The 288,358-nt window shown below is 37.1% G+C and overlaps 1 protein-coding gene across 2 annotated transcripts; it reads left to right on the top strand.

The window, feature by feature from the left end:
- Positions 1 to 25,733: 25,733 nt before the first annotated feature.
- Positions 25,734 to 224,683, top strand: SYT14 (synaptotagmin 14). Of its 2 annotated transcripts, XM_036756108.1 has the most exons (7): positions 25,734 to 25,898; positions 31,125 to 31,340; positions 137,566 to 137,837; positions 144,535 to 144,984; positions 219,682 to 219,871; positions 222,163 to 222,219; positions 223,532 to 224,683. In XM_036756108.1, the coding sequence occupies exons 1-7, from the start codon at positions 25,787 to 25,789 to the stop codon at positions 223,843 to 223,845; spliced, it is 1,611 nt and encodes a 536-aa protein (XP_036612003.1). In that variant the 5' UTR covers positions 25,734 to 25,786; the 3' UTR covers positions 223,846 to 224,683. The 2 variants fall into 2 exon arrangements, with proteins under 2 accessions (XP_036612003.1, XP_036612004.1); XM_036756109.1 differs by lacking the exon at positions 222,163 to 222,219 and having other exon boundaries at positions 25,742 to 25,898.
- Positions 224,684 to 288,358: the final 63,675 nt, after the last annotated feature.

Genomic DNA, 288,358 nt, shown 5'->3' on the forward strand with positions numbered 1-288,358 from the left:
TTTACATAAAAATTTGCATATTCATTTTCATTCACAAATACTGAATTCCTTTGTAAATGCTTTTTCCTTTTTGGCCACTTTTTCTTTTACAGTTACAATTTAATTTGTGAAAAAAATCATTTTCCTCATTTTTGATCTTTTATTCTTTGCTTTTTGTTCCTAATTCACTATTTAATGTCTTTGTAATTTTCTGTGTTCCTACAGTGTTTTCATATTTATATTTATGCCATTTAACTTTTTTCCTCTTTGGAAATGTTCATATATATTTTAAAATATGTAATTAAATACCTTCATCAACCTGGATATAGCTATTTGTGTCCTCATTTTTAAAAATGTTTGCTCAGTTTTGGTCCAGATATTTCTGACTCCCTTGTTCTATACCTTTTACTTAGTCAAACTTTTCTCAGTCCTTAAATCTCCTATTTCTAAGGCCTTTCTAGAAAACCTGTTTTGGTCTTTAATTACTCAGGCAATTTATTTTTTCATAAATCTAGACAAATTACTATTTAATTTAAGGCTATTTATTTTTCATTTTTCCATGGTGATATAATTTTCAAAATAACATTTTATGTGCTGAAAGTCATTATTGAAGCATTTCTTTTCCATTTCTTCTAAAAAAAACCACCCACACTTCTACTGATGCTTTTTATACTTATTTCAACCCTCCACTCTGCCCCTTTCATGCTGAATTCTTCCCTGTAACAAACAAAACAATTAAGCAATACATATGATATAGTGACTGAATCTGACAACATATACAATACTCTGCTCTTGTAGTTCTCTGCCTCTCAGCTGTGAGAAGGAGGGTATGTGTCATTATCTGTTCTTTCAGATAAATATTGTCTTGGTCTTTCAATAAATTCATAGTTTGACATCCTTTCAGTAATTTTCTTTTATGTTGTTGTCATGAATTTTTTTTTTTGCTTCTTATAGTCGTCATTTCTTACTAAACTGTACCTTATTATGTCATACTCATATGCTATATTTTTTCATTCATTTGCCACTCATTAGTCACTTTTGTCCAGTTCTTTGCTACCATAAAAAGTGCTGTTATAAATGTTTTGGTATATTGGAAATTTATTTTTGTCTTTGAATTCCTGAGGTATCTGAACAGTAGTAGAATAGATAATTTAGTCACTTTTCTTGTGTAACACCAAAGCTATCCAGAACAGCTGGACTATTTCACAGCCCCAGAGACAGTGCGTCTGTAAGCCTGTCTTTCTATAACCATTCCTGCATTGACTCATAGTGTCTTTGATATCTTTGCCAGTTTGCGTGGTGTGAGGTGAAAGCTTAAAGCTATTTTCATTTGCATTTCTCTTATTATTACAGATTTTAAGTAATTTTGTTTGGTCATTTATAGTTTGCAATTCTTTTTTAAATTTAATTTATTTAATATATTTAGTTTTCAGCATTGATTTTCACAAGAATTTGAATTACGAATTTTCTCCCCATTTCTACCCTCCCCCCCATTCCAAGATGGCGTATTATAGTTCGCAGTTCTTTTGATAACTATTCATATCCTTTGGCCATTTATCTATTGGGAGAATGACTTCACTGTGTCAATTCCCTACATACTTCGGATGTGAATTAATGAAAAGACATTAAATGCTTATTACATGCAAAGCACTGATATACAAATAGGAAAATAAGAGTTTCTGCTCTTGGAGAGCTCACATCCTGTTATCAAGAGATGATAGAATGATAGAATCAGAATTTGAGAGTTGGGAGGGACCTCAACAGACACAAGTAGGAGGTTTCAGTTGCATGTCAGATGGACAGGCCTGGTGGTTTTTAGTGGTAAAGCAGATAGTAATGCATTTTTCCACTGTAATTATTATAATAATTAACACTACATCCACTGAATCATTTGAGGGCTGGAGCATGTGTAGAAGCTGTGGCCAAGTTAGATTTCTGTAAGGACTGTCCCCTTGGAAAATGATTGCAGGGGCAGTCTGGATATAGGGAATTTGGGGGACAGTACTGCTATTCCTAGGCTTCTTTGGCTTACCATAGATGCAGTTGGTCAGCAGTTGGTATTGATGGGGGACATCAAGCCCTTTCTCTTCCAGGACCACTTCCCTGGATGATTAGACTTTTACTTGTGATATTTGATACAAAGATTTTTTAGGAGGCAGCAAAGTGGGTCAGTGGATAGAACAGTGGGTCTGTAGTCAGGAAGACTTGAGTTCATATCAGGCCTCAGACACTTACTGGATGTGTGACTCTGGGCAAGTCTATTTTGTCTTAATCCATTAGCAGGCAAACCATTCCAGTATCTTTGCCAAGAAAACCCCATGGGTCAAGAATATCAAGGGAATTAATGAAAAGATGCAAGGGAAGGTGGCCTAACCATACCTAGACCTAAAATTGTGTTATGTACTGTTTGATAAGCCCAAAGACTCCAGCTTCTGGGATAAGAACTCAATATTTGACAAAAACTGCTGGGAAAACTGGAAAATAGTATGGCAGAAACTAGGCATAGATCAACATCTCACACCATATACCAGGATAAGGTCATAATGGGTACATGATTTAAACATAAAGGGTGATACCTTAAGCAAATTAGGAGAGCAGGGAATAGCTTACTGTCAGATCTATGGAGAAGGGAAGAATTTATGAACAAACAAGAGATAGAGAACATTATAAAATGCAAAATGGATAATTTTGATTACATTTTAATGTAAGTTTTTTGCAAAAGGTTTTGCACAAACAAAGCCAGTGTAACCAAGATTAGAAGGAAAACAGAAAGCTGGGAAACAATTTGTACAGCCAGTGTCTTAGACAAAGACCTCATTTCTAAAATATATAGAGAATTGAGTCAAATTTATAAGAATAAAAGTCATTCCTCAATTGATAAATGGTCAAAGGATATGAATAGGCAGTTTTCAGAGGGAGAAATTAAAGCTGTCTCTTATCATATGAAAAAATGCTCTTAATCACTATTGATTAGAGAAATGTAAATTAAAACAACTCTGAGGTACGACCTCACACCTATCAGATTGGCTAATATGACAAAAAAGGAAGATGATAAATGTTAGAGAAGATGTGGGAAAATTGGAACACTAATGCATTGTTGGTGGAGTTGTGAACTGATCCAACTATTCTGAAGGGTGATTTGGAACTATGCCCAAAGGGCTATAAGACCCTTTGATCCAAAAATAGTACTAGGTCTGTATCCCAGAAAGATCATAGAAAAGGAAAAGGACCCACATGTACAAAAATATTTATTAGCAACTCTTTTTGTAGTGGCAAAGAATTGGAAATTGAGGGGGTGCCCATCATTTGGGGAATGGCTGAACAAGTTGTGGCATATGAACATAATGGAATACTATTGTGCTATAAGAAATGATGAGCAGGCAGATTTCAGAAAAACCTGAAAAGATTTGTATGAACTAATGCTGAATGAAGTGAGCTGAACCAGGAGAACATTGTACACAGTAACAGCAACACTGTGTGATGACCAACTTTGATAGACTTAGGTCTTCTCAGCAATACAATAATCTAAGGCAGTTCTAAAAGACTCATGATGAAAAAATGCTATCTACATCCAGAGAAAGAACTATGGAGTCTGAATGCAGATTGAAGCAGACTATTTCTCTTTTTTTTTCTTTCTTGTGCTTTTCCCCTTTTGTTCTGATTCTTCTTTCACAACATGCCTAATATGGAAATATGTTTAATATGATTGTACATATATAGCCTTTATCGGATTGTTTGCTGTCTTGGGGAGGATGGGAGGGAGAGAAGAGAAAATTTGGAACTCAAAATCTTATAAAAATGAATATTGAAAACTGTCTTTACATGTAATTGGAAAAAATAAAATACTATTAAGTGGGAAAAATATTGTACTAGTCTGTATTGAGGGTCCAGATAGAGGTTATAATTATTTTGGAAAACATACATTTTGGAGATGGCCAGAGAGCAGTAATTTGTTTTGTTTGGCTATATGTATATGTATATATGTATATGTATATGTATATATGTATACATGTAGTTGTTGGGTTTTTAAAATCGATTTTATTTTTAATTTATGGAATAAGACAAGTATTTCCATAAGATACTATAATAAAAAAAGATTGCACATGAAGCTGCAAATCTATCAGGTACAACTTGTTATTCCTTTTAAATATCTAATAAAGTTATCGTAATAAAAAAGAAAACCCATGGACAGTATGGTACGTGGGGTCATGAAGTGTCAGACACAACTGAGTCAACTGAACAACAACAGCACCGTTTCTCTTCTAATTCTGTTTTTGTTGATTTTATTAGTTCAAAAGCTTTAAAATTTTCTGTCATCAAAATTTTGTCTTATGGTCTCTTCTCTGTCTCTTTTTTAAACTATAGTTATGATTTCATTCTCTTTTGATTTTTATGATCTGACCTTTTGTATTTGGGCCATGTATATATTTTCAACTTATTGTCTAAAACAGTTATCTAAACCTAATTTTTGCCAAACTTTTTCCATCTTTTTTTCAAGTAAACATCAACTCGTTTTTTTTATATCCCTTTAGTTACTGGTGACCCTTATTTGAATCTTTATGATTTTTACCATGTCCTTTTCTTCTTCAATTTCCCCATATCCTTTTATAATTTAGAAATCAAAATCCTAATAAGGGTCTAATTGATGAGTATAGTAGTAGTAAAATTATACCCTTATCTCATTCTATCTTGAAATTACAATATGTATACATGCTTCATTTTCCTTGCTAGATTATAGGCTTCTTAAGAGTAAGGACTTGAACATATATATCTTACCCCACAGGAAAGAAGAGGGAGGAAGATAAAAAAAAAATAATAAAAGGTGGGGGGATGATGGAGTGGAGGACAGATGGGGGTGGAGGTAATCAAAACAAACACTTTGGAAAGGGGACAGGGTCAAGGGAGAAAATTCAATAAAGCGGGATGGGTTGGGAAGGAGCAAAATGTAGTTAGCCTTTCACAACATGAGTATTGTGGAAGGGTTATACATAATAATACATGTGTGGCCTAGGTTGAATTGCTCAACTTCTTAGGGAGGGTGAGTGGGAAGGGAAGAGGGAAGGGAATTTGGAACTCAAAGTTTTAAAATCAGATGTTCAAAAACAAAAAAACTTTTTGTATGCAACTAAAAAATAAGATACACAGGCAATGGGGCGTAGAAATTTATCTTGCCCTACAAGAAAGGAAGGGAAAAGGGGATGAGAGGGGAGGGGGGTGATAGAGGGGAGGGCTGACTGGGGAACAGGGCAACCAGAATATACGCCATCTTGGAGTGGGGGGGGAGGGCAGAAATGGGGAGAAAATTTGTAATTCAAACTGTTGTGAAAATCAATGCTGAAAACCAAATATGTTAAAGAAATAAATTGCATTTAAGAGTAAGGACTGTGCTTCTTAAATCTCAAGATCCCTACTACTAACACTGTGAAAAAGGAGAAATACGCTGTACTTGTGCTGAATAAGTATTAGTTGAAGTGAATTCTTGTTAAGGTCTTATTGCACCAGTGTTGCTTTGTGACCATTCTTGGCCTCATTTGTGCCTAGCTAATCTTTCCTGCATTATGATGTTTCATTTTGTGCTCCTATGGTATTGGCTTGCAATGATCCCAGTTAAACTTCCTGTTTTGATATACTGTTTCTCTAATTTATCGAGGTCACTTCAAAGTCTATTCCTGTGTTCCCACATATTAACAACCCTGACTAATTAAGTGATCATCTGCAAAATTAATGAGTATGTGCACAGTTCTTTCATTTAGGTCATTGGTAAAGGTATTAAATAATACTGATCCCTCTGCTCAGGAAGTCTCTTTAGCTTGATTCTGAAAGGTTGATAAGTCACTTCTTGAGTATGTGAGCCAGCTGGGCTTGCAAATGGACACATGATCCCATTAGTTCTTTAGCAGTGTACTTAGTTTGCCTTGCAAAAATAGGTAGATTTGTGGGGCCAGGCATGTTCCAGGTCTGTGGCTATTCTGCCTCTTTTGCACTTAATGCCCTATGCACTATGTTAGTTGGGGGCCAGGGGCAGGTGATATATGGAAAATCAAGGAGTGTGATATGAAGGGAAAAAATTCCAGTCTAGTCTGCCGATAATAAGCAAGCAGGAGGATGACAGTTGTCACCCCTCAGAGAGATGATAGGGATTATGGTGTATAGCACAATAAACTTGTTTTCAAATCATTATAGTTTGGCATTCTACATACTGGGAAGTATTTTTGGTGTGGGGTTTGACTACCGGTCCCATATCCTATCTTCCAGATTTGTGGATGGATATATACTTTCATATTAAATCTTAAGATTTAAACACAAAAAATAGACCATACCTACTTCTTTTTCCTTTATTCTTTCTCTTTGTGGTTAGTCATTGAATCACAAAGAGAAATTGTTAGATTGGGATTCAAAGCAATAAAGACATTCCACATTATATAAATGGTCAAGGTATTATTCATCCTTTTTTTCAGGCCATTGAAGTTTGTATTTTGATAATTTGCTCAATATTCTTCCTAGGAATCTCTTATTGTTCTAACCATCCATTCTCTACTGTCTTCTCCCCTCCCATCTTTCAAAATAGTGCCATCCTAATTTGTCATATACATACATATGTAATGTTGCTTCTGTCTTCAATAACCTCCATTAGGTTTTCTTGCCTATTGAGTAAAATTCAGATGTCTTTGACTGGCATTCAAAGCCCTGAATAATCTGCTGCTGCTCTGCTTTTCCAGCTTTGTTTTATATTATTGGTCCACATGCTAAAAGTCTTGCTAAGCTGGACTATTCTCTGTCTCCCGTACAAGCTCTCTGTTTTCTTGCTTCTTTTCCTTTGCTTATAATATACAATATGCCTAGAATATCTTCTCTCCCCTTGTCTATCAGGTGAATCCTTTTTAATTTAAAAGCCAGTGGCTTCATGAAGCCTTCCCTAACCTCCTCCTGTCTAGAACAGTCTTTCCCCCATGATTCCTTATACAACTTTATTTTGTATGCCACTGATGCTCTTGTAATATGTATTAGTTTCTGTTGTACAAGTTTTATTGCCCTGGCCTACTATATTGTATGCTCCAGGGACTTTATTTTATCCAAGCTGCATCTTTTCTAGCACTTAGCACAATTTTTTTGTACATAGTCATCACTTAAATCGTTGAATTGAATATTGTTGACTTGGGTGAAAGCATGGAAGTCATGCAAGATGCTGAATCAGAAGACTTGGTTCAGGTTGTGATCTTGCCAGTTAGTACCAGTGTGACCTTAGGCCAGTTTATTTAACTTCTCTGAGTTAACTTCTTCCTCCTTGTAAAATTGGGATATTGTATTATATGACCTCTATGGTTCTTTCTGGCTCTAAATCTATTTACCTGTGATCTTTTTAAGTAAGTTTCTATTAATGTCTTCTGTTTTTTACATCATCATAGTTTTCCCTGATATCCCTTTGCCTTCCCCTTGTAGAGACCTGTCCCATGTAACAAACTGTATTTTTTAAAACCAAAAAAGAGAAAAATCAGCACACCTGACTAGTATATTGAAAAAGTTTGAAAAGATGCATGGACTTGCCACCTCCATGAAGATCAGTGGGGTGTCTTCTCAGAACTCTTCATCTGAGTCACGCTTGATCTTTATAAGTTTGTTCCATTCATTTTTGGTTTTTTTGTATATGAGGTTATTCTGTTTAAATTGTTGCAGTTATTGTGCATATTGTTTTCTTGCTCTGCTTACTTCATCCTGTATTATCAGTTCATATAGGTCTCTCCATGCTTTTTCGTATTTATCATCTACATTATTTCTTACTGCACAGTAATATTCCATTACGTTCATGTACTACAATTTGTTTAGTCGTTTCCCAGTCAACGGGCATCTACTTTGTTATCAATCTTTTGCTATCACAAAAGTGCTGTTATAAGTATTTTGGTGTATATGGAAACTTTCTACTTATCAATGACTTCCTTGGGATATAAGCACAGGAATAGTTTCTGGTTCAAAGGATATATGTATTTTAGTCACTTTATTTACATAATTTCAAATTGCTTTCCAAAATGGCTGTACTATTTCACAGTTCCATCAACAGTGTATGGGTGTGTCTATCTTTGCATAACCCTTCCAACATTGACCATTGCCATTTTTTCATCTTTGCCAGCTTTCAGGATATTAGGTGAAATCTCAGGGTTGCTTTGATGTGTATTTCTCCTGTTATTAGGGATTTAAAGCATTCTTTGAAATGGTTGTGAGTCCTTTGGGAAATGTTTGTTCATATCCTTTGACCACTTGCCTATTAGAGAATGGCTATTAGTTTTTTATATATACACATGTGTGTATATATATATATGTATATTCATAAATTATGAGGGAAAGACACCTCCTTATTTCTGATTTTCCTAGCACTTTTTTTAATCATCATATCAAAAAACCAATTTTCCCCCATGTAGTGTATATTTATCACTTTGTCAAATATGGGGTTGAGTTTTATGGTTTCTGATTTTCCCTTGTCTAGTGTGTTCAATTGACTTAGCTCTCTAATTTTTACTCACTACCAAAGGTTTTGATGACTGCTGCTTTGTAATATAGTTTGTGCTCTGGAAGTAGTCCCTGTTTCTTTTCATTATTTTCCTTGATAGTGTAGATAGTCATTATTGTAATCAAGTTCTATAAAATGTCCCTTCATAATTTGATTGGTATAGCATTAAAAGGGTAAATTAACTTTGGTAGTATTGTCATTTTTATTATATTGGCATAGCCTAGTAGTGAGCACTGAATGTTCTTCTAGCTATTTAAGTTGGTTTTTTTTCTTTGGAAGTACTTTGTAATTGCATCTGTTGTGTGCTTTGTGTCTTTTGTGTGCTTTGATAGGTTTATCCCCAGGTATTTTACGTATTTTGTAGTTATTTGGAATGAGATTTCCTTTCCATTATTTTTTCTTGAATTCTATTATTATATAGAAATGCTATTGTTTTTGAGGGTTTATTTTGTAGCCTGAAATTTTGCTGAAGATGTTGTTTCAATTAGTATCTTTTCTTATTCCTAAGGTTTCTTAGGGTATAGAATGTGGTGGGAGTGGGGATGAGGTTGAGCTCTATATCAAGCCCAGATATGTGTACTGCCCCATTTCCCTCTGTTCTTCTGTTCCCCTGCAGAGATCTTTTGCAGTACAGAGATCCTTGAGGAGGTCGGCCATTGAGGAGTCCAGATTTTTATGGCACTGAAAAGAAGGGTGGGGGGAGAGACTGGGGTGTGGGGTTGAGTTTTGTTGCAAGTTCATGGGTTGCATCCTTGGGTTGGCTAGTGCAGCCTTGCTGCCTGTAGCATGGTGAACAGTGGGATGGGATTGTGGATGCTATGTGAGCTCAGGGTAGACTGCAGTTCATGGTTTTTTTTAACCTTCTTTTAGGTTCGGGGTGTCATAGACCATGGAGACAGTTGAAGTTGCTTAATCTTTGGCATGTTATTTCTGTTTTGGAGAGGTTTGAGAGGTCTTGAGGATCAAAGAAAATGTCTAGTCCTCCATCTTGTTGGAGTGACCCAGAAGTCCCCGCCCTGTGATTCTCTGACAGGTTAGAATAATGAGCTGAACCTAATATGATTAAGTTTAATAGAGAGTAATGCAGTCTTATGTTTTAACTGAAAAGTAAATTTCACAAATAGACGATGGGAGAAAAATGGCTAGGCCATTGTTTTGTGAAAAAGATATGGGGTTTTAGTGGACTGCTTGCTTAATATGAGTCACCTGTTATGGCATCCAAGAAAGATACAGTGGAATTGCATCCTGCTTAGCCTTAGGTTCCAAAGAGTGTGGAAGAGAAAAATCATATATAGTCAGGATAATCCTTTCTTGAATTCTTCAAATCATCCATAAAGCATAATGTGCATGTTTGTTTCTTAAGGCAAAGTAAGTTAGCAAGCCAGATCTGTAACTTGGGGATAAGGATTGGTTCTAAGAGCTGTGTCAGTCAGGGCAGTGTTGGCACAAGTGTAAATGCAGTAGGCTTGCCAGATTTATGCTTGAGGTCTGTCTCTTGATTTAAAATACTCTTACCCTTTCCTTCACTCCCACCCCCAGCCCATTGAGAGCACAGTATCTAAAATGTGGTTGTTGATTGCCCCACTGTCCTACTCTCTGGTCAAACAACATCTAGACTAAAGTTTTCAGACTTGCAGCACCAAAATCCTCCAGTGCAGCCAGAACCAGATTAAAATATAATTGGGAAATGTTTAACAAAATAATTAAAAATACAGTGTAATATACAAAGTATTCATTTGTGATTTTCTGAGTCAATGTGCTTTCTACTGATCCAGAAGAAAGGATTGGTTTCTATTTGACACCACTGATATAGAGTATTATAATATTTTGTTACCATACTGTTAAGAAGGACCTTAACAGTCTAGAGAAAAATCTAGCGGAAATGATCAGGAGAGTAATGGTGCTTACCATATGATTGCTTGAAGGAACTGAGGGTATTTAGCCGGGCAGGACATGGTAGTTGTCTTCAAGTATTTGAAGATCTACCACGTGGAATAAGATTTAGATTTCTTCTGCTTGGCTCTAGAAGAAAGTCCTAGAAGTAATGAAAGTTGCAGAGAGGCAAGTTGAGCTTTGATGCAAGAAAAAGCTTCCTATCAATTGAATGATCAAAAAAGGTAATACTGAATTGGGAGGTAATGGGTCTTAGAAGTTTGATGGCTAGATGAATATTTGTTGGGAAGATTGTAGAAGGGATTCTTGTACAGTTACAGGTTAAACTAGATGACTTTCTAACTCCAAGTTTATAAACATGGAAATTAACTTGTTGAAAAGCTTCTGTTAATCCATTTCAGTTGATTCATGTCAATAAAGTAAAACTTTTAAAGATAAATTATTTCTTTGTCGGTCATTATAGTTACTCAAGAATTATATTATTCACTAATAAATGTGAATATTTTCATTGTATCTTTATAGACTTTAAAGAATTTTATAATTATATAGTTATTAGTCAATATGAGGTTCTAGCTTTTTATTAGTTGCAATGCTCTACAAATATTTTTGGAAAATAATTATTTTATAGAGTTAAAGTTATTAATAACAACAAAAGGAAATAAGTAGCCACATTTAATTTTCTGTAGGACTGATTATCTTTAAGATTATTTTATCATTATAGCACAGTTCCTGGCACATAATAGGCACTTAGTAAATGCTTATTAATTGATTATCAACTTAAAGTTGAAGTCAGAATGAAACAAATTCTAAAAATTTTCAGATTAATTTCAAGGCCAGACATATAATGCAGTTAATAAAAAAATATACTTATTTTAAAGGCTCAAATAGCTTCTCACACAATCTCCTAATTTGTGCAAGAGATAGAATTGCATCTATGGCTTGAATAATTAAAAGTATCCATGTCATGTGGTTAGATAACCCAAGAGTTTCATGTTTGACTGGGCAAGTGAACAGAACAATAACTATATGGCATGATAAGAATTACAGCGGTAAATTTGCAAATAGTAAGTTATTGTATTTTAAAATTTTCTTTGAATTCACAGAAAGAGTAGGTTTTAAGTTGCTTTTTTTAAGTGTTGATTTAATTTTATGAATAGGTTAGTTCCATGGAATATAGTTCAGTGTTTGTAATCAGTCTAAAGGTGTTTTAATACAAAGTAATTATGTATAAGAAAACTAACAATCATTTCCAAAGGAAAATAAGTGTTATTGTGGCTTAATATTATAATTTGTACATTTAGATAAGAATGCAAAATTGTATTTGGAAAACATGTCCCCTGATGATGCAGTGACAAAATATAAGAAAGATATGTAATTTCGGTTACCTTTGTTTTGGCAGCCATTGTATATTTATTATTATTTTCACATTTGAAATATTTGTGATACTATAATCAGTTAATGAAATAAGAATTTAAGCAAATACAGCAATTAAGAAAAATTATATTCACTCTTGATTTGACTTTCAATTTCATAATTTTATTTTGAATTTTATTAATATTCTGTTAACTTTTCTTCTATACCAGCACAACATACATATAGAAAATAAAATTCATTATCTAAATACTAATACCATTTAAGTTATAATATGAATTAGGATTCTTTTTTTGAATATGTTGTTTATATTTATAGAAATAAGTGATACCTTTTGCTTGTTTGCTAATTGATACAAGAGAGAATTCCCAGTCAGGTAGGTATAAGTAATTAATCAAGCAATTAGAATAAGGTAGAATTTCAGTCTTTTTGGTAGAGCTTTACTTATTATTTTCTTTTTACTCGAGGATGTAATTTAGATACAGTCTTCAGATAATCATGTATGTCACCCAGAGAATAATTGTTTTTAGTTGAATGCTGCTTTATTAACATTATTATATTATAGAACTTGTAGAACTCATTTTGATAATAGAGTAACCTTTTTCTGATATTATTCACTTTTCAAACTAGGCATATACTGTAAGTTAGAAATTTATTTTAGAATATTTTTAAGTAATATTGAATAGAGATAATAACATTTGTGATTTTTTCCATTTCTGTGTTGATACTTAGGTAGTTTTGTAATTTCATTGGTTTATGGGTATTCCATCCAGTGATACAAATTGTAGCACATCCAAGCTTTCTCATGTTATGTAACTCTTGTCAGTGCCTTCAAAGTGGATTTATCCATTGTGCTGGAGTATTTCCTCCAACTCCTAGATCTGCTGATGTTGAATAGATCCCAGTAGAAAATGCAAACCTCCCGCTAGTTAATCTCTTTTTACGTGACTGGCCAGTCTTTTTGTTTGTTTATTTGTTCGTACATTTCTGTGGTGACATCCTTTTCGCTGCACTGTCTATGTGATTCTTCATTAGTAATATGTTATAACCTGCCTGTGCCAACCATAACCCTCAACTTCAATTCCTCAGTGACTGTTATATTTCAGGACTTGCAGCCATTTAGTGTCACAGAAGGATATTGGTATTGAAAAGATAGGTCTGTTTCAGAGAGAAGCTTAAGGTCATTGAAAGCATTTCAGTTAAACTGAATAAGCATTCTGGTAGATGCTAGGTATGGAAGGACAAAAATTGGAATTCTCTTTGTCCTTGAGGAACTCTGGAGAACTCTTTTTGATTTCCCAAAGTCAATCCAGCTTACTTTCCTTTTCCTCCTCTTCAATTCTGGCTCAAGCTCATTGTCTGACAGTATAATTCCCTGATAATTTAGGTTTCACATCAGAACAAAATGCAACACTTAATAGATCTTTCAAAAGTTAAGAAAATATAGGATACAGCACTTGGCTTATATAGATTCCTGCCCTGCCTTTACCCCTTTCCTTCCTCCAGATATATATTTGTTCGTAAGGGCAAGATGTAGTGACTCATACATATGTGGGACATATACCAAGTCTGAAGGGTTCTACTATAGTTGGGTGGACTTTTTGCATTTTTAGGTGACCAGGGAGCCACTTCAGTGGCCTAAGCCTTAATCTTGTAAGCCAGTCACATCTTGCAGGCAAGTAGCTTTTAAGGAAAAACTGGCCTAACCTGCATGAGGCTGGATCTTAGTAAAAGCTAGCCCAGTCCCCATGGCATTTGGACTTTGGTAGATGATATTGCTTCTGCCACGGAGAGGGTATGGATATGCCCCTTGGCACCTCTTAGAACATGGATATTTGTTAATGGGGATGCATGGGTTCACTTAGACTATTGAAGAGTAGAGTTTAGTCTTTGTATTTGGTCTTAGAGAAAGGGATGAATCATAAACTTGACTTTCTTGCTATTTTTAACTCCTTTTCTAAGTAAAGGTAAGAGACCTCAGAGTGGAATTTGGTCCCTCAGGGGTACCTTTACATTAACATAAGCTCCAGGGACTGATTGACCATCCACTCTTCCATTCAGCTTCTTAGATGACAGTCTTTCAGCCCAAGAACCAATAGCAGTCAAAGTTGTGATAGAGTATTGAGTTCCTAGACCCCAAGTGGATGGACCCAGTGCTAGAGGAGAGCAAGCTTATGGATGCTTTCATCTGTGTGGCTCCTAGGAGAGTGAAACTATGTGGCATTTATTCAATCCCTGACTTTGAAAGAAAGGAGTTATTGTGCTTCACTAGCCACCCTAAATATGAGAGATTTTCAGCTTAGAGGGTAGTACCAGAAGCAGCAGCATTGGAATTTCTTCACTAGCAACTTCAAGGTTGAGAGTTTTTTAGAGAGAGGAGTAATTCCTGAGCAGTGTCAACTTCTTGGAAAAAGAAGGGCAATCCAGAATGGAGCCTTCTGTAGAGAGGGAAAGGGAGTTTCTGGGGTGTGCTACCTTCAATCAGTTACTCAATAAGAATTTTTTAAGCACCTACTATTTTCCAAGCACTATGCTAGGCACTGGAGATACAGGTCCAAAGAATGAAACAATTCCTATTCATAAGGAATCTACATACTAATGAGGGAGATAACAAATATGCATGTTATATATGGTGTGTGTGTGTGTGTGTGTGTGTGTGTGTGTGTGTATACATATGACTTAAATTTAAAATGAGTAAATACAAATATTTAAACATTTGTTAAATACAAAGTAGTTTGGGAAGGAAAACCCTAGCAATTAGAGAAATTGGGAAGTTTCATGAAGGTAGAGTCTTAAGTTTTTCATAAAAGGAAAGAGGGACTCAGAGGTAGAAGTAAGAAAGAAGTACATTCCAGGCATATGGCAGAGTTAGTGCAAAAGCATAGAGATGGGAGGTGAAATATCTTGACATCATAGGTATCACTGAGAATTGGAGAAATGAAATTCATTACTGGAGTATAGTTTGGGATCAGTATACCTTATTCAAAAGAAATGAGATGGGTTAAAAGGAGGTGGGGTGGTGGTGAGGTGGGTGGTATTGAAAATTAAGAAAGTATAAAGTATTCCAGGAACCAGAGAAGGGGAAGCATGAGAATATTTGGGTGAAGGTTAAAGGAGGGAGAAATATTTTATAGTCTATATCATAGACTGGGGTAGCTAGGTGGTTCAGTGGATAGAATGCTGGGTCTGGAGTCAGGAATTCAGATCTGGTCTCCAAAAATTACAAAGCCTGGGTGTAACTGGGAACATGGTGGTGTCTTCTACAGTAGCCAGGAAATCATTTGCAAACCTGGCATGGAGGAGTCATAATAGGGATGGAGGAATTTGAATTATCACACATGTTCATACTCTCTTGTAGCATACTCTCTGTGCCTGAAACAGACCGACTAATAACTTCCTTTGTTATAATTTCCTTTTTCTTTTTCTCCTTTTTTTATTCTTTGAATTCCATGCTTTATTATTTAATATTTTTAGTTTTCAGTATTGATTTCCACAAGATTTTGACTTACAAATTTTCTCCCCATTTCTACCCTCCCCCACTCTAAGATGGCATATATTCTGATTGCCCCATTCCCCAGTCAGCCCTCCCTTCTGTCACCCCACTCCCCCTCCACTCCATCCCTTTTCCCCTTAATTTTTGTAGGGCAGGATAGAGTTCTATGCCCCATTGCCTGTATATCTTATTTCCCAGTTGCATGTGAAAACAACTTTTTTTTGAGCATCTGCTTTTAAAACTTTGAGTTCCAAATTCTCTCCCCTCTTCCCTCCCCACTCACTCTCCCTAAGAAGGCAGCAATTCAACATAGGCCACACATGTATCATTATGCAAAACCCTCCCATAAATAGTCATGTTGTGAAAGATTAACTATATTTCCCTCCATCCTATCATGTCCCCCTTTGTTCAGTTTTCTCCCTTGACCCTGTCCCTTTCCAAAAGTGTTTGCTTTTGATTACTTCCTCCCTCTATCTGTCCTCCCTTCTATCGTCCCCCTTTTCTTATCCCTTTCCCCCTACTTTCATGTGGGGTAAGATACCCGTTTGAGCGTGTATGTTGTTCCCTCCTCAAGTCAAATCCTATGAGAGCAAGATTCACTCATTCCCCCTCACCTGCCCCCTCTTCCCTTCCAATTAACTGCTTTTTCTTGCCACTTTTATGTGAGATAATTTACCCCATTCTATCTTTCCCTTTCTCCCTCTCTCAATATAATCCTCTCTCATCCCTTAATTTTATTTTATTTTTTTAGATATCATCCCTTCATATTGAATTAATCCTGAGCCCTCTGTCTATATGTATGTATATTCTCTTCAACTACCCTAGTACTGAGAAAGGTCTCATGTACTATACACATCATCTTTCCATGTAGGAATGTAAGCAAAACAGTTCAAGTTTAGTAAGTCCCTTATGATTTCTCTTTCTTGTTTACCTTTTCATGCTTCTCTTGATTCTTGTGTTTGAAAGTCATATTTTCAATTCAGCTTTGGTCTTTTCACTGAGAAAGCTTGAAAGTCCTCTATTTTGTTGAAAAGCCATATTTTGTCTTGGAGCATTATTCTCAGTTTTGCTGGGTAGTTGATTCTTGGTTTTAATCCCAACTCCTTTGACCTCTAGAATATCATATTCCAAGCCCTTCAATCCTTTAATGTGGAAGTTGCTAGATCTTGTGTTATCCTGATTGTGTTTCCATAATACTCAAATTGTTTCTTTCTGGCTGCTTGCAGTATTTTCTCCTTGACCTGGGAATTCTGGAATTTGGCAACAATATTTCTAGGAGTTTTCTTTTTGGGATCTTTTTCAGGAGGCGATCGGTGGATTCTTTCAATTTCTATTTTACCCCCTGTCTCTAGAATATCAGGGTGGTTTTCCTTGATAATTTCTTGAAAGATGATATCTAGGTTCTTTTTTTGATTGTGGCTTTTAGGTAGTCCAATAATTTTTAAATTATCTCTCTTGGATCTATTTTCCAGGTCAGTGGTTTTTCCAGTGAGAAACTTCACATTGTCTTCCATTTTTTCATTCCTTTGGTTCTGTTTTATAATATCTTGATTTCTCATTAAGTCACTAGCTTCCACTTGCACCAGTCTAATTTTTAAGGTAGTATTTTCTTCAGTGGTCTTTTGGACCTCCTTTTCCATTTGGCTAATTCTGCCTTTCAAGGCATTCTTCTCCTCATTGGATTTTTGGAGCTCTTTTGCCATTTGAATTAGTCTATTTTTTAAGGTGTTATTTTCTTCAGTATTTTTTTGGGTCTCCTTTAGCAAGTCATTGACTTGTTTTTCGTGATTTTCTGGCATCACTTCATTTCTCTTCCCAGTTTTTCCTCTATTTCTCTTACTTGCTTTTCCAAATCCTATTTGAGCTCTTCCATGGCCTGAGACCAATTCATATTTTTCTTGGAGGCTTTTGATGTAGGCTTTTTGACTTTGTTGACTTCTTCTGGCTATATGTTTTGATCTTCTTTGTCACCAAAAAAAGATTCCAATGTCTGAGTCTGAATCTGAGTCCGTTTTCACTGTCTGTTCATGTTCCCAGCCAACTACTTGACCTTTGAGCTTTTTGTCAGGGTATGACTGCTTGTAGAAAGTACTTTGTCCCAAGCTTTAGGGGTTGTACTGCTGTTTTTGGAGCTACTTCTACACAACAAACTCTGCCACACTAGCGCTCCTTCTCCCCCAAGAACCTCCAACCAGAATTGCAACCCAGATCCAAGCAGGCTGTGCACTCCCGCTGTGATCCGCCGGTTAATTCCTCCCAGAGGGTGGGCCTGGGGCCAGAAGCAACCACAGATGGAGCTCTGGAAGCATCCCCAGAGCTGTACCATTTCCGCACCCCTGGGGCTAGGGCCCACCGTGCACTCCTTTCACTCCGATTTAGCAGTTTTTCCACCAACCTTCTCTGTTGTCTTTGGCATTTGTTATAATTTCCTTTTTCAAAAGATGGAGGAACCAATAAGGGGAAATTCCTCAAACCTCCCATGTCTCCCCCTTCCTCTACCCTCTCCTCTGGGAGCCTTGCCTTGTATTTTAATGAAAAAATTAAGACCATTCTGCATGAGCTCCCTCGTGCCCTCTTCCTCATCTCCTATCATTTAGATGCTTTCTGCCACTATCTCCTCCTTCCTTCCTATCTCACATGATGGAGTAGCCTTATTCCTTCCCACAGCTAACCCCTCTACTTGTTCAAGTCATCCCATCCCATCTGGTCTCCTCTAACAGATTTCTTGTCTGCCCTATCCTAAAGAAAACCTCACTTGGTCCATTTCTGTCCTTTGTAGGTAAACTCTTCAAAAACACTGTCTACAACAAATGCCTTCACTTTCCTCTCATTCTTTTCTTAACCTTTTACAATCTATCATTCTGCTGAAACTTCTCTTTCCAAGTTACTAATGATCTCTAAATTACAAAATCCAGTGACATTTTCTCAGTCTTTATTGTCCTTGACCTCTCTGCAGCCTTTGACATTATTAATCACTGTCTCCTCCTTGATACTCTCTCTCTCTCAAGGTTTTTGGTTCTCCTCCTCCCTTTTTTGGTCACTGCTTCTCTGTCTGCTTTGCTGGATCCTCTGCCAGACCGTACCTTCTAAATGTAGGTGCACCTCAAGGTTCTTTCCTGGGCAGTCTTCTCTTCTCACTTTATTTACTACCTCACTTGGTAATCTCATCAGCTCCCATGAATTTAATTACTGTCTGTGCAGATGATTCTCATCTACTTACCTTGCTCCAATCCATGCTTTCTGTTGACCTCCAATCTCACACCTCCAACTACCTTTCAGACATCTCAAACTGAATGTCTAGTATATATTTTAAACATATCAAAAACAGAACTCATTATCTTTTTCCCTAAACCCTGTCCCCACTTTCTCTATTACTGCATAAAGAAACACTTCCTAGTCTCCCAGGCTTACAACCTAGGTATCATCCTCAACTCCTCCTTGTATCCATGCTGATGCCAAGACCTGTCAGTTTCACTTTTGCAACAGCTCTTGGACGTGTCCTCTTCTCACCTCTGACATTGCCACACCTCTAGTGCAGGCCCTCATCACCCTGATTATTGTGGTAGTCTGCTGGTGGGCCTGCCTGCTTTGAGTCTCTCCACTCTCCACTCCAATCCATCCTCCATTCAGTAACTGAGGTGATTTTCCTAAATTAGAGGTCTGATCTTATCTTCCCTGTTCAGCAAACTCCAGTGGCTTCCTCTTGCCTCTAGGATCAAATATAAAGCCCTTATGACCAATTTCTCTCCTACTTTTCTAGTCTTCTTACACCTTACTCCCTGCCATGTACTCTTCTATCCACTAACACTGGCTTCCTGTCTGTATCACAAACAAGACACTTTATCTTTCAACTCTGGACATTTTCTCTTATTTTCCATCAAGCCTTAAATAATCTCCATTCTCATCTCCCCCTCTTGGTTTCCCTGACTTCCTTTAAGCCCCAACTAAAATCCTACCTTCTACAGGAAGCTTTCCACAACCCTTCTTTATTCCCTTGCCTTCCCTCTAATTTTATTTATCTTGCATACAGCTGGATTTGTATATATTTGTTTGCATGTTGTTTCCCCCATTAGATTCTTGAGAGCAGGAGCTATCTTTTGCTTCTTTCTGTGTCACTAGCATTTAGCACAGTGCTTGGCACATAGTAGGTGCTTAATAAATATCTATTGATTGACATTCTGGACCTGAATTTTACTAACAAGGAAGAAAAGGTTACTTGAGTAGAAATGATCAGTATCTTAGGGGGAAGTGACTACTCTGAGGGAAATTATTATTTACTATTACATTAATAACCAATTATTAAATCGAGATCCAGGCTTTTCTCCTCAATTTCCTCATTAAAGCCCAGCTCTAGTAAAAAGTCAGTATCTGAAGGATATGACTGATTGAGATTACTCCTAGCCCTCAAGGAACAGGCTCTTCAATCTTAAGAAAGCAAATTTCAAAAGAGTTTAGAAGAAAGCTGAGTAGGAACCCATGGAGTAAAAAACTTAAAAAGAAATGAGCCCAAGAAGCATAGGACATTCTCAAGAATAGAATGCTGAAGACATAAAGGGAAACCATTCCCATTAGGGGGAAGTGGGATTTGCCTGAAGAGACCAATGTGGATGCATTAGAAATTTATCAACCAACTTAGACTTTAAAAATGAAATGTACTGAAGATGGAAACAAAGCCAAGTAACAGAAGATGACTATGAGAATGTGACATGGTTCTATAAAATAGTATAAGAAATACTAATGCTCAGGATGAGCTGAAGCTGGTGAAGGAAGCTAAAGAAAACAACATGGACTTTGTTGATGGCAGCTTTTTTTTGGTTCCTTTTTCAAGAGGATCAAAAAAGAGATACAACCTTTACTTGGCATAGGTAGGTTAATAATAAGTGAACAAAGAGAAGAGAGCTATTCATTTCCTATTATTCCAATTTCAAGATTGTTTCTGGTTTTTTTTTTTCCTGCAAAGGAGAATGACCTTTTCAATGGAAATGATTACAAAATGATTAGCAAGGGGTTCATAACTCCAGATAAATAAGGAGATGGTAAGAGATGCAACTAGGTGGTCTAGTTGATAGAAAACTAGGCCTGGAGTTCAAATCCTATCTCAGAAGCTTACTAACTGTATGACCTTACATCAACATGTTTATACGTGAGTGGGGAAAAAGGGGATATATTTGAGAAATGTTGCAAAAATAGAAATGACCTCTGTTTACTTGTTTCTTCAGTTGTAAAATAGGGGTGATAATCTAAAGATTGTTATGAGGAAGGAATGAGCTAATATTTTGTGAAGTGGTTAGCACAGTGTGTGGCACATGATAGACACTTAATAAATCCTTCCAGAACAGTCAGTTAATTAGCATTTATTAAGCATCCTCTATATGCCAGGCACTGTATTAAGTGCTGGGGATACAAAGAAAGGCTAAAGATAGACCTTGCTCTCATGGAGCAAACAAATATGTATGAAAAAGTAATATCCAGGATAATAGGAAGTAATTAACATAGATAAGGCAGTGGAGTGAAGAGAAATTGGGAAGGGCTTCCTGTAGAAGTTGGGATTTTAGTTGGGATTTGAAGGAAGCCAGGAAGCTGAGTTAATGAGGGAGAACATTTCATGGGGGATGGCAAGAAAACCTGCCTTGAGCCAAGTAATGGAATGTCTTACTCGTAGAACAGCAAGCGGGCTAGTGTCATTGGATCAAAGGGAGAAAGTAAGGTGTACAAAGACTGAAAGATAGGAGGGGCCTAGGTTATAAAGGACTTTAACCCCAAACAAGATTTTGTATTTGATTCTAGAGATGATAGGAAACCACCAGTTTATTGAGTAAGAGGGTGATGTGGTTGGACCAGCATTTTAGGAAAATTATTTTGGTAACTGAATGGAAGATGGACTAGAGTAGAGAGAGACTTGAAGCAGGCAGACCAGTCACAATTTATAGCAGTAGTCTGGGTGTGAGATGATAATGGACTGTACCAGCATGGTGGCGTATCAGAGGAGAGAAGGGGACATATTTGAGAAATGTTGCAGAAGTGAAATCAGTAGACCTTGGCAAAAGACTGGGTACAGAGAGTGAGAGATAGTGAAGAGTTGAGGATGACACCTAGGTTGTGAGCCTAGAGGACTAGAAGGATAATGTTGCCCTCTATAGTACTGGGGAAGGTATGAAGAAGGGGAAGGTTTAGGGGAAAAGATGCAAAGTCCATTTTGGACATGTTGAATTTAAGATGTCTACTGGATATCCAGTTCAATATATTTGGTATGGGAAGGCAGTGGGAGAGGTAGAAGTCCAAACCAGAATCTGAATCTTGGTGGAGACAGGTTTGTAGGTTCTGTGGCAAAGATGAAAAACATCAGAAGGGAAGGGAATGCTTGTTTGTTGGATAAAGTAAGATTCTTGGGCCAGAGCTATATCTGATACTGATTTTATTAACTTTATTCAACTGAAAGAGGGAGATGAAAGAGAGGGAAGAGTTAGCATTAACTCCACAAATTTGAATATGGGTAAATAGGTGATAGCCAATGCCATTGACTTGTAAGTCAGAAGTAAAAGTACATTTTGCACAAGGATAATATATTCAGATTTGGACATGTATGGCAGATATAAGATTCTGAACTTAATCTCACAACCTATATTTGGGTTGATATGTCAGGTACCCAGAGAAAGACTATTGCTTCCTCTACCTCAGGACTCTTGGGGTAGCCCTGAGTGATTGTGGGGTGTTTGTTGAATACTCTGTAGCTCTCAAGTTCCCACTAGTGTATTTTTCCTGATGATTCTCATTTGATATCCATTGGTCACCTAGACAATTACCTTTTAGTTAGGAGTATTTACTAAGGTGTGTAAGAACAGTTTATACAAAATGTCTTTCCAAAAGTCTGTGACACACTTCCTACCAGTATATACACAGTCCAGGAGAAAGTAGGCTAAAGCTTAGAGAGCATATATGGCAAAGGGGTAACTTGGAAATTCTTAAAGTCCTTTTGCTAGAGCCCTCAAGGTGCAACTTTTCTGCTAATACTCCCTGTCAAGATTTCAGTCTGCCTTTCTTCAGTATGTTCATGTTTCAACAATCCAGCTAGTAGCTGTTGTGGAGGTGAAAGACCAACATAAGCCCAACACCAAGAACGCTATCAGCACACTGCAAAAGCACAGTTTCTTTTGATCTGCTTAACTAAGGAAAGCACGGTTAAGGGGTTGACAAGCTTACTTTGATTCAGCATACAAATATCATTCACTTAGTTCGGGGGAAAAGGCAGCACCCTGAACTTCAGAACAAAATACAAACAAATTACAAACATCAACAGACAGACCTTGTCTGATTCAAATCCCAATACATAGTTACCAGAGTTTAACAAAGTCTCAGCATCTGGGTTACAAGCTGTAGGGCTCCTAGCTACAGCTGCCCGGAGTCTCCAACTCAGCACCAGTGAGAGCCCTGCGCAAATGGCTCTGTTCTTCTCTTCTTATAGGATTTCAGACGTCATCAAATGTCATCTGAATGACCAGAACTTAGGCTCCTGTGATTGGCTCTTGAGTTAGCCTCTCCCCTTAGGACCCTGGGAGGTTCACATCCACATAGGTTACCTTAACACCTGATTGGGGTTAGAGCCTGGGGCTTAGCACTTAGTAAGACTCAGTGAAATACACTGTATTACTCAAAGGAAACAAAAGCCAAACTCTTCAAGGGCACTTGTTGAACTAAGTGCTAAGAGCCCATTTTGCTTACCAATGCAGTCCAGTCTGTTCTTAGTTCCTGTTGCAGATAAAGCAATTATCTGTTGATGTTCTGGAGGTATTACTGTAGCACCAGTGGAAAAAGATCAAAGCCTCTAGTACTTCCAAGTTCATGCAGCAACTTTGGCCAAGGGGATGGGGGAGACTGGGGCTGAACAAGGATCTATTTCCTCCCAAGCAGTTCCTTTTCAGGGACTTGGTTGGAGGCTTCCACCATAAGCCAGCAGGTGCTTGAATCTTTGATTCCAAACTGGTTTCCCGGCTTTAAACTACCCTCACAGGGTGTGTCTAAGTCCCTCAACCAATCTTCTTTTGCACCTACTTGAAGTACCTTTTATTGAAGATGATGTCCAGGCCTTGTTCACACCAAGTTCGCTCTTTACACTGACTGATTCAATATAGATGGGTTTTTACATGATGAAGGTATTAGGTCATGGTCATCGTCCTCTTTGAGAGTGAAGGACAGACAATAATAACAACAACAATCAGGCCATAGTATATTGTCACCTTAAGTGGGGTGGGAGCAATAGGATCGACTCAGTCAGGCCCCAGCTTTGCATGTATTCAGTTTGTGGTCCTGGTTTAAGGTACTGATGGAAAATCTAATTAGAGATGTTTAGCAAGCATTTGGAAATTCATCCTGGGCTCAAGAAAGAGGTTGGGCTGGGGTAATTATTATACTCAGGAAGGAGAGGCATTTAAGGCATGGGAGCAAGAAGTTATCAAAATATCCCAAATTGAGGACATTAGCTTCCCTTCTACTCTAAGAGTGCCTGCAGGTATCAGGTAGGGAGTGCTCAGGCCTCTCCATTGGTTATTTCTACACTGGCTGTTACACTGTTGATAAGAAGGGAAGAGTAAGAAAGCCAGATGAGACCTCTTTTATATCAAGAGCCAAGAGGTCTGGCATTCCTGAATAACTTTCCATATATGTCTGTAATGTTTTGTGTTATTTGTGTCCTTCCGAAATGTATGTGTGTGTGTGTGAGTGTGTATTTGTGTGTTAGGCTGTGCTATATCCTCTGACTGGGGGAAAGGGCAGAATAGGGCTTGGACAGAGAACACTAAAGGGTTAGGCAATGTTGAGTCTCTGTTGCAAAGTCATTGATAGCTGCCACCTTGACAGTACCTCCTGAGCTCTCCTCTATTCTCTTGGGTCTTCATCTTCCTGTGTAAAGTGCTTTGTTAGTCCTAAAGCACTACATAAATGTGAATTGTTCTTATCATGAATAGTAGACACTAAACATCAGTTGTATGGTATAGGCAACAAGTGTTGAAAGGAAATTATCAGATTTTGGGAAAAAGTTCGTGGAGGAAGTGAGATTTCAATTTTCTCTTGAAAGATAGGCACACAAAGAGAAAGAATCATGGCTTGGGATGTTAAAAATACATGCCTGGAAGTGGCCTGCTGAAGATGCAATGAGACCTGTGTGGTTAGAATGGAGGTTTGTACCGAGTGACAGGTGAGATCTACTCTGACCCACTCTAGAGGGCTAAATATTTCAGACTTTATTCGATAGGGAGAAAAGAGGCCTGTATGATTTTTGAGATTTGAGAGGGAATGATTGCATTTTCCCCATTAACTCGATTAAATTTATGCCACTAAATGGAATCATCCTTTACATTTCCCAGTCTTTATCCTCACCATCTAAACGTTTGCCAAGTATTGTTGACTCTGCCTCCGTAACATCCGTTTGTCCTGTTTTCTCCATATGATCACAGCCTTATTCAGGCCCTTATCACCTTTTGCCTGGATTATTGCAGTAACCTCCCATCGGGTCTCTTTGCTTCAAGTTGCTCTGCACTCTAATTCATCCTCCACTCAGTTGACAAAGTAATCTTTCTAAAGCACAGTCTGACCATTGTCAAAAATCTTCAGTGACTCTCTTATACCTCCAAGATAAAATACAAATTCCACGCCCTACTGTTTAAAGTGTTTTATAATCTGCCTAGAGTTTACATTTCCAGACTTGTTTAATAGTGTCTCTCACTTTGCATTATAACCAAATTGGCCTTCTTGTGGATCCTTACTGAAAAAGTCCATTTCTTCTTTTCAGGCCTTTACACAGACTATGCCTGCCGTATGTTCGAAATACACCTAATTTTTGCCTCTTTAGAATCTTTAACTTCTTTTTAAGGTCAGCTCCAGTGCCACTTCTTCTACCTGTCTTAATACTGAAGGCTAATCTAGCCTTCCTCCACAATTGTATTTACTGATTTGTGTTTATGTTATATTTCCCAGTAGAATGTAAGCTCCTTGAGTATAGTGATTGTTTTTCTTTTTCTTTTTGGGGGGTATTTCCAGCACCTAGAACATTTACATGGAGTTCAGAGTAAAGGTCAAAGTCTCATCCTTAAAGAATGTGCTTAATAAATGCTTGCACATGGTAGATACTTAATAAATGTTTAATGAACTAGAAAATAATAAAAATGTTTACCATGTTAACTAGGTGAATATATGATGATACTGTTCAGTGTTGTTCTACAGTCTTTCATATTTTTGTGTTGAATGCTTCACCTATCCGTATAATTTATAGGAAGTGTCTCTGATAAGTGCATTGCATATCCAGCATCAAATCATGTGATGAAAAATGCAGAATCAGTCAAAACCTTTAAGTTATGAACTAGTATTGGGGGATTTTGAAAACTGTAAAGGTTTACTGCAAATAAAACAATAGCCTAAATAGGTATATGGGGATTTCTTTTTATTTGTAATCTTTTTAAGAGATGCATAAATGTTTATAGCTATGACTTTTTTTCTCTCTAGTATCTCCAGAGGCAGTTGGAGTCCTGTCAGCTATTGGGGTGTTTATAATCTTGATGCTGCTCCTTTTTCTCTATATTAATAAGAAGTTGTGTTTTGAAAATGTTGGTGGCTTTCCAGATCTTGGTTCAGGATACAGTACAAGGGAGAATTCACAAGATAAAATTTGTAAGTATCTATATTCTGACAATTAAAAAACAAACCATGATCTGTTTGTTACCATGTTGTATTACCAAGATAGAGATAAGATCTATTTTATTTTAAAAAGACCAAAATGAGATGGTAGATCCAATCCTACGGTGAACCAAGATTAAAACACTAACTTGATTATTTAGTAAGTTACTGTTTCATTCAATAGTATCTTGATGCTTAGGAAATAGTAATGTAAACCACAAATATGAATAAAAATATACTTTTATGAAAGGGTGTTTATTCCATGTTTATTGTTAGATGTGTATTTTTAAAACTCCAGTTGGGAGAAAGGGAATTTTTTTCAAAGATACGTATTAAGCCAGAAGTATGATACTTTATAGAGCATGAGACTTTGGACCAAATAGTCCTCTAGAACTTTTTGCTTTTGGCCTTAAAAGAAATCCATTCAATCATAGTCTAACCTGCCCTTTTTTTTTCTGCAACTAGAGGAAAAGAAATTATCTTGGGGCCTCCTTACAAGAAGATAATCAAACTTGATTTCTACTCAGGTGAACTGGTTGATTTGCCTCATTATGAATATTTAGTGTGGCTCCTGATTTTTGAGAGCAGTGTTCTTCCCTTAGTAACATAGGCAAATATAATTTTACCATTATTTGAAATTTATTAAGTATCAGTTTGCCAGAATATTGACAAAACATACAAAGGACATTGTTCTTAATTTAGAACATTTATTCTAGGAATTACTGATACAGTGATGGAATTTCTTTATTCACTCTGTTTATAGTCTATCTCAAGGGTGGGGAACCTGTGGCCTTGAGGTCCCATGTGACCCTCCCTTTAGGTCTTCAAGTTAGGCCCTTTGTCTGAATCCAAACTTCACAGAACAAATTCCCTTGATAAAAGGATTTGTTCTGTAAAACTCAAAAGATCACACCTAAGGATGTAGAAGGCCACATGTGGCTTGGAGGCTGAAAGTTCCTCACCCCTGGTCTATCATGTGAGTATCAGAAACCCACTAATCACTTCTGAGCATCCTAAGTCCAAGGCTGAGTCATTCTTATATGTTAATCCGTTGAGAATGATTTTGAAGGGCCATAGCTGGGGGGAAAATGCTCAGTGGAAAAGAGGTTGATTTTCTTACTTTTGAAAACTATAGAAGTTGATAGTCCCATCTTATTCCTTTGATTTAAAAGAAATCTATTACTTGCCAAATTCCATGCTCTGACATTAAAATCAGGAAGATTTTATGACCTGATTAGAATCAATCTGACTTATACCTAAAACCAGCCCTATGTCTGACCATCACCAACAGTTTACCTAGGAGAAATTGAGATCTAGGATATAACATAATCTCATTTTAGCAGCCATTTAGTGACCCTTTTTAATGAAAGAATTATTTTCTTATAAGTGAAAAGTTAACTAGATTTCCTTGTTAATTTCTTCTCTCCTTTGAAAAGATAGAGAAGTTTTTTTTAGTAACATGTGATCATCAGAGTACAGAATAAACAAAATTGAAAATATGTAATAAAAGTATTTTTTATAATTCTTTGCTGATATATAATAAAATATAGTAAGTAGTATATTTAAGGGAAATTATTGTATTACTGTTCTTGTAATAGATGTGGAATGAGGAAAATTGTATTTAATGCAATTGATTCAATTTTTAGGGACCATTCCAACTTCATCATGTTGTCTCATGATTCAAAAGGAATTTCCTAGAAGATTAAAACTAAAATACGATGCCATAAGTACCTGCCAAACTGATGAAAATTAACAGTTAAGCAAATGTAAAATTTTTAATTGCACAAAGGTAGCAACTATTTTCATTGAGCAAGACAAATAACTTTATTGAATCTTTTAAGAGAGAGCTAGAAAATGGCGTTTTTCAAAAATTTTCAGCAAAATCTACCTTCAGTGTCCTCTCTGGTTGACACAATTAGTAGTGCAGTAGAAGATCTGAGTTGTGCTGTAGGAGATCTCACCAGTGCTGTTGGAGAGGTCAGCTGTAGCTTAACTGATTCAGTAGCTGAACAGGTAACAAATATGATAAATGGCTTTCGCACAGAAGATGAAGCTTTTCAAACAGATGATACAGTTATCCTTACTAAGGAAGAAAATGCCACAATACCACAGAGCTCAGTAGATAACAATTTCCAGAAAACAACACCTCAGTTACAACATAAAACAAAACAAACACATTTTTATAGTTCTTCAGTTTCTCCCAAGAAAGATCAAAATCTGCATCAGGAAAGACTATTAGGACATGTTAAGGATAAACAGCAAAACCAACCAAAATATAAAGAAACTAATAATGCTGACGATTCTCTTTTGAAAGCAGACTTCATTGAAAGTGAGATGTCAGAGCTTAATCAGGACATATGTCAAGAACCATTGGGTGAGAACAGAAATACAAAAGTTGGGCTTAAAAATTCAACGGATGGTAAGAAACATTTGAAGGAGGCAAAATTGATAGAAATGAATGTAAATCAGAAGAATACTTTTGGAAATAAATTCACACAGGAGCAAAAAAATACTACAGATAATGACAAAAGAGAAGAATGTACTAAATCTAAACATATATCTTTGGGAAATAGCAAAAATAATAAAGATGTTTCTTTTTCTCAAGAGAATAAAAACAGACATAATGATTTAGAGGTACCTGCTGATTTGAAGAAAGCAGGAAAGGTTGTTAAAAGAACAAAAGGAAGTCAGAATTCAAGAAATGAAAAGCCTTCAAAAGATATGTTGAACACTGATAGACATACAGCACAGAAATGCATTATTAAAAAAGATATAGCATCATCAAATAAGTCAAAGAATCAATTCCAGGAAAAAATTAAACACAAGGCATCAGTAATTGGTTTGGGCGATTCCAAAGAACTTCCTCCGACAAATACATTGCAGTGTTCCAAGGTGAAAGTAGAAGTAAAAACAAAGAAAAATGAAGCCACTTTTGTTAATAAAGAACAACCAAAAAATAAAGTTGAAAAATATACTGAGAAAGTACCAGAAAAAGGTGAGGTACTTGGACATTGATTTGGGTGATCAAATTTCCTTCTGACTTTTCCAAATTTCTCCAAATTTCTTATCTTGCCTATACGTGTTTTTACCTATTTTAAGACTGGTCTGAATCTTCCTATTGAGTGGCATTTTTTTTCATCCTTGATAGTTATCATATTTCTAACACTCATTTAAAAAATTTTTTGAGTTGCAAAATCTCTCCCTCACACTCTTTCGCCCTCTTTGAGAAAGCAAACAGTTTGATATCCATTATACGTATGAAGTCATGTAAAACCCATTTCCATATTATCCATGTTACGGAATAAAACACAAAATAAAACAAAAATAAAGTTTAAAAAGTATGCTTCATTGAGTAGCATTTTTAATAAGCATTAACTTTTCTCTCAAATCTATTACAAATATATTAATGTTATTTTGAGCATTGTTTAAAAAAAAGGACCTAGGCCTGTTGCTCAGCTTTTTAATAGGTATAACTTTTCAAAATTTTACTTTATTCTTTAACTTACAACTTTTTTCTTTTGTGAATTTAATTTTTTTCTTTATCTTTATAAATATATCAAGTCATTTTTATACTTGATTATTCAATAAACATTTAGTGATTGCCTACTCTGTGCAAGGTTTTGTACTAGGTACTGAGTGGAATACAAAGCAGAATAGACACAACTCCTGTCCTTAAGAACCTTACAATTTAGTGTTAATCTTGGTCTGAATTATTAAGAAACTATATTCAGTATAAAAATTTCTTTAATCTAATTAAAAACATGTGTATTTGCCAATTAATACATTTAAAACCATGTGGTTCACTCATTTAGTCATATGTTGAGGATTTTTTATGGCTCATGTTTGGTAGAAATAGATGAAGCTTTCCCTTATCCTCCAAGTTGAAAGTAATTTCTTTCTCATTTGACTTTATAGAACTTTCAACTGTTATGCATTTATTTTATTCTAATTTTATTATATTTCTCTACTTATTATTTTTCCCCACTAGAATATAATTTCCTGAAACAATTTATAGCACTTGCCTAAATCTAACTTTTACATTTCTCTCACTTTCCTTTGCATTATTGTTGTTTGTATATGTGTAACAAAAGATTCTAAGTTTGTTGGGAGCAGAGTTTGTATCATATCTATCTTTGTACTTTGGCTTCAGAACTCACCTCATTTTCTAGCTTTAGGATCCTGTGATGCCAACTCTCTCAGCTTTAGTTTTCTTCTCTGTTCCTGGGGATAATAATACTTTGCAACTCTCAGGAAGGTTGTGACAATTAAATGAGACACTGTGAGTAAAGAGCTTTGTAATCTTAAAATTATTATCATTTAGTTATTTTTAAAAATATTAATGTCCATAGCACAGAGTAGGTGCTTAATCAATTGCCTTGCATATAGTAGTTTCTTGATAAATGTTTATTGAACTTTTAAAATATGATTCTAAAATGAAACACTGGTTGCTAAAATAGCACAGACTGATTAAACTAAGAAGGATTACTAGATCTAAAGGAGTAGATTACTTTTGGAGAATGTTCTTCCAGTAGTTTCCTGAATTTAAAATTTTGTATGGTTTAGTTTGAAGTACTTGGCTAATTTCAGCAACCTTATGTTTGTTGCTTAAAGTGGAAGAAAAAAGAAACTGGAATGTCTGGGTATCATTTCACTTTTAGAATTAAGGAAACGGGATGTTTTATCCCATAAGCATTAGTAACATACAGAGTAACAAAAAGCACAATTTTTGGTTAATTGTACTGGAAGGAAATGCACCAGAAAATGAAGGCTATAGTGTACCTTGCATATGCTGAATAACTTTTTTAACCTGTTATTTGCTACCTGACAGCTATTTTACTTGTATTGTCTTGATATTAAGGGACCAGTATGGAGTTTTTAAGAGATCATGTTGCTTTTGTGAAAATTATAAAAGATGGTAGCCCTAGATAATTAAACCAACTAGGGTGATTTCAAGTCCATGAAATGGGAATAAGATGATATTCCATCCTACTCTAAGCATTGTAATTTCCTGAAAAATTCTATAATCAAAAATTTTAGTATAATAGGCACTAAAGCAATCTATTTTTAGAATGAGTTTTCTTTAATGTGAAATCTACGATCATAATAAAAAATTTTATGTTTCTAAAAACTTAAATTCAGGATAACTCAAAGTACTTTTATTAATTTGTGACCTTTTTTACATGGAAGTTATAATTTTCTACCACCATTTGTTCGAAATAGATAATTCATACATGGATAAAGATCAGCATGGTTCATCCTCTGAAAGTGAAGATGAAGCACTGGGTAAATACCATGAAGCATTGTCCAGGACACACAATTCCAGGCTATCAGTGGCAGGTGGAAGACAAAAGAATTACGTTTGGGAGACCAGACAAAAATACAGTCCTCTGTCTGCAGAGTATGATGGATATAGTAGTGAAGCATCAATAGATGAAGGTAAGATGGAAATTTTTTTCAATGAATTGAACACAGTTTTATAATTTACAACATATATATTACAGGAACATGTAAGTTTTGCCTCAACTCTTAGGCAGTTCTGTGTGGACCATAAAAGAAAATGACAAATAATTTGACATTTTTTTGTCTATTTTTATTTTTTCATTAATAAATATTTATTTTCTCTCACTCTTAACCTTGGTAACACATGCATGTTAAAATTCCATATTGACCATGTGCAAAAATTTATGTTGTCATTTTTGTCCCTGTGTTCACACCTGGCTCAGTAACTGGAATATAATTGGTGCTTAATAAATGCTTTTTAAATCAATAAGTAAGTATCAGATTAGTACAGCATCGTCGTAAGTCTCTTGTTCATAGCTATAATTATCAGCTAGTCACTTATGTATTGTATGCCTTCTGTGTGTCAGGCACTATAAAAATACCTTCCTGTTTTTGCCATCAAAGTGCTTACAAAATAATCATGGAGGTAAAATATTTATACGCGAAAATATAACAAATAACAGAAGAAAGTATTTGATAAATTCCAAATGAGTAGTATAGACAGAATTTCTGTAGGTGTTTAGAGGAGGAGTAATTCCCTGTGGGACTTGAGTTGGACTTTGAAAGCTAGGAAGGCTTTGAAAATGAAGGTGGAATTTTAGGCAAGGGGAGTGGTATTATAAGTGAAAACAGAGAATGTTTGAAAAATGGAGAGTGAGTTCATCAGCCTGGCTGAAGTATAAATTGGCATAATGCAATAGTGGAAAAACAAGGCAGGAAAGATAAATTTGGGTTAGATTGAAAAAAGTGTTGAATCTGAAGCAAAGTTGTTGAAACTTTAACCTGACAAGTAATGTAATGGGAGCATTGTCTAGGAAGATTAATCCAATGGTAGTGTGTAGGATGGATTGGAGACAGGGAAACCAGTTATGAAACTCTTGGACAAATATGACTTCTTCTACATGGTTTCCTAGATCACTTCTTCTTTTGAAATTCTGTGAAGGATGAATCAAGCAAGTTGGAAATGGAGGGATGATTGTGAACAATGTCATATTAGAGGAAAAATCAAAAGGACTTAGTAGATGATTGGATGTAAAGAACTGTGTGGAAGTCATAGGTGATTACTAGATTAAAGCCTGAGGATGTATGTTTCTTAAAGGCAGAAAATAGAGTATGTTTTTGATTTGTGTATTTTCACTATCTACCACACTTCACATATAAGTGCTTAGTAAATTAGTAAATTTTTTTATAAATACATGAATAAATACATAAATATTATTGAATTAGAAGAATAGTAACATCATTAATAAAGTAGGATTGTAGAACTAGTAGGAACTTTAGAAAACAACTAATTAAAACTACATCAGTTGTCAGAGGAAAAAAATTAGATAAATCAGGATGTGCAGCTGACTTGGAGGAAATGATGAATTGTTTTAGATGTGTAGAAAGAGCATAGTATTTGGAATGAGGGAGTTGATAGTTCTAATATACACTATCCTGATCAGATCACATCTCGAATATTCTGTTCATTTTTGGGGATGATATTCTCAGGAAGACATTTACTAACTGGAGCTCACCTGGAGGAGAGTCGCCAATATGATAAAGGGACTGCAGATCATAACATGTGAAGATCCTTTGAGGCTTGTGTTTAACCTGGAAAAGAGAAGACTTGAAGTCATCTCAGCTGTCTTCAAGCATTTGTAAGACTATTATGTGGAAGAGATACTAGATTTAATTTATTTGGTACCCCAGAGAGTAGAACTAGTAGAAATAGGTAGAAGTTACTGAGAGTTGCATTCTGCCAAATGTCAGGAAGTAATTCTTAACAATAGGTGATGACTATAAATGGTTTCACTTCCAAAATTTTGGAGGTAGTGAGTTCCTCATCACTGCAAATGATTAAGTGGAGGCAGGATTAGCATTTGTCATTATATGTTAGATTATATGACCTCAACTGCCCTTCCCAGCTTGAGATTCTTGGACTCTATGACTTCATGAGTTTGAGGTACTCAGAGGCTATTGAAGTGTAGAAATGTATATTGTGAGAGTGGAACTTGAAAAGTCAGTGTTTTAATGATGGAACAATTGACAAAGGCATTGAAAGAGGAAGGCTTAACAGCTCATGTGGAATGCTTGCTAGTGCCAACCAATGTATGTAACATGTTAATATGATATCAAATTCCGTACTACATAGTGATTTATAGTTAGTTTTTGGTATGTTTGTGAGCCATTTATGAACCATTTATGGATGTCAAATATAAGTAGATGCTTTTTAAGAAGTTGTTTTAATAATAATACAGTGCCCTAGTATCTAAGTCTTGACATATCTAGCTGGTTAATATTTAAGTAATGCTTATTGTGACACAACTTGATTGGGTGATCAAGTAGCTATTATATGGTGAGCTAATATGGGAAAATTACACATAGTGAATAATTTAAGGGCTTTTTCCTCCAGGGTCTTCTCAGAGAGTCCTGCATCAGCACTAGATCTAGGGTACTTGTCTCTAGCCTCTTTGTCCAGGACCTTCCCAGCCCTGTGAGGACTGGATTAGCTCTGGTCTAGACCACTTACCTCCCAGTTATTCCTGGACCAGAATCACCTCAGATTGCCAGTTTCTGCCTCCTGTATGGACTTTCCCCAGTCATATCTTTGCCTGTCCTTTTCTGCTCTGAGGTGGGCTTCCTGGACCTCACAGGATACACTACTACCTGCTATGAGTCTGAATTTAACAGAAAGGCCTTGAACACTCTAATTACCTCCCTCCTTCAAGTTACCTCTCTACAGCTAGTGGTAATCTGCCTGAATTTATATCTAGTGGTTAGCATACTCCTGCCTTCATATTCTCCCACTTCCCGTGATTCGGAACCCCTTGCTGTCCTTGTACAAAAGCTATACCCCACGGCCCATTCCCTTAATCCCCACTCCACCCCCACAATGTCCCATTCTATATTTATCTGTCCATCCCATTGGGCTCTCTTTAATGCTTGTTCTATAATTAATAAACTTGATCTCATGTTAAGCCTTTTGTTTTTTTCACTTGCTCCATCTTCTGACTCTCACTAAGATCTAGCTCTCTCCCATTGACATTTTGTCCCTGACCCTTTCTAGTGTTGTTTGCACTTACGCTCACTGGATGTGGTGGGGAAGTCAGACTACTTCTTGCTCCCCACTGCCACCTCTAGACTTTCTACCACCACCACTCAATAGCCTTTCCTCTTTGGACGATCATTCAGTCCAAATTTATTGCCTCATCAATATTCTGGTTGCATTTATCTACCGACCTCCCAGAACATTCTCCTTCATTTATCAATACATCTTAACTCCTGCCCTTATACTAGGGAACTTCAACATGCATATTGGTGCTCCCTCAAATCCCCTAACGTCTCAGTTCTTAGTCTACTTAGTTCCCATAAACTATGCCTCCACTCTGTGGCCAGCCACACACAGAGATGGTCATTCTCCTGATCTTGCCATCATGCACATGTTTCATTTCCATGGTCATGAATTCTGAAATTCCTTGATCTGATCATGGTCTTTTATCATTCCATCTTTCCCTCTGCCTTACTGTACTCTTAACCCTTTTCTACAAACTCATGACAATTTCCAATCCCACTACTCATTAGTTCTTTTCATAGGCCATCACTCCTTCACTGTCTACATTTTCCTCCCTTCACTTTCTTAATCCCTTGATGAATCAGTTCAACCATTTATTATCCTTTATGCTTGAATCTCTTGACCACTTGCGAAAACCCAGCCTTGGATTATTTCTGTTATCTGCCACCTTTGCTTCTATACACAGACAGAGATGGAGGAAATCACAAAAGTGTGCTGATTGGAAGTCCATTATAAATTTATGAATCTCAACTGAGCCCTCCTGCAGAAAGGCAAATTTTTTTAGCCTCTCTAACTGATTTGCTATCCTTCTCACCGCAGAGGCTATTCTAAAGCATTTCATCACTGTTCAAGTCTCTCATGGCCCTTCCTTCCTGGTTCTTCCAGCTGTGGACCTTGTCTAATGCTTCACTGAAAAATTTGAGGCTATTTGCCCAGAACTCCTTGTTTTCTCGTCTTGCATCTGGCAGTATAATATTTGAATGTGAAGAACAAAGGTGCAATATTTAGATGATTTCTTAGAGGTTTTATAGATGGCTATGATCTTATTAATGAGAGTATCCACACCAGTGGTTCAAATCACAACTGATCTTCCTGTGTTCATCCTCTATGGCTCTTGACCATTTCTTCCTGTATGTAATTCCTCCACAGAAGTTCTATCTGGAAATTACAGTTTGGTACAGTTTGAAGGGAAGAGTCTTTTTGTCATCTCTCATTTTGTTATATGACTGGTCCACCTCCTTTTGTAGTTATACATCTCTTTTTTGATGTCTTTTAAATAATTTCTTGTGCACAATTCTTTGAAGGTAATAAGCTTATGCCTACCATGTATATCTCCATTGACTTTAGTGTGACCTGTAGTTTTTATTCTTTAGAAATTGGGTATTCCATGATTCACAGCCATATGGTATTACCAGAAGAATTTTGTTATTAAAAAGTTTTTGTTTGTATTTATGTGTATATATGTATCTGTGCATAGATACATATATAATGATGATAACTATTATTTCTGATTATATAGCTTGAAATTACAGGAAATGTTTTGCTCTCATTATAAGATGGAAATCCAAATCTATGTTAGGTAGTCTGAAAAAATAAGAAAACATTTTAGTGTGTTTGATTATTATGTTTTCCTCCTCTAGGTGGCCATATTAATCTTTCAGTTAGAATAAGCTATAGAAGCAGAATAGCATCTAAATACTTTTCTTAATCTAGGAAAAATTAATGAACATTTAACATGATTTGTGAAATTGCTTTTGTTCCACATTTTCATCTTTTTCCTTCTGGCCTTTTCTTTAAAACTTAGTCTTCTTTTCTTTTTGTTATTTCTTAAAGATTTTCACAAAGTAGGATTTAGCTCTCTCATTTAAGAAGTTAAATAAGTTGTACTTTGAAATAAAGCTCACATTGATACTACACATTTTTATATTAAATAGGATGGATCAATATATTGTTATGCAAAGAATAAATTTAGCATGCTGTCTTAATTTGGCTACTGTATTGCTATAGCTTCAAGCCTTTGCCAGTTCTAGTTGAAATGCTGGTGCAAGAGGAAGAAAAAAACTGCCATTATCATCATCATTGCTGCTGCCATCTCTACCATCTTTGGGTTAGGCCCTGACAGAGTTCCCCTATTTCACAAAATACTCAATATTTATGAGGTGATTGCTGGAGAGACTATCTCTATAGGTGTGCTATTATTGGTTTATTATGGATAGTATGTAACTTTATATGCTGTGGCATAGCTTTAGATTGCTGAAGTTATATGATATGCTTTTGAGGGACTTAATTCAATGTTCCATTATCAAAGATAATTTCTTTCATCACTTATGTCTCAGGGTATAGCACATATATATTCACACCTGTTAGTTCCTTTATTTGTGATTATATTAATAGACCTGTACTGGCTAACTTTTATACTTTTAAAAAATCAAGCCATTTAAAGTTACTTTTTAACTTAAAAGATATAAATGTTGATTTTAAATATTTTTCATAAAAATAACACATTTTGTATTTTATATGATAACTCTGAAATTTAAGGACCTTATAAATATACTTACCTCACTAATTCAAATATCTGGATCAGTATTATATCCACTGATTTAGATTGCATTCCTTTCTTGGTACTTTAGTTTCTATGGTCAAGAAAACATTAACTAGTATCAAAACTTCAGTTCAGGATTCTTCTTTATATCAGCTACTCCTCAGATAAGACACAGAAACTGCCACTATTGAAGAGTTTTAGCTTGGTAAGAATCTTCTAGAATGTGAGCTCTACTGGCAATAGCCTTCAAAAACATAGGATCCTCTCCATATCAAAATGAAACCTTGAAGTAGTACTTGACTTGTACTTTATGAATATAGTCCTATTACATCTTGTAATTTATCATGAGTTAAGTAGATACACATAATTTTGTTCCTTTTTTAGGATGGAAAGTTAGAACATACTAAAATCATATTAAAAGATTGAAATCATATTAGCTATATAGAATTTGATTAAATTTTGCTTTGATTTTATCTTTTATTTATCAACTTTTTTCTGTGAAAAATCCCTAGAATGTTATTTTTTAGTAATAAACATATAGGAAAATTGACCATTTTTGTAGGTTGGATGAAATTTCTTCCTCAGGGGGTTATCTAATGAGCTCACCTTTCCAACCTAGGGAAGCCTTTAGTAAAAGGATGGACAACCCTGAAACAAATGGTACATTCCAGTGAAGCCAACAATGTAGACTTTTTTCCAAGGATATTTATCAGTGTGTTAGACCATTTTCAGGAATAGGAGTGGCTATGGTAGCCTCTAAATGCTTCTGCTCAGTTAATGCTAGATTGTGTTGTTTGTTAGTTATTAGGCCACCTGTTAGAAAGTGATTCAGGGAAAGTAACTCATTCATACCTTAAAGGGTACAATACAGTATCCTTTATCACTCATTTGAGCTAGCATGTAGTCATTTGGGTAGGATTAATATATGATTGCAAATTTTACCATATAATTCATTTAGTTTCAACAAATAGAAAAAGGTCATGGTGGCTACTTGTCTAAAGGATGTGGTCTCCTAGAGCAGGGCTTCTTAAACTTTTTCTACTTGTGACCCTTCAGTACTTCTTAAACTGTGAGTCGTGACTCTAAGAAGTACTGCCCTAAAGGATGTAATACTACAACAGGTGGCGGAGCTGGTGGCCTCACTCACATTCAGCTCTTTAGTCACTCATGGGCATATGGGTGAATTTGATAGTGCACATGAAAACAACATCAGAATCTCATGAGGCCATAGGCATCCTCTGAGCATTGTCTTGGACCATGGCTTGTCCTCTTGTCACTGCATAAATGCTGAGTTTTCTGCCATATAGTTGAGGTGGTCCATCAGGCTCCAATCTGGTGGTTCTTGGTGCTTTTTTTTTCCCTTCGGCAGCAACATCTTAAGTAATACTTGAGGCAAGACTTTTAGCTGCCAATACACTTGAATATTCTTATTTGAAAGAAAAATAATACAATGTTAAGGATAATTTCCATATAGTGTCACACCCAGAGTTCCAATAGGTTAGATTATACCATGGGATGAAGACCATAAAGGGAAGAATGGAGAGACTTAGAGTACCTCAAATCTAATTTCATTGTCCTTTATAATACTTATTTACCACAGACATGATTTAACTTGATGAGACTGTCTCTTATGCTCAGTATTCTGTCATTTGTTGATAAGATGGGACTTGAAGTCAGAGGCATATAGCAAATTCTCAGCTTCTAACTTGAGGGCTTTGAGGGGAATGACCTTCCAGCCAATGGAATTTGTTGCATTTAGGTCAGTAAGTACCTACTATGCTGTGCTAAGCCCTGGGGATAAAAAGAAAACCCAAAATCCCTATTCTCGAGGAGCTCACAGTGTATTTGGGGAGACAATGTGTAAATGACTAAGTATAAGCAAAATATGAATGGGATAAGTTGGGGATAATTAAAGCAAAGGCTCTAGTATTAAATGGGATTGGGAAAAGCTTCTTGTAGGAGGTGGGATTTTAGCTGGATTTGAAGAAGTCTGGAGGTAGTGATGAGGAGAGTGAACATTCCAAAAATGGGAGACAATTGTTGAAAATGCCCGGGATCAGGAGATGTAGTACGTTTGAGTGACGAACAGCAAGGAGACCAATGTCGTTGAATCACAGAGTACATGGAGGGAGGAGTAAGATGTAAGAGTACTAGAAAGGTAGTAGGGAGCTAGGGTATGAAAGGTTTTAAAAGCTAAGCAGAAGATTTTATATTTGATCCTGGAAACGATAATGAGCTACTAGAGTTTATTGAATCAGGGGACGGGTGACATGGTCAGACTTGAACTTTAGGAAGATCATTTCGACATCCAAGTGGAGGATACACTAGAGTAAGGAGAAACTTGTGGCAGGGAAAACAATAAGCAGGCTGTTCCAATAATTCATGTATGAGATGATGAGGGGCTGCACTAGGGTGGTGATAGTGTCTCAGGAAAGGGTGCATATACAAGAGATGTTTTTAAGGTAGAGTGACAGAACTTGATAACAGATTGGATATGAGAGTGAGAAATTGAGGTTTATATGTGACCTGAAGGGACATGATGTGTTATGGAAGTAATAATTCTTGCCTACTTCTTCAGGGAGACTGTGTAAATAGAGGTCGTCCAAAGACTATTCCAGGTGGAGGCCAGTTAACTAAAAATCTTATCTTCTAGTGGGTTGTCATGGAGGGGAATTAAGGGTAGTATCAGTGGAGAACCAGCCAATAGCAACCATTTTAGTGGGGAGCCAAAAATCACTAGGACCACACTTATTGAATACCTAGAATGTCAATAAGTTTTGAAAGTAGGTTTGGATATTATCATAAATGGAACAGTTTCCCACAATCCCTTAAATGTAACATTGATCCAAAAAAACTTAGGAAGAATGTTTTTAACCTGGAAAGACTTACATGAATTAATGCTGAGTGAACTGACCAGAACCAGGAGAACATTGTACACAGTAATAGCGACATTGTGTGATGACTAACTTTGATATACAATCTCTTCTTAGCTTGCAAGGACCTAAGACAACTCCAAAAGATTCATTATAGAAAATGCTGTCCACATCCAGAAAATAAACTATGGAGTCTGAATGCAGATCAAAACATATTATTTGCTTTCTCTCTCTGTTCTTTTTTGTGGTTTCTCCCATTGGATCTAATTTGTCTTTATATATTACATGCTGTTTTGGGGATGGGGGAGGGGAGAGATGAAGAGAAAATTTGGAACTCATAATCTTAGGGAAGTGAATGTTGCAAACTAAAAATAAACCTAAAAATAAATAAATAAATCATATCTTGTAAAAAAAAAGGAATATTTTTAATAGCTCTCATCGTACCAAATACTCTTAATTTCTCAATTGCATGGAGAGAAAAATTCTCAAAATATAGAAACCTAACAGAACCAAATGTGCATTCTTATACATGGCCAATATCTTGATTTGTTTGCCTGGGAAAATATGTATGTATATATACACATACGTATATACATATGTTCGATTTAAGAATTTTTTTTACTTGGGTGGAGGGAGAAGGTATTTGGTGGGCAGTGATAGATATATAAATAAGATTATCAACAAAGCATTTAAAAAGCTGTAGAAAAGGAAAGGGATAGGAAAGGCTAAGAGGTTAGAGATAGGCCAAATGTTTTGCTACCTAGATAAATCTATATACATGTGTATGTATATAGGGGTATATATGTGGGTGCTAGTATTCTGGGAAGCAATCTCTGTGGAGATACAGCCTATAAATGGTTCCTGCAGGTGCTAGTGCTACTGAAGACTCAGAAAGTTCTTTCCAACAAAGTCCTTGGAATTGTCAAATGATTCAACATCAGAAAGTAAAATGCTTTTTAAAAAACATTGTTTTAGTTTTCAGTGTTCACTTTTATAACATTTTGAGTAAAATGCTTTTATCGGTGAAAAGCACGTAAAAGAAGAGGCATTAACACCTGCTTTGTTGCTGCGTCCCAAGGACCATGGAATCTTTCCTTCTGACTTGCAACTGAAACCTTATATATGTGGTTTTTTTCTTTATTAGAATATGGGATCTTTAAGAGGGGTGACTGGCTTTTCTGTTTGTATCCTTAGAGTTTAGCACAATACTTTGTACATAGTAAAAAAGTCACTATATACTTCATTCATTCATATGACTTCCAAGTTAAAGAGGAAATCAAATCATAACATCTTATTGATCACTTAACATACATGGATGACATTAAAATATATGACTGTGGGGCGGAGCCAAGATGGCGGCTGGTAAGCAGGGACTAGAGTGAGCTCAGTACCCGAGTCCCTCCAAAAACCTATAAAAAATGGCTCTGAACCAATCCTAGAACGGCAGAACCCACAGAACAGCAGAGGGAAGCAGGGCTCCAGCCCAGGACAGCCTGGATGGTCTCTGGGTGAGGTCTATTCCACACGGAGCTGGGAGCTGGGAACGGAGTGGAGCAGAGCCCAGCCTGAGCGGCATGGACGATCCAGACCAGAAGCCGGGCGGAGGGGGCCCTAGCGCCCTGAATATGTGAGCTGCGGCAGTTACCAGACCCCTCGACCCACAAACACCAAAGACTGCGGAAAAGGTTAGTGGGAAAAGCTGCGGGAGTGGAAGGAGTTCAGGGTTTGGCTTCCAGCCCCGGGGGCAGCGGAGGTGGGGCAGCTACAGCTGTTGTTACTTCCGGCTCCAGGCCCACCTGGTGGGAGGAGTTAAGTGGAGGATCAGAGCAGGAGTGCAACAGCCTGCTGAAGATCTAAGCCCAGTCTGGACTGGGGGTTCTTGGGGAAGGAGTAGTGCGGGAATGACAGAGCTGGCACCTCCCCCCCAAACGTGGAACATAGAACTCGTTAGTCTACAAGCAGTCATACCCCACTGAAAAACTCAAGGGTCAAGTTAGTGGGTTGGGAATATGTCCAGGCAGTGAAAACGCGCCCAGATTCAGTTTCAGACTTTGGATTCTTTCTTTGGTGACAAAGAAGACCAAAACATACAGCCTAAAGAAGACAACAAAGTCATAGAGCCTACAACAAAAGCCTCCAAGAAAAACATGAACTGGCCCTAGGCCATAGAAGAACTCAAAAAGGATTTGGAAAAGCAAGTTAGAGAAGTAGAGGAAAAATTGGGAAGAGAAATGAGAAGGATGCGAGAAAACCATGAAAAACAAGTCAATGACTTGCTAAAGGAGACCCAAAAAAATACTGAAAAATACACTGAAGAAAACAACACCTTAAAAAACAGACTAACTCAAATGGCAAAAGAGCTTCAAAAAGCCAATGAGGAGAAGAATGCCTTGAAAGGCAGAATTAGCCAAATGGAAAAGGAGGTCCAAAAGACCACTGAAGAAAATACTACTTTAAAAATTAGGTTGGAGCAAGTGGAAGCTAGTGACTTTATGAGAAATCAGGATATTATAAAACAGAACCAAAGGAATAAAAAAATGGAAGACAATGTGAAATATCTCCTTGGAAAAACCACTGACCTGGGAAATAGATCCAGGAGAGATAATTTAAAAATTATTGGACTACCTGAAAGCCATGATCAAAAAAAGAGCCTAGATACCATATTTCAAGAAATTATCAAGGAGAACTGCCCTGATATTCTAGAGCCACAGGGCAAAATAGAAATTGAAAGAATCCATCGATCGCCTCCTCAAATAGATCCTAAAAAGAAATCTCCTAGGAATATTGTCGCCAAATTCCAGAGCTCCCAGATCAAGGAGAAAATACTGCAAGCATCCAGAAAGAAACAATTTGAGTATTGTGGAAACCCAATCAGAATAAGCCAAGATCTGGCAGCTTCTACATTAAGAGATCGAAGGGCTTGGAATGCGATATTCCGGAGGTCAATGGAGCTAGGATTAAAACCTAGAATCACCTACCCAGCAAAACTGAGTATCATGCTCCAAGGCAAAATATGGATTTTCAATAAAATAGAGGACTTTCAAGCTTTCTCAGTGAAAAGACCAGAACTGAATAGAAAATTTGACATTCAAACACAAGAATGAAGAGAAGCATGAAAAGGTAATCAAGAAACGAAAATTGCAAGGGACTTACTAAAGTTGAACTGTTTTGTTTACATTCCTACATGGAAAGATGACATGTATGATTCATGAGACCTCAGTATTAGGGTAGCTGAAGGGAATATGCATATATATATATGTTTATGTATATATATATAGGTGAATGTATATGTATGTATATATCTATGTGTATATGTATGTATGTGTATATATATATGTGTGTGTTTTTATATATGTATATATGTGTATATATATATGTAAAAGAGAGAGAGCAAACACAGGGTGAGTTGAAGATGAAGGGAAGATAGCTAAAAGAAATAAAATGAAATTAAGGGATGAGAGAGCAACATACTGAGAGAGGGAGATAGGGAGAGATAGAATGGGGTGGATTATCTCGCATAAAGGTGGCAAGAGGAAGCAGTTCTGTGGGAGGAGGGGAGAGGGCAGGTGAGGGGGGAATGAGTGAACCTTGCTCTCATCACATTTGGCCTGAGGGGGAATACCATACATACTCAGTTGGGTATCTTACCCCACAGGAAAGAAGAAGGAGGAAGATAAAAAAAAATAAAAGGGGGGGATGATGGAGGGGAGGGCAGATGGGGGTGGAGGTAATCAAAACAAACACTTTGGAAAGGGGACAGGGTCAAGGGAGAAAATTCAATAAAGCGGGATGGGTTGGGAAGGAGCAAAATGTAGTTAGCCTTTCACAACATGAGTATTGTGGGTTATACATAATGATACATGCGTGGCCTAGGTTGAATTGCTCGACTTCTTAGGGAGGGTGGGTGGGAAGGGAAGAGGGGAGAGAATTTGGAACTCAAAGTTTTAAAATCAGATGTTCAAAAACAAAAAAAGTTTTTGCATGCAACTAAAAAATAAGATACACAGGCAATGGGGCGTAGAAATTTATCTTGCCCTACAAGAAAGGAAGGGAAAAGGGGATGAGAGGGGAGGGGGGTGATAGAGGGGAGGGCTGACTGGGGAACAGGGCAACCAGAGTATAAGCCATCTTGGAGTGGGGGGGAGGGTAGAAATGGGGAGAAAATTTGTAGTTCAAACTGTTGTGAAAATCAATGCTGAAAACCAAATATGTTAAATAAATAAATTTAAATTAAAAAAAATATATGACTGTACATATACACACATACACAAAGTTCCATTTTTCTTTCTTTAGCTCATGAAATCTTTCTCCAGTGATATCAAAATGCCATTTATACTCAATAAGTTCAAAATTATTAACATATGCCATGGAAAGGTAGATACTAAAGACTTAGAGATTGTATCTAATGGTTAAATTGAGCCAGTGGATGTAGGCAATTCACACCTGTCAGTTATCTCCAGGCAAAGCATGCTGAGGAGAATGCTATGGCTGAATACATTGAGACTTAATGACATCCTGATATTAGAGTTCAATGGAAAGAACACATTTAAAACAACCCCTGCATAATACCAATCTTTATGTCTCTAAAATTATAAAATGGACCATAACAAATTTAGAAAGCATCATAACAAAAACTAATAAAATGGTAATGAAACACAGGGTCTGTTACCCTATGATAGGTATAGAATCAATAATATTTCCTTGCCAAAGGAGGAAGATTGACAGATATTCTCAGAGCACATGATAAAGAGGTAAAAAGCCTAGAGAAATGCCTTCAGATCAAGCAAACATCACTTCACTAAGCAATAGTAAAGGTTGACAACAAGTGCACAATATGTATTTGTGGAATGTAACCCAAAGTGATTTACCACCAGATGGATTCTATGAAATAGCTAAGATTCAAAAGTGGAATCAAAGGGCCTTCTATAGGTAACCTCCACTTGAACTTTGCCAATAATATGTCAATAAAGACACTGCAGAAGGTAAAGTGGCAAATAACAAATTATAAGTTCTGAATTCAAAATATTCTAAGAATTCAACTAATAAATTGTACTTAAGTTGGAGCATTATTAAAGACTCAGCTGTTGTTCATAATCTCCCCCAATGTAACACTCCATAAAAATTTAAGAAGTGTTTTTTTATAATTATTGCAATCCCAAATACTCATAATCTCCAAGCTATATAGACTAAAAAGTCTTCAATATATAGAGATTTAGTGAAGGAAATAAAAATAAATCAACAAGCATTTATTAGTACCAATTATGTGCCAGCTACTGTGCTAGGTACTGTATTTTATTCAAATACAAAGAATAAAACAATTCCTATTCTCTGTCTCAGGAGGCAATATGTACATATATGTGTATATATAGAATAAATACAAAATACATCCAAGATTGCTTGGGAGGAGGGGTTTCTAGCAGTTGGAGAGATTAAGAAAGGCTTAGAAGGTGGTGCTTGAATGTTTGTTGAAGAATGATTCTTTGAGGTGGAGGCAAGGAGGGAATTCCAGACGTGGGGGACCGCTGACACAAAAGCATGGAGATGATTGTTGTGCCTTTATAGAGTTGGAACAAGAAAGCTGCTTTGGCTGGTCTATAGAGTACAAGAAGGGAAGTAATATTTAGCAAGGCTGGAAGAAAAGATGAGAGCTAGATTGAGGACTTTGAAAGCCAAACAAGAGAGCTTATATTTGATCCTAGAGGCAGGACAAGGCTAGTGGGATTTATCAAGTAGGGAAGTGACATAGATTGGCAATTAGGGAAAATAATTTTGTCAGCTGCATAGAGGCAATGGATCAGAGTGGGGTGATATTTGAGGCAGGGAGACCAGTTAGAAACCACTGCAGTAATCTAGGCAAGAGGTGATGAGGTCTTGAACTCACAATAAACCAGTGAGGTAGGTACTTCAGAAGTTATCTCTTTTTTAAAGATGAGGAAACTGAAGCTTAGAAAGATTAAGTAACTGATCTATGGTCAGTCAACAAACATTAAGTATTTTTTTGTGCCAGGCACTATTCTAATCACTGAGTATACAAAGAAAGGCAAAAATCAGTCCCTGATTTCAAGGAGTGTATATCCTAATGGAAGAGACAACATGTAAATAGCTATACATACAAGCGATATACAGAGTAGATGAAGGTATGTCTGACCATGCATACATAACCAATAAGTGTCAGAGATGAGATTTAGACCAGTGTTTTCCTGATGTCAAGTCTAATATTTTATTGTGACACACTGCAACCACAGAAACCTAAGACATCGTCATGGAACGCAGAGATTACATTCCCTTCTGGTTTCCTTTCTGGAGAGGAGGAGTCAGGAAACTATTCCTTGGAGAATGCATAGCTATATTGTTCCTTGCCTCTCTGCTGTCTTTCTGGGTCTGCATTTTTAGTCTCATAAGAAACTGGTCTAAAGATTAATACCAATAGTAGTTATCCAGACTTTTCTGTTTATGTATACTGGCTGAACACAGCCCAAATGTGATTAGAAATGCCATAGGTATTCTATTAGTGGAAATGGCTGTACCTATTCCTTTTCTACCTTTATGGTTCTATACTATTATATTATCTTACTTACACTTGTGGTTCTATACTATTATACTTGCTATACTTATCTTCCTTCCTTCCTTCCTACCTTCCTTCCTTCTTTCACCTGGCATAACTTTCTAACTACCCTACTCTCAATTGAAGTCCCTCTTATAATAAATAAGTATAATCAAATAAGCACACCATTCTTCTTGTCCCAAGTTCCTAACCTTAGCATTATCCTCTATTCTTCACTCCCCCTCACTCCACATACCTATTCAAATGCCAAATCTTGTCATTTCTACCTCTACAGCATCTTTTACATCCAAGCTCTCCTCTTCACTTACATAGCTGCCACACTTACCACCCAACCATCCGTCTCCTCTTGCTTGAACTGTTGTAGCTGTCTTTTAATTGCTCTTCCTGCCTCAGATTTCTTCCCCTCTCCAAACTATCCCACAGCTTCCAAACCAGTTCATGCCAAACTGCAGATCTGACCATGTCAGCCCACTACTCAGTAAGCTCCAGTGGTTCCCTATTACCTCTAGAATAAAATGTAAACTGCCCACAGCCTTAGCTAACTGTTCTACAGTGATCTACCAGACAGACTCTCATCTTAACTCAGTTCACTTCTAGCTCTAAATATGTATTCCTGTGATAATGTGGTTTCCTGAGGCTCTCAGATTAAACTCTTTGTCTAGGCACTGCCTTTGAACCATCAATCAATCAGTCAATCAATCAATAAATCAGAATTGACAGAAGTCTGTATCTCATCACTTTTTAAACTTTGATTTATGTAGACAAATGAATAAAAACTCGTAGTTAGTGGGGGTTTTTTAATGAAGTAGGTTCCTTACATCAATTCTGGAAAATGGTTAGTACAAATATTGTTATCCCTATTTTTCAAATAAGGAAACTGAGTAGAGGAGCTAAATGCCTTTCTCATAGTCCCACAACTATTAATTAAGTGTCAGAGCCAGAAGTCCAGGCCAGGTCTTCTGACTCTATATGTAGTACCTCACCTAGGAATGAATGAGCTAATGAATGAATGCATGAATACTAAAGCATTTATCGAAAGTACTTTGTACCCAGCACGTAGCTAAGTACTGAGGATACAGATAAAAAAGAGAGAGTCCCTTACATCTTGGAATTTTCATTCTAGTACAGGGGGACAGAACATATAGAGGAGTGGTGGTTAGAGATGGGAGAAGTTGCAGGGATGCAATTGAATGATGTCATCCCAAAGGCAATGGTCATTTTTATTGTCATGATTACTGTTCCTATAGCAAGAAGTAGAAAACGGGCATGAAAGGATGAGCAGGAAGGTGGCATGGCCAATTGTCTGGGATGAACTAGACACAATAAGCTTTCATTGGGGTCCTAAGGCAAGAGATGGAAATCAGGTTGAAGAGGAGCAAGACAGAGCAGCTGCAAAGCTGAAAAATGACAGGAAGATTAAACTGGCAACCAAAGTATTTTGGTGAAAACAATTTAAAAATGCTTGCAGATTCTTAGCAACCAACCTGTTTTGGCAAGAAGGGCTTTTTGAAGATGATGGGTGAAATAGTTTTGAAAAAATTCTAAAAACACAGTTTCCAGGAAAACCTAAAACTGTTCTCTGCAGCCACAAAACTTACTGTAGTAGACTCTGTTTTAGAAATGTGTGAAGAGTGAAGATGATTCTGGTGGAAGTGATATACTTGGCCCTTTAAAAGAATACCATCCCAGACATGTTGAGTGTAATATTGTGGTATTTTAAAACACCTGTCAGTATTCTATTTTACAGTGCATTAAAAGTGCTTTAAGGAAATTTTGGGGTAGCATTAAGGTTAGTTAAAGTAATTTTGCCAAGTTCATTTTAGATAGCCTGGTTAGGGGACATGCTTTATGTAAAAAGATTACACCTAAATATCAAAGGTTATTTTTCAGATCCTGTTGTTTGGTTTTCTGAGACCAAGATAGCTTTGTTCTCTCAATTGTTTGTTCTCGTATCTGGAAATCTTTCAGGAAAACTATTTCTTGTCCTTTTTTTTTATTTGTTAGCACTAACATGAATCAGCTCTTCATGATCCATGGAAATAAGTAACAAGAATATTCTAAATAAGTAAGAGCTACAAATAATCTTGACATCTTACATAAACTTAATGAATTCCATATTTTCTCATACCAAACATTTAACAGACCTATTAAAGTATGACAAAATAACCCTCTATCCTCCGTTGTGCTTGTTCTCAAGTAGAAAGCACCAAAAAATCATCTGGAGGGAGGAGTAGAATGTGAAAGGATACAAATAATCAGCTGATTAAAGAAATAAATCCTAAATAATAGAGTTGACTGTCACCTTGACCCATATTTTGAAGGATAAAGTATCTAGTTATACCTCACCTTAATCTAGGTTGTGCTTCCTGTTTTTTAGCTTTATTTTTAACACAACTGATTTTGTTGAGATCCTTTATAAGCTAAGTTCTAAATATCTTGTTAATCAAGTAAATATTGGTGCCTATGAACGACATAAACTCTTTGAAAAAAATAGGAAAAGAAAGGGTTTTACCGAATTCCTTTTTTGACACAACTATGTCTTGATACCTAAATCAAAGAGAGTTAAAACAAGGAAAGAAAACTATAGACTAACTTCCTTAATGAATATTGATGCAAAAATTTCAACAAACATTAGCAAGGGGACTAAGCAACATATCATAAAGATTATATACTATAACCAGGCTGGATTTTTTACCAGGAGTGCCGAGCTGGTTCATTATTAAGAAAACTATGAAAGTAACTGACCATATTAATAAGAAAAATCCTCATTATGTCATTTGATACAGAAAAAAAAGCTTTTGACGAGGTACAACCTCCATTCTTATTAAAAACACTAGAAGAGAAACGAATAAATTAAGCTTTCCTTTAAATGGGAAATAGTATCTATATAAAACCAAGAGCCAGTGTTATCTATAATGAGAGTAAGTCAGAGGCCTTTCCAGTAAGATCAAGTGAAAACAAGGGTATCAATAATCACCATTACTATTCACTGTAGTGCTATAAATGCTAGCTAGTAATAAGACAAGAAAAAGAAATTGAAAGAATAAACAAGCAAAGAGGAAGTAAAATGAACACTTTTTTGCAGATGATTTGATGGTTTACTTAGAGAACCCTGAAGAGGCAACTAAAAAACTAATTGAAACAATTAACATCTTCAGAAAAGTTGTAGTACATAAAATAAATGCACACACAAATCAACAGCATTGTTTATACTATAAACAAAATCCAGCAAGAAAAATTCCTTTTAAAATAACTACAGATAATATAAAATACTTGGGAATCTGCCTGACAAAAAACATATGGATACTATGTAAACATTATCACAAGACACAATTTACACAAATAAAAATCTAAATAATTGGAGAAATATTAATTGCTAATGGATAGGCTGAGCAAGTATAATTACAATGACAGTAATACCCAAATGATTTTATTTCTCCAGTGCCATACCAATCAAACTATGAAAGACAGTGGTAGAACTAGAAAAAGTAATAATAATGTTCATCTGGAGGAACACAAGTAATAAAAAATTCATCTGAAGGAACAAAAGCTTAAGACTATTGAGAGAATTAATGAAAAAATGGAAAGGAAGGAGGCCTAGCAATATCAGATTTCAAACTATACTACAAAGTCATAATCATCAAAACATTTTGGTACTAGATAAATATATTGATTGGTAGAACACACTAGGTATACAATATACAGAAGCAAATGAGCACAGTAGCTTAGTGTTTGATAAATCCAAAGATCCCAGTGAATGGGGTAAGAATTTATTATTTGACAAAAACTACTGGGAAAACTGGAAGGCAATCGAGCAGAAACTAGGTATAAGCTAGCAATTCACACTGTATATATCAAGTCACATTCCAGATAGGTAAACATAAAGGGAAGGGTAATATCATTAGCAGATTAGAGGAACATGGAAGGAAATGCTTTTTAAAACTATGATAGAGGATGACTTCGTGACAGAACAAGAGATAGAGAGGTAAAATGGACGATTATGATTACATAAAGTTTCTACACAAATAATACCAATGTAGTCAAAATTAGAGAAGCAGAAAATTGAGAATTTTTTTTATCAAAACAGTTCTTTCAAAATAGTACTAAATGGGGGCAGCTAGGTAGCACAGTGAGTAGAGCACTAGCCCTGGAGTCAGGAGGACCTGAGTTCAAATTCGGCCTCAGACACTTGACACACTTACTAGCTGTGTGACGTTGGGCAAGTCACTTAACCCCAATTGCCCCGCTTTCCCCCTGCAAAAAAAGGCAAAATAGTACTAAATGAAGAACAAGTGCTTTTCCTAAACAAATTAGATGCTCTATTTTTCTTTAATAAATATATTGAATAACCTGAATCTAGTTTATTTTGAAGTTTATTTAATATTAATCAGTGCACACATTAACACTATATGCCTGGCCCTGTGCTAGCTGCTGCAGATAAAAACAAAACATGAAACAGTCCTTACCATTAAGAAGCTTAATTACATTTGAATCTATTCCTTTTTTTTTCAAAAGTATTTTTAAATGCATTTGAATTGATACATGATATGAATGGTCTTTTTGCTGGCCCCTTGTAGAGACACGTATCTAGTTTGTCTTTGACTCCTCATTGTAGATGATTAACACATATCCCATGCTGCTGCTTTCTTAAAAATCTGTTTCATACAGTAATACAAAATTATGCAAAACAGAATACAAAGTCAAACAATAATTCAACCAGCATTTTGAATCTTTGAAAGAAGAGTACCCTCCTCTACGGAGTGAAGGCTTTGAAGAAAGCCTCCTGTAACAGTGTGATGTCTCTGAAGTGATAGCAAACGTATATTAATAAACAAAGAGAGTTTTCACTTAGCTAAATTTTTATTTAAGTATCCAGTGGTTCTGCCCAGATTTAGATTTAGGTAAACATTTAGAAGCACTGTGACTTTTCTTTTGTGTTTCCTGATAACTCAGTAGAATCTATGTTTACGGAATCAAATTAGGGTATTGCTTATATAATGACCTAATATGATGTTATAACAACAGACTTTCCGTTTGCAAGCTTTTGAGGAATTTAGCATTATATAAACTAAACAATATTTCTTATGAGGTAATTGCTTTAAAATCTTTTCTTGGTATCTTATTATATTTGATTGTATTTAAATTACCCCTCATATATTTGGTAAAATATAAACATCAAGACAACTCTAACAATTTTGTTAAATAAACCCAATAGGCAAATATAGGTTGACTACACTCTGAAAATATATATGTGTATATATATATATATATATATATATATATATGTTGTGTGTGTGTGTGTATATATGTGTGTATGTTATAGATGTATGCATATATACACACATATATTTTTAAAATGGATCTGTGATTTCTCTTGGTGAGAAACTTTCTATACTACCTCAGATCAGCATCTTCTTAGAAGACCGTTTGTGGTACTGACAGTTTGTTTAAGTAATGCACCCAGGATTGCACAACTATTATTTGTCAGAGGCTGTATTGGGAATGAGGTTTTCCTAACTCCAAGGGCAGCTCTCAGTCGCCTACAGCACATTGCCTCTCACCCTGAAAAGTGTGACTTTTTAGGTATTTTTTTTTAAAAAAAAACTTTTTACTCTGAAAAGATATCAGAAAGAATTATGCAAATGATTTATCTTTTTGCAAAACCAATAGACAATAGAAAATGTCTTTTCAGACTTTTGTTTGGTAAAAGTATCTGGCATCTAAGTATCAAAATTCTTGCAGAGACTAAATAGTATTATGTTATCTGCCTGCTTTGTTTTCTTTGTTTTGTTTGATCGAAGCATTTGAATGTATTTCTCATATCTTCAACTGGAAGGTAGTTAAGTCTCCTCCAGTAAGACCTATACAAACCACTTGGTTGCCTCATATAGAGCCACTGGTGTGCTGATAAAAGTTTTAACTACTGGCTCTCCAAAAAAATTATGAATCACATATTTAAGTTTAATCTGCATTACAACATTTTATCCATCACTTTCTTAAGTCTAGACAATCAACAAAACAATAAATCAAGTCCTGATTTGTAACATTTGTCATTTCCAAAGTGTACGTGCTCACGTTGAAAATTTAACAATCATCTCTCCTCAGCCAGTATGAGCTGGCTCTAGCACACCCTTGGAGCTGACCCATTCTTTTTTCAGATGTAGAATCAAATTTCCTTGCTTATATTCGTAACTAAAATTAAACTGGAGCACTTTATTTAATCAAGTGTGCTAACAATGGCATTGAATTCTTTTGGAGCTCTTGACTGTTAAGTGAGTCTTTATGAGCAATTTATTTGTGCAATAATTACAGCGTTTTATAGGATATTCAGCCTCCTGTTTTTTTTCCCCTGGGTAAACCATTTGATGCCAGCTTTAGATTTTAAAAGCTCTCTAAGCAGACAAACAATGGCATTGCAGTCATTTAATAATACATTATTCAGAGTTGACAGAAAGGCAAAAGGCATTATAAATGGTTCAGGGCTCATTCAACAGGTAGATAACAAGAAATTAATGAAGCAACTTAATTACATTTTTAAAATGAGAGATAGTTTGTGTTTCTGTTATAACGTTCTTAAGTTTTCATGTTGATAAAGTTCAACGTACAGTGCTTTATGTTCACTGTTTTAGGTGAGGAATTAGATGTAAAGGTACCGTGTTGTCTTTTTTACTTTGTTATGATTTTAGACAAGGCAGTACTATATTACAGAAAGTTTCAATGTGTATATAACAAATTCCTCTTTTTATTGATATTTGCATGACCCTAGCTTCAGTGTCAAATGAGGCCAAAGTTAAACTACAAAATACAAATCCAACTTTGATACTTTAAAATGTAGGTGAATATTCTTATTCTTTTAAAAAAATTTTCAAATAAAGGAAGCTAATGATAACAGATCTGTGAGAGTTTATTAGTACATCTTATACAAAGATGTATTTGTATATAAGTGATAGAGAAATGAATTTGTGAGGTAGAGTGATTATCTTGTTATTCTGCAGAATTCTTCTTCATGACCCTTACTCCATAGAAAGATCTTATCATAATCTGAGTCTCAATTGGAGGTATGGTTAAGAATTGTTCAGCCCTGTGTCTTGTCCCCATGGGTAGTACCACTAGGCAAACATTTTCTTACTTAATTTTCAAGGGTAAATGCAATAATATTAGAGACAGTATTGATATTTATTTAGAAAAAAATCTATAAGGTATGTGTTTGTATAAATTTACTAGAGAAAAGAGATTTGGATCAATTTGATCTTAATCTTCCCAGGAAATATATTTTTTCAGTGAATGTAAGTGAAAAAGTCTGCATTTTCGGGATATTCTATCTATCCCCTATCCCTTTTTACACATTTGAGTAGAAAATGTGAGAAATAGTGTGTACTTTAGAGATGTACAGTTTTAGAGGTAAAGGAATTCTTGATTTCTCAATGTAATTAGACTTTTCAGTATAATTAGAGGAAATTTTTCTGTAATATCATCAAAGACTATCATACTTTTTCTGTTGTATGTTATTTTACTTTATTGTTGGCTAAAAACTGAAATATTCATTAAAATTCCTTTTGAAAAATTGAACTGACATAGTTTTGAGTTCCAGATTTTCTCCCCTCCCTCCCCGTCTCTCCCCAAGACAGCATGGAATCTAATATAACTACCACGAATAACTTCTCATCGAATTAATTTATACACTAGTCAAGTTGCGGAGAAGAATTATGACCAATGGAATGAGTCATGAGAAAGAAGGAACAGAACCAAAACAAACAAAAAAAAAACAACCCAAAAACAAAAGAGAAGAGAAAAAGGCGAGCATGAAGTATGCCTCAATCTGCATTCAAACTTCATAGTTCTTTCTCTGGATGTAGATAGCATTCTCCATTGTGAGTCCTTTGTAGTTGTGCCTGCACCTTGTGTTGCTGAGAAGTGCGAAGTCTGTCAGGATTGGTCCTCACAGAATCCATATATCTGTGGTTGTGTACAGTGTTCTCCTGGCTCTGCTCCTCTCACTCAGCATCATGTCGTGTAGGTTTTTCCAGGCTGTTATGAAGTCCGTATCATCCCCATTTCTTATGGCACAATAGTATTCCATTGCCTTCATATACCACAGCTTGTTCAGCCATTCCCCAATTGATGGGCATCCCTTTGATTTCCAATTCTTAGCTACCACAAAAAGAGCCGCTATAAATATTTTTGTACATATGGGTCCTTTTATTATGTAGAACCATCTGTTGTAAACTAAAAATAAAAATAAATATTAAAATATATATATATAAATAAAATATGGACATAAGAGGTAAGGAGGGACCGGTAACTGAGGATGAATATAAAAGAACAGCATAATCTTATAAGAATAGTGCTCGAATGCTCACGAATACTCAAAACTCTGTATGAAACACAGCTTGCAGTAATATCTAAGAACAATAAAAAAGTACTGTTTAAGCTATATTTAGCAAGTAAGAATAAAATCAAAGGAGGGTTATGAGTGTTGCTCAGAGTAGATTGGACAGAGAAAAGGCAGAATTATTCAACATTTATTTTGCTTTTGGATAAAAATCTCATTAAGAGTCAATAGTGTGACCTAGTAATTAAAAACAAAAACTAATGCAATTAATTGACGATGAATTTCCAGGATGAGGGAAGTTATAGCTTTCATATGTTTTCACTTGGTTGAACCATCTGGTATGGCATTATATCTATAAATTAGTTTAGATAGCAATATCATTTTTGTCATATTGGCATGGCCCAAACACAAGCAATTAATCAATTAATGTTTCTCCAATTATGTAATTCTTTATGTTAAGTTTCTTATTTTATATGTATTTTAAAATATGCAGCCCTAAAATTCAGTTTCTTATACAATCCACTTTCTTGTTCTTTGTACATTGAATTATTAATGTTTGTGATGATTATTAAATTCAAAATAAAAAAGCAAGATTTAAAAAAAATAGATTTTACTAACCAAACCACATTTGGATATTAATCAATAAAAATTTATTACGTGAAAAAAAAGAAAAATTGAACTGACAACTTAAAAAAAGTAATGAGATCTTGCTATGTCTAAAACCAGTGAAAATGTGTAGAAATCATCCTTCATTGACCTGATGCTTTAAGTAGTCCTAAGTACCTTTTGAAGAGAAGTGTGATCAAATCGATCTTTTCTTTTTTGCTTAAAAGTGAACAGAAACGACTAATTATCTTAAAGTCACAGCATAAAGCTTTTTAGAATTTTTCGTGAATCCAGTTTTGATAGGCTTTACAAAATGGCTAGACCACTTTACAACTGTACCAGCAGGGCCTTTTCCCCACTAGCCACCAATTTTATGAGTGTGAGATTGTAGTACAGTTGTTTTCACGTTCATTTCTCTAAATATTATTGATCCGTAATAGTTTTTTCGTATGGCTGTTGATTGTTGTGTTTCTTCTGTTGAGAACTGTCTGTTCATATTTGACCTTTTATCTCTTGGGAGAAAGGGTTCTTATTCTAAATACATTCCAATCAGTTTCTTATACAGTACAGTATAAGGTAAACATAACTTTTATATGCATTGGGAAACCAAAAAATTCGTGTGATTCACTTTATTGTGATATTTCCTTTATTGTGGTGGTTTGGAACCAAACCTGCAAAATCTCTGAGATATGCCTATATATCTTGGGTATCAAACCTTGGTCAGATCAACTTGCTGCAAAGATTTCCACCCCCACCCCCTGCCCCAGATTTTCATTTCCTTTCTAATTTTAATTCATTGACATTTTGTATAAAACTTTTTTTTCAGTTTTAAGTAATTTACAGTTGTTGATTTTATTTTTTAGATCTTCTCTATCCCTTGTCTGGTCATGAATTTTTCTACTATCATAATTGTAATAGGTATCTTTCTGCTCTTATTTATAATAAGAACTTTTATGTCTAGGTTATGTATCTGTTTGGAGCTTATTGAGGTATTTCAATCCATTAATTTAGTGCCTACTATGTTCCAGGCACTGTACTAAATGCTGGGAATACAAAAAGAGACAAAAGACAGTCCCTGCCATTAAGGAATTTACAATCTAATGGGGTAGATAGCCTTCAAACAAATATGTACAAAGTAACTGTATGTGGGATAAATAAGAAACAGAGGGAAAGCATAGAATTAAGAGGGATTGGGAAAAACATCCTGTAGAAGGTGGGATTTTAGTTTCGACTTGAAAGAAAGCCAAGGAAGGCAGTAGGTGGAGTTGAGGAGGGAGAGCACTTCAGGCATGAGTTTATCCAGAGAAAATGCCCAGAAACAAGACATGGATTGTCTTGTTCGTGGAATAGCCAGAAAGCCAGTGTCAATTTTTGCTAGATTGCAATCCAATTTCCCTAGTAGCTTTTTTTGGGGGGAGAGAGGGTGCTGAGGGAAGGAGGGGATATTAAATAATGAGACCTTACCCTAGTTGTTTGATAATTTACTTTTCTATTAGCAAATACTAAAAGTGTGGGGGGGGGAAGAGAGAGGGAAGAGAGTTTTATTTTTATTTGGAAGTGAATTTATAACTTACCTATTAATACTAATGCTAAGATACTACACAAAACTTCTATAGATCTTTTTTTTTAATCACATTTTGAATTGTTCACTAACATTTTTATTTCTTTCAAATATGAACACAATAGAAAAACAAATTTATACATACACAGATTATCTTTGTGTATGTATATATTTTTAATGTATATATTTATATGCATTATATATATATTTATAATCTATATATTTTAATGAGTAGAGCTTAGGCAAGTTGACACTATTGTAGGCTGTAAGTGAGAATTTTTCTAAAAATAATCAGAGTTTATTCAGCTTCTGTCATTTTTATAACCAAGTATTATTCTGATTAGTGAAATTTGCAAATCGTTCTTCAGGTCTGTACTTATACCACTTTATGGTACCACTCCCATCTTGATTGTTCTTCACAGTTATTAGTATAGAGTATTGTTCTGCAAGTAGGAGCAAATGTTTGCAAAAATCAGCTTGTTACATGAATGAGTGTGAAGCCATTCCTTCCCAAGCAATGGACTTTCAAATTATCAAGTTCTTATTGGGACTGTTTACTTATATGTCCAAGAAAATATATGTATATCCATAGAGGATCTGAAAATCAAACTTAGTGTTTAGTGCTGCTTTAGTCTAAAGGGAAAGATTTAAGTAAGAAATGATGTCTTAAAATTAATCATTTATTTTTTTCTTTTTATTAATTTTTTTAGTTTTCAACATTCACTTCCACAAGATTTTGAGTTCCAGATTTTCTCCCCATCTCTCCCCTCCCTTCACCCCAAGATGGCCTGCATTCTGATTACCCCTTCCCCCAATCTGCCCTCCCTTCAGTAACTGCCCCCCTCACCTTCTCTTATCCCTTTCTCTTCTGTTTTCCTGTAGGACAAGATAGATTTCTATACCCCAGTTGCATGTAAAAACAATTTTTAACATTCATTTTACTTTGGGTTCCACAATCTCTCCCTTCCTCTCTCCCCACCCACCCTCACTGAGAAGGCAAGCAGTTCGATATAGGGTATACATGTGTAGTCATGCAAAACACTTCCATAACAGTCATGTTGTGAAAGACTATATTTCCCTCCATCCTATCCTACCCCCCCATTATTCTGTTCTCACCTTTGCTTCTGATTACCCCCTCCCCCATTTGCCCTCCCTTCTATCATTCCCTCTCTCTTATCCCCTTCCCCACCACTTTCCTGTAGGGTAAGCTAGATTTCCATACCCCATTGAGTGTGTATCTTATTCTCTCCTTAAGCCAAATCCAATGAGAGTAAAATTCACTCATTCCCTCTTAGCTCCCCGCTCTTCCCCTTCACTGTAAAAGCTTTTTCTTACCTCTTTTATGTGAGATAATTTACCTCATTCTACCTTTCCTTTTCTCTTTATCCTAGTACATTCCTCTCTCTCACCCCTTAATTTTATTTTTTAGATATCATCCCTTCACATTCAGCTCGTCCTGTGCCCTCTTTCTGTCTCTCTCTCCTCTGTCTCTCCTTCTCCCTGTCTCTGTCTCCTCCTGTCTCTGTCTCTATCTCTGTCTCTTTGTCCCTTTGTCTCTCTCTCTGTCTTTCTGTCTCTGTCTCTTTCTCTCTCTTTATATATAAAGAATAAACCACCTCCAACTACTCTTAATACTGAGAAAGGTCTCATGAGTTACAAATATCATCTTTTCATGTAGGAATGTAAACAGTTCAACTTTAATAAGTTGCTTATGATTTCTCTTTCTTGTTTACTTTTTCATGCTTCTCTTGATTCTTGTATTTGAAAGTCAGATTTTCTATTCATATGATCTTTTCATCAAGAATGCTTGAAACTCCTGTGTTTCATTGAAATTCCATTTTTCCCCTGAAGTATTATAATACTCAGTTTTGCTGGGTAGGTGATTCTTGGTTTTAATTCTAGCTCCTTTGACTTCTGGAATATTATATTCCTAGTCCTCCAGTCCCTTATTATAGAAGGTGCTAAATCTTGTGTTATCCTAATTGTGTTTCCACAATACGCGAATTTTTTTTTCTGCCTACTTGCAGTATTTTCCCCTTGACCTGGTAACTCTGGAATTTGGTTACAATATTTCTAACAGTTTTCTTTTTGGGATCTCTTGCAGGAGGTGATTGGTGGGTTCCTCCAATTTCTGTTTTACCCTCTGGTTCCAGAATATCAGGGCAGTTTTCTTTGATAATTTCTTGAAAGATGATGTCTAGGCTCTTTTTTTGATCATGGCTTTCAGGTAGTCCAATAATTTTAAAATTACCTCTCCTGAATCTATTTTCCAGGTCAGTTTTTTCCCAATGAGATATTTCACATTGTCTTCTATTTTTTCATTCTTTCAGTTTTGTTTTATAATTTTTTGATTTCTCATAGAATCATCAGCTTCCATTTATTCTAATTTTTAAGGAATTATTTTCTTCAGTGAGCTTTTGGACCTCCTTTTCCATTTGGCCAATTCTGCTTTTAAAGGCATTCTTCTCCTCATTGGCTTTTGGGATCTCTTTTGCCATCTGGGTTAGTCTATTTTTTAAGGTGTTCTTTTCTTCAGTATTTTTTAGGGTCTTCTTTAGTAAGCTGTTGACTCGTTTTTCATGATTTTCTTGCATCACTCTCTTTATCAATTTTTTCTCTACTTCCCTAACTTGCTTTTCCAAATCCTTTTTGAGCTCTTCCATGGCCTGTGACCAATTCATATTTTTCTTGGAGGCTTTGGATGTAGGAGTTTTGACTTTGTTGTCTTCTGGTTGTATGTTTTGATTTTTGTCATCAAAGTAGGATTCTATAGTCTGAGTTTTTTTATGCTGTTTGCTCATTTTCCCAGCCAATTACTTGACTTTTTAACTCTTTATTAAGGTAGGACTCTGCTTCCAGTGTGGAGGGTGTACTGTCCCACACTTCAAGGGTTTGTGTAGCTGTTTTCAGAGATATTTCTGGGGACCTATAAATTTTTGGCTCTTCCAAGGTGATATGATCAAAAGAGAGGTATTTACTCCTCTCCTGGTGTGTGCTCTGGTCTGGGAGTGACCACAGGCATTCTTTTCTACCTTGGAACTGTGAAGAGGATTCCCTCTTCTCCACTGCTACAAGCTCCCCCATGCCAGTGCTCCTCATTGCCCCAGGACTACAACTGAGATCCAGGAACTGGCAAAGCAAGAGCCTCAGCACCTGCAAAGAGACCCCTGCAACCTCCCTCTGATCAGCTGCTTGATCTCCCCACTTTGGGCTGAGAGTTTTGGAAGTTGCTGTCCTGGGGCTGGGGCTGGACTGCCGTGCTCCTTTCTTCCCCAGGTGCAATAGACCTTTCCTACTGACCTAAGTTGTCCTTGGCTTTTGTGAGTTGAGAAGTCTGGAAACTATCACAGATGCCAGTGATTCAGTCCCCTGAGGCCTGCTCTGGGTTTGCCCAGGGCCAGTCTGTGCTGGCACAGCCTGTGTTGTACTGTGCTTCTCTCTTAGTCTGGTACAACAGACTTTTCCTGTCGACCTTCCAGGGTGTCTTGGGCTGCAAATTTGTTTCACTCTGTTATTCTGTGGGTTCTGCTGCTCTAGAATTTGTTTACAGTCATTTTTACAGGCATTTGATGGAGTTTGGGGCAGAGCTCAAGCAAGTCCCTCTCTTTGCTCCAGCCCCCCCCCCATGATCTTTTATTTTTATTTGTACAATATTGGTGTTATGATAGAAATTGTTCTCCTAGTTCTGTTCACTTCACTCTGCATCAATTCATGCAAGTCTTCCCAGGTTTCTCTGAAACCATTTCTTCATTTCTTACAGCACAATAGTATTCCATTGCATTCATATACCATACTTGTTTAGCTATTCCCTAAGTGATGAGTATCCTCCTTAGTTCTTTGCCACTTCCCCAAAAAAAAGCTTTTATGAATATTCTTCATACATATGGGAACTTTCCCCTTTCTTTGCTGTATTTGAAGTATAGGTCTGATAGTGTTCTCACTGGGTCAAAGGGCATGCATGGGTTAAATTTTTTTAGGTATTATTGCAAATTGCTTTCTAGAACGGCTAACTGATTGAGTTTTCCCAATAGTGCCTTAGTGTGCCTGTTTTCTTACAACCCCTCCAATTATTATTTTCCTTTTTCGTCACCTTTGACAATCTAACAGATTTGAGGTAGAGCCTCAGAGTTGTTTCAGTGTATATTTAGCTGAACAATAGTGATTTGTAGCATTTTTTTCATATACCTATTGAAAGCTTGCAGTTTTTTCCCTTTGGATCTCCCTGTCCATATCCTTTGGCCAGCTGTCTATTTAGGGAATTGCCATTTCTCCTATAAATTTGAATAAGTTTTTTATTTATCTTAGACATGTGATCTTTATCAGAGAAATTTGTTACAAAATTTTTTTCTTCTGTTTAACTATTCCCTTTCTCATTTTCCCTACATTGAATTTGTTAGTGCAATATATTTTTGATTTCATATAATGAAAATTATCTGTTTTATCCTCTATGATACTATTTTCCTATCCATAGATCTGAAAGGTAATTTCTACATTGTTTTTCTCATTTATGATAGGATCTTTTATATCTAGGTCATATATCTGTTTGGAGCTTATCTTGGTATGTGGTATGATGTGTTAGCAATTTCTGCCAGACTGCTGTTCAGTTTTCCCAGTAGATTTTGTTAGATATTGAGTCTTTAACCATAGTGTCTGGGGTCTTTGGGTTTATTAAACACTAGACTACTACTAGAATTGTTTACTTCTGTTTATTGTGTACCTAATCTCTTCCACTGGTTGACCTATTTCTTAACTAGTATCAAATTGTTTTGATGATTACTACTTTGTAGTACGTTTTGAGATCTAGTACTGCTAGGCCCTGCTCCTTCCCTCTTTTTTCATTATATCTCTTGAGATCCTTGACCTTTGTTTCTCTAGATAATTTCATGTTTTTTCCCCTAGATCTATAAAATAGTCCTTTGCTAATTTGATTGACATGCCACTAAATAAGTAAATTAATTTTTGTTATATCGCCTCATTTAATCCTTAAACAATATTTCTCTATTTAGGTTGCCTTTATTTCTGTAAACAGTGTTTTGTAGTTGTATTTATATAATTCCTGTGTATATCTTGGTAGTTACATGTATTTTATTCTGTAGCTATTTCAAATGAAATTCCTCTTTCTTTTCTTGCTGCATTTTATTCTTAATGTACACAAATGCTGATGATTTGTGTAGATTAATTTTATTAAGGAAGCTAGCTGATTCACTAGATAGAATGTTGCATTTGAAGGCAGGGTAGCTTGTATTAAAATCTGACAGTTTGCTAGCTATATGACCTTGGGCAAGTCATTTAATCTCTCTCAGCCTCAGTTACCTCATCTGTACAATGGCAATAATAATAGCACCTAATTCTTAGGTTTTAAACTTATGTTATTTATCCTGTTAAGGAAATACCTATTTATTGCTGTGTTTTTTAGTGTTTTAAATAGAAATTGATGTTATATTTTGCCGAAAGCTTTTTTTACAAGCTATGTATATAATAATATTAACTTTATTATTGTTATTAATATGTTCATTTATGTTTATAGATTTCCTGATATTAAAACAACCTTGCATTCCTGGTATGACTATAGTTAGGTTATTTTTGTGATGTTACTATGACCTCTTTGCTAATACTTTATTTAAAATTTTTTACTGATGTCATTGCAGACATTTGTTTCTCGTTTTTTCTCTGTTTTGACTCTTTGGTTTAGATATCAAGACCATAATTTGGAGGGATCCTATACTTTCCTTTGCTATTTTTGCAAACAGTTTGTATAATATTGAAATAAATTGTTCTTTGAATATTCAGTATAATTCACTTGTGAATCCATCTGGTATTGGGATTTCTTTCTTTAGAAGTTCATTTATGACTTCTTCAGTTTCTTTTTCTGATGCTAGGTTGTTTAAATTATCTATTTCCTGTTCTATTAATCTGAATATTTTATGTTTTTGTAAATATTTGCCTGTTTCATTTAAGCTGTTGGTTTTATTGATACAGAATTGGGCCAACTAATAATATCATTATTTCTTCTTCATGTCTTGTGAATTTTCCTTTTTCCTTTTTGATTCTGTTCTGGTTCCCAGACATGTTAGCCTTAACCTTTGATTCTATACATGAGTGTTTCTTGGAGGGTTGAGCCAAGATGGTAGAGTAAGGCAGGAATTTGTATGAACTCTCCCAAATTCACCATAAATTAGTGCCTCAAAAATGAATTCTGGAGTAGCAGAACCAACAAAAGGATAGGATGAAACAATTTTCTAGCCCAAGACAACTTAGAAGGTAACTGCAAAGGTCTATCTTACTCAGGTAAAAGAAGAGCACTGTCCAGTGCAGGCAGCATCCAGGGAAGCTAGCAGTGAGACCCCTAGCCCTGGAGTAGGTCATCAGTGAGGAGCTGTGTCCCTGGCACAGCAGGCCAGTAACAAGGCCCAGCAGTCTCAGCACAGCAGGCCAGCAGTGAGGACCTGTGGCCCTGGAGCAGCAGGGTAGCATCAGTACCCTGTGTCCCTAATATAGTAGGCTAGCAGCAGTGCCTTTAGTTCTAGAAGCTTGGAACAGTGCCCCAGAGTAGAGCCCAGTTTTAACATAAAATTAAAAGTCCTAAAATAGGCTGGAAAAATGAGCAAAAACAAAAAAGAACCTAACCATAGAAAGTTACTACAGTGACAGGGAAGATCAAAACCAAACTCAGAAGAGGACAACAGTGTCAAAACAGCTATATGTGAAGCCTCAAAGATAAATGCAGATTGGTCTCAGGTTCAAAAATAACTCTTAGAGCTCAGAAAGGATTTTAAAAATCAAATACGAGAGATAGAAGAAAAATGGGACATAAATGAGAGTGGTGCAAGAGAATCATAAAAAAAGAGCCAACAGCTTGGTAAAGGAAGTATATAAAAAGGAAAGAGATGTACAAAAATTCACTGAAGAAAACAACTCTTTAAAAAGTAGAATTGGCCAAATGGAAAAGAGAAGGTACAAAAGCTCACTGAAGAAAATAATTCCTTAAAATTAGAATTGAGCAAGTAGAAGCTAATGACTCCATGAGACATCAAGAAACAAAATAAAATTTTTAAAAATGATAAGAGCAGAAGAAAATGTGAAACATTTTACTGGAAAAACAACTAACTTGGAAAATAGATCAAGGAAAGATAATTTAAGAATTATTGAACTACCTGAAAACCGTAATTTAAAAAAGAGTCTATACATCATCTTTCAAGAAATTATCAAGGAAAACTGCCTCTATATCCTAAAACCAGAGTATAAAGTAGAAATTGAAAGAATCCATTGATCACCTCCTGAAAGAGATCCACAAATGAAAACTCTAAGCAATATTATAGCCAAATTCCAGAGCTCTCAGGTCAAGGAGAAAATACTGAAAGCAGCCAGAAAGAAGTAATTCAAATATTTTGGAGCCATAGTCAAGATTACACAGGATTTAGCAGCTTCTACATGAAAGGATTGGAGGACTTGGAATATGATATTCTGAAGGGCAAAGAAGCTAGAATCACCTACCTAAAAATGTGTATAGACCTTCATGGGGAAAAACATGAATATTAATGACATAGAGGACTTTCAAGCATTCCTGACGAAAAGACTAGAGCTGAACAGAAAATATGATTTTCAAATACAAGACTCAAGAGAAACATAAAGAGGTAAACAGGAAGGAGAAAACATAAGGATTCAATAAGGTTAAACTACTTACATGCCTACATGGGAAGATGCTAAGAACTTTATTAGGTCAGTTAGAAGAAGTATACATAGTCAGAGGGCATAGATATAAGTTGACTTTGATGGGATGACATAAAAAAAAATTAAGGGGTGAAAAAAGAGAATTGCACTAGGAGAAAATGGATGGGAGAGGTAGAATGGGATAAATTATCTCACATGAAGAGGTGCAAAAGACTTTTTCAGTGGAGGGAAAGATAGGGCAAGGTATGGGCATTGCTTGAAACTTAATTTCATTGAAATTATCCCAGAGAGGGAATAGCACACACACTCGGTTATAGAAATCTTTCTTATCCTGTAGAGATATAAGAGAGAAGGGGGATAAGATGGGAGAGTGGAACTATCAGTAATCATAACTGTGAGTGTGAATAGAATCAACTCATCCATAAAGCAGAAGCAGATAGCAGAGTGGATAAAAAACCAGAATCCTACCGTATGTTGTTTATGAGAACAACATCTGAAGCAGAGAGACACACACAGAGTAAAGGTAAGGGTATGGAGCAGAATCTATTATGCTTCAGCTGAAGTGAAATAAGAATGATCTCAGAGAAAGCAAAAGCAGATATAGCTCTAATTAAAGAGAGAAGATACGAAACTATATCTTGCTAAAAGGTACCATAGAAAATGATGTAATAGCAATATTAAACATATATCGACCAAATGGTACACCATCCAGGTTTTTTTTAATTTTTTTTAATTTAAATTTATTTATTTAACATATTTAGTTTTCAGCATTGATTTTTACAAGAGTTTGAATTACAAATTTTCTCCCCATTTCTACCCTCCCCACCACTCCAAGATGGCATATATTCTGGTTGCCCTATTCCCCAGTCAGCCCTCCCCTCTATCATCTCACTCCCCTCCCATCCCCTTTTCCCTTCCTTTCTTGTAGGGCAAGATAAATTTCTACACCCCATTGCCTGTGTATCTTATTTTCTAGTTGCATGCAAAAACTTTTTTTTTTGCTTTTAAAACTTTGAGTTCCAAATTCTCTCCCCTCTTCCCTTCCCACCCACCCTCCCTAAGAAGTCAAGCAATCAACATAGGCCACATGTGTATCATTATGTATAACCCTTCCACAATACTCATATTGTGAAAGAGTAACTATATTTTGCTCCTTCCCAACCCATCCCGCTTTATTGAATTTTCTCCCTTGACCCTGTCCCCTTTCGAAAGTGTTTGTTTTTGATTACCTCCACCCCCATCTGCCCTCCCCTCCATCATCCCCCCCCCTTTTTCTATCTTCCTCCCTCTTCTTTCCTGTGGGGTAAGGTACCCAATTGGGTATGTATGGTATTCCCTCCTCAGGCCAAATCTGATGAGAGCAAGGTTCACTCATTCCCCCTCACCTGCCCTCTCCCCTCCTCCCACAGAACTGCTTCCTCTTGCCACCTTTGTGCGAGATAATCCACCCCATTCTATCTCTCCCTATCTCCCTCTCTCAGTATGTTCCTCTCTCATCCCTTAATTTGATTTTATTTCTTTTAGATATCTTCCCTTCATCTTCAACTCACCCTGTTTCTGCTCTCTCTCTCTCTTTTATATATATACATACACACACATAGATATATACATACATACACATTCACTTATATATATGCATAAACATATATATATATATATATGCATATTCCCTTCAGCTACCCTAATACTGATGTCTCATGAATCATACATGTCATCTTTCCATGTAGGAATGTAAACAAAACAGTTCAACTTTAGTAAGTCCCTTGCAATTTCTGTTTCTTGATTACCTTTTCATGCTTCTCTTGTTTCTTGTGTTTGAAAGTCAGATTTTCTATTCAGCTCTGGTCTTTTCACTGAGAAAGCTTGAAAGTCCTCTATTTTATTGAAAATCCATATTTTGCCTTGGAGCATGATACTCAGTTTTGCTGGGTAGGTGATTCTAGGTTTTAATCCTAGCTCCATTGACCTCTGGAATATCGTATTCCAAGCCCTTTGATCTCTTAATGTAGAGGCTGCCAGATATTGGGTTATTCTGATTGGGTTTCCACAATACTCAAATTGTTTCTTTCTGGCTGCTTGCAGTATTTTCTCCTTGATGTGAGAACTCTGGAATTTGGCGACAATATTCCTAGGAGATTTCTTTTTGGGATCTATTTGAGGAGGTGATTGATGGATTCTTTCAATTTCTATTTTGCCCTGTGGCTCTAGAATATCAGGGCAGTTCTCTTTGATAATTTCTTGAAAGATGATATCTAGGCTCTTTTTTTGATTGTGGCTTTTAGGTAGTCCAATAATTTTTAAATTATCTCTCCTGGATCTATTTTCCAGGTCAGTGGTTTTTCCAGTGAGAAACTTCACACTGTCTTCCATTTTTTCATTCCTTTGGTTCTGCTTTATAATATCTTGATTTCTCATTAAGTCACTAGCTTCCACTTGCACCAGTCTAATTTTTAAGGTAGTATTTTCTTCAGTGGTCCTTTGGACCTCCTTTTCCATTTGGCTAATTCTGCCTTTCAAGGCATTCTTTTCCTCATTGGCTTTTTGGAGCTCTTTCATCAGATTTTTTAAAACAGAATTTAAATGAGTTGCAGGAGACAATAAAACTATACTAATGGGAGAACCTCACCTTTCCACTCTCAGAACTACACAAATCAAAAGATCAGCAAGAAAGAAGTGGATAGAATTTTAGTAAATGTACATATGGCAGACATCTGGAGAAAATTGAATGGGGATAGAATAGAACATACCTTTTTCTCAGTTCCTCGTGGCATCCACACAAAAACTGACCCAGTATTAGGGCATAAAAAGCTTACAATCAAATGCAGAAATATTAAATGCATCCTTTTCAGATCATAACTCAATGAAAAATTATATTCAACAAATGTCCAAGGAAAGATAGATTAAAAATTAATTGGAAACTAAATAATCTAATCCTAAAGAATGAGTCAGTCAAAGAACAAATCATAGAAATAGTCACATTATTAAAGAGAATGACAATAAGATGACATATTAAAATTTATGGGATACAGCCAAAGCCATAATTAGGGGAAAGTTTATATCTCTATCTATTCTTATATCAATAAAATAGAGAAAGAGCAGATCAGTGAATTTGCCATACAGTTAAAAAAACTAGAAAAATAAATTAAAAATCTCCAAATAAACATAAAATTGAAAAGTTTGAAAATCAAAAGAGTGATTAATAAAAGTGAAAGCAAGAAAACCATTGAACTAATAAATAGAATATGGTTTTTATGGGAGAGAAGCAATAAAATAAATAGCTTGATTTGAAAAAAGAAGACTAAATTGCCAGTATCAAAAATGAAAAGGGTGAATACACCACCAATGAAGAGGAAATTAAAGCAAGTATTAGGAGCAATTTTGCCCAGTTGTATGCTAACATCTGACAATCTAAGCAACATAGATGAATATTTACAAAAATATGCATCAGTGTTTCTTGCTTTTGCATTTGATTTGACATCAGTGTATTCTTTCAAACCAGTAGCATCTCCATGTTGAATGTTAACTTTTAATTCTCTCAGAAGAATTGTAATACTTTTTCTTGATTTCTCTACTGACTTTATCAGGTTGTGAGATTCAGAAAAATATTTCCCAAGAAATGTTGAATTAGAGACATATTGCTTTCAGAAATTAGGAGGTGAGATCCCTTTAATGACATCAACCCTCATCTGGAAATTGTGTTTACTTATGGGCATTGCAGTTTGGAGAATATCCAGGAGAACAACCAAGATGGTGAAAGGTATTGAATCCATGTCATATGAGGAGCAGTTGAAAGAAATGGAGTTATTTATCGTGGAGAAGAGAGGAGAGACACAGAAGCTATATGTTTAAGTATTTGAAAGGCTATTGTGTAGGAGGGATTAACTTGTTCTTTTTTGGTCCCAAAGAGCAGAAGCAGGAGCAATAGGGGGAAGTTTAAAGAGGCAAATTTAGGCTTGATGTCAGGAAGAACTTCAAATAGTTGTAGCTGTCAAAAAGTATAGTTTTTCTTGAGAGTTGGTGGATTCCTTCTCCTTGGAGTTGTTTAAGCTGAAATTGAATGACTCTTAATCAGGTCTGTTATAGTGGGGATTCCTTTTGGATATGGTTTGGATGATAGATAATTCTGAGGTCCTTCCAACTCCCAATTCTGTAATATATGATACTATGAATCTGGGGGATTCTCATTGTGCTTCTGAGAGGCAAACCCTTTTCCCAGGGCTCCTTTCTGGACCAAACCCATGCAGAGGGCACAGACTCATAAAGGAAAACAGTGATTAAAAAGAGCTAGTATGGCTTCATCAAGAAATGACCATGCCAGACTCACCTCATTTCCTATTTTTGACAGAACCTGTAAACTAGTAAATGAGGAAGATGCTGTGGATATGGTTTATCTAGATTTTAGATAAGTTTATCTCATGCTATTTTTGTGGAGAAGATGGAGCCAGATAATTAGACAATAAGACTAGGTGAATTCAGAATTTGCTAAAGTTGTCTGATTCAAAGAATAAGTTGGTAATAATTGAGTGTCTGTGTGGCTGTCAGGCTGTGGTGGAGCTCTCCAGGGTTCTGTTTTGAGCCATGTTGTGTAACTTTTTTAAAAAAAATCTATTAGTATAGTAAGGGCGTAAGTAGTATGCTTATCAAATTTACAGATGTCATGAATGTAAATTAATAAGGTAAAATCTAAAATCTTCTACTTGGGTACAGAAATCAACTTAGCAAATATATGCATGAAATAAGGTGGGCAAAAGATCTGGAGGTTTTTAGAAGAATACAAGCACAATGTAGATTAATAGTTTGATAGCATTGGACTACGTTAGAAGAGGCAGAAATAGCTTCCAGGAATAGACAGGCAATTTTCCTACTCTACCCGTCCCTCTTCAGATCTCATCTGGAGTATTATATTTAGTTCTGAGCACTGTGGTCTGAGTTTAAGAAGGACTTAATGAGATAATCTGGAAGTGTCCAGAGAAGGACACCTAGGATGGTGAAGGACCTTGAGTCCATGTCATATGAGGATCAGTTGAAAGAATTGGTAATGTTTTTCATAAAGAATATTAACCTCAGGAAGGGCATGAGAGCTGTGTGTTCCATTATTTGGAGGGCTATCATATTTAGGAAGGATTAGACTTGTTTGTTTTGGCCCCAAAGAACACAAGTAGGAACAATGGATGGAAGTTGCAAAAAAAAAAGACAAAGATGCAGTTTTGGGCAAAAAATCTTAATAATTGAAGCTATTCAAAAGTAGAATGGGTTTCCTTGAGAGATGGTGGATTCCAACTCCTTATAGAGGTCTTCAGGCAGAGAGGATGAATGATCACTTACTAATCAGGTCTCTTATAGTGAATATTCCCTTTGGAAATAGGTTGGAATAGGAAACCACTGAGGTCCCTTGCATCTCCCAAGTTCTATGATTCTATTAAAATGATGGTTTTCATAAACATTTAGAAAAGGAATTAGTGATTGCAAAGAACTGAGGGGCTTCATCAACAATAAGTAATGCAGACTAACCTCATTTCCTTTTTTGACTGGGCTACTATATAGACATATCATGGGAATTACTGTATTTCTGGCTTACATAGATTTACTAAAGAATTTCAGAAAGCTTGTTCTGCTTTTCTTACACAAAAGATGAAGGAATAGGTGCTAGGGAATAATAGGTTAGCTTGGAACTGACAAAATGGCTTGACCTGAGCAGTAATCCATTAATGAACCGATGTCTGCTTGGTAGGAGGTTTTTAGTACAGTGCCTTAGGGATCTGTGCTTAGTGTTGTGCTCTTTAACTTTTTTATTAATGACTTGGATAAATGAGTAGATGGCATGCTTTCTAATCTTTTTTTTGAAGAATTTTTTTTAATGTACAGAAAGAAATTCAGATGGAGACTCAGAGAAGCAAGACAGCTTTGAAACTAAAGTGTTGAGCCAGTTGAGCCAGACCATAGGTTCCAGAGTTTTGGGAAATAACATCATTCTATGTGGACATGTTATCCACATCAGATAAACTTAATACAAACAGATTTAATGAATTAAAAAGGAAAATACATATAAAGGCAAAATTAAAAGTTATCATTTCAGAATAAATCATTATAGAACTCACAAGCCTTAGTATACCTCATTACTTTGCAATAAAGAATAAAATAAACTTTAAAAATTAAAATGTGTAAGTATTTGTTTATTTCTTTTAAAATATTTATATGTTAACTACAACACATCTCACAAATTGAGGACTACAGGGGAAAAAAATTAAACTACATTTGGCCTTAAACAGCTTTACCATGTAATCATCAAGGCTGAGGTTATGCTTAAAGAAAGAAGAATAGTACATGAAGCATTGACTGGCACTCTTATTCCACTTCTGTGAATATAGGGCCTTTGTGCCCATTTGACAGCTTTTCATTGGGTCCAGCCAAAAGATGAATTAAATTGTGGTGGCCTATGACCATGGTAAGATACTTTAGTGTCTCTGAAATGGTTTCATTCTTACTCAGCACTCTTAACAAAATGTCGATAGCAGCACAATAAACATACAGAAGAACAAGGGTGATCTGTGCTTGCGTTGGTTTAAACTTTTGTGGAAATAGAGAAATGGTGACACCCGACAAATTTTTTTAATTTTTAATAATTTGGTCATCTTGAGAGTCAGGAAGATCTGGGTTCACATTCTGCCTGTTGGATTTCTAGCTGTGTGACTGTGGGCAAGAAGCTAGACTTATCTGAGCTTCAGTCTCAGACTCAAACCTTATCTCTTAAGTAAGAAATGGGTTGCAATCTGCTCTGGGGGACGGAATCATCCTTGACATACTGAAATAAGAAACTCGTCAGATAGATAATATTAATCAGAGTTATGGCACACTAGTGAGTTTGCAGAAGGAAATAGACAAAAGTACCTAAAAGGTGAACTTGAAGAAAGATGGCAATTCACCATTATTGGTTTCTAGTTTCTTAAGCTTGTGAGGTTGCTAACACCCATTTTTAATCAGTACAAACTTTCTATATCTGAAGATACAATTTTAAACAATCAGCAAACTGTAAATGGCTCTTAAATCATAAAAAGTTCTCTAGATATATATGCTTATATTTTGGCTGAATAGTCACGTGGACACTATAAAGATAATGGTTGTGTAACACTATTCTGTGAAGTTTTCTGCTTTTTCCCACTCTTCAGTCTTTTTATTGATTGATAAATTCTTTTCTAAAAATTCTTTGTCTTCATAGTATAATTCATCTTCTAGTAAAGGTTGCATTGAACCATCTAGGGTTAACAATGTAATTGGAAGCCACCTTTCACATCCTGAAATCCGGTTCAAATAAAATTTGTGCAGGTCCAATAAAGAAGCAGAGTTTACAGATCTTATCTCATAGAACTGAGGAGGTGCCAACCATATTTCTTCATGCGCAAACTTTTTTATCGTTTCTTTTGGAGTTATTCACTCACATTTAATCATTTCTAGCATGTCCAGGAAGGTCTGGGGTTTGCTCTGTAAACAGTAGACACAGAACTTCATGTCAAAACGCCTCCCTCCTTTCCTCACAAAGGGCGTGAGCCAGTTACTCCACTCTCGTGAGGCCCCAGATGTTGGTTGCCCACGAGAGACCCCGGCACAGTTGGAGGAATTGGCCAAAGTCTTCCTGGACCCTGGGCCCTCCAGGCAGCCGGGTCCCATGCTTTATAATCTTGCATATGACACAAAACTGAGAGGGATAACTAGCATAGTTGATCAGAGTTTAGACTGAAAAAGATCTTGACAGACTCAAATGTTGGGTCGCATCTAGTAAGATGAGATTTAATAGAGATATATCTGTTGGGAACCCTATACATAATAGGGCTAAAAATCAACTTCACATGTAGACAATAGAGGTGATGTAAACTGGTGTATAAAGATCTGGGGGTTTTAGTGTCTTGCAGATTTGTAAGTCAACAGGGTTGTTAGGCTGCCAAGAAAGAGTAACCGTCTTCAACTACACTGAGATGTATATTGTCTGTCCCTAGGGAAGTTATCATAGCCCTCCCTCTTCCTGGTCAGAACACATTTACAACGTTGTGCTCACCTTAGGTTCCGTATTTTAAGAAGGATATTGATGGCACATTTCAGAAGGGAGGGAACAGAATAATGAAAGGCCTCAAGTTCATGCCCTATGAGGTTCATTTGGAAGAACTAGGGATGCTTAGCAGAGAATAAAAGAGAAGGCTTAATGGGTTGATGTTCCCTAATCTCTTGAAGCATTTGAAAGACTTTACGTGTAGGAGGGATTATACTTATTCTGCCTCACTCCAAAGATCAGAACTAGGAGCAATGGATCAAAGTTGTAGAGAGGCAAATTTAGACTTAATGTGAGGAAAAACTTTTTGATAGTGCCTAGCGAAGTGCCTGGCTACACAATAGGTCTGTAATAAATGCTTGTTCGTTGATTGAATCAAAGTAATGTAGTCACACATCCTTAGTAGCCCCTGTCCCTGGAAGGGTGGACATTGGAGAGCTGCTCACAGATTTTTCTACCATTTAAGAAGTGTACTCAAGGCATTCACTTCATCATTTCCCACCCCAGCTGCAGGGCTTCATCACTCCTCCCACTTTTGTCCCTGAAAGAAAAAACAATTCAAATGAGAGTTCTGCAGGCCAGCCTTCTCACTGCCATCCATTATCATCTTCCCATCTATCACTGGCAGTTTGTCTTTGCTTTTTTTTTTTTTTTGATACTGTTGTTGACCAAAACATCACTTTAAAAAACTTCTGTTAACCTTAGCAGTCACTGCGAACTTAGCTCATTATGTGGCTTTTATACTTCTGATACTATACTTGCAGAACTTGTGCTACTTACTGAGCCTTGCTTTCAACTTCAAACATGGCTTTTAAAAACGTCTTAGTCAATGAAGTCCCTGTGCAATCACATCCGCTCTCAGTAGCTTTCTCTTTGCCTCTTCAGAGGAATCATATCTTCATAGCCTATTGCTGAAATAATTTACAGTGGTTTCAGCTTCCTCAGTCTTCCTTTTTTCCTTTCCACACAACAAAAAGAGAAAAAGAAAATTTCTCTGTTGAGAGTCACTAAATCTCTATTACTATTTTTCAGTCAGAGAGAAGTAAATTTTTATTCAGTTGTTACTAAAAAATTGCCTTCCTCTTAACAGGTAAAAATTTATATAAGCCTACAACTTTGTAACTTGCCACTTACAAAACATGCAGAAGATATTTTTTATTTCCTAAAATAATTTAACTCTTACCATAGAACATTTTAACATAATTAAAGTTTTTGAAGAAAATTTAAAAAATTTTTAATGGTTTCATAAAAGCCTCCTTCATAATTTTCCCAAGACTATGCCTATCTCTTCAACCAATAGCTCTATAGTTACATAATATAAAAGAAAAAAATTGGTACTCTCTATTTTGGGCACAATTCTGCTGCAGATAAATGTAATAAATTACTCAAATTCTAAGCATTTCTGCATAGATACACATCCCAAAAGGGTAGAATTTCCCCAAACTGCTGACACGAACCATTACCATTTGGTATTTATACTATTCCCCGCTCCCCCCACAAAAAAACCTAAGTTCCGTGAGAACCTAAAACATTTTTATGGAGTTTAGGTGAAAGTTCATTTAATAGTTTTATTTCAAATAGAACAGTAGTCTTAATAGCCACTTAGCTTCTAGCATATCCAGAAACTCATTTTCTTAAAACCATTCAATCCCTCTTTAACTCCTTTTTTACCTAGCAAAGGTGAGTTGAAGAAATAACTTCTATTAAGTAAATTAATTAAAGACTTCTTTTTCTTAGTCTGATCATTACTCTAATCAGTTCAGGGAGGAGTCCTTCCTGGACTGAATAGGCTTCTCCCCTTAGAAACTGGTTAAGCCTTCTACAAGAAAGATGCAAAAAAAAAAAAAAAATTAAAGTGAAATAAGCTTTTGAAAGGCGGCTAAGGGCTTCAGTGGCTAGAATTCAGGAAGGAAGCCTTTCTTAATTCCTCAAAATGTTATTTTCTTCCTTTTGTTGATTATTCCTATTTATCTTATATATAGCTTGTTTGTACACTGTTATTACCTCCATTAGATTATGTCTTTTGCCTAGCATTTAGCATAGTGCTTATTGACTAACTGCAGGCAGAAAGATCTGAGTCCCAGTCTGGCTTCAGACACTTAAAGCTTTGTGACCATGGGCAAATCACTTAATCCTCTGTTTCCATTTTGTCAACTATAAAATGGGCATCATAATAATAGCACCTCCTAGAATCGTTGTGAGAATCAAATAAAATAATATTTGTAAAGTACTTAGGAGAGTGCCTGGCATGTAGTAGGTGGTTAGTAAATGCTTGTTTCTTTCCTTTCTTCCTTCCAGTACATGTTTCAGAATTGATAATTAAAGAAAGACTGATGAAGTTTCTCATTCAGGTGAAACCAGAGACTTCAGACTAAAGTATTGACCTGATATTATTTTGTGATATGCAAAGACTAAGAGAGATTGGAGAGGAGGGTGAATACATTTCCATAGTGGACAGATGCTTAGTTTTTGTTGTCTTGAGTAAAACAAGTCAAAAAAATATCATTACAGATAAATAAATAGCCTGAGCCCTCCAGTTCTGTGTTATATTTAATATTATATTATTGCTAAAATGAGACTTTTTTCACTATCATGATAAATCTGTGGTTACTGTGAATTCAAATGTGTATAATATGACACTGGCTGAGGAATAGGCCTACTAAATATTTTAGCAATGTGGATTTCCTTTTCCATACGCTTGGATTGTTTCTTATCCTAGTACTGCACTCTTCCCTGACTGTATTCCTTTGCTTTTGCTGTTCCCTACATCTTGCATACGGTTTACCTCTTTGCTTCCTATGAATCCAAGTCCCATGCTTCCTTTGAGGCCCAGAGAGCTGTGCTACCATGCAAAAAGCATGACTTGTGGTCAGAAGATGTAGCTTGAGCTACAGTGCTGCCATGAGTCACATGCCTGTTTGCAAGATCACTTTACTTCGTAGAGCTTACAGAACCAATGTTTGCCTCTTCTTTTGCAATGACAGTGGCAAAGTGGCAAGAAGGAGGCAGAGTGGGCTAAGCATGACTTGGTTTTTAGATTGTCCACAAACTTTAATTTGACTTTGAGTACTGTGCATGTGAGATCCTTAGACAGTAAACACTAAGTGGGCTATTTCTAGCGGTGCTGAATTATGTTAATCTTGACTTTCTTACTATAAACAAAATGACAAGAAAGAAGGGAGTTGAACCTAAATGGGAAGATGACTCAGAGCCATTCCTTAAAGAGGTAAAGAAAGGAGTTGGTAGAGTAATTTCTAGTACATATAGCTTCAAAACTAAAAGAAATGTTATTTCATGGTCCAGTTGGTTGTCACATGTTGCAGTACTACTAAAAATTATTTGCCCCTTCAAAACATGCAAATAATTGCAGTTTCTCCGTAACTTAGCTGCTGAAGATGAAGTGGTAGAGAAATTCTATAAAAATTCAATTAAGCCTTCCAAATCAAATCTATATATGTTCCAATATTTGATGAATCAATGCAAAGATGGGACTGGGTAAGCATAGGAAAATATATATGGGAAAGTATGGTTCTAGAAAAAAGAAATGAGAGAGGCCAAAGACTTGTAAAAGACACAGAAGCTTCATGCCTCTATACCATGAACACTTTAAAAAAAGAATTAATAGACACTAAACATCAATAGTACCAGATACCATTGCAAAGGATGAAAGTGACTAGAATTTAATGGACAGCAAACCACTTATAATCAATATGGGTGCTCTCCCTGCATCAAGTGTCTGCTAGGTGGCATAGTAGATGGAGCACCAGGCCTCAAGTCAGGAAGACCTGAGTTCAAATTTGGTGGCAGACATTTACTAGCTTTGTGACCCTGGGCAAGTTGCTTAACCCTGTTTGCCACAATTCCTCATCTGTAAAATGAGCTGGAGAGGGAAATGACAACCACTCCAGTGTCTTTCCAAAGATACTGGAGTATCATGGGAGTATACCATGGGGGTCACACAATAAGTCAGACTGGATTGAAATGACTAAATAACAATAAAGATAAGAATTTGATGAACAAGAAGAAGGAATATTAATGAGAAAGGCGATAACCTATAAGTAAGATTTAACCCTGAATTGTATTGAATTTCAAAAAAGGAAATTGACTGTCTATATGCAAACCTGTTTCAAAATTCTAAAGAACTTTATTGTTCAGAGAATTCTAAACAACCTAAGGGATTAAAACATCTTCTCCCCTCCCCCGATTTAAATATTTAAGACTGCTTTTCTAAAACTATGATATTAATAAAAATTCCTTTTTTGATTTTTAAATGTATTACTAATACAGTTGTTTTTTCTTTCTATACCACTCTTTTATTACTCACAAACTGCTGAATTGTCATAACTGCCTTTTATCTCTTTCCCCTTCCCACCTCCATATACACACTCCCTCTTTTGCTGCTTTTTTTTTTTCAACAACAAATGTTGAAAGGATTTAGAACATTAATTCTTTCTTTGGTCTTTTTTTTGTTGTTGAAGACCTGATTTAACTAATTAACAGTTCTTCGATTCTGGGATCTTGAGTTTAGAAAATATTATTTCTTTGGCTTCAGTTAGGAAACTATAAAGGTTACTACTGTGGATAGAGCCATCATAGGGTTAGATTTTTCTGCCTTTATTGAAAGAACTTCCTTGGTTTTAACAAATTTCCAGAGGCATGCCATTTAATGTTTAGGTCATTATTTCAAATCCCAAAGAATTTTTTTCTCTCTTTTCCACATATTCTGCCCTTTGAATTACTGTGCCTTGACTTTAATAAATAGGTAATGGACTGACATTTCAGAGCATACTATGTTTTGTATGTCTGTTAATATTAAAGAGGACCAATATGAGATTCATTCTCATAATTGAATTGGGATGCTTGAGCAGTGATGTCTTTCGTAACTAGAGATCTTCTTTAGGTGAGAAGTCAGTTTTGAAGCTTTTCTTTTTGTTGTTTAATAGCATTTTTTAAAAATTAAATATCAAGACAATTTTTAGCATTCATTTTTACAAGATTTTGAATTCCAAAATTTTCTCCTTCCCTTCTTCCTAAATGGTAGGCAATTTGATATAGGTTAATTTCAACGATTTTAAGAGAAAAAATTTTCAACGTGTCCTAACATTCTTAGTTTTTAGAGTTTAAGTTACCTCTAAGAATAAATTTATTAAAAAAATTCAGGTTTTTGTTGGGAGTCTCAATGAAAGGCAGACCTTTACATAGTAAGATCCAGTTTTCTTTCCTTATTGTTTTAAAAACACATTTTATCTATTACAGAGGTGAGAGACTAGAGTCTGACATGGTGGGAATTTAACCAAGATCTCCACATGTTCTGCCAATGAGCCTCAAATTTAATTTGTAAGACCCAAGCTATTCTAGTCATGGTCCATTTCTAGACAAACTGTTAATTATGGAAATCTAGTAATGTTGTTTTAACTTGTATGGATTACAGTAAGGCCATTTGGCCAGGTTCTTGATTTAATTTTCATATAATCATGAAGAAATTTCAGACAATTTTAGAGCCATGATTCTATAGCTTTTATGTAAACTTCTGTTAGTAAAATTCATAATCATTTATTATATTCTTCTGACTTTTGTTATTTGAATCTTATTCCGCTGTGCTCTTCTTCTTTCCTTCCTCTCCCATCCTACTCCATGTAGAAATGATTTTCCAAGAATATTTTGTCATCTTGTTTATTTTTTTCAATTTGTTGTTATTTATCTCTTTTTTCAGTAATATACAAATGTATTATTATACAGTGGCTGCACATTTATGATGTTCCATTGCAAAATGTATCAATTTGGGGGGATAAAGAGGAAAATTAGATACACTTTATTCTTGTTAAAGTCACACCCCAGCTTATTTAAAGGCAGCTTTGACTTAGAGTTGCAAGCCTGAGGATATTGATTTGAATTATGCATGACTGTCTGGTGTGTGCAGTTCCATTAGCTTGCTGGATGGATAATGTAAACATGTTCTGAATTTTAAGTATACACAGTATATGAGCGGCAGGTTAAAAATAGAACTAATAACCCAGAGTGTATTTGGAAATGTGATTCTTTCAGTGTAGGACTATACTGAGAAGATTTCAGCAAGTATGGTCACAAGTAATTTGTATTCTACAAGTGAAAATGATACTATCTTGATAAATAAATTAGGTCAATAATATGTATTGTAATTGTTGACCCTGTAGCATTAGGATATGGAAAGACACAAGTGGTAGACAAGTGAAAAATAGTTTTCTTTTTCAGACTGTTGGGCAATGTTGCAGATATTCAGATTCTGATATTTTCCATTTTTTACAAATGGATTATTTTGTATATTTACTTATTTCTTTTAGGTACTGTTTGTGCCACTATATTATCCCCTTTTTAAATATTATGAGCTTCCGTATACTAGTTACTGTATTCATAGTCACTGTAATCAAATACGTAGTCACTGTAACCAAACAAATAAACAAATAAAATTTGGAACACTAATTCTCAAGAAACTTCCATTTTTTCTAACTAATCAAGAATATTTTTCTGTACCTGACACCTCATATAATTTTTCTTATTGGATCTACTAAATATATAACTCCCCAAGAATGGCAATATTACAATAAAAAAAATCTTAATAGTCTCATTTTGAAAATGAACTATTTGTTCCATGGGAGTAGAGAGGCATACATACTTTGCAGTTTCATTGGTGTAGGGAACAGGGTGAGGAAACTCTACCAATGTAGACAGGCAGCTGCTTTGCAACTTACAGGCTCAGACAGTTGTCTGGGGGCTTGGAGGTTAAATAGCTTGCCCTGGGTCACATGGGCTTTTTGTGTCTGAAGCAAGACTGGAAACCAGGGTCTCTCTTACTCCATGGCCATCACTATTGTGCCACGTTGTCTCTTGGTTCCATAGGCATATTAAATACTGTTCATTCTAGTTAGTGGCAAGTGTTTTGCATATTTCTTTATATTTTTGTTATATATTTCATGTTTGTAACTTGAAAGGACCATTAGAAATTTATACATTTGAGTTAGTTTTACACTTCTGTTGTAGAGGATAATTCCTTAGTAGGAGAAATGGATTGTGTCAGGTTGCATTTGGGAAACTGCACTGTTTTCACATATTCCAAACTGCTCATTGCCTTAAAAGCTCATCTTTTTAACATCGTCGTTCTGCTGGTGATGCTGCTATATGGCCACAAATTATGCAGCACCATGATTACAGTATGACCCAGAGGTCAATTTGAAAGATGCATGATGTGTATGAATAGACTGCAGCAAGTGAAAGCTTTCATTCAAGAAGTTTTATATGAGACAGAAATGCACACGCATATATATGTATATATACATATATGTATATGTATATATTATATATAATATGCAGAAATGATAGAGAACAGATGGAAAGCCCGAATAGTAAATTGGTACTCTTCAGGTAGTTGAAATTAAGAGGAAGGAATCTAGGGTGTTAGGTAGTTCCTCTATGAAGAATTTATGAGAATGTGGACATGACTCATTCAGGATGAGCTATGGTAAGATTTTAGTCTTATATAAAGACATTATACTGTGGATAGAGGTTATGAAAATATTAACCAAGGCATGTTGTTTTCTGCTAAATATAAAATATGTGACATTCCAACATTTTTGTTTAGTCTTGGCATCTTAGCATAGCTAAATTCAGAGAAGCTTATCTCTAGGTTGACTGAAGAGTAATGATTTTATTTTTCAGATGCAGCAGCTTTCAAAGATTTGTCTACTAAGATTATAGGTAGGTTACAATTGGTGTCAATAGAAGTCCCCCTATTTATGAAATATCAGCTATTTGAACTATTAGAAGAACAGATAAGTAGTGGAATCAGTCAAAACATTGATTTATTCTTGACGAGAAATAAGAATAGACCCTTAATTCATTAATTTACTAATATTCCCTCCTTCATTATTACTGACATGCCACATATTTTAAGCAGTTCTGCGTGATTCATTGATCATTGGGTCAGTCTGTGTATGTCGGGTGTGTGTGTGTGTGTGTGTGTGTGTGTGTGTGTGTGTGTGTGTATGTGTGTGTGAGTCAGAGTGAGAGAGAGAGAGAGAGAGGGGGAGAGAGAGAAAGAGAGAGAGATGACTAGGCCTGTATCCCTTCAGAGGCAACTAGATGGCACAGTGGATAGAACACTGGATCTGGAGTCAGGAAGACTTGAATTAAGATAGAGCCTTAAGCACTTAATAGCTGTGTGATCCTGGGCAAGTCACTTAACCTCTGTCTGCCTCATTTTTATCAACTGTAAGATGGAGATAATAAAAGCACCTAATCTTTTCTTGATAACTCAGTCACAGGAATGTTTTGAGGATCAAATGAGAAAATATTTAAGTACTTAGCACATAGTAAGCACTCAATGAATGCTTATTTCCTTCTTTCTTTCTTTCCTTCCTTCGTTCCATCCATCCATCCATCTTATTTCATTTCTTTTGTCCTAGGAAACACAGTGAGCATGATTGGCTACAATTTTCTAAAGACCACCTCCCACTAAAATTTTAAAATAAATATTCGGTGTCTATCAATTTATGAAGACTTTTAAAAACCCCTAGAGACCTGTGGATTTAAAATAAGGGTCGTTTTTTTTTTTTAATGTAATCGGGAAGCAGCATGGTGTGATAGATCTATAGCTGCCCTCAGGGCCAGAAAAACCTTGATAGTGTCAAACCCTGCCTGTAACAAAGGAAGGGCTATGTGACCCTAAACAATTCGCTTAACACTATAAATCACACAGAAAGTGCTGATGTCTGTTGATAAAGAGAGCTTCCTAAACCAGGAATTCCTTGCTAAAAGGGACCTGCCTCAAATGCCGAACACTTCATTTACAGGTGAGAAAACGGAGGCCCCGGGGAAATATAGGTAGTGTCAGTAGTGATGACTGACAACTGTGATTACATACAGAAAACACTTATTTTAAATTTACATGTTTTCTAGAGTTATTTGGCTTAACAAATTAATGACAATTTATACCTCCATCCTTTGACTCTATACTCAGTATTTTTTCTTTTTTTTTCTTTAGTTCAATATATTTAGTTTTCAGCATTGATTTTCACAAGAATTTGAATTACACATTTTCTCCCCATTTCTACCTCCCCCACCCACTCCAAGATGGCATATATTCTGGTTGTCCTGTTCCCCAGTCAGCCCTGCCTTCTGTCACCCTACTCCCCTCCCATCCCCTTTTCCCTTCCTTTCTTGTAGGGCAAGATAAATTTCTACGCCCCATTGCCTGTGTGTCTTATTTTCTAGTTGCATGCAAAAACTTTTTTTTGTTGTTGTTGTTTTTGAACATCTGTTTTTAAAACTTTGAGTTCCAAATTCTCTCCCCTCTTCCCTTCCCACCCACCCTCCCTAAGAAGTCAAGCAATTCAACATAGGCCACATGCGTATCATTATGTATAACCCTTTCACAGTACTCATGTTGTGAAAGACTAACTATATTTTGCTCATTCCTATCCTATCCCCCTTTATTCAGTTTTCTCGCTTGACCCTGTCCCTTTTCAAAAGTGTTTGTTTTTGATTACCTCCTCCCCCATCTGCCCTCCCTTCTATCGCCCCCCCCTCTTTTATCTCCTTCCTCCTTCTTTCCTGTGGGGTAAGATACCCAATTGAGTGTGTATGGTATTCCCTCCTCAGGTCAGATCTGATGAGAGCAAGATTCACTCATTCCCCCTCACCTGCCCCCTTTTCCCTTTCAACAGAAGTACTTTTTCTTGCCACTTTTATGCGAGATAATTTACCCCATTCTATTTCTCCCTTTCTCCCTCTCTCAATATATTCCTCTCTCATCCCTTAATTTTATTTTATTTCTTTTAGATATCCTCCCTTCATATTCAACTCACCCTGTGCCCTCTCTCTCTCTCTCTCTACATATATATATATATATATATACATACATACATACATATATACACATACACACACACACACACACACACACACACACACACACACATATATATATATATATATATATATATATATATATATATATATATATATATATGCATATTCCCTTTAGCTACCCTAATACTGAGGTCTCATGAATCATACACATCATCTTTCCATGTAGGAATGTAAACAAAACAGTTCAGCTTTAGTAAGTCCCTTGCAATTTCTTTTTCTTGTTCTTTTTCTTGATTACCTGCTTCTCTTGATTCTTGTGTTTGAAGGTCACATTTTCTGTTCAGCTCTGGTCTTTTCACTGAGAAAGCTTGAAAGTCCTCTATTTTATTGAAAGTCCATATTTTGCCTTGGAGCATGATACTCAGTTTTGCTGGGTAGGTGATTCTTGGTTTTAATCCTAGGTCCACTGACCTCCAGAATATCGTGCTCCAAGCCCTTCGATGTAGAAGCTGCTAGATCTTGGGTTGTTCTGATTGTGTTTCCACAATACTCAAATTGTTTCTTTTTGGATGCTTGTAATATTTTCTCCTTGATGTGGGAGCTCTGGAATTTGGTGACAATGTTCCTAGGAGATTTCTTTTTGGGATCTATTTGAGGAGGCGATCAGTGGATTCTTTGAATTTCTATTTTGCCCTGTGGCTCTAGAATATCAGGGCAGTTCTCTTTGATAATTTCTTGAAAGATGATATCTAGGCTCTTTTTTTGATCATGGCTTTCAGGTAGTCCAATAATTTTTAAATTATCTCTCCTGGATCTATTTTCCAGGTCAGTAGTTTTTCAATGAGATATTTCACATTGTCTTCCACTTTTTCATTCCTTTGGTTCTGTTTTATAATATCTTGATTTCTCATCAAGTCACTAGCTTCCACTTGCTCCAATCTCTTGTTTAAGGTAGTATTTTCTTCAGTGATCTTTTGGACCTCCTTTTCAAAATTTGGCTAATTCTGCCTTTCAAGGCATGCTTCTCCTCATTGGCTTTTTGGAGCTCTTTTGCCATTTGAGTTAGCCTATTTTTTAAGGTGTTGTTTTCTTCAGTATATTTTTCAGTATTTTTGGGGGTCTCCTTTAGCCAGTCATTGACTTGTTTTTCATGGTTTTCTTGCATCCTTCTTATTCCTCTTCCCAATTTTTCCTCTAACTTCTCTAACTTGCTTTTCCAAATCCTTTTTGAGCTCTTCCATGGCCTGAGACAAGTTCATGTTTTTCTTGGAGGCTTTTGTTGTAGGCCCTTTGACTTTGCTGACTTCTTCTGGCTGTATGTTTTGGTCTTCTTTGTCACCAAAGAAAGATTCCAAAGTCTGAGACTGAATCTTGGTGTGTTTTTGCTGCCTGGCCATGTTCCCAGCCAACTTATTTGACCCTTGAGTTTTTCAGCGGGGTATGACTGCTTGTAGAGTAAAGAGTACTATGTTCCAAGCCTGGGGGGATGCGCTGTTGATTTCAGAGCTATTACAGCCAGCTGTGCCACACCAGCACTCCTCCTTCCCCAAGAACCCCCAACCCGGACTGGACTTAGATCTTCAGCAGGCTCTGCACTCCTGCTGTGATCAGCCACTTAATTCCTCCCACCAGGTGGGCCTGGGGCCTGAAGCAACTGCAGCTGTAGTTCTGTAGCTGCCCCACCTCCACGGCCCCCGGGGTGGTGGTTGAACCGCGAACTCTATCACCCTGTCCCCAGCAGCTTTTCCCACTAACCTTCTGTGTTGTCTTTGGTGTTTGTGGTTTCAGAAGTCTAGTAACTGCTGCAGCTCACTGACTCAGGGCGCTAGGGCACACTCCGTCCGGCTCCTGGTCTGGTTGGTCAGTGCCCAAGCTGGGCTCTGCTCTGCTCTCAGCTCTGTGCGGGATAGACCTTACCCAGCGACCCTCCAGCCTGTCCTGGGCTGGAGCCCTGCTTCCCTCTACTATTTTGTGGGTTCTGCAGTTCTAGAACTGGTTCAGAGCCATTTTTTATAGGTTTTTGGAGGGACTTGGTGGGGAGCTCACGCTAGTCCCTGCTTTCCAGCTTCCATCTTGGCTTGGCCAGTCAGTACTTTTTCTATTGTATCTCACTGCCTCCCTCAAATAATGTTATGTTTAAATAAGAGTTAAATCATTTAAAAATTAACTTAAACGACAAAACTTTTCATTATAATCATGTTTTCATGGACATTTTTCAAAGATGTAATTTTTAGAGTTTCCTAAAATATCACACCATATTTTTACTGATATAGTTCCTCAAAGAGTATACGTAATTTAACCTTTTCTTGATAATTCAACTTTATCCTTATCACCATTAGTAACTGTACCTTACTCTAATGTAGAGATATTAGCTGCTAGATAAGTGTCCTAGACTATTATGATTTTGTACTTAGACTATACCTTACTTTCCTGTTTTATTGTCACTTGACACTAAGAGCATACTGCTGGTTCCAAATCTGGCACTTTATTTTTATACATCATAATATGTCCTCTGGGTGTCTCCCTGTCTCCTACAAAGTAAAGTACATGGTTTTTAGGTGGCATTTTACAACTGAGAAGTTAGGGATTTTTTTGTATCGTTATTTCAGAAATCTTCACTTTGTTTCAGATCAAACAATCCATTTAAAAGATTGACCTCCAGATTAATGGGGTATTAGTTTACTATGGTTGTTAGGTGAAGATAATGTTATATTGATCATAATGATTTACTTAATAAGACATTTCAAAGCAGTTTTCTGTATATACATTTCTAATCCAATAATGACAGTTAATAAAAAGAACATTTTATTGTGGGGGCAATTAATATCTTTGCTTTTGTGTACTTTGCCTTTAAAAATAAATTTAAGTGTCATCAGTGTCCTGCTTCTTTACCTCACAAACTTTTTTCTTCTCTTCAACCATCTTTTACTCATTCCATTTTCTTATATGTGCTCTTGATCACATTCTATAATCTCTTATTTTCTTTTACAGCTTTCTTTTCTTTTACTTTAGTCTCCACCCCCTCTATTTCTTTTCAGTCTATCTACTAAAATGCTTAAGTCAAACTTAGCCTAAAACAAAACTTTCTATCCTGCCCTCCTGAGCTTTTCTTTTACCATCAGTTTTCATAAAAGTGTGGTCTACACTTGCCTTTTCTAGTTCCTCACTATCCATTGGTTATTTGCTATTTTTTTTTATTTCTGTGTCCACTACAATCATGAAACTTCTCTCTTAAAATCATCATTGTCCTCTTTCAAGAGAGTCTTTATTACTTCCCCTTGTTTTTAAAAAGATTGTCTTTAAATATTGAATGGTCTTAACTGAAAGTATCTCATATATATCTGAAACCATTGACCAGAGAGACCTAATGGTTTAATGGAAAACATTGAAATTGGAATAAAACATGGTTACAGAGCTCCAAACAAGTACAGGGTTTTCGTCCCTTCTTATTCAGGTGAGAAACCAAACTATCCTGGCTGAGAATTCCTCTGGTTCTATATAACACATAGAGTTTCCAAAATTTTCCCATAGATTAGGTGAGACATAGGGCATTCCAAATGGGCATCTGGATAAAAATTTCCAGTGAATCTCTGCATCACAATGAGCACCTGAGTTTTCATCAGTGGAACACTGCAACACATAGGCAATGTAAATACAAGTTCTAACTCCTCTCACTATGACAAAACAGCATAGCTTAAAAGATATCGAACTCAAGAAAGCTTCAAAGAGATGTAAGGCTTTCCAAAAGAGAACAAGCACTGAGGGTTTTTTATTTAGGCTTTCTAAGTAATCAGAAAAACTGTATACAGTGTACTTGAAATCCACAAGGGCAAGATGTCTAGATTCATTCCAGTCAGTCAATAAATATTAAGTGCCTACTATATTCCAGGCACTGTGCTATGTACTAGACAAACAAAGAAAGGTAAAAAATAGTCTCTGCCCTCAAGGGCAATCTAAAATAGAAATGTAAAGGGGGTAGACAGTGTACAAAAGGAAGCTGAAAAGGGGTGAGGAAGTACTGGGTGGCCATGATGGAGAAATCTAAAGCATTCCAGCCAGTTGGAAAATGAAGATAGCCAGTCTGGGCACGTTCCTTAAATGGAAGTTCTGGGAGGAACTCTCTGATCTACTCTGTAATCAGAGGGGTTTTTAAGAGGGTACTGATGGAGTATGAATTCCAGGGCTGATGTGATTTTGAAGGATGAAGAGGTTCTTGGATGGGGCATAATGGAAAAGTCCAATGAAGTACTCCTAGAATGGGATTCATCCCACATAAAATGAATAGACTGGACCTGATTAAAAGTTTTTCTAAAAATTATTTAAATATACGGGGAACTGAGCCAAATTTATAGGAATACAAATCATTCCCCACTTGAGAAGTGGTCAAAGGATATGAACAGGAAGTTTTCAGAGGAAGAAATTAAAGATATCTATAGTCATATGAAAAAATGCTCTACATCACTATTGATTAGAGAAATGCAAATCAAAACAACTCTTAGGTACCACGTCTCTTGTGTCCGATTGGCTAACATGACAAAACAGGAAAATGATAAATGCTGGAGAGGATGTGTGAAAATTAGAACATTGTTACATTGTTGGTGGAGTTGTGAACGGATCCAGCCATTCTGGAGAGCAATTTGAAACTATGGCCAAAGGGCTTATAAAAATATGCATACCCGAAGATGGCGGCTGGTAAGCACGGACTAGAGTGAGCTCCGTACCCGAGTCCCTCCAAAAACCTATAAAAATGGCTCTGAACCAATTCTAGAACGGCAGAACCCACAGAACAGCAGAGGGAAGCAGGGCTCCAGCCCAGGACAGCCCGGATGGTCTCTGGGTGAGCTCTATTCCACACGGAGCTGGGAGCTGGGAACGGAGTGGAGCAGAGCCCAGCCTGAGCGGCGTGGACGATCCAGACCAGAAGCCGGGCGGAGGGGGCCCTAGCGCCCTGAATATGTGAGCTGCGGCAGTTACCAGACCCCTCGACCCACAAACACCAAAGACTGCGGAGAAGGTTAGTGGGAAAAGCTGCGGGAGTAGAAGGAGTTCCGGTTCGGCTTCCAGCCCCGGGGGCAGCGGAGGTGGGGCAGCTACAGCTGTTGTTACTTCCGGCTCCAGGCCCACCTGGTGGGAGGAATTAAGTGGCGGATCACAGCAGGGGTGCACAGCCTGCCGAAGATCTGAGCCCAGTCTGGACTGGGGGTACTTGGGGAAGGAGGAGTGCGGCTCTGACAGAGCTGGCACCTCCCTCCCAAATGTAGAACATAGAACTCTGTAATCTACAAGCAGTCATACCCCACTGAAAAACTCAAGGGTCAAGTTAGTTGGTTGGGAATATGGCCAGGCAGCGAAAACGCGCCCAGATTCAGTCTCAGACTTTGGATTCTTTCTTTGGTGACAAAGAAGACCAAAACATACAGCCTAAAAAAGACAACAAAGTCATAGAGCCTACAACCAAAGCCTCCAAGAAAAATATGAACTGGCCCCAGACCATAGAAGAACTCAAAAAGGATTTGGAAAAGCAAGTTAGAGAAGTAGAGGAAAAATTGGGAAAAGAAATAAGAAGGATGCGAGAAAACCATGAAAAACAAGTCAATGACTTGCTAAAGGAGACCCAAAAAAATACTGAAAAATACACTGAAGAAAACAACACCTTAAAAAACAGACTAACTCAAATGGCAAAAGAGCTCCAAAAAGCCAATGAGGAGAAGAATGCCTTGAAAGGCAGAATTAGCCAAGTGGAAAAGGAAGTCCAAAGGACCACTAAAGAAAATACTACCTTAAAAAATTAGACTGGAGCAAGTGGAAGCTAGTGACTTGATGAGAAATCAAGATGTTATAAAACAGAACCAAAGGAATGAAAAAGTGGAAGACAATGTGAAATATCTCATTGGAAAAATCACTGACCTAGAAAATAGATCCAGGAGAGTTAATTTAAAAATAATTGGACTACCTGAAAGCCATGATCAAAAAAAAGAGATATCATCTTTCAAGAAATTATCAAGGAGAATTGCCCCGATATCCTAGACCCAGAGGGTAAAATAGAAATTGAAAGAATCCACAGATCACCTCCTCAGAAAGATCCCAAAAAGAAAACTCCTAGGAACATTGTCACCAAATTCCAGAGCTCCTAGGTCAAGGAGAAAATACTGCAAGCAGCCAGAAAGAAACAATTTGAATATTGTGGAAAAACAATCAGGATAACACAGGATGCGGCAGCTTCCACATTAAGGGACCAAAGGGCTTGGAATACAATATTCCGGAGGTCAGTGGAACTAAGATTAAAACCAACAATCACCTACCCAGCAAAACTGAGTATCATGCTCTAAGGCAAAATATGGATTTTCAATAAAATAGAGGACTTTCAAGCTTTCTCAGTGAAAAGACCAGAGCTGAATAGAAAATGTGACTTTCAAACACAAGAATCAAGAGAAGCATGAAAATGTAAACAAGAAAGAGAAATTATAAGGGACTTACTAAAGTTGAACTGTTTTGTTTACATTGCTACATAGAAAGATGATGTGTATGATTCATGAGACCTCAATATCATAGTAACTGAAAGGAATATGCATATATGTGTGTGTCTATGTATGTATATATGTAGGTATACACACACACACATAGGGCACAGGGTGAGGTGAATATGAAGGGATGATATCTAAAAAAATAAAATCAATCTAAGGGATGAGAGAGGAATATATTGAGAGAGGGAGAAAGGGAGAGATAGAATGGGGTAAATTATCTTGCATAAACGTGGCAAGAAAAAGTGGTTCTGTAGGAAGGGAAGAGGGGGCAGGTGAGGGGGAATGAGTAAATCTTTCTCTCATCGGATTTGACCTGAGGAGGGAATACCATACACACTCAATTGGGTATCTTACCCCACAGGAAAGAAGGAGGAAGAAGATAAAAAAGGGGGGATGATAGAAGGGAGGGCAGACGGGGGGAGGAGGTAATCAAAAACAAACCCTTTTGAAAAGGGACAGGGTCAAAGGAGAAAATTCAATAAAGGGGGATAGGTTAGGAAGGAGCAAAACATAGTTAATCTTTCACAAAATGAGTATTGTGGAAGGGTTTTACATAATGATACGCATGTGGCCTATGTTGAATTGCTTGCCCTCTTAGGGAGGGTGGGTGGGGAGGGAAGAGGGGAGAGAATTTGGAACTCTAAGTTTTAAAAACAGACGTTCAAAAACGACAACAACAAAAGTTTTTTCATGCAACTAGGAAATAACATACACAGGCAATGGGACATAGAAATTTATCTTGCTCTACAAGAGAAGGGAAAGGGGGATGAGAGGGGAGTGGGGTGACAGATGGGAGGGCTGACTGGGGAACGGGGCAACCAGAATATACGACATCTTGGAGTGGGGGAAGGGTAGAAATGGGGAAAAAATTTGTAATTCAAACTTTTGTGAAAATCGATGCTGAAAACCAAATATATTAAATAAATTTTAAAAAAAGGAAAAAAAAGAAAGTAGCAATAGTATAGATAGTCAAAACTGGTTAATCAGGTTTTTAAAAAAACTTGTCTTAAGCTTTGGAATATGTTTTAATGCTTAATGTAGTATGTTTGAGTAGTAAATTCTCAATATTTTAAAACAAGTTATTGGGAATTCACAATATTTTGAAACAAATAATAAAACCAAACTATAAATATGCAACTTATGAAGAGCTGGAAAACTGTCCAGATTGTTCCTGTTCAATTATACCTCCATGTACTTCTTCCAAAATGAAATTATCTCATAGAGAAGCAAAGTATTAACCTAAGCAGAATTGTACATATATTTTCTCTCTTCTTCCTCTTTCTTTCTTTGGTCTTCTCTGTTTTGTTTTTTTTTTTTGTTTATACCTTATTTAGGAATGAAGAAAATTGTGTTGTCACAGCAAATGAAGTTAACTTAAAATTTCTTTCTTATTCCTGTTCATGCTATAGTATACAATTTTCAGTAATTCTCCTTCCTGTTCACTATTTTTGTGAATGATTTAGAAAAAGATGTAGGTGGTATATTTACCAGATCTGTAGATGACATAAAACTGGGGAGAATAACTAATATGTTATATAACAGAGACAGTACATAAAAATATCTCAAGAGGCTAGAATAATGGGAAGAATCTAATAAGATGCAATTACTTTTTCCTGGGGAGTAACATGATGAAAGTTGTATTTTGGGAAAATTAATCTAGGGTGCAGGATGAATCTTGAGCAGGAAAAATAAGGAGAGAGGAAGGTAAGGTATGAGAGAGAGAGAAAGAGAGAGGGGAGGAGGAAAAAGAGAAGACTTATGAAAGCATACTATGTGCTAGGCATTTGCTAAGGGCTGGAGATAGAAATAAAAGGCAAAAAGGCTGTTCCTACCCTCAAGGAGCTTGCATTCTAATGAAATAAAACAACATATAGAAGGTACCTAGAAAGTGGGAAGGGTGGGCAGTGGGGAGAAAGGGTGCTTGTGTTGGAGCAAAGAAGCTCCAGTTCATAAGGATTTGGTGAAGAAATCTGCAAAGCGAGTTAAGCTGCTCATGTGTGGGGCCACTCTTGGTGATCTAGGCAAAGACTGACCAATCAGAAGAGCAGTGTCTCAGAGTGGAAGTTTTCCCAAGATGGGAAGGTGGTTGGTGAGGAGGTAGAGGTGTTTGGAGAGTAAATTGAAGTTGCTTTTGTTGTTTATTCATTCATTTACGTCCAACTTTTCATGACCTCCATATTCCATAGCATGCCAGGCCCTTCTATCTTCCACTGTCTCCCAAAGTTTTCCAAGCTCATGTTCATTGCTTCCATGACACTTAATCTATCCATTTTATCTCTGCCACCCCCTTCCCCTTTTGCCTTCAATCTTTCCGAACATCAGGGTCTTTCCTGTCTTCTCGTTATATGACCAATGTATTTAAGCTTCAGGTTCAGTATTTTTCCTTCTAATGAGTAGTCTGAATTGATTTCTTTAAGTATTGACTGTTTTGATCTCCTTACTGTCCAAGGACTCTTTGGACAATACTTGGACAGTACTTGGACTCCTTACTGTCTCAAGTCTTCTCCAGCACCACAATTCAAAAGCATTGATTCTGCAGTGCTCAGCCTTTTTTGTAGTCTAAACCTCACAGCCATACATTACTACTAGGAAAACCATAGCTTTGACCATATGAACTTTTCTTGGAAGGTGATGTCTGCTTTTTAGTATGTTGTCCACATTTGCCATAGCTTTTCTGCAAACATCTTTTAGTTTCATGGATACATGTACTGTCTGGAGTGATCTTAATCTAGGAATGTAAAATCTGACACTGTTTCCATTTCTTCTGCCTCTGTTTGCCAGGAAGTGATGGACATTGCCAAGATCTTTGTTTATCTTTCATACTCTCATCTTTGACCCTCATCAAGAGGCTTCTTGATTCTTCTTCACTTTCTGCCATCAGAGTGATATCATCTGAATATCTGAGATTGTTAATATTTCTCCCAATAACCTTAATTTCAGCTTTTGATTCATCTAGCCTGGCATTTTACATGGTTTACTCTACATATAAGCTAAACAGATAAAATAACAATATATGGCCTTGTTGTACTCCTTTTCCAATCTTAAACCGATCAGTTGTTCCGTGTTTGGTTCCAACTGTTGCTTCTTGACCAACATACAGGTTCCTCAGGAGACAAGTAAAATAATCTGGTACTTTCATGTCTTTGAGGACTTGCCTCATTTTGTTGTAATCCACAAAGTCAAAGGCTTTAATATGTAGTCAGTGAAAAAGAAATAGATGTTGTTTTTTTTTTCTGGAATTCCCTTAATTTTTCCATAATCCAGCAAATGTTGGCAATTTGGCCTCCAGTTCCTCTGCCTCTTTTTTTCATGTGTTTAGTTTATTTATTTAATTTATTTAATATTTTTAGCTTTCAGCATTGATTTTCACAAGAGTTTGAATTACAGTTTTTCTCCCCATTTCTACCCTTCCTCCCCCACTACAAGATGGCATATATTCTGGTTGCCCTGTTCCCCAGTTAGCCCTCCCTTCTGTCACCCCACTGCCCCCATCCCCTTTTCCCTTCCTTTCTTGTAGGGCAAGATAGCTTTCTATGCCCCATTGCCTGTATATCTTATTTCCCAGTTGCATGCAAAAACATTTTTTTTTGAACATCTGTTTTTAAAACTTTGAGTTCCAAATTCTCTCCCCTCTTCCCTCCCCACCCACGCTCCCTAAGAAGGCAAGCAATTCAACATAGCCCACACATGTTTCATTATGTAAAACCCTTCCACAATACTCATGTTGTGAAAGACTATATTTTGCTCCTTCCTATCCTATCCGCCTTTATTCAGTTTTCTCCCTTGACCCTGTCCCTTTTCAAAAGGGTTTGTTTTTGATTACCTCCTCCCCCATCTGCCCTCCCTTCTATCACCCCCCCCCTTTTATCTCCTTCCTCCTTCTTTCCTGTGGGGTAAGATACCCAATTGAGTGTGTATGGTATTCCCTCCTCAGGTCAAATCTGATGAGAGCAAGATTCACTCATTCCCCCTCACCTGCCCCCTTTTCCCTTCCAATAGAAGTACTTTTTCTTGCCACTTTTATGCGAGATAATTTACCCCATTCTATCTCTCCCTTTCTCCCTCTCTCAATATATTCCTCTCTCATGCCTTAATTTTATTTTATTTTTTAGATATCATCCCTTCATATTCACCTCACCCTGTGCCCTCTGTCTATATATATATATATATGTATGTATGTATGTATACACACACATACACACATATACACACACATATATTCCCTTCAGCTACTATGATATTGAGGTCTCATGAATCATACACGTCATCTTTCCATGTAGGAATGTAAACAAAACAGCTCAACTTTAGTAAGACCCTTGTGATTTCTCTTTCTTGTTTACCTTTTCAAGCTTCTCTTGATTCTTGTGTTTGAAAGTCATATTTTCTACTCAGCTCTGGTCTTTTCACTAAGAAAGCTTGAAAGTCCTCTATTTTATTGAAAATCTGTATTTTGCCTTGGAGCATGATACTCAGTTTTTCTGGGTAGGTGATTCTTGGTTTTAATCCTAGGTCCATTGACCTCCGGAATATCATATTCCAAGCCCTTCGAACCCTTAATGTAGAAGCTGCTAGATCTTCTGTTATTCTGATTGTGTTTCCACAATACTCAAATTGTTTCTTTCTGGCTGCTTTTAGTATTTTCTCATTGATGTGGGAGCTCTGGAATTTGTTGACAATATTCCTAGGAGTTTTCTTTTTGGGATCTATTTGAGGAGGCGATCTGTGAATTCTTTCAATTTCTATTTTGCCCTGTGGCTCTAGAATATCAGGGAAGTTCTCCTTGACAATTTCTTGAAAGATGATATCTAGGCTCTTTTTTTTGATCATGGCTTTCATGTAGTCCAGTACTTTTTAAATTATCTCTCCTGGATCTATTTTCCAGGTCAGTGGTTTTTCCAATGAGATATTTGACATTGTCTTCCATTTTTTCATTCTTTTGTTTCTGTTTGATAATATCTTGATTTCTCATGAAGTCACTAGCTTCCACTTGCTCCAGTCTAATTTTTAAGGTGGTATTTTCTTCAGTGGTCTTTTGGACTTCCTTTTCCATTTGGCTAATTCTGCCTTTCAAGGCATTCTTTTCCTCTTTGGCTTTTTGGAGCTCTTTTGCCATTTGGGTTAGTCTATTTTTTAAGGTGTTATTTTCTTCAGTATTTTTTGGGGTCTCCTTTAGCCAGTCATTGACTTGTTTTTCATGGTTTTCTCGCATCCTTCTCATTTCTCTTCCCAATTTTTCCTCTACTTCTCTAACTTGCTTTTCCAAATCCTTTTTGAGCTCTTCCATGGCCTAAGACCAGTTCATGTGTTTCTTGGAGGCTTTTGATGTAGGCTGTTTGACTTTGTTGACTTGTTCTGGCTGTATGTTTTGGTCTTCTTTGTCACCAAAGAAAGATTCCAAAGTCTGGGTCTGAATCTGAGTTCGTTTTCACTACCTGGCCAGGTTCCCAGCCAACTTACTTGACCCTCGAGTTTTTTGTTGGGGTATGACTGGTTGTAGAGTAGAGAGTACTTTGTCCTAAGCTTCAGGGGCTGGGTTGTTGTTTTCAGAGCTATTTCTACATGGCAAGCTCTGCCACACCAGCACTACTTCTCCCCCAAGAACCGCCAACCCCTACTGGACTCAGATCTTAAGCAGGCTCTGCACTCCTGCTCTGATCCACCACTTAATTCCTCCCATCAGGTGGGCCTGGGGCCTGAAGCAACTGCTGCTGTAGCTGTGTAAGCAGCCTTAGAGTTGCATCACTTCCCCTGCCCCTCGGGGAGGTGGCCGAACCATGAGCTCCTTTCACTGTCCCAGCAGCTTTTCCCACTGACCTCTGTTGTCTTTGGTGTTTGTGGGTTAAGAAGTCTGGTAACTGCCACAGCTCACTGATTCAGGGCGCTAGGGCCTGTTCCGCCCAGCTCCCGGTCTGGCTGGTCCAGGAGTGGCTCACACTGGGCTCTGCTCCGTTCTGCTCCCAGTTCCATGCAATAGACCTTACCCCGCAACCATCCAGGTTGTCCTGGGCTAGAGCCCTGCTTCCCTCTGCTATTTTGTGGGTTCTGCACTTCTAGAATTTGTTCAGAGATGTTTTTTATAAACATTTGGAGGGACCTGGGGGGAGCTCATGCAAGTCCCTGCTTACCAAACTCCATCTTGGCTCTGCCCCCTCCTCTGCGTCTTTGAAAACGATACTACGAGTCTGGTAATTCTTGGTTCACTTATTGCTAAAGCCCAACTTGGAGAATGTTAAGCATTACCTTGCTGGCATGTGAAATGAATGCAGTTGTTTAGTAATTTGAACATTCTTTGTCATTCCCTTCTTTAGGATTGGGATGTAAACTGATCTCTTCCCATGCAGCGGCCACTACTGAGTTTTCCAAATTTGCTGGCATATTGAGTACAGCATCATCTTTTAAGATTTTAAATAGCACACCTGGAATTCCATCACCTCCACTAGCTTTATTGTTAGCAATGCTTCCTGAGGCCCACTTGACATCATTCTCTAGGATGTATGGCTCTAGTTCAATAACCACACCATCATGGTTATTAGTAATATTAAGATTTTCTTGTATAATTCTTCTGTATATTCTTGCCACCCCTTATTAATCTCTTCTATTTCTGTTAAGCCATTACCATTTTTGTATTTTGTCATGCTCATTTTTCCATGGAACATTCCCTTGATATCTCTAATTTTCTTGCTTTTTCCATTCTGTTGTTTTCTTCTGTTTCTTTGCTATTTTCTGGGATTCTGCATTCAGTTTGGCCCTTTCTCCTTTTGCTTTCACTTTCCTTCCTTCCTCAGCTATTTATAAAGCTTCATTATATAGCTATTTTGCTTTCTTGCTCTTCTTTTTCTTTGGAATGTTTTTTGTTGCTATCTCCTGTACAATATTGTGAGCCACTCAGTTCTGTACTACCTGGGGTCATGCATCCCCATACTTACCTCAACCACTTTCTACCCTACTGACCATGTGCGTACTTATCTATCATGTAGACTCATTTTCTTAAATTTTATAAAGACAAACATGTATTTTCAACATTCTCATCACTAAATTAGAATCATTTTAAGATAAAAATTTGTAGCAATTAAGAATCTGATGCCATTTAGATTTGCTGTTGCTAAGGAAAACAGTGAGATTTGTCAATGAGAACTTTTTGGCTACAGGAAATAAGAATTTGAAGTGCGGGGCAAATGAATGCAATCAGAGATAAAAACATACACTCAAGGCCTCTTGAACTCATATTCCAGACATGACTTCTCTCTGCCACCTCCTGTAGCGGGTTAGAGTTTTAGAGTAATCTCGGCACTAAGACTGGGTTGTTGTTCTTTTATGTCCTTTAGCAGGAGCCATAATTCATCTTCATTTTCATCTTTTTCCTTCTCATATATCTTGTGTCTCAGTCTTTTATCCTTTGGATTTGCCATATTCCCTAGCAAGGGCAGTTGGAGGAGAAACTGGAAGAATATCTTTTACAACTTCCCACCATCAGAGGTTGTAGAGCTAAGCTGGTACTTTGTTCAAGGTTACTTCAGTCACCAGTTAAAACCCTTGACCACAGTCTGTTGGCAGGAACAAATACACTGAGCACAGGCAATAGCAATAACTCTCAGACTTCCACCCACTGCTCCTATATGGCCTCACTCTACAGACTATGCTACACCATGATCCTTCACAGAACTTAAAGGTGTTAAGGTGATCTTAACACTTTAGAAAAAGTGTGTTTGGTTTGGAACTATGGCCAAAGGGTTATAAAATTGCGCAAACCCTTTCATCCAGCAGTACCATTTCTAGGTCTGTATCCCAAAGAGATCATAAAAAAGGGAAAAGGACCCACATGTACAAAAATATTTATAGCACCTCTTTTTGTGGTGGCCAAGAATTGGAAATTGATGGGATGCCCATCAATTTGGGAATGGCTGAACAAGTTGTGGTATATGAATGTAATGCAATACTATTGTTCTGTAAGAAATGATGAGCAGGCAGATTTCAGAAAAACCTGAAAAGACATATATGAACTGATGCTGAGTGAAGAAAGCAGAACCAAGAGAACATTGTACACAGTAACAGCAGCAATACAACAATCCAAGACAATTCCAAAAGATTCATGATGAAAAATACTATCCACATCCAGAGAAAGAACTATGGAGTCTGAATGCAAACTGAGGCGTACTATTTCACTTTTTTTGTTTTGTTTTTACTTTCTCATGGTTTTTCCTTTTTGTTCTGATTCTTTTTTTTTGGACAACATGACTAGTGTGGAAATATGTTTAACATGTATAAGCCATATCAGATTGCTTGTTATCTTGGGGAGGATGGAGGAAAGGGAGAGAGGGAGAAAAATTTGGAACTCAGAATCTTACAAAATTGAATGTTGAAAACTATCTTTACATGTAATTGGAAAAAAATAAAATACTATTAAATGCAAAAAATGTGTAAAAAGCAAAAGTGTGCTTGGATTTTATCACAATGTAGCTTTTATTACTGCATGGCTTTTATTTTTAATCCTCATATGAAAAGTGATGGAAGGAGCAGTGTATAAATGGCAAATGTTATGAGATTGGTTCTTAGCTGGACATTAATCCTATAATTTTTTATTATTAAATATGGCCACATATGACCTGATAATATATTTATATTACATCCTTTGGAGAAAATGAAACAGCATTAGCATTTTCCCCAAAAAAGTCAGTTTATACTTTATTTGGAGAGAATATTTTTAAATATCTCTCTACATGCCATTTCCAACAATTAAATCACGAATTCCTTTTACTGTTTTAACTGGCTAGCTATAGAAAGGGGAGCTGAAAAATATACCTTTGCTGGTATGTAAGAAAAGGGATTCAAGTCCAATTCAAAACAAAGGGAAAAAGATTATACTATTGACAATAAAGAAGTTTAAAAAAGAATACAAAATTAATGCAAAAATGAGAAAATATGGGAAAGAAAATGCCTTAGAACTGATCTCATGATAGACCAACAAACTTTAACTAATCAGAGTACACTTATTAACTTCTAATTTTCCATTTTAAAATGTTTTTGTAGCATTTATCTTACAGCCAGCATCTAACACAAAAGTATGCTACTTGTTTTCATATACGAGTTTTATATTCTGTTTGTGAAATTTCTTGTTGTATTTATGTGACAACGGCCATTGTCCTTCCTTTAATATCACCAGACTCTTTTATCACTAAATATCTTGAAATCTAGGTTTGCTTTAGAATTTGTTTCTCCTCCAGGATTCTAGTGGCCCCTTATATTGCCTTGGGCTTTGGTTTTGTAACAATTCTCTCACTTTCATGCTTATTTTTTCTTTCCCCAAAGCAGTCTATTTAAAGTGGTGAATAATCTGTGGGTTTGCCTAATTTAGGAAACTATTTTAAAAGGTATATCTATACTATATTCTAATTACGTAAAAAAAAACCTCGAGAAGTGTTACCAAGAAATTAGAAATTCATGCTGCATAGATGGATCGGATTCCTACTGTGTCAGTTTTCTGGTGTTTGATAAGGCACATAAAGCAGTTGTGAAAGAAAGCATGTCACTGGTATCCATGGTAACTGCAAAGATACTTTGGAACTCAGAGGGATAGAGTAAGCCACAGTAATAGGTCTCATTATAAGGGCAAAATACATAAAAGGTTCAAGCATATGCCTTTTAATTAGTTACTAAAAATAGCTAGAACCAGAGAAGATACATACAATATTTCATGCTATTAGAAATATTATAGACAACACTAGAAACTTAAAGATGTGTTAAAATTGATAGTCTTTTTTTATTTTTGCCACCTTAAGAAGTGTACTTGCTCTGCACGTACTAATAGGTTGTCATTTTTTAAAAAACATATTTAAGACATAAGTACATACTGATTAAACAAGACAACAAGACTTAATCTCATATGACTACAAGTTTGAGAACTTTCATTCCAGTGTTAATTCCTGTACTTGGGCAAATTCTTCAGAACTGCCTCTCTAAAGCCTTCCTTTGTATTTTACCGATGTACCTAAGTCAGGTACATTTAATGCATGCAGTAGACAAGGTTAATACATTCATGGTTTGAAATTCAGATGAAAATGAGGTTAAAATTCTAACCTCTCAAATATTACTTATTTATATTATATATTACTTTATATATATATTATATATACAATATTTACTTTATATATATATTATATATACTTTATATATATATTATATATACTTTATATGTTATATATATACAAATATTACTCAAATATAACTTATTTTCATTTCTCTTTTTGGAAAATGGTAAACTTGGATTAAATCAGAATTCAGAAAAGTAAAGTTGAATAATAAGTATTTTCCATTATAGATTTATAGTAGATAAAATGATTTAATAGTATTTTAAGGAAAACCATATAAAAAGTAAATTCTTTTATAAATCTCTCTTATGGAAAGTTTTCCTCTTTGAATCATGGTTTGTAAAGAATAATCTTGTATTGCATGGCAATTCAAAGCATTATTTCTTCACAGTTGCTATAGAAACTAATTCTGGTGCAGCTGTGATTGCTAATCAAAATTCTAGCATACTACCCTTTTCTTATAGTTTTATTTCATCTTTCATTAAAAATTATAAATTTCATCAATGACAAATTTATGACAGTGGCTAAGATATCACTGAAAGAATAGATTTTCGTATGTTAGTCTTTTTATTTTAATCAAGCATTCTTATTGTATAGCTTCAATTTGATTCAAAACAAAACAAAGCTTCTTTTTTGCCCAGAATCACAAAGGTCCATAATTACCATATAACATCAAATATGTAATATGTACTCCTTGATAATCCTAATCATTGCTATTTCAAATGATCAATTTCTAAAGCATCTGGCCAAATGAAATTGTATAAAAATTAAAATAATAAAATTCTTTAGAAATTTTAGTTGCAATATTACCAAATGGTAAAGAAAATGCTTTATTCTGATGAAACTGAAATTACTCATTTTCCTAGTTTGTCTTAAGTAAATTCTAATTAGATTGTTTGCTCTTTGCTTTCATTACCATGAACTGCCAAAACAACAAAATTTTTAGTGTCATCAGAATGTTACAAGTCTTTAGACATTTTTAAAAAGTCAGAATTGTATTATGTATTATTTTATTACTTACTATATTATATATATTATATATTGTAGTATTACATGTTGAACTTGGCTTCATTAATGGACTTTATTCTTAGATCAGTAGTCCTGTTCCAAGAAACAAAAAAAAAGAGGAAAAAACAACTCCTACTAAATAAATAGTTCAACTTGTTATTTATAAAAGGCCAGTAAAGGTTATAAGGAATAATTTTACATTAAAGAACAAATTTCATGTAGTAGAAATAAAATTAATAAAAATTATGTCAGTATCTGTTATAATTGAAGTGGAATAAATATGTATAGTTTATGTTTTGATTTGGAATTAAAAATTTTAAGTGAAAATTCATTACCAGGAATTACTTTGTTTTAATAAATATTTTATTGATGATTCTTTTAAAAAATTATTTTCCAATAACCAAACCCTTCTGAGACTAGAATTAATTTAAATAATCTTTTATAACCTCTAATACACCTTTTAGAGTTACTGTTTTTATTGAATTGTTAAGAGTTGTGATGTCTTTCAGTGTTATTTTCCTTTATCCTATAAATTGTTCTTGGTTCTATTTATTTCCCTTTGAATCATCAGTTCATATAAGGCTTCCTGTGTGAAGCATGTATAACTGTGTGATAGACATTATGTATATGTGCATTAAACATGTTTGCCCTGCCATATTAACCACTGAACTAAAGTACAAGTAGCTTTTTCCTAGCTGATTCTCTTGTGTTCCAGAAAATCATCTCCTTTACTGTTTACAAGTGTCCCTTGATACATCAGTGTCATTCAGAAACACCATTTATGATTTCTATTGCACTAACAGGATGGACCTCCCTGTCTACATGCAGTCTTTTTTCTATCTTATATACTGTTGGTTAATAAGATGTCAAAGACAGGATTTGTTTTTCTTTTTCAAAAATTTACCTTTTTTTTAAAGTGTGTTAAGTATGGCTTTGTCTAAGATCTATACATTTTTCATCATCAGATGATAACACTTCTTAGCATATCAAGTCACAGTTTTGTGCACATTCTACTTACTGTTTGACTTTGAACAGAATTCCAGAAACAAAAACATTCAAAATTATATGTGCAATATTAAAATGACATCAAAGGGTGTTTGTGGTACATTACTAGTCAACTTTCTCATAAGATCTTTTGTGTGATAATATTTCATTCTAAATAACCCTGGTTCATAGTTAGATCAGTAAGATAATACAGTAGGGCAGGAAGAGGGTAAAAATACTCACAGATACCTGAAGATTATGCTCGATTTGTGTAACCATAGAATAGTTTTGCAGTTCTCAGCAAAGAGAGTGGTTCTGATAAAATTTGATGGAACCATTAATACAGTACATTAATAGTAGGAAGATGTGTGGCACCTTTGCAAGTCTGAAGGCATAAAAGATCTTTGGTGTGATAAATCAGTAAATTCTTTGATTTTATGATACTCTGTAGCATTACTGAATGCAAGAAGAGGTAACCTATATTGGTTTTGATTAAGCCTCAAGAAAGGATTTGATTCATTGGCTTCTTTCAAGGTAGAAGTTGTTAATTATTACCCCAAAAAGTACATTTTTTGTATGGTACAATTATTAAAAGGATAGGCTTCTCATGGATGAGTTCTCCCCCCAAATGCTACAAAATTTTCCTCTAATGGCATGATTATCTTACCCTAAATGTCATGTTTCACTTTAAAACCCTAAGTCAACTTCATTTACACATAAGAGTTAATTTTGCCTTTTCAAAAATAGGGTTACCTTCAAATCTCTTTTATTTAGAATCATTCATATAGAGTGTTTTCTTTGTGTGGATGCACTGTATGATTTAGAAGTTGAAAAGGGTTTTAATAAGTGTTTTTTGAACCCTGATATTATAAAAGGGAAAGCAATATTGTGTGGATCCATCTAAATTTTCCTGTTCTGTGAAATAGGCAAGCATAAGCCTTGTGAACAGAAACTTGTCAGGAAGTCAGGAAGATGTGGGTTCAAGTTCTTCCTTGGATAGAAACTAATTGTGACCTTGGACAAATTACTTAATGTCTCAGTGGCCCAGGTAAGTCTCTAAGAAGGTGCTGATCCACTTTGGTAGAAGAAACTCCTCACTAGGAATTCCCTTTGATGAAATCACAGATCTGGTCCAAAATGAGGTACGCAGGGCAGGCATTATTCTCACTTTATAAATTATGAAAATGAGGCCCATAGGAATGAGATGATTTGACTAAGGTTATATAACTACTAAATATTAGAACTACGACCCAATTTCCATCCTTCCAACTGATTTCTCGTGCTCTATCTAATATACCATAGTAGCATTCAATAAGTAATTTTCTATTTGATTGAAAATAGCAAAAGAAAATACAGAAAAGTAAAACAAACCTCAGAAACTGATATATTTAAAACTGTATTCATAGTATTCTGTAGTATAATTATTTAACTGTTCTTTACACACATTGTCATTTCTTATTTTGGAATGCAACTCAAAAGAATAATAATGTTCTTATACTCCACGTCATTCTTACACAAGCAGTACATTTGAGAGCTTGGTGTACAAACTTGACTCATGAGTTTCAGATCAAGAAACACATGAACTTATAATTAATACCCTGTAGACTGTTTACTTTAATGTCAATGCCTTTAAAAACATTTATTATATGTTTTATGTGAAGCACTGTGCATCAGTCCTGGGGATACAAAAAAAAGGCAAATATAGTCCCTGCCCTCAAGGAGCTGGCATTCTAATGGGGAAGACAACTTAAAACAACTATGTAGATAAAGGATTTTTAAAAGGGGTAAATTGGAGGTCATCTCTGATGGAAGGCACTAGCAGTAGGGGCAGAGGGGTGGAGCTAGAAAAAGCCTCTTGCATAAGGTGAGATTTGCACTGAGTCCTGAGCAGGAGTGTTATATTTGAGGAGTAGCAAAAACAGTAGTAGTAAAGGCCAGTGCTGCTGGATTGTACAGTAAGTGATGAGAAGTAGAATGTAGGAAGACTGGAAAGGTAGGAAGGATTCAGATTGTGAAGGGCCCAACAAAGGATTTTATGTTGTATCCTGTAGATAAAAGGGAGCCGTTGGAGTTTGCTGAATAGAGAAGTGAAATGGTCAGACCTGTGCTTTGGGAAGATTACTTTGGCAGCTGATTAGAGGATGGACTGGAATGGGTAAATGAGGTAATGGTTTAGGCATGAGATACTGAGGGGGCCTGTATCAAGGCAACAGCTTTGTCAGAGGAGATATGGAGACATATTCAAGAGGAATTGCAAAGATAGAAACAAGACTTGTCAACAGATTGGATAGGGGAGAGAAGAGTGAAGAATTGAAGATAACACTAAGGTTGTGAACCCAGTGCTGGAAATGCTAAGTTTAAGGTATCTATGGAACATCCAGTTCACAACATCTAGTTGGTGATATGAAAGTAGAGAACAGGACAGAGGACAGGGCTGGATAAGTCTATTTGAGTTTTGTTGATAATTATTTTTATGAATGTGAAAGAGTACCCCCAAAGTTATCTTATTTGTATTTTTCTTAATGGTGGGATTGGCCATCAAAGTATCATTGACTTGGTAGGGTGTGATTAATGACTAATACAGCAATGACAATATATATCCTATTTAGAAGGAACAGGTTAGATAAAAAGGTGATGATGAAATAAGACTCTTCAAATTAGGATTAGGGAAGCATGGTGGTGAACATTTGGGTAAAGATCAAAGAAGAGAAAAATAGAAAATTCATCTCATCAGCATTAAATATTTTTCAGCCCAGCCAAAATGAGTACATGGCAGATCTGCTATTCAGCATAGATGCATGTGGCTATCTACATTGAGATTCTATATTGAGCTTCTATATTCTGTTTCCTGGTGATCTCATAAGCTTCCACAAATTCAATTATGTCTTATGTAGATAACTTCCAAATTAACATAGCCAACCTCTATCACCAACTTTCTATTGCACGTCTTCACCTGGATGTCCTATAGGCATCTTGAACCCATCATACAAAAAAAATCATTCTTCATCTTCCCTCTAAAAACATCCTTTCCAACTTTGCTATTACTGTTAAGCACCACAATCCTCCTTCATCTAGGCCTGCAACTTTAGGATCCTCCTTGACTCTTGACTGTCACTGGACCCACATGGTCAGTCTGTTTGGTCTTCTTGTTTCTATCTTCACATCTCTCATATTCATCCCCTTCTCTCCACTTATGCAGCCACTCTCCTGGTTTAGGTCTTTTTCACTTTGGGTACAGAATATTGCAATAGCTGCTTGGTTAGTCTTATCAAATTTCTTCCTATTCCAATCCATCCTTCGCTTGGCTGCCAGAGTGATTTTCCTAAGGCTCCTGCCTCAACATGTTCTGCTCCCTACTCAATAAACTTCAGTGGTTCTATATTGCCACTAGGATCAAAAGCAAAACCTTCTCTATTCAGCATTTAAAGCCCTTTAAAACCTGGCCTCTTCCTACCCTTCCAGTCTTTTTATACTTCACTCCTCCCCTCTGTCAACTCTAAGATCCAGTGACACCAGCCTCTTGCTGTTTCTCTCATATGATATTTCATTTCCCACTTCCATGTCTTTCCTCTGGCTACCCATGCTGCCTGTTTCACTCTTCCTCCTTACCTCTGCCTTCTGTTTTCTGTATTTGTAGAGGTAAGAGAGGAGGGAAGGTAAAAGGAGAAATATACTTGTGTAGAAAGGAGAAAAGGGGTGGAACTTGCTATTTCTCATAATCAGTGTGCATGTGAGATTATGGAAACCTGAAGGAGGTGGTAAGGAGACCTCACTCTTATAAACCTCAGGTGAATCCCCCCCTTATATGAAATGCACAAAGGCATTTTGCATATACTTACACATACATTTTGATGTAGAAATGTGACGAACAACCTAAATGAGCAAGGATAGGAAGGGAGAATAGTTGAGAGAGGATAATACTTACTTGGAAGTTGAGAGAGAATAATACTGGGACAGCTAGGTGACACAGTGAATAAAGTACCCAGCCAGGAGTCAGGAGGACTTATTTTCCTGAATTCGAATCTGGCCTGTCTGAGGCCAAAAAGGAAGTGTCTGACTTCCTAGTTGTGTGGCTCTGGCCAAGTCACTGTAGCAGTAAGGTGAAATTCATGACCTCAGAGAGGACCATGGGCATGTCTGAATGGTTTGGAATCTCGAAGTATAAGGAATTCTCTAGGTAGAAGGCAGAGGAAGTATAACATTTATTTAGACTCCAGGACTCAATTTATTTAGACTCAAGGACCAATGCCCCCAATTTGATGTTATGGCAATAATATTCCTAAACTGATAAGCCCACCTTACTGTAGTAACAAGGAAATTATAACAAAATATTATAGCAAGAAACCAAGCCATACTGTAACTATAAAAAGATCACTCATGAATCCTAACTCTCTGCTCAGCACTCTCTCCTGCAGCTCTGCTGACCCTGAATTCCTTGATTTCCAAAACTCCCTCTTGTGTTCAGCATTCTCTGCTCTGCACACTCTGGATGCTGGCCCTCTGCTTCTGAATCCTGCTGCTCTCTGCTCAACTGCTTCCAGCTCCCTTGTGTCCGGTTCCACTCTCAGTCCTCAGTTGCTGCTCCCTCCAAGTTCTATTCTCTCTTTTTATACAGTCTTAAATGTCATCTGATTGACTAGAACTCAGGCACATACCATTGGCTCTGGTCTTAGCAACTCCCCTTAGCGCCCTGAGAGCTTCCCACATCTCTCAAACTAGCAAACTAGTTTGCTAACTAGCCTGGGGCCTCACATCTAATTAGTGAAAGTGTGCAGGCCTGTCTCTAATCAGACCTTCCCTTTGTTGGCCCCACCTATTCAGTGGGCAGGAAAGATCTTTCACTTACCTATTGGCTTTACAGTCACTTAACCCTGTTTGCTTCAGTTTCCTCACGTGTCAAACGAGCTGGGGAAAGAAATGAAAAACCACTCCAGTATCTTGGCCTAGATGAGGTCACAAAGAGTTGGACAGGGCCGAAACAACTGAACAACAGAAATACTGGGGAGCAAAACAAACTTACTGATCTTCCATAAAATACTAAAAGGGGAGTTGAAAAGAAAAAGGGAAAAAATTGAATTAGAATCTAAGTAGTTGCCGTAGATTTCTTATTAGATAATTGGGGCATGACTGGTGGTATATGAATGTAATGGGATATTATTATGCTGTGATAGGTGACAAAAGAGATGATTTCAGAAAATCCTGGGTAATATGAACTAATGCAGAGTGTAGTGAGCCTAAGCCTGTCAAAGAAGGAGGGAAATGCCTGCCAGGGAAGGAAAGGAGCTTCTTCAATCCTACCTTTCTTGAAATAACCATTATCTTTTGCTCCTTTCTAGCACTCCCTGTGGTCTTCTCCAACTCCACCAGTTGTTTCACCTGAGGCCGTCCTTTGCAGGCATCACCCTTTCACACTTGTCAGCTAAGGCTGTATCCCTAAGGTTCATGACTTGATTTTTAACATACTTCCATCCCATTTTACTCTTTCCATCCCAGTGATTCTGCACCGCTGGCTGTCATTGTTCAAACCCCATTCCCTATCCCTCAGTGACTGTTACATTAATCCCATCACTTTCACTGCCACCAGCTTTTCCCTACCCCATAAAGTACCACGTTAAAGCTGCTCATTCCTTCCATTGTGCTCTTTGGAATGCCTGCTCCATAGATAACAAATTTGATTTTACCCTAAACTTTTTCCTTTCTTATTCCTTCTGTCTTTTTTAATTCACTGAAACCAAGTTCACTCCTGATGACATAGTCTTCTTGGCCACCCTTTCCAGCACTGGAAATTTCCATTTTCACTCATACTCCTCACTTCCCCTGCCCCTGTTTCCATCTTCTCCATCTACCACTGTCACTCAGTCTATTTTTACCACTTATTCAAGATTCTGGTACTTGTTAAACACAGATCCACAGGACACTCCACTTCTTTCTTCAGTGAATTCAGTGCCTGACTCAGTCTTTTCTTTCCTTTCCAACTCCTCCCTTCATATTTCACAATACATATTGATACTTGCACAGATACCCTAACCTTACAGTTTCTCAATCATTTCTCATGACCTACTCCTTCACTTCACTTCAGCTACACAAGATGGTCATACCCTTGACCTCAACATCTCCATATTCACAAACTCTGACATTCCCTTAGTTAATCACTATCTCCTTCTCCCTCTGCCTTGCAACCTCAAACCTTGATCCTAGTCTTCACCATGAACTCCACTGCCTCCTGTTTTCAGTTTTTTCCCAGGCCATTATCCTTGCACAGACTTTTACTTCCCCCTCTTGACTCATTGGTCAACCAGTTCAACTCTCCATGGCCTTCTTCTCTTGAGTCTCTTGTCTCCTTATCCTTTTGAAACCTCAGCCTTGGATTATTCTCCTCATCCATTGTCTTTGCTCCTACTAACCATGCTACTGAATGAATCTGGAGGAAATTATGAAATTGTATTGTGTCAACTACAAATATAGATTACAGGTGCATCTTCCCTGCAGTGAGTTAGTCCTTTCACATATCCCTAATTGATTCACTGTCCCACTTACCACTGAAGCTTTTCCAAAACTTGTAATCCTTCCTCTAGCCTCGCATGGTTCCCTTTCCTCCCACGCTCTTGGCTAAGAACCTTGCCTCATATTCACTGAAAAAAAAAAACAAAACCACAAAAAAACTGAGCCCATTCAACAAGGGTTCTTTCTTAATCTCCTCATCTCATTTCTGTCAGATGCCCTCTACCATTAGCTCCTCCTTCACACTTGTCTCACATGAAGAGATGGCTTAGATATACACAGGACATGTATAAAAACAAATATAAACCATAATGACAATAAAATAGGGGAAAAAAGAGATCAATGATCTGGGCATACAGCTGAAAAAGCTAGAAAAAGAGCAAATTGAAAACCCCCAATTAAATACCAAATTAGAAATACTGAAAATCAAAGGAGATTAATAAAATTGAAACCAAGAAAACTATTGAATTAATTAATAAAACAAAGAGCTTGTTTTATGAAAAAACCAATAAAATTGATAAACCTTTGGCCAATTTGATTAAAAAAAAAAGAAGAAAATCAAATTACTAGTATCAAAAATGAAAAAGATGAGGTCACCTCTAATGAAGAGGAAATCAAAACAACAATTAGGAATTATTTTGCCCAACTGTATGCCCATAAATTTGACAACCTTAGAGATATGGATGAATATCTACAAAAACATAAACTGCCCAGGTTAACAGAAAAGGAAGTAAAATTTCTTAATAACCCCATCGCAGAAAAAGAAATTGAGCATGCTATCAATGAACTCCCTAGGAAAAAATCTCCAGGGCCAGATGGTTTTACAGGTGAATTCTATCAAACATTTAAAGAACAACTAATTCTTATACTTTGTAGACTATTTGGGAAAATAGGTGAAGAAGGAGTCCTACCAAATTCTTTTTATGACACAAATATGGTACTAATACCCAAACCAGGTAGAGTCAAAACAGAGAAAGAAAATTATAGACCAATTTCTCTAATGAATATTGATGCAAAAATTCTAAATAAAATATTAGCAAAAAGATTGCAGCAAATCATCACGAGAATAATACACTATGACCAGGTAGGATTTATTCCAGGAATGCAAGGCTGGTTCAATATTAGGAAAACTATTAGCATAATTGACCACATCAACAACAAAACTAGCAGAAACCATATGATCATCTCAATAGATGCAGAAAAAGCCTTTGACAAAGTACAACACCCATTCCTATTAAAAACACTAGAAAGCATAGGAATAAGTGGAACCTTCCTTAAAATTATAAATAGTATCTACCTAAAACCATCGACAAGCATTATCTGTAATGGGGATAAGTTAGATGCATTCCCAGTAAGATCAGGGGTGAAACAAGGATGTCCATTATCACCCCTATTATTCAATTTGGTACTAGAAACCTTAGCTGTAGCAATAAGAGGAGAAAAAGAAATTGAAGGAATTAGAATAGGAAAAGAAGAAACTAAATTATCACTTTTTGCAGATGATATGATGATTTATTTAGAGAATCCTAGAGAATCAAGTAAAAAACTACTTGAAATAATAAACAACTTTAGCAAAGTTGCAGGATATAAAATAAACCCACATAAATCCTCAGCATTCCTATACATTACTGACAAATCCCAACAGCAAGAGATAGAAAGAGAAATTCCATTCAATGTTACCATAGACACTATAAAATATTTGGGAGTCTATTTGCCAAGACAAACCCAGGGCCTATATGAACATAACTATGACACACTTTTCACGCGAGTAAAATCAGATCTAAGTAAATGGAAAAATATCAGTTGCTCATGGTTAGGCCGGGCTAATATAATAAAAATGACAATTTTACCTAAATTAATCTATCTATTCAGTGCCATACCAATCGAACTACCAAAAAATTATTTTACTGAGCTGGACAAAATAATAACAAAATTCATCTGGAAAAACAAGAGGTCTAGAATATCTAGGGTATTAATGAAAAGAAATGCTAGAGAAGGTGGCCTTGCCATACCAGATATTAAACTGTACTACAGAGCAGCAGTCATCAAAACTGCCTGGTACTGGGGTGTGGATCAGTGGAATAGGATAGGCACACAAGTAGGAGAAATCAACAAGTTTAGCAATCTACTCTTTGATAAACCTAAAGAGGCCAGCTTCTGGGCTAATAATTCACTATTTCACAAAAACTGTTGGGAAAATTGGAAAATGGTAGGGCAGAAACTGGGCATAGACCAATATCTCACACCATACACCAAAATAAAGTCAAAATGGGTTCATGATCTAGAAGTAAAATCTGATACTATAAGTAATTTGGGAAAGCAAGGAATAGTTTACTTATCAGATTTATGGAAAAGTAAAGAATTCATGACCCAACAAGAGATAGAGAGCATTACAAAATGCAAAATAGATAATTTTGATTATGTTAAATTGAAAGGTTTTTGTACAAAAAAAAGCCAATGCAACAAGAATTAGGAGGGAAGCAGAAAATTGGGAGAAAATCTTTGCAACTAGTTTCTCTGATAAAGGCCTCATTTCTAAAATATACAGGGAACTGAGCCAAATATATAGGAATACAAGCCATTCCCCAATTGAGAAATGGTCAAAGGATATGAACAGGCAGTTTTCAGAGGAAGAAATTAAAGCTATCTATAGGCATATGAAAAAATGCTCTGGATCACTACTGATTAGAGAAATGCAAATCAAAACAACTCTTAGATACCACATCTCTCCTGTCAGATTGGCTAAAATAACAAAACAAGAGGATAACAAATGCTGGAGAGGATGTGGGAAAATTGGAACATTGCTACATTGCTGGTGGAGTTGTGAGCTGATCCAGCCATTTTGGAGAGCAATTTGGAACTATGCCCAAAGGGCTGTAGATATGTTCATACCCTTTGACCCAGCAATACCACTTCTAGGGTTGTATCCCAAAGAAATCACACAAGCGGGAAAAGGACCCATATGTACAAGGATATTTATAGCACCTCTTTTTGTGATAGCCAAGAATTGGAAATCAAAGGGATGCCCATCAATTGGGGAATGGCTGAACAAGCTGTGGTATATGAAAGTAATGGAATACTATTGTGCCATAAGAAATGGGGATGATACGGACTTCGTAACAATCTGGAAAAACCTACACGATATAATGCTGAGTGAGCGGAGCAGAGCCAGGAGAACATTGTACACAACCACAGATATATGGATTCTGTGAGGACCAACCCTGACATACTTCGCTCTTCTCAGCAACGTAAGGTGCAAGGACAACTCCAGGGGACTCACGATGGAGAATGCTATCTTCAGCCAGAGAAAGAACTGTGAAGTTTGAATGCAGATTGACGCACACTTCATGCTCGCCTTTTTTCTTCTCTTTTGTTTTTGTTTTTAGGTTTGTTTTTTTTTTTTTGGTTCTGTCTCTTCTTTCTCATGATTCACCCCATTGGTCATAATTCTTTTCCACAACTTGACTAGTGTATAAATTAATTCAATGCGAAGTTATACATGGTAGTTATATGAGATTCCATGCCGTCTTGGGGAGGGAGGGGAGAAAATCTGGATCTCAAAATTATGTAGAACCGTGTGTTGTAAACTAAAAATAAAAAAAAAACATAATGACTAAATTGAAGGAAGCAATAACAATTGAGGAGACATTTTATCAAAATATTTTGAATCAGTATTTATTAATGATATTGGTTTATCATTCTCCTGTGTTTTATCCTTCTCTGGTTTAGGTATTGGGACTGTATTTGTCTCATAAAAAGACTCTGGTAGCGTGCTTTCTTTCTCAATTTTGTGAGAATAATTTGTGTGGTATGGGTCCTAATTGTTCTTTAAATATTTGATAGGATTCTCCTGTAAATAACTCAAGACCAGGAGCTCCCTTCCTCCCTCCCTTCCTTCCTTCCTTTCTCTTCCTTCCTTCCTTCCTTCCTTTCTCTTCCTTCCTTCCTTCCTCTTTCTTTCTTTCTTTCTTCCTTCCTTCCTCCCTTCCTTCCTTTCTTCCTTTCTCTCTCTTCCTTCCCTCCCTTTCTTTCTTTCCTTCCTTCCTTCTTTCTTTCTTCCTTTCTTTCTTTCTCTCCCTTCATTCCTTTCTCTCTCTCTCTCTCTCTCTCTCTCTCTCTCTCTCTCTCTCTCTCTCTTTATTCTTTTTATTTCTTTTCTTTTTGTTGTGTTTTCACCTTATTCCTTTGCTATTTTATTTATTTTATTTTTGGCCCTCATTTTAATCAGAATAGCTAAATGTTTGTAATATTTTCTTGGTCTTTTAAAATAACCAGCTTTTAATTTATCATTTATGTAATCTTTAGTTTCTAGTTTTTAAAATTTCTTCTTTGATTTTAAGTATCTCTTCTCTTGTATTTATCTTAGGTTTGCTTATTTGTTGACTTTCTAATTTTTAAAATGCATATTCAGTTCTTTAATCATCTCATTTTCTATTTTAGTAATTTATAAGGATACAGTTTTTACTTGTGTACTATTTTAGTGAACCCTAATAATTTTGTTTCATTGTTATTTTCTTTCACATGATTATTATTTCCATGATTTGTTCTTTGGCTTGCTTATTATTCAAGATTTTTTTTGTTAAGTCTCCATTTGGATTTGTGTCTTTTGTTTGTGGTCTTGGATTACTATTTTTATGATATTATGGCCTATAAATAATGAAATTTACTGTTTCCTTTTACATTTTACTTTTGCTTGCACTATCTCTGTGTCCTAAAAACACATAGTCAATTTTAATAAAATTTCTGTATGGTGCTGAAAAATACGTATAATCTTTAACATTCCGTTTAGAAGACACCTCATGTCTTTTACTTGTTTTTTTCCAGCAATTTGTTTAGTAATATATTTTCCCTTTTATTTTTTTTTTCTATTAGATTGCATGATATTATATGTAAAGTGCTTAGCATAATGCCTGGCACATAGCAGATACTACATAATTGTTTACTTCTTTCTCCCTTCCCTTCTTTTTCAATAAATTCCAGTGACTCCCTGTTACTTCCAGGATCAAAAATAAAATCCTCCATTTGACATTCAAAGACCTTCATAACCTAACCCCCACTACCTATCCAGTCTTCTTATACCTTACATATGTGCACGTGCATGTGCACACACACACACACACACACACACACACTGTAATCCAATGATACTGTCCTTGATGTTCCCCAGACAAGACATTCCTTCCAACATTGGGCATTTTCATTGGCTCTTCTCCCATGTCTGGAATATTCTTCCTTTTTACCTCCATATCCTAGCCTTCCTGCTTTTTTTGTGCCCCAAGTAGGGGGCCTTTGGGAAGCCTTCCCCAATTCCTTTTAAATCTAGGGTCTTCCCTCTATTGATGATTTCCATTTTAACGTGTACACATATATATCTGTATGGATATATATATACATACACACATATGTTTTTCTATGTTGCTTGTTCATACATGTTTATTTTAATGTTGTCTCTCACATTACATTGTGAGCTCCTCAATGGCATGGACTGTCTTTTACTTTTCTTTATGGAATTTGACTTAGCATTTTAACCAAATGTGTTCATAACTCACAGATATAGATGGTTGTTAATGGAGTATATTTAAATCTAAGATAACTGGGATGACAGAGACCCAAGCCTTCTTTATTGTAATTACTAGTCTAAGGAAGAGCAGCAAAAACTGGAAATCATCTCTTTCATCATTGGTATTTTTCCGTGGTTATAATACTGCCTTGACCTCTGCATCCACTTATTCATCACTCTTGCTTAAATACCAAACCCAAATAATATCCGTATTATCCCAAGGCAAAATATTCTTTGTCCAGTCTAATCATCAGCAATCTCCTGTTGCTCAAATTTGTTATAAATCTTGGGTGTAAATTGGTTGGTTGTTGTCCTTCGTGCTTGAAGAGGACTAAAATGGCATCACTATGTTGGTGTCAAGGTATAGTGTGTCTGATTGTGACTGATCAGACCAATGTGCACTCAGAAGACTCTACCACAGATTGGGCACAAATAATCCTTATGAACATTTGTAGCGAAGATGCCTCTAAATTTGCTCATTGCATGTTTCTTTTGAGTTACTACAATTTTCCTTCGCTCATAGAGTACAGTGGCTTCTTTAATGTGGACTCACCATGCTGGGTGGTCCTGTGTCAGTGTCTGCCATGACTCTAGGAGAAATGCTAGGTGCAGAACAGAGGTCTGTATGCAACATCCATTGATCTGACCAAAGCCTTTGATATTGTCATTTGTGAGGGCTTGTGGAAGATCGTGGCAAAATTTGGTTGCCCAGAAAAGTTGATCTGTACTGTACACCAGTTCTGTGACAGCATGCTTGCACAGGTTCTGGATAATGGATGATCTTCTGCACTTTCCCAGTCATCAGTGGAGTAAAGCAGGACTGTATGCTTGTTCCCATGCTTTTTAGCGTGATGTTTATAACAATTTCATCATACACCTTCAACAAGGATGAAAATGGCATCAAGGTCAGCTGACAGCAAATTATACAACTTGGAAAGGCTACAAGCCAAGAATAAAGAGAAGGGAAAGTTGGTGTGTGACTTTTCTGTTCACAGATGTTTGTACACTCAATGCAGCACCTGAGGCTAAGGTGCAACAAAGTATGGATCAATTTTCTGTCACTTGTATGAATTTTGGCCTGATGATTAACATAAAAAAAGAGATTCTCTACCAGCTAGCACTGCACTATCCGTATGTGAGACCATTGATTACAGCAAATGGAGAAATTTTGAATGTTGTGGACAAGTTCACTTACCTTGGCAGCATATTTTCCAGGGATGGGGGTAAATTACTATATCTTCCTAGGCATAATTTCCCAAAAGTGTTTTTCACAATTCCAGGTGCCTCAACCTTCCTCCCTATGCTTCCCTAAGGTTTGTCTGATTTACATGTGATTTCCCTGCATCCTGATTTGCATCATCGCTAGTAGTGACAATGGTAGTAGTAGAAGTTAGAGCTATGTTTTTATGATTTCATCTTTTTAAAAGATCCTGTAAGGCATAATATAGGGGATGGAGAGTCATACTTAGAGTCACTAACACCTGAATTCAGATCCTGTCTCTGAATCTTACTGGCTCTCTGACCCTGGACAAGTAATTTAACTTCTATGGGAATCTGTTTCCACATCTGTAAAATAAAAGGGTAGATTCAGAGATTTAAAAGCCCCATACGAATATAAAATTATGATCTCATGAAGCTGATGATGCCTTAAATACACAAGATCATTGTCATCTGGACGGATTTGCAGTAAATCATCTTGCAAGGTTAAATTGGCCTTGGGAGTCATATCACATTAGTGCCCTCTTCCACCTCCTTGATTGAAGGAAAGGCCCATGAACTCCAAAAACTCCATTTGAGAAAAGGTGATGGGACAGCCATCTATTTACCACCAGGCTACACTCTTGAACTTTATGCTTCTCCATCATGTCATCATTACCCTACCCCAGGTACCTTCTTTTTCCCTTCCCTTTTCCAGCTTCTTTTTGTGTGCTATCTTCCTCTATTAGATTGTAAACTCCTTAAGGGCAGTTTTTATTTGTATTTGTATCCCCAGGGCTTAGTACAGTACCTGACTCATAATAGGCACCTAATAAATATTTATTGACTGATTGAGATTATACTGTCTTCCCTTTAAGTAGTAAAGTGTTTAAGTTACATTTCTTATGAAGGCTTGAGGTTTTTTGGTTTGGAAGTGTCAAGTCTTATATTTATCACGTTGTGATACTATTAAATATTAAACAACTGATCATGAACAGTGTATTATTTATTCATTTTCACAGAGCAGAGATTTTGTGAAAAGAAGAATCATTCAGTTGGCTGATTTATTTTTATATTTGCATGAACACCTAGGCATCCCTAACAGTGCTTAAATCAGTCATATTGTCAGTTAAGGATGCTCCTACCTTCTAAAAAATTCACCCAGAATGAAGAGTGGCTTTGTTGGTGGTGCTGCATTGCAAGAATGTACTTTTGTAGAATCATCATCATGATTGAATAATAGGTTAGATTGTATAGCATTACTCAGAGACAGCATGGCTCAGTCAGGCAAGAGTCATTTATTAAGTGCTTACTGTGTGTCAGGCACTACAGAGACAAAGAATTAAACTCTTCTTTTTAAGGAGCTTATATTATATCAAAGGAAGCAATATGAACACATAAGTAAATTCAAGGCAACTTCATTGAGGTACTAACATATGGAAGGATTAGGGTATCACCCTCTTCATAAAGATGGCATTCGAGCTGAGCTTTGGCCAAATCTAAGGGTTCTAGAGGCAGAAGTGAGGAAGGTGTGCATCGTAAGCATGAGAGACAGCACTGGAGATTTGAGATGGATTATCATTTGTGAGGATCTAGAGTGTATGAAGGAGAGCATTTTTGTACAATAAGCCTCAAAAGATTGGCTAAAGTCAAATTGTAAAGGACTTTATTTTGGTTTTTTTTGTTTGTTTTTTGTTGTTTATTTAGTTTTTATTTTGCTTTAGCGTCAACATGGAGCCATTGAGTTTATTAAGTACAGGGGAATGATCCGTGTTCTTTCTCTACTTCCTTGTTTCACCTAGGCTAGGTCACTCAGGACAACAGTGAACTGGCTCGCAGTTTTGAGGAGTTCCTGGTATGCCTATTTCTTGCCTCAGGATACTCTAAATGTAGGATACAAATTTAGGACCAATGACAAAAGTGACCCCACTAATAGTTGACCACTAAGAGTTGATAGACTGTAGTTCTCAGAGATTCAGAAAGAGAGGAATTGGAACATTTCCATACCAAAGTGCTATGAGGCTACTTATCAGTTTCCCTTTTATCTACCAACAATCCAGATCCATTCTCTTAGATGTTCAGGAAACGAAGATGGCGGCTGGAAAGCAGGGACTAGCGTGAGCTCCCCACCAAGTCCCTCCAAAAACCTATAAAAAATGGCTCTGAACCAGTTCTAGAACTGCAGAACCCACAAAATAGTAGAGGGAAGCAGGGCTCCAGCCCAGGACAGGCTGGAGGGTCGCTGGGTAAGGTCTATCCCGCACAGAGCTGAGAGCAGAGCAGAGCCCAGCTTGGGCACTGACCAACCAGACCAGGAGCCGGACGGAGTGTGCCCTAGCGCCCTGAGTCAGTGAGCTGCAGCAGTTACTAGACTTCTGAAACCACAAACACCAAAGACAACACAGAAGGTTAGTGGGAAAAGCTGCTGGGGACAGGGTGATAGAGTTCGCGGTTCAACCACCACCCCGGGGGCCGTGGAGGTGGGGCAGCTACAGAACTACAGCTGCAGTTGCTTCAGGCCCCAGGCCCACCTGGTGGGAGGAATTAAGTGGCTGATCACAGCAGGAGTGCAGAGCCTGCTGAAGATCTAAGTCCAGTCCGGGTTGGGGGTTCTTGGGGAAGGAGGAGTGCTGGTGTGGCACAGCTGGCTGTAATAGCTCTGAAATCAACAGCGCATCCCCCCAGGCTTGGAACATAGTACTCTTTACTCTACAAGCAGTCATACCCCGCTGAAAAACTCAAGGGTCAAGTAAGTTGGCTGGGAACATGGCCAGGCAGCAAAAACACACCAAGATTCAGTCTCAGACTTTGGAATCTTTCTTTGGTGACAAAGAAGACCAAAACATACAGCCAGAAGAAGTCAGCAAAGTCAAAGGGCCTACAACAAAAGCCTCCAAGAAAAACATGAACTTGTCTCAGGCCATGGAAGAGCTCAAAAGGATTTGGAAAAGCAAGTTAGAGAAGTTAGAGGAAAAATTGGGAAGAGGAATGAGAAGGATGCAAGAAAACCATGAAAAACAAGTCAATGACTGGCTAAAGGAGACCCCCAAAAATACTGAAAAATATACTGAAGAAAACAACACCTTAAAAAATAGGCTAACTCAAATGGCAAAAGAGCTCCAAAAAGCCAATGAGGAGAAGCATGCCTTGAAAGGCAGAATTAGCCAAATTTTGAAAAGGAGGTCCAAAAGATCACTGAAGAAAATACTACCTTAAACAAGAGATTGGAGCAAGTGGAAGCTAGTGACTTGATGAGAAATCAAGATATTATAAAACAGAACCAAAGGAATGAAAAAGTGGAAGACAATGTGAAATATCTCATTGAAAAACTACTGACCTGGAAAATAGATCCAGGAGAGATAATTTAAAAATTATTGGACTACCTGAAAGCCATGATCAAAAAAAGAGCCTAGATATCATCTTTCAAGAAATTATCAAAGAGAACTGCCCTGATATTCTAGAGCCACAGGGCAAAATAGAAATTCAAAGAATCCACTGATCGCCTCCTCAAACAGATCCCAAAAAGAAATCTCCTAGGAATATTGTCACCAAATTCCAGAGCTCCCACATCAAGGAGAAAATATTGCAAGCATCCAGAAAGAAACAATTTGAGTATTGTGGAAACACAATCAGAACAACCCAAGATCTAGCAGCTTCTACATCGAAGGGCTTGGAGCACGATATTCTGGAGGTCAGTGGACCTAGGATTAAAACCAAGAATCACCTACCTAGCAAAACTGAATATCATGCTCCAAGGCAAAATATGAACTTTCAATAAAATAGACGAGTTTCAAGCTTTCTCAATGAAAAGACCGGAGCTGAACAGAAAATTTGACTTTCAAATACAAGAATCAAGAGAAGCATGAAAAGGTAATCAAGAAAAAGAAATCACAAAGGACTTACTAAAGTTGAACTGTTTTGTTTACATTCCTACATGAAAAGATGATGTGTTTGATTCATGAGACCTCAGTATTAGGGTAGCTGAAGGGAATATGCAGATATATATATATATATATATATGTGTGTGTGTGTGTGTGTGTGTGTGTGTGTGTGTGTGTGTGTGTATACAGAGAGAGAGAGAGGGCACAGGGTGAATTGAAGATGAAGGGATGATATCTAAAAGAAATAAAATCAAAGTAAGGGATGAGAGAGGAATATATTGAGAGAGGGAGAAAGGGAGAGATAGAATGGGGTAAATTATCTCGCATAAAAGTGGCAAGAAAGAGCAGTTCTGTAGGAAGAGAAGAGAAGGCAGGTGAGGGGGAATGAGTGAATCTTGCTCTCATCAGATTTGACCTGAGGAGGGAATACCATACACACTCAATTGGGTATCTTACCCCACAGGAAAGAAGGAAGAAGAAGATAAAAATGGGGGGATGATAGAAGGGAGGGCAGATGGGGGAGGAGGTAATCAAAAACAAACCCTTTTGAAAAGGGACAGGGTCAAGGGAGAAAACTGAATAAAGGGGGATAGGATAGGAATGAGCAAAATATAGTTAGTCTTTCACAACATGAGTACTGTGAAAGGGTTATACATAATGATACGCATGTGGCCTATGTTTAATTGCTTGACTTCTTAGGAAGTGTGGATGGGGAGGGAAGAGGGGAGAGAATTTGGAACTCAAAGTTTTAAAAACAGGTGTTCAAAAACAACAAAAAAAAAAGTTTTTGCATGCAACTAGAAAATAAGATACACAGGCAATAGGGCGTAGGAATTTATCTTGCCCTACAAGAAAGGCAGGGAAAAGGGAATGGGAGGGGAGTGGGGTGACAGAAGGGAGGGCTGACTGGAGAATAGGTCAACCAGAATATATGCCATCTTGGAGTGGGGGGGAGGGTAGAAATGGGGAGAAAATGTGTAATTCAAACTCTTGTGAAAATCAATGCTGAAAACTAAATATATTAAATTAAAATTTTTTAAAAAAAGAGACGTTCAGGAAACCCACTTGTCCTTGCCCAGGACATTAGCACCAATTATGCCCTTAACTAGCATAGCTTGATCCTCAGCCTGGTTTGCTGCACATTCTGTAAAATCGTAGCCACCCAATGCTGTACAATTCACAGGATGTCAAGAACCAGAGGTACATTAGGATCCCAGTGGGCTGGGTCCCTTAGCAGGGAAGTTTGCAGTGTGATAAAGGAAGCCAAGAGATCAGTATGTTACCCATGTCTGGTCACCAGATCAATGTAGACCCATGATACCATCCACCGTGCTTTTGGGAGGTGGGAAAATTCTGAGTCAGCCAATTAGACTTGCACTTTAGGAAAATCACTTTATCTACTGTACAAAGAATGGATTACTTTAGGCAGGCCAATTAGGAGTTGTTGCAACAGTCCAGGCAAAAGATGATGAGGACCTGAATTAGAGTGATAGCTATGCAAGTAAAGAGGAGGGAAGGGGACATATGTAAGAGATATTGTGGAGGTAGAAATGATAAGATTTACCAAATGATTGAATATGTGGTGTAAGGGATAGCAAAAATTCAAGGATAATGCCAAGGAGTATGAACCTTTAACTGGAACAAAGTGATGCCCTTGACAGAAATAGGAAAGTTCAAATTTAAGGTAGTTTGGGGGAGAAAGATAATGAGCTCAATTTTGAACAGATTGAGTTTTATACTTTTATATAGGCCAGGATGGAAGGGAATGGGAATAAGGTGGTGGTTATTGTTATGTTTCTCCTTTGTTCTCGAAGAGGACTATGACATCAGGGAAATGATGACATGATTTGCAGTTGACTTTGATTTGAGTGAAGGAGGACTGTGCAAGGTCACCAGCTTCACTTTTTCCTCCAGAGCCATCTGGGTTCAATGGCCTGATATTCATCAGGATGACTGGGAGACCCTGGCCCTTTTAGGCTAGTGTAGTCTTTCTCCTCTCCCCTCCCCTCCCCTCCCCTCTCCTCAACAGGAATAAGCATATACATATATATGCACACACACACACAGACATATATATATATACACACACACATATATACACATGCATATATGTAATGTGGTATATATAGTGTGTATGTGTGTATATACATATACATACATATCTATACCTATACATACATATGTGTGTGTATGTGTATATATATATGTATATGGAGACAGAGAGAGAGGCATAGAGAGCACCTACCGTGTACTAGGCACTGTGCTAAGCACTTTACAAGTATTATATCATTGAGCCTCACAACCCTACAGGCTAAGTGCCATTATCATCCTCTTTAACAGGTTAAATGACTTGCCCAGGTTCACACAGCTAGTAAGTTTCTAAGGCCAGATTTGAATTTAGGTTTTTCTGATTCCTGCATTCTATCTACTGAGCCACTTAACTGCCCATATTAAATATCTATTAGACAATTGGAGCTGTACAACTGGAGCTTAGCAAAGAAACTAGAGAGACAGATGGATAGAAAGCTGAATAGATACAGATCTACTCAGCTATGTAGATCTATATCCATCTATATATGTTTTACGTATGTATATTGTATGTGTGTATACACATAAACACGTGTATGTGTGTATGCATTTCTGCGTCAACTGTGTAGAGATTTAACTCTTGGGACTAAACAAGAACGCTAACCAAGAGAGTGTAAAGGGAAGGTAGAAAAAGGCCCAGGACAGAGCCTTGGGAAATGTTAGAAGATGGGATATTGAAGACAAATCAACAAAAGGAGACTGAGGAACTATCAGACAGGTAGGAGTAGAACCAAGAGAGAGCACTGTCATAAAATCTGAGAAAGAAGAGAGTATCTAGGAGAAAGTGGTTAAGTATCATCAAATGCTACAGAGAAATCAAGAAGCATGAGGGCATCAGGTTTGAAAGCTAAATGATAATTGGTAACTTTGAAGAGAACAGTTTTATCTGTGTGAAGTTGGAAGCCAGATTGCAAAGGTTTGAGAAGTGAGAGAAGAAGAGATTAAATTAAAGCAATGAGTAGAAATATCTTTTTTAGGAGTCTGGCTTGAGAGAAAGGAAACATGGGATGATAGCTTGAGTGTTCTAATAAAGTTTTCTTTCAGGATGGGGGAGACTTGTTTTTATTTGTAGTCATCTGGGAAAGAACTCTTAGGTAGAGATTGAAGACTAGAAGGGATGATTGTGGGAGCAATCTACTAGAAAAGTTGCGATGGGAGGAGGTTAAGTGTATGTGGAATCCATATCTTATTTGTGTCTTATTTTGTTGTGCTTCTAGATATCTGCAAGGCGAAAGCCTGTGAATACACTAGCTACTGCTAACCTGAATAAGCTATAGGGAAATTCATTCTCAAGGAATAGAATACAGGACAGTGGAAAGCTTCTGTTGCCTAAGTATTGTTTTTTAGAATATTCCAATCACTATTTGTTTACAATGCTCTTCCAACTGTACCTTCATCACTCTCCTAACTTTGTGTAACCTACTTCCACTTGTACTCCCTTTGTTTGTCTTTAAGCACTCCAATGCTCCAGATTTTTCCTTTGTCTTCCCAATATAGTTGTAATGCTGCAAATGGATGAGCCGTACTCTACTTGGTTGAACAGCGGAGCTGAGACATGCTCATGTGTTTGTAGCCCAGTTCTCCCTGTAGCCACAAGAAATATAAAATAGCCTCAGCTAAGCCAAAAAAAAACAAAACCAAAACCAAAGTACAAAGTTAATTTCTTTGACAGATTCTCATAGAAAGGATAGCCATAGCAAGAAGAAGAGCTACTTCTTCACCAGAGAATGGGGTAAAAGAATAGAGAATAGGGGAGATATGAAGTTATTTCAAGATATAGAAAAAAGGGAAAACCTAATTTGAGCAAGTTTCATTACTGAAAAATCCCCATTTCTTTTTTAGCTAACTCCAGTTTTATCATGGGCAGTCTTTCCCCTTTCACTTGATAAACGTAACCATATATAAATAGGCATAGATAAAAGATGAAAAACAAACACTTTTGCTGTCATCCATCCTTATATCTAAGAGGATAACACAGTATTTAGCTACCATTTCTTTTGAATCCACTCCAGGTCTTATTGCTGTCTTTCTGCCTTGAAGAGAGTAGCTGCTATTAATTCTTAGTTCCTGAGGCATTCTGTTTAGGTTCTGGCAGGCTTTTCCCTGTCTCAGAAAGAATGAAAATCTGTTTTAAACAGACTGTGAAAAAATTGCTTTTTCTCTGCTTTGTCTCTTGCAAATGGCTAGGGCTTTCCCCTCACCTAGCTTTATTTTTTTTTAAACAAACCAAATTAGGTATTCATTTTGTTGTTGTTGGAGAGTCCTTCAAATTCCATTTTAAAGTCCTTTATTTTATCTAGATCAAGGATCAGCAAACTTTTTCTGTAAAGGTCCAGATGGTAAATATTTCAAGCTTTGTGGGCCAAGAGGCAAAATTGAGGATATTATGTAGGTACTTATTTAACAGAGAAAAAACAAATTTCCACCAATATTTTGTTGATGAAATTCAAAATATAATAATAATTGAGTACATTCGTTTTGTTAATACAACTCTACTAATGAGAAGAATGGACTTCTCTTTTGGGGGATAACATTTCATGTAATAGTGGCTCAAAGTTAGTGTGCCCTAGCATCACAATTGATTTCAAATGTTCATCTGCTAATGTTGATCTGTTGTTAATGTTGATCTGTAATGAAATTTTATGTATTTCATCTTTGAAAATGTCTTTTCTCACAAATAGGTACTGCCAAATACTGATTTCAATCCATGATCGTATGATTCTAATTGAGCCAAAAGGCTGATAGTCTTAAACAAGTTTATTTTCTCTGGACAGATTTCCTCGGCTGATGCAATCAAATATGATTTAATTACCTCACCATCTGTAAACAGCTTTCATTCTTGGCTAACAAATAAGCCACCTGGAAGCTTACTTTGGTTTTAGCCTTATTTTCATTTTTATTTGTGTTAAGAAATTCTACTGTGTTGAGATAGTCCATTTTAAATTTTCTAATTTTTCTCACCATTGCTTTCCTGTGAATTAGGAATACTGTGATGTGTGTCTGGTCTATAACATATATTGTATTTTTTTAGCATCGCTACTGTGTCATTGCATAATAAACACAATGCTTTGCCATCTAATTGGATAAAATAATCCACATTTCACTGTTCCTGAAAAGCAAGACATTTGAAGTCCACTTCTGTCTAATTATTTTGACATGATAGTTAATAAAAAATAAATAGAATGTCCTGGTACAACAATATGCATAGCACTTAAGTTATAACTGTGTCACTGATGTTTGTAGTGTGGCAAACGTTGACGTGAAGCGATGAGAGTGTCCCATACAGTCACTTCTCTGTCACAACTACTCAACTCAGCATGTTGTAGCAGCCATAAACAATATGCAGATGAATGAGTGTGGCTGTGTTCCAATAAAACTTTATTTATGGACACTGAAATTTGAATTTTACGTCATGAAATATCATTCTCCTAGTTTTTCTCCAGCCATTTTGAAAATGTAAAAACCATTCTTAGCATGTGGGCCATATAAAAATAGGCAGTAGACCTATAAGCCTTTCTTATTAAAATGTTTAACTGAACCATTCCTTAACACCAAAACTTGCAAGGGCCCATAATCATAGTGTATCCACATTTAATATACAGGTGTCTCTTTTTCCTGGGATTGGCAAAACTTTCAACCTTTCACATGGAATCACATAAGATCAAGGAAGAGGAAGAAAGGTCAGAAAGCCACTTTAATTGATATAAATATATTCATTCAGGCAGCAGACATACACAGATAAAAACAATTCACTTCACAATGGGGTGAAAAATATCCAAAAACTGTTTGCAAACTCATTCCAGGTTAGCCTAGTTAGGAAAGAGAGCAGGAAGAATCATACACTCCTTCAATCTCAACTTTTTTTCCTCAAGTTAAAATTTCATATTGTTTGGGGGAAACTTATTCATTAGATACTGTATTGACCTTAGTGCCAATACCACTTCTTCTTTTTTACCAAAACAGTGTGCTTGACAGATCTAGGAACAAATGACCCCCAAATGAAAAGCAGGCAGGTACAGCCAGTTTCATTACTGAAAACCCCCAAAAAGATTTCTAAAGGCCCCTTACCTCTTCAGGTGGCAACAGGTTTTTAGGAGACAGTGACCCATCCTGAAAATCTAGCTTCTGCTGGGGTCAGGAGGTTGTCATTCTCAGTCACAATACCAAACTTGTAGAAAGAAGGCCCATGTTGTGTCTAGGATCAGATATACCCAAGTCACGATTATTTATTTGTTTACAAGCAGTATATAGGGAGACTCCTTAAGCTAGGCATCCGTAAGTACTCTGAGATACAAGATAGAACAGCTTACATACACTCAAATTTTTCTATGTATGTACTTACCTATGTACATATATTCATACATAATGCACACAGATATATGTTAGTGGTATGTATATGAATGTAAACATGTGTACACTTCTCCAGCCATTTGAAAATGTAAAAACCATTCTTAGTGTGTGGGCTAAGAGAGAAGTGAGCGTGGAAGTTGATTAGGATATCTCTGATCAATTTATTTCTCCCAGATCAGTTTATTAAATTACAGAAGATACAAAACAGGTAACAGATAATGAGGTGTAATTACATATGTGCTCCCTATTCCTATTTTACAAATTGTGAAGAAGTTATGTAATCACAATTTATGGAATTACAGTATAGCTAGCTTTGGCTGGCTAAGGATTGATGGCTGGTGCACCTTAAAAAGGACGCTCTTCAGAAAGTACCTACTATATTTGTCAAGCACTATGGCAAGTGCTGGGGATACACAGAAAGGGAAAAGATAGTCCCTGCCTTCAGAGAACTCAAAATCTGATAGGGGTAGACTGCACGCAAACAAGTACACACAATTTGTACAGAATAAATAGAAATAATCCATGGAGAGAAGGCACTAGAATCAAGAGGAATCAGGAAATGTTTCCTGTAAAAGGTGAGAGTTTAGCTGGTGCTTGAAGGAAGCCAGAAAAGCCAGGAGGCAGAAATGGGGAGTGACAGCATTCCAAGCATGGCAGGCAGTGAGAGAAAATGCCCAGAAATGAGAGATGGAGTGTCTTGATTGTTGAACAATATGGAGACCAACATCACTGGTTCAAAGGGTTGGCAGGAGGTTGCTGGAAGTCAGGGGTGTGGTGAGGTATAAGAAGACTGGAAAGGTAAGGGTGTGTGGGGATAGATTATGAAGGGCTTTGAATGCCAAACAGAAGATTTTGTTTTTTATATTGGAGGGATTAGGGAGCCACTGGAGTTTATTGAGCAGAGAGAAGAGTAACGGTTAGACCTGTTGCTTTTAGGAAAATCACTTTAGTGGCTGAATAGAACATGGACTGAAGTGAGGAGAGACTTTTGACAGGCAGGTCAACCAGCAGAATATTTCAGTAGTCTAGGTGTGAGGTAACAAGTGGTGTCAGTGTTAGGGAAGAAAAGAGGGTATATTCAAGTGGTGTTGCAAAGGTGAAATCAGTAAGCCCTGGCAACAGATTGGTGAGAGATGGTGAAGAGTTGAAGATGACGCCTAGGTTGTGAGCCTGGGAGACTAGATGGTGATCCCCTTAATAGTAATAGGAAAGTTTGGAAGGGCAGAATGTTTAGAGGAAAAGATAACGAATTCAGTTTTGGACCTGTTGAGTGTAAGATATCTACTAGACAGCCAGTTCCAGATGTTTGGAAGACAGTTGGAGATCCAAGACCAGAGGTCGGCCAAGAGATTAGAGCTAGATAAGTAGATTTGAGAATTGTCAGCATAGACTTGGTAATTTAATCCTTGGGAGCTGATGAGATTACTAGTGAAACAGTGTAAAGGGAGAAAAGAAGAAGGCCCAGGAAAGAGAGCCCTGTGGGACATCCATAGCAGCTAGACATGACTGGGATGAGAATCCAGCAAAAGAGACTGGGAAAAGGAGCAGTCACATAGTCTCAATAGGAGAACCAGGAGAGAGTGGTAGGTGTCCCCAAAACCTAAAGAGAAGACATTATCAAAGAGAAGGTGACCAACAGTGTCATAGGCTGCAAAGAGGTCAGGAAGAATGAATATTGAGAAAAACCTTTGTTTTTGGAAATTAGGATATCATAACTTCAGAGAGTAATTTAGATTGAATGCTGAGGTTGGAAACCACATTGTAGAGAGTTAAGAAGAGTGAGAGAAGGGGAGGCAGAGGTTCCTATGGCTGTCTTAGGGAGTATGGCCACAAAGAGCAGAAGAGATATGGGATGATAGAGGGGATGAAAGGATCAAGTCAGGGTCTTTTGAGGGTTAAGGAGACATGGGCATGTTTGTAGGCAGTAGGGAAGGAGCCAGTAGATGGAGAGAATACGGATGATAGAGGGCAAAATCTGCTGCAGAAGACAAGATGTAATGGGATTACTTGTTCACATTGGCAGCAGTGAAGAAGCCAGCTACAGAGGAAGAATCCAACCCTTGAGGAGGGATCACTCTTTGCCTTTTGTTTACACCTCTCCTAGATGTCAGGGGAGGGGAGATTTCTTTCCTCCTCCCATAGATATGGGACCTTATAGGTTTGCTTCTTGCTCTACAAAAGATGTCACATCCAGCAGGGAGTGTTCTCAGCAATCAAGGGAGGCAAAGAGCCAGGCCTGGCCATTAAGTGCTGAGCTATGGAGAGGAACAGACTCAGGGAACCCTGCTGAATGATCCACCTCACAGAGCCGCCCTACTCAAGAGGAGTATCATCAGGACACTACAATAAGGGAGAGAACGTTGAGATCTTTTAGTCTTAGAGATGTGAGTTGACTTGGCCACATCTTCCCCAAGTGTGTGCCCTTTTTTTTATTTACTCTTAGTGTATAGGAGAGTATGCCATAGGTTTATGGGGAGAGTGTTTGATAGTGAATGTTCTCATGATACCATCTTAATAAATGCTTTTGCTTTAAACTCATTTTGTTCTATATTAAATGTAAAACATACCTGTGGGGGTTTGTGAGCTATATAGCTTTATAAATGAGAACCCATAAAAACCTTTGACCTGGGGATGGTTGATCTATGGAGATTCAACCCATGAGTACAAGTTAAGGGTAGAAAGGTAATCCAGAGGGAGAACTACATTTATATGCAACTACATATCTACATATCTATGTACATATATAAATAAAGATGTTGCACCTCTCTGGATAGTTATATAGATATGTATGTGTGTATCTGTATGTATACATATATGTACATATATACATATCACAAGCCCTAATTTCTTCCACTTAGAAATATCTTTCTCTAGGAGGACTTGTAACTTGCAAATATCAAAGCCCAACTCAATAACTATTGCAGATTGGGTCTGAGGAGGGGCAGGTTAAGTCTGAATAATGATTAGGCCTGGAAGTTTGCTGTCATGGATCATGAGAAGGTAAGCACTAATGCGAGATGCCAAAGTACAATTGGAGCTGAGATATTGCCAAATGTAAGCCAAAATATTTCACTGTTATTCAAATTTTAGAGTGGTAGAGGAGGAAACCTAGGTTTGGTTTCCCAAGGGGATCAGAGCTGATCACTTTCTAATTGCAAGGCAAGCATCCATAGCAGACTTAACCAAGTCAGAAAGGAATCTGCAGAGCTATAGCAGCAGACAAGATCATTCATTTTTTGCCCATCAGTTGGTTAAAAGCACCTGTTTAAAACCTACTTTGCCCATTCAGAGACACTATCCTCAGCTGGCATTGATGATATTGAGTTATAAAGATGAATTAACCTTAAAAGTCATACCTCTGTTAGTCCTTACTTTCCAATAAAAATATGAAGTAACATTTGTATATATTCCTCATTTTTTACACAATTTATTCTTTTATTATTTGCATGAATGATTTATACTTTAGTCTAAAGAGAGTCACAAAATATTAGGCACTTCTTAATATTGAAGAGGTAGAGCATATATTGGCTAAGATTACCTAGTATAACTCCAAAAGCTATTATTTGTATTAAATAAGAGTTTTATATTAATGTTGATTTTGTTCTCTTGGTTATGGAGAAGCTTGTGACTCAGCTGTTTACACTACTGTATATGCATGATTTTTTAATATCTGTATTTAAATGTGGTTTGTTGCTAAGTTTTTTTCTCTTAGAGGTAAGCTTTCAAGAAGGATATAGTTAAAAAGCTCCATGGAAACTTCTGCTATTCTGATATCTGTGAATCACTCTAGTTGGTGATAAAGATGATTGACTATAAGAGCCCCTTTTTCTGTCACAGAGCCCTTATGAAGTTTTCCCGTGGGGACATATAATGGAGTTTGTAAAAGTGAAAAAGTCACAGAGCTATTTTATTTACTCAGTTAAGCCAAAATGATGCTGATAGTTGTCTGGACACTTAGATTCTTCTAAATTATACAGAGATTACTAGGGAAAATCATTTTTGTATCTCCCAATCTTTTTGTGTAAAAGTATAAAGTAGAATATAGCCACAGAGCTGTCATTGTCTTTCATTTTATACTGCTTGTAGGCATTTTGCTATCCTAAGGAGATTGTTCACAGTGTCTTCCAGATGCCACTTTTTCCACAAAAGAAGCCTACTTACTTCTTTGACTATTGTAGTAGAGAGAGGTGTTCTCAGCTGTGAGGTTCTGAGCAGTAGTTAAGGAATGGAAGACTAAGAACATATTCATAATTGAATGTTAAAAAAGGACCATTTAATATCTACGAGGGATGTTTATAAGAAAGACATTCAAAAATATTAATAATTTTGATGTTTCTCTAGTACTTTGAGATTTGCATAGCACTTTGCATTTATTATTTTATTTGATCCTTATAGTAGCACAATGAGAGGTACATTTGTTATTTTCCCAGGATGGGAGAAGTTAAGTGACTTGTTGCTCATGAAGTGCACAACTAGGAAATATTGGAGGCCAGATTTGAAAGTATTTTTCTCCACAAAGGTTAGAGAGAAAAGTCAACATGATAGGGTGGATGTGCTGAATTAAGGTAAAAACAAGGAAAGGGATTTATACTTCATTCATGTACTGGACTAGATGGCTCTTGAGTTCCCTTCCAACTCTGTGATTAAGGAGTTTTCACACTGTAACTTAGAAGTGAGTCTGTCATATGCATTTTCTCTTCTGCTCAGATATCAGATTGTTGTATATTTTCATGGGATAATCATCAATCCTTAACATGTGGGATATTTATGCATATATGCACACATATTCATATACACACAGCTGGAAACCCTACACACAAGGAATGCAGTCTGTTGGGTTTTTTATGTTTGTGGTACAGTCTTCTGATGTTCTTACTGGCTAGCTATGTATTTTTATAAAAATCTTTATAGAATTACTGTAGAAGAAAAATAAGTCCAGGCCACTAGGCCAGCTAGGTGGCACAGTGGGTAGAGCACTGGGCCGGGAACCAAGAAGACTCATCTTCCTGAATTCAGATCCGGTCTCAGACACTAGCTGTGTGATCTTGGGCAAGGTACTTAAGCCTATTTGCCTCAGTTTCCTCATATGTAAGATGAGCCGCAGAAGAAAATTGCAAACCACTCCAGTATCTTTGTCAAGAAGACCCCAAATGGGGTCACAAAGAGTCAGACATGAATGAAACAGTGGAACAGCAACTGCTTTGCAAATTGTTTTGTATGCTATTGAGTGTGTTAAAATGGTTATGCCATGCAAGGGCTGAATAGTAATCATTATGTTATCCATTAGAATATAAACTCCTTAAGGACAAGGACTGACTTGCTTGTATTTGTATCTCCAGTACTTAAGACAGTGTCTGGGATATAGGAAACACTTAATACTCTTTCTCTCTATCTGCCTACCTATCTATATATAATTTCCTATGGTAAGTAGAACTTTATTAGAGGAGTATTTCTAATTTTAGTCAATGTACAATGAAAACAAAACGGGTAGACCTAGAGAGTATGTAGAAAAGAATCATCAAAATGGCTTTATAAAGGGTGGAAATTTACATTTATAAGGAAAGTTTGAAGGAATTGGGGCTATTAAACTTAAAAGAATAAAAGGTTAATGGGCAACTTAGTTATCTTCTTCAGTCATGTTAGAAGTAGATGTTGTTCAGTGCTTCGCCTCTATAAAACTAAATAAGAGAAATAGACTTAAAAAGGGAGAGATTTCAGTTAAATACTAGAAAATATTCCATCTCTTAGCAGATATAATGTTATCAAAGGAGTCACACGCTATGTGAATGACATCATATAATGAATTAATAAATTTCCTTTCTTTTAAATAGACTTGGGGATCTGTGAGCAAAACATGTAGTTATGCTAATATATACAAATAACATGTTTCTTTTGATCAAGAAGCTCAGAAAATTTGTTTTTTCAAAGTTCTGTAGCATTCATGTAAGTTTATCCCCCCTCATGAAACTCGATGAGTTTCATGGAGAAACTTATTGCATAATTGAATCAAACCTTATATGTGTTATGTATACAGACTTTACTATAACATTTGAAACACATTCAGCCAACAATATAAGGCACTGTTCTAGGTACCACACGAGAAAGAAAGAAGTCAATGTCTTTGTCTTCATGGTGCTTACAGTATAGTAGATGTGAGATGCACACACTGTCAAAGTGCAGTAAGAGAGGCATGAAGGGTTGTGTAAGTTCGGAAGAGAGAAAGATAATTTCCACCTGTCTTCTGAAAATTGCCTGTCATTTGACCTGGCCTAGGGGAGGAGTTGATAATGTGACACTTTCTAGGAAGAATATGAGCAAAAGTAGAGAGGTGGAGTATGACTGGAAAGATTTAGATTTGAGTGAGTAAGCCAAATAAGGTGCATGAAGGAGAGCAAAGGAAGAGAAATTTACAAAGGTAGGTTGATGTCCAATCATGGAAGATCTTAAACACATTTATTTCAACAGAGCATGATATTTTCAGTTCTCTAAATGAACATTCTATGAAGTTCTTATTTGTGCCACATTGTGGAAGATGCTATATACTTAGTCTGTTAAAATATAAATAAATGCCGGTTTATTGAGTTGAGAACTATTTTAGCAGCACTTAAGTATTCTTAAGTAGTGTGATACCTTTACTCTAATATTTCCACACCTTTTTCATAAGCTTTTTATATGTGTGTTAAGGAAGAGGAAATTAAATAGAATAAGTTTTCACTTAAGTGTAGAAATAGTAGTTTCAAAACACTCATTAGGCATAGGTATGCCTGTTACAAATGCCTTTCCATAGAACCAAGCTTTAGTAGAGAGAATGTAGAATGAAAAAGATGAGAATAATAACACAGTGACTGTCTTTAATTGTAGAACCAAAGGGCTTAGTTTTGTTTTCACATAGTTGAGAGAGGGAATGAATAGAGATAGATAATCAGGAATTGCACTTTAATAGTCCTAGGGTTTGTATCCAGGATCCAGAATGAAGATAAAGAACAAGGGCCAGCAGCTTTTAAATAAGAGTGATAGTTTAGGTCAGGGCTGTCCAAAATATGGTGATTTTAAGCAGCCCACCTGTGAGTTTTAATTATCATGAGCAAAAAAATAAAATAATAATGCGTATTAGATTTTTTAATTCAATCACTAATAAATAATCTCATTGATGTTAATTTTCTTTGGTGTTTTTAAGCAGTATTATGGACGGAACATATCACACGGAATTTTAAGTTGATCTGTGGGATGCGTTCCATCTGTATGATGCAGACTAGTCAGTGTGCACCTACCTTTATACTGTTGTGTTGTCTCTTTGCTGTTTTGTGTTTGCTTTTGCGCTTCGCACCTTCACCTGTCATATTGTTGACGCACGTTTCCCCACTGTCTATTAATGTACTGTATTTTTTATTCTGGGTGCGGCCCTTGAATAATTATCTTATTTTAATGCGGCCCTAAGATAACCTAAGGTTGGACAGCCTGATTTAGGTGCAAGACATTGAACTACTGTGAAGCTAAATTATTGAAATAGTACAACTTGATGGATTCAAAGCCATAGGAATAACTAGACCCAAAGAAGAGTAATTAGTGGAGGGAGGTTCCTAGTGTGGTGGCCCAGGGATTTGTTTTTTGCCATACTCTGTTCCACATTGATGAGAACATAAATAGCATGCTTATAAAAATTGCAGTTGACATGAAATTGAGAGCAAAACCAACAGTGAATAACAGAATTAGGAACTACATATTTTGATACCTATGGACAAATGTAGACTCTAATAGTATGAAATTTAGTAGAGATAAGGGTCAAGTTCTACACTTGGTTTTAAAAAACTGAATTGCACAAGTATAAAATGGGAAAAATCAGGCCTAGTCATTGTTCCTATTAAAAAAGACCTGGTTATTTGAATGGACTCTAAACCTATGAATCAGTAGTGTGACATGGGAGCCCTAAAAATGAGTATGATCATTGGTTGAATTAGTAGAGACACGGTGTCCTGAACAAATGAGGTGATGATCCCACTATACTCCCTTCTATTCAGACTGTGTCTAGAGTACTGTGTTTATATAGGGGGCATCACATTTTGGGATGGACACTGAGAAAATGGAACAAGTCCAAAAGAAGATTACTTGGTATTGGGGCTTTTATTAGTATAAAGCAACTAGATCAGGTAGGGGATTTCACAAAAAAGGCAAGAAGATTGCTATTTCTAAAGCATACTAATGGGGGTCATTGGGAACAGGTTAAGAAGCAGTAGCAAAGTGGAAAGTTGTGAGGAAGCTTGTGAAGACTTAATTTTAGGAGAAATTAGAGGAGAAAGAGAAGAAAGAGGAAGAGGAGGAAGTATGAAGTGATTTGGGAGTTGCATTCAGATTCCACTACATACATGTCAGCTATGCTTAGAAACTTTTTGCGTTGGACTTTTGGTAGGTGACTATTAATTGTGAAAGTCAGTTGAACAAGCTACCATCATCTCAAAAGAAAAAAAGCAAAAATAAGGAACAGCTGAGTGAGATATTATTTAGAACCAGCTATTGGATTTCCAGCAAGGCTGACAGGCATGGCCAGTGAGCAGCTAGCCAAGGGAATTTTCCACAAGAGTTATCTACAAATATGATAGAGGACTGAGCATCAGATTTCCAGGTGTGGAGATCTTTGTAGTCACCTTTATAGGATGCCCAACATTTGTTTGGTTATGGCATATTATTTCTGTAATGGGCTACATAACTATTATCTATTCTCAAAGCTTAGTCTAGGTTCCCTCCTAGAAGAGAAGGTAAAAGGCCTCAGGAGCACCCCTCTGTCAGAGGGAATAAAGTATTCCTTGAAAAAATAGAATTAAAAAATTCACCAAATTATTAATAATGGGAGAAATGCAAATTAAAATTTCTCTAAGATTCCACTTCACACCTTTCAGATTGGTGAAGAAAATAATACAATGAGCCAGTGATATGACATAAAGGGCAAACACACAAAAACAACCAAGCATTGCTTTAGGTAGCACTAGTAGATACATTATGTCCAGAACAAGTGAGGTGATAATCTCACTGTTGTCAGGGAGGCATACTAATGTGCAGTAGGTGGAGCTGTGAATTATTCCAACCATTCTGGAAAATAATTGGAAGCTATACCCAGAGTCACTACACTTTGTGGTGCAGTGGATACAGCGTCTGACCTGGAGTCAGTAAGGCCTGAGTACAAATCCAGCCTCAGACACTTACTAGCAGTGTGACTGTAGGCACATCATATCACCTCTGTCTGTCTCAATTTCTTTATCTGTAAAATGAGGATGATAATAGCACCTACTTCTTAGAGTTATTTTGGAGATCAAATGAGATAATAATTACAAAGTGCTTAGCACAGTGCCTGGCACATAGTAAGCACTATAAAAATGATAGCTATTGTTATCATTATTATTAATAACATTGTTATTTACAAACTCTTTGGCCAAGTGATACCACTACTGGGCATGTGCTATCAGAAGATCAAAAAGAGAGAGAAAAGACCCATATATGCAAAAATATTTATAGCAGCAATTTTTGTTGGAGTAAAGAACTGGAAACAAAGTAGGAATTTCACAATTGGTTGATGAACAAGTTGTGGTATATGGATATTAATGGAATTAGTATTGTAATGTAACAAATGACAAAAGAAATGGATTCAGAGAAACCTTGTATCCACCAATATAGAATAAATGTGAGCAGAGCCTGGAGAAATATTGACATGATGATCATAGTACTTAAATAGATCTGTGATCTCAGTGATTTGGAAGTTTCCTGCAGTTATGCAGACCTCAATCCATATCTGCTCATTCTGTGGAACACGTGCAATAAGTTCACCCCAGGGAGTACACTCCCTATGCTGAAGGTCTTCAATTCTTCATTTGTAGCAGGAGAACACTTCTGCCTATCTGCCTGTCATCCCTCATTCTTGCTCTGTGACCAGCCCAGTGTTTTTTTCCCTATCATACAGTCCTTCAATCATGTCTTGCACCTCTTCTTCAGAATTTCTCACTGATTCTATGCTGTAACCTGCTCATACCCACCACATGCCTAGTAATTGCCCTCTGTGTGATATTTTTAGTTGTTTAAAGGCATTTGTATTTCGTGTTTCACTGCCATATAGCGTCAAGAGTTTGGATATGTAATTAGAATGTTAATATGACAAAGATGGGCTCTTGCTATCATGAGAAGTTTAGGATCAGTAACAGAGCTTTGCAGTTTCCCAAAGGCAATCCAGCCCACTCTCTTTTGCCTGTTCAGTTCTAGGCCTAACTCATTGTGCATCTGTGTTATCTGACCCAGATATTCATACTACTAGACAAGCCCTGCAAGGTGTTCATTCAAATGCATATTATAAGTTGTGCAATATACATTTTTCATCTATTTTAATCTACTTCCTTGGACAAACCATACTCCTTTGAGTGGTTACAGATCTCTTCCAAGAGACTCTTCCTGATGTTCTGGAATATAATGAAATCAACAGCATGTCATCTACCACCAAGAGCATCTGGAGGACTTCACATTCCACAGGGATCCTCTCTTTGACTTGGACTCTGTGATGCATCTTTTCTATCACAGTGCTAGATATATTTGGTGAACATATATCTCCCTGTTTTATGTTTTACCTCGTGTTTATTATCTGAAAGTTATTTTGTATGCTTAATTCAACTGTTTTATCTTCCAAGGAATCTTAAGAGATTCTGATATATAATAATAAAAATATTCCTGTAAAAAAAGCCAAAAAGTGGCATTTGTTCTTGCAAATCCAATACTTCTTCATAATCAACAAATAATAAACACAATGGAATCTTATATTTTCTAAATCTTCAGTTAATTGTGAAATAATAAAGATGTGGTCCAATGTTGAATATCACTTACAAAACACCTTTCTTGCTCATGTCCTCATCAAGGATACCCTCAACTCACAATCACAATCACAGTTATAAAGAGTTTAGATAGATGATGGAGCTGACATCAGTAGTTATTTGTGTTCTTTTTTATTTGCCTTTTTTCAATATTAATAAGGCCCAAGATTTTTCTCCACACTTGGTATCTCCTCCTCTTTCAGATACTTTGTATTAGTTGCTCTGCATTTCAAACATGTTACCTCCTTCATGAATCTTCTCTACGTACAGCTTTCCTATCTTTGTTCTCTTTATTTTAATTTCTAATTCCTCTATGACCAAATCCTAGATTGTGAAGTTAGGTTCCATGTGTGCTACTTCCACTTTCTTTATCATAATAATTTTTATAAATCTTTTCCATTTTTTTCTGTTTATACTCCTCCTTCCCTCTCTATCCCTATGTGTCCTTGGGATGGCTTTGCTTAGTTTGATACCTTGCCACATTTTTTTTAAAAATTGGTTTTGCCTTCCACATTTTCTTCTCTATGAGATGACACATCTTATAATCATCTATTCTCCTTCCTTGTAAGATTTACCCAACCAGGTTTTTATTCTATCCCACTTCTGATTCCGGCAGCCTTCTATCTCCATTCTGCATTTAAGTCAGATGCTTGCTAAGGATCTTCATCAGAGTGCTAAAGTGATCTGTACTTGATCTTCTGCTATATAATATCTTAATCAATAATGTGGATAAATGCAGAGATGTCATGCTTACCTTTCCCACCAAACCTAACCTTCTTTCCAGCTGTCCTGTTACTGTCAAAGATACCACCATCCTCCCAGTTACCCAGGCTCACACTCACGCTTAAGGCATATATCCAGTCTGATGCCAGTTTTTCTTGTTTCTACCTTCACACTGTCTCTCACAGCTGCCACCTTGGTATAGGCCATCATCACCTCACACTAGACTATAGCCTTCTAAGGTCTCCTTGCCTCAAATCTCCCTCCTGCCCCTAATAAGTCTTCCACGTAAATGCCAAAGGGATTTTCTTTTAAAGGCATAGAGGTCTATTCATATCCCTCCTCCCTCCCCCGATTGGCTCCCTATTAGCTTCAGAATCCAAGTATAAAATCTTTCGTTTAGCATTTGAAGCCCTCACATCCTGGCCCCTTCCTTCCTTTCCAGTTTTTTCTTATACTTTGCTCTCCTCAAGGGCTCTCCTACAGTCCAGCAAGAGTGTCCTTCTTGCCCTTCTTCTCATATGGCAGCCCATTGCCGGTTCTGTGCCTTCTCACTGGATGTCCCACTTCACCTCCATCTTGTGGCCTCTCTCAGGATTTCCTCATGACTCAGTTCAAATTTCATCTTCTACAGGAGGTTTTCGCCAGCTCCCCCCACAGATAATGCCTTCCCTCTCCGATTGCTTTCTATTTATATCTCTTGTATGTTTCTAGTTATTTACATGTTGTCTCCCCATTTAGAATGTGAGTTCCTTGAAGGCAGGACCTGTGGTTTTGTATTTCCAGATCTTAGCACAATGCCTAGCACATAGTAAGTGATTAATAAGTGTTTCTTGAATGATTGTTTATCAAATCTACAGATAACACCAAGTTGAAAATCATAGCCAATGTGCAGAATCAGGATACTGCTCATTTACATGAGTTTGCATGTACACAACAGATTATAAATATGAAGTATATTTGAGTTGGAAGAGGAGTTTTTAACCTTAAAGGAGAAAAAAAAACAGTTCTACTAGTAATACTATTTTTTTCAGGTCTCTATGTTGGTTCAACATTGTTTTTGTCCTTAATTATGTCTTTTGTCTTTTTCAGTGGAACAAAAAATATTTTGTCATTTCCCCAGATGCTGTTTTACAGGCTAAGAGGGTTAGAAGGAAATGGTTTTATTTCTCCTGAGAATTAACAGAGGAGAAATTATATCTACAAATATTGTAGTCCAAAATTATATGAAATTTTTCAATGAAATCTTTTGATCATCTAATTCTACCACATATTATATTAAAAATTAAAGCTCTAATTAAAGTATAACAAGAATTCTCACTCATTCACAGCAAACTGCATTCAAAGAATGAGAAGAACACCTCCACTGGATGAATTGCAGCCACCACCGTATCAGGATGACAGTGGCTCTCCACATCTCTCATGTACACCTTCAGAAATTGGTGACAGTAAATGTGAATTTTCTCACTGTAGCAACAGTCCAAGATGTTCATACAATAAATGCCCAAGCGAAGGAAGTACAGGACATGAAATAGAAAGTTTTCATAATAAAGGCTATGAAGAGGATGTGCCCAGTGACAGTACTGCTGTTCTTAGCCCAGAAGTAAGTAAAAGGGTACATAATGTTTCCATATGGTCTTTTGGGTAACAGTAGAGTGCCGTGGGTGTATTTGACCTTGTCTGTGGTAGTTTGTTGTCCCAGTTTACATCCTTAATCTAGTATTTACATTCTTGACCAAAGCTACTTAACTTCACATCAGGGAATCTTATGCTTATAATACTTTGGAATGCTGAAAAGAAAGTAGTTGGGGAAAAAAGACAAGATTTTATAAATAGGCTTGCTAGCATTATGGTTTCAACTTTAAAATAGCAATGTCAGTTCCTTGATATAATGAATTTTGGTAATGTTTATGTATTGATATCATCTAGAATAATTAATTTTTTTCCTTTGGGAGGAATTACATTTCTGACTCAGGACGAACAACAACAACTTACCATGCTTAAAACAAAAGTTATATTTTTTATATCAACATAAATAGGTTTAATTCTCTGTATTTCTGTTATAAGGTTTGAATTCATGGCAAATTTGATTTGCAGGATATTTCAGTGTTTGTTTTGTTTTTGAGACCAAATTGAGGCAAGAGAACGAGTAGAGTACTCAGATTTTTGAGACCATTTGGAAAGAATTGGTGTTTTTTTTTCTTTTTCTATAGGAATGCAATTGCAACTTTAGTTGTAGTTATTTCTTCCTAACCAGTGTCTTCAATTGGTAATTTCCCATTACAAATTAAAACTATATCATTGTGAACATTGATGACTACTAACATTTAGAGAATGATTTTCTAAATAAGTGAAAAGTACCCCTTGAAGTGTGGAAAGGACAGTGGATCAGGAGTGCTAAGCCCTGAGTTCTGTAAGAAATAATGATTGATAAATATGTTTTACATATATATATATATATATATATATATATATATATATACACATGCATACATACATATGTATGTGTGTATATTTGTATCATGTGTATATTTGTATCATGTGTATATGTGTGTGCATGTGGAGAGAGAGAGAGAAATTTCCTTTTTATAACTAAGATTTCAAGTGCTTAGCCTTGCAATAGCTGAGCTTTACAGTGTAGTCAACATGAGGGCAGCTTGATATAAAAGGGCAGCATAGTGTATTGGGAAAATCACTTGGTTTGGAGTCTTGGCACCTGACTTCAGAACCCAGCTCTTCCACTTCAGAGCTGTATGACCTTGAATAAGCCACCTCAACTCTCAGTACTTCAGTTTCCCCATAAGTAAAACGGGAGTTGGAAAATCTAATTTTTCCCTGAGGAAATTTCCAGCCCTAAATCTATAGTGTGATGACCTACCAAATCTAACATCAGGGAAAAGGTGGTTTTTCTACTGTGCCAGATAACTGATTGAATAAAAGTTCTAAACTAATGGGGAATAAAATCTGGTGTAAAACTTTGAAATCTCTGTAAAAGCACCTATTTGGAATTAGCACTCCCCCTCACTTATTATATACACCCACCTTAATTCTGGCTGCTAACTATTCATAGGATCATTTCTCAGATTCATATGAGGCTAAGGAGGCAGAGCAACTGAACTCTGGAAACCCAAAGGCATATTTGTTGCCAGGAGCCCAGAGGAAGATACAAGCATCTCTCTTATTCTGGCACCAAATATAGGCCCCATATGAAAAGAAGAGTTGACCCCATACTGTGATTATAGGCTGCGTGTTTGTTGACAAACTATTGTAATTCTGGGGAATCTGTGTCTGTTTTCCTTTGTGTTGTGACTATGTTTCTTCAACTGTCTTTTGCTTTGGATTGGATTGTAATCTGCTCAGAGTTTGAGGTCTTGGCAATGAATACTCTGTGTCATGGAGCTGGTAGGTGGTGTGGTGAATAAAGTGTTGGGCCTGAAGTGAAGAAGATTCATCCTTCTGAGTTCAAATGTGGCCTCAGACACATACTAGCTGTTTAATGCTGGGCAAGGTGTTTACCCTGTTTGCCTCAGTTTCCTCACCTATAAAATGAGTGAGAGAAGGATATGGCAAACCACTCCAGTGTCTTTGCCAAGAAAATCCCAAATGGGGTCATGAGAAGTTAGACACAACTGAAATGACTGAACAACAAAAACTTTTATGTCAGTAAGTAAATAATAGCTTCAACAGCTACACCTTCGGAGTGGAGTGGAGCCAAGATGACACAGAAGAGGCAGGGATTCACCATTGCTCTCCAAAATTCCCCTCCAAACAACTTTAATAACACCACAAAACCAATTCTGGAGTGGAAGAACCCACAAAAGGATGGGGTGAAGCAATTTTCCAGACCAAGACAACTTAGAAGGTTGGCAGGAAAGATCTGTCCTACCTGGGTGAGAGGTGTATCATAGTCAAGTACAGGCTGTACCAGTGCAGGCAGATTCCAGCAAACCAGCAGCAAGCTTTGGGGATGACTGAATCAGTTTTGGTGGTTTCTAGAACTGTCAATCCACAGATGGAAAGGGGGTTAAACAACTGGTCAGGAGGAGATTACAGGAGTCCCTTTGCTTCCCCTGGGTGCAGAACTCTGTCACATTGCCCATAAGTAGAGCCAGGTCATAGTCCCAGAGTGAGGAGCATCACTAGCACACCAGAGCTTTCAGAAGCAGAAGACTGGGGACCCTGGTCATAGTTTCACAATAGGAAAGAGTGCTTGTGGTCAATCACCACCTAGAGCACAGGCCAGGAAAGTAGTAAACACACCTCTCGTGAGATTATACCTCCTTAGAAAAACTAAAATTTACAGAGTCCCAGAACTAGCTCTCAAAACAGCTGCACACAAAAAAACCCTGAAGCTTGGGGTAGTGCCCCCTCTACTCCTGGAGCAGAGCTCAACTTTAACATAAAGTTAAAAGTCAAGAAATAAACTGAAACATGAGCAAACAATTAAAAAAGAACCTGACCATGAAAGTTACTGTGGTGACAGGGAAGGTCAAAACACAAACTCAGAAGAAGTCAACAGAATCAAAACTGATACATCCAAATCCTCAAAGAAAAATGCAAATTGTTCTCAGGCCCAAAAACAATTCCTGGAAGGTCTCAAAAAGGATTTTTAAATTCAGATAAGAGAGGCAGAAGAAAAAAAGTGGTTCAAGAAATGAGTGTGATACAAGAAAGTCATTTAAAAAGACTCAATGACTTGGTAAAGGAGGCACAAAAGTAGTGAAGAAAATAATATCTTAAAAAACAGAGTAGGCCAGATGGTTAAAAAAAGGCACAAAAATCCACTGAAGAGAAGAACTCCTTAAAAAGCAGAAATAGCCATATGGAAAAAGAAGTACAAAAATTCACTGAAGGAAAGAACTCTTTTAAAAGTAGAATGGGCCAAATAGGAAAGGGGGTACAAAAGCTCTCTGAAGAAAATGATTCCTTAAAAATTAGAATTGGGCAAATGGAAGCTAATGACTCCATGAGATAATCAGTAAACAATAAAATGAAATCAAAAGAATGAAAAAATAGAAGAAAATATGAAATATCTCATTGGAAAAACAACTGACCTGGAAAATCGATCAAAGAGAGATAATTTAAGAATTATTGAATCTTGTGAAAGCCATGATAAAAAAAGACATCATTTTCAAGAAATTATCAAGGAAAACTGCCCTGGTGTTCTAAAATCAGATGATAAAATAGAAATTGAAAGAATCCACCAATTACCCCCTGAAATAAGTCCCGAAATGAAAACTCCCAGGAATATTATGGCCAAATTCCAGAGTTCCCAAGTCAAGGAGAAAATATTGCAAGCAGCCAGAAAGAAACAATTCAAATGTTGTGGATCCACAGTCAAGATTACACAAGATTTAACAACTTCTACATTAAAGGATAGGCAAGTTTGGAATATGATATTCTGAAGGGCAGAGGAGCTAGGAATACAACCAAGAATCATCTGTCCACCAAAACAGTATAATTCTTCTGAGGGGGGGGGATTCAATGAAATATAGGACTTTCAAACATTCCTGATGAAAAGACCAGAGCTGAATAGAAAATTTGATTTTCAAAGACAAAACTCAAGAGAAGTATAAAAAGGTAAACAGGAAAGATAAATCATAAGGGACTCAATGAGGTTAAACTATTTACATTCCTACATGGGAAGATAATATCTGTAACTTCTGAGAATTATCATCATTCAGGCAGTTAGAAAGAATATACATAAACAGAGGGCATGGATGTAAGTTGATTATGATGGGATGATATATAAAAAATACATAGGAGTGAGAAAAAGGAATGCTCTGAGAGAAGGAGAAAGGGAGAGGTAGAATGGGGTAAATCATCTCACATTAAAGAAGTGTGAAAGAGCTTTTATAGTGGTTGGGAAGATGGGGGATCTAGGGTGCGGGCTTGCTTGAACCTAATGCTTATCAGAATTGACTCAGAGAGGGAATAACATACACATTCAGTTGGTCAGTCTCTCTCACCCTACAGGGAAGTAGGAAGGGAAGGATATAAAAAAAGGGCAGAGGCTGATAGAAGGGAAGGTGGACTAAGGGAGGTGATAGAAGCAAAATGTTTTTGAAGATGGAGAGGGTGAAAGGAAAGAGAGAAGAGGACAAACAGGGAAAATAGGATGGAGGGAAATACATAGTAATTGTAACTGAAAAAATCTTTACAGCAAGTTTCTCCCATAAAGGCCTCATTTCTCATATAGAGAACTGAGTCAAATTTATAAAATTAAGAGTCATTGATAAATGGTCAAAGGATATGAACAGGCAGTTTTCAGATAAAGTAATCAAAGCTATCTATAGTCATATGAAAAATACTCTCAATCACTATTGATTAGAGAAATGCAAATTAAAATAACTCTGAGGTGCCACTCCTCCACATCTATTACCTATCAGATTGGCTAACATGATAGAAAAGGAAAATGACAAATATTGGAGGGGATGTGAGAAAATTAAGACACTAGTGCACTGTTGGTAGATTTGTGAACTGATGTAACCATTCTGGAGAGCAATTTGGAACAGTGCCCAAAGGGGGCTATAAAACTATGCATACCCTTTGAACCAAGCAATACCACTGCTATGTCTGTATCCCAAAGATATTTTTAAAAAAGGAAATGGACCTTTGTGTACAAAAATATGTATAGCAGCTCTTTTAGTGGTGGCAAAGAAATGGACACTGAGAGAATGCCCATCACTTGGGAAATGGCTAAACAAGTTGTAGTATATGATGGTGATAGAATACTGTTGTAGGATGCTCTCAGAAAAACCTGGAAAGACTTACATAAACTTATGTAAAGTGAAATAAGCAGAACCAGGAGAACGTTGTACACAGTAACATCAATATTATACAGTAATCAACTGTGACTGACTTAGCTATTCTTAGCATTACAGTGATCCAAGGCAGTTCCATAGGACTTATGGTGAAAAATGCTATCCATCTCCAGAAAAAGAACTGATTGAGTCTCAATGCAGATCAAAGCATTTTTTTTACCTTCTTTATTTTTCTTGGGGTTTTTTGGTCTGTATTTTCTTTCACAATATGATTAACATGGAAATATGTTTTGCATGTCTACATATATGAAACCTTTGTCAAATTGCCTTCTCAATGAGTGAGGAGAGGAGGATGGAAGAGAGAGAACTTGGATCTCAAATTTTAAAAAACTAGTGGTAAAAACTGTTTTCACATGTAATTGGAGGGAAAATAAAATATTAAATAAGTATATAAAAATAACTTTATGAGCCTTTCCTATTCAGTAAACATGCACTTTCTCAGATGCACCTGTGTCAGAAGTTGTGGAACTCTGGCAGTTAACAGTCACAGGACCCTGACAAAAGGGACACATTGGTATATCTTTTTTTGATCATCCTTTCCTACGAAGTCTCATCTACTTTTGTCAGGCCTGACAGGCTTCTCCCCTGCAGATGTTGGTAGAGGAAAATCATGAAAGACAAGCAGTTCTGTCTGACATTCCTGGGATGCCCAGGATGGTTGAATTGGCATGTAATGATAATCCTCAAGAAAAGAATAGATATAATAATAGGAAGATTTCCTCTATTTGCTTTTAAACTTATTTTATTCTTTTCTTGCAACTTTGTAAACCTTTGAATTTTTCCATAGGAACTTTATGGATTTCAGAATCTCTTTATCTATAATGAATTTATGAAGCCATTTGTTTTTAACAATTACTAATGAAAATGTTTTGGGAATAAACAATATACATTGAGTGTTTGGAGGAAATTTTTCTGGGACCATAATGTTTATACTTTCAAATTAAATTTCCTTTATTTTTCAAGCCTTGGATATTTTTTCATATTAGTAATGATATTTCAGAGCAGTCCTTGAAAAATCCAAATTGTACCATAACTTTAACTTTCTTTTGATTTTCAACTCAGCTAATAATAGTTAGTATGTAAATATGTTAGTAATATGTATGTAATGTTAGTGTGTTTGTATGTATGTTAGCAATACGTATAATAATAGTTCATAGTTTTTAAAGTAAACTTTGGAAGTTTTCTGAATTTTACATATTTCTATTTATAAAGATTTCCCCCCTGTTTTTGAAAATCAAAGTTTTGAAATATGAAATTCTGTGATTTTTTTTAAAAGGCTAATATTTTGGAGTAGCTTCATTGCTTAGGTAAACTACCTTGGCCTCATAGATATAACTTTTTGTCCTTTTTTGTTCTCATTGTAATGAATTAAGGTCATATTAACATCACCAGGCTTAAGGAAGGTCATGCATATATTTCTCTAATAGACTGATAATAGGATTTCGAAACTGAAATGTTTAAATTTATTTTCCTTAGGATGTGTCAGCTCAAGGATCATCTTCACAACTTCCTAAACCTTTTGATCCTGAGCCAGAAGCTAAATATGGCACCCTGGATGTGACTTTTGACTATGACTCACAAGAACAGAAGCTCCTAGTAACAGTGACAGCTGTCACAGATATCCCAACGTATAACAGGACCGGCAGCAACTGCTGGCAAGTGCACCTTGTTCTTCTGCCCATAAAGAAACAGAGAGCCAAAACAAGTGTCCAGCGAGGGCCATGCCCTGTCTTCACAGAAACGTTCAAGTTTAACCATGTTGAATCTGAGATGATTGGAAACTATGCAGTTCGGTTTAGACTCTATGGTGTACGTCGCATGAAAAAAGAGAAGATTGTGGGGGAAAAAATTTTTTATTTAACAAAATTGAATCTTCAAGGGAAAATGTCATTACCTGTGATTCTGGAACCTTCTTACAGTATTTCCGTGAGTATCTAACAAAGTTCCCTCTGAAGAGTGTACTGCACACAAACACACTCACACACACACACACACTCACACACATGTACATATACGTGTGTATGCATGTACAATATGTATAGATATTGAATTATATGAATAATATACACATATAAAACAAAGTTTATATTTTATGTGATAGGCAGACCAACATAGTAAATAAAGGTCTGGACTTGGAGTCAGGAAGATGGCCTGGGTTCATATTCTTCCTTATCATCTGTGGGGCCATGGGCAAACAACTTAACCTTTATAAGCCTTAGGAAGTCTTTAAGATAACTTATATATGGGTTGCAATATGCTTTAGCTGAAGGGGTTTCTACCCTGAAAAAATCATGTCCTTAACAAATTAACATACGTAATGTAAATACATATACAGCTCATCTAGTTTTTCAATCTGTTTTCTATGTAGTGGTGATCTTGTTACAAAATATTCTTTTTTATTTTACAATTTCAAAGCTTTAGGTAGTTAGGAACAATTACTTTTCAATTCAGACTGCCCTTGCCATGTTTTTTTTTATTGTTATTGTTTGAGGTCTTTTATTTTTTGCACTATGAAAGAAATTTTATAGACTAGAATGGTATTTGAACCTGGTTCATGATAATTAAAGAATATTATAATATCTAATCAATGTGGGGCGATGGTATTTTTTGAAACCAAGAAGCCTATTTTTTAATTTTGCAAATTAATGTGTAAACTACATCTGCCACAGTTCTCAGTAATTTTATTTTAAAATTTTGGCATTTCCTGGCAAAATCCTAGAATTGGCAAACTATGTTAGCATCTGCTTTAATCTATATCAGAGATGGGGACTTTGTGGGGTTTTTTCACATTGACTGTCAGATTATTGAATTATTCAATGCGATATTATAAAAGAGGTATAAATCAATTCTTCTCTATGTCTGTGATAGGAAAAGAAGAAAATATGGGCTTAAATTAAAGCAGGTGGGAGTTGTAGCTGACCATAAAAGGAAGATCTTTTTCAGCAACATTCACTAAAAATTTGTTAAGTACATACAAGTGCACGGATAGGGCATTTGCATGCCTGTCACAAGTTTTAAAAATTGCACCCTCTGTGCATTATAGTCCAGCCAAGACTTTGAGCGTTTATGATACCACTTGAGACTTTACTTACCACAAAATGAATATATTCATTCCATGCAGAGTAGAATTATATCATGTTAATATGCATTTATAAAAAAGTAATGTTAAAAAGGACTCTTAAATTTTTGGAGGTGGTCCTAGCCAAAGTTGTCTTATCCCTCTGCAGGCTACACTGCCAGTTCATCTCCACAGGATTTTCTCTATCATGTCCCCTTTTTGAGATCGTCTTAAGTAACTACATCCCCTTGTTGCCATTCTGATGTCTAATATGGGGAGAACATCAGGCCAAGTGATGAAGCAGACATAGAGATGAATTTGACAGCATGGTGGTAAAGACAGCTTGAGATAATAAAAAGAGCCCTGGACTTGGGAATCATAAGACATGAGTTGTAGCCCCAGCTTTTATTAAATGCATGACTTTACAAATCTCTTAGCTGCTGAGTCTTAGTTCAGTCAGCTATAACTAAGGAGATTGGCTACATCATCTCTAGGTTCCATCAAGCTATAATATTTTACAAAACAAGTGTCTTACCCTCAAGATTACATTCTAGTAGGAGTGATAAGCCTTATTCTCAGATAACCATAATAGAGAATGTAATATATGTTGATCAGTCAACAAGCATTTATTAAGCACTTACCATGTGCTAGGCACTGTGCTAAGTTCTGGAAATACAAGGAGAAGCAGAAAGAAAGTAGTTTGTTCCCAAGGATCTTACTTCCTGAGGAGAGAAGACAGCACACAAAAGGGATCTGAAAAGGCAGTAGAGGATGGAGAAGGGACTCTGAATAGGGGCATGGAAGAAAAAGTCCTGTGGAGATAAATCAGCAGTGTAGTCTACAAAGGTGGGAAGTCATCTTTGGCCTGGGCCATCTCCATAAATTGCAGACTTTAGGAGAATCCAGCTAGTCAGATGGTGAGGCCACAAGGGCAGAGGCCTCCAGTGTGAGAAGTAGCCTAGGGTAAAGAGGTTTTTATGGCATGGAAGAGAAAGTCCTGTAGATATGAGTTGGTAGTACAGCTGCAAAGGGATGAAGAGGGATAAGATTGATATGAATCAAATATAATTAGAATTTTGAAGAGGAATATATTTCCATTCTGGAGAGATCAGGGAAGATTTCATGGCATAAGTGGCACCTGGGCTGAGTGAGTCATCTGAGAGTGAGAAGAATTTCAACAAGTAGAAATGAACAGGTAGGGTCCTCCAGGTGAAGTACAATGGCAGAAAATCCTAGGATGTGTTCCTGGAACAATTAAGTGTTTCAGGTTGATTACAGAATAAAGTGCTAAAAAGGGTATGAGATAAAGCTGCAAAAATGTAGACTGAAGACAGCTTGTAGAGAGACTGCCTTGAACACCCAATCTTTAACGTAGTGTAGACATTTAATGAATTCTTGTGAACTCATTGACCAGGCTAAGGAATTTGAACTTTATTGTATAGGAAATAGTGAGCTATTGAAGGTTTTTGAACAGTGAAATGCTGTGGTCATGTCTATAAATTAAGAAAATGAATCTGTCATTGTGAAAATAGAATAGGGAGTAAGACAAATAGAGGTGAAGAAACCAATAAGAATGCAATAATGAGGCCTAAATTAGGCTAGTGGCAAGTGGGAAAGGAAGCAAGGAAAAAATGTTAGTTATTGCAGATGTTGAACATATAAGATTGAAAGAGTCAAAGATGATAGTTGAGATTTAAAGCATGCCTTAAATCAAGAGGAAAAACAAGTTTGGGGGTGAAAAGAGCAAGTTTGGTTTAGACTGTTGAGTGTAAATGTCAGGGCTAGTAAAAGAGATTATGGTCAAATTCAATATAAAATAAAGAGGCTGGGGAAACAGCTTGCTTAAGAGAATAAAAGAAAGGGAAGAAAATTCAGAAATATGTGATCCCAGATTTCATGATTGCCAAAGAATTTGGGCCACAACCGGTTGAGGATTTGGGGGTGAGAGTTATTTGTCTTGAAAAAATGAATTAGTGGGTAAATATAAAAATACATATTCATTAAATAGGATCATCCCATTACAAATATTCTTGGGTTAGTGCCTTTTTTCAATAATTTTTAAAAAACCCATCTTTTAGAGTTAAAATCAACATATTCTTATCCAAAACTTTAAATTCAAAAATTATTTTTAAGTAAATACTTGAAAAAATTCATAATAGGAATAGCTGATTGTAAATGAATGAAGGAGCATTTATAAAACATTGTGTGCCAATCAGAATGCTAAGTACTAAAGATACAAGTAGAAAAATGGTTACCTTCTCTGTCTCAAGGAACACACACTCTCAGAAGGGTGGAACTGTCAACAAGCATTTGGATATTGTCAGCAGATCAGATGATAAATGAAGCAGGGTGGGAAGGCAGAAATGGTAGTGTTTCAGATAAGGCCTTATGAATGGACAGTGGCAGAGAGTAGATGGTAAGGCTTAGTGGTCCATCATCTCACTGGAAGGAACATAGTTTGGTGACTTTCATCCAAGTGTGAATAGTCCAATAACCTGATGGATTCTGGATGCTCCAGCCAGGAAAGGGAGTGAGGGATAGGTGGAAATAAAAGAGGGAGAGTTAACCCCTCACCGTGGCAGATATATTTACGTAGTCCTTATATGGCACTTGAAAATGTTTTCAGTTCCATCTTTGGTTTTCATAGCAACCTCATTTCCCAATATATCTTTACCATCTACCATTCCAAGGAAGCTATCCCCTATTACAAAGAGTGAAAAAGAGGGGGAAAAACTAGCAAAACTAACAACCAAGACTGACATTATCTGTAGAGTTCCACCCCCATAGTAACTCTCTTACCCCTAATCCCTGCCCACCCTGAGAGAGATGGAGAGAAGTTGTAATTACATCTCTTCCTTGGGGTGATTTAACAGCATTCTGTTTTTGTTTTGTTGTTTTTTCCATCTATCTTATTATGTCATTGTACATACTATCCTGATTTTTCTTGTTTGACTTTGCATCAGTTCTTCCTACGGTTCTCTGTATTTATCATAGTCAGCATTGAGTTTTATTTGTTTTGTTGTTGTTTTTCATTTACTTTGGTATAATCATTGTGCATATTGTTTTCCCAGTTCTACTTGCTTTGCTTTGCCTCGGTTCTTCCCTGATTTTTTATATTTCATTATATTCATATACTATGATAGTATTCTGTTACACATATAAGATTCTTAGCCATTCCTCAGTCAAGGGACATCTAGTTTTTTCTAGGCCTTTGCTACTATAAAAAGTATATTAAAAATACTCAGTTTATCTGAGAACTTTTTAAAATTTATATGCTTAGCCATGTGATCTCCTTGAAAGAGATCATTTTAGTCACTTAATAAATGCTTTTTGATTGATGAATTTCTTAGCATAATTTCAAATTGTTTTCCAGAGTGTTGGACCACACACAGCTTTGCCACCAGGCACAAAGTGTGCTATTTTTTCCACAACCCTTCCAACATGTACTCTTCCCATCTTTAGTCATCTTTGCCAATTTCCTGGGTGTAAAATGAAATCTCAGAATTATTTTGAATTATATCCTTCTTATGATTAATGATTTGGAGTAGTCTTTCATATGGTTGTTAAAAAATTTGATGTCCTTTTGAGAACTGTTTATATCCGTTGACCTTTTATCTATTGGACAACGTCTTTTGGTCTTCTATATTTGTATAACTTCCCTGTTAATTCAATTCATTAAGCATTTGTTAAGTGCCTGTTATGTGCCAGGCACTGTGCTAAGTGCTGGGGATACAAATAAGAAAAAGAAAGACAATCTGTACCCTCAAGGAGCTTACAACTAATGGGAGGGAGACAACACATAAACAGAAGCTGGAAATTGGGGGAGGAGGTACCCAACACAAAGGCATATTATTCCATGGAGTTGAAACCAAGCAGAACTGCAGATGGAAGGTGGAGTGAACTGAAAGTCCAGGTTCTACTCTCTATAAAGGAGTAATTTAGTATTCTACTCTCTAACCCTGAAATCAGAAGGGAGAGGAGGCTGAGGAAGGAGGTATCAAAAGCTTGAGTTAGAAGCATTGTGATGAGATGAAAAGTGATCAGCTAATCCCGGGAAGGGCATCTTATTCTGTGAAGTTGAAACCAGGCAGAGGTTTTAGATGGAAGGTGTCATGTTGCATATCAGACTCTGATCAAAGATAGTTGATAGAAAAATTTTTTCCCTATTGATCACTTCTCTTATCCTATTTGCATTACTTTGATCCATGCAAAAGTATGGACCATGCTTTTAAATTTTATGTAAGCAAAATTGTCCATTTCATCTTTTGTGATAACCTCTTTACCTTGTTTGGTTAAATGTTCACTTCGTATAGCTGTGACTATACAAGGTAACTGATCTGGTTCTCTTCCTTTTTTTCAAAAAGGTGTGACCTTTGACATTCAGGTCATGTATTCATTTTGAGTTTATTCTGGTGCATAGTGAAACCTAATTTATGCACAATGATTCTCTATTTTCCCCATGATTCTTGCCATATAGGGAATTCTTCTCACAAGTAGTACATATTCTCACGTTTATCAAACACTGGGTTACTGAGTTCAATTGTTTCTGATTCTTCCTTAGTCTTCTACTTCATAAGGTTTTGGGAAAATGAATAGAAGAGGAAAAAGATTTATGCCAAATGAGAAGCAAAAAAAAATTATTTAGGCTACTTTGAGGAGTTTGGACTAGTAAAGTAGGTCCAAGTTTGAATTTGGAAAGGAACAATTTGGAAATTTTGGGAGAAATTGAGGAAAATTTTGAGGCCATCTCCAGGAGCAAATACTGGTTCAGATCTTGCCTCCAGATTGTAAGGAAAGCAAACTGGAGGATGATTGAGAAGAATTAAAGAAGGCTTAAAAGGATTAGGGAATAGAAATTTAAGAGATTGACTCAGAAAGAATAGAGAAGCTAAGTAGCAAGAGAGGCTAGGTAAGTGAGATAAGGTAGTGCAAGGATTAGTGGATTACTCAAATTGATAGAGTGGTGTGGTGATGAAACAGGAGAGACTGTAGATTGATACTAGACTGAGATGCTGGGGAATTTTTCAAATAAAGAATTGGAATTTGAATGAGGTAGTAAGTAATCATTGTTAAAAGTTATAACCAGATGCTTAAAACTGAGATATAAACATCCACAAATAGTTGCAAAAAAAGGTAGAAATCTCCACTGTTAGGGAGAATAGTGAAACTGTGCAGAGATTTGCATGGAATGTGGGATGTTTATATTGCTATCCAGCTGAGTGACTGTTATTTTGTTCTATTTTGTCCTCTCCTAGGACAAGGTGAAGAGATTAGATGAATGCCTTTCCATACCCCAAGTTGTGAGTTAAAATGAAGGTCTCATAACGGAAATGGATACTAACTTTTAGTAGAATAATTGAGATTTTTGTTAGAGGAGGGATGACAACACTTGTCAGGATGATAGACCGTTGAAGAGTTACATAGACAAGAAAAAAAGAAAAATAATAGCTGTACGCTTACAGCTTAAAAACAGATTTGACTCTTCCTAGAGAAGAGTTAGATGCTCTGAGGAACTAGAAGCTGCTTGTTACACTAAAACCACAAAAGTAGTCAAGTGAGACATCATCTATTAAGGGACAGAAGAAGACTAGTAGTTCCTTCCTTAAAGACACTGAAACAGCTATTTGCTGACCTGATGACATCAGTAGAGATGTCTAATGTCTTCCTGATGTAGGTATCCAAGATCTGGTAGATAACTTTCCAAGACCTATCAAAATAGGAGACTACTACCAATTTTTGGTGTTTCTTGTGGACAGAAATGGCACTATCAGAAGGAACCTAAAAAATATTGCCAGTGATTATGAAGAGCAAGAAAATTAAGGTCATAGGGGCACAGATTATCCTCACTGTTGCTTGGCAAAGACAGTGGATACAAAAGAGAAAAATTAATTTGTGAAGTGAATGGCTGGCTATGAAGGTATTGTCTGAGAATGGGAAATAGATTTCTGGATCATAGCTTACAATATAGTATTGATAGATTCTTGGCCAGAGATGGAGTACACATAGCAAAAGGATGATAGGAATGTATTTTCCTGGTATGCTATAAATCTATCAAATGGATAAGATCTTATCAAAACTAAAAAGTATAGATAAAGGAGAAGATGACATTATATATATATAGCCAAAGTTAGATACTATAGGAAATAGCCACAAAGAAGAAAGAATAGCAGCTAAGATACCTAGAAATTTTGAGTAGACAAAACACAAGAATGAAGCCAGTAATAAAAACAAACATAGCCATAACTGTATATACACAAATACCCAAAGTTTTGTCAATAAATGAGCATTAGAGGTTCTAAAACAAATGGACAAGTTTTCCTCGTAGGAAACTCATGACTGAAGCACTGGGATATTTTATTCAAAAGAAACATGTTAAGTTAAAGAAGATTAGTAGGAAGGCTAGCATTGTGCGTTGAGGAGGTAAGCTTATGTGAGGAAATCTAGCAACCAGAGGGCTGAAGCATGATGGAGAACTTTTGAGTGAATGTCAAAGGAGGAATATATAGTTGTAACTTTTTACTTTGGAGTATACTACAGAGTACCTGGATGGATGGAAGAATAGATAATTTTGGAAAACAGAACACAAGCCTCATTTTCAAGGATGATATTGTAGTAATGGGAGAATTCAGATACCTAGACATCTTCTGGAGCTCTCTCTCCTAAAAAGTGAGCAGCTAATGACTTCTTGACTTAACTTAGTGATTATTTAATTCTTCAAAAAGTAGAGGAGTCAGTAAGAGGAAATCCTAATCTGAATGTGATTCCATTTACAAAGAGGAATTGGCTGTTGAGGTAAAATGCTGGAAACTTTGAGGAAATGTGACCACTCCATCCTAGAGTTTGTGATAGAGAAGAAAAATGGGCATAATCTGATATCTAGATTTTGGGAAAGCAGATTTCAGTGATTCAGATAGGATTCCTTGGAGGGAAATGCTTCAGGGGAAGTCAGCTCAGAAAGAATGAAAGATACTTCAGATTGAAATTCTGAACACGCAAAAGGAAACAATTGCAATGAGGAAGAGAAATGGAATTTTTCAGAAGAGACTGTTGTGAGTATACAAGAAATTCTTAAAACGTTTTAAAACAAAATTTAGAGAAAATGGAAGTAGGGCCAGGTACCAGAAGATAAATATAAGAGTATGGCATTCATGGTTTAAGAAATGCAAAAGCTTAGAATGAGGCAAGACTAGTGAGGGAAACTAAGGAAAATGAAAAGGCATTTGGTTGGTTTTTTTAAAGCTATCTTGTTTCTGAGGAGGGGGCATGGAAGAAGCATTTATTAAATGCTTGATATGTGCCAGGCACTCTGCTAAGCCCTTTACAAGTGTAATCTTATTTGAGCCTCACAACAACCCAGGAAGGTAGGTGCTGTTATTATCTCATTTTACAGTTGAGGAAACTGAGATAGTGATTGAAGGACTTGTCCAGAGTCACACAGCTAGTAAGTATCTGAGACTGGATTTGAACTCAGGTCTTCCTGACTCCAAGCTTAGTGCTCTATCCACTCTATACACCAGCTCCCTCCTCTTGAGAGAAAAAAAAAGATCGACGAGAGGATAGGACCTTTACTTAGGGTTAATGGGACTGTGATAACTGACAAGAGAGAAGGCAGAGCTGTTAAATTCTTATTTTGTTTCTCTTCTCTCTGCAAAGGAGATTGATTGTTTTGCTAAAAGTGACAGAACACAAATAACTAACTAGGAGTTGGTATCCAAGATAAGTAAGGAGTTATTAAGAGGCTATTTGGCTGCCCTTGAAGAATTGAAATCATCTGGCCCAGAACTGTGTTCTCAGCTCCTGAAAGAATTGACAGTTAGAATTGTTGAACCACAGTCAGTGATATTTGAAGGATAATAGAAAATGGGAGAAATGTCACAAAATTGGAGAAGGGCAAATGTCCCAATTTTCAAAAAATAAAAATGGAATAGAGCCAGCAAAATAGGGAAAATTCTAGGGAGGCTGTTAAAGAGATGGTTGAATATCTAGAAAGGGAAGAAATAATTAAAAGGGAAGTGAAGGAAACAAAGGTATTATCTTCCTGGTATTTTCCTTGCTCTTAGCTAGCCCCTGTTCCCTCTGCCTGCTTTTTCCCTGTTGAATTTAATATATTTCTACACCAAACTCTGTGTGTGTGTGTGTGTGTCTGTATGTGTGTGTATGTATATAACTCTTCTTTGTCTGATTCAGATTAAAATGATACTCCTCTGATGCCCACTCTCCTTCCTTCATGTTTATATACTCTTCTCAAGCACATTAAATATAAGTAATTACAAATTCCACCCAACCTTTTTCCTCCCTTTTAAACTAATATAATCCTCATTTTACCTTTCCTTTTCTTTCTTCTCTTAAGACCCTTAGAGCAGAACCAATCCATCCTCACAGCTCCTGTTTTTCTTATTTAACCCTTTCCATGCCCATTGAAGACATTAAGGCTCTAAAGGGGCACTTGTTTTTTCTTTCTCTATTAGAATGTGAGCACACTGTATCATCATATAGCACCTTCCAATTGCTTAGTTACTTTTCTGTGTTTCTCTGGATTCTTGTTTTTGTATTTCAGAGTTCATACTCAGCAGTTATCATTTTATCAGAAATACTTAAAAGTCCTCTGTTCCATTAAAGATCCATTCCCCACCCCTACAGATTATATTGAGCTTTTCAAGGTAAGTTACTCTTGGGTGTAATTCTACATCTTTTGCCTTTTGGAGCATCAAATTCCAAAAATTCCTTTTGTTTATACTAGGAGTTGCCAGATTTTGTACAATCTTGACTATGGTTGTTTGGTACTTGAACTGCTAATTTCTAGAAACATGAAGAATTTTTTTCTGTACATGAGTGTTCTAGATTTTGCCAATGACATTCTTGGGACTTGTTGTTTTGAGTTTTCTTTCAGGAGGCAATTGGTGGGTTCTTTCTGTCTTCACTTTGCTATCTGGTTCTTATAGATCTGGACCATTTTTATTTAGGGTTTCTTTAAATATAATGTCCAGACTTTTATTTGGAGGTAAGGGATCAGTTTTATATATGGAATCTTGATTTATTTTTTAGGTCAGTTGTTTTCTTCTAGTATTTTTTTGCCATAGAGTTGTTGATTTCTGTTTTTCTATTCTAGTTTACTGGAAGTCTACTGAAGTTTACCATTTTCTCTTCTAAGTTCTTAATTCTCCTTTGTATTCATTCTTCCAGAGATTTTACTCCTTTTTTGTCTTTTGCTTTAAGTATTCATGTATTACTTATGGAAAATTCATTTTTCCTTTGAATCTATTGCTTACAGTTGTTATGGAGTTGTTCTTTCCTTCTTTTATGAAATCTCTAGATCTCCAGTAATTTTTGTACCACTCTCTGTTTTCTTTTGGTTATTGTTTTCTTCTACTTTAGTTCCTGAATTGGTGCTTTATGCTATAATTTTGTGTATTTGTATAGTGAGGGGGTGAGGTCAACCCTACTTGATCTCACTCTGGGCCATTGGGATTCTTGTATGGATCTTCATCTTTGAGGTTTAAAAACCTCTGGATCATTGAGATTCAAAACACTGAATCTCAAAGGTCGTCCTTTGCACCCCTGCATGGAAGACAGAGTGCTAGGGACCTCAGGATCCACAAGCACCTGGCTGTCCAAGTCTTGAGTAATCACTTACCCACTAGCCACTTTGACTCCTTGGGGCTTCCAAAGTCCTCATCCTGAGGCTTTCTCACCTCTTCAAGGCTTTTTGGCAGGGGAAGGTGAGTTCTTTCCCCAAAAGTCTTACCCTTCTAAATAAAAAGGGAGTACTCTTTAAGGCCTTGCAACCCCTCAGTCATCCAGGTGCAATATGTCAATGTTATCCTCAACCCCTCACTCTCTTTTACCCCCTCACCTCACATCCAACCTCTTCCCAAGTTCCATCAGTTCTGCCTTCCCAGCATCTTTCATATAAAATCCTTCTTCCCTCTGACACTGCCACTACCATGATTTAGGCCCTCATCACTTCTTACCTGGACTAAAGCAATAGCCTTCTTGTTGGTCTCCTTGCATCAGGTGTCTCTCTACTTCAGTCCATTCCCCACTCAGCTGCCAAAATAATCTCTGTAGCAGAGGTCTGGCCATATCATCCCTAGTCAAAAAACTTTAGTGGCTCCCTATTACCTCCAAGATCAACTATAAAATCTTTTGTCTGGTTTTTAAAGCCTTCTATAACCTGACCCCTTCCTACCTTACCAGCCATCTTCTAATTTACTCCCACTCTCCCACCCTACAATCCAGTGATATTGGCTTCATTTTTCTTCCTTGCACAGGATACTCTATTCTCCCAACTCTCTGACTTTTCACTGGCTGTCTCCCATTCCTGGAATCCTCTCTTTCCTCATCTTGCTTCCTGACTTCCTTCAAGATTCTCTAAAATCATACTTTCTACAAAAAGCCTTTCTTATTCCCTTTTAATGATAGTGCCTTCCCTCTAAGATTATTTCTACTTTACTCACATATATATTTTGTTTGTATATAGTTGTTCACCTGCTATCTTCCCCATCAATGAGCTCCATGAGGTCAGCGAATATTTTTCCTTCATATACCCAACACTGTGTGCTTGCTCCCATGCTTTTGAGCATGATATTTTCAGCTATGTTGTTAAATGCTTTCAATAAGGATGAACATGGCGTCAAGGTCAGCTGCCGCGCTGATAGTAAATTCTTCAGCTTGAAAAAGCTACAAGCCGAGACCGAAGTGGAGGAAGTGTTGGTTCATGATTTTCTGTTTGCAGATGATTGTACATTTAATGGAACTTCCGAAGCTGAGATGCAATAAAGTATGGATCGATTCTCTGCTGCTTGTGCCAATTTTGGCCTAACAATTAACACCAAGAAAACACAGGTGTTCCATCAACTACCACCTCACCACCCGTATGTGGAACCCACAGTTACAGCAAATGGAGAAGTTTTGAATGCTGTGGAAAAGTTCATTTACCTTGGTAGTGTACTTTCCAGGGATGTAAACATTGATAATGAGGTTGACACATGCATTGCTAGAGCTAGTCCAGTGTTTGGGAGGCTCCAGAGGAAAGTATGGGAGAGAAGAGGTATTAGACTGACTACTGAACTGAAGGCTTACAAAGCCATTGTGCTGACCTCATTGTTGTATGCCTATGAAACCTGGACAGTTTACCAGCGCCATGCCAGGAAACTGAATCACTTCCATTTGAATTGTCTTAGGAAGATTCTGAAGATCACCTGGCAGGATAAGGTACCAGACACTGAGGTCCCTACTCAAACTAAACTGCCAAGCATTCAAACTCTGCTTCAGAGAGTGCAGCTCTGATGGGCTGGTCACATTGTTCGAATGCAAAACGTACACTTGCTAAAAAGACTTTTATGGGGAATTCACATAGGGCAAGCTTTCATATGGTGGTCAGAAGAAGTGATACAAGGACACTCTCAAGGTCTCTCTTAAGAACTTTGGAATTGATTGTGTGACCTGGGAGACACTGGCACAGGACTGCCCAACATGGTGTGCCCACATCAGAGAAGGTGCTGTGCTCTATGAGCAAAGCAGAATTGAAACAGCTCAAAGGAAATGTAGAATGTGCAAATTTAGAGTATCTACCCCAAATGTTCACATGGACTATTTGTGCCCAACCTGTGGTAGAACATTCCAAGTTCATATTGGTCTGATTAGCCACAGTCGGACACATTAAAACAACTCTAGTATAGTAATGTCATTTTGGTCCTCTTCAAGAACCAAGGACAACAACCAACCAACTTAGCCCAGTGCTTAGGTCATATTAAATGCTTAATAAATGTTATTCTATTGATTGATCTGCAGGAGTTTGAGCTGGTTCCCCCTTTTTTCTTCACTTCTGCTAGCTTCTAGACCAGTTACCAGAACTTGTTCTGGTTTCCTTAGACTGACCCCTCTATCCTCCTCTCCTAGCTACTATACATTATTTTGTGCAGTTCTGAACTGAACAAAGGAGCTTTCTTTTTCTTTTTCACATTTCTTTATTGCTGGACTTCCTGGGGTCCTTTTCACTTATTTGTTGGAATTTCTATGGAAGACTGTGCTTCTATACAACCTTTTGTATAGTCATCTTAACCTGAATTTTCTTGAAAAGAAAAAGATTTAGATTTTCTAAGGAAGCCTTCATGTCATCAACAAATGGAGATAGTTTTATCTTTTCTTTGTCTGTGTTTATGCCTTTAATTTCTCTCCTGTTTTTATTGCTAGCATTTCTAGAACTGTCAAATTATAGTAAGAAAGTTGACATTCTTACTTTACTCCTGAATTTATTAGAAAAGCTTCTACTTTTTCTCCTGTATTGGTATTTGTGGTGGCAAAAAGAGGGCATCATGAGTTTCCCCTTCTTGTCCTTAACAATGTCCTTTAGAATTAGCCTCAATTTCAACATAAATAGACAGCCATATGCTCCTTCCTGGGTATTAATTTTCTTTTACCCAACTTCTTATGCAAAGTCAACAAAAATAGAAAAAGAGGCAACCTTGTCTTAGACCCTAGTGCTAATGATAGACCAACAGTTCAGGAAGTCTCTATTCCTTCCCTTGCAACTCAGATTGTTCCCAGGGCAGTGGCTGGCAGTGTGTGAACCTAGATTCACTCTATACTTTCTATACTCTATACATACACAATAAATGTCAGTGTGAAATGGCTCATATTGAGAAGCCTCACTTGCCTCATATAGATATCTCTTCTCTGTGGGCCAACGAATGCTTCTGTATGCTATGGCTTGTAACTGTGAACTAAATAAAGATTTTTACTAACCTGGTCCCTAAAATGTAAATAGGGAATCTTTTTCTACATTTTACTTTGAGATACAATTTATATATAAAATATATTATTTTTCATAATCCTCCTAACACCACTGTGAAATAAACACTGTAAGCACTGATATCCCACTTTAGAGATAAGGAAATTGACATTAGAGGTTTTCTATATCTTCATTCAGTCAGTGAACAAGCATTTATTAAATACGTATTATGTGTCAGGCACTGAGGATACAAATACATGCAAAAAGATAGTCCCTGTCCACAAGAAGCTTGCATTCTAATGGCACAAGACATAAAAAGAGAGCTGAACAGGGAGGAGGTGTAGGAAGAAGAGGTACCTAAGCAGGGGCATATCTTGCCAAATATTTTGTAGATATTTTTCAATAATAGTTCATCTGTTTCCAGTTAGGCATCATATAAAGCGGCTAAGGTTATGATTGATCACCTCACCAAATCTGTGAAAATTTGTAGCAGGGTTGAAAAAAGCAATGTGACTTTGCTTTAATTTCTTTACCCAGTTTTTCAGTGTTTGGGGAAGAATTATTAGCTTGTTATTCTGAAATAGTTCTTCAACTTTTTCCAATTTTTTTTCCTACTTTTTAGAAACATACCCTAGTCTCCGTATTTCTGGGATGCTTCCCATGAAGCATAGCAAATCACAAGAGAGAGAATAGCTTTACTGTTTACTTGAGTAAGGGTGATACATTATGTCACTTTCTTGTTTAAATTATGGGAAAATCTGTGATATGCAGTGGGTGTAAAAATGAACTATATTCTCTGTTAAAAATGAATTTAAAAATTTAATGATAGAAAATAAAGCAAATATACTGGCTTTTACATAAGCTTAGAGAGAGTGATATTTTTAAGCTTTAATATGTATAAGTGTAAACTCAAGGTTAGTGTCTCATTGAATTCTTACTGTGTAGTTTTTGGCCTTGAGGGGCCTTCATTCACAGTGGAATTGTTCCATTTTTACTAGATAACTTCAGTATCTTTTAAAATCAAAAGGTGGTGGTGAAGGTGATAGATTGTTATGATTTAGTAGATTGAATTTTTGTTTTTATTACAAAAAAAATTAAAAGCCTGTTAGATGGCTTTCAAGATGGAGCCTGTCTTTTAGTTGCAAGCAATACTTTCTAAGAAGAGAAAATATTTTAAACTCTTTTGAGTAAAAAAAATGAAATATTCCGCAATATTGACTGTGTCGTATACATTATGGTCTGAGTAAACACTCGCTAAATTAGGAAAAATATAGTCATTTCTAAGAATAACTTCGATCCAAATTAGAAAAGAAAGACTTATGCAATATCTTTAAGACGGAAGTGTTTTGTGATACTGTATTTGCCCCAAATTGTATTTTTCTAGTTTTGTATCACTTGTACCTAAAACACAAAGAAAATGGAAACAGGAAGCAAGTATAAGGTTTTTGTGCACATAAGTACCTCTCTGGCCAAAACAATTACAAATAAATATGTGAATAAACATGTCTCCATTAGGGCAAGCCTGGGATCAGATTTGATTAATAGAATCAGTGGAGGGACAGACAAACCTTGGCAAGAAGGAGTATCTAATTCTCTGAGACTGAAGTAAAGATATAGAAAAGCTTTAAAAGAGGGTAAGTAGGTTTGGAACAGCTAATGAGTAGAATGGAGGGCTCATCAGGGATAAATGGGCCTTCTACTGGTAGTAACCTGAGTCAGTAGCCATAACAGTCAAGTCTGATGAGGAGCCACAGCTCTTAGAACCAGAGTCAATGGGGAAATAGAATCCACCAGTCATCTACTGAAGCAAACCCTAAAATTAAAGCTCCTCAGAATATTGTAGCCAAAATCCAGAATTTCCAGATGTGTCAGTAAGGCAATAATAACAATGTAGATGATAATTGTCCAAATGCCTACGTGGTTCTGTATGGCAAAGTATAAGGTAGAAAACCATTTATTCAGACACCAGAGAACCATATACCACAATCCATTTATCTGGTCAGTCTACTTCATCATAACATCAAGGAACCCAAAACATTCAGTACACAATATAACAACCTGGAGCCTCACCATCCCAAAACCTCTTCAACCCCCTGCTGGGGTCTCCCCAAAGACAAACTCACAGTACAGCTAAGTCAGCCTGTTCAGTTCTAACAATCATGAGGGCAGCCATTAGCAGCCATAACATCTCTCTCTCTCTCTCTCTCTCTCTCTCTCTCTCTCTCTCTCTCTGTGTGTCAGCATTTCCTGTGACATAACTTCCTTTTCCTGTCAGGAAGCTCCTCCCACCATGTAACTTGGGCTTCCTGTGATGTAAGTAGGTCACATGGCCTATTAATGGGTGGGAAAGATCTTCAAATCTAATTGCTACTACACCAGGTTAAAGAAAAAATGCTGTCAACAGTCAAAAAAGAAAGATTTCAAGTACCTCGGAACCATAGTCAGGATCATACACAAATTGAGCAACCATTACTCTAAAGGAATAGAGAGCTTGGAGTATGATGTTCCAGAAGGCAAAGTGCATAGTTGTGCAATAACCAAGAATAACTTACCCAGCATGACTGAATATAACCCAAAGGGCAAAAAAGGATCTTTAATGAAGTAGAGGATTTGCCAGCATTCCTAATGAAAAGACTAGAGCTATGTAGAAAATTTGATGTGCAAACGCAGGAATTGAGAGAAACATTAAAAAGTAAAAATTAATAAACTGTCGTAAGGGACTAAATAAGTATAAATTGTTTACATTCTAATATAGGGCACAGGTTAGGAAAAATTAACTCACATAATGGGAGTGCATGAGTAGGAGTCTGTATAAACAAGGAGAAGGGAGAGAAGGAGCAGCTAACACTTGAACTTCACTTTTATTTGAACAGGTCAAAGAAGGCAAAATGAACAACTGAGTATAGAAATTCATTTCGGTAAATAGGGAAACAGGAGGGAAGGAGAAGGGGATATAAGAGGAAAAATAGATTAAGGGAAAATTTTGTCCTAAGTAAAACAAGTTCTAAGGATATACAGAAATATTTATGGATCTTTGTGGTAGCAAACAAAAATAGTTGGTAGGATTTTTTTATGGGGAAAGATGTATAGCAGAGAGAAAAAACAAAGATCAAAGATGGGATAGAACCTTCTGCCTAGTGTAGATGAAAAGATAACTGACAGAGGAGAGAAGCTAGAATGCCTCTATTTTGTGGAAGGGCCCAAGCCAGCCTGCCTTCATTCTCCTCCCAGGCCTGTTCTGGACTTTCTGAACTTCAAAACAATGTCCTCACACCTGGTACTTCCTTCCTTTTTTGTTCCTCTCCTCCTAATTTTCAGCTCCCTTTTGTGTGTTGTCTTAAGTTTTAGAATGTAAGCTCCTTGAGGGCAGAGACTGTCTTTCTTTTTTATTGTATTTATATCCCCAGTGCTTAGTACCATGCCTGAAACTTAGTAGGAGCATAACTATTTGTTGATTTGACTCTTTAAGTCTCTTAATTGTAGATACTTCTGTCTCATTTGACCTTTTCCAAAAAAAAAATAGTGTAAGTCAATTTCTTGACTTTGATTCATTTTCTGTTTTTTGGAATAGTTCATTGTAAAATCACATCAAATTGAAGCTGATATAAATGCATTCAACATTGTCTGTTCTTAGAACTTGACATTTAATTTGACTACTTTGACCTTTGCCTTAACCATCTGACTACATGCTACCTATTCTAATGTGATTTCTATATTTCTAGTTGCTTCCTGAATGTTAAAATGTAGACAGTTCAGTCTTCTTCATGTTGTTCTGTTCCTGCTGAGTTCAGCACTTCTTTCTTCCTTAAAAAAGTATTTATGATGTAGCCTATGAAGTTTCTGAATAGTTTGCAATTTTTTTGGTCTTTTCCTCTTTATTGATCTCCCAGTTTTATTTTCCAACTTAATTTTTGCCATTCTCCTCTGTGTTCAGTTTTTCATTTAATTCACTGAGTATGATAGTATATTGTAACATAATTCATTAAGTCATTCACAGATTGTCTCTACTTCTACATCCTGTGCAATAGATGGCAGTATTTGATCCAATCAGTGTTTTGCACATTGTAAATTCCTTAAAGTGTAGAAACTATTTTCCTTGCATTGTCTTTCTGTCCAGCACTGTCCGTGGAATGTAGTAATTGCTTAACAAATACTTGTCAGTTGGTTGATTAGTAGATAAAAGATACTGATGACAACTCATGAGCAGTTTGAAAAAAATCTGAAATTTAAATATGCTACAAGCTGAATGAATCAACAATGTGGCATAACAGCTTAAACAAGCAAAAAAAAAAAAGCTAATGCCGTTTCAGTCTGTGTTAAGAGAACTTACAGTACCATTCAACTGTACTCTACTTTTGTCACATATCTAGAGTATTGTAGTCAGTTCTGGGTGCCACATAAATCCTGGAATTCATCTCATATTAAGATTATTTAAAGGAACTGAGAATATTTAACCTGGAGAAGAGAAGTATTTGAAGAGAGATCATTTTGAATATGACTTAATTTGTTCTGGCTGGCTTTATATGGAAAAAATAGGAGCAATGGGATAGAAGCTGCCTAGAAACAAACTTAGAAATGATGTAAAGACAAACTTCTTAACAATTAAAACTATCCAAAACCGGAATGGACTCCTTTGGGAGAGTTCATCATTCTCACTGGATATCTTCAGGCAAAGGCCAGATGATCAATGGTCAGATATGTTGTAGATAATATTGTTAGGTATTAGACTTGATTGCCTTTGTTGTCCTTGGTCTGAAATTCTGTGATTCTAAAACCTCAGCAGGCATGTCACCTCCCTGTGAATTCTTTTCCTCATCTGTAAAATGAGGGCGTTGGAGAAGTTTACCTTAAAAGTTCGTTCAGACTTCAGAAGTTTATTACAGGATTCCCCAAATAATGTCATTAATTGGTTCTGCAGAAATATTCTATTATGAGACATAATGTCTCACAGACATTTAGTTCTATCTGCCCAGTTACAAAGGGGCAATTAGCAAGGTTTCCTCATCTCACAAGGGGATAGGGAATATCATTAATGTAGCATTAATTAATTGTGTCATGTTATTATGTTATTGTTAACTTCAGTTGTTTATATGAAGCAGTGGTGGACAAAGCAGTCTTATTCAGGGTATGACAATTCTTTTGTTAAATTTATCATTAAAGAGATTAATAGCCAGCAACTAGAGATGGAATTTTTAATGAATTTTATTGATCTCTTTTGTTTTTATATCACCTATATTTCCCAATATATTCCACACCATTTCTCTCACATTGTCACAGGGTCATCCCTTATTATAAAAAATAAAAAAGAGGAAGAAAGGCTGCTATGTCAAAAAAAGTTTCACATTATCTTCAGTGTTTCACACTCATAGTTATCATCTTCTTCAAAGAAGAGAGGAAGGTTCCTTCACATATCTTTTCTTCAGGTCCAGGCTTGGTCATTATAATTTCTCAGCATTCTGTTTCAATTGCTATGTTATACTTTATATGTATATTATTGTAGCCAGAGTGGATATTGTTTTCCTGATTCTGTTTACTTTAGGTAATATCAATTCATCTAAGTCTTCCCATACTTCTCTATTAAGCACATTGTTTCCTAAAGCACAGTAACATTCCATTACATTCATCTACCACAACATGTTTAGCCATTCCCCATTCATCTTTATTTCTAGTTCTTTACTACTATAAAAATGCTATTATGAATATCTTCTAATCCAGAATTCAATAAGGCACAGTGTCTGTCACATAATAAACATTTAAGACATGCTTTTTTCATTCATTCTTTTTTTGTCATTGAGCTCCTTGGGGAATGGACTTCTTAGTCACTTTCTTAACATAATTCTAAATTATTTTCCAGAATAGTTGGAATTTATAGTTCCACCAATAATTCAACATTCCCGATTTTCTACTAGATAAGGTTTTTTTTAAAAAAAATTATGTGTGATTCTGTTTAGTGTTAAAATAAGCATGTGACTTAGAATTTGCCTGACAGTTCTCCAAATTTTCTAGTTATAGAGGACATACCCTGTAATTAGAACATCCTATAATCCTAATACTTTTACTCTCAAAAACTTACTGCTTTCAGACTGCAAGAACTGCTTCTTTCATTCAAATCTTCAGGAAATTGGAGAAAAACTTCACATTTACTTTACCTATACCCACCATAATTTTATAGAATTCTGTCATATCCTTTCATTTTTCAAGACTTAAAGTCTTCAACTGATCATAAGACTCTATCCAGTGCCCTCTCAATCTTCTTGGGTATTTTATTTGGCATTCTTTGGACATTTTCCAGGTTCCACATAAACTTAACATATACATCTAAATCCTTTTTGCCTATCTTGAGCCAACTGAAAATGGAAAAAATTTCTTTCAAACTGTTGTTTAGCATACATGATAGTGAATAATGCCTTTTTTACTGATTTTTTTTTCACTCAGAACATTTAGATTAAATTGACAGTTTGCTTTAAGACAATTTAGGCAACCTAAGGTTGAAAATTTGTAAAAAAAAAAAAAAAACAAAAAAAAACGAAACAGGTGTAATTTAAACTTATGCAAACCTAGTAAGTTGTTATCTAATTTATGTAAAAAATTTTTTCATATACCATTCACTAAAGCCCTCTTCCAGTGCCTCATTAGAATATGGAGATTGGAGGGGTACTGAATGCATGTAGATCTATGGATGTGTATGCTTAGATTAGACAGGAGCTTCAGAAGGTTGAAAAAATGACAGTGAAAATAATTAAGAGGATTGAGGGGATTCTAAATGGAAAATACAGTAGTCTGAATAGGTCAAGATTTTTAGCAGCTGAAAAGTTTTGATTATGGGACCAGCAACATACTGTATTTGTCATCTGAGAACCAGGCTAGCTAAACTCTGCAGTTTGAGTGCCAGGTGATGATTTGTTTTTTAAACCAGTCATTTAAACCAACTAATAAGTCAGGGAGGAATTGCAATTTTGTTTCAGTTAAGGGCATACCCACTCAGATGAAATTACAATTTCTTGAAGTATCATTTTCATAATATTTATTTACAGATTATTTACTTTAAAAATATGATTTGCTCTAAATAAGCTCCATTTGATTGCTATGATAAGATTTACAAAATCTTGACTTGCATTTTTTGGAATATATGTTTTGCATAATATAATTTTTCCCTGTAATTCTAACAGACTTACCTCTAGTCTTTTCACTCTTCCTGTCCTTGTACATTTCAACAAGATTAATTAACCCACAATATCACTTTCATTATCCTATTAATGGCTTTCCATTATCTTCAGAATAAAGTTTATTCCTCCTTCCATGCCTTTGCCCATGTTGAAATGTCCTTGCTCTTCTTTTCCACTTATCCAAATCCCACCCATCATTCAAGCCTCAGCTCAGATCCTGCCTTTATCAAGAAATGTAGTTTTTGTTCGTTTCTGTCTGTCAATTCTTGCAACATTTCTTGTCAAAATCATGGATCTTAAAATCCACTCTCCGTAGGCTACTTTAGGTACCTTACAACTTCAAAATCATATTATGTGGTCTTCTTTGGTTCAGGTAAATATATAATCAAATTTGTAAACCTTTCTAAAGAAAAAAATGATTTAGAAAGGCATCCTGCAAATGCATCGTTCATGTAAGTGATTTGATTTTCAGGACGTTGATCTGCTTAGAGTTTAGCAATTCAAGTACCCTGGGCAAGCACCACAAAATATACTCTGGTATAAGTAACTTGAAAAGAACTCTCAAATCCACTTTTAAAGACAAACTTAGTTGTGGGGCCTGAGATCTCTTGGAGGGACTTCGGCTCTCTGAACACTCTCCCCCGCTAGGCTGAGAACCCTAAAAATTAAGAGGCTGCTGCTTTCCCCTCCCACCCCTGCTTTTCAGCTTCTTTTTGCATGCTATCTTTATTAGATTGTGAACTCCTTGAGGACAGGGACTGTCTTACACCTTTCTTTGTATTCTCAGAGCTTAGCACAGTGTCTGGCACATAGGTGGTACTTAGTTGGTACTGACTGATTGACAGTAACTCAAAAATAGCATAATTTTGTAGATTAGTGTATTGAAATTATGATTTTTCAGTTATATCAATTTTTACTTGCAGCCCATTCTTGAAATTTGTGTTCCCTTCTCCAGATTCAGCCATTAGTACATATTATGTGTGTGTTGTGTGTGTATGTTTCATGTTATTTATTCTTAGTTTCTTATGACTGCTTTGATCAACACCTACACTTTTCAAAATGTGATATCCATAATAAAGTACTTTAAAATGAATAGTTCATCATGAACTCACCATCAACTCACCATCATACCTAACGATTACTACATGAAGAAAAGTGCCATATATGGGTAATTCAGCTCCCTAGATAATCAGTAACATCAGACGTGCCTCTTTTCAAGATAAAATTAAATAGTCATAAGCCTATTATATAGATCATTATTCACAGAAAAAGTAAATAAGTATATATTCCAGACAAGGAGGAATAGTAATCATCTAAAGAATTGCTTTCAGGATATCTTTGAGGGAAAAGGAGGAACAAAAAGTCAAAGGAATACAAGAATACCCTTTGTCTTGATCCGACTTAAGAGTTTTTAATCCAATAGGGACATAAAGGGAAGTAAGTGTAAATGTCGGATCTTATGATTGTTAGAACATACAGGAAATTTGTGTATCAAAAGCTAAAATACAAGAGGCAAAAATGAGGTTTCAGATAAACCAGATATACTAGAGATCAAAGTATACTGCATGGATACACAGATAGGAATCTTTAGTCAAGTGATAAGCTGCAAAGTAGGAAAAGCAGATAAAATTTTTGGTATTGTTATATTCTGTTATGTTTTCCTTTATATAATTCACTTTTACAAGTAACTGATTTTAACAGTCGGTTTTCCCTGAGGAAAGAAATTAACCAGAATTAAATGGAAAGAGACTAGTTGGTAATTTGGGGGTATAGCTAGGGATTGTGACAAGGGTAAATTTGGATCTAAATGAGTAGTATAATTGGAACAGCTTAAGAAACATTGAAACAAAAAGATAAAAATAATGTTCTCTTTTACATAAATACTATGAAAACAAATAGAGATGTACCCTACCTGGAGGGGAGAGAGAGAGAAAGAGTGAGTGTGTGTGTGTGTGTGTGTGTGTGTGTGTGTGTATGTGTATGATGTTTCTTCTCCTACCACTGCGTGGATATATAGTAATGAATGAACAGTAACATCCTTTGGGGATATCCTGAGATTTAAAGACAGGCAGGAAATAGCAAACAGCAGTATATCCATAATTAGTCTTTCCCTTGAGTTTCCTTAGAAATGCCATACTAAATACTAGTACCATGGCAAAAATATCAAAAGACTAAAAGTGTTTAGAGGCCAAAATGGTAGTCTAACTTCTACAATTTTTAAATTAAAAAGCATTGATCATTCATAAAGAAATCACGTGATGAATGCTTCCTTAGAAGATTATTAGAGCAATACTAGTTCAGAAAAAAATACTAGTTATGCAAATGTAAATGTATTAAAATATTATGAATCCTGATATCCATATTGTATCAGTCAGTCAATAAGAATTCATTGTTCAGTTATTTTTCAGTTGTGTCTAACTCTTCGTAACCCTGTTTGGGTTACTGGCAAAGATACTGGAGTAGTTTACAGTTTCTGTCTCTAGCTCATTTTATTGATGAGGAAACTGTGGCACACAAGGTGAAGTGACTTGCCTACAATAAATTCAGTACCTGGGCCCAATCTTTATCTCCTACCCAATTCCTGCTGCCATAATAGGGGAATTCAAAATACATACTGATACTCCCTCAAATATTCTAACTGCCCAGTTCCTCAACTAGCTCACTTCCCATGACCTACTCTTACCCTCCAACTCAACTATACACAAAGATATTCATACTCTTGCCCTTGAGCATTCATAAAGGTGTCTTCATGAAAAGATTGATTCTCCATTTGAAAGTATTATTGATGGAGTTAATGAATCCTGAGATACAATGATTTTAAAAAAACAGCCTCTTCCCCCCTAAGATGTCTTATTTTAATTCCTAACCTGCTTTATTATTTTTTTTCCTTTAAAACTTTAGGGTATTGTTATAGACACATAGTTACTGTTGACTTTGCCTCTTTTCTTAGAGCTAGAATTATTTTTATAGTCTGCAACTTAGCTATTAGCATTGTTTTCTTTTTCTGGTCTGCCAGTTTTGGACACATAATTATTAGAATGAGTCTAAATTAAACTTTTCTCTAGTGTGAACTGAAAACTTGGTAAGTCTTATACACAAAGTTTCATTTTTGTTTTAGACTTTCTCTGATATTGTTTATAATTATAGGGAACAATTTCTTTCCATATTTCAAAAATTTATAAATAAAATGAGAAACACATTAGGCTACCTCACTTGGCTCATTTGGGAAGGTGTTGTAGTTTTAGCTAATGGAAAACAAGTCTGGACTATGAGCACATTTTGAACTAGCTAGAATCTCTGAGTGGGAGCAAAGATCTTCTAACCTGGTGTTATTGTGTTGTTTTAAAGGCAGTAAACTATGCTTAAGTTATGAAGATAATTTCAATATACATACTAACTCTACATACATACTGACAAACTATTTGATAGGATGCAAAGATTGGAGCAATCTAGGATTTTAGTACATAAGTTGCTATGGAGTTAAAACTGAGTTTGTATGTTAAGTTACAGCTATTAATAATTTCTTAATTAGTTTTTCAAGAGGCCTCCCTTTAACAACAAATGCTTCTGGGAGGGAACAAAATTTAAGCTGTATTATCAAGTACCTTAATGGGGCTAAGGTATGAGCATGTATGTTTGTATGTATGTATGTATATATATATATATATATATATATATATATATATATATATATATATATATAACATACATATACATAAAGTATCTATCTGTTCATTGTTTATCTATCTTGGATACCAAACCCTTATTCAAGAAATTCAACACAAAGATTTTTTCCTATTCCTATTGTTCCATTCTTTTAACTTCTCAGATAAGGAATCAAGTAGAATACCTTCCTCTACTTCTCTTTAATTTGTTTTGTTTGTTAGTTTTTTAACTTTCATTTTCTATGCCTTTTTCTAGAAAAGATTTCTTTCCCTTATTCTCATCATCATTTATCTTCCCTGTCTATTCTAGACTTTTATTCTTTTATCTGTGACCCTTATTTAATCCTTCTTTGTTCTTATTCCTCATGAAATTAAAACTTTTAAGGTACCTATTTTGGGTTCTCTCTTCTAAAACTCTCTCTGTTATTTCCTTGTAGATCTTTCCCCCTGCTATCCCCTCTTTTTTCTGTTGCGTCTCACTCTTAGAAAAATACCAATTACTTCAGGTGATAGAGAGGTTATTGCCCTATTTTTAAGCTTCTTTGAAGCTGTTATAAATATACTCATGTTGTCTAGGAATAAGCAATACTAAATGGGAAGCCAGGAATGTTTTAGTAATATTTTACATTTATTCGGTCTGAATAAATGGGTATGTCCCCTGAACAGAGTAAGGGGAGTACAAGGACTCAGAGGAATGCCAGACCTTTTATTGATTCCCACTTTGAATCTCCCGCCAGGTTCTTCATTGGCCAGATGCAACCCCTGACTGACTACATCATGCTCTCCTCAAATGGCTCATTTAAGCATGCATACAAGCCTCTAACCTTTCACCTGACCAGAAGCCTGGTCTCTGCTAGATCACAGTTCTGATTAGAACTAGTTCTAATCAGTCACCTGACTTACATTCTGCTAAAGCTGGCAGGGGAGGGGGGGAAAGGGATACTTTCAACTCTGGAAACAAAACTGCTTCCACCGTTTCTTACAATTTCCCCCTCTTCTTTTATTCAAACTTTTGTTTCCACATCTTTAATACTCCCTTACTCTCTGTCTCATCTGAATTCTTCCCCTTAACCATCACCCCTTTAAGTAAATATGAGAAGGATTGATCCACACATTGACAGATCAAAAGGGGCAGTCCCCTTTATTAATACAGATTCAAAAACCCAAAAGAAAACAGTAATGCAGTTGTCTCTTTAAGATTCAAAAATCTCTTCCCAAACAGCTGTCTTGGCAGAGAACATCATCAATGAAGTCCTCTGGTCCTTGGTTTTTGTTCCAGCCATCTCTACTACAGAATCCCAGCATCATCTTCTTGTCTTCTTGTAGGAACCAGCTTTCTTTCCATTCTCCTACAAAAGTGACCCTAGCACAGTTTTAAATTACCATTTCTCATCCTTATAACCCTGATCATTTTTACAAATTCAAAATGGGAACCTTGGCCAGTTGCCATGTTTAAGAAGTTCCCATAAGAACCCAGTTTCTTATACTTTACGTTAATCTATTATTAATTTCCTCACCAGGAGGATGAGGTTGCACTAAGGAATTAATAACAGGCTCCAGGACATACATAAATACATTAAATAATCAATTTTTAACATAATACATATAAAATCATAAACTTTTAGTCCTGCCATGTTTCTTTTAAGGCATTTACAAAATAAACCAAAAGCCATTCTGCTTTTAACATTACTAATTGTAACAAAACTTTAGACAAGCATGATATTAACCAAATAACAAAATAATATTCTCATAAGCCCTTGACCTAATTGTCTCCATAACTTTCTTTCCCAATCTTTACTCAAATATTTTACCCTCCATATTCTTGCTCCAATTTCAATCTCTTTCTTTCCTAATCTTGACTCAAACTACCTCAAACATTTCAAATAAATTAAAAAAAACTATACTCACCAAGCTTCTTCTCCAGCTGCTTTACCTTAAAACTTAAAGTTAAATGTCTAACCACTTAATCACATTCTAAACAGACCACCGAACCCCTAAGGTGATCATCCTATTATCATACAGAAGATCCCCTTTATTTTTACAGTTTTAAAACACTTTACTTGATGTCAGATACATTGAGTTAATGCAGACATACAGATTTTTTTAGCCTTTAGTGTCTAATTAAACCTTAATTCAGAGCCCTCAGTTTTCTTTTCCCTATCAGCCCTCTCTTCCTCTGGGTTGCTTTGGCTCTGATTCCTTATCAGTTCTAAAACCTACTGGCTTTTTACAATTCAATTTCTAGTCTGGTATTCCAATTTGACCATTGTTGGAACCAAAAAGAATCTTGATCTCCCACTAAAAGCCTGAAAAAAGGGAGTTCTTTCCCAATCTTAAAACCTGAAGTTAAGTTTGCATACTAAAGGAGCTTATCTCTGTCCCCCAACCTCAGTTTTCTTTCTCCACAGCCTTCCAGAGATCTTTTTCTTTTGCTAATTAATTCCTTTTAACCTCTCTATTCCTAGAGTTGAAAACTTCTGGGGGGGAAGGCAGGGCAGAGCCAAGATGGTGGCTGGAAAGCAGGGACTTGCATGAGCTCCCCGCCAAGTCCCTCCAAAAACCTATAAAAAATGGCTCTGAACAAATTCTAGAACTGCAGAACCCAAAAAATAGCAGAGGGAAGTAGGGCTCCAGCCCAGGACAGCCTGGATGGTCACTGGATGAGGTCTATCGCGAACGGAGCTGGGAGAGGAGGGGAGCGGGACCCAGCATGGGCCGCGTGGACCAACCAGACCAGGAGCCAGGCGGAACAGGCCCTAGTACCCTGAATCATTGAGCTATGGCAGTTACCAGACTTCTCAACCCACAAACACCAAAGACAACAGAGAAGAACTGCAGAACCCACGAAATAGTAGAGGGAAGCAGGGATCCAGCTCAGGACAGCCTGGATGGTTGCTGGGTGAGGTCTATCACGCATGGAGCAGGGAGCAGAGGGGAGCAGAGCCCAGAATGGGCAGCGGCAGGACCAACCGGACCAGGAGCTGGTTGGAACAGGCCCTAGCACCCTGAATCATTGAGCTGTGGCAGTTACCAGACTTCTCAACCCACAAACACCAAAGACAACACAGAAGGTTAGTGGGAAAAGCTGTGGGGGACAGAATGAAAAGAGTTTGTGGTTCAGCCACCGCCCCGGGAACAGCGGAGGTGGTACAGCTACGGAACTACAGCTGCAGTTGCTTCTGGCCCCAGGCCCACCTGGTGGGAGGAATTAAGTGGCAGATCAGAGCAGGAGTGCAGAGCCTGCTTAAGATGTGAGTCCAGTCCGGGTAGGCAGTTCTTGGGGAAGGAGGAGTGCTGGTGTGGCAGAGCTGGCTGTATAGAAATAGCTCTGAAAACAACAGCGCTCCCCTCAAACTTGGAACAAAGTACCTTTACTCTACAAGCAGTCATACCCCGATGAAAAACTCAAGGGTCAAGTAAATTGGCTGGGAACATGGCCTGTCAGCGAAAACAGACTCAGATTCAGTCTCAGACTTTGGAATCTTTCTTTGGGGACAAAGAAGACCAAAACATACAGCCAGAACAAGTCAACAAAGTCAAAGAGCCTACAACAAAAGCCTCCAAGAAAAACGTGAACTGGTCTCAGGCCATAGAAGAGCTCAAAAAGCATTTGGAAAAGCAAGTTACAGAAGTAGAGGAAAAATTGGGAAGAGGAATGAGAATGATATGAAAAAACCATGAAAAACAAGTCAAAGACTTCCTAAAGGAGACCCAAAAAAATACAGAAAAAATACTGAAGAAAACAACACCTTAAAAAATAGACTAACTCAAATGGCAAAAGAGCTCCAAAAAGCCAATGAGGAGAAGCATGCCTTGAAAGGCAGAATTAGCCAAATGGAAAAGGAGGTCCAGAAGACCACTGAAGAAAATAATACCTTAAACAAGAGATTGGAGCAAGTGGAAGCTATTGACTTGATGAGAAATCAAGATACTATAAAACAGAATCAAAGAATGAAAAACTGGAAGACAATGTGAAATATCTCATTGGAAAAACCACTGACCTGGAAAATAGATCCAGGAGAGATAATTTAAAAATTATTGGACTACCTGAAAGCCATGATCAAAAAAAGAGCCTAGATATCATCTTTCAAGAAATTATCAAGGAGAACTGCCCTGATATTCTAGAGCCAGAGGGTAAAATAGAAATTGAAAGAATTCACAGATCGCCTCCTCAAATAGATCCCAAAAAGAAAACTCCTAGGAATATTGTTGCCGAATTCCAGAGCTCCCACATCAGGGAGAAAATACTGCAAGCAGCCAGAAGGAAACAATTTGAGTATTGTGGAAACACAATCAGAATAACACAAGATCTGGCAGCTTCTTCATTAAGGGATCGAAGGGCTTGGAATATGATATTCAGGAGGTCAAAGGAGTTAGGATTAAAACCTAGAATCACCTACCCAGCAAAACTGATTATCATGCTCTAAGGCAAAATATGGCTTTTCAATAAAATAGAGGACTTTCAAGCTTTCTCAGTGAAAAGACCAGAGCTGAATAGAAAATTTGACTTTCAAACACAAGAATCAAGAGAAGCATGAAAAGGTAAACAAGAAAAAGAAATCACTAGGGACTTACTAAAGTTGAACTGTTTACATTCCTACATGGAAAGATGATGTGTATGATTCATGAGACCTCAGTATTAGGGTAGCTGAAAGGAGCATGCATATATATATATATATATGTATATGTATATATATGTATGTATATATGTATATATATGTGTGTGTGTGTATGTATATATGTGTGTGTGTGTATATATATATAGACGGAGGGTGCAGGATGAGTTGAAGATGAAGGAATGATATCTAAAAGAAATAAAATCAAAGTAAGTGATGAGAGAGGAATATATTGAGAGAGGGAGAAAGGGAGAGATAGAATGGGGTAAATTATCTCGCGTAAAAGTGGCAAGAAAAAGCAGTTCTGTAGGAAGGGAAGAGGAGGCAGGTGAGGGGGAATGAGTGAATCTTGCTCTCATCAGATTTGACCTGAGGAGGGAATACCATACACACTCAATTGAGTATCTTACCCCACAGGAAAGAAGGAGGAAGAAGATAAAAAAGGGGGGATGATAGAAGGGAGGGCAGATGGGGGAGGAGGTAATCAAAAGCAAACACTTTTGAAAAGGGACAGGGTCAAGGGAGAAAAATGGATAAAGGGGGATAGGACAGGAAGGAGCAAAATATATTTAGTCTTTCACAACATGAGTATTGTGGAAGGGTTTTACATAATGATATGCATGTGGCCTATGTTGAATTGCTTGCCTTCTTAGGGAGGGTGAGTAGGAAGGGAAGAGGGGACAGAATTTGGAACTCAAAGTTTTAAAAACAGATGTTCAAAAACAAAAAAAAAGTTTTTGCATGTAACTAGGAAATAAGATACACAAGCAGTGGGGCGTAGGAATTTATCTTGCCCTACAAGAAAGGAAGGGAAAAGGGGATGGGAGGGGAGTGGGGTGACAGAATGGAGGTCTGACTGGGGAGTGGGGCAACCAGAATATACGCCATCTTGGAGTGGGGGAGGGAGGGTAGAAATGGGGAGACAATTCATAATTCCCACCCTTGTGAAAATCAATGCTGAAAACTAAATATATTAAATAAATTAAATAAATAATTTTTTTAAAAAAACCTTCTACAGGAGCATAAAACATAAACCTTTTCTTAAACACACAGACAGGACATTAGACAAGACATTGCACACGAACAATTTAGAATTTGAATTCAGAGAGAGAATTTTTACCATCCACAAACTGCCAAATCCTTTTCCTGGGTCAACTCATGGTTGTCCTGTTTGCCAGCAGTTTTCTTCACAGGCTGTGCAGAATTCATTCTCCCCTACCTCGGTCAAATATTCTGAGAGCTCTTTTCCCTTTTCTAAGCAAATCTTATTTCTCAACCTAGAATGAAACCAGACATGACAAAGCAGTACTTTAATTCCCAAATCTTTCGTACCTTCCTCAAGCACCTGACTTACTCTGTCTATGGCCATTTTCCTTCACTTTTTCCCTTTACTCATGTTCCTGGGTTCCCAAGGGTACCAGAAAAATACTCCCAGGAAGTTAGCGGTCTGAAGAAGGGAAATTTTCACCTGCAGATACTAGGGCTCACTAGAAACCAGTGGGGACGCCTTCCCATTCTCTTGGGGAAAAACATTCCTTTCTTCTGAAGCTATATTTATCCCGGACAAGCCCCCAAGTTATTGTTATACTCATGTTGTCTAGGAATAAACAGTACTCGTTGGGAAGTCAGGAACATTTTAATTATATTTTACATTTATTTGGTCTGAATAAATGAGTACGTGCCCTGAACAGAGTAAGGAGAGTACAAGGACTCAGACAGATGCCAGTCTTTTTATTGACTCCCACTTCAAATCTCCCACCAGGCTCTTCACTGGCCAGATGCAACCCCCTGACTGCCTATGTCATGCTCCCCTCACACATACGGCTCTTCATTGGGTTGAGTGGCAATACCATTAGTACTGTAGTGCTCTAAACAAACCACATAAATTAGTTTTGAGAGATATACTGACAATGCACATGTGCTGAGCATTCTAGGCTCTCAGCTCTGCGTGTGTGGGAGATAAATGCGTGTCCATATACTACTGGTGAATACATTGCTGCTCTGTTTCCCTTTTAAGTGGCATGACGAACAGAATTATACCATGCAGCCATCAAGCAATGAAAGGTTATAAACCAATTTTTGGATTAAAAAAAGTGTGATGATGATGCAGTGCTGACAATTATGTGGTGAAATATGGTACATCACATATTCCTCTCTTCTTCCTTCTCTCCTCTTTTTTTATTCATCCTCCTATTTGGTAATTTAGTCCCACAAAAAAACATCGATTCACCCAGAGGTGGTGATATTTCAAGGCGTTTTTTTCTGCTTTTACTTGCCTTCTGCTTTCATTCATATATCTTCATGTATACATTTAGAAAGAAATTTCTAAATGAGCGGTTATTTTATTATTATCATATTTAGTTACTTTGTTAACCTTAATTTCTCTCTTGCTTGAGATGTTTGAAAATAATTTACATAGTCTTCAGGTCTGGTTTTCTTTGGAGAAATGTTTCAAATGCTTCTCTTTAATTGAAAATCCATATTTTTTCATTTATGTTTAGGTTCACATTTGCAAGATAGGTCACCTTGGCTGCATCTTGAATTCCATTGCTATTTGGAATACATAATTCAATCCCTTCCTGCAGCTTTTGATGGGTACAGAATAGTTTTATGTTATTCAAATTTCCTTTCCTTCATATTAGAGTATCTTTCTCCTGATTGCTTATAGAATTTGTTGTTTATTGATGGAATTTTTAAATTTCACCACTTTTTTTGGAGTTTTCAGCCTTTGGGTTTTGTTTTGTTTTGCCTTGTTTCTGGAGGTGATCTACAGATTCTTTCATTGGCACATTATTTTCTATATTCAGATGTTCTGCGCATTTTTCTTGTATTTCTTATATTGTCGTGTTCAAGTTTTTTGACTTTTTATGTTCTTCTGGATGACTTATAATCCTTAGTTCTACATACAGTCTTCAAGATCATATTTTTCTTGTATGGAGATCATACTTCCTTTTAATGTTATTGCTTAAGGTTCTCTTCTTCCAGATTGTCCCTCACTTCAACGCCTTTGCATTCACAATCACTTCTCCTGTCTTTTGCATCATGGACTCAAGTTTTTCCATTCTGCCAATTATTTCTGCTTTGTAGGCAATAAATTCTACTGTCACAATTCTTAGTTCTCTTTTTAAATCATTCAGAAACACTCCACAGTCATTCCATTCTCTCTTCAAAATACACAGAGTCCTTTGCCTCATCAAAAGTTGAATCACTTCCCTTTGTCTTGCAATACTTAATCACAGATGTTTCAACTCTTTCACTTGATCTGGAGGCTATATTTCCTTTTCCTATTAATGTCTTCCCTATTAATTTATCTTATTGTTGTTGTTGTTGTTATTCAGTTATTTAGTTATGCCTTACTCTTTGTGACCCTATTTGGGATTTTCTTGGCAGAGATACTGGAGTGGGTTTGCCATTTCCTTCTCATTTTACAGATGAGGAACTGATGCAAATAGGATTAAGTGACTTGCCTAGGGCTACATAGTTAGTAAGTGTCTTAAACTGTATTTGAATTCAGGTCTTCCTGACTTCAGGCCTGGCCCTCCATCACTGCCTTTATCTACTTATACTCAAATTTTTTGAGTTTTCTTCCTCCTGGATCTTTAGTATTTTGAAAATTTTTCCCTATTTTTCCCTATTGCTCACTTTTTGACTCCTCCCCTTTGATGGCATTTTCTCTAGGGGCTGGATCTCCAAGCTTCTCAGCTTCCTCTCAGGCTGGACAATTTATGTTTCCCCAGCCTTGGTCTCTGACCCAAGGGTCCTTTTGGGGGAAAAGAGCTAACTTCTGGATACTGGGCTCTTTCTTTCAGGCTTGGTGGAGTATCACATAGCCCCCTACCACATATCCTGCCCCTGTTTCCTCTGTTCCTCAGTTCTGTGGCCCAGCAGCATAAAGTGCTATTGCAGCCTGATCAAATTTCTTTTTGGATTTTGCATCTCCACATGTGTGTGGGGGAGATAGGAAGGGGAGAGGCACAATGGAGAGTTGGAGTCTGTAACAAACTTGGTTACTTGTCGTATCCCTGTTCCTCTTGCTATGCTCTTCTATAGAGCTGTGTGGTGGCACAGAATGCAGTCACATAGCTGTCACATCTGAGCAATTTCTCCTGTTTGGAATTTGGATCTGTGAAGCATTGGTGGAGAGGGGCAGTATCAAGGTGTGGAGTTGATCATTTTGTAAGCCCATGTGTCTGTTTGAATAGTCCAGCTGCAAGGAGCTTGGTAAATGGTGAGGGAAGGAATGTTGGATGATGAGCTTGTAAGCTTTCTCTGCTTCATCAAGTTTTTACCTTGCTTCCTATACATCTTTCTGAGGTGTTGAATAGTTCATGTAAGATAGGTATCAATTATCCTTTAAAGTGTTTGATAGAATTTCCAGATAAGTCTATATGGACTAAAGTTTCTTTTCCTTTTCTAGTTCCTTTGCAATTTGTCCACTTTTCTTCTCTGAAGTGTTGCATCCACTTTTAAAAATGAAAATAAAGACTATATCAAAGTCAACAAAAGTGAGACTAATATAACAAATTAGTTCCAATGAACAGTGAATGCAGCCCAGGGGTTATTTATACTGAATTCACAAATGAGGTCAAATTTGAGTCACTTACGTAAAACATGGTCTTCCATCAATCGTAATGGACTTATAATACAGATACATCATATATGTCATATCATCAAGCTATTTGCTCTTTTGAATATAAAATATATAAATTGGAAGTTTATTTTTCTGTTGTAGTTGAAAGCATCATCATTCCTATTAAATTACTCAACATCATTCATTGACCCTCCATAAAAACCTGCAACTTTAAAAAAATGGAAATAATTCAAGAACATTTATAGGTATTTGAAATTTTCAGTAATTTTAATTTATATTTTAAAAATTATAATAAATTCTTGATTTTATTTAAATAAAACATGAGTTAAAAATACATGCCTAGTTTTTTTTTATGAAAGTGATGAGAAGAAGGTAATAGACATTTATTAAGTGCTTATTATATGCCAAACACAGTGCTAAGTACTAGGTATATAAATACAAAATAGCCCCTGCCCTCAAGGAATTTACATTCTAATGAGAAAGACATCATATAAAAGGACCTGAAAATTGGTAGTCATGGCATGATTTTGAAGTCCAGAAAGTTAGAAACAGGACTGGAAGGAGAATAAAAGCAGGCTGAGAATTTTTAAAAAATATAACATGTTGGGGAACTACTGCCTTAGAAGCAAAAATAGGAACAGAAAAGAATTACTTAGGATCAACCCAGATGCTCAGATCACAAACTTCAAAACCTATAAATCAAAGAGAACAAGTCTAGGCATTTCTGACTCCTCCATTTTCAGCTTAAAATTAGGATTCTCATTTATTTTTGTTGTTTCTACTTGTAACTGATAGGTATTTCTGTAGAAGAGTTACCTTCTAGCAGGGGTTAGTGATGATTTCTTCCACACCAACCTGTCTCCAGCTATAAGGCTTGACTTAAGGTGGAACCTTCTCACACCATTATCTCCTCCTTTTGGCCCCTTTCCCTTTTGTTATATTGGGATAGGAGATTGCCTCAGGCACCAGCTCTGACTGACTGAATAACTAAAGCATTTATTATGCAGTTATTAAGCACTTATTAAGGCAGCTAGGTGACACAATGTGGGGTAAAGTCAGGAAGTTTTTGTTGTTTTCCAATTATTTAGTCATGTTTGACTCTGTGATTTCATGACCATTTCCTTCTCCAGTGGATTAAGGCACACAGAGGTTTCAACTTGCCTAGGGTCACACAGCTAGTAAGTGTCTGAGGCCAGAATTGAACTCAGGTCTTCCTGACTCCAGGCCTTGCAGTCTATCTACTGAGCTACCTAACTGGAGTCAGGAAAACTTGAGTTCTAGTTTATGCCCATTACAGACAATACTTGGTCTTTGTTTTGATAGATACTACTTAACATTTTAAGAAAAGTTCCATTTATTCTTATTCTTTCTAGTGTTTTTAACAGGAATGTGTGTTGTATTTTGTGAAAAGCTTTTTTCTGCATGTATTGAAATAATCATGTATTTCTTGTTCTTGTTATTGATATGGTCATTTATGCTCATGGTTTACCTAATACTGAACCAGCCCTTCATTCCTGATATAAATCCAGCCCACATGCTGTATGATCTTTTTGATGTATTGTTGTAATCTCCTGGCTATGTTTTATTTAAAATTTTTCATCAATATTCATTAGGGAAATGGGTCTATAGTTTTCATAATCTGTTTTGGCTGTCCCTGGTTTCGGTCTCAACCATATTTGTGTCATAGAGGGAATTTGGTAGAAATTCTTCTTTACCTATTTTTTCAAGCAGTTTATATAATATTTGAATTAATTGTTCTTGAATCTTAGAATTCACTTGTAAAGTCATTTGATTCTGGTTTTTTGGTTTGTTTGTTTTTTAGGGAGGCCATTTATGAATTGCTCCATTTTATTTTCTAAGATAGAGCTATTTAAGTGTTATAAAAATATGTTGTTTAGGAATAAACAATACTCATTGGGAAATCAGGAACATTTTAATTATATTTTACATTTATTCAGTCTGAATAAATGGGTACATCCCCTGAACAGAGTACAGGAGAGTACAAGGACTCAGAGGGATGCCAGACCTTTTATTGACTCCCACTTTGAATCTCCCTCCAGGCTCTTCATTGGCCAGATGCAACCCCCTGACTGCCTATGTCATGCCCTCCTCAAATGGCTCATTTAAGCATGCATACAAGCCTCTAACCTTTCACCCAACCGGAAGGCTGGTCTCTGCTAGATCACAGCTCTAATTAGAACTAGTTCTAATCAGTCACCTGACTTACATTCTGCTAATGCTGGCGGGGAGGGGAGGGAGAGGGATTCTTTCAACTCTGTGAAAACAAAACTGGTCCCCCCATTTCTTACATTAAGTATTCTGTTTTTTCCTCTTCTATTAATCTGCTAATTTATATTTTTTAAATGTTTCCTCTTCCATAAATATTCATCCATTTCATTTAGTGTGTCAATTTTATTGGCATATAGTTGGGCATATCTCCATTGATTGTAGATTCATCTTTTTCAATTTTGCTACTGACAATTTGATTTTCTTTTTTTATTAATCATTAGCTAATAGCTTATCTATTTTGTTGTTTGTTCAAAAAATAAAAAGCTCCTAGCTTTTCTTATTAGTTCAGTGGCATTTTGTTTTGTTTTTGTATTCAGTTTTGTTGATCTCACCTTTAATTCTCAGGATTTCTATTTCAATGTTTAATTGTGGGCTTTAAATTTTGTTTTCTGTGGGGTTTTTTGTTATTGTTGTTATGTGCCCAATTTGTTGATCTTCTCTTTCCCTTTTAATCTATACTTTAAAGGCCTTTTATTATTAATTATTATATTATAGTCAGAAAGTATGCATTTAATATTTCTTCTTTTCTTCATTTATTTATGATATTTTATGTCATAATACAGGATCAGTTTATGTGAAGGTACAATGCAGATGTGAGAATAGGTATACACTTTTTTATCCCTATTCGGTATTCTCCAGAGATTTATTATATCTGACATTTCTAAAATCCTATTCATCTCCTTAACTTTTTTATGGTTAGATTTATCAGGTCTGAGAGGTGTAAATTGGGGTCCCCCACTATTATATTTTTACTGTCTATTTCCTGTTTAAACTCATTTAACTTTCCCTTTTACCTGCTGCCATACTGCTGCTGCACTGCACTTCCAGCCAGCTCCAACCCCGGGGTCCACCTCTTTGTCTCCCTTAGTTGCTCTGGGCTGGAAAAATGATTTACTGTGACTTTTTATTGGCTTTATCATTTAGAATTAGGTTTGGCTCTCTTTGGCTGTGGAGGAGCTAAAGTAAAATTTTTACCTCTCCACCATCTTGACTCTGCCTTCTTGACTCCACTCCCTGAGTATCACATTTTAAAAAGAACATTGATAAGCTACAGTACATCAATAGGAAGGCAGCCAAGATGATGAAGGAACTGGAAATTGCATCATTCAGTGGATCAGTTAAAGAAACAAAGCCTTTAAGCCTAACAAATAAAATACTAAGTTGGACCTGGGGGTAAAGAGAGGATGGATGAGATAAAACATGTCTTCAATCTGAAATATTGCTATGGGTAAGAGCAATTCGACTTGGTTTATTTAGTCCTAAAAGGTGGAAGTAGTAGCAATGAGTAGAAGATATAAGGCTGAGATAATGAAATATGTAAGACTCAAAACATAGAAAATCTTTTTCACAGTTTTAAGCAAATTCAACCTCATATGTGTCATATGGTAGAATGACATTCATATGTGGAACAGTTCACTATAAAGGTCTTCTTATACAAAAAGGAACAGCATAGAATAAAAATTTCTTCTTGTAAAAGAATTCATGAACTAGAGAGAAGGGTTCAATGGAGTACATTTGGTTGAAGGTCATAGAGGCAGAAACCAAAGTGAAATTATCTGCAGACTATGCTACAGAAAATCAGGACTTTCTTTGTAGAGGTAGTTAAGAGTTCAAAAAATTGGTATAATACCCATGTGGAATTTAAATTATCATTGTTTCTACTGCCAAAATATCTCTCACATTCATCTGTCATTCTCTACTCAAATGGCTACTATTGTAGTTCAGGCAGTTCCTCTTGTTTTTAGTATTTCATTAGTTTGCTAATTGTTCTCCCTACCTCAATCCATCTGTATTCCAATCTTTCCTCCATACAGCTGCCAAAGAGATTTTCCTAAATTACAAATCTAACCATTTCATTCCCTAGTAAATTAATGACTCCAGTCATTAATCAGTGAATAAGCTTCAATAACTTCTTTTTTCCTTTAGGAGTAAGTAATTATAAATTCCCCTATTTGGCATTTAAAACCCTTCATAACCTGTCTTTATCCTACCTCTTTAGGTTTATTACTCACTCTGATTCACACATGCTAGAGGCCAGCCAAAGTGGCCTTCATATTTATCATAAATGACATTACATCTTGTGTGCCTACATCTTTGTATTCTGCCTCCTATGCCTGAAATTTATTTATTCCTTACCTTTACTTCTCAGAATCGCTGGCTTTCTTTAACACTTAGCTCACATGACACATTTTACATGAAGCTTTACCTGACCTTCCCAGCTGCTAGGGCCCTTTTATCTCACATCTATTTTCTATACAGGCATACCTCGTTTCATTGCACTTCCCAGATATTACAGGTTTTGGTTTTTTTTGTTTTTTACAAAATTGAAGGTTTGTGACAGTCTGTAGTGAGCAAGTCTATCGGCCTTATTTTGCCAAAAGCATGCGCTCATGTTGTGTCTCTGTTTCACATTTTGGTAATTATCACAACATTTCAAACCTTTTCATGATTATTATATCTGTTATGCTTATCTGTAGTCAGTGATCATTGATGTTACTACAGTAATTGTTTTAGGGCACCAAAAACCATGCCCATATAAGACAGGGATCTTAATTGATAGATGCTGCATAGTCTAACTGCTCCACTTGCCAACTGTTCCCTAGTCTCTCTCCCTCTCTTCAGGCCTCCTCATTCCCTGAGACATAGCAGTATTGAAATGAGGCCAGTTAATAACCCTACAATAGCTTCTAAGTATTCAAGTTAAAGGAGAAGTCAATCCATGTAGCACACTTCATTGTTGTCTTATTGTAGAAATTGCCACAGCCACCTTAACCTTCAGCACCTACCACCACCCTGATTAGTCAACAGCTATCAATATCCAGGCAAAACCTTCCACCAGCAAAAAGATCACTAAATGCCCAGATAATGGTTAGCATTTTTTAGCAATAAAGCATTTTTAATTAAGGTATGTACATTGGGTTTTTTTTAAAGACATAATACTAATGCACTTAATAGATTATAGTCAGTATAATATAAACATAACTTTTGTATTTTCTGGGAAACCAGAAACTTCATATGACTCACTTTATTGCAGTATTTGTTTGATTGAGTTGGTCTGGAACCAAACCCACAATATCTCAGGTATGCCTATACATACATATGTGCATGCATACATATACACACGTTTTCTCCCCAACCCAAATAGATTGTAAATTCCGTGGTATGGGGACTGTTTCACTTTTTTTAAAATAGATTTTAATAAGGGATTCTATTTGTTTTTACATCCTGTATTTTTCCCATATCCTTCCTCTTCCTGCCACCTAGAGAAGCATCCCTTTTAGCAAAGAATTTTCCAAAAAAAGAAAAGAAAAAGAAAAGTTCAGCAAAATAAATCTATATTTAATATAGATTTTAAAACCCTAATGTTACCATTATTCTGTAGTCATCTACGTACCACAATCTGTCCCACCTATGCAAATGAATAGGATGATGTATCTTCTCATATCTCTTTTTTAGGGCCGAGCTTGTTCTTTTATAATTTTGCAACATTCATTTTTTACTATTCTGTGGCTTTTCTATCCATTGACATTGTTACAGTCATCATCTATATTGTTTTCCAGGCTTTACTTACTTCATTTGACTTGTTTTGTGAAAGTTGTCCATTTACATTTTTGTAGTCATTGTGAAAATAGTTTTCCAGGATCTGTTTACTTCATTGTGCCTAGCATAGTGCCTGGAATATAGTGGGAGTTTAATATAATGCCTGTTGATCACTTAACCATCTCCCAGAGCTCACTCTCTGAATAACAAAAACAAAAACAGAACAGCTATTATTTCTTGGCTTGCCTTAATGGTAATTTTGTACTTGAAATTTTAGAAGTAACAAAGAATTGCTATTCTGGGTTCTGCTGATTCTGACCAGTAAGAAGGAAAGGATTACTGGAGTAGAAGTGAAAGGAGCCTTGGAGGAAAGTGTTTTACACCATCTTCAAATTTGTTATAGAGAATGAGAGGGAATCTAGGCAAAATCTGCCATGTAGAATTGAGGGTAATATTTCATAATGTTCAAAGAAAGGAAATGTTTAATCCCATGGACTGAAATACTGCACAAGGGAAAAGAAGAAAAAGAGGAAGCTAGCTAAAGAGATCAATGTGGTACGCAGGACATCCATCAACTAACTTAAATTTGCAAAAGACACGTATAGAAAGTAGAAGTGACGACAGTGAAGGATGACTATATAAGCACGGAACAGCACAGTAAGAATATTGTCAGCACTGCTGAACCTCAATGTGAGCTGAGTCAGGCAAGAATTGCTAAGAACAGCAATAAAGTCTTGGGTTTTTTTTAAGCTTTCTTCCAATGGGTGGAGGGCCTCTACTTGCTAGGCACAGAAAGATGGTAACAAAAAGGACAGAAAACAAAATTGCTGTTTTGCTTTTGTTCTTGTTTATTCTATACGTGAATAATAGACCTTTAACAAGCAGTTAAAATCCAAGATGAGTAGAAAGATAATCAGAAAACACCTCAATACCCTTGACGATTTGAAGTCAGCTAGTCCAAATAAATCATATTCCAGGATAACTCAACAAACCAGCACGAATGATTGTTAAAACCATGTCTTTGAAAGATCATGGAAAATAGAAAAGATGCCAGAGGACTGGAAAAGGGCAAATAATAGTAATGCCAACTTTATATAGTATTTGAAGGCTTTCCGTTGTCTTGAGTTTCATACTAGTCCTATGAGGTGTGTATTGCAGGTGTTTTCTCTATTTTACAGATGAGGAAATTGAAACTCATAGACATTAACATGACTCACTCAAGGTCGCGTAGCTAGCAGATATCAGAGGCAGATTTTGAGCCAACTTCACTTTGACTCTAGCTCTAGCAGTCCATCCATGACACCATGTTGCCTCCCAAATGTGGTCATGAATTTCAAAAATAATAGAGTAGACCAGCTCTAGGCCAGTGCGCTTTAACTTTAAGTAATGGCAGAATTCTAAAATGTTATTTTTAAATGGTTAATCAACAAGTAGAAAAGGAAGTGATTACACAGTGTCTGCACAGTTTAACAGAGAACAAGCCAGGCTAGACTAACCTCATTTCCTTTTTCGATAGGGTTATAGAAGGTCAAGGGAATGCTATAGATAATTATTCTAGCACATTTGACAAAATCTCTCATGCTCTACTTACCGGTCAGCAAGCATTTATTAAACATTTAACATTTACTGTATTTCATATAGGCTGAGCTAGCTTTTTGTTTGTTTGTTTTCATAAAGGGGAAGGAAATCATTCTGAAGACTTGATTGATCCAAAAGACTGAGGTCCACAGACATGGTTTCCTGGTACCTTGAGATATAGAAGGCCTATCTTAGGAGTAGTTCATGATCCCCAGGATTCAATTCAGAAACATTTATTAAGTATCTACTATGTGCCAGGCCCTGTGGATACTAATAAGAAAGACAATCTCTGCCCACAAGGCATTTAGAATCTAATAGGAGAAGACACACAAAAGGAAGTGAAACAGGGGAGGTGAGGTGGGAAGGAGGGGGTAACCAATGCAAGGGCATCTTTTTCTATGGAGTTGAAACCAAGCAGAGCTGTAGATGGAAAATGAGCTGGAAGTCTAATTTCTGCCTTCTATAATGGAAGGCTTTGGGAGGAGTTTAGTGCTCGCCTCCAGTCAGAGGTGAGGGAAGGCTGAAAGAGGTGGGAAGGAGTTTGACTATCTAGCAGCATGGTGATGAGATTTGGAGTAAGCAGCTCATCCTGGGAGGGCTATCTTATGTCTTGGAGCTGAAACCAGGCACAGCCACAGATGGAGAGTGGGGTGATATGGAAGCTTGCCACAATCCCCACAGCTATGGGAGTCAATACATTTTTCTGACCTAGCATTATTGTGACAAATGCAGGTGAGAGTGAAACCATGTGCACCTGAATCCTTATTGAATCTCCATTAAGTATACTTCTTTTTATTGAATGTCACATGGTTTATTGGTATACATTGAGTTTAAATCCTGAATCTGAACCACTGGTCTAGTTTGAGTTAGGTCTAGCCTACAACAAGGCTGGGGATCCAGTGAAAAAGTTAAAACAATCCCTGTGCTCAGGAAGTTTATGTGCTAATGAGGGTGACAACATGTACATGTTTAGGTATATAAGCTTTGTACAAAGTAGATACAAATTAACCTTAGAGAGGAAAGCACCAGCAGCTAAGGGGATTGCAAAGCATCCTGCAGAAGCAGGTACTAGGGCTGAGACTTAAAGGAAGCTAAGGATTCTAAGATATGGATGAAAAGAGCGTTCTAGGCATGGAAGACAAAAACAAAGGCATGGAGATGAGAGATAGAGCATCTTGTGTGAGAAATAATAAGTTAGCTGGTAGGGCTGGACCGTGGGGCAGCTGGGTGGCACAGTGGACAGAGTGCTGGGCCTGGAGTCAGGAAGACTCCTTTTCCTGAGTTGAAATCTGGCCTCAGACATTTACTAGGTCTGTGATCCTGGGCAAATCACTTAACTCTGTTTGCCTCAGTTTCCTCATCTATAAAATGAGCTGGAGAAGGAAATGGCAAACCACTCCAGTATCTTTGCCAAGAAAACTACAAATGTAGTCACGAAGAGTCAGACATGATGAAAACAACTGAACAACAAAAGGGCTGGACCATGGAGTGAATGGAGAGGAGTAATATAAATGAAGACTAGAAGGATAGAAAGAACTCAGGTTTTGAAGAACTTTAAATCCTGAGCAGAACTTATATTTGATACTTGGTTGTTGTTCTTTATTCTTGAAGAGGACCAAAATGACATCATTATGCTAGAGTCAAGTTTCAGTGTGTCCGACTAGTGATCAGACCAATACGAGCTCAGAATGCTCTACCACAGGTCAGGCATAAATAGGCTGTGTGAACATTTGGAGTGGATACTCTAAATTTGTGCATCCTGCATTTCATTTGAACTGTTTCAATTCTGCTTTGCTCATAGAGCACAGCACCTTCTCTGATGTGAGCACGTCATGCTGAGCAGTCCTGTGCCAGTGTCTTCCACGTCACAGAATCAATTACAAAGTTCTTGAGACAGACTTTGAGAGTGTCCTTGTATCACTCCTTCTGACCACCATGTGAACACTTACCCTGTGTTAGTTCTCCATAAAATAGTCTTTTTTTGCAAGCGTGCATTTTGCATTCAAATAATGTGGCCAGCTTATCATAGTTGCGCTCTCTGAAGCAGAGTTTGAATGCTTGGCAGTTTAGTTTGAGTAGTGACCTTGGTGTCTGGTACCTTATCCTGCCAGGTGATCTTCAGAATCTTCCTAAGACAATTCAAAGGGAAGCCATTCAGTTCCTGGCATGGTGCTGGTAAACTGTCCAGGTTTCATAGGCATACAACAATGATGTCAGCACAGTGGCTCTGTAGATCTTCAGTTTGGTAAAATCTAATACCTCTTCTCTCCCATACTTTCCTTTGGAGCCTCCCAAACACTGGGCTAGCTCTGGCAATGCATGTGTCAACCTCATTAGCAACATGTACATGCCTGGAAAGTACACTACCAAGGTAAGTGAACTTATCCACAGCATTCAGAACTTCTTCATTTGTTGTAACCGATGGTTCCACATATGGGTGGTGTGGTAGTGGCTGATGGAGCACCTGTGTTTTCTTGATGTAAATTGTTAGGCCAAAATTAGCACAAGCAGCAGAGAAGTGATCAATAGTTTGTTGCATCTCAGCTTCAAAGGCTGCATATTTGATACTACAGGTGATAGGTAGACACTGGACTTTACTGAGTAGGAAGATAGTGTGGTCAGATATGTACATTAGGAAAATCGTTTTGACATCTGTATGGAGAATGTTTGGGCTAGAGAGAGACTTAAGGAAGAGAGACCAATTAGCCTATCACAGTAGCCCAGGGGAGGGATAATAGGGGCCTGAACTAGAGAGATTAATGTAAAAATAACTTAGAAAAGAGAGTATCCAGGAGGCGATCAATAGTGTCAGATGCTGCAGAGTGGTCAAGAAGGATGAGGAGTGAGAAAAGGCCATTAGATTTGACAGTTAAGAGATCAGTGGCAACTTTGGAAAGAGTAGCTTCAGTTGAATGATAAGGTCAGAAGCTAGATCTTCAGAGGGTGTAAAAAGACTGAAAGGAGATGAAGTAGAAGTTTTTAATAGTAGATGTATTTTTCAAAGAGTTTAGCTCATAAGGAGTGGAAAGGTAGAAGACAATATGGGAATGGTAAGTTCTACTGAGAATTTTTAAGGATGGCAGAGGCTTGGACATGTCTGTTGGCGACAGAAAAGAGCAAGATTGAAGATAAGAGAAAAAGGGGATGATAGTTGGGGAAGTTTTCTGGGGAAGAAAGGAGGAGTAAGGATTAAAAATGCATGTCAAAGATTTAACCTTGGCAAGGGAAAGGCCCACCTCTTCATCAGATATTGGAGTAAAGGAGGAGATAATTGAGGATGGTGTCAGAAGACTGTGATGGGGGAAGAGGGAGCGTATAACTAGCAGCCTAAATTCTCAATGAAATTTGAGAGGAGGCTATCACCAGAGATGGTGGGGAAAGGAGATTGTGTGGGAAATTTAAAGAGAGAAGCAATAGTTTGAAAATAACACTGTGGTGAGGGGGATATAAAATTAATTAAGAAGGTGAAACCAAGATGGGGGAGTAAAAGGAAGCTTTATAGTCTAGCTCTTCTTCCATCTACTTGACAAATATCTAGAGAATGTGCCAGATTGAATTCTGATCTGGACAGCCAGGAAGTCATGGTGAGTCATTTTTCTAACCCAGGGCAGCATAGAGAGATGAAAAGGGTTTGCATATACTGGGGTGGGCCTTTGGCCGGGAGCATGAATCAGCAGCTGTGGTAGCAAAGAGCATGCCAGCACCCAGGGACTGAGAAAGGGCTGAGATGACACTAGAGAGAGATACCAGGGGGTCCCTCCACAAGCACCGAGTGTAGAAATAGATGCCATTTTGCAGCTCTGTCACCTACCCCCTAGTGCTAGATCACAGATCCAGGGTAGAAAGGATTGGTCATAAGCTTTGGCCCTAGGAACAAGTTCAGAGAACCAATGGTGACTGTATGGCTTTGATCCTCAGATCAGATTACAGCCTCTCAGGCCAAAGGGGATCCAGCAGTTTACATGTTCTGTATCCACAGAGCCTTCCAATAGGCCAGTAGTGGCTAAATCAAAGAGTGGTCTGTGGAAACTTCCAACCAGAAATAAACTAATAGAACCTAATGTAGGTCAGGAACTTACGAACTTAGATCAGCAGGGCAATAAACAAACCTTATCCTGGACCACACTACTTTGGGAGCACTGAAAGCTTTCAAGCTACCAGGCAGACCTGTGAAAGCAGCAGAAGGACATAAGAGGACGTAAGCTCAAGACATAACCCCTGTCCCTCCTCCAGAAGTATGCAGAGCCCAAAGTCAAAAATCAAGAAGAATATGCAAACAAAAAAAACAGCCATAAAGAGCCATTTATGATGACAGGGAAGCTCAAGACAGAAACACTGAAGGAAAGAGTGATTTGAAAACATCTACAAGCAAAGGCCCAAAGGAAAAATGCAGCTGAGATGCAAGTCCAATAAGAAGTTCTAGAAGAGTTAAAGCAAAAGTTAAAGGAGCTAAAAATTATTTTAAAACTAATTAAGAACAGTAGAGGAAAGAATAGGAAAAGAGGCAAGAGCTAAGGAAGAAAGATATGAAAAGAGAATTAACAACCTAGAAAGAGAAGTACAAGATCTTAAAAAAAAACTCCTTGAAAATGAGAATTGGTCAAATGAAAGGTAATTACTCCAAGAGACATCAAGAAATAATAAAACCAAAAGACCAAAAAATAGAAGAAAATATAAAATATCTCATAGGAAAAACACCTGAACCAGAAAACAGATTGAGAAGAGATAATTTAAGAATCATTAGACTACCTAAAAGTCAAGGGGGGAAAAAAGCCTAAACATTGTATTTCAAGAAATCATGAAAGAAATTGCCTAGATAGCTTAAAACCAGAGGGCAAAGTAGAAATTGAAAGAATCCTGAAATGAAAACTCCCAAGAATATTATAGCCAAAATCCAGAGCTCCCAGATCAAAGAGAAAATATTGCAAGCTTCTAGAAAGAAATGATTCAAATGCCAAGGAGCCACAGTCAGGATAACACAAAATTTGTCAGCCACCACTTTAAAGGAGCAAAGAGCTTGAAATATCATGTTCCAAAAGGCAAAGTATCTAGGTTTACAACCAAGAATAACCTACTTAGAAAAACTGAGTATAATCCTTCATAGGGAAAAAAATAAATATTTAATGAAATAGAGAACTTGCATATATTCCTGATGAAAACGCCAGAGCCGAGTAGAAACTTTGACATATAAACACAGAAGTTAAGAGAAGCATATAAAGGTATACGTGAGTGAGAAATCATAAAGGACTAGATAAGGTTAAACAGTTTACAATCTTATATAGTAAGAAGATACATGTAACCCCTCAGAACTTTGTCATCACAGGAGATCATGGAAGGGATGAGGATCTAATTAAATAGAGGGCTTTGTGATTCTCTTGTATTTGAATGATCTCAAAGGAAGAATAGAATGGATGGGAGAGAATAATGAATGCCCTGGGAGAGAGGGAAGAGAGAGGAAGAATGAGGAAAGTTATCTCCTATGTAGCATACACAAAAGAGTTTATACAACAAAGGTGGGGGGGGGAAGACAATACTTAAACCTCATTCTCATTTGAACTTTTTAAAGAAGAGAGAATACACAAACACAGGTACAGAAATTCATTTTACCCAACAAGAAAATAGGAAGAAAAGGCGTTAACAGAAAAGGAGGAAATAAGAGGGAGTATAGATTAAAGGAGGCATGTCAGAAGCAAGACATGCTTTATTTAAGACTTTAAAAGGGAGCAGGGAAAAAAGAGAAGGTTAAGTATGAGAATAAGATGGAAGGAAATATAAAGTAATAACTGGAATGTAAATGAAATTAACTCACCCATAAAACAGAAGAGGATAGCAAAATGGTTTAGAAACCAGAATCCAACAGTATGTTGTTTAGAAGAATCATACTTGAAACAGAAAGATACACAGAGAATTAAATAAGGGGCTGGAGCAAACTCCGTTACACTTCAGCTGAAGTAAAAAAGCCAGGGATAGTAATCATGATCTCAGATAAAGCAAAAGCAAAAATAGGTCTAATTAAAAGAGATAAAAGGAGAGAAACTACATTTTTCTAAAAGATATTACAGATAATGAATTAATATCAGTACTAAATATATATGCCCCAAGTGTCATATCACCTAAATTGTTAAAGCAAGGGTTAAGTTAGTTACAAGAAAAATTATAAAGTAAAACTATAATAACTGGAGACCTCAGTTTACCCCTTTCTGAGGTAAATAAATTATACCAAAAAAACCAAGAAAGATGTTAAGGACCTGAATAGAAATTATAGAAAAGTTAGATATGAGATAACTTTGGAGAATATTGAATGGAAATATAAAGGAGTATGCCTATTTTAAAGATTTGTATGGCACCTTCACAAAAATTGACCATGTTTTGAGTCATAAAAACTTCACAAACAAAGAAAAATTAAGTGCATCTTTTACTGATTATAATACAGTAAAATTACATTCAATAAAAGGCTTTTGAAGCAAAAATTTAAAATTAGCTGGAAGCTAAAAAACTTAATCCTAAAGAATGCACAGATCAAAAAACACATTGTAGAAACAATAATCTCATTAAAGATAATGAGAACTATGAGACAACATGCAAAATTTTGTGGGATATTATCAAAGCAGTAGAGAAAAAAAATTATATTTCTTAGCTCTTTCATCAATAAAAGAGAAAAGACAAGTCAATGAATTGGGCATGCAACTCAAAAGAAAGTTAACAAATTAAAAGTCCCCAATTAGACACCAAAATAAAAATCCTAAAAAGAAAAAAAGACATTAACAAAATTGAAAGCAAAAACAAATTTTAAAACATTGAATTAATAAATGAAACTAGATGCTGATTTTTGGAAAAAAACAATAAAATGGATAAGCTATTAGGTAATCTAATTAAGAAAAAGGAAGAAAACCAAATTATCAGCATAAAAAACTGAAAAAGGTAAATTCAAAACCAATGAAGAAGAAATTAAGGCAATTATTAGCTATTTAGCCCAACTATATATAAATAAAGTACAGTCTAAATGAAAAAGATTAATATTTACAAAAATATAAATTGTCCAGATTAACAGGAAATTGAGCACTTAAATAAGATTATCTTAGAAAAAAATGAAATAGGCCATAAATGAACCTCAGGACCAAATGGCATTACAAGGGAAACCTACCAAATGTTTTAGAACAATTAATTCTGAAACTACATAAACTATTTGCAAAAAATAGGCATAGAGGGAGTCCTATCAAATTCCTTCTATGACAGCACATATGGTCTTGATACCTAAACCAGGAAGAGCCAAAACAGAGAAGGAGAATTTTAGACCAGTTTCTCTAATCAATGTTAATGTAAAACTTTTTAAATAAAATATTCGCAAGGAAACTAAAGCAATACATCAAAAAGATCATACATTAGGACCAGGCTGGATTTATATAAGAAAGGCAAGGCTGATTCAATAATTGAAAAACTATAAGCATAAAACCAATAAAAATCATGATTATTTTAATATAAACAGAAATGCTTTTCACAAAATACAATACCCATTCCTGTAAGTAATAAATGGATCTTTGTATAAAATGAAAATGTGTCTAAAATCTAGAGCAAGCCAGAAGCTTTTACAGTAATATCAAGGGTGAAACAAGGATGTCTATTACCACTGTTACTATTCAATATTGTAAGAGAAATGTTGGCTATAGCAATAAGACAAGAAAAAGAAATTGAAGGAATAAGCACAGGCAATATGGTAACAAAACTATCACTTTTTTGCATATGATGTGATGTTTTACTTAAAGAACCCAGAGAGTTAACCAAAACAAGTAACAACTTCAGAAAGTTGCCAGGAATAAAATAAACCCATAGGAATCATCAGCATTTCTGTATTTTACTGACAAAATTCAATAAGAAGAGATTGAGAGGGAAATTCCATTAAAATAACTAAACAGTATAAAATACTTGGGATTCTACCTGCCAAAATATACACAAGAACTATATGAACACAATTACAAAACACTCTTCATACAAATAAATGCAAAACTAAATAATTTGACAAGTATTAATTGCTTGTGAATAGGCCAAGCCCATATAATTAAAATGATAATACTAAATTGATTTACTTATTCAGTGTCCCTACTAATCAAACTATGAAAGAATTACTTTACAGAGTGAGAAAAAATAATAAAATTCATCTGGAGGAATAAAAAGTCATAAATATTAGGGCGATCAATGTAAAAAAAATGGGAAGAAAGGGAGCCTAGCAGTTGTTGTTCATTTGTTCTCAGTTGTGTCCAACTCTTCCTGACCCCATTTGGGGTTTTCTTAGCAAAGATACTCGAGTGGTTTGCCATTTCTTTCTCTAGCTCATTTTACAGATGAGGAAACTGAGGGAAATAGGGTTTAACGACTTTCTGAGGGTCACACAGCTAGCTTCTGAGGCCAGATTTGAACTCACAAAGTCTTTTTGACTCCAGGCCAGCACTCTATCCACTTTGCCACCTAGCTGCCCAGTACCAGATATCAAACTATACTAAAAGGCTATAATCATCAAAGCAGTTTGGTGATAGGTAAGAAATATAGATGTTAGGGCAGTTAGGTGGTGCAGTGAGTAGAGCACTGGCCCTGGAGTCAAGAGGACCTGAGTTCAAATCCGACCTCAGACACTTGACACACTAGCTGTGTGACCTTGGGCAAGTCACTTAACCCCAATTGCCTTCCCCCCTCCAAAAAAAAAAGAAATATAGATGTTGATAGGTGGAATACTTTAAGCACACAAATTACAGAAGGAAATGAGTACAATAACTTAGTATTTGATAAACCCCCAAATCCCAGCAATTGGGGCAAAAACTAACTCTGACATGTCAGATGACATCATAAGCAAATTAATGTAATGTGAAGAAATTATCTATCAGATCTATGTATGGGAAAGAGTTTATAACCAAGTAAGAGATAGAGAGGTTCATGGGAAGTAAAATAGATAATTTTGATCACACAAAATTATGTATTTTTGCACAAACAAAATCAATCCAGCTAAATTCAAAGAAAAACAGGAAACTGGGGAGAAAAATCTTTTCTTGTACATAGGGAACTGAGTTAAATTTACACTGAGTCATTTTACTCCCAATTGATAAATGGTCAGAGGACAGGAATAAGCAGTTTTCAGAGGAAGATGGGCTAAGATGAAGAAAAAAATGCTGGAAGGACTGTGGAAAAGCAGGAATACCAATGCAGTATTAATGGAGCTGTGAGCTCCATTGCCATTCTGGAAAGCAATTTGGAACCATTTCCCAAAAGCTATTAAGCTGTGCATACCCCTTGATGCAGAAGTATTCCTAATGGCTCTGTACTACCCAGAGAGGCCAAAGAAAAAGGAAAAGGCCCCATAGGTGTAAAAAAATTTTTACAGCTATTTTGTGGTGACAAAGAATTGGAAACTGAGATGTCAATCAATTTGGAAATGACTGAACAAGTTATGGTATGTGAATGTGATGGAATACTATTGTGCTGAAAGAAATGATAAAGAGAATGGCTTCAGAAAAAACCTAGGAAGATATGTATGAACTGATACAAAAATGAAGTGAGCAGAACCAGGAGGACAATTTATGCAATAATAACAATATCGTAAACATAATGAACTTTGAAAGACTTAATAACTGATTGACACAATGACCAGCCACAGTTCCAAAAAATTCATAAGCTAATGTGTTATCCACCTACAGATAATGAGTTGATCAACTCAGAGTACAAATTGTAGCATATTTTTCTTTTTGTCTTTCTCTTTATTTCATTACTTTTAAAGACATGGCTAATGCTAGAATTTCTTTTGTGTGACTATGCATATTTGTAATGGATTTTGTATTTTGTACCTTCTCAGTGTGTGGGCAGGGGTAAAGGAGCAAGCAGATAATTCAGAACTGAAAATAAAATAAAATTGAATTTTTTAATATCATTAATTTTTAGTTTTCCACATTCACATCTATAAGATTTTGAGTTTTAAATTTTCTCCCCCTCTTTCTGCTCCCCTTTCCCCAAGACAGCATGCAATCTGATGTAGCTCTGCTTCTACATTCATATTAAATGTATTTTCACATTAGTCATGATGTAAAGAAGAATTAGAACTAAAGAGAGGAACCACAAGAAAGAAGAAACAAAACAAAACAACAAAAGTATTGAATTTTTCAAAAAGGAAATCAGTTATGGAAAAGTAAAAGGATAATCTTGCTGCAGTGAGGGCTCAATTGAGACTAAATAACAAATTTTTAATGAAGCTAGACATCGTGATTTTTCTCCTCCAGCACTGTGTAGCAGTGGTATATGTATGAGTAGGAGTAAAGGATATGGATAATGGGAACACCCTAAAGTTAGGGTTTTTTACAAAATATGAATGGCATACATGTGAGTTGAAAAATTAGTTTCAAAAATAGTATTTTATCAGAAAAATCTGGTTTGGGTGAACTTGCTAGCCTAATACGAATCAACACTCTTCTATGACATCCCAAAAGGTAACGTGATCTTAGTCTATGTTAAAATAAGCATAATTTATTGATAGTCTTCCTGTATTCTTCCTTGATCAAACAAAAACTGATTTCAATTAAGAGTGTATTAAGGACGTTGATAAGCTGGCATGTGTCAATGGGAAGGAACCATAATTTTAAATACCAAAGAACTTTGAGATCTATCCTTCTATGTGACAATTAGTTTAACTTATTTAACTTAGTAGTAGGTTTTCTTTTTCAAATTTAATTAAAGCATTAATTGATATTTATATGTTTGACGATATTCTCCTGTAAATCTTTGTGAGCTATAGTTTTTTTTTCTTCTTTTGGTGGTCCCTTTATGACTTGTTCTATTTTATTTCCTGAGATTAGGGCATATAAGATATATTATATATAAGATTTAAGGGTATTTCATGTTCTATTAAATTATATTTTAATTGCTCCTTCATTTCTTCTAAATATGCAATTTTGTTAGCTTATGTATAGTAAATTCTGATAATTCTTATTCCCAAAATTTTGCTCATTCATTTTTATTATAATTGGCTTTTCTCCCCATTTTGGTCACATTAACCAAGAGTATCACTTTTGTTAGTACTTTCAAAGAACTAGCTTTTAGTTTGGGGTTTTTTAGAGTATTTTTGTTTTCCACTTTATCTGGCTTTCATAATATCTTTTTTCTGCTTATTTTGGGTTTATTGATGTTTTACTTTGTATATATAATGCATCAATCCACTCATTTTTAATTTTGCTGATGTATGTTTTCAGAGATGGAATTTTTCTTCTAAGACTACTTTAGCTGCATCCCAGAAATTTCATGTAACTTCATTATCATATCACATATTTATTTATTGTTTCTATGATTTTTTTCTTTGACTCATTTATTCAAATTAACATTATTAAGTCTCCCTTATTAAGTCTCCCTTTAGATCTGTCTCTTGCTTTTAGAGATTCCTTGTATTAATTGCTATGTTTACTGTATTATGGTCTGTAAAGGATATGTATGTTTAGTATTTCAGCTTTTTTGCATATATTTATGTATCCTAGTACATAGTCTATTTTTCTAAAGGAGCCAAATGATGCTGAGAAACATATATATTCTTTAATGTTCCCAAAATATTCCATAAGTTTTCCAAGTCACATTTCTCCAGGAGTTTATTCATTTCTATTTTTTTCTTTTTTTGTTTATCTTTTCTGTTAGGTTTTTCAAGCTTTGATAGAGGAACATTAAAGTCTCCTGCATTTGTGTTGCTCTCTATGCAGCAACTCCTCTTACAAATCACAATGAAGAAGAAACAGGGCAGGGTCACCCTGTGACCTTTTCTGGCTGGGAGTGGGAGATGGAAGTTACCTCCTCTCCATATAACACACCCAGCCACTGAACTTTAGACTCCTATCATTAGTCGCCTATTCAACATTTAAACTAGATGTCCTGGAGATGTCTCATATTCAGCAATCCAAAAGAGCTCTTTCATCTCACATACTCCTCTTTCGAATTCCACTGTTTCTGTCAAAGAGCATCACCAGTCTCCCAAGTTAATACCTTGTTGCAACAATTCGGCTAGCAGCTGCTGTGGGGGTGAAAAACCAACACAAGTCCAACAACAAGAACGCTGCAAGCCCAGGTTCTTTTGATCTGCTTTACTAAGGAAAGCAACATTAAGGGGTTAACAATCTTACTCTAATCCAACATACAAATATCATCCACTCAGCTCAGGGGGAAAAACCAGCACCCTGAGCTTCAGAGCAAATACAAACAGAGCAAATAAACACGAATCAACAGACAGATTTCTGTCTGACAAAATTACAATATACAGTTACCAGAGAAGCATCAACGTCAAAGCCGGGAAGCTAATAACAACAGCTAGCCTAGAGTCATGCACCACTCCTGCTGAGGCTCAGAGCTCCAGAAGAGAAAGCCAACCTCTAGGTTTATATATCTTGTTCAGAGTCAAAGGTGAGTCACACATGTGACTCACTCACGTGACCTAAAATCGTCACAAAAATGTGACTTAAACCCACATGGTCTAAAAGCCTCTGATGTCACAAACATGTCACTCAAACCCATGTAAACTAGGCTTTCCCTTGAGGCAAGAAGGTCATCAAGGACTCCTAACTTAATCAAGGAAACAAAGGCCAAACTCTTCAGGGGCACTTGGTTGAATAAGTGCTAAGAGCCCATCTTGATTCCCAATACACACCCTTGGCATTATCCTCAAGTCCTCACTTTCCTCCACCCCATATATCCAAATAGTTGTCAAACCTTGCCCTATCTACCTCCACATATCTCTTACATAAGATTCCTTTCCACTTCCACTATTACTACCCTAGTTCCCTTAACATCACTTGCCTTGATTATTACAACTTCCTGATTGGTCTCCTTGCTTTGATTTTCTCCCTACTCTAGTCTACTCTCTACACCAGGGCTGTCCAAAATGGGGCTGCTGGCCACATGTGACCCTCAGTGCGATTTATGCAGCCCGCCTACAAGCATAGAAATTTATATAAATGCTTTAGTAAACAAAGCTGAACTACCACAGAGCTCTCACTGAAATGGCAAATCAAAATATATTGTCTATTGTTTCAATAAAAACCTAAGGTTGGACAGCCCTGCTCTACATTGTTACCAAAATAATTTTTCTTAAGTACCCATAATGAACCTGGATGACTGGAAGTATGGTGATGATATCAACAGAAAATGTGATTTTATAGAAGGGATGAATTTTGGGGCTGAAAAGGAATGTAATGAGTTCCTTTTGTATATATGAAGTTTGATTTACCTACAGGAAAAAATGTTGTTATGCCCATAGGTGGCAGTTGTTAACTTAGGACACTTAAGAGAAAGACTAGGGCTAGATATCTTAACTAAATGGGAATCATCTCCATAGATATAATAATTGAACACTTGGGAGCTGATGAATTCTCCAAGAAATAGGATATATGGAAAAAAAAGAAGAGCACCTAGGACCAGAGCTTTGGGGTATGCTTACATTTGTCCTTAAGAAGAGGAAGATCCAGCAAAGGAGACTGAGAAGGAGCAGTCAGATAGGTAGGAGAATCAAAAGAGGGCAGTGTTACAGAAGACACAAGAAAAGTGAGTGGTTGAAAGTGACCACAGCTACAAAAAATACAAAAAGAATGAAGACTTAGGAATGATTTGATAGTTAAAAGGTTACTGGTAACATTGGAGAGAAGAGTTTTGGCCAAGTGGTGGAGTTGGAAGTCTGGTCGCTGGCATTTGAGTGACAGCTGAAGAGTTGGAGGCAAAAGGATAAAATTATCATTTCGTACACTATGAAAGAAATAATAAAGGATGATAACTTAAGGGAATGGAAGAGATAAATAAAGCTCATCTTTAAGGATGGCAACATGAACATGTTTGTATTTGGTGAGGAGGATTGAAGAATGAGAACAAGAAAAGCTCTAACCTCGGGAGCATCTTCTCCAGATGGGAGGGGATAGGAAGACCTGAATTCAAAGCTAACCTCAGACAGTTCCTAGCTGTGGGACCCTGAGGAAGTCACAACCTCTGTCTGCCTCCATTTCCTCAAGAACAAAATGGGCATAATAATAACACCTACCTTCCAAGATTCTCGTGAAGATAAAATGAAATAGTATTTGCAAACCTTGTAGTGCTATATGTGTGCTAGCTATAGTAACAATTATTAATATAAATGCATAGGGACATCAAATGATAGATGGTTGGGGCAGCTAGGTGGTACAGGGGATAGAGTGCCAGGCCTGGAGACAGGAAAACCTGAATTCAAATGCAACCTCATACATTAACTAGCTATGTCACCCTGGGTAAGTCACTTAACCTTGTTTGCCTCAGTTTCCTCATCTGTAAAATGAACTAGAGAAGGAAAGGACAGACCATTCCAGTGCCTTTCTCAAGAAAACCCCAAGTGAGATCCAGAAGAGTCAGATGTGACTGAAACAACTGAACCATAACAACAACAAAATATGGTCATTTATAAATTCTTTTCAGCAGTACTTTGTTATTCCTTTTTATGAGTAACCTGGCATATTTTAGATGAGATTTACCTTGGCTTCAGCCTCTTTAATGAAAGATTATTGCAACACTGGAAGTCATTAGAACTAAATTTTCAAAAATTGACATATAGAGTATCCTGTGTTTGATTGGTCTTTGAGGAACATGAATCTTGTCAAGATATACCAAGTGGCCCATTCATAGCACTCAAGGCCATCTTTATGATATATCCCCACTTGGAATGTTCTAAAATTCACACTTAAAAATGATGAAGGGAAGGAAGATTTCATTTACAGATTTTATTCCAAACAAATGTACAATATGACCAAATGAAATAAAAAAGTATTACTATTTCTGTGAATATTAACATTTCCTTTCTTGGGACTTATTTTGAAATCTCTATTAGGAGACTTACAAAAACAGCAGTAATATCAACATTGTGTAAAATAATTCAGCCAGGGAATTTGCAATGAAGTTGCACAAATGATCTCCAAAAGATGATTCAATATTCATAGTTTTATGAATATATAAATCATATTTTTCTGTTTCATTGTATGATTAAATTACTTATGACATCTGAAGTTTTTAAGGGAGCTAATATTCTAATAGTCTGTTTTGTGGCCTGAGAAAACTGTTACTACCACTTAAAAATTTAAGAAAAGAAATTTGAAATGCAAGATGATTGCATTTATGCTAAATGCTACTGTACAATATACAAATTTATACTAAAATGCTGACTATAATATATGATAATATTAAGTTCAAGATTTTTTTCTATTTTTATTCTGTGTTTTCATAAGGAGAAAATGAGTTTATTGGTTACTGCAGCATGTAACCTGGTCATCTAAGAGCAGCAAGAGAAACTCCTTTAGTTATCTTTGATGGGAATTAACAGTTTTATCTTCATGATCTAATTTAATCTTGTTAAAATATAGTAATACATTTTAGAAGAGTTCCCCCATTTTATTTGGATAGTTTAATTAACACTAAAAGGCGTTGATACGTAACTTTTTAATATGAAGGGGAAATATAATAATCAGGCATATTCAATTTTATACTAAGAAGACAATTTAAATGTCCATTGCTATAAAACATTGGATTTTGATTTTAATTTAAACTCACTTGGTTCAAGCATTTTAGGACTTGTGCCACTTTTGGTAGAAGCAGAAAACCTAAAGTAACATGTACAATGTTTGTTATAGTTTGTTTTTTAGTATTTTTAGCCAGTAATTATTACAGCAGTTAGTTTATGAGTGATCTCATCAATATGAGCACTCTCTTCAACAGTGCAGATCAGAAGCCATACATATCCAACGTCCCTCTTGTCCATTTCCTCCTATTAATCTTCTATAAGGAATTCATCCAGTGAACTGGAGACGCCTCCTCCCCGCTTTTTAAGTCTCTAATTGGCTGGCATTGAGTATGTGGGCAATCCATCTATTATATTTTACGGTTACTGTATGACCAGCCACCTTCTTTTCCAGTCCTTTATTTTCTAAATTTTAATTTTGTATCTCTTCTTGCACATAAATCATTATTGGCAATATGCTGCAGCCTATTTCTGACCACCATGCATCTCCCCATTGCTGTTTGAGACACTTAAAGTTTTAATTCTTTAGAGATTGTTTTCTTCTGTGATTTATAGTTACAGAATCATAGATTTATAGTTGGAGTGAACTTCAAAGTTTGCCTTCCAACTTCCAACAGATGAACAAATTGAGCCAAGAAAGATTAGATGGCTTGCCCAAAGTAACAAATAGCAGATCTGGGATTGGACCTAGGTCTTAACTCGCAGGCAGCACACCTTTCATTGTACCACTCTGCCTAACCATAACATAGCATCAGAATGCAGGTTGCTGTTAAAAGGATAGGATGTTATTTCTAGGAGCAGCTTGAGATCATTAAGACAAAACAATTTTTCAAATACAATCTGTTCTACTCTCTAACTCATATTCAGTTCAGGGCCCAGTTCAATGTCCATTTATAGCCTGTGTCCAAAATATAGACACTGATGGACAAGCTCTTTTGTCTTTCCATACAACTTTATATGATAGTCTGGACAAGAGTCATTCTTAATCCATTTGGTTTTTCCTGGATGGATTGTTAAGGCAAACTTTTTGAGTGACTATGGGTCTCATCTTAAGGAGACTGTACCGTATTCACAGGTTTTTTGCAATCAACATAGTCATTTGCAAATAGTACCATTCCTATTTCCATTTGGTTCTATGCTAGGCATCCTCAAAGAAGGGTAGGAAACCTTTTTGGCAAGCGAATGTTCCCAGTTTTATGCATTTTTTGATATTGATAATCAAGAAATCTTACCATCAATGTGGGAGACACTCTTTTATAAAGTTTTTATGGTTGAATTTTACTCTCCACGGTCAAATACTCTTTTTTAATCCAAAAGCAATAAACACTCCAACTGATTATTGAACATCTCAAAGTTGATGTCCTGTAGGCATCTTAAACTTTACATGTCTAACACTGGCCTAGTTTATCTTTCCCCTCTCAGCCCTCCCCTCTTCCTGGCATTCATATTACAGACATGCACCACTAGTCTTCCCAGTCACCCTGGCTCTTAACCTAGGTATTATCCTCAGCTTCTGTCACCTCCCATATCCAGTCAAATGCCATCTTGTTGATTCTGCCTCTTTTAGTCTCTTCCTTTTTCTCCTCTGATACTGCCACCATTATTGTTCAGGCCTTTATCTCACTCCTGGACTACAGCTATAGCCTTCTGATTGGTCTTTCTGCCTCAAGTCTCAAGCCAAAAGACTGTGCCACACTCAGCTACCAAAGTGACCTTCTTTCTAAAGCCCATGTCAGACTTACGTCTGACCAATTATCCCAAGTGGTTCCATTTTACCTCCAAGTTCAACTATGTAATCCCCTAGTTTTTAAAGTCCCTCATAACCTGGCCCCCCTCCTACCTTTCCAGTCTTCTTACACCCTACTTCCCTCCATGTACTCTATGATCCTCTAACCTCCACAATTAGTAGGTGGAACCTAGATGAGGATCCGGCAAAAGAGACTGGACAAGAACCAAGAGACAGTAGTGACATGAAAACCTGGAGAAAAAAGAATATCAAGGAGAAGGAGGGAATCGGTAGTGGCAAAGGCTGTAGAGAGAGGTCAGCAAAGATGAGGATTGAGAGAAGACCATTATATTTGGCAGTTTAGAGATCATTTGTAACTTCTCAGTCTGGCTTCTGATCTCATTATTCATCTGAAACTGTTCTTTATCAAGGATAATTTTAATATGCATTTAGATCATTCTCATTAATTTACAGATATTACAAAATAGGCATATGGATCACTTTTGATCACCATTTCTAGGTAATAATACCATGTCTGATTTTTTTCCTTCTAATTTTTCTCCCATATGTTCCCCCAGGAAGACAACAGGCTATCCTTCAAATATTTTGAGGGAAAAAAATTTCATGGCTTTCTAAACTTGTCATCTCCAGTACAAATTTCTTCTATGTTTACTGGGTTTGGTTCAGCCAGTCGTCCAGTCTTTTTTCTTTTGTTCCATTTCTATTTCTTTATATAGCACACCAAGGACTAGGGTGTTCAAGTTCATAGTTCCATTCCACTGTCATCACTGATAAAAAGCAGTTACAGAATGATTGAAAGCTGTTCAATTTTTATCATATCCTCCTTCTAGTTTTTATGTGTAAATGCTTTGAGGATGATGATCCAGTGTAATTGGTTCTTTTACCCTTTCTTCTTTTTCTGCTTCCTTCCTCCCTTTATTTATTCATTAACCATAAATGGGGGTCAAGAGTCTCATTTTAACTCTACCATATGAAAACTCAGGCAGCACATCCAAAGGCGAGAGGCACATCTCTGTTGAAGTTACTCATAGAATGCTCATCTTTTTTTTCATCCATTGCTGTCCATTGTTTTATGGGTAATACAACTCATAATCTCCTGCTGACCTTTACCACAAGTCTTTATAAATAAATTAATATGCAAGCCAGTGTTGCTCATGTCTATCATTTGTCTCCACTTGGCATGAAGATCAGGTATTTGGTGAATAAGGTGATTTCCCTAATCTTTTGTCAGATTTATGAAAGTTATATCTCTTAAAGTACTATAAGAAATCAAAATAATCCATGTTGTGGTTTTTTCTAAATCCTTTTCCCATTTTATGGAGTCAGTAGCCTTTTTAAACAGCTTAGGTTAGTTAGAGCTGTTAAAATTGTGTTTTGTACCTTCTCATAATTAGCCTTTCTTTTAGTATGGTATTGATTTTGACATTTGCTTTCAAAAGTCAATAGTATATCTGAGCACTCAAGATATGTCAGTCAGAAATGACTCTTATATTTTTAACTGGCCAAAATATAATCCTTGTTTTCAAGAAGCTTACATTCTACTGGGACTGGGCGGGGGAATACCACATAAGTATGTATATACAAGATATATACAGTTGGGGAAATTAAAATTATGTTGTATCATTTAATAATTGATTCTATTTTGTGATCAACCCTATTCTCCATTTTGTTAAGCTCCATTTTTCAGTTAAACTCTCCTGGTCTGAACTGGCTTGTTGTTAATCCTTCATTTTTGAAGAGGACCAATGACAGGTGATATCTTGACTTGCACATAAATTGGGTTTTAGTGAAGCAGAGTTGTGCAAAGTCATCAGCTACATTCTCTTTTCCAGAGTCATCAAAGTCCAGTGGCAGGACAAAAGTCAAGAAAACTGGTGATGGCCCAGGGTACAATGGATGACCAACCTCTATTACAGCACGTGCTTCAGCTGCCTTCATGGCCATTGGAACAAATTGTTCTCATCCACCCATTCCACCAGGGGAAGTCTTCACATGCTTAAGATAGACATTCTCCTAACTGGCCAACAGGTTTGAGGCCTGTTGGTTACCTTGATATTGGTTTTAGTCAGTCTACCGAGAGGGTTTACCAGGGTATGGCTGCTGTGCATGCTACAATTTCTCGGAGCCACAGGCAGGTGAGAGTTGATTGATAGGTAGACACCAAAGGTGGACAAGCATCCCTGAAAATGGCTTGGTAAACCCTCACACTAGAGGTGCTTGTCCTCCCTGAGTACTCCTGAATTGGTTTAAAGGTGTGATTGAGAGGGAATGATGTTATCACTCCTGTAACTAGCCCCTGCAGCATTTGCTTGTTAACCAGTTTAACCTGGGACATCCATTTGCTGTCTAAAGCAGAACCAGCGTAAGCTTCCCGAAAGACAGTTCTGCCCTTATCTCTCCTTGTGAAATTAGGGAAGGTTTGATCCTTGCCTTGGTGGAGATGAAACTGGGTGGTTCTGGTCTCTTAGCCAAGATTACAAGAAGCAGGTGACTCTCATAAAATAATTAACATTCCTTAATTGTTGGAGAGGAGTATGATCATCCACACTTGAAGACCAACCTACTTTTCCCTGCTATAGTCAATTGTAACATTCCTTAACCACACAGAACCCCTCCTTTCCTCCTCATGGGAGTCACTGGCCAGACTGAGGGGGCTATTCTGACCCATTTTATTAACAGCTATGTGTCACTGTTAATAAACCAACCCTTGCTAAGAAAAATGTACTTAGTTTCCCTGTTACTGCATTTTACTCACTACAAAGTACAAATGGAAGATAATCTCACAGGGAAGGGGAGAGGACAACCAAGAAAGGCTGCTTGCAGAAGGTGGAATTTGAGCTTAGTTAAAGATAACCAGGGAAGCTTGAACTGTTAGGAAAAGTGGAAAGTAGTTGGAGCAGAAATTAGATTTCTGGCAATGGAGAGGCAATATAATGTAGTAGGGAGAGTGACAGACTTCAAAGAAGACCAAGATTAGAATCAGACACTTACTAGCTATGGGACACAAGGCAATAGTACTCCAAAGATAAAGCAACTTCAGCTGTTTCCTGGACACCCAGAAGCCAGAGGAACATTTTTTTTTCAAAATGAACTGATGCTCACTGACACCATGGACATGAGAACATGGCTCTACAACTTGTCCCTGAGTGATTCAAAAGAGAAATGAGAATCGTGAGAGCAGAATTTGTGGCCCGCACAACAGAAATAATGGGCAAAACAGAAAAGCTGGAGTCTGCCATGGCAAGTCTCACCAAAGAAACAAAAGAGAGAACAGTAGATTGGGAATGCAAATATACAGACATGAAGAACAAGCTAGAGGAAGATAAGCAAAAAACTGATATTAAAGGAAAATGTGCTTGCTATCCAAGCAAAGCATACTGATCTTGAAGACACGGGTGGGTAGAGACACCCTAAGGTGTCACGCATAAGAACGTGACAGGGATGTTATTGAACAGTAAGAAATTATGAATACGAAGAATTCAGCGAAACATGGGCAGAATTGTATGAACTGGTGTGAAGTAAAATAAGCAGGACAAATAGAAAAATATGCATGACTGCAGATGAAAAAATCTCTAAAAGAAAGTTGAATTCTGACAGAAAAACTATTGAATGTCCGAGAAAAGAGATGATAAAAGTTTCCTTCTCCTGAACAGCAAAAGGAAGAAGGAAAGAAAAGTGAGACAACTAGAACTGAATATTTTATACATTGTCAGATGTCACTATCAGATTTTTTAAATTGTTTCCTGCTTTGTCAACAGGAAAGATTCAATCTGGAAGGGGAGTATTGAAATGACTGTGATCCTTTTTAAAAAGGGCATCAATAAAGTTGTTTTTAACTTGATAAAGCCTTCCAAATTAATTCAAAATATACTTTGATACTCAGTTGATCCAGTGCAAAGAGAGGAATAGGTAAAGCTAGAAATTTTGTTAGAAAATATGGATCAAGAATAAGAGGAATCAAAAATTGTAGACTACAAAGAAGCTTCATGCCTATAAATCACGAATATTTTCTTTAAGAAAAGTCAGAATACGTTAGATATGGCCTGTACCTAATCATATTATAAAATGACATTAACCATATTTTAATATACAAAAAGTAACTCATTACTGATGTGATAATCTCTTCTGAATCCGCTTTTCTGTGTACCATCAGACCACTGCCTTATTAGAACAAGGATAAGAACTAGTACAAAGCTAGAAGAATAAAAAAGGAAAAAAGATATGATATTCAATTTTTAAAATTATGTTCTGGTTATGAGGTTTTTCCCCATAAAACATTGAAAAGAAATGGAGGGGAAAACAAGGCTAAAGGATTTTGATCCTTTCTGATTTTGCTTTTGAGTAAATTATTGAGTTAAAAAAATGGGATATGGGTAGAAGACGGAATGTAGATGATGACTATAGTAATTTCATATAGAAATTTAAAAAATATAAGTTACTAGAACAAAGAAAGCAAAATAGCCTAAAAGCTCAGCAAACATTTTGCTCATCAGATGGACAGATATAGCAGCAAATATAACATTGATTTAGAATATTAACTGGTTTGTAAAATTTTGCAGGGGAAGGATGATGGAAGAATATGAGCAGTATCAACTTATAAAATGGAAGTAAGGGGTGGAAAGTAAAAACAGTTTTTAAAAAATTCCAAATAAGCACTGCTTTTAAAGATGAAAATAACAAATAATGAAAATAACAAATAACAAAATAACAAAGATGAAAATAACAAATAAAAATGAAAATAAAATATAAAGAAGAAAAATGAAAAGATCTATTGAGTTTTTATAACAAACGTTTCATCATCAAGGTATAGAATGTAACAACAGCTTTCAAACTTACCATCTTCAGCTCAGGCAGGTCAGATGTGTTGATGGCAATTAAAAGACAGCAAGCTATGGTCTAGCCAATGAATAGCCATGACCCTGACCCTTTAAAAAGCAAGACTCTTTTCCTAAAAGCTAGGTGAGATAAAAAAACATCCCTGAAGAGTGAGACCCCCTGGTAGCAAAGAAAAGAGTCAGATGTAGGAAAAAACCACCCATTCCTTGATAGGAATAGTTCCTTTACTTTTGGAGAGGAGGAAGAGATTTCTTTCTCCCCTACACATTGGCAGTGGAGCTTCTCATTCAGTTGGAGACAGCCCATCTAGAAGGAGACAGACCCAGGATTCAAATGGTATGCCCAGAAGAAATGTGCCTAGTAGGTGTAGTATGAGGCCACCATGAGATTAACAACATTGGGACATTACAATGCTGTTAGACAGAATGATACACAGGCGGCACTGGAGGCTGCAGACTCCAGCCTCTAACAGGTTCACTCTTGATTTGGTCAGACAGGAAAGACAGTTTCAAAGGGGTTAATAATAAACTTTATTCTAATCTAGTCTTCTCTAACACAGTATTGCTGATAATGGAAGCACTACAAACTCCTACAATATTCCCTAATCACCCTTCTAGCAGGGGCGGGTGAGAAGTGGGGGGGGAACTACCCCTACATCTCGATGGGGCCAGTTGAGGGTTCCTCTAAATCCCCTCAAGCTTCAATGGGGGCCGGTTGAGGCAAACACAGATTCCCCCCTCCCAAGCCTTGATGGGGGCTGATCAAGGCACACACAGCATCCCAGCTTGTGCATTCAACCATAAAGGTTCTCCAACTCACTGACCACTGACTACCTGTTTTATAGGGCATCAGACAAAGAAAGCATATTGCCAGCAATAGAATAGCCTCACAAGTTTATATCACTTCATCCCAATATTTCACTGCACAGTCACAGTGGATGTTTACAGTTTAAGCACACATGTTTATATTATTTACATAATGCTACACAAGCGTGGTGGAGATGTTTTGAACATGAGCCTGGGAACTCATATCTAATACCTGGGAAATAGAGATTGTTATGGCCATGGATCCTGGGAAACTGATGTTGTTATGGCCATAGAGCCTGGGAAACTGAACTCTAAGAAATAATAACAAAAATCCACTTTATATACACTAAAATCCACCTTACTTACACTAAAACTCCCCTTACTTACAAATGCCAAAAGGATGAGTTGTTTTGACTTCATGTATTCACTGAGTTTGGTACTCTGCTGGTATTCTCAAGATGTGCCCATTCTTCCCACTGATGTTGTTTGGAGTTGGGGGAGTATGTGTTCAGGGTATATAGGTGGGCTATGTTTTGTAGCTGTTGTTCTTATCATCTCATTAAAGCCTTTGCTTTGAGCTAATTGTGTCTACTTAAGGTGAACATACTGGTGGGGGCTCATGAGCTGTAGTTTTAGGAATGTAGACACACAGAATACCGAGAAACTAGAGGTTGTCAGCTCTGAGAACCCAGTCTTTTGAGTGCAAAAGTTGCCCATAGGAAATACATTAATTTTTACTTAGTTCTCTTTTTTGATATGTTCTTATGTAGGACCTAAAACCTCTATACCCTCAATTTACCTTCCAAACCTAAACTGACTAAAAAAATAACCAATTTACTAATCCCTCTTTCCTACCTGATGTTTTTGGCTCAATCGATAAGGTTGTTTGGTGGGGCAAAAGACCAACTTTGCTGTTTAAAGGTTTTTTTTTTTTAAATCTTGGTTTGTTCTGAATCATTTTTTCTAACAAGCCTCAGGCGCTATATTCTAGACTTGTTTCAAATACAATAGAATGAATGGTTTTTTAAAAACTTTACTAGAGAATGACATGCTGGATGGTCTGGAAGGACATGGATTCCTTTTGTAGGGTGTGTGTGTGTGTGCACATAGAGGATTTAGAGCAGGAAGGAAACAGTGATTATTTAATTCAACCACTCCATTGTACAGACAGGGTAATGGAGGCCCAGAGAATTTAAGTAATTGCCTGTGGTAACACAGGCAGTAAGTAGTAGAACCAGGGGATTCAAATGCAGGTCCTCGAACTCCAAATCCCCTGTGTGTATAAGTGGTTTGTTTAAAGTTTTTCATTGCCTCATAAACAACCACCACAAATATCAAGTAATAAGTTTTCTGAGTCCGCACTTTGGTACATATTACAAGTATTCTCAGAATTCAGAGAAAAGAATGCTCAATTAGAAATGAGCTCATCAGAGAAGATTTTCTGAGAAGGTAGAGATTGAAGTGGTCTTGAAGAATGGGTAGCATAGGCTAGAAAAGAAGGAAAACATTCCAGCAAAAAGAAATATCCGCAAATTGTCAAAGACAGGATTATTCAGGAAGTTTTTTTGTGGGACATTGAGAAAACTAATTTCAGTGAGGGGGTTAGTAAGAAATAATGTCAGGCAAGTAAACTGTGGTCAAATCATAGAAAGACCTTGAAAAACAGATCATTGAAGAAATTTAAACTTGGTACACTTGGAAATAGGAAGCCATTTAAAATGCTTTTACAGGGAAATAACATGCCAAAAGTAGCTTTTAAAGAAGACTAATCAAGCAATAGTATGGGCCATGGATTGGAGGGATAAGAGACTGGAGTCAGGGAGGCAAGCTAGGAGATTATTGTAGTATTCCAGCTGTGAAGTAATCAGGACTTGAACTATTGTGGTGAGAGGGGAAATAGAAAATACAGGACACATTTTGAAGGAAAAATTGGCAGACACTCATGCCTGATTGGATCTTGGGGATAGAGAAAGCTTTATCAAAGACAACTGCAAAGTTTCAAGCCTGGATGTTAAAATAATTGAGGTACATTGATAGGGATGGGGAGTCAAGAATTGATGCTAGTATTGAGGAAGAAGTTATAAATTTGGTTTTGAATATGTTGGGTTTGAGATGAAGTTAAGGTAGCACATACCCAGTAAGCAGTTGGAAGCACACTTGACTATTAGTCTACCATCATGATTTTGTTTATGCAAGATAGAAATTTTAGTTTTATTAAGTAGCATGTTTCAAATGAGTATAAATGCACATTGAATTTAGGAGATGCAAGATCAATAAGGCAATTAAAAAATCCAATTTTTGTGAAGATTTCCTATATTGGAAAAAAAGAGATTTATTAAAAATGGAATTTGAACAAATTATTTTTCAAAATCTTCCACAAGGTGTCAGCAACACTTTAAGCCATAGTGAACAAAGAGATGTAATGAAAATTTTAAATAAAATATCCAAATTCACCAAATATTGAACATTGAGGAGTAAAGCATTTAATTCTTTTGTTCCATCTGCTTGCTATCTTGTATAATATTCAAGAGTAATAATTTTACATAATATACAGAAACACACTTTTATTTTGTATGCTATGAAGTGCTTTATTTTTCTAATCTGAGACATAGGTGTCCCTAACTTTAATATTAAACAAAAGAATTATAACCTCTCAGAATTATCATATGCTATATACAGAAGAAACTAGAGTCACCAGGGGGCAGCACGTTCTTTAAAAAAAAATTTACTGGTAAATGATACAAGCATGTTAGGAATAAAAGGATATCACCATTGTTCAGTAGACAATAAAGACTAAGCAACAACTTAGAGGGTGTTTCAGAAGATACTAAGTGTTTGGAATTTGTAATTATTATTCTATATATTTTCTAGTAAAAAATACTACTAAGAAATCTTTGCATTTATATTTAAGACACTGTTTAAAATAATTTTATTTGGAACTTTAAATACCAAGGTTCAAAGGAAAATGTTGCTTTTTTGAAATATAACTAAATTGAGCAGACACGATTATTATCCAAGAGATTCTGGTTTTGCTGACTCAATAAAGGTTGGCCTATGGAGGAGATAGATCTCTACGAAATTCCTGTTTGGACCCCAGAATTTACATTTATATCATGGTCAAATGGTTAAGCATTTTTTGCTTTTATTTCCACTGTGTTCCCTTTTGTAAGATAAAACAACTTTCCTTCTGTTACCTAAGACTTCAGTTGGTGAACAAACATTATTAAACTCCTATTGTGTGCCTGTAGCTGTGCCAGGCGCTAGTGATACAGATACAGAGAATGAAACACTAACTATCTTCAAGTAGCTAGCATTCTTTTTTTAAATGAATTTTTGACATCTTTTGTTTTTATATAACTATATATATACACATATATACATATATACATACATATATGCATATATACATATATATATATATATAAAATTTCCCTTCTCCAGCTCTCAGAGAGCCATCCTTTATAATAAAGTAAGAAAACAAGGGAGAAGGGGGGAAAATTCCATAAAACTAAATATCATATCAAAGAAGTCTGCCACTGTATGCAATATCCCACATGCACGGTCACTTCTGCAAAGGAGTGGGGGGAAGATGGCTTTTCATGTGTTATCTTTGAGGTTAAGCATTGTCATTATATTTTTGTAGTATTAAGTTTCAATTATCATATTATTGTTTTTCCATTTACAGTTATAGTTTTTGTATATTTTGTTTTTCTGATTTAGCTTAGTTCATTTTGCATCTGTTTATTTAAGTCTTTCCATGCTTCACCATTTAAGTATATTGTTTCTTACAGCACAGTAAAAGTCCATTTCAATCATAGACCACAATTTGTTTAGCTAATAAAGTTTCATTTATTTATGGACCACAGTTTGTTTAGCCATGCCCCAATCAGTGGGCAGATATCTATCTACCTTATTTCCAGTTCTTTGCTACTACAGAAAATACTGCTGTAAATCTTTTGGTGTATCATGGGGCCTTTCTCTTCGTCATGTGCCTTCTTGGGGTGTGTACCTAGCAGTGAAATTTCTGAGTCAAAAGATAAACATTTTAGAAACTTTCTCTGAATATTTCCAAATTGCTTTTCAGAATTGTTGCACCAATTCATAACTCCACCAATAATGCATTAGTGTGCTCATCTTTCCATAACCCTTTCGACATTTATTATTCCCATATTTTGTCATCTTTGTCAATTTTCTGGGTGTGAAGCGAAACTTCAGGTTTATTTTTATTTGCATTTCTCTTATTAGAGGTTTGAGGCATTCTTTCATATGCTGGTTAGTTATTTGCAATTACTCTTTTGAGAACTATTTGTTTATGTTTGCTCATATGTTGACCACTCTTCTATTGGGGAATGACTTTTGGTCATATATTTTTGGTAGTTGTCTGTACATTTTGGATACCAAACTATTATCAGAGATATTTGGCACGGTTGACCTCTTCTTATCCTAGGGAGGGTTAATTTTATTTGTGCAAAAGTTTTTCAGTTTCATGTAATCAAAATGATTTATTTTACCTTTTATAATTTCCCCTCTTCTTATTTTGGCTAAGAATTCATTACCCTCCCATAGCTATGAAGGAGTGAGTAACCTGTGGCCTCAAGGCTACATGTGGCCCTCTAAGTCCTCAAGTGCTCAAACTTCACATGTCCTGATTTGTTCTGTGAAGTCTGGATTCAGTCAAAGGGCCACACTTGAGGACCTAGAGGGCCACATGTAGCCTTGAGGCCACAGGTTTCCCCACCCCTGGATAGGTCTGCTTCTCTTCTAATCGTTTTGTGATATAGTCTTTAATATCCACATATCTGTTTTGAATTTATTGTGGAATATGGTATAACGTGTTGATCTAAGCATAATTTCTGCAGACTAGTTTCCAATTTTTCGAGCAGATGTAATTATAAATAGTAATTATAGTAATTATAAATAGTAGTCTTAACAAAGAAACTGTGTAGTGATTATGACATTTTACTGACACCCAAAATGTCCCTCTAATTTTTGGAAACAGTTTTTGCATTGTAGCTCCAGACTTTGTTGTTGTTGTTAGTGTTCAGCCCTGTCCCACTCTTTGTGACCCCATTTAGGGTTTTCTTGGTAAAGATACTAGAATGGTTTGCCATTTCCTTCTCCGGCTCATTTTATAGATAAGGAAACTAAGGCAAATAGGATTAAGTGACTTGCCCAGGGTCACACAGCTAGTAAGTATATGGAGCCAGATTTGAACTCAGGAAGAAGGGTCTTCTTGACTCCAGGCTCGGTGCTCTGTGCACCACATCACGTAGTTGCTCTATTCCAGATTAGGTACCTTCAAAGCCTGTACAAATCCAAAAGATAGACATTTTAGTCACTTTCTGCTTTATTCTAGATTAGGTACCTTCAAAGCCTGTACAAATCCACTGAAGCATTCCTTAAAGCTCTTTATCTTTTCTAGTTCAAATTCAGAGGCTTCCAGTTCTGTAGTGATTCTGTCACTTGTTGATCCAGACTTCCTATATTTGTTTACTGAAAGAATCTGGTACTATCCCAGAGAAACTTCCAAATTTTGGCTTAAGATAGTGATCCATTTAATTTAGGTCTTGCCCACAGCTTTCGTCTCTTTCTTAAGAACTCCCTTTAGCCTCTCTGCTGTCAGATGCCCTTTACTCATTAAGGCCTCTAAAGAGTGAGGGTAGACACAGGACCTCCTCCATTTGAAGAGGATACCCGAGGCATCCACCTTGTCATTTCCTGACCAGCTGATCTCCAGAAACTCATCATCCTGCAGGATGAAATCACAACTGCTCAGCTTATTTCGCACCCTGGCTGCAGGGCTTCATCAGACCTCCCTCACCAACCCCCAACCTCATCCTTTTTAGTTTCCCTTTATATGTTCTCCATCAGATTCTGAGTTCCTTGAGAGCAGAAACTGTCTCATTCCTTTCTTTGTATCCCCAGTGCTTAGCACAATGTTTGGTACATAGTAGGTGCTTAATAAATGTTTCTTTACTATTGACTAGTCTTCTGAGCAGCCCTTCCTCCTTCATGTAGATCAGTTCCCACTACTATCCCCTACTATCAAGTTATCTTAATTGTAATGATCCAATATTTTAATCATCCAATAGATTATGTATAGCATACTGATATGTATGATATGAAGGTAGTTTCTCTAAAGCGTGCTGGGCCTAGAATCAGGAAAACTCCTCTTCATAAGTTCAAATCTGACCTCAGATACTTACTATCTTTGTGACCTTGGGCAAGTCACTTAACCTGTTTGTCACAGTTCCCTCATCTATAAAATGAAAGAGAAGGAAATGGCAAACCACTTCAGTCTTTACCAAGAAATCCCCAAACGGGGTCACAAAGAGTTGGAAACGACTGAACAACAAAACCTTTTGGTGAGTTACCTTACAACCCCCCAGTTTTTTGATAATTTTTTTCAATGTCATTATGATGTCATTTTTTATCTCTATGTCCATTCCTACATGTCCCTCCCTCACCCTATTACCAAGAGAAAATAAAATGGTCAAGAGAATAGGGATCTTAATGAGCCCAACCACTCCCTTATATATTAGTATTGTAATTATGTAATACATATTTTCCTTCAGTCTATAGCATTAAATCAGACCTGTTGAAATTGTCCATTTTAATGTACTGAGCTGAAAAACAACTGTAGGTTTTCCACTATACATGTTTCTCCTCTGTGAACTCGATTTGTACAATGGGATCAGGTATTAGAGGTATAGAACTGGAAGACATTTGAGGGCAGCTAGTTCAGATCCCTCATTTTTCATATGAGGAAGATGAGGCCCAATGCTGGGCCTCAGAGGTGAAGGGATTCACACAGAGTCACAGAGATGATAATAAAGAAATGGGTTTCCAAGCTACCACCTGTCTCTGGTTTCTCTTTGACTACCCTTCCAACAAAGTTCCTTTTCCTTTCTTATCCCAAGGAGGCTACCCTGCACCTTTAAATCCAATGCAATTAGCGCAAGTGAGCTCCAGCCCAGGCCTCAAAGTCACATGGTTTAAGAGGGAAAGTTTTGTCCAAAGCCAAGGGGAAGAGAGCACAGATCAAAGCAGCCAGCTGCTGCCCACAGCTCTTAACCCAAGTCAAAGTCAAGCTGCTTATTTCGGCCTTCATGAGAGCAAGGCCCAGCCCTCTGCAGGGTTTTCTTCCCCTGGGCTTTTCAGTGCTTTTCCTCACTAGGAGACTAAACACCCGGCCCTCCCTGCTCCTGCTACTAAGATTCCTACAGCCATTGCCTCCAGCCATCTTCACCATGCCAAGTTTCCAAATGTTCACTTCCCTGGGGCATGGAGAAGGCCCTGAGGAAGAGGCACCATTCCAGGAAGTAAAGCTCACTCAAGGTGGCAGCTCTGGCATGGGAATGGGAATTATACTCCTTTTTTATACTTCATTATTATTTGCCATCCCCTCCACCCCACCTCATCTTCAGAAAAACATAAGGGACAAGGTTGTGTATATGAATCAGATAAAGTTAAATCTAAGATACCTTTTAGAAGCAGTGAAAATAAACTCATTTAATGTTGAAATCTTAAAATTTGCAATAATTGGCTGTGTGCATTTAACCCCCTCACAAAGGAACTGTTAAATATGAGTGATTTATAGGCAATTGAAATCAATTTATGTTTATAATATAAAAGCAGAAGTAACAGGACAGGATCTATAATTGATTTTTAAAAAAGTTTTATTGTGCCTTTTGTTTGAGCCAGTTTTTAATTCATGTGGAAATCATGGTTTTGTTTCTGTATTTCTAAACTTATTATTTAATTTTTGACATATTGGCATTACTTAAAGAAATATGATGGGCATAATTAATTATAATGTGGTGAGACAATATATGCAGTTTATTCTTTGCCTTCTCCCTGAAGAAAAAAAATGTTTTTCTACCTTCATAGAATGTCTTATAACCCTTCACCCTTGAGGGAAAGTACTAGAAAGGAATAGGATACTATGTTGGGTAGGCATAGGAAGAAGTGATACTTTTACTGTTATTTGCCTGTAGGACTGCTCCTTTAAGTAGACCTAGTAATGACTGGAATTTGTTTGACGGTGGGTTAATCACCAACAGCTACTGCTACCTAGGCAAGCCCCAGTTATAAATTAATGATGGGAGCTGCAGAGAGTGGGTGGAGATCTCTGGATATACACTGAATTGAGCAGCATGCCCTGAGGAATATTCTGAGGATAGAAACCACTTGAGTATACAGTATCCATATTTAATTTGTTTTTACTACAATCATTCTATTTCTATCGCTATTTCTATGTAGCTTTTGTTGTAGCGGATGAGATTTCTACCAGCGTGCCAGTCATGGGTAGATAGTTACTTTGACTGTTTGGAAAAGTCAGGTGATCCAGTTTAATTCTTTTTTTCCCCATGGCTGAAACAGAACGAAACCTGTTAGAATGACACTTTTTAGCCATTCGTTTTCACAAATCCTACTAGACTTCCGAGGAGCTTTGAGGTCCCACAGGACCTTAAAACTATTACTTTTGGAGGCGGACAATGGAAGGAAAAGAAGTGAAATTTCCCCATCTCCTAGTCAAGTGGATACAGGAATCAGCCATCTTTCTTTTGAATTCCCAAAGCCGTTCACATAACCCTCTTCAAAAATCATCACATTGCTAAAATTCAGGGTGTTAGGGCAAAAATATTGAGAACAAACAGTGGAAAATATTCCATGGGAGTCAGCAAACCTGGCCACTTACTTAGTGATCTCTTCTACTTACTAGTTATTATTCATCCCCTCTGAGACTCAGTTTCCTAATCTGTAAAATGATAATGATAATAATTGCCTCTCACAGTTGGGAGGAAAGTCTTTTTAATTAATTAATTTTTGGTTTTCAACGCTCGCGTTTATAAGATCGAGTTCTTAATTTGCCCCCTCGCTTTCCATTCCCTCCCCAAGACAGCATGCAGTCTGATGTAGGCTATACGTGTATGATCATATTGAACATATTTCCACATTAGTCATGTGAAAAAAAAATCAGAACAAAAAGGAAGAACCATGAGAAAGAAACAACAAAAAAGAAAGGGATGATAGTCTGCTTCAGTCTGCGTTCAGACTCCATAGTTCTTTCTCTGGATATGGATGGCATTTTCCATCATGAGTCTTTTGGCAGAATTGCCTTAGATCATTGTATTGCTCAAAAGAGCTAAGTCTAACAAAGTCAGTCATTGAACAGTGTTGTCGTTACTGTGTATAGTGTTCTCCTGGTTCTGCCCACTTCACACAGCGTTGGCTCAAGCAAGTCTTTCCAGGTTTGAGGAAAGTTCTCTGTAAACTAGAAAGACCTATTAAATATGAACTATTATTTTTCTATTATCTGACACCAGGTTGATAAACTTTAAATTGGAAGCATTATGTTGTGAAAAATAGATTTCATAATATTCTAACAGATGCTGCCTAGCATAGAAAACACATAAAATGTACAAGAACATACATTTGACTCTAAAATATATGTAATGAAATATGCTAATTGAAATAACTCTCTCCTCCTTTTTTTCTTTACATTCATAAATGTATGTCAAGCCACAGTGACACCAGTATTTCCTTGGCCAGTGGTTTGGGAGTATATACAATATTTTGTATATTGCTTGGTGAAATTCATAGTAAACTTTTGGTTTTCTAGTCTATAATTGAGGGTTAAGGTCGAAGAACATATGTTTACAATTTTATTAAAATTAATCCAGCAGATCAATTCAGTTATCCATTAGGTGTTGTTCAGCATGCAAGTATAAGTAACAATAGATGTCAACTTAGAAGTACTAGATTCTTTATAACTATTGGTTCTTTAGCTTCAGAAGATTGGTATAAAGGATTTGATATTTTTCATTCATGGGAAGATAAAGATAAATAATATAGAAAAGCCTATTATAATTTGGTTAAATTTTACTTCATCAGGGGCCTTCAAAAATCAAATTAAAGTACAAGACTCTGAGAGAGATTTTCTTCTCATGATAAACTCATTCAAATGCACTGCCTCAAAGTCAATGAGTACTTGAATGTTATGTTTTACCTCATTGAAATTTTGCATATTAATAAGTTCATAACTCAGGGAATATGTTAAAGTATATAATCACAGTATTATATTGTCTATAAGTATAGCACCCAGGATGCAAAGGAATCATCCTGTAGATTTAGACTCTGAGTTCAATCATTTAGTCAGTTAATAAGCACTGATTACCTATCAAATGCAAGGCACACAGCATACGTGTGTGTGAGAGAATTTAATGAATCTTTTGTTATCTCCTTTTTACCTCTTCCAGCTTTTATATAACCAAAAGACAACCAGAAACACTAATATGTAGGTAACCTCTTTTCTAGCCTAGTAGTATGAGAATTGTCTTTATGATGCCTGTTCTTGAGAGTTACCTATATAATTCCAGCAAGTCCAGTATTAACAATTCATCCCTTAACATGTCTTTTCCACAAAATCCTTCTAAAAGTTTTCTTTATGATTCCAGGGCTGTGGTTCCCAGATGAGCACGTCAGAAATGTCCTGTAGTGAAAGTACGTCCTCTTGTCAGTCTCTAGAACATGGCTCAACTCCAGAAATCCTCATTGGCCTGCTTTATAATGCCACAACTGGCAGATTATCAGCAGAAGTGATAAAAGGCAGCCACTTCAAAAACTTGGCAGCAAACAGACCACCCAGTGAGTGAAAATCTTTTTTAAAATTTTTTTAATCCTAATACTTTTTATACTTGTGGGACTTTCAGTGGTGGGGACTTCAAGCCTATCATTTAGACCTACCCAATAAAAATGAAATGGTACAATCATCAACTAATCTGTTTCATGTTTTCTATTTCCAATCATTTGGGAAATAAATCTGAAATTCAAAATATTAGTTATGAGTTGACAAGACTTTTAATTTTTTATGGTGACTTGAATAAATTAGCTTTATCATAATGTTTAACTGTTAATGCCAGAAATGAAAATTAAAGCATTTTAAAGTATATAATAGTTAATAGAACTATGTAAAACTATCATTCTTACATAAAAGGCTGATGTCCTTGTATTTCTCTGAGTGTATTATTATAAGCTATAGTATTTACTCATGTATTTTCTCTTTATGTTTTTTTACTACTACATTTTGAGAAGAAATTATTTTCCCTTGGTAATTCTCCTTCATTTCACGTCTTTTTTCTACTATTAAATAGCTGCCAGCAGAAACTTCTCTAAGGTACATGTTCTTTATCCTTGCCAAGGCAGATAAGTTAAAGCAGTCAGCTATTCGATACTAGTTGGTACTATTCCTCTGCCTCTGCCCTTGCCCCTGCCTCTGCCTCACTGCCCTTCCTTCCTCACCACCTTTATCTGTATTTCCCTATCTAACTTCCCTAGTCTGGGATACTGGGAGGGAAGGGCTTCTAATCTTATAAGTGCACTTCTGACTCTGCTGAAAGTCATAAGAAGTGAACTAGGGCTTAAGACGCTTCTTGGTCATTCTTCCCTTGGCCCAAATGTGTCAAAACTTCTAAATAAAACTTAAAAGAAAATCTTAAAATGTAATCAAGTATGTAATCAATTCAGTCACTTGAATAAATATTTGATATAGATTACAGTGAACACTTATGGTATAATTATGAATGTTACTATTCATTAATAAATGGGAATGAAAAAATCTTAAAGATGAATGAGGTTTTGTCAGCAGTAATGTCAAGAACCAAGAAGCTTTCATTAATATCCTTTTCCTTTCCTCTTTTTTACCCTTCTCCTTTGTATTTTGCAATGAAAATATCAAGGAACAGGGAGGAAATTACATGAGTAAATACTACCTATTGTAATTAACCCTTAATGTTAATGTTAATATAATTTGGGGGAAAGCATGGATAGATGAAATCTATATTTTAGTTTATAGTTTAGTGTCTTTGACAAATAAACCTTTAATTAGGTGTGCTATACTGAAGCAGAATAAACTCATGTGGATTGACCCTCCTATTCTTCCTCTAACCACTCTTTGGCCTTAATACTCATAATCTGTGCATTGGCCTAAAACCAAGGGACCAAGAGAGAAACAGAAGTAGCTAGTTTGTCTAATACACAAAATAGATTGCAGCTCCTTAAATAATCAATAATTGATTACACTTTGGATTTATTGATGAAAACTGTTAATGTCTCTGCTTAATCATTAATAGAAACTTGCAAAATAAAGGGTGGCTAGAGCTTTCAGCTTAAGAAGTTTGTTATATTACTGTTATTTTAGAATTAGACCAATAGTGTTAAAATTGATTGATAATGATGACTGATAGGCTGGCAAGCGAAATCATGTGATTTGTCATTTTTTAAAATGATATAAATATGGGTTATAAATTAACTAAAAGACTTGTTTTTTGTTAGTATATTCTCTACAATTTCCAAAAATGTATAGGCACTCAATAAATAATTAGGTCTAAATTTTAGATTAAATTATGTTTGGAATGATCAAATTATATCCCAAATAACAATATTAGCATTTAAGAGCAAAGGTTATAATATTAGAGTTGATGTTTAACTTTTCAAACAATTTAATTATATTTTATATTGGGAATAATATTAGTGTTTTTATTCTAGATATTGCATGAATAAGGTTAAGATTCAGTAAAATAACAAAAAAGTATTCTATATTACCCTTCTTCAGTCTTCTATAGCCTGATCATTTGCATGATTTTTTCTATGTTCAATGTGCTTTAGACCAAGTAGATATTGTTACAAAGATGTCCCTTTTAAAAGTGTAATTTTTTGATAAAGATTACACAAATGGCCTTTAAAATTTTTTCATTCCATGAAATTTACCCAACAGCCCTTTCGTTCAATCCTCTATCTGAACTAAACTGCTAAAACTTTGTGTTCTTCCACTCCAGTAAACAATGTTTCCTCTTTAACTTTAACCTTTGACCCTCTCTCACCCAACAATTGACATCTGGTCATTATTTCTTTTACTGCTTTCCACCCCCTGTTGTCAGATGGACTGTTCTGTTGTCTAAAACACTTGATAGGTGGACAGGTTTATATAATCCGAGGTGAGTTCCTGTAGAGGCTAATTGGATGTTGTCTTTTCATGCAAAAAAAAAGCAAACCCTAAAACTTGCCAGCAGTGAAGCTGTCCACCATGTTGGTTTCCAGAAAATGCACATTTATTATCTGTGGTACTCTTAAGTACGACTAACTGTAGACTTATCTCTGATTATGGATGATGGTATTCAGAGCACCTACAAAGTTACAAATACGTAAAGAGCTTCTTTTTCCAAAGTTTGTAAATAATTTTAGTATTCCAATAACTTTATTTTGATTCATACAGCAGAAATAAAGCTTGACATTTTTGTTAAGAAGCATGTCAATTTTCTTCCATATTAATTGAAATTTTATCATGAAATATATAGATATATACATATATATGATGGAACAATATGCTATATACCATTTGCATGGGTCAAAAGAACTAGAAAATACAAAGTTTTAAAGAGAAAGTTTGTCACCCAAGTAGAAGAAAGCAATGCATAAGTAAAATTCATTTTATGCACTATACATTGCATCAATTTTTTTATATTTCATAAAAATATTAGCTAACATCTCAAAATTTCACATTCAGTTGTGAAAAAATCCTACAGCATTTATTTTATTTTCCCCAAAAAGCACATTAAATGTACTCTTGCATGAAAATAGGGAAGAGAACATTTTACTTGGTTTTCTAAACTTTGAGCACCTAATGCATTTGGCTTCATTTTGGTCTTTAAATGTTTTGTAAAAAATATTAAAAAAACCACATCCATGCAGAGATTTTTTTGACATTTCATCCTAAGCTGTTTTGATGTCTCCTTTGCACTTATGTGTTCCTCTCCTCCTTTCCATCAGTTGCCTTCATTCTCCTACTTGTTTATTTATTCTTATTCTCTAAAAGCACAGTGGAATGCTTTATAGTGTTGTGGCTAATTGGAGCTTGCTAAATGTTTAATAATGCTATGAAATCCTGCTTAGTAAAGCTAAATGGGGATGGTAGAGATGTTAAGGGTGGTGGGGGGAATGTGAGGGAGGAGAAAGGATTATGAGGTATACCTTTAAGCAAAATTTCTAACTTAGGGTACCACTGTTACCATGTAAAAATGCTGAGGTTATGTCATCATTGCACCAAAACTATTTTGCCTACTTAGTTTCCTCTTTATATTCACACTATACAATAATTGTATTAAAGTAGAACTGATTGAACTTTCTTCAGTTAACATGGTATACGCCATATCCTTAGAGAATGCTAATACATAATCATCTTAGCAAATCTTAAAATTTGTTTTTAGAGTTTGTGTTCCAAAATGTTGTTTGTGGTTTTTCCCCCTGTAGATACATATGTTAAGTTAACTCTTCTGAATTCCATGGGTCAAGAGATGTCCAAATGCAAGACATCTATCCGCAGAGGACAGCCAAATCCCATATACAAGGAAACCTTTGTTTTTCAAGTGGCACTGTTTCAACTTTCAGATGTGACCCTTATACTGTCCGTGTATAACAAACGCAGCATGAAACGAAAAGAAATGATAGGCTGGATTTCTCTGGGTCTCAACAGCTCAGGAGAAGAGGAACTCAATCACTGGACTGAAATGAAGGAATCCAAAGGACAACAAGTATGTAGATGGCACTCGTTATTAGAGTCGTAACGGACAGAGCAAAGGACAATTACGACTCAATACAGCCTTGTTTCTGACTCCAAAAACATTATTTTTACTTAGCTGCTACCAGGAGAGCAGTTCACAGAAGTATCAGAGTCAACATTCCACCTTAAAACATGCACGAAGTGCTATGGAACAGAACAGCTAATACATCATCTTTTCATTGATTTTCCATATCTCTGGTGGAAATTATCATGGAATATGAGAAACTTACAAGATCATGGTCAAACTAGCAACTCTCCAGAGGTTTAGTCACATGATGTTGGTTTTTACAATAATTTCACTTTAGCTACTAAAGAACTAGCTAGCTATTTCATTAAAATCCAGAATTTTCAATGAATAAAAATGGAGAATTTTGGTTTCAGTACTGTAATATTGGCACTGTTCTAGAGGTTCTCCATAAAATATTTTTTGACCAGCCAGCACCCAGTGTTAGTGATGAGAAATTTGTGGTCAATTTGAAAGGAACCTAAACCAACTCTAATAGTAAAAATTTAATGTCACTGAAAAATCTTTTTATTTTTTTCTCTTTGCATAGGTTATTATGCTTCATTTCTCTGTTAAACATCTCAGTAGCATTAAATCTAAGTGGAAGCAGGTATACTTTGACAAAAAGAAGACATTTCTTCAGCGTGTCATGGGGACAAGCTCCACTTCAATCCAACTCGTTTTTCCCCTTGCCTATGCTTCTGCTTATCCCAAAGAGACCTCCTGGTCCCTTGCAAGCCTTCTTAGACAGGTTGTACTGTAGAATTATGTAACTTTCTGTTGAAAGCACTTCCTATACTCATGTATTCCAACATAGGAAGCTCATAGAGCAGGACTTGACTTTTAAAATTCTTTCAATAATTGATATTAATTTATTTTAAATGCCAGTATTGTGAAGAATATATTTTTAAAACAATGAAATATAGTAAGTTAGCTGCTAAAAAAAACAACCATCCAGTGTGAAGAAGTTTTAACTGGTACTAGCATTTAGCAACAAACATTGTTTTTAGCAAAATAAGTATTCATATTAAGAAAGAAGCTGCTCTCTAAGTGTTCAGTCTCACCCTCAGATACTAAACCTGTGATACAAATATATCCCTGTCTCAGATTCAGTCAGGACCTCATGTTAAAGACAGTTCTGAGACTCCTTCTGATGCTTCTAGTGATGTGACTAATTTTTATGAACTTTACAAATACGTTCTTTGACGTAATATCATCCTGTGCCTTTCGTGTATGTTATATTTGCTCATACAACTTGAGAAAGTTGTATTTGCAAAATTAGGCCTTCAATTTTTATAAACATAAGGATTCCTCAGAACAATGTCATAAGAGCTTTTTTTCTCTGGACTATGTAAAGTTGTATATTATGTGCTAATTTTTTAAATGACAAATTAGTTTCATTTGGGTTGATTTTTTTAAAGATCTAGCAACTTTGGTTGGACGTAGCATTGAGTACTGTCCTATTTTGCTTTTTCTCCTGTTTGCTGTCTATAACTTTGCTCATAAAATCTTGTCAATTTTATATATGTAAACAATTCTTTTCCTTCACCCTTTCTCCTTTCTGGGCCAAATAGAACAAATAATTACTTGTTTACCAATTACTGAAAAGTAGTATACGGTTTTCAAGAGATTCACAGTGTACTCTAATGTACAAGCATATGATAGAAGAACATCCTCATAGAAAGTATCATTTGAATTTGAGTTTATAGAAGAATCATACAAGTAATCCCAAAATTCAGGAAACCTTGATTACCTTTTAGTTCAACTAAGTTAAAGCCAGTTCAATACATTCATCCATATGAATTATAAGAAAAAGTATTATTAGATTAAACTGAAGTTTATTAATGCATATTATGTGGTTTCATTAATGGTAAAATTCATTTTTTGACTAGAGCAATCAGCTTTTTCCAGGATTTTTACAAATGAGTTAGTCTGCTCTGCAATCACATGTGAATCACGAGACATAATATGTGATTTTAACAAGATCAGCAAGAGTGTGCAAGGAGGTTTTGAAAGGAATTAAGGATCTTTACTTAGAAATCACATCTAGGATTTTGACATTGTAAGTATTTAGTTTTGAAAAGATTGATTATGTTAATGTTAACTAGAATGTCCCCAATAAAAAGAGGTATCAGCCTTATTTGTAACCATATTAAGCCTTACTCAAACACAAGATTTCCTTATTATTTTACCTTTGAGTGAGCAATCCACTAGCCAGCTGTTAGTTAAATTTGCCTTTTTCAGACAAAACCCTGAGAAGTGTATATGTTTCAGTATATACCAGACAACTTCTAAACAGAAACCCACAGATCTAAAAAATAAATAGGAAGTTGAAAATGTTAGATAAGGCCCCTACTCCCTTGTGCTCAGAAAGATAACAAGTTATAACTAGGTTCTAAAAGAGTGAGGGTTTCATAATTCTGGAAGAGTTCAAATTAGTGAATTCTGTTTCTTCTCTGCTTATTTAACTCAGAATAACCTTTCGATTTAGATCCCAATTAATGATTATTCCCATTCTATACCTACTTCTTTGCTTCTCCAAATAAAGACATACATACATACACACAGAACAAAGTACATATATTATCCTGTGGATTGACAAAAATAGTATTGGTTCTTGGAGTAATTACTGTTAAAAGATTGTCTTTTCTCATAGAAAAAAGGCTTAAATAGGGCTCAAGAGATCCTTTTTACTATACCAGATTTAATATATCAGATGGTGTTGCCGGGTTTTTTGTGCTTTAATTTTCATGAAAGCTTTAAGGCAAATTTTTATATCCTAGTAATTACAGCAAATAGGGGCCCACTGGTGGGCAGTAGATATGGGTTTAGAAATTTGAGGAAAAAAAACAATTTCTTATTGTTCTGTTAAAAACCCCTAAGTTTTGTAATAAAATGAGAAAGGCCATATATGGCAATTAAGTGGCATGTGAGCTCCTGCTCCTGTAATTACAGCCTTTATTTATCAACCAAATGAGCTCCAAACATAGAGGTTTCTTACTGCCCAGGAAACAGAAGGTGTACTTCAAATCAGGAAAGAACATTGGTGCAATATTGATTCTTCTTGCCTCTGAAAAGTCTTCTTGCTTAACCTTAATTCTTTAGTGCTGTTCATATTTTCCATGAAATTTTATTTGCATGTTGTATTACAGTCCACACATTAGGCATTCAGATACTGCCATAGTAACAGAATAACTAATGTTTCATAGTATTAAAATAATGGCTAAAATGCCAGCCCATCCAGGGCATTTACCAGATAGCTAGCTAATTAAATAGGCTAGAAATGCACCTTTGGCTAAACTTTATTCTGGAATCTAGCTTCTAGAACTTAAATAAAATTCTTGTGGCCCTCATTTGTAAATATTTGGGATGTTTCTAGTAAATTGGAAATAAAATGATTGCTAGGTGATCCATCACCAATATAGGAAGCAGAAGTAGAGTTGGAAATGTCAGTCAAAAGGAAGAGAGAAGACTTGAGAAAAGCAAATTAACATTTGGGTCTTGGGCATGACCCTGAGAACATGTGAACGTACATAGTCAGACAATCAGTGGATCTGAATTTCAGATGCTATAAGAACAGTCATATCCAGAAGGCTTCTCTATAACCACATTCCATAGGTGTATGAATAGAAGGGCCAAAAATGTCTTTGCTTTCAGTTGACACATGGCTACATAGACCAAGAAGTCTATGTTCAGGCAGTTTCCAAGTTAAAACTGTTATTATAACTAAAAATTGTGATTTTTTTATTCCTTTCCTCTTCTCATTTTCTTTGTCATCCACCACGATCCTTAAACTAGATCACCTACACTGAAGATGGTTGTCATCATTGTCATCATCACCAGGAAATATTTCTGAGCACAAGACCAAGTATGTTGTTAAGCACTGTAAGGAATGATTTTTTAAAACGTAGCAATTTATAACAATCAAAAGAAAGACACTAAAATCATAGATACCAAATGTGGGCATAAAACATGTGACTTTCAGTTCTGCCATTGAACTTCCTTCCACCAAAAAAGGAGATATTATAGAGACACAGAATCATGAAAAGAATGATGGCAACAAATGACAGTTGTCAAGTTTCTTTGCTAAGACACAAATGGTCCCTGTGTCACAGGTTGTAAAATAATTCATTAGTATATCAATACTATAAATGAACAGGAAAAAGTTAAGGGATGAAAGAGTTAGAGGTCTGGGGTTTGAGAGTATTAGACTTTATCTTTAATTTACTCTTACAATTTTGGATTGCAAATGTATTGTGTAGAATTTAAATAGAATTTCTCCATGACACGTTTTAAGTGTCTAAGATTTTTATTAAATTTACAAGAGCAGATTTTCTTTTCCATAGAGTGACAAACCAATCTTTATAAACCAACTTTGGGAGTTAACTTTTGGTATATAAGAAAGAGTCTCTATTGGCCATGTCCTGAAGGGACAATGATAGAAATTGCAGTCTCCCTGTTCTAATGTTTTATAGGGTGAGTTCTGTCCCTCATCCTTTTTCTGCATGTGCAAAACATGTGCACAAGAAAAGACCAACTTCCTGGCAGCAGAATCCTGTATTTCAAGCAGGCCTCTGAGAGCAGCATGCTAATGATGGAACACTTTACTTTTACTGAGGTGAAACCAGAAACATGGAAGAAATAGACATTTTCCCCTTTGAGTATGTGGAATGTGCATTGCTGTCCTTCCCTTTCCCACCTCACCCTCCAAAACATTCATTGCCCAAGTGTGAAGGATAAAATTGAATTTCTCTACAAAGAAAAAATTACTGACTAGGAATAATATTGCTTCAGTGACCTTAGGCTAGCATTTTAATGAAAGGAGTTTTATGTGTGATATTAAATGAGTGAGGGGTTCAAACTAGGTTTAGTAGTATTGTTTTTTTTTCTTTCCTTAAAAAAGGAGAGAGATATGTAATGAAAAATGAGGGGCATTTAATTTGGGGTACCTATATGCTTTGGAGAACTGCCCTAATTCAACATAAACCTTTGTCAAGCTATTCCCCAGACTAATAAATAAATCTTATTATGGTGGTTTTATGAATCTTGAAAGTTACCGTTAGATTATTGTTCAAATATTTCTTCACTGTGCTGCCTTTAAGATGATGAATATGAGGCAGAGAAAGGATCTCAGAAGATATTTATCTAAAAGGCAAATTTCATGACAAGGTCACATTTTTCATGTTGTAGAAACAGCAGGAGAATCATTCTGAAAGCTATTTTCATAACAAACTACATCATTCCTTTTTTATCTTTCAGGGTAACAAGGACGACCTTTTAAGTAGGAGACTTGTAATAGTCTTTTAAAAAATTAAATAGTAGCAAGACCTCCTGACCCTTCTCTTCTGTGCCATCTGGGGATTCATATCACTATGGTTATCAAACAAAGGCTCTGGGTCTGAGAATCCTCTCCTGAGAAATTCTTCCTCTTTCCACATATACTTATAGAATAGTTGTGAGAATACTGAACTAACTCATCTCTGTTCCCCAAGAGTTAGAATATGCTTATTTTTATTTTCCCCTTTAAGCATTTTCATTGATACCCATTTATGGGATTTCTTACTAGAAACATTTGATTTGGGGTTTAATATCCTTTACCAATCTTTGGGTTCAAATCAAATTTATTAAGCCAGATTAAAGTTGCTTTTTTATATACACTGCTTTTTTGTCACATAACTTTAGATATACACACAAAACAAATATCTCATAACACCTTGAATTTTTCTAAGCACTATTACCTTTTCTTCAGGGGTGGAGACCCTGGGCCCTCAACATTTAGAAGTTGTTGGTATAGCTGTGGCTCCTTTATTTCAGGATGGACTTCGCTGTTAATTTTCTTAATAGTGAATTGGAAGAAGAAATTGAGGGAAGCCAAGGTCAGGAGTCGGAGACTCTAGCAGGCTGTAGAAATTTGAATAAGGATTTCTTACCAATGCAGAAGGCCTTCAGAAGTTTTCCTCTCCCTGAGTAAATAAGACACACAGTCTCAACTCAATTGTAAACTGACTAGATCACCTTTAAAGTCCTTTCCAATTCTAAATTCAATAATGCTTTGAGGGCAAGGTATCTCTCTAATACATCATTGTTCCAGAAGCCCTACGCACATAGTAAGGGCTCACTACATATTTATTGATTAATTTCCGGAGCCCCATTCTTCCATCTCTAAAGCCCCATTGTGGAAAAACAAGAGCTGAGGTTCCCTGAGCAGTTCAAGGCTACTTAGAGGAATAGTAGAGGCTCCTTGGCCTCCCCTTTTACTTTAAAGAGTCTCTGAAATGAGCTAATAAAGCAAAAAATGGCACAACCAAAAAGGATTTCAGTCACATGATGGACAACTTAGAGGCCAGTGAGAGTCCTGGCATTTGGGTCCACATTAACAATTCCTGTAATTCTCAGCCTCATACCATCAACACAAAATGGAGCAGCCGTGGGTAGCCTGGTACTTTTACATACTTGTTCCATGCAGCATGTTCTTGTATTCATCTTGATTATTGTCACCAGCTTCATTGTCATCACATTCCCCATGGGATATGACACTTCTGGATTCTTCACTAGAAACAACATCATTCCTGGCAGCTCACATCTGAGTTCTGCCTCTTCCACGACTTTGTTCTCTGTTAGGGTTCATCATTTTAAATGATGTGTTACTTCTGGAACCCCAGGTCCTCCTCCTCCTCCTCTTCTAAAGAAAAATGATATGGATAAGACACCGCCTCAGCTTCAAAACTGTTTTCCCTTCTTTTCCAATCTGGCCATGCTTTCTTCTCTCATGAAGAAGCTGCATGCTTTGCATGCATATGGACAGGTGCTCCTTGGAGGTTGTTTTTTTTTTCCTGAAAGACTCTGGCCCTTCTACTTACTGACCCTGGGACAAATAAGGTTATTAGGAGATGTGAACTGATAGTTATCAGTCACAGAGTTGAATGATTAGGCCATTTTTCTTTGTGTACTGCTTTATCAATAATCTGTTCTTAGCTTGAGGGGAATAGCAAACAAATAGAACCATAATACTATTAAGTGTGTTAGACTGGGAATCTGGTGGCCAAAATGAATTAGAAACCTTCTCCCATCTTTTAGTGTTTACACCAGTACAAAAAAAAATGGGCAAGGTTTTTGTTTTTCCATAAATATTACTTTCCCATCCTATGTTCCCCAACCACCTCCTCAGTGCCTTTGGAATTTTTAAGACAGAGGTAAGTTTATCACGGCCATTCTGAATCATGCTCTGAATGATACGGGCATCCTAACTTTTTTCCCAATCATATTGTTTAGCCAATAAGAGGACTCAGAAGGTCTGCCATTTGACCTTAAGACATTTTAAAAGCCAGTGAAACCAAGCCTTTCTAGACATCCTGCCCTCTTGGGGTTAGAGGTGGGAGTGTAGCGGGAAGGAGAGACGCACCACAGCTCCTTTCACTTAGAAGCCTTAAAAAAAATCCATTTGTCTTGAAATGTGTGTATAAAACAAAAATCAGGTGATTTGGGAGGGGGCTTAATTGTAAATCCACTGAAAGTTTGCCATAATTTTAGTGCTGGGCTACTGCATTTTGATTTTAGTACACAAAAATAAGGTTAATCCTAAATAATTGATTATTAGAAGAAAATCACTGCCATGGCACTGTTATGCAAGATTTTGACATTTCTCCATTGTCAGTCTGACGATCTGTATCTTCAGTTGTCTTATTATTTAGGGACCTTTCCTCCCACCTGCATCTTTACTGTTCTGGATATCAGTAAACCTACCTTGTTCTGCTTGTTATTTGAGTTTGTCTTCTTGAATATTCAAGATTACTTTGAAAAAGAAAAACCCTAAACACCATTCACTTTATTCCTTTCGCATGTGAGCTCTCACCTGACACATATTGTGTTTAAAATGAATACCCAATAGATGAAATATAATGCCACATTATGCCTTGAAAAAAATAATAATTTTCTGAAATTGGTTTATGTATTTAGTTCTTGCTAAAATGCTTATTACCATGGTACTTAGCACTTGATATTAAATATGAATACATTGTTTAATGAGGAAACAGGCTTTCCCTTATGATCTCTGAGACTTATTGTTTTTCTTTGTCTTTCACATCTGTTTGAAAGGATTGCTGGGAACTTCTTAACAGCATTTCATTTGTCATTTTCTGAGTAGGTAACCTTCCTCCTCCTCATGCTGTAATTTTCATTAACAACCAGACCTTTTATACCCTAAGGGGTCAGTCTTCCTGTGATGCCTATGCATGACACCCATTAATACTGGTGAAAGTAATACACAAGCACCAACAGGAGACAAGACCCCCAAAGTGTAATAGGATCAGCAGATCAGAGGACTGATAGAGAATGGCGCCTGCAATACAACTAAATGTGATTTCAATTATAAATGGGGTAGAAGCCAGGAACTGGATCAACAATTTTAAGTATGTAAAGCTTCCTTCTTTCTCACTAGTTTGCAGTTTTCCCAGCTTGCACTTTTATATTTTATCTGAAGTTTGTATTTAGTGAGTAAAAATTTTGAAATAATTCCACACATCTATTTACCCGTGTAATTCCAAAAAGTGGAGAACTACAGTCAGTGCTTTATAATACAGTTTATTTGTAGTCTTTTTGAGTGAGTTCTGATAGCATTTGAAACATACTGTGTGTGACTGTCTGCTATATGCTGTGAGAAGACCAGAGTAGCTTTGTATATAATTGGGTGATGCGTATGTGTTAGAGTGGAATGAAGCCCAATTGAATGGCCATTTTGTTTTTACAAACAGTTTAAAGTTTACTCCTAAACAAATTCCAGCAACTGCTTAAGCTTACAAAATTCTACTGCAGATATCTTTGGCTTTATTTTTTTGATATGTCTTCCCATTCTCCTCCCCCTGCCGATTCCTCCCACCTTATGCAAGATGGGTATACTACTGTAGCATCATGTTTGGAAGGATTTCCATGGCTGTCATAAGAAGGGACAGCTGAACTTTGGCTAAGTTTTTACTAGAATTTTGAAATAAGAAAATTTCTAAATGTTACCTTTTAGTTAAATTTATCAGGGGGGACCAGGAGTGGTCCTTGGTTATTGTTGTATAGACCTGTGATGGTCACTGGGGCCACTCTCCTTTTCTGTAAATAATGAGGTGCATTAATGCTTAATACTGTTTCATTTCTCAAAAGTATTTTTAATGCAATTTTAATGAAAAACTTAAATTAGTGAAATCTTTTATTCGAATTTCCCTTACTTTGCTTTTTTGAGGAGAGATGTCTCCTTGATATGTATACTTTCTTACAGAGCTTTCTTACCTATTTTTGTAACAGTGGATCTAATAGCATAAAGTTTAAATGCTCCGTGAGCAAAATTATATCTCTCTTATCCTAAAGAAATATACTGCTGATTAAAGTCTTGGTCTTAAATTATTTCCAACTTGTTTGCTGGTGAGTCTAAACCAATAACTGATCTCATTAGTAAATACAAGTGTTTGTGCTGTTATCAGCAATGTTGTTGAAATATTTTTGTCACATTTTAATTCATGTTTTCATTAAAAGATATAAATATATGAGTGTGTGAAGCAGTCCATTCTGTAGAATAGTACATATCTAATGACTTGAGTTTGAGTTTGTCTATTGAAACGTGCTGTATTTAAAATTTTATTCACATACCTACTTTTATACTGCCTGTATAGCACTGATTCTCTCGGTGCTTTGTTCCTTTTGTAAAATTGTATTATGTAGAGAAATTGATGTCCTGGTGTGTAAACAGTGTCAATGTATTTAAGAAATATCTTCAATTGATTATTCTAAGGAGGTCTTAAATGGCAGTTTAGTTTTTCATAATAGAGTACAAATTTGCTTAGTGGGTTAAAAGTTACTTGCCTTCCCCTTCCTACTTAAAAAAAATGCTTTATGAGTACCTATCCAGAGTAAGGAAGTCTCTGACTTTTGTCCTATGGTGTTACACAAAGAATAACCCTTATTCTTATTCAGTGAAAAAAAAGACTTTTTCATTTGGCTGTTACACAATAATTATTGTGCATTCTATGAGCAAATGTATAAGCATATTGCAAATCACTGCTGGGAATGAAAGCCACTCATGTAATCTGGTCATATATTATCACTAGCAAAAATGTTCATGTTATATTTTTAAGTTGTGGCTTAAATTTGGACCCCAAAGAGAATTAACTGTAAGTATATTTAAAATTGTATAACCCTTATAAATAGTTCATAAATGAATCAAGAACTAAATATCTTCGAAGAAATCTCTCTAATTTTAAGTCCAGTTTGATATAGTATGCTGGATTCTATTCTATCCAAACATATACTCTTTCTAACACAGCACTTAATATGAACTCGTCAGTGTTTTCATTAGCAATAGCCACATTATAGTTTTGCTTGACAAAAATCATTCTCTACCTGTTTTGATTATTTAAGTCTTTCTTTAATTTTGCTGGCTAGTTATCTCAGTTCAAAAAAATTGGTTAAAATATTTTCATTTTTCGCTGTCTTGTCTACTTACTGTTTTCATTAATAAAGATTTTATAACAACAGAATCGTTTTTGAAAAGACCATGTTTGCCAGCACTCTTTTTCACATGAAAAAGAATTTTAACTCATGGTGCTGGAGCGTTGACAGAAATTAAAGTCACTACATTATTATTAAGTTACTAACTGCCTTTAAAATCCCCAGTTCTATAAATTAACCAGAAGCCATCCCAATTAACTTTTTTGAAGTAGAACACCAATGCTCAGTTACCATGTTTAATTTTTTTCCTTTAGAAAACATTATTACTTTCTGCTGATACTAGCAATGAAACATGTGAAATCATTCTGCTTAAAACTAAATTGATTTATAACTTAAGTATAAGACAGAAGATTTGAATCTTATCCATTACTTACCACTGAATTTTTCCACTTTATCAGGTATTGTTAGTATCCATTATTACCTTCTAAGTTGAAAAAAGCAGAAATAACAAATTTGTTCCCAAATAGTCACCAAAAAAACCCAAAACAAAACAGAATTTTTCCAAATTTGAAAGTGAGTATATTGTTCTTAATTTGCTAGTTAGACTTCTCCTTCTGGGAAGAGAGCTGTTCTCATCTAAGTAGGTCATAGCTAATTTTCATCCATAGCATTACAGCTGGAAAAATGAAGGTCCAATGGTTTATATGTGCATCTGTGTGATATATTTTAAACTTGAGGTGTTGCTTTGGTGGGGGGGCATTACAAGGAATTCATGCAGTTAAATGTCGCACCATGTCATTGTATCTGAGATTGTTGTCAGAAATTACTTGTTAAAACTATTCTGTCATATCTAAGAATCTCCAGTATGCGAAATATTTACTATTCGTCATTTTTTCTTTTTGCCATCTGAAAATAAAGTCATTCCCAATTTAAAGGGTCTCCATGTATGTAGCATATATATTTTGCCTAATGTTTTATAATAATAAAAGTTGCCATAATCTAATGATATATTAGACTCTAAGAATTGTGGCCCACAGAATCTTAGAGTTCAGGAATGCCCAGAAGACCAGCTTATCCAGTCCTCTGCCTAATGCATGAATCCCCTCCAGGAAGTGAAATGCCAAGGAAATAAGGATAAAAATCCAACAAACCTGGAACAGACAGAAATAAAATGAATGACCTTCAGCATGAACAAAAGTAAGAAAATGTGTTTAAGGAGAAATCTTCTAAACCCTACTTTAAAAGAACATGAACTCTGAACTATCAGTTACGAGAACCCAATAATAACCAACATATATCTAGTTAGTGCTTTAAGGTTTGAAAAGTGCTTTGTTGCCCCAGTTGATTCTCCTGTCATACCTGAGATGTTGGAACTATTATCGTCACCATGTTACAAATGACAATACTGGGGCCGACAGGCTTAAATGGCTTGCCCAGAGTCCCACTAATAAGTAAGGTCCAGGTCAAGTGTTCTCCATTATGACAAGTCGCCTCTTAGGAAAGGGATCTAGAGATCACTATCTAGAGTATTCTTTGGAGACAGCCCCATGTGTTATCACTGACCCCCAAATTAAACATTTCTGGGCATTTTAAAAAAATATTATGGGGAGAAAAAACATGAAACCTTATTCTCCCTCTACAAAACTGTAATGGAAAAAAAAAACAATATGAGTATAGTGAACCAAGGAAGAGAGCTACTGGGTAAGAATAGAGTCAAGACAAAACTACTTCAATTAATTTTTTTAAAAAAAGGCAAAAGATGATGAGAGCAGGGATATTATGATCAAGGGTACATAATTCTGAAAATGTGACAGTAAATGTGGTCTTATTGACCAAATTCACCAAACATTAGAACTAGAGGAGGAGGGTATCTTTGAAAAATACAAAAGTAAATGTTAGAACCAACTAAAGAAAGCATTGCTTTATAAAGTGTAGTAACCAGTATCATGGGATGTCAGTTGGAAGGGACCTCAGAGGTTATCTCGTTGAACTCTACTGTCCAGCTCTTCTGTAATTCAGCATTTTGGTTTACAGTTTACTATGTAAATGTTTAGAACTCTACCCCAAGAGATGCTATAGACTCAAAATATAGGTTCAATAAGCGTTTAGATAAATTCAAAATGAATGTGTTTTTATTTGTTTTGAACATTCATTTTTTCAAAATTTTAGTTCCAAATTCTCCCTCCCCAGCCCTTCCCCACCCACTGAGAAGGGAAGCAAGTGTATCAGTTATACATGTGAAGTCATGCAAGATATTTCCAAATTATCCATATTGCAAAAGAGGGAAAAACAACAAGAAAAATAAAGTGAAAATAGTATCCCTCAATCAGCACTCGGAGTTCATCAGTTCTTTCTGGAGGTGGATCGCATCTTTCACCATGGGTCCTTTAGAATTGTCTTGGATGGTTATCTTGATCAGAGTAGCTAAGGCTTTCACAGTTCACTATCATTATTACAATATTGCTTTTACTGTGTACAACATTCTCCTGGTTCTGCTCCCTTCACTTTGCACATGTTCATAAGTCTTGTCATTTCTTATAGCACAATAGCATTACATCACAAGATTGTACCACAACGTGTTCGGCCATTCCTCCACCGCCGGATAGCCCTTCAATTTCCAATTTTTTTCCACCACGAAAAGAGCTACTATGTTTTTGTGTATATTGGTCCTCTACCCTATTCTTTGATCTCTTTGGAATACAGACCTAGTAGTAGTATTACTAGGTCAAAGGGCATACACAGTTTAATAGCTTTGGAAGTATATTTTCCAGTTGCTTTCCAGAATGGTTGGACCAATTCACAACTCTACCAACAGCGCATTATGATAAATCCCCTCTAGGATTTATCATTTAGAAATGAATTAATGGTTAGTGAGAGAAACTGAATGCTTGAAGGACTACCCTAGCATCTTAAGCGTTCCATCTTAGAGGATGATGGTACACCCCTCCCACAACATATGAGGAATATGCCTCATTACTGCTTGTCAGAGACAAATAATGGACTAGATGGACCCAGTATGTTTTGACGCAGCATGCTCTTTGCATTCTTATGTTAAATATATTCACATTATTTGAACCCAATGGAAGTTATGCATTGGATTCCAAAATAAATAGGTGGCAGGCCAGTATGAATTTTTAATAAGTATCCTTTGCAAGTCTTTCAAAATAGCTCCCATTCTCTTTTCTCCTTTGTCTTCCTCATATTCTCCCATTTTCTCCATTCTAGTGCACTCTGAGATATAAGGAACATTCTTTTAGAATTTATTGTACATCATAAGCCAACTAATCACATTTAGTACCTATTTATCTCCTTTGAAATACTGTTACCATGTGAACTTGTGTGAAGATTTTTTAAATGATGGCTATACTGAGAAAAAATCCTAAACTTAATGAAAATTCATCCTCGGAAATGTTATGCATAGTTGTGACAATAATATTTGTTCATAGTTAAGGTTTGCAAAGAAAGAGCGTGCCTGGAGTCAGAGGGCCCGGGCTCAAATTCCAGATCAAAAACTTAGTGCTGTGTGATATTGGGCAAGTTGTGATCTCCCTGGGACTCAGTTGTCCCATTAGTAAACAGAGAGTTGGACTAAATGACCCCTGCAGTTCCTTCTGGTTCTCAAGCTGTGCTTCATTATCTCAGATTCTCATAAGAACCCTGTGAGGAAGGGGCTACTGTTGTTACATTTTACAGTTAAGGAAAAAGAGGTCTCAGAGAGAGAGGTTAGGTCACATGACCAAACGGGGTCATACAGCTATTTAGTGTCGGGACAACGATTCGAACCCAGATCTTTCTTCTGACTCCAAGCACAGCGCTCTATCCCTTATCCACCCTGCCTCTCTTGATCTAAGTATACTTAGAGACTTGACATCTTTAGCTGTCTGCTGTGCTATTATCACATTTGGAATTCCCTTCATTAGTCTACCAGTAGTCACTTCCTTATAATTCGCTGACTTACGTAAGAATGGCTATGCAAGAACAACTGTCCTAATGGTCTGCTGAGTACAAGAGTTATTCCTTCATTATTGCTACTGCTTGGGATTTCTGTTCCCTCTATCCTTCCTTTTTCCCTTGGCCTGTTATTGCCTCCTGTTCTCTCTCTCTCTCTCTTTCTCTCTCTCTCTCTCTCTCTCTCTCTCTCTCTCTCTCTCTGTCTGTCTTTGTCTGCCTCTCTCCCTAGCTCTCTGTCTCTGCCTCTCTGTGTCTGTCTCACTGTCTTTCTCTGTCTCACTCTCTGTCTCTGTCTCTCATACACACACACACACACACACTTTCCTTTTTCCCACCCTGATATCTCCTCCATACACAAGACCTTTCTTAACTTCCCTCTAGAAGCCTCTGCAGAAGAGGGCAGGACTAGTGAGAAGGGTCACGCCCCAAGGCTGCTGCAGCCTCCTTCACCCTCAGCTCCAACACGGACCTCCTCTATTAACATCTGTAGATGTTCCCATAGACCCTCTCTGCTTTTCCTCACCAAGCAAATAACAAAACCCCGCCTCCCCTGCTGAAATGCCTGGTCACCTTGAATCTGCTTTTCCTCAGCAATATGATGAATTTTTACCCAAAGAGCCCCAGTAGCATTGCCATATAATTCCTCTTAGATCAAATGAAAAAGAAAAAAGCAGGCATAAGAAGAAGCCTCGGTACTGTCAGACAGTCCAACGTCAGAAGCTGATGTGGTTTTATCAGTAAAAATGACATTAAAGAGGAATGATTACCATCAACTTTGCTGCTGGGCCTAAGGACCACGAGACTTTTCCATCCGACTTTCAGCTGAAACCTTCTATAGGCGTTATCTTCTCCAAACAAAAGTACCTCCTTTAGAGCAGGACTGTCCCACTTTTTCTTTCTCTGCCCTGCTAGATTAGCACATCGCTGCTCTCTTCACAAAGCTAGAGCTTGATAAAGGCTTTACTCATTCATTCAGAGCCACAGTGGAAAGGAAATGGGACAGGGCGGGGTACGGGGGCGGGGGTGACTCAAGGGAAAACCCAGGATGGAGAAAAGTCATTGAGGGCTGTTAGGGCCTGCTCCCACAGCTCCAAACCGTAGAACCTGGAGCTGGGTTCTAACCCCCTCACTCCCACTCTAGCCCTCACTCGGGAGTCCTCCTCCTATGGGGATTCCTGAATAGAGATTCTTCATGTACTACTTCCAGTCCCCAAGCCACAGAGCCACCACCAGCAACTTAGATCTGGAGTCCTTTTTCTTCCTATTGGATGAGTGGAGAGGGCAGAGAAAGAGAGGGGGAGTCCTAGAGTCCAGAATAAGACTTAAAAATTCATTTTGTGATCGAAATGTTACATAGATGTCACAGATTTAGAAATGTCTAGGCTAAACCCATTTTGCAGACAAGAAGTCTAAGAGCCAGAGAGATCAATGTACTTTAGATGAATTGCAGACTAAATAGGCCTTTGGGACAAGTCCCAGGAGCCCACAGCCATCATGTCTAAACATTATTTCTATGGAGGAAAATGTATTCTAAATTCTAAATAACCAATCATTTGAAACTTTAGAACATAACTAGATCATAATTTGGGGCTTTAGAGAAGTCTAAAGAGAGCAATCATTTCTGGATTAGGTAAAATATTTCTAGGAAATCAGACTTATCTAATCTTTGAGAATTTACTTGAAATACATGTAGCACTCCCTCTGAAACTCTTACCCCCAACTCACTCTAGCAATTTGAGGGAAGTTGACTAGCCCTGGGTTTAAATCGGGGCTGCGTGGCAGGAAGACCTGACACTACTAAGGGCACCCTCCCCTACTTCTTTCTCTTTACCTCCCCCGCCCCCAACCCAGGGCCACCTAAAATCCATCTGGACTGCTTGACTGCTCACACTCGTTGGATGGGAGTGATGCTTCTAGTTATTGTGAGATGGCCCTACTCTCTGACTTGCTGCACCCTCCCTAAGGTCCTCTAAGCTTTGTGATTAGCCTTGCCTCTCTATCCTCCAGTTTCCTGACCTGCTTAGGTAACCCAAAGACCTCTGGTCCATGCGATCCACCCTGCACCAAACCCTTAGGATCTACTGGACCTTTCCACCTGCCCTCCAGTTAATGTGTATGTGTGTGTGTGTGTTTTCTCCAGATAGGCAGTAAGATCCTTGAACGCAGGGACTGTCTTGTTTTTTCTATTTGTATCTCCACAGCCCTGCACAGTGCTTAGGGTATAATAAGTATTTTTCATTCATTCATTCTGCATCTACCAAGACTGCCATAGTTGTCGACAGGGTGAGAGGGGTAGGTACTTCACAGGTTTACTCTATGTTGCCATGCTGCACAGCTGATAGGGAAACTTGGTTGAAAGGATGGGGTAATTTACCAGTTTCTTCTCCTCTTCCTCCTCCTCCTCCTCCTCCTCCTCCTCCTCTATCTCCTCTTTCTTCTTCACAATGGGGGTTAAGTGACTTGCCCAGGGTCACAGCTACTAAGTGTGGCTGGATTTGAACTCAGATCCTCCTGACTCCAGGGCCATTGCACCACCTGACTGCCCCTTCGCATTCTTATTAAAAACCAAGGATGCCTCTATATTCCCATATCTCTCCCCCATCCCCATACTTTTAAAAAAACCTTCACTAGGTAGACCTTGTTATCCCCTCAAGCTTTCATCCCATGTCTCTCCTACTTTTTCAACCAAACTCCATGAAAAAGTTATCCTCATTCATGGTCCACACTTTCTTCCCTTAACCTTCTACGGTCTGGCTTCCAAGCTCATGGCTCAACAATTGAAATGTTCTCTCTCTACTTTCTAGCCTCGCTGTGCCCCACCACTCACCATGCCCTGTGATCCAGCGATATTGGTGGCCTTGCTATTTCTCTCCTGAGATGCTCCATCTTCTAACATCATTCGTTTTCACTGACTGTCCCCCATTTTTGGAATTCTCTCTTTCTTTATCTCTACCTCCTGGCTTCCTTCAAGCCTCAGTCAAATTCCACCTTCTACGAGAAAGCTTTTCCCAGTCCCTCTGAATCTTAGTGCCTTCTCTCTGGGACTATCTCCATTTTTTTCTGGCTATATCTTATTTGTATTTAGTTGTTTACATGTTGTCTTCCCCAATAGACCATGAGCGCTTTCTAAAGTAGGACTGCCTCTGCCTTTGTATTTCCAGCTAAGTGGAAGATGGACTAATGGAGAGAGGCTTGCGGAAGAAAGACTAACCAGCAAATTGTTGTAATAGTCTAGGCGTGAGGTGATGAGGGCCTGATCCAGGGTGATAGAAATGTGAGAAGAGAGAAGGGGGTGTACACAAAAATGTTATGCAGGTAGAATCAGATTTGGCAATGGATTGGATTTGGGAGGGTGAGGAGGGCTTAAAGAGCCGAGGATGAGAACTAGGTTGTAAGCCTGGACAACTGGGAAGATAGTAGTGTCCTCCAGAGTAAGAGGGAAGTTAAGAAAAGGGGGAGGTTTGGGGAAGGGGGAAAGATAAGGAGTTCAGTTTTGGACATATTGAATTTAAGACGTCTATGGGACATCCAGTTAGAGATTCCAAAATGGAGTTGTAGATGTGAGTCTGGAGGTCAGGAGAAAGGTTAGGGCTGGATAAATAGATATGAGAATCATATACATAGAAATCCATGGTAGCTGATGAGATCAGCAAACAAGTTAGTATAGGGGGAGAAGAGAAGAGGGCCCAGAGCCTAGGGTAGTAAGATACCCATGGACAGTAAATGGATGAATAAAGTTTTCAGTTCTTACTATGTGCCAGGCACTGTGCTAAGTGTTGGGGATACAAAAAGCAAAGTAAGAGATTCCCTGCTTTGAAGGAGCTCACATTCCAATGAAAGAAATAGCACATATGGAAGGTTTCAGCTGCAGGTCAAACAGAAGGATCTCATGGTCCTTAGGGTACAGTGGCAAAGCAGATGTTAATACCTCTGCTATAATGTCATTTCCACTGATAAAATCATATTAGTTTTGGATGCTGAACCAGGTGAGACTGGATTGGAAGCATTGCTCTTCAAAAGGCTCTTGGGTCCAGGGTCCAAAGAGAAACGGTGTTCAAAGTGCTGACAGTTTGGCCACTTGGTACATGCTGCCTCCTGTATCTCCCTTGTTGCGTAAGTTAGGCTGGCATGCCTGCCCTGTGAATGGCAATTGGTTGGCATTTGGTGGGGATGGCTAGGCATTTGTCCACAGGAGTTGCCTTCCTGGACGATGACTATGGGGGCTGAGGGTGACCTGGATGAAAAGTCAGCAGAGGACACTGGGGAGTGGTCAGAGAGGTAGGAGAACCAGGAGATGGCAATTTCACAAAAACCTATAGAGAGTATCATGGAGGCTAGGGTGGTTGACAGTTTCCAAGCTGCAGAGAAGTCTGGAAGGTTCAGGACTGAGAAAAGAGCATTAGATTTGGCAATTAAAGAGATCTCCACTTACTCTGGAGAGAAATGTTTCAGTATAATGATGAGGGCGGAAGCCATATTGTAAACAGTTAAGAGGATAATTAGAAGAAAGGAAGTGGAGGTATCAACTATAAATGGCCTTCTCAGGGAGTTTAGGCACAAAGGGGAAGGAAAGATAGAGGATAACAGCTAGCAGGAATAGACAGATGAGGAAAGGGGACACCTGAGCATGTTTATAGGGGACAGGGTTATTGTTTGTCCTTCTTTTTCAAAAAGGTCCATGACATCAGGAAGGTGATACCATGACTTCCAAGTGAATTAGATTTAAGTGAGAGCAGGCTGTGCAAAGTCACTGTCTCACTTTCTCCTCCAGAGCCATCTGGGTCCAGTGGATATATCATCAGGATGACTGGAGATGACCCTGGATGCAGTGGGAAACCTTGGCCTTTTTAAGCTAAGGTCTTTCCCAGGTCTCAATTTGTCTGAGGCAACACCTATTCAGTGATTAAAGCTAGGTAAGAAATGAGGCTCCCCAAAATGCCCTTTTTATCTAGTCAAAAACAAAACAAAAAAATCAATATGGGAGGAGAAGATCCTCAGGGTTCCTGACCAAAACAGAAACAATTGCTATTTATGCTCACTCTGAGCCATCAGAACCCAAACAATGACCCAGTGAGGCTGGGACCTACTGTTGGTCAATCACTGAGGGCCAGAGTGATTTGGGTTTGAGGCATGGTCCTTAAGAAAGAAATTCAGCCTGTAAACCCCAAGATACCTTGCAAGTTTTCAGTAATCAAAATTTATATTCCTCTGGGCAGAGCACCCACAGGTAAGAATAGGATTCCCTGTGTGGAGAGAAGAGAAGAGGGAGGGAGAGAAGAAGGAAAGAAGGGAAGGGAGGAAAGAAGGAAGGGAAGGGAGGAAGGAAGGGAGGAAGGGAGGGAGGGAGGGAAGGAAGGGAGGGAGGAATGAAGGAAGGAAGGAAAGAAGGAAGGAAGAAAGGAAGGAGCTTCATTGCCCAACTGGAACTGTCCAGTTGGGGAGCTACTACTATTCACAGGTTGTTGTTTGTCCTTCATTCTTGAAAAGGATCATGACATCAAGAAGGTGATGTCAGGACTTACAAGTGAGTTGGATATAAGTGAGGCAAGACTGTGCAAAGTCACCAGCCTCATTCCTCCCAAACCATCTAGGTCCAGTGGCAAGATACAGATCAGGACTACCGAAGACAGCCCCCAGGCAACAGGGAAGCAATCAGTAAGAGATTGAATAGGTGAGAGGATGGGGATAATAAAAGGAGAAATCTACTGGAAGAGATGGTGTGGAATGAGATCTCTCATGTAGAAGAGTTTGCCTTGGCAAGAAGAAGGGCAATCCATGTGAGATGAAGTAAAGGAGGAGATAGTGGCAGAAGACATCTCAGTTATCTGAGGTAAGGAAGAGGGAAGAAAGAGCTCTCAGTGAATGGCTTTGATTTTTTCAGTGAAATATGAGGTTCTCAGGTTCTCAGCAAAGGGAAACAGAGAGAGTTATGGGAAGCCTGAGGAAGGATAATGAGGTTTGGAAAAGGCACTGTGGTGGGTAGAATCATGATTCAATTAGGGAGGTATGAAAGAATTGCCTTGCCACAGTTGAGTGCCCACTTGAAATGGGACATAAAATTTTAGTGGATCGGTCAGGAAGGTGAGGGTGTCAAAGGGGACAAGAAGGGAGAGAAATATAGTTTATAATAACTACTATAGGGTATGTGAGAGAGTCAATTTCCAAATAACTTTCATGTTGTAATGAAGGTCTATGGGATTTTAACATGTGAATTTGTAGCGGACTCAATTGGCACGCTGTATAACTTCCTCCATTGGTGTTCAGCTGTAGGGATGGAGAGGGCAGATGGAGGGAAGGTAAGAGTGGAGGGAGGGTTGATTCAGAGCTGAGAACTGACAAGGTGTGAAGAACAGTAAAAACAAGGAGTAAAGGGATCTGAGGGTGGGGGCGGGGCAATGAGATAAGCCAACTATAAGGTCAAGAATGTGAAGAGAAGTAAAGCCAGAGCACTGGGAAAACAGCAAAGAATAGAAAAACTGGAGGTAACATTGAAGGAAGAAGAGGTTTATCAGAAGTGAGGCAGAGGTGGCAGGAGAGAAGAATGTATGGAGAGAGCTTGAGCTTATGACAATTTTCATAATTAATCCTTCAATAAACATTAAGTGCTGTTCCACTAAACATTGTGCTAAGGGCATATGAAGAAAGGTAAAAGGCATACCCTGTTCTCAACGAGTTCACAATCTCACGTACAAACAAGCTAAATACAGGACAAATTAGAAATAATAAACAAAAGCAAGTCATTGGAATTAAGGGGGATCAACAAAGGCTTCCTGTAGAAGGTAGGATTTTAGCTGGGACTTGAAGCCAAGGAAGTCAGGAGAAGCAGATAAGGAGAGAGCATTCCAGGTACTGGGGATAGGCAATGCAAATGCCCAGAGTCTGAAGATGGAGCGGAGTGGCCAGAACACCGAATCAAAAAGTACATGGAAGGGTGTAAGGTATAAGAAGATTATAAAGGTGAGGAAGAGGCAGCTTATAAAGTACTTTGAATGTCATGTGTGTGTGTGTGTGTGTGTGTGTGTGTGTGTGTAACCACTCACTTAGAAGTGTTCACCATGAAAAAATGTCCTGAACAGAGTCCAAATAGAAGAGGGATTCTCTGCTGATGACAATATTCTCTAAATGTTTTGTTCATAAATGACAATGCACTGGTCGCAATAAGCCCCAAAACATGACAAGGCATCTTCGATGAGATCCTGGGTAATACAAAGATTAGCTTGGTCAATTGCCTGAAAAACTAATCGAAGAAAAAAATACTTATTTACCGTAGTATGGCTTTAATTGGAAAAGTAGCCCATTGAATTATTCCACCAGTACATATATCTTAGACAAACACATGAGATGAGTTGTGTCCAGAATTAAAGGAGTTGATATGAGTGGATTTCACCTGGGAATCTAAATGGTACTTTCAGGGATCTCAAGCTGCAGTAGAGGCCTTTTAGTGCCCATCTGCTCTACCAAGGCCTGTGTAGCCTTTGCCTTTTTGAGTCTGTTCTTTCTTACTCTTCACCCAGCTCTGATTCTGACTTCCAGACTCCAACACTGAGTCAGCAGCAGCCTCCCCCAGAACTGGTTGCCTCACCCTGAGCCTCCTCACCCTAGAATATCCCTCCACCATGCCAGGCCCCCTTCTCACCCTAAGAAGGTGAGAAAGCTTCCATTTTGGTGAGAGGCCCAACCTGGTCAACGTTCATTCCTTTCCACAGCTGTGCTTCTGACTTTCTAAACTTTAACCTGCCCCTGTAGCTTCCCCCCTGTCCCTGAGGTGGGCTATAAAAGTTTGAAATATTGATAAGGCAATTAGCTGGGAAGTATTTAATATATGATAAGCCTTACCATTTCATTTCACATACTACCTAACTGAAGTTAACAGAGTCGCAGGCTAAGCAGGAACTTTTCTTGAAGTTGTGAGTAGAAAATTATTCCCTGATTGGAAAGAGAAAGTTATGGAGGAGAAGGCTTTTTGCTCTCATATGATAACTCTGCCTCTTTCAACTTCTGCTATGCATAGGGAAAAAAGCAAGAGAAGATCAGGGAAGGATGGACAAAGCAAGTTCAAACCTTTCCTCTGAGTAAGAACACTAAGAATAACAGTCTCACTTGCTAAGGGAATTAAAGCCACTGGCTACCAAGGAGGAAAAGCTGCAGGGGTTTTGATTCTAAGTGGAGTTTCAGAAGCCCCAGAGCATCTTCAACCCTTCAAAAAGTCTTTGACTCTAAGCAGTAAGGTGAGTTATGCAAGACCATTTTATTCAAAATCTATCAATAGGGATCAGTTATTGGAATTAGTGATGATTTGAAAATGAGTGAAAAGATACCAAATTATACCTGTTTTTTCCCAAATACAGTTTTAAGTTGTTTTTAGTAATTGTATTTTAAGCTCAGCTGTTTTAATAATTATTCTTTCAAAAACAAAGGGATATATACATACATATGTATGACACATGTGTGTATATACATATATATGCACACGTGTGTGTATGTATCTCTGAGCTGAATTACAGCCTTCAGGGGTAGGGGGAATAAAGTAAAAAATGCTTAGCAGAGAACAAAAGAAAACCTACAAGGAAGCAAAGAAAAGCCAGACAGCTTTGAAAACAACGTGTAGTATTTATTATAATAAAGGTCTTCTTGAAATGGAAACTTACTGTTTTATATTGAATCTTCTCATGTTCTGCTGTGTTCATGACAGTGGTTTTTTTTCTTTTCTTATTTTGTATTTAAGTTTAAAATAAATTTTAAAACTTTAAGAAAACCAAGGGGAACATGTACTTATTTCTATCTTAGATAAACCATTCCAGGAACATTAGAACACAGGTTCAACCATATGGTTAAGTTCAAGGCCTCACAATTGTGTGGTAGCTGGTTATTTCAGTTATTCCAGAGGGGGCTAAAAGAAAATGAACAACTTCTTCAAATAATTAATATGTAAATCTATACATATTAAACGGCTATAGTAACTTTACATAATCTACTTCAGTGAACACATATGGGGAGAGTATGTTCTTCCTGGGTGTGTTATTTTAACCCCCAATAACTCACTATGGTTGCATTCTTGAAAGCAACACTCAACTTTTTTTCCTTGAATCTAAGCATACTTTTAATTTCATCTCTAAAGTCTTATTTCATTTCCTCTTCAGTCTTTTTTCACTTCTCTACTTTTCAAATTTGGCTAAGAAACCTTCCTACCTATACCCCAAAGTCAAGAGAAAGTCTTAAAAAAAGGTAACAATGAATTTGATTATTCATATTTTTAAGGTTTTAAAACTTAGCAGTGTTCTAGAAATCTATCAGTAGGTCATGGTCATTGCCCTATTGCCTCTGAAAACACAATCCTATGATGCCCATTGATAGTCAATATCTAACAGGCTCATCCCGACTCATGGCTTCAGAAATCTGCAGTGTTATAGAATATTGCTTCAGGATTCCCATGAAAGAGCACATTTCTTGGCCCCCAATTTCTAGCAACTAAAGCTAAAGCTCATTTTGTGGATGAGAAAGTACTATTATCTTAACTAACAAGGGAAACCTGAAGAAGGGGTGTTGCTACCTAAGAAGAACTCCTCACTTGAGTAGGATGCCAGCTGAGCTCACAATCCTGTGAATACTTCAACACTGTGGTATGCCATCAATAGACATTAAGCAAACTATGATGCTAGGCACATTTGCACAAAAGCAATTACTACTGCTCCACAGATGGAAATCCTGTTTTTGGATCAAATTTGACGCTTCTGCCTACAACCTCCTTTGATGAAGTATGTTTCTGCACCAAAGCAAATATGTTGGTCAGAATGCTTTTTCAGCACCCATCTCTACAACAGCCTAGGATTTGGGAGGGAAATGGTGATTGGTGGAGGGAGGGTACAAATGAATTGTTTAGTGGAAAGAGCACTAACCTGGAAGTCAGGAGACTTGGGTTCTAGTCCTGGCTCTTCTGTTTGCTGTCTGTTCTCCAGAAATTGCCTTCATCTATCTAGGACTCCATTTTCTTATCCATAAAGGTAATTTTAATGTCTAACTTTAATATTTCTATAACAGGCTCAGATGCCTGGACAATAAGAAGTCTAAAAGAGCATCCACGTCAGAGTTGCTCTAGGAACAACTTTGGGAAGGTTTCCTTATGGTAAGTACCCTCAGAAGACATCTAACAGTGCAGCATTGTTGGTCAGGTTATGATGGCTTGTTTACAGTGAATAACAAAAACCTGGTGAAGGGAAGCTCCATTACATAATAATATACTGATTCCAGACCCAGTGGTGCCCAGCTCTAAGGGGAGCTAAGTGGTACAGTGGATAGATTGCTGGGCCTAGAGTCAGGAAGACCTGAGTTCAAATCCAGCCTCAGACACTTACTAGCTATGTGATCCTGGGCAAGTCACCTAAACGGTTTGCCTCTCTCACGGTTGTTGTGGGGACCAAATGAGATACTAATTGTAAAGTACTTACCACAGGTTTGACACAGAGTAGATGCTATATAAATGCTTATTTCCTTCCTCTCTCGTTCCCTATCCACTGCACCACCTAGCTGCCTCTCAGCTGCTATGCACAGGTGTAGTTTGTTTTCCATCTTTAGAATCCCTTTTCTTCGCACTTGGGTAGGGTCCCTTGTCCCTACCCCAAGCACCTAATACATTTGTCTGAAGCAAGGACTGATAAACAGGAATTTCTGCTTATTTTGACAGTGGAACTGACCCTCATTCATATTGAAGTGTTCTCTCTCAAATACTTGCCTTATAAGCCTTGATTCTCTCATAAGTGAAGGAAAAGCTTTTTCTGCCTCATTTAAGGGATTTTTGGTGGAGGACAAAACATTTGTGGGGAGAGAGGACCCCCTGGATAGCACTAGGCTTCCTCAGCTGGTTTTGAAGGTTTAAACTTGGTTGAGGCCTTTTGCGAACGTGACTTAGGATGAAGACTGGAGGCTAGAAGGAATGTCTCCTGGTCTCCATCTCTTTCCTCTCACCCCAACACAGTCACCTGTTTTTCTGGTGTAAACAGTCACAGTCATTCTGGCAAGGCATGGATGAGCTGCCTTGCAAGGGGGCCTAAGTCTCTAAAGACCTTGGGGCTATATTTCTTCTGATGTCAGGAAGAAAAGAAGCTATCTCAGGATCAGAACTAGACGGGGAAGTTTTACTCTGCTGGGCGATTTTGAAATTTCTCTGGAGAGGGACAGAGAGAGTTGGAGAAAGTGAGTTATGACAGCAGCAGCAGATGGAAAATACTTTCCAGGAGAATGGCTCTAAGCTTTGTAGAGATTTTTTCCTTTCCCTGGCTCGCCATTTAATTCATTAATCCAGAAGAAAGTGACTGAATTATGCCTATTCAGAGACACCAGAAAAACTAGTGTCTCTGGTTGGATGGAAGTTGAATCCAACAGAGAAGAACTCCTTAGTAGAGGGGAAGGAGAGTATTTTCTCTATCTCCTCCCTTTCTTTCCCACCTCCCCACCCCCATCACCATTGACCAGGTGATAGATGACCTCGTGAACTTCAGATGGTTGGAAAATCTCGAGCTGCCACTGGCATCAGTAGCAGTATCCACTGGAGCTGGTAGCAGTGTCCTTGGAAAGGCAGTGGATGATGGAACATCCGCCTTGGAGTCTAAGAAACACTCAGGACAAACTAACACACTGAGGAAAGGTAGCTTTTGGACTCTAGAAGGATTCTAATCCTTGGAGCAAAGTAAAGTGCACTCCTAAGAGACATTTAATGAGCCCTCCCCAAAGAGATGAAAGGATGTCTGGTAACCGAGAGTCGTAAGTACCCACTGGTGACATGTGCTCTCTCAGTGTGAGCCTGCTCTTCCTAAGGACCTTGTTGCGAAAGGGGTAAGTGTGCTCCCTGTCTGGGAGGATTTTTTTTCTAACTGTCCTCAGTAAATACCCTTTCCTAAAAGATAATTGAGGGTCCTAGCTGGTAATCATTGGGAAGAACACTAGTGAAGGCTTTTGATAGTCTTCAAAACTGCCCACAAGGTTATCTTTAGCTCCATGTAGGTGTCAATCACCCCTAGGGACCTGACCTACCAATTCAAGTGTAAGTTGGGGAAATGGCCCCAGAAGGGACGTTACACTATGGAGTCTTCATTCAGGATAATTTGGGGTCCTTCTAATTTGCAAGGAGAGATTCTCCATCTGGGACTTTTGTTCTTGATACCTTATTTTGCCTTTAGGGATCCAATAGAGAAAAATTAGCATTTTTTCTTTTATTGCTTTACAGCATAATTATACCTTCTGTTTCCATTGTGTTTCCTTACAAGTCAGACCAGTTTCTGTGATAACCTTTGTTTGTTTGAATGCTTAAGTATTAATATCTAACCTTTATACAGATGGAAGCTAGGAGCTATATAAATGTTTGCATCCCTAAAATACTGGTGCCTAGCAGTTCACCAAGAATACACGCACGTAGCTCATAAATGTTTGCTATTTTCTGTTTTCATTTTTTATTTGTGAGGGGACCTAGACTGCTTTTCTGATTTGTGACATGAATCAAGACAGTTTGTGTGAAATCCTTATGAATTGCAGGCTCATAGGTTAAGGTTTGCCTGCGGGCCTTAAAAACTTGAGTGATCATCCTAAGTGTTTGATCCCTTCTTGTGAGGTCATTGTTCTTCTGGGGCTTTTCAGAATTTGTTTTCCTAGTGAGGGGTGAGTAATGCATTGGCAAGGATCCTTGCGGGAAATTTTGGATGTCTTATAGAACAAGGACCCAGAGAAAATTTGTCTGGACCTCTGTTAGGAAGGCCTGATTTGTGAGACGTTTGGAAAGCAATACCTGGGCACATTTGATGTATCCTGTATGTGAAGAGAATGCCTAAATAGGTTGATCCAGGACAGTTGGGTTTTTCACCTAAGGGTGAGAATGACTTCCAGCAGCCTGCAGGTCCTTAATTCCTGTGGGCAGAGCCCCCATCCCGACTTTGGGAACTCTGTGGGAACCAGGCTTTTCCTCTGACAGAAGAGGCCTTATCCTTCCATTTTTTTCTTTATTGTTTTGGGTACAGCTTTGCAAGGCACCAGAGAAACGGAGAGATGTAAAGTGAGATCTGCTTGTTAAGTTATCAACATGTTTTTGGAAGTTTCAAAGAATATTAATTTCCAGATTTTTTTGAGCATAGTCTTTCCTTGAGACTCTTTAATACAAGGTACTAGCGAAGGTGTTCAACAAAGGATTAGGCTGAAACTCCCATAACTTCAGGGCCATCCAGAATTTGGAGGTGTGGACTTTGTACTTCAGTTTGATTTTCTGGAGATAACAAATGTTTAACTGGTAGAGAGTATAATGGTGAAATCTACCCCCCACCATTATATTTCATGGTTATTTGAATTTTTAAACAGTGGCTTTCTAGATTAATAAGACAATTTTAAACGGGTCCCAAGTTGGCATTTTTGTTGTAAATCAGGTGTTCTTAACCTGAGGTCCATTAATCTGTTTTTTTATTTTAAATAACTATTAATGACTATTTCAATATGATTGGTTTTCTTTGTAATTCTATATATTCTACTTTATACATTTAAAAACATCACTCTAAGAAGGAGTCCAGAGGCTGTGTTGTCAAAGGGGTCCATGACACCAAAAAGGTTTACAATCCTTTCTGTAGAGAATGTAATAAGACTGGGTGACCTGTGCTTAACTGATTACAACAAATTCTCCTAGCTGGGAAATCTTTCCATCTCCATAATCAACACATTGCCTGGGGGCTCAGAGCATTTTGTTTGTAATCTGTATTTTAAGCTTTCTAACTTCTCAGAAAAAGGAAGCCACGTGGAACTGAATCCTTTGCCTTAGACTAAAACCCTCATCGAGGCAGCTAGGTGGTGCAGCCTGGAGTCAGGAAGAATCATCTTCCTGAATTGAGATCCAGCCTCAGACACTTACTAGCCATGTGACCCTGGGCAACTCACTTAACCCTGTTTGCTTCAGTTTCCTCATCTGTAAAATGAACTGGAGAAGGAAATGGGCAAACCACTCCAGTGTCTTTGCCAAGAAAACCCCAAATGCAGGCACAAAGAGTCAGACACAACTGAACACCAACAAAAATTCCTAAGCGCTCCCATTAGCTCCTAGCAGACTGGTTGCTTTACAGCAGGGGCAACTGGGTTTTCTCCACTTCTGGAGATGAGAAAGGAGAACGGGAGTAGAGACTTCAAAAGAAGGTCATACCCTGAGCTGACCCCTCAGTGGGTAGAGATAGCAGCAGTCAGGGAGAATCAATTTCTCCCAGTCCCTGAAGAGAGAAGGCAGTAAAAACTATTTTTCATCCAAACTGCCCTGACATCTGCTTCTGCTGCAGCTCCAGCAGCTGCTCAATCTCTCCCAATCTCTCTCCCCCATCCCTCTCCAGAGAGATTTCAAAACTGACTGTTACATTAGAGATGCTGACTAAGGCTGCATGGCCTCCACAGGAAAGAACTCTTGTTCAGTATGTCCAGTCCTTTCTTAGCCCCTTCCCTGCTGGAATACAGGGTGGCTAGCTCCCCTAACCTTATAGAGATTACACCACTCAAGATAAGAATAGACATATTTTGTGTTTTCTATTATATTTCATGTTATTTTAAATACCATTTAGGGATCACTCCTGGCATATAGTAAATGCCCAATAAATGCTCTTTCATGTTTTCCTTTGCAAAAGTAATTCCTCCAACACCTCTTTATAGTATAGAGACTGGGCTCTTTAAGGCTGTATCAGCACAAGTTCTGGGAAGTCCTGATAAACGAGGCTTGACCCCAGTGGGCCCATCACCTGAGGACCAGCCCAGCTAAGTTCAGAAAAGCTCAATACCAAAAGGTCGGTCACTAGTCGATGAATGTCTTTGGCCACAGCTTCACATGAAAACCCTCTACGAAGGGCATGGAGGGGGTATGGTCTACCCAGGATAGAGAGGAGGGACTGCCCATGCTGATAAAATAATAGATGTTTTTGAAATATTGATAAGAACGATCCCTTCCAATCTAATATCCTTATCCCTCATATTATTTTTAACAATGGTTATAAAATTTCTTACCAAAAAAAAGTGTCATTAGAATACATGCTCCTTCTTTTATAGGGGTATCAATGTAATCCAATTAAATTTGACAAGTATTTATTAAGTGTATATTGTATACTCAGCTTCTTTTGGCCCTCCATCATGCTAAAATTAATCAGCTCTAAAACACTGTAGGTGGCTAGCAGTACAACAGAGAGATTGCTGGGTCTGGAGTCAGCAAGACCTGAGTTCAAAGACAGCTGTGGACACTTAGAAATTGTGTGAGTCCAGGCAAATAATTTTATTTGCCTCAGTTTACTCAACTGCAAAATGAGCATAATAATGACACCTACCTCACAGAGTTATGTGGGTATCAAATGAGATCTTTGGTAAAACACTTAGCACAGAAACTGGCACCTAGTAGGCACTACATAAATGCTTATTCCCTCCCCTTCTCCCACTGTAACAGAAATAGCTCTGTGGTTGGTATGCAAACTCAGTTCCCTTCTATTTTTTAAATAAATGCCTACTTGCAAATGTATAATTTGAATTTTTAAATGTAGCAGTGAATTATTTTGTGCCATGGAAGGAATGCTGCATTTGGAGTCAGAAGCTGTAGGTTCGAATCCCCTCCCATACAACTTACTAGCTGACCTTGGGAAAGACTCCTAACTTCTCTAGGCTTCCATTTCCACATATGAAGACTTAGGGGATTCGATTAAATAAGCTTTAGGGTTCCTTCCAGCTCTAAATCCATGATTATTTGTTCTTATCAATCACTAAACATTTGTTAAGCACCTCCATAGTACTACCCAAGTTAGATTTTTTTGTAAGTTTAGACCTAGGGTTCTTAAGCTTTTTTTTTTCATGTCCTGGACCTCCTTGGCAGTCTAGTAAAGCCTATGGACCTTCTCAGAGTACTGATTTTTAATGCATAAAACACAGAGGAAAACAAAGGAAATCAATTCCATTGAAATACAATTATTAAAAACATGTTTTTAAACATATTCATGGACCTCAAGAATCCCCCTTTGTAAAATTTATTTTTAGTTTACAATATTCAGTTCCACAAGTTTTGAGTTTTAAATTTTCTTCCCCTCCCTTCCCTCCCCCCACCTCATGACAGCATGCAATCTAATATAGGCTCTACATATACATTCATATTAAACATATTTTCACATTAGTCATGTTGTAAAGAATTATAGCCAATGGAATGAACCATGGAAAAGAAGAAACAAAACAAAGAGAGAGCAAATAGTATGCTTCGATCTGCATTCACACTCTGTAGTTCTTTCTCTGGATGTGGATAGCACTTTTCATCATGAGCCCCTTGGAGTTGTCCTAGAAGCTTGCATTGCTGAGAAGAGCCAAGTCTATCAGTTAGTCATCACACAATGTGGTTCTAACTGTGTACTTGTGTTTCAACAATCCAGCTAGCAGCTGTTGTGGGGATGAAAGACCAACACAAGCCCAACAACAAGCATGCTACCAGCATGCTGCAAAAACCCAGGTTCTTTTGATCTGCTTTAGTAGGGAAAGCAATGTTAAGGGGTTAACAAGCTTACTTTAATTCAGCATACAAATACCATTCACTTAGTTCAGGGGAAAAAGCCAGCACCCTGAACTGCAGAGCAAAATACAAACAAATTACAGAACATCCACAGACAGACCAAATACAATTCATAGTTACCAACATCTAAGTTCAGCCCAGGAGCTCATAAACTGGGCTGGCCCAGAGTCACTCGGGCCACCATGGCTGTGGGTAAAAGCTCCAAAAAATAGAAAGCCAACCCCTGGTTTTATATCTTTTTCAGGGTCAAGGGTGAGTCACACATGCGACTCACCCACGAGACCTAGAATCGTCACAAAGAGGCGACTTAAACCCACGTGGTCTAAAAGCTTCTGATGTCCCAAACATGCCACTCAAATCCATGTAAACTAGGCCCTCCCCTGAGGCAAGGAGGTCACCAAGGACTCCCAATCTAATCAAGGAAACAAAGGCCAAACTCTTCAAGGGCGCTTGGTTGAACTGAGTGCTAAGAGCCCATTTTGATTGCCAACACAACTAGTTCTCCTGGTTTTGCTCCTCTCACTCAGCATCAGTTCATGTAAGTGTTTCCAGGTTTTTCTGAAGTCCACCTGCTCATCATTTCTTATAGCACAATAGTATTCCATTACAATCATATATCACAACTTAGAACCCCTGTTTTAGATGGTTGGATAATGGGTTTTCAGTAGGAGTGTGCTTTTGGAGCATTCCACGGCTATTTAGATATCAGCGCCTTCCTGTTCTCTCCTGTCATTTGTTTGCTTTGGCCCGAGTGTGAGTTCACCAACTGAATTGTCCTATGCCTTTTAGTGAGACCATTTTGTTCCTGGTTTCTTCTTTGAAAAAAGAGGTTTAAATTGTGGGTTCCAAAGTGGAGTGGCTCCTCATCTAAACCTTAATGGTGGCATAGCAGATAGACTACAGGGCGTGGAATCCAAAAGAACAGAGTTCAGCTCTGTCCTCAGTCACGTACCTGCTCTGTGACTCGGCAAAGCACTTAACAACTGTGCCTCAGTTTCCTCCTCTGTAAAGTGGGGATGATAATAATAGCACCCACCACCCAGGATTGTAGTGAGGATGAAATTGGATAACATTTGTAAAGCTCTCTGGAAACCTTAAAACACCATACACATGCTAGCCATTAATATTATTATGATGATTCAGTTATCATAAGTGACTTTATGGATAATCTAATCCAACCCCTGTAACTTTCAGGTGCACAATGTACCTTCAAGCATCTCTAGTGTCTGAGTGAATGGTTGAGCAACTGTAGCAATATGGCTCCTTAGAAGAGTACTGGAATTCAAGCCAAAAGACTTGGGTGGAGCTCTTCTTGTGCTACTTCCCATAGCTCTGTAACCTTAGACAAGTTACTGTCCCCCTCAAGACCTTGGTTTCTTCTACTTCAAAATAAAGGGGTTGGAGTCAGTAGTCAACCTATCTCCCTTCTAACTCCGATGGTCTGTGTTTTTCTTGGAGCTGATGAAGAGAACCAGCTGGTTTGCCGTATGTTTATAGACTTTAACTACACTTGTTCTGTGGGGTACATCATTTAGAAATTACCTCTATACTATTACGTCAATAGATCTGTGATCTCATCAGTGTTAAGACCTCCTCTAGTAGTTCATGCTAACCCATCCATGCTTTCTCATCCTACACAGTCCTTGTCCATGTCTTCCCCAAAATGTTCCATATTGGATCTAACCAACAGGTTGCATCCCCTCTATATATCTCTTGACACTAAGCAGATACTAGTGGATCACACACTGTCCTTAGGTTATCTCTTGTTCTCACCTCATGACTAGCCAACCTTCTCTTCAGTCATATGTTTCTTTGAAGTCACCCTTTACCTCTCATGTAATTCTACATTGATAACCTGTTGACAACCACTTACAACCACCATGAACTTCTCTATTGTCCTTTGGATAACCCACAACTTTAATTATTTGGAGGCTGGGGCATTCCATAATGCATGGCCATATAGTATCACCAGAAGAATACTGATGTTGAAATATAAAAATCTTTGTTTTAGGGAGAAGTTCAGGGTCATTAAAAATATTTTGTAATTTCCCCAAGCTAATCTAGTACATTCTTTACCTCCTTAAATCTAGGCCAAGCTAGTATTGATACAAGATAGATATGTTTGTACGTATAAATGTGTGTGTATATGTATAAATATGTATGTATGTGTGTGTATGTATGTATGTATATATTAGTCCTCTGGGTTGTCTATAGAACTGTATACTATAGTCTGGAAATAAACATTCTTCACTCGCTTATTTTTCCCTGTATGGATAGTTGGGCCAAATTCTTGAGCTATTGTGAATCTCATTTACAAAGTTCTTCAGTGTTCCAGAGCTTGATGCGATCAGGAACGTCCGGAGGACCTCATAATTTATAAAGGATCCTTTAGTTTGGGCTTTGTGCTAGATTTTTCGTGGAAGTTGAGAACACCATTGACAAGAGTAGCACTCTTGTGTTTTATGTCTCACTTGATATTAATCATCAGAGAGCTGCCAAACAAAATTACCTCTGTTGCTCTATCTTTCAAGGAATCTTGTATGATTTTGACATGTACATTTGAGACACGTTTTGGAAGAGAGCCTTGTGGAAATATTTTGCTATCCCTCTTTGCCCATAATAGTCCTTCAGATATTTAAAAACAGGTGTCACACTCCCCCCCACCCCCGACCTTTTTTCCTCTGGCCCAAATATCCTTAGTTCTTTCAACTGACCTTTATATGGCATGGATGTACTCAAAGCCCTTCACAGTGTTGGTTGCCCTCCTGTGGGTGATCTCCAGTTCATCAGTGGCTTTGTTAACATTGGCACCTGTACCTGAATACAATAATGCAGAAGTGGTTGGATAAGCAGAGCACAATATTCCCTCCTTATTCATTGTCTTCCTTCCAGTTTCATCCATAAGTGACCTCAGAATGCTCTGCCTCAATTTGGTCTGTTAGCAGTCTTTCTGTAAAATTGTTTTTCCTTCCACTGCTTCTTAATAGTTTATGAAGTAAATAGATCATAATTTTCTACCATCCTCCACGAGATGTTACAAATAAGTTTATACTCTAAACTAGTGTTGCCTTGGCTGTGTATCCCTCTGCTTGGTAAGGAAACAGTTAACTGATTAAAGTGCTTTCTTGGCTCTTTCAGTCTCCCCATTGCAGCAATTGATTTCCACCAGTTAAATTTTCTTAGGCAATAGTGGTCATGTATGCACCATTCATTTCCTTGTTTTTTGGCATCAACAGCTTGTTTAAATAGTTCTAGTTAGAATCACAGTTGTACCCCATCTTTTACCATTTAAAAAATTCTTTCTTATAGTTTGGTATTGATTTCAAGCTTTAACAACTTGGTGGTCTTTCTATAGACAGACAGATGATGCCTAAATGATTCCTTCATCGATACTAGTCATCTCTTGTCCGTGAAAATACACCCAGTTTCATTTTTTATGAAGTTATTTGATGCTTGCCATGCCCAACACCTCCAGACTAGACTCTCTTTTCAAAGAAAGTAATCATGATTCATACATGTGATTTTTCTGTATATAAGCATTTGGCCTCTCATTTATTATCACTTTGTTTTTATTTTTAAATTAACAAAAATCTATTTTCTCTCCCTCCTCCTTGCCCCCATTGGGAAAAAAAAACAAATCTACATAGTTAAGCAAAACTGATCCCTACACTGACTATATCCAAAAATGTGTCTCATTTTGCACCCTGAGTTCATTCCCTCTCTATCAGAAAGTAAGCAGCATGCTTCATCATTGGTTTTTTCTTGTTCTCCAACCATGTTTCCCAATATATTTCTTGATGCTCCCTCTTAGGCCCACATCTGCTCTAAAATCACTAAATATCTAAAGCCAGCAAGTATGTTTTGTTATTCATTTTTCAGTTTGTGTCTGATTTTTTTGTGACCTTAATTGGGATTTTCTTGGCAGAGGTACTGAAGAAGTTTGCCATTTCCTTCTCCAGCTCATTTTGCAAATGAGGAAACTAATGCAAATAGGGTTAAGTGACTTGCCCAGGGTCACGTAGCTTGCAAGTGTCTGATACTCTATGTACTGTGCGACCTAGCTGCCTAGTAAGTATATACTTCTGCTCTTTAAAGCCATGTAACTTAATTTGATTGGGAGTGTTTATCAAATTTTTTATGGAACTTAGATACATCTATTTTCCTTACGGCCATTTTTACAGATATTGATCACAAGCACTGCAATATAAGATGACCAAATGGTTTTTTCCTGTTATCTTTGGTTGCTGTCACCTCTCATTGATTTTCCCAGGAGAACCTGTGGAATCATTCTTCTGTTTAGCTCCAACTTCCTTGTGTCTTCTGATTTTATTTCCTGAAAGAATATCAATACTAATATGATTCAATTACTCTCACTCATTGGTTACTAGAAAAACGATCTTACATTTAGAGTACCAAGAGTTAAGTTAGGATTTATAGCCTTCTAAAAATAGATCACATTCTTACCCCCTCTGCCTCTGTCCCTGAAGACTCAGAAGACTAAGCTTCATTTTGTATTTTTCTTTGTTTCATGGGTTTCCACGGCCAAAGAATTCGTTACCACATGGCCAGCCTACTGATGATGAGCCTTTTATACATAGCTAGGAGGGTTCTCAGAAAGCAGATTTGGTTTGGTGCCAAGAATGAACTCAACACTTTTCCAGGATAGAAGAACCTGTCAGAGTATACTGTTGTCTGGATAAGTCTTCAAGAGCCCAGGCTCATCTCAACATCATAGTGAGGCATCAGAATCAGATTTTGGGGAAAACTTTTGTGATTATCATCTAAAAAATCAAGTGAAATAATATTAATCACCACATAACTAATAGTCCTCCTTCCTCATCTTTACAGAATCTTTAGAGCAATGACCTCTACATGTCTTGAGGTGTCCTTGATGAAACTATGAGAAGGGGGTAGGCAGGCTTTCAAAAACTGTCTTCTACAGAAGATTACATCTTTACAGTCACGTGATTGACTGAGAGAGAAAGAGAATCCAAGATCTTGCTTTTTTGTTGATTACACAAAAACATTAGAATTGATAATGCTAAATATCATCTCGTTCTCCTCCAGCAAGAAGTCTCTTGTGCATATATAAAGGTGACACAAGATTCCTTGATAAATGCAAAGATTGAGAGAACTCTGTTCAGCGATCCTTTGATAATTAAAGTCGAGTAATTTATAAAGCAGGAAGATGTAGGTAGGCTTGCCAGAAGTGTTTACCACTGTCAGGGAGGATATCCTAAGCAACACTGAAATCAATTGGGTTTTCCTGACTCTGACTCATTCACTGTGCCACTTAGAGGCGGATCATTGGGAGGAGATAGAATAGAAAAAAAAAGACATTTAGAGTTCATTTTCCTTTGGAGCACTGCATAAAACTAGAGTTATATCAAGTCACGCGACAATAAGTATTTCTACAAGTCTCAAGGACACGGCACATATTCTAGAGTGTTATAGCCAGAAGAGACCTTCCTGTCACCTCATCCAGTGCCCTCATTGTACAGATGAGAATCCTTGAAGTGAGAGATTAAGACTTGTCCAAAGTAACTCAACCAGTTGGTGTCAGAGGCAATTGTAAAACTAATTAGGAGCAGAGAATGTGGAAGCAAAGGGAAGAGGAAAATAAAGCAAGAAAATAAATTATTCCCAACTATAGGAATATTGGGGTGGAGTCACCAATCGAGTTGACATCTTTGGATTTTTTTCCCTTCTACAAAATGCCCACCATGTTGCTCTAGATGCAACTTTGAGCATGCCAAATTCACATACAAATTCTCACAAGAATACAGCTCTAATCTAAAGGAGACAGTACAGATGAGCCTTCTGGTATTAGGTATGTCGAGTGATGAGTCATTTAGGATTAATGATTTTTAGATGTTGCTTTACAAAACCCAAAGGGGTCATCATCCACATTACGATAAGCCAGACTTGAAACTCCAGTAGGAAGCAATAAGATGCATCCACTGAGATCCTATAATAAATCATGGGGGTATTAGAGAAACAATTTAGAATTGCAGTAACCTTCTAATAGGATTATATGCAATGTGCAAAGTTTACAGTGGTTTGTTTCATGCTTAATTAGAAGCCTTGCATCTCATCTTATTAATAATAGAAAGCCAGCTCTCAAAGTACATGTTATCACTAGTATGTGCATATTTAAAGCTTAGTAACAGCCATATCTTTGAATGCCTGCTTAAAATCTGTATTGGGACTAAACAGTTTCAGGGTAGTGGGTTAAGGACTATATTTGTTATAGTTTTGACATTCTACTTCTTAAATAAGTATTCCATTTAGGAGTGTGCCTCAGATGAATAAATGTAGGAAGGTGTGCTTTGTTCATTGTGACTGAAAGTCTGGTGTATCAGATTGCTTACCGTGATCAGTCTCTCTTCTTTGGTCACTAATGCCTAGGAGACTAAGGGTGACGTAGAAACTTTTCTGCATGATACTCCACCCAGGTTGTATCAGGAACAGATGTGGCAACCGAACCAGCCACATCTATGGATCACAGGTCCCTGAGCACAGACCCTGAGGCCAGTCCTAGCAGTTTTCCAAAGAAGTAAGCTTCATCCCTAGGGATTCCAGGATTCACACCCAGGAGTGCTGAGAGACAAGGAGTGGAAACTGTGTGTCCTGAGTTCCATGGTTTATGGTAATATAATAGTTTATGGTTTAGATGAGACTTTCAGGCTCATACTCAGAACGACACTGAAATCAATGAGTGGCGAATGGGCTTCACGGGGCTGTAATAATAAGAGCCAGCATTTCTATAGAGTTTTAAGGTTTGCAAAGCACTTTCCAAATAGAAACTCATTCGATCCTATCAACAACCCTAAGAGATAAGTGCTCTTATCTCCATTTTACAGAGGAGGAAACTGAGACAGGAAATGGGTGAGTGACTTGCCTGGGGTCCCACAGCAGTTATAGGGAAGCACAGCCCTAGACCTGGAGAGAGGAAGATTTGGGTTCAAATCTTTCCTCCAACATTTACTAGCTCTATGACCATAGGTAAATCACTGAACCACTGTGGAACATTTAATACCATTTTATATCATTTTTGTAATTTCAATAAGACCCAGAACCTGAATTAATGATCAGCTGGAAGAAGAGCCTGGACCCGGGCTTCTTTGTTCTCTGAAGTTTGCTCAGAGAATACCTTTTCTCTGTATACAAGGCCGGATAGGGCTGACCTAAGAACATTCTTTCTCTTGTTAACCATTAAGGGATGAGACCCTAATCCCGAGAGACTGCGTTGCTTAATATTTTACGGGCATATACTATGTTATAGAATGTTAATGAAACACGGAAACACTGGGTTGTAGTTTTAACTGACCCTTGTCAACACTTTTATCTGATTGTATTTACAAACCTATTCCATTAAGGAAAATCTTTGTGTTACATCATGGTTAAACGTACATGGGGATCATAAAATTGAGTAACACAAAACATGCTGAACTGTGACTGTTCTAAAAATATAAAAACCTGTTCATTCTTCTGTACAAGTCAGTCAGACTGTCTCTGGCTCAATCCATGATCATGTCTGTCTGCTATGCTTAAAGGGAAAGAATAAATAAGTAATATGATTTTTTCTATCACCTAGCTCCGTTTGCCTCCTTTAACCAAACTTTCAGGTTTAACACCACTCAACCTCAGATTTCTCACCTATAAAATGGGATAATCCTACTGTCTGCCTTGCTGGACTGTTGTGAAGAAAGTTATTTTGTAAACCTTAAAGTGCTATCTAAAGTCTATAGATAGCTATATGCTAGCATCCTAAATAACTCATCATTACTTTGTTTTAAAATTAGAATTAGGAAGGAAGCAAAGAAAACAGGGATAGCTCTCAACACAACACATAGGATTTATTACACAGGCTTTCTTGAAATGGAAATTTATTGCTATATATTTTTAATCCGTTCTTTCGTTCTGCTGTACACATGACATGTTTTTCTTTCTTTTCTTATTTTGTATTTAAGATTTAATATTTAAGTTCATAATATTTATTTTTATTTTCTTATTGTGTAGTTAAGTTTTAGAAAAAAATTTTGAATAAATTTAAAAATTAAAATTAGACATGCATTGACTTTTTGTCAACTGAGGGAAGTTCAAGGAGGTTGTGAGGTTAAGAGGAGGAAGAGGAGGAAGGAATACAGGGTGGAAAATGGAGGAAGCGTAGGGCATGCTCTCTGTCACAGTCTGGGCCCAGGTAAGCCTTAGGCTTCCTACCAGGTCTGTCAAGGTAACATCAGGTACTAGAAATCAAGAATACAGCAAAAAGTTAGTCAGCACCAAATTGACTTAACAAAGGCTCCTCTGGGCTTCCTGCTTCCCTCTCTGATCCCACTGTTTCATCAGTCAGTCAATATTTATTAAGTCCCTTCTATGTTCAGTCCTGAACCTTGAGCTTTCCAAGGATTTCAGCTCTTCTCAAAGCCAGTCCTGGCAACCTTATCCTTAGCCCCAAGACATCCTTGCTTACTAATTTCTAAACTTCCCTGATCATTGAATAGCCACTTGAGATACCAAACCCCCTTAACATTCCTGGTTCCTGAAACTGGTTATTCCCAAGGTCCAGAAGTATACCATATTCAGTGCTTCATTACCTTTTCTCTTTTTTCAGGTGGTCCCATCTTTCCCCTAGAACTCAGGTAGAATTCTAACCCTAATAACATCCTTCTTTATATCTACCAGAAACTCCAGACCATGAGAAAACATTTCTACAGAAAATGTATTCGCAAGGAGAAAGAATATATACAAATATAAAAAAGGATATATACAAATTCAGAAATAATACACTTAGGTTGGGTAAGATAATTATGAGTATATATAATACAGAGCTATCTAATCCCAGAATGTGGAACTGAACTTTCTAAATTATTCTTTCTAGGGTGTACAGGGATTTTGGTTGTTGGTGGAAAGTAGGGCAAAAGTCTATGGGTATTCTCAACCTGAACTTGGTTTGTTTTTTAAACATATGTTTTAATAACTATTTCAATATAATTGACTTCCTATATATTTTATGCATTTAATAACATCATTCTGAGAATGAGTTCATAGACTTCACTATACTGCCATTCTGACCTAGGCACTTTTAGGTCTGTCTTTTGAACTCCTTTCTCTTGGTTCCCTAGTTTAAACACTTCTTTGAGTTATGATATGAAATTCCTGTTAACTCCTATTCAGTTTCTTCAACCTTTGAATTCATGGTCATATTATATATGCTCCTGTCTCCATGGATCACTAGTTTGAGTGCCCTTCAAATCATCCCTAAGACTTCACTTAACAAAACCACAAGGGATCTTGGTAGAGCTTGGGTGAGGAAGTTCCTTTTACATACTCCCACCCCACGGTGGACTCCTGATACTTTCTAGAATTAAAAACCCATGCCACAATGTCTGACTCTCTATAGATAGCCAAAGAAGATGGCATTTCCTGCCCTAGAACACCCCATGGCAATTTGCAGTTCACCCATGTAGGCACATTGAAAAAAGTTATTCTTTCATTCCATAATTCTAGGCTCACATTAAGTTTATCAAAAAGCTTCCTGAATGCCAGTGGGCTTTGAGAACTCTGCTACCTACCTGTCCACTTAATCATTTATAGTTTATTAAATATTGCCATTTCCTTCATCCAAAGGGGGTTATAAAACTGTCATGTACAAATTTCCCCCATCACCTAAAAAATGTCGGGTGTCCCAAAAGCCTCAGTGTACTTTTAAGCTCTAAAAGCTTAAAACAGCACTGAGACTAAGCTTTAATAGCTTATAACTGCCCTAAGACTTTTGGGACATCCTATAAGATGCCTAGCACTCTAAAAGTACTTAAAATCAAAGCTAGTTGGTTATATTCCTCATAGGCTTGTGGTTCTATATTCAGCAAAACTTTTCTAAATTAAACAAAGTGGGGAAAGATGTGAATTAGAGAGAAAATTAATTATAAAATAGCTATGAAGAAATGAATTTTTAAATACTTTAACCTTTACATAGGGAAACGGAAGAGAACAAGGACCTTCCTATGTGCCAGACACTGTGTTAAGAGCTTTTCAAATATTGGATTTGATCCTCGCAACAACTGACCATAGGCAAACCCAGTGGGGTGAATTTTTGCCAAGCAGAAATCTTCAGACCTGCTTTAAGGAAGGAGCAGGATAGAATTGTGTTCATTATTTTAGTTGTTTGTAATTAAACTATCTAAGATAGGTGACACAGCGGATAGAGCATCAGGTCTGGAGTCAGGAAGACCTGAGTTCAAATCTAGCCTCAGACACATACTAGCCATGTGACCCTGGGCAAATCACTTAACCCTGTTTGCCTCAGTTTCCTCATCTGTCAAATGAGCTGGAGAAGGAAATGGCAAACCACTCCAGTATCTCTGGCAAGAAAACCCCAAATGGGGTCATGAAGAGTAGGATACAACTAAACAATAACAATTTAAATTATTCTGTGGCAGCAGAGACTGGGCAGAGATAGCTCTTCCTCCCTCCCAGTTCTCCCCAACCCACCCCAGCCCCCAAACACTAAGAAGAAGACAGCAAGGGAGACTGAAAAGGGAAGACTGGCAGCAATGACCAAGTAGTGTCAAAGGCAAGCCTCCACTCTATGAAACAAAAAGTGAACTCATCATCATGTACCACAATCCTTTAAGAACTGAAGAGAGATGAAAAAAAGGTTTTACTTTCTCACTTTTTATCCCCCTCCTTTTCAGTCTGAAAGCATGGAAATTTAAATCAAGAGTTTTCTGCACTTTTCCAGTTATTTGTTTTAAATAGTACTTTAAAGCCAGCTATGTCTACATAAAGATAAGATTACTCTTAATAACTTTGAGTTGGGTATATCTTCAATTGCCGATAGAGAGTGCAAATGGGCTGGGGCTGTCTGTGGATAGCTTAAAAAATATAAATAAGTTAGGGGACTAACCCTGTCCTAGTGATCAGACTGCAATTCTGATCTGAAGGCTCTGAGCTATAATGATTCTTATTAATAAGGCAAATTAATAAGCTTTCTAGAGCAGCAAAAGAAAGACATCCACTTGGACCTGAGCACCACTGCCAAGGGCTAAAATTGTTTATTATAACCAACTTGTTTTTAGCTTGGGTACCTAGACAAAAACCTTCAGCCTCTGATGTAGAGAGGAGAAAGGGTCAAGTGACAAGGTGGTGATCAAAGGCAAGGTTAACTCCCCCAAACTGGCCTATGGGAGGAAATGGGTGTGTTCTTAGAAGAATTAGCCTTTGCTTTTGAGAAAGTGCATTGTGGAGGTTAGGGCTAAGTAGTCCCTCCATTCCCAAGCTCCTGCTTAATTAACATGCAAATGAAGCTGAGCCAAAACAAAAGCTAGGTGAATAAACCCAAGCTGATTGCCCTTATCCTTCCAAGTCCAGAGTCTTGCCTTAATTTTGTATATTTGTCAGCTAACAAAAGCCTTTTGTACTGGGTATCAACCAATCCAAAACTTTTCTGTCTCCCTACACAAAGTTTCTACCAGGCCCTTCCTGGTTGGTGTAGTAAATAGGTTTTGTACAAAACTCCCTTTATGGTCAATTGGTTTCGAAACCAACATAAAAGTAAAATGATAAATATGGTAAAAGGTCATGAACTAGGACTATACTAATTGGAAATTGATGATCACCTGAATAACATCTAGGTTTCCTACTGTCTTAAAAAGCAGGGGGTTAGTTTGCTAGGAAAATAAAAAGTGTGACCAGCAGGCGCTGCTGTGGAGCAAAGCTGGCTTGCCTGCGGAGCACTTTCCTTTTTTTGAGAGTCTCTGAAATGAGTTTATGGGGCACAGTGTCCCCATCAGGAATTAAAAAGAAGTTATCGGAAATTTCTAACCCAATGTCTAATAGATGTCTATGAACATGAACTTCGAACGGAGACTAGAAACAGTTGAAAAAGAAGACTTAGCCTTAGCTTTGGGGTATCCTTGCTAGCTTTCATTGCTCTTCTCATCAAGATGAGGGCAGCTAGGTGGCACAGCAGATAGAGTGCTTGGCCTGGAGTCAGGAAGACCTAAGTTTAAATAAGGCCTCAGACAGTCACAATCTGGGTAACCCTAGACAATTCACTTAACCCTCTTTGCCTCAGTTTCTTCATCTGTCAAATGAGCTGGAGAAGAAAATGGCAAACCACTCTTGTATCTTTGCCAAGAAAACCCCAAATGGGGGCACAAAATGACTGAACAAATACTCAGCTTTGGGCTTAAACTCAGGGAAAGACTAATGTGAACTGGCACTCAGCACCATGGCAGATACCATCTTGTGGCCTTAGATTTTAAAAGGAAATTTGATTCAAAATGTATGTAAGGTTTCCAGATGTAAAATTCTGAGAGTATAACTGCAAATCATCTCAAGGGAAAAAAATAGGAAAAGGCACCTAAAGAGACAAATGTGACCCCGCAAGGGTACTTTCAGGTGAGCTCAGGCCTGAGAATGACACATGCAAAGAAGGAAAGAGAGACACATAAGGAAGAATACAAAAGTGCCTCTGACTTGTAAGTAGTGTCAGGAAGGTTAGAACCCAAAATGAGCTGAAGCTTGGGGGGAAATGCTAAAGACAATTTAAGAAAAGAGGTTTAAAGTATATTTGGAACAAGAAGAATAAGGAAAGAAAAGATCTGCTGCTTTGGGTAGATGGCATCAATATTATTAGCCAAGAAAGGGAAACAAGTCAATTGCTGTTGCACTTCTGTTTTCTCGGTCAAGAAATCTTTAGACCAGAAAGGACAGAGCAAAGGTTAAGAGTGATTCAAAAGCAAAGTGAGGACGCAGTAAAAAATGATTTTTTAAAAATAACACCTAGGAGTTTATTCTAAATGAGTCCAAGTCTCCAGACCTAGATAAATTACATCCTTGGGCTCTTAAAAAAGAGAGAGAGAGTTTATAAATCTGATTGTTTAAACACTGTTGATAATCTCAGAGAAACTGTGAAGAATGGGAGAAGTACTAGAAAATAGAAGGTTGACAGATGTCCCAATTTTTTAAAAAGCTGGGAAAGTAGACCTTGTATAACCAAAGACCATTGTTCCTTCCCCTTCCCTACACCACAAAAAAAAATCTAGAATGGATTATTAAATGGAATTAGAAAGAAAGGAGTGATTATGAAGATGAAGTTCGTCTGTAACACATTGCACCAAAGAAACCACATTTCCTTTTCTGTTAGGGTTGTTAAATGAGTAAATCAGAGGGATGCTATATATGGTACTGCATCCTAATTTAATATTGTTTATCTGAGGAAAAGATGGGAAAGAATGTGGTCTAGGTAATAGTATAGTTAGATTTATAGAGATTTGAATGATTAATACATTTGTGTATTGGTGTCATTCTGAAGGGAGGTCACTAGTGTCTGACTGTCCTCAATCCTTTCCGGTATCACTTTAATCGGTGACCTGAGCAGAGGCATAGATGGTGTTTGTTGATGATGCAAATCTGGGAGGAATTTGCTAAGTAGTGGATGGCAGAGTCATGACTCAAAAAAGATTTTGACAGGCCAGAATCATGGGCCAGAGCCAACAAGATGAAATTTAATATGGATGAATGTTAGATCTAGTACTTGGGTTCAAAAGATCAGCTATACAAAAACGGGATGGAAGAAGTTTCATTAGAAAGCCATTCATATTTTAAAAAAAAGATGGTGATTTTTAGTTTACTGTAAGCTGAATACAAGCCAACACTTTGATGTGGATGACAAAAATGCCGATGTGATTTTAGAGTTCATTAAAAGAAGAACAGGGTTCAGACCAAGTCCCATTCTACTCAGAACTGATTAAACCACGTCTGGCGTATCATATTTAATTCTGGGTGCCACATGTTTAGAGTAATGGGAATAAACTGAAATCTGAAACCATATTATATGAGGAACAATTAAAAGAAAGGAAGATATTTATCCTAGAGAATAGATTATTTGGGGAGCCATGATCACCATCTCTAAACATATAAAGATGCTGTCATGTTTAAAAGGGATTAGACTCATTATTCTGTGAAATTTACAGGGCAAAACCAGGGACGAATGAGCAGAATTGGAAGTCTTCAAGGAAAGCTGGATGAGCATTTATTGGGTGTGTTGTCTGGAGGGTTTATTTTTCCAGTTTTCATTGGACTTTTCATCCCTGAGATTCTGTGAAGTTATAGGGAGGCAGATTTTAGCCTGATACAGAGCCTTCCAACAAGCTGCTAGGAAAAGATCATGTATGGTAGTAGAATAAGTAAGCAAAAGGCTATATTAATTCTTCATTTAAGTTTAGTTACACCAGGTTAAAAGAGAGAAAGTTAACCAATTCTGAGCCAACTGAAAGGTCAGTTGAAAGAACCTAAAGGGTTAGGTGTGGTTGCCCAGGCTTTTAAGCCCTTCTGTTGGGGGAGGCTGAGGCAAGTGGGTGCCTCAAGTTTGGAAGTTCTGAGCTGCAGTGGGCTAAAGCTGACGGGGTATCCACATAAAGTCCAGCACTAGTAGGTGATCCCTGGGAAGTTGGGACCACTAGTATGCCTAGGAAGGAAGGAAGGAAGGAAGGGAGGGAGGAAGGGAGGAAAGAAGGGAAGGGGATAAGGATTTATATTGCACCTATTATGCGCCAAGCACTGTGCTAACTGCTTTTTACCAATATCTCATTTGATCCTCACAACAACCCTGAGAGGCAGGTACTATTATTATTATAACCCTCATTTTACAAATGAAGAAACTGAGGCATCCAGTAGTTAAGTGACATACTCAAGGTCACGAAGCTAATAAATGCCTGAGGCCGAATTTGAATTGAAATCTTCCTGACTCCAGGCCCAGCCCTGTATCCACTATACCACTATGCTATGCCCTTTAGCCACTTAAAATATTACAGAGGAGGTCAGCTAAAAAAGGGTAGGATATTCTCAAAACTGAAATTCTGATGACACACAAAGAAACAGTTCTAATTAGTAAGAGAAAAAATGGAGGAGTTATTTAAAGAGACTAATATAGTTATCCTCACTGTGGCCTCCAACTTCCCCTTTCTCTCCCAGTCCTATGCCTTCACTTTCCTTTTTTTTGTAATCTTGATATCATAGTTAACCAGTTCAGGTTTACACTGTCATTTTACTCTTGGAATCCTTGCCCTCTTGTGCTATTACTGTTCATGCTCTTCCATGTATGAACCTACTACCTGTCATATCTGCTCCTTATCTGTACTGCCAAATACTACTGGAGAAAGTCAAATAAGCTTGTTGAATGGCTCCATTACAAACATAATACCACCACCAGTCTGCTCTGTCAATTTGTGCTCATAGTTGGAGCCTGGGTCACCATAGGATGGCTGCTACCTTGAGTTCTAGGGATAATCCTATAGGTGGCTACTCCTAACACTGAAACTTATGAGCCCCCACCAATGTGCTTCCCATTAACAATGAGTCAGTAGTCTTTAATAGCTTTTAGAAAAGGCATTTACCAAAAGGCAAAAAATAACAAAAACAACAATTTTTTTAAAAACACCCATATAACCTAGGGTGCACTCTCCCATAAATATATACTGTGTATATAAGGAAGGTTGACACACTTATAGGCATACACATAAGGAGCACATGTGGCCAAAGCAACTCATAGCTCCTTGTACTGTAAGGCCTTGATTTCCTTCTTTCTCTAGAATCCTCATCAATTTCACTGCTAGTCCTGTTGTCTCTACTGGATAAATAGCTCAGTTGGACTTACTCCTCATAGAGCAGGGTATCTCTCCTGCATGGGTCTATCTACAGGACCTCCAAGGCTTGTTTCTCAGTGATCAGTATAGTTTCTACCATCTCCAGCTTCAGGTTCAGCTACAATCCTTGCCTGGGGCGCTATGATGTTCTTTTAGAAAAAGCAGAAATGCTTAACTTAAAATATGCAGGAGTCTTTCCAGCTCTGCTCCTTAATGGCCTTGGCTTTGAGGCTCATCACCTCCTGCAGAAGATATGGGAGAACAGAAGTACAGCCTCTCCTTTAGACCATGCTTCCTTGTTCAGGATTAGGTCCCTTTGGTGAGAGATCTTACCCTAATTTATGTTGACCATCCAGAACATTTCCCAGAACTTTAGTTCTACAGGCTAGGCCAAAACCAAGTGTTCTGAGCTGGGCCTGACTCATGCCAGTTCCTTGATAGTTTGTGTTCAATACTGAAACAAAATACAACACTCATATTTCATTCAATAGTTAGAAAAATGAGATTTATTGAACCATAGCCGGAGAAGAATACTCAACAAGGCTATTCATTGAGGATACCTCAAGTTATTTCAGCTGGGAAGACAGAGAAGAGTTGGCACAGAATTAGAGGACATATATTGTTGGCTTTTCCACTGAAGGAAATACCCACACCACAAAGGTCACAGATCCAACAAAGTACTGAAGTTTTTCTGTGGCAATACTAATAACCCCAATGAACTTCTGTATTCCCTTCCAATTCTAAGATTCTCTGAAATTAAGCTGACATGGAGCCTACATATTATCAGACTTACATAGGTGACACAGTAGATAGAGTGCTGGAATGGGAAGTCAGGAACACCTGAGTTCACCTCAGCCCCTTTAGTAGCTGTGGGACCCTGGACAAGTCACTTAACCTGTCTGCCTCAGTTTCCTCATATGGCAAGTGCAACTAATAATAGTACCTGCTTCTCAGGATCCTTGTGAGAATAAAATTTGTAAAGTGCTTTGCAAACTGTGCCATACTACATCCTTTACACTCAGGGAAGGTTTACTAGATAACCAAGAAGTAAAGCAGACAATGTCAAATTGTCCACACACACACACACACACACACACACACACCCCACATCCTCATATTTCTTTAATGAAAATTTTTAAAAGTGAATTTCCTACATTCTGGAGAGTTTGGAATGGAATTTCTTAGTGTAAACTCCGTGAGGATAGAGATGATGTCTTTTCTTTATACCCCAGTTTTTAACACAATTCTAGGTACCCAGTTGTCACTTGATACTCACTTGTTAACTCACTGAATTATTATCAAGAATATTATTTATATAAATATTATCAAGAAAGAAACCAAAACCACAGTCTTCCTGCCTTTATAATCAAATGGCTTATTGATCTCTTTAGTATAGCACACTGATCTCATTAATACCTAACTATGCAATCCCTTGTTACTTGAGAAACCTTGCAATTTATTTATAAGGAGATACGGTACCTGATTGTAAAGCTTTCTTCAGGCAGGGATTTCTAAAAGATTTATTTTTCTCTTGGAGTAAATACCATCATTTTTAATTATTCATAATGTTTCTCCTGTTTCACCATAAGCTTCCTCAGAGGACAGAAGTACATAAGGCTCGTCTGTTACTATAAGAGTGTGAAGTGTGAACAGAATATATTTTTTTAAACATTTCATTGTCATTCTGGGTAAACAAAATTAAATATGATTTGCAAAGGCTGCAGTCAAAAACAACAAAGGCTTTAAAACGATGCAAAAGCAGTTACATTGCATCCACACTAGAGCTCCTGGAAGATAAATGCCTAGAGTTGAAATGGAAAATGGAAGGATTCCATGTTCCAAACAGCTCTATTAGGTAGGTAAGAATAATACCAGTGTACCTATCAATGTGACCAGACAGCCATTCCACACAAGCATTTGATTCTGAACAACTGTTAGCTTTCACTGTAGACGCTCATTTGGGCAATCTTCCCTCCTCTTTTGTTTAGTACTTAATAACTAGCTCAAGAAAGAATAAAATACCTTTTCTCCATGACTGTAAAGATGTAGGGAGGAGTGGGAAAATTTGGTTAGAGTCTCATTAATGAAACAGCACAGGGTAACTTAAAGGCCCTAGACTGTGTTCAAACATAGCACTTCTACAAAGTATAGATAACTCACGTAGATTGCTGGGACTTTAGTATCTGTAGTATATTAAATATGTATAACCAGGATCTCAGAAGTAGCAAGGTAGTCATGGATAAAAGGAAAGCCTTGGAGTTAGAAAAACCTGAGTTCAAATCCTGCCACTGACATTTATTAGCTCTGCGCCTATGAGCAAATCTTTTTTAAATTTCTCAGTTCCCCAGGCAACTTCCTGAGACTAAATTGCAGGTGAGTTGTCTATTTGCATCAGGTAGCAGGGGGGCATCTCCATACTAAGAGTTCTCAACATAGATGTATGCTTTTTATCCCCTGCCCTCTCTTCTCCCCAAAAGCAAAACAAACAAACAAACCAAAAACAAAAACCAGAACTAGAAAATTCCAGTCACACAGTATATATTGACTAGTGTAAGTGAACCACTCGTTCATAAAATGAGCCATTCATAAAAAAGTACCTATCCTGGCCCTAGTTGGTGGCACTACCATTGTACATTAAATCAAATCAATAAAGAGTTGACATTTATATAGCTCTCTACATTTATTATTTCATTTATTCCTTATAATATTGTGAGGTAAATAGTATTATTTTTAACTTTACAAATTAAGTAAGTGTTGGATCTGGGTCTCAAAGCCAGGCCTTCTGTCTCTGGTTCCTGGGCTTCTCAGTTAGGCCTGGTCTTCTACATTGTTGGGTCACCAAACCAGTTTTGTTCTGTACGTGCACAGCTGGTCATGGACTTGAGTTTCCTAATCAGGGTTGGCAATATGTTGAGACAAATCAATATGACTGTGGAAGTAACAACAGTGCGGAGGAAGGCATTGATAGTGGCACTGTACTGGGGGAAAGCTGCGACGGAAGGCAGGGCGCCCAGCCTGAGCAAAAGCAAAAATCCAGCAACTACAGTCACCCTTTTGGGGTGACTGAACACAGTTACAGAGAAGGTCATTGGCTATAACTGCCACTGCCCCAAGCTCTGTGTGTGTGTGTGTGTGTGTGTTTATGTGTGTCTCTGTATATATGTGAGTGAAAGCTGCTTCCTTATCCCTCTTTGCTGGACATTATTATTACTGAAGGGAATAACAGAATCAGTCATAGTATTTAGAACCAGAAGGGACCTTCAGCATTATTTAGTTCAAACCTCTCATTTTACAGAGAAGGAAATCAAGGGCCAGAGGAGAAAGGTGATTTTTTTCCAAAGTCACACTGGCGGCCAGTGGCAGAACTGGGAGTAGAACCCAGGGGCTCTGAATGGTAGCAGTATCCGGGTAGCTGCCCACATCATGGAAGGGTGCCAGCCTGCCACTATTTTTCTAGTATGCTGATACTTTCTTTAACCAAGCGATGCATTCAGAAACTTCATGATCAGAGGAAGAAATAATATAAGCAGAATAGGACTATATTACGGAAATCAAATAAGCATGCAGGCAGGGGGAGTACAGCTAGTATAACAAACCATTAAATACCCACTAAAGCCAGATGTCAAATATGCCAAAATACACCTTAAGATGCATATTGGGGAGGCTCGGGGCAGAGGTAGAAAAGGGCAAGGGTTGGATGAAGGCTAATGGAGGTAGAGTAGAGGGAATCAATCTTAAGCAACAAAGCCAGGGGGAGGAGGTACGAGGTAAAAGGAAAGGCAATCTCTGGTGGACAGACCTGAGCTAGGGCAAAGGGAGCCCAAGACCTTGGAAGAACACAATGAGGGGTAGACATAGTTCTCTCTTCCCAGGATGTCCAGGGTCTCAGGCTCCCACAGCTTTAACCATCTTTCCCTGAGGAAGATGTTGGATACTGATCATAGTTGTTCTGAAAGGAGGGAATGAGGCTCACTTGTAGGACCTGCTGAGTTGAGCCCACTTGAGTGTTTTTGTGTCAGAGCCCTTTTTTTGGCAGTCTGATGAAACCTGTGAACCTCTTCTCAGAACAATGATCTGCCTATCTTTCAGTTAGAGGCTAGAGAAAATAAAGATGTAATACAGTTATCTCTTCCACCTCACAACTTTCCCCATCACAGTTCGGATATATCATGGGTCAGCCTAAGAAACTGAATGGGAATTTGGGGGGAGTTTTGCAGAAGCTGCAGACAACACTTGAAGGCCAGCAGACAACACAGGGCCTATGACCAAATACTTAACCCAAATTTTACAATGAAGTACTTACTATAAACACCCCATGAAAGAAAAAGAAAAAAAACTCTTCTCTGGTACAAAGGGAGAGTCAAAAATTTTACGCTGATTTTCCAGATTGTGGGGGGGGAGAGGGTTGCTGTGTGCCCCTAACCCACCCACCCCCACAACCCCCACACCCCCACATTCAAATGTGGAAGGGATAACTGTATTTTTTTCTTCCCAAGTTTCCAGACCTCCTGAAATCTATCTAGGGACTTCAGATCATAAATGTGAATATGCTTTTGGCTGATTAGCCTAACAGCAATCCATCAGTAAGAATAAAAATGACTGGTTACCAGGTCCTTCCCTATCCTGATCGGGGAAAATGGCAAGAAAGCAGAAGGACATAAGGAGCCTACAAGGTGAGATTTTGTTAGGTTGTTTTTTTTTTTGTTGTTGGGGAAAAGAATGGCAATGGAGTATGGGTGGAAGGGTGAAGAAAGAAGAAACTGAGGAGCAACTTTGAAAACATTACAACCTTGTCTAGGATTTGCTCTGTATTACCTTTAGCCAGGCTAGGAAAAGTGAAGTTGTGTGTGGAATTATTATCACGCGCACACACACACAGGCAGCTCTGCTTCACCTGACTTTTGAGGGATTTGTTTGTTTTCTATTTGTTTTTTACTGATGGACTTTGTATTAAAGGAGCTTCATCTCCAAGGGATTCTTTAATTGAGTCATCACTGTATTGTACTCGGAGAACAGCATTACAATGCAGTACTCAAATAACAGAAAAGAAATAGCTAATGCAAGGAAAAAATGCAAACAATTTTGGAGCAATGGACCCCAGTGTCCAGGTGAATATACTCTCTAGTTTTTTTATTCTACCTTCCCCTTTTGCTTGTCTACTCAACCCTCCTTTCCTCTTTTCTTTGAAAACTAAGTGGCCAATGGAAGAAAGAATTCTTTGTACGTGAAAATATTGGAGAAAGAATAAGTAAATGATCTAATTTTCTCTTCTATGAATAATTTAGATCTTAAACTAGTTTAGATTCATCAAGGGCACTTCTTCTAAACACTACCCTTTCACATATGGAATATATCCACTATTCCTTCCGTACCAGGAGCCCACATATTTTGTTTATAATGAGGTAGTCTGATTGCTGCTAATTTGGGCAGATTTTCTTTTAAAAACCTTTCAGTTCAGTAAATTTATAATGTATCGTACAAGTTATTGCCTATGGCTTTTAAAGTCTTTCTGCATACGGGATCTTGATTCCATCCTCTGTTCTCCCAGTACTAAGTTCTTCGCTTGGGAACAGCAAAGTGTCAATCAAGATCAACCCCACAGGACTAAGGAGGGAATTTTTCCCTAATTCTTTTCTTTTTGAAAAAAAAAAGAAAGGTATATAGGAAAGTAATTTCTTAAATTTGAACATGAATCCAAATCTGGGTGCATATTTCTAAAAAGTATTATATTAGTAAAATGTAGATATAGTTATTTAGATATATCTTACCATATTTTGGTGATCTTGTAGGTAAAAGTTCCATGAGTTGCAATGTCAGTAGGAATCAAAGAATTTCAAAGTTGGAAGGGACCTCAGAGGCTGTCTAGTTCAACCCATAACTGAACAGGAACCTCCTCTGCAATATCTCTGATGAGTCCAAGCTTTGGCTTGAAGACCTCCAGGATGTGAGGTGATAATGTGGTCAGGAATTTAAGGCCTTATTTCATACCCCTAGGAAGCTATATGGCACAGTGGATAAAGCAATGGACCTAGAGTCAGGAAGACCTGAGTTCAAATCTATCCTCAGACACTTACTAGCTGTGTGACCCTGGGCAAGTTACTTAACCTATATGTGCCTCAGTTTCCTCATCTGTAAATGGGGATAAAAAAGCACCTACCTACTTCACGAGGTTGTTGTAAAGATCAAATGAGTTCATATCTGTAAAGTGCTTAGAGGCCTTAAAGAGCCATATAAATGCTAGCTATCATTATTATTATTATTATTATTATGATACTCCATAATGAGATTATGATTGCTTCTGCAGACAGGAAGAGTTGCTACCGTGTTCTCCATCGGATGAGCTGAAAGTGGTCAGACTAAGATGTTTCACTTGGGTCTTTTGTTTGTATCCTAATTAATCAAAGTCAAGTCACTTTAGTGCAATTTTAGGTTTTATGCTTTATTAATAGTTAGAATGAGTGCATTTTAGCATTATTTAGATCCTTGTAGCAAAGCAAAAGCAAACAAGTCAACTGGTTTTCAACGAGGGGATGTCATCCCAAGGCAAGCTAAAGGGATTAGTAATTAGAGGTCTTGAAATACTCCAGTATTAGCAAGTCACCAGTTATCCCCCACAGAAACTGTTATGCCTAATTTCACTGGTGATTCAACAAGAAAACATTCAGCAAGAGCTTCTCATAGGGGCAATAAGAATGAGAAAAGCTAAATGGCTGGAAAATGGAGAAGTTAAATAATTTGACGTGGATTTAGATATTTAATAGCAAATCAAAACCTACAAGACTTGGAAAATTTTTTCAATAACTTCCACAAGTGTTGTTCAATAACATACATTAACATCAAGTTCAGTGGTAAGGATTTTATAACGGGATGGTTGTAATTATCATCATCGTTATCAAATGAATGAATGAGTGCCCACTGGATACATGAATGGCACTGCATGAGATGCCAGTGGAGGGCAAATGGATTAAACAAAGATGATCACATTCCCTAGACTCGTATTGTTTATATAAGGTACTACCCTTTGGTTATACAAAGTTTGGTTACTGATAGGGGCAGATGAAAGAACACGGGTAAAAAAAAAAAGATGAAAATCAACTTGTGAAGAAACAATCTCCCAGATAAATGTTAAGAGATTGACTTAGTCTTGTGTTCTGCCAATATTAAGTTCTGCAAAGAATGTTCTGAGACCCAGAAAAAGAATGGAGCCTCATATGAATGTACTGAGAGGACCTGTTTGAAGGCAGAGCAATGACTAAGATAACAATGACTATTAGGCATTGTGGTTCATCATTTGCATGCGACTGTTTTTAGAGTTTTAAGGATTATAACTGACAATTATTTATCAAAAAAAGCCTGGAGACTGTGATAAGTTTGTATAAGGACTACTTGGATGAAAGGTAGATTTTTGAGTTTTACCTCATAAGGTAAAGATGACTAATGGCCACCAGGAGGCTCTGATTTAAGGCATCGGAAGATATGAGAAGCCACCAGGAGAAGGTATTGGAAAAAAGGTAGATAAAAGAAAAAGCAGGCGAGTAAGCTGAACTCAGAAGGGGTCACAAGAAGCCAAGAACAAAAGACATAGGCTTCCAGATGATTCAGTTGACTCTTTAAATGCTTTGCTGGGAATCTGCTTTTTGAAAGAGAGTCACTGACTTTCTGATTGGCTGGAGGAAGTCTGGAGCAGCTACTGGAAGCTCTTTGGAAAAGAGCTGAATCCTGCTGCTGTGTGAAGAAATATTAGGGATTATTGATCTCTAGATCTTTCTACCACTTGAGAGAAGGGAAATCTCTCAAGGGTACCTATCCTGTTCCTTCATTGTCCTCTGTTATTGAAAAGTAGAAACTGAGGAGGAAAGATAGGCTTTGCTTCTGTTTTGCTGTGAGTTGTGTTTTCCTGTGGCTTGGAGTAGCAATATCCTCTACTCTTTGTAAGTCTGAGGAATGTGGCAGTTCTCCAACTTTAATAGAGCTATTTGTCACTGCAAGAGCCTAAGACTTTCTCTCAGTACCCTGTAAAGGGTGGCTTGAGAGACAAATGATCCTGTCACTGCTTCATTGGCTCAAGAGCAAAAGAGGGCCTTTTTCTTCCTTTGACCAGCAAGAGAACAGTGAGGACCAGAAGCCAAGCAGCTATAGTAGAGAAGCAGTTCTGCATGGTGTATATTGTTTCTGAAAGGACCAAGGATATCAAGGTCTGCAGTCTGGAGTTAGCAATTACCCTGGGCACATGGGTTCCCCACTGATGTGCCTTCCTACTATTTTCTATGAATCTATGCCCCAAGGAAATTCCATGTGTTGGTGGAAGAGTGTTTATGGGCAAATGTGATGTTTTGATTATTTTTCCATTAAGTAAATGTTATGATTAGTCCTGATTTTGCCTTTAGCAAATATATTCTGTTTAAGAAGTCATGGTATCATGATTGATTTTGTATAAATGGGAAGCACACCAGTGGGGACTCACAATTTCTAAGAAGTAGAAATAATCTATTTCCCTCAGCCAAAGTTATCTCTAGGAAAGTGGGGGGGGGGGAGGGAGAGAGAGACAGAGAGAGAGACAGACAGAGAGATGGGGGTGGGGTGGAGAGAAACAGAGAGAGACAAAAAAAGAGAAAGACAGAGAGACAGAGAGAGATGACAACCTAAATCTGCCAACATGAATGAAGTTTTGGGTGAGCAAAGCCAACCAAGAGAGCAAGAGTTAGAGTTCTATGCCATACCTAGGCTACTTTATTCTAAGATGGAGAATACTACCTGGGACACATATCTTACGTAGAATGCTAAAAGATTTAACAAGACATGAACATAAATGGAACTGAACAGTTTTTATCAATGCATTCCATTTCTAGAGGAAGATTTACAAATGCTTTGGCACATAAGAAAGAACATGCAGCTCTGCTTTATATTAGATGTCCCAAAGACAACTCTTAACCTCTGCAACAGGAGTTTTCATTTTCCAATCTCAAATCTTCACTTCCATTTCAGACCTCTTAGGCTGGATGTCCAGTAGATATTTTTAACTCAGTACTTCCAAAACAGAACTCATCATCTTTCCCCCTATGTTCTCCCCCACCTCCTACCTTCCTTATTGCTGTCAAGGGTAATACTATCCTTGTAGACCCTCAAACTCCCAACCTAGGAGTTGCCCTAGATTCCTCTCTTTCTCTCACCCGCCATATCTAGGCTGTTGCCAAAGACTGTAGATTTCACCTTTGTAACATCTCTTGAATAGGTCGCCTTCTCTCCTCCAGCACTGCCAGCACACCAGTGCTGGCCCTTATCACCTCACTTGGGTTATTGCAATAGTCTGCTGGTGGGTGAGTCTGCCTCAAGTCTCTCCCTACTCCAGTCCAGTCTCCATTCAGTCACCTGACTTTCCTAAAGCACAGGTTGAGTGGTATCTCACCTCTACGCAGTAAACTCCAGTGGTTCCCTATTGCCTCCAAAATTCCATGTTTGGCATTCAAAGCCCCTAGCTTCTTCCTACCTTCCATTCTTACCCTTTATACCCCTCCACATATTCTTCAGTCCAGTGATTCTGACTTCTTTGGCTTTGGGCATTTTCTCTGGCTGTTTCCCCATGCCCGGAACGCTCTCACTCCTATGCTCCAACTGCTTAGTTCCCTGGCTTCCTTCAGTTCCCAATTAAACTCCTGTCTTTTACAAAAAGCCTTCCCCAAACCCCTCATAATTGTAGTGCTTTTCCTTTGTTAATTATTTCCTATTTGTCCTGCCTATAACTTGCTTGGTATGTATCGGTTTGCACGTTGTCTCCCTCTTTAGATTATAAGCTCCTTGAGAGCAGGGATTATTCTTTGCTTCATTTTGTAGCCCTAGTATTTGTATGCCTAGCAGGTAGTAGGTGCTTTATAAATGTTTATTGATTGGGGCAGCTAGGTGGCACAGTGAGTAGAGCAACGGCCCTGGAGTCAGGAGGACCTGAGTTCAAATCTGGCCTCAGACACATGACACACTAGCTGTGTGACCTTGGGCAAGTCACTTAACCCCAATTGCCCTGCCCCCCCCCCCAAATGTTTATTGATTGATTGATTCCCTAGTGACTATTAGTTAAGGTGGAACAGGGAATTGGAACAGTTATCTTGATGTGAGTTCAAGCCAAGAATACTCCTCCAGACCCTTTGCTTGGATTATCTGGATGTTTCTGGGAAATACAGGGTTTATTAGTCTGAATTATTATACAGATAATTACTATAATTTTCTACTTTATTTTTGCATGTGTAAGTACCACCTTAGTCATTTGGGGAAAAAAAGTTCTCAGCAATGAATTGCACATTTAACCTGAGTAATTCAGTTTAGCTCAACAAATTTTTATTGAGAGTCCAATATTTACAAGACATAGCTATTTTATAAATGGACAAACAAATCAATAATAAAAATTACATTTGTATAGTGCTTTATAGTTTGCAAACTGCTTCCAAATACATTGTCTCATTTGATCTAAACAACAGTAATCATAGTTCAAATGATATACTGCTTTAAAGTGTACCACACTTGATACGTGTTATTTCATCTGACTCTCACAATAACCTTTTGGGGGTACATAAATGAGGAGAATGAGGTTGAGCAAGTGAACTGCCTAGGTTTACACAGTTAGAGTTTGATGCAAAATTTGAACTCAGGTCTTCCTGACTCCAAGTTCAAGCTATATCCACAATGTCACCGAGGAATCTTTTGAGTTAGTACCCTTTACTAATGAGGAAACATTGGAGAGAGTAAATGAGTGGTCCAAGGTCTCAAGGCTGGTAAAAATGAGAGACAAGATTAGAAACCAATTCTTCTAATCCCTAGCCTAGTTCTCTTTGCACTCATCATCTTGTTTCTTAATAAAACTTAAAAATAAATTAGCACCAGAAAATGATGAATGCATGTTTGTGGTGTCTTACCACATAAAGTAGGTTTCATGCCATTTTATACTTAGCTTCTCTTCAGAGCCCAGCGTGATGACCCAGTTCAAAAACTTCCATGCTGTGTGATGTTGGTTAAGTCAAGTGGCTTTGAGGATAATAACAGCACCTACCTATAAGGTTGTTTTGAGTGTCAAGTGAGATAACAAATGTAAAGGGCTTTGTGAACTTTAAAGTTCTATGTAAGTGCTAGAAATTATTATATATATGTATGTATATATAATTTACATACATACATGCATATACATACGTATATACTTTATATATGTGTGTATATATGTATGAATGTGTAGGTGTATGTATGTATATACATATATACACACACATACACATATATACATAACATATGTATGTTACAGTGGATAGAGTATTGGGCCAGGAGCCAAGAAGACTCATATTCCTGAGTTCAAATCTGGCCTCACACACTTATTAGCTGTGTGACCCTAGGCAAGTCACTTTACCCTATTTGCCTCAATTTTCTTATCTGTAAAATAAGCTGGAGAAGGAAATGGCAAACCACTCCAGTATATTTGCCAAGGAAACCCCAAATGGGGTCATAAAGAGTCAGATGTGACTAAAATGAACAACCACAAAATTATTATCAAAAGTAATTAAATGATAAATACCCAAAGTATTTAGATATGAATTCAGATATTTGAATTGGTCATGGGATGATAATTTAAGAGGCTTAGTGGTGTTCTGGGGAACTGAACTGGATCTAAGATGGGTCTGCATAATAGTGAGTGGACCAAGAGGGAAAGGTGAGAGCACACGCCAGACAGGTCTGGAGCACATGTTGGACCATGGGTGAACCAGGTGTATCATCAGTGTTTATCACAATGACATTGGCCCAAATCTTCTTAAGAACCTCTAGCAAGTGCCAGAACGTTAGATATTCTGCCCACAACAATGTAGTGCTCAAGATAAATAAAAAATCACCAAAAGCACTGGATTGAGCATTAGCTTTCTCAGCACCTTGGCCAAGGCATTTTGCTTTTCTCTGATTGATCATTGACTTGGATACTTTGAGATTTTGTTGACTATGATTTCATCAGTGTAGATAGTCCTTCTACCAATGCAGATCAGAATGCCTTTTCATTTTCTGTTATTCTTCTTTGTGTTTTCCCACAAATCCTCCCAAAAATGTTCTACTCCTTACACTAGAAGCCTTTGTCATCTTTTAATATATGGGCCCTATTCTGGCCTTTCAATTTTGTTTTTTATTCTTGTTCTGTGATAGGCCCACTTCCTTTTCTAGTCATAAATATCTTCAGGATTGTCTTTTATATCCCTCTTTTTTTTTCAGCAAGTCAGCATTAATGACATGTGACAATCTACTTATGCCTACCATTCATCTTCTCAACCTTTAGATTATTTGTCATTGTAATTCTTCTGCAATCACGGTGATCCATTATTTGCAACCCAATAGCATCACTGTGAGAATACTGGAATTCAAAAGACAAACTTGTCTGCGATGAATAGCTTAGGATCATTAAAGGCACTGCAAAAATTCCTAAACGCAACCCAGCCCACTCTTTTTCTCCTGCTCATGTCTTAGCCTAGCCCATGATCCATTTGCAGTACTTGTCTAAGACATCCTTGTTAATGGATTAATGTGACAGGCTACCTCGTATAGACACATACACACAAGATGTACTTTTTTCAGCCACTGTTCTTCCATTACAGATTGTGAGGCTAATCAATTAAATAGGGAATAATCACAATAACAAATGATAATCTAGTCTATTATAAAATCATAGTACTATTAGAAGGGACTCTGAAAATCAACTAATGGCTTTTTATGTTTTGGGGTCTCTATTCTCCTGGAAATAATAGAGACATATGGGTTAGACAGTAGTAAAATTAGGTGAATCTGGAAAGAATCGAAGGGTCAGACCCAAAGAGTAGTCATCGATGGTTCAATATCAATTTGAAAGTCGATTTCCAGGGGAGTGTATTTGGGCTTTGTACTTGGTCCTGTTCTGTTTTAACATTTTTACCAATGAGTTGGATAAAAGAATAGATGCAGATTTATCAGCCTCTCAGGTGACACAGTCTTGGAAAGGGTTAATCTGCTGCATAAACAGTCAGGATTCAAAGGTTCTAACTTTACAGGTTCTATAATTCTATATTGTACTTCCTATGTACAAGATTAAGCACAACTAGACAAAAATTTGTCTGGAAAAAAATCTGGGGGTTTTAATCTAAATATTTTTCTACATAATACCTCATCAAAAATATGATGACAGTTATTGTGTCCCTTCTAAATCTTTTCTCCAGGCTAAACATCCCTAGTTCTTTAATCCAGTGTTCATGTGGTATGAATCTGAAGTCCCCTATCCTTAACACTTATGTCTGAACACTCTCCAGATTATCAATGTCCTTCCTAAAATATGATACACATAAATTAATACAACACTCCAAATGTGGTATGACCAGTGCAGAGTACACCAGGGCTACCTGTCACCTGGACTTTAAACTTAATATGAGTAAACAGCGTGCTCTGTTCATTCGTGCCCAACTCTTTGTGACCTCATTTGGGGTTTTCTTGACAAAGATACTAGAGTGGCTTGCCATTTTCTTCTCCTGCTCATTTCACATATGAGGAAACTGAGGCAAACAGTTAAGCGACTTGCCCAGGGTCACACAGCTAGCAAGTATCCAGGCCAGATTTGAACTCAGGAAGATGAGTCTTCCTGACTGTGGGCTGAGTCCTCTATCTACTGCCCCACCCCTCCCCCACCCCCATAGCTGCTCAATGTGCTCTAGCAGCTGAGAAAGTGAGGGTAGTCTTGGGCTACACCGAGAGACATGATGTCCAAGAATAAGGAAGTCATAGGATCATAGGTTAAAGCTGAAAAGAGACCTTGGGGATTATCAAGCACATTTTGCAGGGGAAGAAACTGAGGTAGAGAGAGATTCAGTCTTTGCCTAGGATCGTCCAGATAGGAAGTATCATACGTGGGATTTGAGCCATGGGCTTCTTGATACTAAGTCCAGTGCCCTACCCACTCTCCCACAGGGATAGTCTTGGTGTACTCTGCCCTGGTCATACCACATTAGAAGCCTTGGGTTAATTTACGTGTATCATGTTTTAGGACGGACACTGATAATATGGAGAGTTTCCTGAGATAAGTATTAAGGAGAGAGAAGGACATCAGATTTATACCAGGTGAAAATTGGATTAAAGAACTAGGGATGTTTAGCCTACAGAAAAGACGTAGAAGGGACATGATAACTGTCACAGTATTTTTGATGAGCTGTTGTGTAGAAGGATATTTAGATTTGTGTGGTTTAACCCCATAGACAGAATGAAGAATAAAAGGTAAAAATCACAAAGAGGCAAAATTATGCTCAATATAAAAGTGAATTCCCTGCTAATTACAGCTATTCCAAAGTGGAACAGGCAGACTCCAGGGCTGGTGGGTTCTACCTTTCTGGAGGTCTTCAGGCAAAGGCTGTTTGTCAGGTATTTCGTAGTAGGGATTCTTATTCACGTAGGGGCTGGACTAAGTGGCTTCTGCGGTGGCTTTAAACTCTGAAATCCTATCCTTGGGCAAATCACTCCACACCCCTGGACCTCGGTTCCCTCACCTTTAAAATAAGGGGGCTGGGCCAAATGACTTGTGGTCCCTTTCAGCTTGAGATCTATGGTGATCCCTATGACTGTGCCTAAACCTTCCTAGATACAAGGATATTCCATTTGCTAAGGTATGAAGGGAAAAAAAAGATTCTGCAGTGAAAGCAGCGTGAATTCCTTATGGATTAGAATTCTGTAGATTCATCAATCAACTAGTATTTATTCAGAATCTACTTTGAGCCAGACATATACCCTAACCATGGATATAAGTATAACTATGAAGCATTTTAAAATTAGGGCCTGCCTATTGAGAAGGGCTCCACTTTAAGAATCCTGTCCGAGTAAGTGGGGCCTGATTTAAATGGGTCGTTCTGTATCGTGACTGAGTTTCAGAGAATAGAAGCTTTAAAATCTACCTTTGTTTATCTCTCCCCTTCCTCTCCCATCCCCCTTCTTTTCCACCTTCTTTTTAATAGATCACAATCTCACCTCTCTCTTCGGTGCAGCCGCTGCCTATGTCTCCTGTGCCTTTCCTGAGCTGCCACATCCTATCCTGTTCCACTGGCATTTCTGAAGCACATACCTACCTCTCAGTGACTAACAGGAGCTGCTGCTCCCACAGGTACCAATTCCAGGGCCACACAGAGCAAGGAGAGAGCAGGGCTATTGTCTCCCGACATCAGCGCAGAGCTTGGATTTGAATGTGTTTGTTTGTTTTGTTTTTCTCTAAGAGGTTGTTTTGCTGAGCCCATTACTGTAAAGGGTCATGCTATGTGGGAATAAATAACCATGAATAAATAATGATAATAGAAGTGGGAACCACAACTGTGGAACATAAAGCTTGTGTTAAAAATAGTCTGTTGTTTTGAACTCTGCCTACTAAGCCTTTTCCCTGACTGAAAGACACAAATCTCACCTCACAAGTGGGAGCACTGCGGCCCCAGAGAGACTCTAAAGCCAAAAGGAACCTGCATCCCACAAGAAAGGGAAATGAATGTCAAGCCATTCATCCCCCTCTGAGCTATGTGAGTCAGGGAAACATGTCTCAGAAAGCCAAAGAACAGCAGTAATGAATAGAAAAATCTTGATTTCTCAGAAAATGGGAATATTTTTGAGTCTAATTTGAACATTTTTAGAGTCCCTGGAAATGTTGATTTTTGTGAGCGGCATGCATTGTTGTGGAGGGCGCTACACCCAACAGGCAGACAACAAATGCCCAGATCCAATTAAATCCAGGAATGGAGTAAGGTAGAGAGATAAGGAAATATGAGGAGAAAGTGCTGCTACCTCAAGATGGCAATTCACAAGATACCATCTGAAGCAGCATGCATTTTATTAGCAAGAAGTCTGGTCACACAGAAAGGCTGCACCCTCAGCACAACGACGGCCCAAACCTGGTCCTAGGGAACTAGCAGAGAAGAGAGATAAGGTAGGCAAGAGGCCTCTGACCCTCAACAACCAGACTGCAGCCAGGGGAGATGTGGTCCTAGTTGCTGCCAGCCAAGGCGTTCCAGCTGATGTCAGCAACTGCTCTGGTGCCAGTTGTGGCCTCGGATTTATTGCTTTATTGGCTGAGGTCACAGGCTAAGGCATTCTCCAGATATGGTTATTAGAGATACAGTAACCTCACCCCCATCAAATCACCAGGAGCCTGTTAGGGCAGAACAGCACAAATGGGAAACACCCATCAAATGCAGTCAGAATATTAACTTCTCTAGGAAGCCTTTATGTTCCATTACTTTAGAAAGGATTCCTTGTTAGTCCTCCCATTAAACAATTAAATTGTCAGAGCAGTATTCTCTGTGTGTGTGTGATGTGTAATTTCCCACTCAGGTGATGTCTGCTTCAGGTCTCTCTCCTTTCCTCTCACCCACAATTGTATGCTTTTCCCTTTACATTGTTGGGAATGAATAAATCCTCCTAATGGCATAAGCCGTTTTTGTTATGTTTCTTGATATGCCCACACACTTTAAAACTACTGAGAAAGTAAGATTGTAAAGTAAAATGCTTGAAAATCAATTTGTTTTTTCAGGCATCTCCTTGCAGAACATGATTCCAGGCTTCTCTTTCTCTGACATCTACTGCTAACAGCATCAGTTCAGCGTTTATATATACTTTATGCATATACATATATGTTATACATATATTTACATACATATGTACATACATACATGCTTTTATATATTAAAAACAAAAACCCAAACAGTAGCCAATGTCCTCAGAAGGCTAGTACAGCTAGTAAATTCACAACTCTCTATAGTTCAACTGAAAAGGATAATCATTTGTTATCTGAATTAAGAGCCTATGCCTTGAACACTAAAGAACTAACTTAGATGGGGTCCCTGATAAGAGATAAAGACCTAGGAAACTCAAATAGGCTTGTGAAAATCAGATATAATCCTTTACTCATGAGAATTAATGATTTCAAAAACAATAACAAAGCGATTTGTGTAAAATGCAGAAATAGTTACACTTGACAATGGAAATAAAAATATTAACCTAATTATTACTGTTGCTACAGATACATATCTGTTTTATGCCACCCAGCATTTTATTTCTGCTAAAAATGTTGTTCCTTGAAGGCCACAAAAACTTCTTTTTGATGTTTCTGTCATTAAAAAGCCTACTAAAGGTAAAAATAAAATCAGTATACAAATAGGTACAGAAAAACCCCTGGGAAGGATATTTGCATGAATATGAGATTGATTCTGAACAGTACCTAAGACATCAAATAATTGATTAATAAATTCTTTTTGCTGGTGATGTGGTCAAAAATCAGGAGCCAATGATCAATAAGAACTCACAATGATACAATGCTTTTGAGTTGGTAAATGGCTCTCCTGACAACAGTCCTGTGAGGTTGTTTGTGCAAGCATTATCATCTACATTTTACAAATAAGGAAAAAATGGCTCCAAGAGGCTATGTGACAACTATGGTTACAGTAAGTCTTTGAAAAGGGGTTTGAAATTAATTTTCTGATTTGATTTTCACTAGACCAGTGGTTTTCAAACCTTTTAGTCTCAGGACCCCACGATACTCTTATAATTATTGAGGACCCCAAGGAGCTTTTGTTTATGTGGGTTATATTTGTTAATATTTACCATATTAGATATTGAAAGGTAAATTTTAAAATGTTAAATCATTTAAAGATAATAATAAACCCATTACATGTTAATATACATAAAATATTTCATGAAAAATAATCATATTTTACAAGCAAATGAAAAAACTAATGAGGAAAGTGGCTTATTTTACATATTTTTGCTTAATAGCAGACAACTAGATTCACCTGCTTCTGTATTCAGTTTATTTACATGTTGTTTCAGTTGAAGTATATGAAAAAAATCCAGCCTCACACAGATAGGGAGTTAGAAAAGGAAGGAGTATTTAAATAGTCAAATAAGACCTTAGCATTATTATGATTGTTTTGACCTC

Source organism: Trichosurus vulpecula, chromosome 4 (genome assembly GCF_011100635.1).
Source record: "Trichosurus vulpecula isolate mTriVul1 chromosome 4, mTriVul1.pri, whole genome shotgun sequence".
Classification (NCBI taxonomy): domain Eukaryota; kingdom Metazoa; phylum Chordata; class Mammalia; order Diprotodontia; family Phalangeridae; genus Trichosurus; species Trichosurus vulpecula.

Excerpts from the sequence above, each read along its gene's own strand:
- SYT14 (XM_036756108.1), top strand. The coding sequence starts at position 25,787 with ATGCTGCTCCTTTTTCTCTATATTAATAAGAAGTTGTGTTTTGAAAAT. Across the intron at positions 25,899-31,124 it reads GAATTCACAAGATAAAATTT|ATAATTCATACATGGATAAA; the intron begins GTAAGTATCTAT and ends TGTTCGAAATAG. Across the intron at positions 222,220-223,531 it reads ACAGGTTTATATAATCCGAG|ATACATATGTTAAGTTAACT; the intron begins GTGAGTTCCTGT and ends TTCCCCCTGTAG.